Genomic DNA, 257,994 nt, shown 5'->3' with positions numbered 1-257,994 from the left:
AGAAAGACATTAATATAAATAAATTATTCATAATATTTAATTTAAAGATATGTACATCAATGCTGTGAGATTGAGAGTCCTGCAAGACCGCAAAACTCTTCTTTAAAGGCATATGTTCTCTCTCCGTTGGGGAACTTGTACTGCCAGGAATTAAGGACATTTGTCACTTGTCTGCTGTGTGACTTTGGGTAAGTCACTTCAATTCTCTCAAAAGGGGATGATCAAGTGATCAAAAAGTTGATTAAAGACAACGGCAGAGACTCAAGTTTTTACTCCATGGAAGAAGGCAGTGGTAAGCCAATTCTGTATCTTTACCAAGAAAACTCTGTGGATAATAAATAATTGTGGTATTTGTTAAGTTCTTACTATGGGCCAAGCACTGTACTAAGCGCTGGGGTGGATACAAGCTAATCAGGTTGGACATAGTCCCTGCCCCATACAGGAGCTCACATTCTCAACCCCCATTTTACAGAGGAGATAAAACAGGCACAGAGAAGTGAAGTGACTTGCCCAAGGTCACACAGCAGACAAGTGGCAGAGCTGGGATTAGAACCCATGATGTTATAACTCCCAGTCCCGTGCTCTATCCACCGTCATGGATACACATACCAGAACGACTTTATGATGGAAGGTGGGACGTTCTGAAGAGGGTGTGTCCATGGAGTTGCTATGGGTCGGAAACGATTCCACGGCATTCAGAGATGAAGATAAGCCACTAGGAGAAGCAGTGTGGCCTAGTGGAAATAGCATGGGCCTGGGACTAAGAGGACCTGGGTTCTAATCCCTCTGTGTGACCTTGGGCAAGTCACATAATTTCTCTGTGCCTCAGTTACCTCCTCTGTAAAATGGGGATTGACTGTGAACCCACTGTGGGACATGGACTGTTTCGAACCCAATTATCTTGTACCTAGCCCAATGCTTAGTACAATTCATAGCATATAATAAGCACTTAAGTATAACAAGTATCATTAAAAACAAACTAGGATTGAAATCTCTCCCCAACCTCATTTGCTGGACCCCATGGGGGAGTAGGCCTGATTCATGGGGCACCCCTGCCCATCTACCTTTAGGAGAGCCTCTTTCAGAAAAGACTTTGGGATGGTAGCTGCCGGAGGGGGGTGGGGGGTAGGGGAGGCGGGATGCGCCTGCTGGAACCGGAGTGGAAGGAGCAGTGGAGGGATCTGCGGGAATGTCTTCAGCTGGCCCTGTGCTCTGATGTGACAGTTCAAGCTTCCGCCCCTAATGTGAAAGATGATGGGACGCCGTGACCCAAACCAGGCATCTCAAGATGATGTCACATGGTGAAATGCGACATCATCAAACCATGCAGTTTTGCCACACAGCGCACCATGTGATGTCATCAAAATCACTCTTTTACAGCATGGCAAAGCAGGGAGTTTGACAGCACTAGTCCCATAAACAGACACATTCCCTGCCCACCACAAGCTTATAGTCTAGAGGAGGAGACAGGTGTTACTAAAAACTACAGATATGTACATAAGTGCTGTGGCGCTGTGAAGGGGGATGAATAAAGGGAGCAAGTCAGGGCAACGCAGAAGGGAGTGGAAGAAGAGGAAAGGAGGGCTTAGGGGAGGTCTCTTGGAGATGTGCCGTCAATAAAGCTTTGAAGGCGGAGAGAGTAATTGTCTGTCGGATTTGAGGAGGGAGGGCGTTCCAAGCCAGAGGCGGGATGTGGCTGGGGGGTCAGTGGTACAGATCGAGGTACAGTGAGAACTTTGGTATTAGAGGAGCGAAGTGTGTGGGCCGGGTTGTGGTAGGAGAGTAGCGAGGTGAAGTAGGAGAGGGCAAGATTAATGAGAGCTTTAAAGCCAATGGCGAGGAGTTCTTGTTGGATGCGGAGGTAGATGGGCAACCACTGGAGTTTCTTGAGGAGTGGGGAAATATGTCCTGAACATTTTTATAGAAAAATGATCTGGGCAGCAGAGTGAAGTAACGGCTGCTGTGAGGAGAGATAGGAGTTGGGAGGTCAGCAAGGAGGCTGATAGGATAATCAAGGCGATAGATTGTATTTACTTGGTAGTAGTTTGGTTGGAGAGGAAAGGGCAAATTTTAGCAATGTTGTGAAGGTGGAACTGACAGGATTTACTGATGGATTGAATATGTGGGTTGAATGAGTGGAGTCAAGGATAACGCCAAGGTTATAGGCTTGTGAGACAGGAAGGATGGCAGTGTCGTCTACAGGGATGGGAAAGTGAGGGGGAGAGCAGGGTTTGGGTGAGAAGATAAGGAGTTCACTTTGGACATGTTAAGCTTGAGGTGATGGGAGGACATCCAAGTAGAGATGTCTTGAAGGCAGGAGGAGATGCGAGACTGGAGCGGGGTGAGAGATCAGGGCTGGAGATGTAGATTTGGATATCATCCGCAGAGAGGATCGAATGAGTTTACCAAGGGGTGTAGATGGAGAACAGAAGGGGATCCAGAACTGAACCTTGAGGACCCCCACAGTGAGGGGATGGAAGGCAGAGAAGGAGCCCGCGAAGGAGACTGAGAATGAGCAGCCAAAGAGATAGGAAGAGAACCAGGAGATGATAGTGTCAGTGAAGCGGAGGTTGTATAATGTTTCCAGGAGAAGGGGGTGGTCTATAATGTCAAAGGCAGCTGAGAGGTCAAGGAGGATTAGAATGGATTGGATTTGGCAAGAAGGACACCTAGGGTGGAACTGCAAGGCTCCGACCGGCATACTTTCCACTCACCTCCCCTCCGCTGCTTCTGTCTTGGTGACAGCAGGGAGCGCAGATTGGTCAGGCTCTGAGCACCCTCAGATGGGGCAGTTGAGTTCAGGTGACTGTAACCCGCACCCCTCCCCCCAAGCTCAGAGAGTTACCCCTCACCCCCTCTCTCCCAGGCCTCAGTGTGAGTTGGGTAAGGCATGTCCCTCCGCTGCTGTCCAATGATCCAATCTCATCTTTTCTAAGCCCTGCTCCCTAAGTCCAAATACCTTATCTGCCTCCCTCTGCAGGACAGGGAGCCAGTCTGGCCCCAGAGAAGGAGACTTCACATGCCTTCCAAATCAAGCAACCTCCAGCTTCCCCGGGGACCCAAGGAACAGTGGAAGGCATGCTCCTCAGCCTTAAACCTTTGAAAGACTACTTGATTTTTTAAAGGTGAGGAAGCAGAGGAACTTGTAAGAATACAACTCAAGATGTCTGCCACACACATTCAGAGGGAGTAGAGGGGCAGTGGTGACTTGGTACATGCCCAGCAGCAGCCATCTTGCTAAGGAGCACCAATGCAGGTGCCATCTTGAGAGTAGCAAGTGACTGCCATCTTGGGAGAGTGGGCTGCAGTTTGCTTTCCTGAGGCAACCGCTTACCTTCTTCACTTTCTGAAGTCAGTCCTGGGGGTTGGTAGCTTCTCCATTGCCTCTTTGACCTTGGATCATTCAGGCCAGGGACAGTCTTGATTCAGTGCAGGTGAAGGAGTCTATCAATCCATCCATAATACTGACGGAGTGCTTAGTAGTATTTATTGAGTGGTTATGGTATGCGGAAACTTGTACTAAGCCATGGAGAGAGTACGATAGAGTTGGTAAACATAAGCCCTGCCCTCAGAGAGCTTACACTGTGCACAGCATTATAAAAGGAATTGAGATTGTACAGTAGAGGTAGAAGACTTAAACCCTGCCCACAGAGATTTTACACTCAATCATATTTATTGAGCACTTACTGTGTGAAGAGAATTATACTAAGTGCTTGGGAGAGTACAATATAACATTGTTGGTGGACACATTCCCTGCCCACAAGGAGCTTTTGGTCTACGGTCTATCAGGGTGACAAACTAAAATAAGTTACAGATAGGAGGAAGAAGAGAATGGAAAGATGGATATGTGGATGAGTAAGTGTCCCACGCCCCAGTTTCCCCATTTGTAAAGCACTCTATTTGCCCCATGCTCAACCCCACAGCACTTATGTACATATCTATAAATTATATTCATTCATTCATTCAATCGTATTAAGCATTTACTGTGTGCAAGGCACTGTACTAAGCTCTTGGGAAAGTACAATACAGCAATAAAGAGTGACAATCCCTGCCCATGACAAGCTCACAGTCTAGGGAAGGGAGGCAGACATCAGTACAAATAAACCAACATCAATATAAATAAATCAAATTACAGATATACACATAAGTGCTGTGGGGCAGGGAGGGGGGGAAGAGCAAAGGGAGCAAGTCAGGGCAATGCAGAAGGGAGTGGGAGGCGAGGAAAAGTGGGGCTTAGGGAAGGCCTCTTGTGTCTTCAGTAGGGCTTTGAAGTGGGGGAGAGTAATTGTCTGGAAGATTTGAGGAAGGAGGGTGTCCCAGGCCAGACGTAGGAGGTGGGCCAGGGGTTGGTGGGAAGACGAGTGCGATGGAGGCACAGCGAGAAGGTTAGCACCAGAGGAGCGAAGTGTGTGGGCTGGGTTGTAGGAGAAAAGTAAAGTGAACTAGAAGGGGGTAAGGTGATGGAGTGCTTTAAAGCCAATGGTGAGGAATTTTTGTTGGATACCGAGGTGGCTAGGCAACCACTGGAGATTTTTGAGGAGGGCTGTGACATGTCCTGAACATTTCTGTAGAAAGACGATCCGGGCAGTGAAGTGAAATATGGACTGTAGTGGGGAGAGGCGGGAGGTTGGGAGGTCAGCAAGGACGCTTATGCAGTAATCTAGGCGGGATAGGATGAGTGGATTAATATGGTAGTAGTTTGGATGGAGAGGAAAGGGCAAATTTGAGCGATGTTGTGAAGGTGGGACTGACAGGATTTGGTGACGGATTGAATACGCGGGTTGAATGAGAGGGAGGAGTCAAGGATAACCCTAAGGTTATTATTATGATCTATAAATTATATATTATAAATCATTTTAATTAATGTCTGTTGCGAGCAGAGAACGTGGCTATCAATTCTGTTGTACTCTCCCAAGTGCTTAGTACAATGCTTTGCACACTCTGCTCATTAAATACAATTGATGATGATGATGATGAAGTGGTGCGGTGAAGTGGCAGAATGCTGGTCTAAAAGCCAGAGGACCGGGGTTCAAGTTTGAGCTGTGCTATTAGCCTGCTGTGTGATCGTGGGTGAGCCACCTAACTTCCCTGTACCTCATTTTCCCCATCTGTAAAATGGGAAGAATAATATCAGCCATCTCTCTCTATCTCACATGGTTGTTGCGAGAGCTGAAATGAACTGATTACTGTGAGAATGCTTTGATAATAAAAGCACTTCTGAATACCAAGGTATTATTATGTAGAAGCAGCATGGTGTAGAGGATAGAGCATGGGCCTGGGAGGCAGCAGGTCATGGGTTCTAATTCTGGCTCCACCACTTGTCTGCTGTGAGACCTTTGTCAAATCACTGAATTTCTCTGTGCCTCAGTTACCTCATCTGTAAAATGTAGATTGAGGCATAAGGCTCACACAGGACAAGGGACCGGGTCCAACCCGATTCACTCATATCCACCCCAGAGCTTAGTCCAGTGCCTGGCACATAGTGTTTAACAAATATCACAATTATCATTATTATTATTATTTCTATAGTGGGAATGAGTATAGTAGTGCTGAGTTAGTGGTTTGGAGGGATCAGCAAGGGATATGACATGGAGAGGAATGACGATATTACCAAGGAGTGGGGAGGTGAATAGAGAATGACATCAAAAGACCATCAAGGCAGCACAGTGAAGTGTGGACTGGAGAAGGGTGGGGCAGGAAGCAAGAAGACCCCATAATGAGTCTGGTGCAGTAATTAAGTCAGAGGAGCAGCATGGCCTAGTGGAAAGAGCACAGGCCTGGGAATTTGAGGACCTGGGTTCTAAATTCCCGGCTCTACCACTTGCTTGCTGTGTGACCTTGGGCAAATCACTTTCTTTCAGTCGCGATTTCCTCATCTATAAAATGGGGATTCAAAATCAATTCACCCACCTATTTAAACTATGAGCCCTATGTGTGACAGAGATTTTGTCTGATCTGATTATCTAAGCGTTTACCAAATACCACAATCAAGTCAGGCTATGAAAAGTGTCTGAACAAGGATGGTGAATGTTTGGATGGCAAGGAAGAGGCTTCAAGGCTCTCCATCACCTTGCCCCTTCCTACCTCTCCTCCCTTCTCTCTTTCTACTGCCCACCCCGTACGCTCCGCTCCTCTGCCACCCACCTCCTCACCGTCCCTCGGTCTCGCCTATCCCGCCGTCGACCCCTGGGCCACGTCCTCCCGCCGTCCTGGAATACCCTCCCTCCTCACCTCCACCAAACTAATTCTCTTCCCCTCTTCGAATCCCTATTTAAAGCTCACCTCCTCCAAGAGGCCTTCCCAGACTGAGCTCCCCCTTTTCCCTCTGCTCCCTCTACCCCCCCTTCACCTCTCCGCAGCTAAACCCTCTTCTCCCCCCTTTCCCTCTGCTCCTCCCCCTCTCCCATCCCATCCCCTCATCACTGTACTCGTCCGCTCAACTGTATATATCTTCATCACCCTATTTATTTTGTTTAATTAGATGTACATCACCCTGATTCTATTTATTTGGTATTGTTTTAATGAGATGTTCTTCCCCTTGACTATTTATTGCCATTGTTCTTGTCTGCCTGTCTCCCCTGATTAGACTGTAAGCCCATCAAAGGGCAGGGACTGTCTCTATCTGTTGCTGATTTGTACATTCCAAGCACTTAGTACAGTGCTCTGCACATAGTAAGCGCTCAGTAAATACTATTGAATGAATGAATGAAAGAGGTGAATCTGGGAAATATTGTGGAGGAAAACCCAACAAGGAAATAGCAACAGACTGAATTTGAGAATTGAAATAGAGGCCCACCATCCTTCCTGCCTCACAAGCTCGCTACCTTGGCATTATCATTGACTCATATCTTTCCTTCAACCCACATATTCAGTCAGTCGCTACATCTTGCCTATTCTATCTCCACAACATCTCCAGAATTCACTACTTCCTCTCCATCCAAATTGCTGCTACATTCATTCCCCTTCCCCTGTCTTTCCCATCACTGTAGACAATATCACTACCCTCCCTGTTTCACAAGAAGCCGTGTAGCCTATGGAAACTGCATAGGCCTGGGAGTCAGAATGAGCTGGGTTCTAATCTTGGCTCTACCACTTGTCTGCTGCATGAGCTTGGACAAATTACTTAACTTCTCTGTGCCTTCTCCTCGAAGGAACCTAACCCAACTAAACCCTCATTTCTCCTACTCCCTTTCCCTTCTGCGTCACCCTTGCACTTGATATTCACCCCATCCTCAGCCCCCCAACACTCACGTACATATCCGTAATATATTTGTTTATATTAATGCTTGTCTCCCCCACTAGACTGTAAAGCCACTGTGGGCAGGGAATGTGTCCACCAACTCTGTTGTATTGTACTCTTCTACGTGCTTAGTTCAGTGCTCTGCACACAGTAAGTCCTCAATAAATGTGACTGATCGAGAGATGGGGAGGATGGTGTTATTGTCAACTATGATGGAAAAATTAGATGGAGGAGAGGATCTGAGAGGGAAGAAGAGTTCTGTTTGGGCCATATTGAGCTTGAGGTGCTGGTGGAGGAGGAATTGTGAAACTGCAGATGAGAGGGGTCAGGGGCTTGGTAAGGTTGATTTGGAAGTCATCTGTGTTGAGGTGATAGTTGAACCCCTAGGAGCAGATGAGCTCCCCCCAGGGGAGTGAGGGTAGACTGAGAAGACGAAGACACACAGAACAGCTTGGAGGGCTACCCACAGTTGGGAGTGAAAAAGTGAAGAGGAGCCCGTGAAAACGACTGCAAAAGAGCAGCCAGAGAAGGAGGAGAAGACCCTGGAGAGAAGCTCTTGGACTGGAAAAAAGAGACCCTCAACCTGACCTGGGCCTATGCATTACACTGATAACTTAGGCTATTACCTCCTATTTCTGTAGGAAGCAGATTATTTAGACGATTGGACAAAACTGAGTTTGGCTACCTCAGTCAGCCCCACACCCAATTTTTCTTTAGGTATACCTACAACAGCTTCAGGGAATTGGCTCTCAACCTGTGGGGCAAACCACTAGTGAAAAGGTGCACTTATTTACCCACAGTTTCTTAGTCTCTCCTCCCACATCCCTCCTCCCTCCAAGCATCTCCTCATGTATGAAATCACTTCTTGCATCTGTTTTCCTAGCTTTATTCCACAACAGATCCCTCCTCCAGGAAACCCACCGAGATTATAGGCTGTCTGCGCTTGGGAATTGGTTGCAGAGAGTGGAGTGGCTGTCAGAGTGCCATCTGGGACCATTGCAGTCTTGAGGCTTGTCTAGGTTCACTCAAGACTCTTAGGTTGAGACCCATGAAGCCCAGAACCCTGGGAGTTGTTCTGCTCTGCGCTGATCCTACCAGATGCCCAATCTCAAGGACTCCAGAGCCACGGGCTCATTCTGCTTTATGGTCTGCTAGCCCAAGGGGGTCCAGTTCAGCCTTTGGCATACTGGAGTAAATCCTCCAAGTAACCCAGAACTAACTTTAGCTCTTCACTTTAGAGCCAGGGTGCTAATCTAGGGTAGACTAGAGATCCCAAATGGCCAGTCTCAACCCAGACCCAAACCCAAATGGTAATTTGGAATGTCAGGGAGTTCATTGGCAATGGACTCTGGCAGTCACTCCCTAGGACTCACATCCCTAAATTTGGGCTAAGCATTGCCCTTTCTCTGCTGAATCCTGCCCCTAAAGCAGGGCAATCTGGGGGCAGGCTACATCTCACCTCCTCCCCCGTTCCCATCTGTCCTGCAGAGCAAACTTCTTCTCCTTCCTCACTGGCTCCAGCAGAAATGATCCCTGTGGGGGGAGCCTGGGTCTCTAGCTCACAGTAATCAGGCAGGAGATGAGCTTAGACATCCCACCTCTTTAGTAGAAAGAGCACAGGACTGGCAGTCAGGAGACCTGAGTTCTAATCCCAGTTTGGCCACACTCTTTCCCCCTGCAAATCTGTACTACTCCCCCACAGAAACCTCCACTCTCTTGATCCCATGCATCTCTCCAAAAGCATCTCTCCCCACCTTGCCCCCCGTCCTCTCTTCCCACTCTCGATGATCAGGTTACTGCTCTCAACTCCACCCTCTCTACTCATCTCAACTCTCTCGCTCCCCTTTCCCTCTGCCGCTCTCGCTCTACTAACCCACAGCCCTGTGTCACTGCCTCTGTCCGCCTCCTACACTCCTACGCTTGAGCTGCTGAGCGCTGCTGGCGAAGGTCCAAGCACCAAGCCAACCTTATCCATTTCAATTTTATCCTTTCCTGCCTTAACTCTGCCCTCTCCTCCGCCAGGCAAAACTTCTTTTCTTCCTTCATTGACACCCATGCCCGTCACCCCTGCCAATTGTTCCGGACCTTTAATTCTCTCCTCAGGCCCCCTGTTCCTCCCCATCCCCCATCCCTCACCCCAACGATCTGGCCACCTACTTCATCATGAAAATTAACACAATCAGGTCTGAGCTCCCCAAAGTCATCCCTCCCCCTTCTGCCTCCCCCTCCTCCCCACCCCTCTCCCCTACTTTCCCATCTTTCCCTGCAGTATCCTCAGAGGAGATCTCCTCCCTCCTCACAAGTGCCACCCCCTCCACCTGTGCTTCGGACCCCATTCCCACTCACCTTATAAAAACCATCTCCCCTGCCCTCCTCCCCTCCTTAACTTCTATTTTTAACTGCTCACTCTCCAATGGCTTCATCCCCTCTGCCTTCAAACATGCCCATGTCTCCCCCATCCTAAAAAAACCCTCTCTCGATCCCACTTCCCCTTCCAGTTATCGCCCTATCTCCCTACTACCCTTCCTTTCCAAGCTCCTAGAACGAGTCGTCTACACTCGGTGCCTAGAATTCCTTAACTCCCATTCTCCTCTGGACCCCCTCCAATCTGGCTTCCGTCCCCTCCACTCTTCCGAGACTGCTCACTCAAAGGTCACCCATGACCTCCTTCTTGCCAAATCCAATGGCTCCTACTCTATCCTAATCCTCCTTGACCTCTCATCTGCCTTTGACACTGTCGACCATTCCCTTCTCCTCCACACCTTATCTCACCTTGGCTTCACGGACTCCGTCCTCTCCTGGTTCTCCTCTTATCTCTCTGGCCATTCATTCTCGGTCTCCTTCGCAGGCTCCTCCTCCCCTTCCCATCCTCTAACTGTTGGGGTTCCTCAAGGGTCAGTTCTTGGCCCTCTTCTGTTCTCCATCTACACTCACTCCTTTGGTGAACTCATTTGCTCTCACGGCTTCAACTACCATCTCTATGCAGATGACACACAGATCTACATCTCTGTCCCTGACCTCTCCCCCCTCCCTTCAGGCTCATATCTCCTCCTGCCTCCAGGACGTCTCCATCTGGATGTCTGCCCGCAACCTGACACTCAACATGTCCAAAACTGAGCTCCTTATCTTCCCTCCCAAGCCCTGTCCTCTTCCTGACTTACCTATCACTGTGGATGGTACGACCATCCTTCCCATCTCTCAAGCCTGCAACCTCGGTGTCATCTTTAATTCGGCTCTCTCATTCACCCCACACATCCGATCTGTCATCAAGACCTGCCGGTCTCACCTTTACAATATCGCCAAGATCCGCCCTTTCCTCTCCACCCAAACGGCTACCTTACTGCTACGGGCTCTCAAATATCCTGGCTGGATTATTGTGTCAGCCTTCTCTCAGATCTCCCTTCCTCCTTTCTCTCCCTGCTCCAGTCTATTCTTCATTCCGCTGCCCGGCTCATCTTCCTGCAGAAACGCTCTGGGCATGTCACTCCCCTTGAAAACCTCCAGTGGTTGCCTATCGACCTCCGCACGAAAAAAAAACTTCTCACTCTAGGCTACAAGGCTCTCTATCACCTTGCCCCCTCCTACCTCTCCTCCCTTCTCTCTTTTACTACCCACCCCTCATGCTCCACTCCTCTGCCGCCCACCTCCTCACCATCCCCCGTTCTCGTCTATCCCACCGTCGACCCCTGGGCCACGTCCTCCCGCTGTCCTGGAATGCCCTCCCTCCTCACCTCCGCCAAACTAATTCTCTTCCCCTCTTCAAAGCCCTACTGAGAGCTCACCTCCTCCAAGAGGCCTTCCCAGACTGAGCTTCCCCTTTTCCCTCTGCTCCCTCTGCTTCCTCTACCATCCCCTTCACCTCCCCTCAGCTAAGCCCCCTTTCCCCTCCCCTTTCCCTCTGCTCCTCCCCCCCTCCCTTCCCCTCCCCTCAGCACTGTGCTCGCCCGTTCATTTGTATATATTTTTATTACCCTATTTATTTTGTTAATGAGATGTACATCACCTTGATTCTATTTATTGCTGTTGTTTTAATGAGATGTACATCCCCTTGATTCTATTTATTGCTATTGTTTTTGTCTTTCTGTCTCCCCCGATTAGACTGTAAGCCCGTCAGTGGGCAGGGACTGTCTCTATCTGTTGCCGATTTATACATTTCAAGTGCTTAGTACAGTGCTCTACACATAGTAAGTGCTCAGTAAATACTATTGAATCCCGGCTAGACTACTGTGTCAGCCTTCTCTCTGATCTCCCTTCCTCCTCTCTCGCCCTGCTCCAGTCTATTCTTCACTCCGCTGCCCGGCTCATCTTCCTGCAGAAACGATCTGGGCATGTCACTCCCCTTCTTAAACACCTCCAGTGGTTGCCTATCAACCTCCGCTCCAAACAAAAACTCCTCACTCTAGGCTTCGAGGCTCTCCGTCACTTGCCCCTTCCTACCTCTCCTCCCTCTCTCTTTCTACTGCCCACCCCACACGCTCCGCTCCTCTGCCGCCCACCTCCTCACCGTCCCTCGGTCTCGCCTATCCCACTGTGGACCCCCGGGCCACGTCCTCCCGCGGTCCTGGAATGCCCTCCCTCCTCACCTCCAACAATCTAATTCTCTTCCCCTCTTCAAATCCCTACTTAAAGTTCACCTCCTCCAAGAGGCCTTCCCAGACTGAGCTCCCCCCTTTTTCCCTCTGCTCCTTCTACTCCCCCTTCACCTCTCCGCAGCTAAACCCTCTTCTCCCCCTTTCCCTCTCCTCCTCCCCCCTCCCATCCCACCCCCTCAGCACTGTACTCTTCCGCTCGACTGTATATATCTTTACCACTCTATTTATTTTGTTTATTTTGTTTAATGAGATGTACATCACCCTGATTCTATTTAGTTGCCATTGTTTTCATGAGAGGTTCTTCCCCTTGACTCTATTTATTACCATTGTTCTTGTCTGCCTGTCTCCCCCGATTAAACTGTAAGCCCGTCAAATGGCAGGGACTGTCTCTATCTGTTGCCGACTTGTTCATTCCAAACGCTTAGTACAGTGCTCTGCACATAGTAAGAGCTCAATAAATACTATTGAATGAATGAATGAATGAATGAATTTGTCTGCTATGTGACCCTGAGCAAGTCACTTGACTTTACTGTGCCTCAGTTCTTTATATTACTATCTGTCTCTCCATCTAGACTGCAGGCTCCTTATGGGCAGATATTGTTTCCATCAACTCAGTTGTATTGTACTCTCCCAAGTACTTAGTACAGTGCTCTGCGTAAAGTAAGAGCTCAATAAATACCATTAATTGATCTGCAAAATGTGAACAAAACACCTGTTCTCTTCCTTTCATTTATTCATTCAATAGTATTTATTGAGCACTTACTATGTGCAGAGAACTGTAATAAGCGCTTGGAATGTACAAATCGGCAACAGATAGAGACAGTCCCTGCCTTTTGACGGGCTTACAGTCTAATCGGGGGAGACAGGCAGACAAGAACAAGCCTGTGAGCACTATGTAGCACTAGGACCATGTTTGATTTGAGTCTATCTCCCCAGCTTCTAGCACAATGCTTGTAAATTGTTAATACCAGTCCACACCTCCTGCCCACATTTCCCAGTTTCCAAGCATTGAGAATGTTTTCTCACTCATTTCAAAGGTAATGACTGTTGACCTTAAGGATGGGACTAAATACAGCCCAAGTGAGTCAGCAATAGGGTGTTCACTGGCAGGATGAAGGATTCCGGACACCACTTTGCCAACCTGGGACAGCCGCTGGGTGACTTCAGCCACCTCCCTAGCCAGGCCCCTTCTAAGAGAAGGAATGCCTAGAGGAGTCCCTAGGGTCTTAAGCACCTTTAGCCTTTCCTGCCAAGAAAGGAATGATTTGGGGACTCCCACTAGAGCACCCCCCACAAAATGCACCCCTGACGTTGCTGCGATCATTCCCTGGACATCAGGATACCACCCCAGACCACATGGGAAGTTAGCCAGTCCTACTCCAGAGGGCCAAATCCTTGGGTTTCAAGGAAACCTTTCTTCTCCCTGCCCTCTCTGTCTCCAAAGTGCTCTGTCATCCCTCCCCAGTCCCCCACCTCACCTCCCCACCAAACACTGACTCTAGGGGTTATGAATCATAACCAGGTTTGAATGATTTGGGGATTTACTGTTAACACCCATTTGTTCTGATGCAGGCTTTAAATCACATCTGGAATTAAACCATCTCTCCCTCTCTCCTCACCGTCCCCTGGCATTTCCCAGTGGTCCTTCTTATCCGCAGCTGTCCTGTCCTGTCCTGTCCTGTCCTGCCCTGCTCTGAGAGTGACTCCAGCTGATTCTGCAGCACAGACCCCGCTCCCTGGGCCTTACCCTCTGTACTATAAAATGGAGTTGGAGCCTCCTTATGGCTCCCCTAGGCCTTTCCACTTCCAGTTCCTTAATTCTCTCCTGTAGTGGGCTGATATCATTCCCCCTGATGCCCAGAGGTAAGTGATTCTCACCCTATTTAGATGAGCTTTCCTCTTGTTCAGGAATGAATGAGCAAGTGAGTGAGTGAGTGCGTGACTGCCAAAAACTTCCGACTTGCCCTGTCCTAAGGGTGTGGGGCTAGTCTACCTTGAACTGTCACAACAACATCTCCACAACACACGCATTTGTCTTTAAACAAAAATAACGAAAACTACAGAATGTTCTCTCATAACCTCGAGGTTGTGCTCTTAGAGAACTTCGTGTGATGGTAAAATGGTATTAGACAAAACATTGATTCAGTGGGAATTATGGGTTAGGAGGTAAATGGTTGGTTCAAAGATGTCCTTGGGACTGATATTTTTCAGTAAAGAGCACATTATTATTCATTATGCCCACCACTATTAGAATACTTTAAATACGCAGAAGCAACAGGAGAGCAGCACTCAGAGACAGCAGCACTAGAGAAGCAGCGTGGCTCGGTGGAAAGAGCCCGGGCTTGGGAGTCAGAGGTCATGGGTTCGAATCCCAGCTCTGTCACTTGTCAGCTGTGTGACTGTGGGCAAGTCACTTCACTTCTCTGGGCCTCCGTGACCTCATCTGGAAAATGGGGATTAGCTGTATCTACCCCAGCACTTAGAATAGTGCTCTTCCCATAGTAAGCGTTTAACAAATACCAACATTGTTATTATTATTATTGGAAGCAGAAAAAAGCATTGGCAGAATGGGCTCCTTTGGCCACAGACTGGGATCGGACCCTTGGGTGGTGTGGTGAGCGAGTGTGTATGTGTCACTCCCTTGCACGCTGGTAAAACTAAGTAAAAAACTTTCCACAGTAACCTTGGTGATTAGAGGTGTGGTTTGAACTCTATTTTGCGTCACTGAGGCTCCCCTGGTCTCTTCTGCTGCTCTCCGCTTGGTTCTGCTCCTGGTGCTTGCCCCTTTGTGCCATAAAACGCTGGGGCTCAGCTTGACAGTCATTGATCGGTACAGGCCCGTTGCCGGGTAGAGCAGGGAGAGAAAGCCATGCCTCCCTCCCTCCATTCATTCATTCATTCATTCAATAGTATTTATTGAGCACTTACTATGTGCAGAGCACTGTACAATGCAGAGCAGAGCAGAGCGCTTGGAATGTACAATTCGGCAACAGATAGAGACAATGCTCCACAGACTCCGTCCTCTCCTGGTTCTCCTCTTATCTCTCTGGCCGGTGATTCTCGGTCTCCTTTGCAGGCGCCTCCTCCCCCTCCCATCCTTTAACTGTTGGAGTTCCTCAAGGGTCAGTTCTTGGCCCTCTTCTGTTCTCCATTTACACTCACTCCCTCGGTGAACTCATTCGCTCTCACGGCTTCGACTACCATCTCTACGCAAATGACACGCAGATCTACATCTCCGCCCCTGTCCTCTCCCCCTCCCTTCAGGCTCGTATTTCCTCCTGCCTCCGGGACGTCTCCATCTGGATGTCTGCCCGCCACCTAAAACTCAACATGAGCAAGACTGAGCTCCTCATCTTCCCTCCCAAGCCCGGTCCTCTCCCAGACTTCCCTATCACCGTGGATGGCACGACCATCCTTCCCATCTCTCAGGCCCACAACCTCGGTGTCACAGAGAAGCAGGGTGGCTCAGTGGAAAGAGCACGGGCTTTGGAGTCAGAGGTCATGAGTTCAAATCCCAGCTCTGCCACTTGTCAGCTGTGTGACTGTGGGCAAGTCACTTAACTTCTCTGTGTCTCAGTTCCCTCATCTGTAAAATGGGGATGAAGACTGTGAGCCCCACGTGGGACAACCTGATTCCCCTGTGTCTACCACAGCGCTTAGAACAGTGCTCTGCACATAGTAAGTGCTTAACAAATACCATTATTATCTTTGACTCATCTCTCTCGTTCACCCCACACATCCGATCCGTTACCGAGACCTGCCGGTTTCACCTTTACAATATCGCCAATATCCGCCCTTTCCTCTCCACCCAAACAGCTACCTTACTGCTATGGGCTCTCGTTGTATCCCGGCTAGACTACTGTGTCGGCCTTCTCTCTGATCTCCCTTCCTCCTCTCTCGCCCCGCTCCAGTCTATTCTTCACTCCGCTGCCCGGCTCATCTTCTTGCAGAAACGATCTGGGCATGCCACTCCCCTTCTTAAACACCTCCAGTGGTTGCCTATCAACCTCCGCTCCAAACAAAAACTCCTCACTCTAGGCTTCGAGGCTCTCCGTCACTTGCCCCTTCCTACCTCTCCTCCCTTCTCTCTTTCTACTGCCCACCCCGCACGCTCCGCTCCTCTGCCGCCCACCTCCTCACCATCCCTCGGTCTCACCTATCCCGCCGTCGACCTCTGGGCCACGTCCTCCCGCGGTCCTGGAATGCCCTCCCTCCTCACCTCCGACAATCTAATTCTCTTCCCCTCTTCAAATCCCTACTTAAAGCTCACCTCCTCCCAGAAGCCTTCCCAGACTGAGCTCCCCCCTTTTTCCCTCTGCTCCCTCTACCCCCCCTTCACCTCTCCACAGCTAAGCCCTCTTCTCCCCCCTTTCCCTCTCCTGTCCCACCCCCTCAGTACTGTACTCGTCCGCTCAACTGTATATATCTTTATCACCCTTTTTATTTTGTTCATTTTGTTTAATGAGATGTACATCACCTTGGTTCTATTTAGTTGCCATTGTTTTTATGAGATGTTCTTCCCCTTGACTCTATTTATTGCCACTGTTCTTGTCTGCCTGTCTCCCCCGATTAGACTGTAAGCCCGTCAAAGGGCAGGGAGTGTCTCTATCTGTTGCTGACTTGTACATTCCAAGCGCTTAGTACAGTGCTCTGCACATAGTAAGCGCTCAATAAATACTATTGAATGAATGAATGAATGACAATGCTCCATCCCCACAGGCCCACAATCACCTGTCTCAGGTAGAGCACATCAGTGCCTTTACCAGTCTCTTCCTTCTTGTTGTTTGCGGGATCACAAACAATCATTAACAAGGCAGCTTGTCGTGGGGTCACCACAGTATCCAAAAAGAAGACAACTGCTCTCATGTCAATCTTGGCACAAGCAACAATCAAAATGCAATTTACGCTATGTAAGTAAGGACATCGTAAGTACCCACACAACACAGTCTAGTGGAGCCCAAGGGTGAGAATCAGAGGATCTGGGTTCTAATCCCAGCTCTGCCACCTGTATGCTGTGTGAAGTTAAGCAAGTTACATAACTCCTTTGGGACTCAGTTTCTTAATACAGTCGCTCATCCCATCCCTCCGGAATTGTATATTCCAAGCGTTTAGTACAGTGCTCTGCACATAGTAAGCGCTCAATAAATACTATTGAATGAATGAATGGATTACTGCATCAGCCTCCTTGCTGACCTCCCAGCCTCTTGTCACTCCCCACTCCAGTCCATACTTCACTCTGCTGGATGGATCATTTTTCTACAAAAACATTCTGAATATGTCACTCTGCTCCTCAAAAAACTCCAGTCGTTGCCCATCCACCTCCACATCAAACAAAAACTCCTCACCATTGGCTTTAAAGCACTTCACTACCTTGCCCCCTCCTACCTCACCTCGCTTCACTCCTTCTACAACCCAGTCTGCTTACTTCACTCCTCTAATGCTAAACCTTCTCACTGTGCCTCCATCTCATCTATCGCACCACCGACCCCTCACCCACGTCCTACCTCTGGTCTGGAATGCCCTCCCTCCTCTAATCTGACAGACAACCACTCTCCCCTGCTTCAAGAGGCCTTCCTAGACTAAGCCCCACATTTTCTCATCTCCCACTCCCTTCTGCATGGCCCTGAGTAGCTCCCTTTGTTCTTCCCCCCTCCCAGCCCCACAGCACTTATGTACATATCTGTAATTTATTTATTTGTATTGATATCTGTCTCCCCTCCCCTGCCCCCCCCCCCGACCCGCACCAGACTGTAAGCTCGTTGTGGGTAGGGAATATGTTGATTTGTCATGCTCTCCCAAGTGCTTAGTACACTGCTCTGCCCACAGTAAGCGCTCAATAAATACAATTGAATAAATGAATAAAAGGGAATTCAGCACCGGTTCTCCCTTCTCAGTGACCCGGTTGCCCACACAGGGGGCTTTGGAGAAGAGACTCTTAAGTATGGAATTTTGGAGATGCCTTGGTTTGGTGGTGGAACTGTTTGCCCCGCCTCTGCTTTCTGATTTTGGTTACATTTTAAAAAAGAGTAGCACAGGGGAGACAATTATACAGTGACCTCTGCCCCAGTAAACTGGGAATCTCTACCCTCCGTGATTCCGCATCCTCGTTTAGCGCGGAGGCCAGTCCACCTGATGCCTTTCCCCAACGTCTCCCCACCAGAGGGCGTAAGGGATTTCTCCCCAAGAGAAGCATGCAATATGGAGTCTCGCCCTGCCTGGATGTTGCGTTGGGGGCCACCTCAGCCTTGGACGGGCCTGTCTATCTCTCTAGGTCGGAGAATCCAGATCCCTGCTGGGTCTCCAATGTGCTGGGTCACCTTGGAGGATACTTCCCGGGTGGCCCTTCCTGCCCTGTAAAGCAGTCCCTGCCCAAAGTGACCTAACAATCATCATCATCATTGGGGAACGTATGGGCCACGTCCCTGCCCACAGCGACCTAACAATCATCATCACTGGGGAACGTATGGGCCACGTCCCTGCCCACAGTGACCTAACAATCATCATCGTCATTGGGGAACGAATGGGCCATGCGCTGTGCTATTGGGGATGGATGCAAGACAATCAGGCTGCACCCAGTCCCTGTTCCACGCAGGGCTCACAGTTTAAGGGAAAAGGAGAACGGGTATTTAATCCCCAGCTTACAGATGAGAAAATCGTGTAATTTCAGTGACTTGCCCTAGGTCACGCAGCAGGCAAGTGGCAGAGTTGGGACCAGAAACCCAGGTCCTCTGATTCCGAGGCCTGTGCTCCTTCCATTAGGCCACTTGGCAAAATTAAGGGACAATCTTCTGGCAGTGTGAGACTGTGCTGGATGTTGGTGAGAGCTACAAGGCGAGTTTTCCTTAACACGATTCTACAAGAACGCATGTGTCGTGTTAGAGTAGAACTAGGTGTAATTTGGTCAGTCACTCATCACAGCATCCGGCTTCTTGTATTAGAGAAAAGGAGAGCTCAGTGCGTCAGACCTCTTCCCCTTGCTCAAATATCATGCTGGACGATGAGGGTCATTACTCCTCCTCACCGCCCATTATTCTTGGGAAAAAACACCATTTTTACCCCCAAAAGTTTCCCAAACTCTCCATCAACAGGAATTGGGTCCAAAGGGAAGAGCACTATTCTCAGCCCTTACAAAACTGAGTAGAGTCCTATTGAGGCTTCCTTCTCTAGGAAGGAGGAAGGAAGGGAGGGATCAAGTGGGACCAGAGTGGGAGGGAGAGAGACAGGTGCCAGAAGTACTGAGTTAACAGTTTCAGGGAGAGGAAAGGATCAGAGCACCAACAGGACAAAGGAGGGGAGAAGGGGGTGGGGAGGGAATCGATTCTCCAACAGTGATTGGCTGTAATGCTGGGGGCGGGGCTTTCGATTTCTGGGGTTCATCAGCAGTGGGTGCATAATGGAGCTGGGTTTTTTTTAGTGTTGTGGGACGTTTGGAACTTGGCCTTGAGCCCACACATTAGTCGATAAGTAAAGGAGGGCTGGGGTTGTTGTGAGATGCAGCGTGGCTCGGTGGAAAGAGCGCGGACTTAGGAGTCAGAGGTCATGGGTTCTAATCCCGGCTCTGCCACCTGTCAGCTGTGTGACTTTGGGCAAGTCAACTTCTCGGTGCCTCAGTGACCTCATCTGGAAAATGGGGATTAAGACTGTGAGCCTCACGTGGGACAACCTGATTATCCTGTATCTCCCCCAGCGCTTAGAACAGTGCTCGGCACATAGTAAGCGCTTAACAAATACTAACATCAACATTATTATTATTATCATTATTATTATTAAGCGCAGAGGTGATGCAAAAGTGCTGATGTGGTAAATTCAGAGGACATAACCTTCCGTGAAGAAAAATGATCAGGGAAATCCTCCTGAAAGGGATGTGATTTCCAAAGGACACTGAATCAATCAATCAATGAATGACTGGTCTTCATCGAGCACTTACTACGTGCAGAGTGCCTTACGAAGCACTTGGGAGAGTAGAGTAAAACAGAATTAGCACACATTCCCTGCCCATAGGGAGCTTACACTCTAGAGGGGGAGACAGACATTAATATAAATAAATGATTTATAATATATGATTTGAAGATATGTACATAAGTTTCGGAGGGTTGGGGGTGGGCGAATATTGAAGGTGAGATGTCTGACAAATGTGAAGGGGGGAGGGGGTTCTAATAATAATGTTGGTATTTGTTAAGTGCTTACTATGTGCCGAGCACTGTTCTAAGCCCTGGGGTAGACACAGGGGAATGAGGTTGTCCCACGCGGGGCTCACAGTCTTAATCTCCATTTTACAGATGAGGTAAGTGAGGCACTGAGAAGTGAAGTGACTTGCCCAAAGTCACACAGCTGACAAGTGGCCGAGCTGGGATTCGAACACATGACCTCTGACTCCAAAGCCCGTGCTCTTTCCACTGAGCCATGCTGCTTCTAAATAGATAGGTTCTAGATAGGAGGATGGGTGTGAGCAAAGGGTCAGAGGAGTTAGAGTTGAGAATGAGGCACAGTGAGTAGGTTGGCTTGAGAGGAATGAAGGGTGAGACCTGGAGTACAGTGGGAGAAGAGAGGGGAGAAATAAGGTGGAGAGAGCTGATGAAGTGCCTTAAAGCCAATAACCAAGAGATTCTGCTTGAAGCAGATAAAAAATGGGTAAATGGTTGAAGTTTATGAGGAGCAGAGCGACTGCAGAATAACGTTTTAGAAAAGTGGTACAGGCAGCAGAGTTGAAGTGATTTTCAAAGGACACCGAATCAATCCATCAATGGTCTTTATTGAGCACTTACGAGCGCCATACGAAGCACTTGGGAGAGTATAACAGAATTAGCACACATTCCCTGCCCATAGGGAGTCAACTCCAAAGTTGACTCGAGTGGGGTGAGACTGGGAGATTAGAGAAGAGGCTGGGTTAGTGTTGAGCCAGGATATAATAATGTTGGTATTTGTTAAGCGCTTACTACGTGCCGAGCACTGTTCTAAGCGCTGGGGTAGATACAGGGGAATGAGGTTGTCCCATGTGAGGCTCCCAGTCTTCATCCCCATTTTACAGATGAGGGAACTGAGGCACAGAGAAGTGAAGTGACCTGCCCACAGTCACACAGCTGACGAGGGGCAGAGTCGGGATTCGAACCCATGACCTCCGACTCCCCAGCCCGGGCTCTTTCCACTGAGCCACGCTGCTAGGATATGGCAAGTGCCTGGACCCAGTGGGGGCTGTTTGAATGGAAGGGTGAACTGATCTGGGAAATGTTGCAGAGGAAAAACGGGGAAGCTTTAGCAACGGACTGAATGTGGGAGTCAAGGAGAGGGAGGAGATAAAGGTGCAGGCTTCAGAGATAAAGAAGATGGTGGTGCGGTCAGCTGTGAAACTGGGGAACTAATGGGGACCCTGACAGGGAAAGTGAGGTAGGGAAGGGGACTTGGGAGGGAAGAAGAGCTCGAATTTCAAAATACTGAGATCCACAGTGCCAGGGGCGGGGTGGGGAGGGGGATATCCACATGGAAGTGTCCTGAAGGCAACAAGAAATGCAAAGGAACAGAGGAGGCGAAGCCGGGGCTTGGGAGAAAGATTTGGGAGTCACTCGCAGAGCAACGGGAGTGAAGGTAAAGTGAGAAGACTAAGGGGACCTAAAACAAAGCTTTGAGGGACACCCACAGTTTGGGGTAAGAGAGGAAGGAAAAGAAGAATTGGTGTAGGGGCCTGATAAAGGGCAGCCAGAGGGGTAAGAGAACCAGGGACTCAGGAAGCCTTCTACTATGTCCCAGGTGGGGTGGGCGGGGGGCGGGGGCAGGGGGCGGGGAGGATTAGGAGAGAATAAAGACTAAGATTTGGCAGGAAGGAGGTCACTGGAGACCTGGGGGAGCATGATCTCAGTAGAGTGATGGGGGCTGAAACCAGATTTTAGACGGTCAAGAAGGGAACTGGTGTAGAACGAGGGAGGGGATAGGGTTGCCAACAATTGTACGGAGTTTGGACGGTAATGAGAATTTGGTCTAATGGAAAGAGCACAGCTCTGGGAGTCAGGGAACCAGGGTTCTAATCCCAGCTCCGCTACTTGCCTGCTGTGTGAATCTGAGCAAAGTCGCTTCATTTCTCTGGGCCTCAGTTTCTTCAAATGCAAAACGGGAAGCAGCACAGTAATAGTGGATAGAGCAGAGCAGAGTGGGAGTCAGAGGACCTGGGCTCTAATCCCAGCTCTGCCACCTGCCGGCTGTGTGACCTTGGGCAAGTCACTCCACTTCCCTGTGTCCCTGTTTCCTCATCTGTAAAATGGGGATGAAATTAGGTGCCTATTCTCCCGTCCACTATGAGGCCTATGAGGGACAGGGACTGTGCCCAATCTGATGATCGTCTATCTACCCCAGTGCTTAGTACAGTGCTTGGCCCCAGGAAGTGCTTAACGAATCCCACAGTTATCATTACAAGATTCTTCAACCTCCAGGTCCTTACCAGAGCCAAAAGACACCCCAGCTCCAGGCCAGCTCCAACTACTAACTACGCATTCTCTGGATGTGACCTGCAGAAAACTTGGTAAAATTACCAGTTCCAGCAACATGCTACCATCCTTCAGGATTTGATGGTCCACTTGAGCATAGTTTAGTATCCACTCCTCAGCTGGTCAAGTTGGGCATTTAAGAACCACTTTTTAGCTATTTTGAGCTAAAGGAGTAACCAATCAGCAAGGCTGCTGTGATGCCCTCAGCTCTGCCAGAAGATGTGCTTCCCCATGGACTTTGGGTTGAGTGTTGTTAGGGAGTTGGGGAATGCTTTCCTGACAATAGCTCAATTATATTTACTGAACGCTTACTGAGTGGAGAGCCCACAACTAAGCATTTGGGAAAGTTCAGTAGAATAGACAAGAGGCTGTTGGGATGCCGCATGATATGATGTTGGAAGAAATAATTCTTTGTGCATATCCCCCGACTCCAGACACATCATATGTGTGCAACGTGGGTTTATCTTAATACGTGGTCTTGCGAAAGCACAGCGCCCGTGTTCTTGGCAAAGTGGGTTACAAAGGCAAAGGAAAGTCCTGGACTTTCTTGGCACCAAACTTCCCCTCGGATCATTCATTCATGCAATAGTATTTATTGAGCGCTTACTATGTGCAGAGCACTGTACTAAGCGCTTGGAATGTATAAGTCGGTAACAGAGAGACAGTCCCTGTCCTTTGACGGGCTTACAGTCTAATCGATCAGAGGATCAGAGGATGGATCAGAAATACTATGGGCAAACTGTACCCGGCTGCAACGTACCTATTGGTCCACATGCCAGAAACCCGCAACCAGAGCTTTGACGTGGGTTTTTCTTTCGTAAAAAGGATAATGAGAAGTAGGCTAGCAAAACAGGTTTCTGGGTGGAATTATACTAAGCCCTTCCAGGGCTGAATTTCATTCCCACTCCTTCAATGATCAAATTCCATTAACCTCAACTCCCTGCCCCTATTAGAGCTAAACCATCTTTTTCTCCTGGAATTCCAGTTGCTTCTGCTAACTACCGAGGAAAAGGACTGAGAAAGACTGCCCCAGCGCAGAGAGGTTTAGCCTAAAGGGGATTCAATGCTTGCTTGCAGAAGGAAGATCTGTGATGCAAATAAGTCAACAGCGATGGACTGGCGACCCACTGGGTACAGAAGGAAAAACTGGGAAGAAAGCGAACAAAATGACATGGGCAAAATTTTGAGGCTCAAATCAGAGTAGTTCGGAAGTTGAAAGAATGAATGAGAAACGGGCGCAGTCAAACTGGCAGCAAAAAAGGAAGATTCATTCATTCAATAGTATTTATTGAGCGCTCACTATGCGCTCTGTACTAAGCACTGTAGCTAAGCACTGTAGCACTAAGCACTGTACTAAGCGATTGGAATGTACAATTCGGCAACAGATAGAGATGATCCCTGCCCAATGAGATGTCATGAGAGGGCCAGCTGTTGACATTAGCAAGATGAGGGAGTGTGTGTATCTGTGTATCTGTGTGTGTGGCCGGGTGGGGGGGGGGGAGGCATGGGAGGAGGGGGAGGAGGGAGGAGCAACCCCCAGCTATTTTTTGATACTCTGCCTTTCCATAGAAATCCAGGATTTGAGAGAAATCAAAATCCCCAACCCCCTAAGAATCAAATTACCTATCCTTTCTCAACACCAGGTGCAGAACAGAGACCGTAAGCTGGTTTGGCCTCTCAAGCCACTTCTTAAAACTGGCAGTTTGGACTGGTTGCCCCATCTAACTTTCAGTCTTTTGCACACTAAAATCTCACTTCTCTGAATGCTTCTAATCCCATTCCCCATGGACCCAGAGGGGCGGAGGGTGGGGTGGGGTGTATATATGGGGGGGAGAACCTGGGGAGGGGTTGAAGTCTATCCTCCCATAATAATGACTGTGGTTTTTGGTGTTTACAATGTACTACACTATATCAAACCCTGGGGTAGAGACAATATAAGCAGAACAGCTACAGTCTCCGTCCAGACAGGGCTCACAGTCTGAGGAGGAGGAACAGTTATCTTAGCCCCATTTTCTTTTACAGATGAGAAACTAAGGCACAGAAAAGTTAAATGACTTGCTCGAAGTCACACTGCAAGGAAGTGCAGGGATTTGAACCCAGGTCTCTGGGCTCCCAGGCCCACTCTTTCCATTAGGCCACACTGCTTCTCAGGCAGAGACCATCCCACCAGGATAGTAAGTCATCTTATTTTTCCAACTCTTCAGAGGAGTTTCTCCAACTTCGCTCTTCAGCCTTCCAATCAGAGCCAGGTTGCTCCTCAAGGCAGGAAGCCTTGCCCAGTCCAAGGGGTTTTGGAGGGTGTCATCAACTCTCGCTGAAGCGCCGAACTTGGGACATTCCTGGCGGCTCTTTCTGAAAGGCTGCTCCACAGACACTGCTCTGGGAGTCTGGGATACCACGCCTTCCAGTCTCCCGCCTCCGCCTCTCGCCAGCCGGGCAGCAGCACACAGGGGATGAGGGTGGGTGTCGGCAGCAGGAGGGACCAGTACCTTGGGGGCACCCCTCAAATGCACCCCTGCTGACCCGTGCCTCTTCACCCACCAGTTATAAAAATGTTGGTATTAAGCGCTATGTGCAGAGCGCTGTTCTAAGCGCTGGGGGAGATACTGGGTAATCAGGTTGTCCCACGTGAGGCTCACAGCCTTAATCCCCATTTTCCAGATGAGGTCACTGAGGGACGGAGAAGTGAAGTGACTTGCCCACAGTCACACAGCTGACAAGTGGCAGAGCAGGGATTCGAACCCATGTCCTCTGACTCCCAAGCCCGGCTCTTTCCACTGAGCCACGCTGCTCCAGTTATCCCAGGAGCCCACTGAGGCTGCTTGACCCCCATGGGGACATTGTGCTCTGAGGCTTACTGTGGTCCCAATCTCTGCCACTTGTCACAGCTGTGTGACTGTGGGCAAGTCACTTGACTTCTCTGTGCCTCAGTTCCCTCATCTGTAAAATGGGGATGAAGACTGGGAGCCTCACGCGGGACAATCTGGTTACCCTGTATCTACCCCCAGCGCTTAGAACACTGCTCAGCACAAAGTAAGTGCTTAACGAATACTAGCATCATTAGACTGCAGCTCCTACCGATTGGTTTTTGGAGGTATCTTGGTAAGACGGGGAGAAGATACACAAAAGTGATATCTTCGATGGGAACCTTCAATATTTGGGTGAAAAAAAATTATGGTATTTGTTAAGCATTTACCTTGTGCCAGGCGCTATGCTGAGCGCTGGGGTAGATACAAGTTAATCAGGTTGGACACAGTCCCTGTCCCACATGGAGCTCAGTCTTAATCTCCAGTTTGCATATGAAGGAACTGAGGCAGAGATGTTAAGTGACTTGCCCATGATCAAACAGCGGACAAGTGGCAGAGCCGGCATTAGAACCCAGGTCCTCTGACTCCCAAACCCGTGCTCTTTCCACTAGGTAATACTCCTTCCATGCTGCTTCAATGGCCACACAAAAATGATTAATGGGCTGCAGTTTCAGGGGTGGAAAATATGCCAAGTGCTAGAAATAACCTCCCCAAATAGTTAAGAACTATCTCTTGGTGCAGGGGGGAGAAAGCTGGGGAAAAATTGGGGTGTGTACAATTCCTTCAAGGCTCAGTGTGTGTGTTTGGAGACAAGAGACATGTGGTTCTGCAAATAGTTTTGGAGAGTCCTTTGTGCCTTCAGTTTGGACTAAATCCTCAATCCAAATAAACCTAATCCACTCCAGGACAAGCTCACCCCTTTTTTTTTTTTAAAAAAAAAAATAGTATTTGATAAGCACCTATGTCCCAGGCACTGTACTAAGTGCTGGGGAAGATAGAAGATAATCAGGTGGGACAGTCTATGTCCCACATGGGACTCACAGTTTTAATCTTCATTTTACAGGTGACATAACTGAGGCCCAAAGTGAAGTGACTTGTCCAAGGTCACGCAGCAGACACGTGGCAGAGTCAGAATTAGAACCCAGGTCCTTCGGACTCCCAGGCCCATGCTCTATCTACTAGGCCACGCTACTTCCGGCGCTTAGATCCATCATTCTCACCTCTCCTGACTCGCAAAGCAGAACCACGCATCCAAGTGCACCCCCCAGATAGGTAATCTGGCTGTCCCCCCCGCCCCCCCGGAACTCACCCCGCCATCCCCGATCTGCTCCGCCGTCAGAGGCGAGAACCGCAAGCAGTTTGTGGCCTCCCCACTCTCCCTTTTCATTGCCCAGAGTGAGCTGTGAGGCTGCGTATCACTGCAAAGGGCCGGGGCCAGGGTCGAGGATGGAATCGAACTCTCGGAGGTTGAGGTGGATGCATGGGGCCGGAGGAGAAGGTTGAAAATGGCCTCCCACCAGCCTGAGAGACTCAGCGGTCTGTGTGCTTCCTGGGGAAGGACACTGGGAAAGCAGAAGGGCAAACGAACACTGATGAGAGGGCCCAGGATTTGGTTAATCTCCTTCCACGCTGAAGATGAAAGTGAGGTTTTCATCAACCGTCCCTTCGCCGTGACTCCCTTCTCAACCGACCCCAAGCCCGGGTCCCCGAGGTGGTCCTGGAAACAGGCATTGGCATCTCCCTTTCAGGTTGTCCCGGACGGCGAAGCCATCTCTCTTATGGCTCTGGGATATTATCCCAAGCCAACTCTCCCACCCTCCATTCTGTTATTGGGAGACAGAGGACGAGGCGATGTGTGCGGTCTCACTTCTCGCCCCACCCCCAACCCCTGCCCTCTGCCACCTTGGTTTTTTTTTCACAGAAACTCAGAGGTTTTACTCCAAAGAATGAATTGTGCAATGTGACCGAAAACCTGAAACTGGTCCTTCCAGTTTGGATTATACAGGTCCTGGAGTTGAGGCAGAGGTGCCCTTGAGCTCCAGGACAGCCCTGCCGACGGCGAAACTGCATCCAGGAGCGTGAGTGCCTGAGAGAGAATCTCTTACCCACCCGGTCCAATAAAAGGGAGATTTGGGCCCCTTGCCCAGCCCCAACAGTTAAGGAAGGGAAACGGTTTGTCTTTCCGCCAGCAGTACGTGAGCTTGAGTTGTTCTGAGTGACGGCTTCAGCTGAGCCATCCACTCTCTCTCACCTGGGCCCCCCGGACCCGCCGGCACATATCACAGCACGGCCGGTCAAGGGAATGGCTACAGCCGGTGCCCGCAGAACGGCACACCCCAAAAACAGCCGCAGGTGCCGTTGCGCCCTGACCCGCCTGGTCAGCCACCCTCGAGCGTGGTACTCAGACTGGTTGAGCACAGTTTGGAGGGGGGTTTTCTTCCCCACTTTCCTGAGAAAACGAAGGGAAACGGCCCAAGTGAGACGCCACAAAACCCACCCGGGACAAAAACAAATGGAAAAAAAAGAGCCCAGTTGCCTTCCACACAACTGCCCAACTAGACAGCGTGGGGCCAGGGGACCTAGGGTCCAGTCAGGGCCTAGGCCAAATGTATGCAGGCAAGGGTGGTTGTTTGAGAAGTCTCCCTCCGAGCAGATTGGGAGGGAAGTCTGATCCCAGCAATCTGGCCCACTCACCTGGACAAAGGAGAGTTTCTAAGGGCCAACGTGAGACAGGCAGCCCACATTTCCCTTTCCTTAGACTCCTTCCCAGTTGCCTTCAGCCTAGGAGCACCAGACATGCGACGGTGGGCAGGAGAGCCTAAGGGTCCACGGTCAGCAGCTGGACGGCAGCCCAGCGGTCGGGGACAGGCTCGGAGGGAAACAGCCACCCAGAGTACAATGAACCCACAAGGAGAGCCGTAGGCATCTGGGGACCTCTAATTTTTAAAAATAACATTTTATTGCTTAGATGGTTTGATACAGAACAGCTTTACTTTCATTCTGAATTGGGAAGTACTGTACAACTGAATAAAAAGAGGAATCAAAGTACCAAAACAAAACTTGTGATTTTCTGTTCATGTGGCATAAACCAGTCTTGTACGCAACTCGTAGCAGCAGTTTAAGTTCCCTTTAGAAAAAATATGAAGTCTAACACATTTATCGTTTCCTGTTTAATGCATGGGCTGAAATCACTAAGATTAACTTCCTTCTTCGAGAAAGAGGATAAAAGACAAACGGAGGGACAGAACGTACTACTGAAACATTTTTTGAAACTAGCGTTCGACTGTCACGAAGGCACCCCGAAAGCTATTAAAAACAGGCCTTAGGGTCGTTTCTGTAATTGCTTTCACAGTCAAGTTGTTTAATGTAGTGATTGAATTCTCAGCGTTAAGTCCATTACTTTAAAAAAAAAAAAAGAAATGAAACACTTGCACCTTAGACACAACCATTTCAGAAGATGCATTTCTTTGTAAAAGCCCTGAGAGAGGAAAAAAGAATCAAACAAAATGTAGATAGACAAATTAGCTGAACATGCAAACTAAGCCTAAGATTCACCCATAGTATAAACACATTATAAACTTCACAGTTTAATATTGGGGGGGAAGGGTAGGTGACCAACAAACAAACAATAAATTTCTCAGTCAAACTCAACTATTAAAAATGTCAATAAAATGTGGCAAGACCATATCATTACTAGGATACAGATAAGGCTAAATAAAGCTTTTTAAATCAATAGTGATTATTGCTAGCTGTTGTCCCGGCTGCACTGCTGGGAATTGATTACTCGCTACATCATACTGCAGCACAGAGTTTAGTAATGGCTTCTCCCCCACAATATTGCGCAGTTTAGTGTGGAGAGTTGCAAAAAAAAACCAAAAAACAAAACCAAACACAAAACAAAAAAAACCAAAAAAAAGGAAAAGGAACACACACCAATAATAATAATAATAATACTAATAATAATTAAGGGATATGTGAACTGGTTTATAATTAAGTAGACCACACCTGGTAAAATTATAAAAGGAATCAATGGTTCTCATCCGTTTATTTTTAATCTGGAATAAAACCTTTTGCTTTTAAACTTGTTCATCCATCCCCAATACCTTTTTTTTTTTTTTGGAATAAAAAAAAAACAAAAACAAAACCCCCCAAACAAAACCTTATATACCGCAACCTTTTTTTTTTCTTTTCATATGCAGGATATTACTTTCCTTTCATTTCTCTTCCTTTGAATCTTGGGCAGTTGAATTTCAGCCTCCAGGAAATTTGTGAGAAATCAGAGTAAAAAGGAAAAAAAAAAAATCTCTACCTACATATGCACGCACCTAGAGGGAGGGTTCAGGGCCATAAGCGTCCCTTTCCTCCCCGACCTCTTGAGAGAGAGAGAGAGAAAATAAAAAAAAATCGGACAAGAGGCTTCGGTCAGAAAGCAGAGAGGGGAAAAGGGCGGCGTGTAGGGGGAGGAGGGGAAGAAGTGGCATAAGAAGAGAATGGGGAGAGGGAGTTCAAGTGGTGGAAAGGCACAGGGCGTCCCTGGCAACACTATGGCTCTTAGGTCCTAGAGATCACGACTAAAGGACAAAAAAATGCTGAGCTGCCACAAGCCCAGTTACAGTAGGATACATTTTTCTTCACCTCTTGACGCTAGTGGTTACAGTGGGCTCCACTGTGGACCACGGGATGTTGGCTGAAAATCTTGCATCTCCGCTTCCGGAGGTTTGGACTACCGAGAGGCTACTGGAAATGCCCCGGCTCATCTTCCAGCACCCACCCAAAACCGCAGAAAGGTACGTCGGTTTCATTAGAGCTTGCATCTGAAGGTCGTCGGCAACCGTAGAGTTCCGCTGCCCGGCAAACACGTCCGGCGGGCTTGCTTTCTGACCAACTGGAAGACTGAAGCCCTCGCTCGCCAGTAACAGATTTCATCCCCGCCCCGTCTTCCGCGACCCCAACCTGCGGCACTTTCCTCGTGCTTCGGGAGGGCCCTCCCGCCCCCTGCTACGCCTCTCACCTCCACTAAGGGTGCGGGCACAGACACCCACACTGAGAATCCTTTCGTCCTCTCCCGTCCCCCTGCTCCGCCTAGACGTTCCTCTGCCCACTCGTGACGCCCGCCGGCCGGCCTCCGCCCAAGTCTCCAGGCACAGTGGAAGGGTTTCTTGAAGTACAGTAGAAGAGAGCTGCAGCGACAGCGTGCTGGTGAAAGCTGCAGTCAATCATTTACACAGAGATCCGAGCTGCGTGGGAGATCTCTGTGGACAAATATTGCCCATCGGTTTCTGCTGACCGCAGAGACTAGCGAACTGATTAATTAATTAATTAATAATAATAATAATAATACATATGTTGAAGCAAAAAAGAAAATCAAACATATATGACAGCTGTGCATAATTTCCATAGGCTAAGTTGCTAAAGAAACTCTTCTCTGTATGTTCAAGTCAGGAAAGAAAGTCTTTTTTAAAAATGAACAAGAACAAAATTTCTAACGCCAAAGAGCGGACACAAGTATGAGATTGAAACTAGTTATATCTTTCCTGGGTTTTGGCTCGAACCAATCCTGAATACCTTCCTCACCTACAGCTCTGAAAACCTGGAGCCAGGTTACCACCGCAAAGTAAAATGTAAAGAGAAGTCTGTTTGAGAAATAAGTGTCTCATCCACATTTCCTCTAAGTACTTTTATAAGAAACTCATAACGTTTTCTTCCAGTTATTGGCTGTGGGTATCCAATGGCATTGTCTTTCTGGTTCCAGCTCAGAGGACAAACAACAGAGACTATCACAGAGACGCAAGAACGAGCTCACACAACACCAGTACAAAAAAAAAAAAAGGAAAAAAAAAAGGAACATTAATGCTTAAATGAAAAAAGGTCCTCTCCAAATAATTCATTAAAATATTTGTGATTTTAAAATCATTTTTCTTCGGGGGGGGGGGGGGGAAGTCTGGGATACCGAAAGATCTAGTAAAGTAGTAAGGCACTCATATCAGTATACACTGTAGTCCCTTGCGTCATTATACTGAAAAGGCTATGGCACTAGATGCAGTCTGCCATGCTCTCATGCTTGGTTTCTTCCTGTCACTCCCCCCCCGAACAGCTGAAGGTCACTGAAGGTCATCGCGCTACAAATTCTAAACACTTTGCTCTGCTGGCTTTAGTCTGTGTCGGGGGGACGGAGGGCGGGGCTGAGTCCACCAAGTCATTCCATCCCCATTCGCTGAGACGCACTGTCTGCGGAGGCGAGGATGTGATTTGTGGGTGACTTTCTGCTCTGCCCTCCCAGCAGGTCCTGAACGAAACCTGACGGGCTCTTGCCCTCAGGGTTACCCTGAGACCCCTGCTCTTGAGCGCCCCCTCCAGGAGCTGGCTTCTGTGCATTCCTGCTCGGCTCAGCCAGGCCGACGCCAGCCGTTCGCCCTCCGGACCTCTCCTCCTTGCGAGCCGGATCCTTGACCGCGCCGGCCGAGCCCTCCCTCCGGCTCCGCGGGCCGGCCGAATGGCTGCCGGGCGCCGGGTTCGAGTCGCCCTCATTCTCCGAGATGGGATTCGTGCCGCTGTGGGCGGACTCGTTCTCACTGTCGTACTCGCCCCTCTCCTCCTTGTCGCTCTCCTTCTCTTGATGCCTGGTGTTTTTGACTTTCTGGTGGATGCGCTGATGACGGACCAGGCTGTGTTTCAGAGTGAAGGTCCGCTCACAGGTCTGACACTTGTAAGGCCTTTCCCCTGGACCGATCAAGAGAGAAGGAAAAGTCATTAATTTCCTACGGTGGGAATTCAAATGATAAAACTGATCTAGGAAAGAAGGCTCACACCTTTCTCTCCATTTGAGATGCACCGGGGTGCCACGGTGACCCTGCTGTGCGTATGTTTTTCTCCTTCCCTGGATGCTTAGCAACCAATCACCTCTGGGGGCCAGGTTTGAACCATTACCTTTGAACCTTCCCCCCAGGGCTCTGAGCAAAGCTGATGCGATAACTGAGGAATAGATGCCTTTCGATGGGATCGACTCCCCCCACCCCTCCCCAGTACAAAAAAAAATAAAAGGAAAAAAAAGGAACATTAATGCTTAAATGAAAAAAGGTCCTCTCCAAATAATTCATTAAAATATTTGTGATTTTAAAATCATTTTTTTTGGCGGGGGGGGGAGGGGGAAGTCACACAAAGTGTGGTGCACTGAGTAGTTCTGGACTCTGCCGGCTGCCAGTTTACAGGCCGGAGAGCCGAGCGTAGTTAAGAATCAGCTGATATTCAGGGTGAGCGACTCCCCCTCGCCTTCCCGGGAGTGGGTGGCCAGGGATGGGAACCTGTTTCAGCCTCGCTCCTTTTCCGACTGCTTGGATCCAGCCGGCTCTGTGGGCAACAGGCCCAACTTCCTGCTCGAAATGGAAACCATTGCCTCATCGGAGCATGGTCGGGGACTTGGGCTGGGGGCGTTGGAGGTGTCGAGGGAAGAAGAGCAGGCGGGAATCGTTTCCGTAGAGGAGGGCCCAGGCTGAGGATGGAAACAGCACATCTTCCCAAGTCACAAGCTCGTTTATACTCACCTCACCTCAGTGCCCGTTTATAAGGTCCCGTCCCGCTCCCCCACCCCCGCCAAGTGCTTAGAACATTACTTTGCACTCACTAGGCACTCAATAAATGAAGGCGACTGATTGATTGTCTCCAGAATTAGAGCAGCTGCACTGCCACCTTGCCAGAGGTAGCAATCTGTGAGCAGCTGAGGACACCACCTGCTCTGGAGTCCCAGAATATCTTCTATGAAGGAGGCCAAACTCCGTGCTCTTTCAAATCCCCTAATGCGTGACCGACATTGGAGCTTAGCCCACAGCACATGAACATCAAAGTGGGTAACAAGGGAAAAGCAAGGAGTGAAGCAGAGGGCCTAGAGCCAAGGTGAAATTCTAAGCCACTTTAGGAAAATCAACCAGATTAAATCAAATTGGGCATTTTGGCCTCGATGATGGTCCCAATTTTTCCCCCGACTACAAAACATCGAGAAGACCAAACTTGGTTATCTAGAGCTCTACTACGGTCTCCCAGATGGTGAGCCTCAAGGAGCACGTCTCTGTTCTTGGGTTTGCATAGATACATGTTGCTTAAAACCCTTTGACCGCTTACCGATGTGAAAAGACTAAGTTGGAGAAGGAAAGGTGACCCAATTCCTATAACATTACAATCACATCAGCGCGGAAACTTCCAGATTACCGAAGGAACAAGGCCTTTGGCACTCATGGAAGAACAGAAGTAGCAGAGCCTTCCTATTCCTCGAAGTGAGGACTCATCACTAGTCGACTTGTAAATATTACCACGTTTGTCACCCCACACAGGGCGCAGGCTCCTTGAGGGAAGGGAATGTGTCAGTTCTTTATTCCGTACTTCTCAAGTGCACCACATCAAGTGGGCTCTCTATAGAGGGCTGCTGCTGCTATTACTAGAAGCGGGGGTCATTTGGGTCACCATCCTGTTTCACCTGCTTTGGGCACGAGCGGGCCGGTGGAGATCCAGCCTCAGGTCTGTGGTGTGAGGCTCCTAGTAATAATTTCTTTGAAATCTGTTATATGCTTACTAGGTGCACTAAGAGCACTAGGAGCACTAAGGTAGATACGAGATCGTCAGGTCAGACACGATCTTCGTCCCACATGGAGCTCTCACAGTCTCGGTGGAGGAAGAACAGATATTGAATCCCCATTTTACAGATGGGGGAAATGGAGGCCCAGAGAACTTAAGTGTCTTGCCCAAAGTTATACAGCAGGCAAGTGGCAGAGTTGGGATTTGAACCCCGGTCCCCTGACTCCCAGGCCTGTGGCCTTTCCACTGGGCCACGCTGCTTCTCCGTAGCCCACGGCTTGCACAACTGACACCAGATCTCTAAAATCCCGGGGATGGCCGTGAGGACCCCCGGGCGGACTGCAGGGCTGTGGCGACGGGGGGAGGGGGGGGAATTTCGGGAATCCCTTGCCATTTAGAATGTCCTACTGGGTCCCTGGGGCAGACCTCTGTGATGGACAGGTGGGTTTAGCAAGCCTAAAGGCCATGGGTATCGTCTGGCACTCAGTCCTGAAGCTTCTCCAGCACGGTAACACACACGTAACCTCACTTCCCAACATCCGTAGGGGTCGGGACTCAAAGCAACTTTGTGCCAATTCCAAAATATGATAAACCTTATTATTTCCACGTGGTTGATGTGAAAAGAAAGCTCTCCTGTTAATATGCGATTGAATTATCTGGGTGTAAATGAGGGTGCCGACACAGCTGTTGACAGACTGCAAACCCTGAGAGGATCAGGTCTAAAACAGAGTCCCTGCAAATAAATACTCCAGCAGGATTATGTCTAGGTAAGGCTTCAAATCACATCATGAGAGCCCAAGTGGACAACAGTCCGATACCCAAATGGATATAGTAAACACGGTTGTGTCTATTTTACCCAGCTGCCCTTTTAACTCGTATTTCTGCTTTCTAGGGTTACACTTTTTTCCCCCTGTAAAACGATGTCCTGTTCCATGTGCCGCAAATGACTCCTTCCCTCAAGGAGAAAACGGCATTCCTTAGGACAAACGGGGCTCTAGCTGGAGCATTCCAAAACGGGACAACGATGGCAGCACCTCAGCCCCAGAGGAGTCACCGCCGGCTCTCCTTTGCCAAGGCTCAGGAGCAGAGCAGGCTTTTATGGGAAACAACTCCGCTGTGCTGTACGATGCCCCGCACAGAGTAAGCACTCAATAAATACCACTGCGGATGATGATGAACAAGCACTTTGGCTGTGATCCTGAAGTCAGCTAGAGCAAGCCGTAACTGGCCCGGGGCCCCCACGTGAGTAAAGTCGGGCAGAACGCCAGTGTGGCCTCTGGGAAAGGTACATAACCAGCAAGCTCGAAAGAGTTAAAATTCGAGGAATAAGGGACTCCTCCCTCCCTCCCTCCTATCCTTTTCCGAGGGGCTGGCAGAATTCCTGTTCCTCCCTCTCCATTTCAATCTCATTCTCTCTTTTACCTGTATGGGACCTCATGTGTCTTGTCAAGTCTTGCAGGGACCAGAATCGCTTGTTACACACAGTGCAGACCTTTTTCCTCTTGTCTGCCTTGCTGACGCTTTTCGTCCCGTTGGTCTTTGGTTTCTTGTCATCGTCACTCTTCTCCGAGGACTTCCTCTCTACCATGCTCTCCCCCTCTGAGACACTCTCGCTTTCCTCGTTCTCCTTTCCAGCCGGGGCCTCGCCCACCACTGGGGACTCCACCACTTTCAGATTGACGGGGCTCTCTTCCCGCTCGGGATCTAGGTCGCCAGAAAGGGTGTCTGAGGTCCCCTCGGGTCCACTCCTGCTCTCGTCCTCACTGGTCTTCTCAATCTTCCTGTCTTCATGGGTGTGAGCCTTCTTGTGGCGGCTCAGGGTCCCGGCAAACTTGAAGCTCTTTCCACAGATGTCACAGGCATGTTTCTTATCGGGTCGGGAAGAGACGCCACTGCCACCCGTGCTCTGATCACTCTCTGCCAGCTTGAAGTCCATTAGCTTGCTGGCAAAATTGAGGTCGAGGCTTTTATTGCTGAAGGAGTCATCCTCTAGACCTTCGGCATCCTCATCCTTCTCTTCCAAACCTTCCTCCTCCTCCTCGTCGTCCTCCTCCTCATCCTCGTCCTCCATTTCTTCTTCTTCTTCTTCCTCCTCTTCCTCTTCCTCCTTTTCACCCATAGCCTCTTCTTCAGGTGAATCAGCTTGATGCTTCTCCTGTCCATCAGCAGGGCGGTCTTCTTCTTCTTCTTCTTCTTCTTCTTCTTCTTGGCTGAGCACAGCAGCTGACTCTGGTTGCTGCTGCTGCTGCTCTCTCTCTCTGGAGGTCAGGTCCAATACCTCATTTCCCGTGGCTGGCATCTCTGGATCACACTGGCTATCTGTGTCGGCAAACAAAAAGAATAGAGTTTCAGTTGCATGCTCCCTAATCTGGGACTGGAACTGGGCAAGTCTTGCTATCAGCACTTACCCAGAGAGGTTCTCTCCCTCTTGGCCCACTTCCTAGAGCCAGTGAAATCCAGTAAAAAGAGGTGTGCTCTCAGGGGGGAGGGAAGGGCTGAAGGCAGAACACAGCCACTCTCAGGATCAGCCTCCGCTTTCAGATGGCTGTTACCTGAGCACAGCCTGAGCACTCAGACACTTAGCTGGCAGTTGCTTATGACTGCACGGAGGACGCCCAACTCCTACAGAAGGAAAACCAAGGCAGGAACGGGCGGATGAGCCCAGTGCAAAGTTAGGTTTCCTAAGCCAGGACAGTTTTGTACAATATAATAATAATGTTGGTATTTGTTAAGCGCTTACTATGTGCAGAGCACTGTTCTAAGCGCTGGGGTAGATACAAGGTAATCAGTTGTCCCACATGAGGCTCACAGTTTTAATCCCCATTTTACAGATGAGGTAACTGAGGCACAGAGAAGTGAAGTGACTTGCCCACAGCCACACAGCTGACAAGGGGAAGAGCCAGGATTTGAACCCATAACCTCTGACTCCCAAGCCCATGCTCTTTCCACTGAGCCACGTTGCTTCCATATATATATATATATATATATATAGCCAACCCTAGTACTAAGGTTGCCGTGAATGAGCTCGTCTCTAGACTGCGAGCTTGTTGTGGGCAGGGAATGTGTCTCTGTGTTGTCGTACTGTATTCTCCCAAGTGCTCAGTACAGTGCTTTGCACGCAGTAAGCCCTCGGGAAATTCGACCGAATGAATGACTTTTTTTTTTTTTTTTGCATCTAGCCTATAAGTCCCCTACAAAAACCTTAAAGATCAAAGATATCTGAAAAGAACATCCCCCAGATGAATCGAAGACATACATTTTGAACGTACATACGTAATAAAGACATACATACATCTCTGAGGTGAAGCCAGCTGCTTAACCTCAGAGATGAAAGCAGATCCAGGAACCCGAGAGAGCCGTTCACAGCCATGAATGTGGCATAATTTAGCACTGTGTGAGCTGCGCTGTTTTTCGGCTTGCATCAGTTTCTGCCACTTTCTGGGTAGCTGTTTTTCATGTGAAGTGAGCACTGAACATCCTTAGTAAAGCCAGCTTACCTGACAACTTTAAACGTACTTTTAATATGTACTACCGAGCGGACCTCTCGCTTTCCATGTTTAACATGTTTTATGACGTTAGTATTAGTAAGACAGCCAAAACCCTGCAGAACTTTTATATATAACACAGTGGGATTTGCTCTGTATTTCTAAAGGATATCACAGGATTTAGAAACTCCGGTGATAAGACGTAAATCAATTCTTCACTGCCCAACACGGAGTTGATGTGTGCGCTTCAAATTTCTAGATCTGTTACCCTTGCTCTCCTCCACAAGGATAAAGGCTTAAAGCACTGAATTCAATACTCCACATGCGGTAGGTACTCGGCAAGTGATTAAGTGAAAAAGCAGAGTGGCACAATGGAAAGAACCCAGGGATGGGATTCCGGGCACTAGAGAGCCAATCCCGGCTCCACTACTTGCCTGCTGTGTGATCCTAGGCAAATCACTTAATCTATGCCTCAGTTCCTTCATCCTTAGAATGGGGATTATATACCCTCTTGGACCACAAGCTCTGGATGGGACAGGGACTGTGTCCAACCTGCTCATTTGTATCTACCCCAGTGCTCTGCACAGCATTACTATTAGTATAGTATATCATAGTAATGATCAGAAGAGGTATTGCAGATTTTCTAAGTGATGTTTCCTGTCTGTAACTTCAGGCAATCGGAGAACATGAATATGAGCATCCCCCATTACTTTTTAGGGTTAGAGGTGTAGAGTAGGTTTAGTCCCCCAGAAAGCCTTTTCCAGCTATGACTCACAGGTTCCCTGTCTCTCTTCTGACACTTGATTCTGGCAGTGGCAGGATTCCAAGCCAGGGATTGTGACTTCACGTCCAAAGCAGTAAAAGAAGGGACTCAGATTTGACATTCAGTATTAGGAGTATCATCTCGGGCCCCCATTTTTCTCCCTATATTTTTCCACCTGCAAAATGCGTGGGTCACCAATGATGAAGGGAAATCTTAGGGAAATGAACGGGATGATTCCAGGCCCAAATAATCTTTAATCTCCTGGTGTTGCTTTTTTTTTTTTAAGGGTATCTGCTAAGTGCTTACTATGTGCCGGGCACTGTACTAAGCGCTGGGGTAGATACAAGCTAATCAAATTGGACACAGTCCATGTCCCACATGTGGTCTCGCAGTTTTAATCTCCATTTTACAGATGAGGTAGCTGAGGCACAGAGAAGTGAAGTAACTTGCCCAAGGTGACACAGCCGACAAGTGGCAGAGTTGGGATTAGAACCCAGGTCCTTCTAACTCCCAGGTCTGTGCTCTATCCACTAGGCCACGCTGCTTCTCATACTTTACACTTTTAAGTTCCAAACAGCCTACAACATAAGCGTTGGCCCACATGCTCGGGTGGTTTCTCATAGATCCTGGATATATGGGGGCAGTGTCCTTTTTTTAGGCAGGACATCAGATAGTGGGTCTAATGAAGACCAGGTAATCGGTCGAAAATAAATTGAAGTTGATCCTCATTCTTTTTTTGGCTCTTCATGGCAATTTACTCCTTAGGAGATTTTACACGTACTTTCTACAGGCAACGTGTGGATGTGAGTGGCATGGCAAATGTGGCATGATCTGTGATCTGAACAGAAGTTTTGCAGGCTTACTGATTCCTGATTTTGCAAGACTGTTGGAACTAAGAAATGGATGAAGAATATTTCCACGGAGAAGTTACGTGAACACGCAAGGTAATCATAATAACTGCGGTATTTGTTAAGCCCTCGATACGTGTCAGGCACTAGGATAGGCACCAGAACAGAGAAAATGTGTTCTGCAAGACCTCGTTTTGCAACGAGACGAAAAACGAGGCAAAAGCGCATCAACCTCTGCAAACAAAACAGTTATGTTTCAGTTAATCTTTCCACTAGGTGGGAGTGTTTTGATAAATTCTTACGTCTCACACGGGCCTAGGAGGGCAATTGTTAAATTGGGACGGTTTAATGAACGACCTCCTTCCCTCCAAATGGACGTTTAGTAGGTTTGAGAAACTAAAGTGATTTGTCCGAGAGTTATTCCTATGATCACACTGAATAACTCCATTAAATCTAGTCACTGACAGTCTGCAACCTAAATATTATAACTGGACTCCTCACTCTCAACTCTCCCCTTCATTCCACGTCATTACATTTTTCCAGCACATTTCTGGGATCCGCCTCTTCCTTTACATCCATCCCAAAGACCGCCCTGGATGGTCTAGGTGCTCTTCCTACCTCAAACTGACTACTGAATATCAGCCTCCTTACTGGCCCCTTGGCCTTCAGTCCCTATTTGACTCCGCTGCGCCCTCATTTACCTAAAATATCACATGAAGTTGCCACTCCTCAAAACCCGGCAATTCATTCAGTCACTCAATCGTATTTATTGAGCGCTTACTGCGTGCAGAGCACTGTAGTCAACGCTTGGGAGAGTACAACAGACTTGATAAGATACACTTCCCTGCCCAAACGAGCTTACGGTCTAGAGCGCAGCTCTTCGCACCACCGGAGTCCTCCTGAATCCACACCTCCTCCAACAGGAGAGCTCGCTGTGGGCAGGGATTGTCACTTATCGTCATACTGTACTTTCCTAGGCGCTTAGTACAGTACTCTGCACTCAGTAAAGTAAGCACTAAATAAATACGATTGAATGAATGAATTCCCAGGTCACATCTGCCAAAAGCCACACAAAGCATTTATGTTTATTTCAGCCATCCTTGGCACTTAGGCATATTTTTTGACTTCTATTAACTCATACGTATGTATCTCTTACCCTGCCATACTCTTATTATGTAGTTGGAACCATGTGTCCAACCTGAGTAACTTGCATCTACCCCAGTAAGCGCTTAACAAATACCATAAAGAAAGCATGGTTTCTTCCTCTTCCTCCACCTGCTTGTGAATGGCTTGTGTCTGCCCATCTTTCCCTTTTCACCGTCAGATCCAAGGGTGCAGAACCCATGTCTCTTATTCCACCGTACTCTTCAAAGCGCTCAGTACAGTGTTCTGAACTCAGAAGGGGCTCTATAAACACTGCTACTAATTATGGTATTTGTTTAATTGCTCACTCTGTGCCAGGCACTGTACTGAGCATTGGGGCGAATCCAAGCAAATCAGGTTGATCACAGTTCCTGTCCCCCACAGGGCTCCCAGGCTCAATCCCCATTTTACAGATGAGGTAACTGAGGCATCAAAGTGACTTGCCCAAGGTCACAGAGAAGACAAGTGGCGGAGCCGGGATTAGAACCCATGGCCTTCTGACTCCCAGGCCCGGGCTCTATCCATTATGCCATGCCGCTACTGTCCACTCCCAGGCCCTCAGGGATTGGCATCCCACTTTCTGCAGATAGAAAGTGCTCAATACAGACGACTGACTGAGTGATAAAGTCAGTGATGACTCTGAAACTTTGACAGAGGACCACACCATCTGCCTGCACAACGTACATGAATCGAAGCCAGTGTAACCTGAATATCCATCACTGGTATTGTGTGCGGAGCAACACAGGTCGTGTTGGGAGAGTACACGGCAACGGAGTTGGTGTGTTCCCTGCCAAGGAGGAGCTCAGAGGGGGAGACAGACATCAATAAAAGGAAACGAGTCATGGCTAGGTACACAAGTGCTGTGGGTGAAATATCAAGAGTTTAAAGGGTACGGCTCTCCTACGAATCGACGTCTTCTTGTGGCAGGAGAGTTTACTTACGCTGATGAAGCTTAGAGCTTTGTCATATAGGGTTACCCATAATGGAAAGGCCTCAGCGAAGCGTCAAAGTCGATTCACCCGTGCTGGGCAGCAGCGGCATAGGAAAGAGTCAAAGGCGGATGATCAAGTGATCAAAGACAACGGCAGAGACTCAAGTTTTTACTGGGGGGAAGAAGGCACCACTTCCGTACCTCTGCCAGGAAAACTCTACGGGTACACATACAAGAACAACTTGATGACAGAAGATGGGACGTTCTGAAGAGGGTGCGTCCGTGGAGTCGCTACGGGTCGGAACCGTCTCGATGGCACTTGAAGAAGAGAAAGGGTAGAGATCCAAGTGCATGAATACTCCAATAGGATTTTTAAAAGACAGATAGTTATGGTTTTATTTTAAGGTTTTACTGTAAGAACTCCCTTACATCTGTCAAACTAGCACAGTTTCCCCCCCCTTCAAGGCCCTATTGAGAGCTCAGCTCCTCCAGGAGGCCTTCCCAGACTGAGCACCCCCTCCTTTCCCTCTGCTCCTCCCTTCCCTATCACCCCGCCCCCCTCCCTCCCCGCCCCACGGCACTTATGTATATATGTACATATTTATTATTCTATTTATAGTATTAATGATGGAGATGTATCTCTAAGCCTATCTATTTATATTGATGCTATTGATGCCTGTCTACTTGTCTTGTTGGTTGTCTCCCCGTTTTTAGATTGCTAGCCCGTTGTTGGGTAGGGATTGTCTCTATTTGTTGCTGAACTGTACTTTCCAAGCACTTAGTACAGCGCTCTGCACACAGTAAGCACTCAATAAATACGACTGAACGAATGAATGAATGGTGAGGATGACAAAACTGCTCATACTAAATGTGGTATCTGTTAAGCACTTACTCTGTTCCAAGCACTGCGCTAAGCACTGGGGCAGACTCAATTCAATCAGATCAGACAGGGTCCCTGTCCCACATGGGGCTCACAGTCTAAGCAGTAGGTACTGAATCCCTCTTTTACAGACGAAGGTTAGTGCTGTCTAACGTGATGGAAATGTTAGAAGGAGGAGAGGATTTGGGGGTGTTGAGGGGAACAGAGGTCAGAGGGACCAAATGCCTTGGAAAATTACAATGGAGGAAGAAAGGAATGAATATCGAAGATGAGGAACAAAGATAGGACAATGAAGTGAGAGGAAACAAATCTTCCCTGAAGAAGTCGGAGATCTTGTGGTTGGATTCGTGAGCGAAAACAGAAGAAAAAGCAAGGAGTCAAACTGCTACAGAGTCTCCCCACCTCCCCTGTTTCCCGTCTCCTCCCCACCCTCCTTTATCCCCATCACTTTTTCCTCCTCCCCAAGCCTCTCACAGGCTCAACAGTTCCAGAAGAGACTAAGGGTTCAAGACCAGGCAGGCTAGGGCTGGGAGACTGGTCCACTCTGGCGTGTCCAAACCTAGACCCCTAAACCGCTTGCTCTGGGGCCTGGAGGGCCCAAGAGCCCAGATGAGTTCCACCCTGGGGCCAACTGGGGATCAAAATCGACTCAGTTCTTCCCCCTCCCCCAGGCAGTGGTGCGATTAGAGCTGGGCAGTCAGAATTTCCCAGAGTTCCGGCTCTGGTTAGCACATGGCAGGTAGCTTGTGCAATTTACTGAACAGATAAAAACACCTGGCTGGTATTGGAGCTAGGGGTCAGCCAGGATGCACCTCCATCCTTCCCAAAGCCCACCCTGGCCTAAAATTCAACACCAGGGCGCTTGATTGGAACTGGACGAAGAGAATCCTGGCTTGCTTTCTCTTCCACTTTGTTATTCGCCCACCCCGCAGCCCCACAACCCTTATGCACACATCCTCATCCTCGGCCGCATCCTCTTTTGGTAATTTATTTTACTGACCGCCTCCTCCATGAGACTGTAAGCGTCTCGAAGGCAAGGGTGGTGTTTACCAATTCCACCGTATTCTTCAAAACGCTCAGTAAGCCCGTCATTGGGCAGGGATTGTCTCTATCTGTTGCCGAATTGTACATTCCAAGCACTTAGTACAGTGCTGTGCACATAGTAAGCGCTCAATAACTACTACTGAATGAATGAATGAATGAGAGTTCAAAAAATACCACTGATTGACGTTGGACTTCTAAATGCATTCAGTTTCTTTTCCATACTCTGAACTCTAGACTGGTAAGCCCGTTGTGGGCAGGGACTGTCTCTCTTTATTGCTGAACTGTACTTTCCAAGCGCTTAGTACAGTGCTCTGCACACAGTAAGCCAAGTGTAAACTCGGGGCATTCAGAGCCAAACATTTGAACCACAATGAAGAGCAAGCCCGTGAGCGGATAAAGACTCGTGCCTGGCACTTGTAAAGTCAAAAGCAAAACCCTCGGAAGGGGAGGCCGGCTGCGATCGCTCAGGAGGACATCGGCCTACCAGCCACAGAATGACTAGTAGGCAACAGGTCTCTCGCACAAGGAAAAAACACGTTCAATATCTTCTAAGCAAAAGATTTCCTCAGGGACAAAACTTAAAACAGAAGAGCAGGAGGGAGATCATCAGGCAGGCACCTGGACTGGATGAAGGGAGAAAGGAAACATAAGGAAAATGCCCTCTCCCAAAACTTACTGACCTGAGAGTGGTGGAGTAACCTGTCTTGGCAAATGCCGAAAACAGACTACCCTCAGTCCAGTCCATGTTTCCCCACTCCTCAGCGCCTTGGTAAGCAACAAGCTGATGGCACCCAAAATGGCTACAAGAGAGATTGTCTATGAATCTTGATTTCCTTTGGTACTTTCATTCAATCGTATTTACTGTTTACTGTATGCAGAGCACTGTACTAAGCGCTTGGGAGAGTACAATACGACAACAAACAGAAACATTCCCTGCCCACGACTGGCTTACAGTCTGGTTGGGGCGGGTGGGGGGGCGGGGGGAGAGATTAATATAAATAAATGAGTTACAGTCAGGGATACACAGAAGGGACTGGAAGAAAAGGAAAGGGGGGCTTAGTCAGGGAAGACCTAGATAAGGCTTTGCAGGGAGAGGTGGGGGTTGAGAAATTGTCTGTTGGATTGGGGCGGGGCAGGTCCCAGGCCAGTCGCAGGACCTAGAGAGGGGTTGGAGACCAGATAGACGAGACCGAGGCACAGTGAGAAGGCTAGCATTAGAGGAGCAAAGTGGGCGGGCTGGGTTGTAATAGGAGAGTAGTGAGGTGAGGTAGGAGGGGGCAAGATAATTGAGGTAAAAAGCCGACGGTAAGGAGTTTTTGTTTGATGCAAAGGTGAATGGGCAACCACTGGAGTTTTCTGAGGAGTGGGTGACATGTCCCCAACGTTTCTGTAGAAAAATGATCCACGCAGCAGAGATGGACCGGAGTGGGGAGAGGCAGGAGGCTGGGCCGTCAGCAAGGAGGCTGAAGCAGTAATCCAGATGGGACAGGATGCGTATTTTCGTGGTAGTCTGGATGGCGAGAAAAGGGCAGGTTTTAGCGATGTTGTGAAGGTGGAACTGCCAGGATTTAGCGACGGATTGAACATGTGGGTTGAATGAGATAGAGGAGTCAAGGATAATGCCAAACTTCCGGGCTTGCGAGACGGGAAGGATGGTGGAGCCGTCTACAGTGATGGAAAAATCAGGGGGAGGACAGGATTTGGGTGGGAAGATAAGGAGTTCTGTTTTGGACATGTTAAGCTTGAGGTGACGGGAGGATATCCAAGTTGAGACGTCTTGAAGGCAAGAGGAAATGAGAGACTGCAGAGAGGGAGAGAGATCAAGGCTGGAGATGGAGATTTGGGTAATCTACATCCTAATCCTCCTCAACCTCTCAGATGCCTTCGACACTGTCAACCATCCCCTTCTGGAAACGTTATCCAACCCTGATCTCACTGGCACTGTCCTCTCCAATCGTCCCTGTCCCACATTGGGCTCAAAGCCTAAGGGAGAAGGGGAAGAGAGATTGAATTTACTTCTTAGCTCAACACCTGCTCCCAAACTGCTTTCTCCAATAGAATCCCTAATATACTCCCTTAAGAACTGAATCTCTTCAAATGGAAGCGTAGCAAAAATTCCCATTAGCAGCAAACTCACATATTAAATCTGTCACCGAATCCCGTCAGTTCGCCCTCAGCGACAGTGCTGAAATACACCCTCTCCTATCCAAACTGCTACGTTAATCCAGGCGTTTATCCTGCCCAGCATTAGCCTCCTTGCTGACCTCCCGGCCTCCTGTCTCTCCCCACTCCAGTCCATACTTCACTCTGCTGCCTGGATCATTTTTCTACAAAAAACTGTTCGGTCCGTGTCTCCCCACTCCTCAGGAACCTCCGATGGCTGCCCATCCGCCTCCGCATACAACAGAAACTTCAAAGCACTCAATCACGTTGCCCCCTCCTACCTCTGCTGCTCTCCTACTACAAACCCAGCTGGCACGCTTCGCTCCTCTAATGCCAACCTACTCACTGTACCTCCATCTCGTTTATCTCGCAACTGACCCCGGCCCAAGTCTTACCTCTGACCTGGAAGGTCCTCCCTCTTCACATCCGGCAGACGATCACTCTCCGCACTTTCAAAGCCTTATTAAAAGCCTTCCCCAACTAAGCCCTCATCTCCTCTTCTCCCACTCCTTGCATTTGAATTTGCACTCTTTATTCGCCCCTCCCTCAGCCACGCAGCGCTTATGTCCATATCCGTAATTTATTTATTTATATTAATGTCTGGCTCCCCGCTCTAGACTGTAAGCTTGTTTTAACGGGCAGAGAGAGTTCTACCAACTCTGCTGGATTGTACTCTCAAGTGCTTAGCACTCAATAAATACAACACACTGATTTATTCTGGATCACCAGACCGGTTGCTACCAAGTATTCCCACTGGAGAGCATGATATTGACCAGTGGTTTTTTGTTTTTTTTAACTTCTTTCTCCCCTCTTGATTCCTGGACTCGAGAAACCTTGACGCTGAAAAGAAAAATGCCAGAAACCCACGGAAAAATACCTCCTGATTAGGGAAACATCCTAGAAAGGAAAATTTAGTAGCTGTATCATACGGGAAGGACGCACACGTGCACACAGACACGTGTAGACACACACACTCACCCCGCAGTGTGAGAGAGGGACCTCACTAAGAGTCACAGGAAGCGCTACATATTCTGGAAGAGGGCTCTCTTTTTCACTGCTAAGGCCACAGTGCAACAGAATTCACATCAACTCAAACCCTACATCCTAGCACTTCTATTCCCATTACCCCAACCTGCCTTTCTTCCCCGACCCCAGTGCCAGGGCCCTTGCTAGGCCGTCACTTTCCCTCCTGAATCGTCTCTTCGCCGGTTTCCCCGCCCTCCTGCCCCCCTCCATTTCTGTCCCATCTTAATTGCCGTTACTGCTTATCTCACTGCCGGTGATCAGGTTAATCTCCACCCCAAAACCGGAAGTATAACTACCTACCACCCCAGGGCACAGCAGGCTGAACCTGGCAGTCTCCAACCCTAGCTGCCTGAGCGCGCCTTTCTCACCCGATACCCCGGCTCACAAGTTCTCTCTCCCCCCGGCTGCGGGGGAGGAGCGGCAAAAGGCAACCGAGATGGGGGCGGTGACCGCTACCCCTGCTTCCTCAGCATTGGCCTTCCCTGGGCTCCCAATCCCTGCAGCCACCAGCGCCAGCCCAGTCCATGTTCTCCCCATCAGGTGGGTCAGCCATGGCTCCGGGGGCCATGATTGGCAGTCTCAGCCCCTGCTCAAAACCTCTCCCTTCTTTCTACCCTGTCTGGCAAGAACCGTTGGCTCTCACCTTCAAAGCCCCACCCCCCAGTCTTGCTTTGCCTGAACTTTCCTCCTCTACACACCCGTTCTCCCTCTCTTCTTTAGAGACAATGAGGCTGCCCTCTGCCCGAGCTCTCTTCCTCCTCTCTCCTGAATCTAAGTCTTTGTGATGTGCCTCGTCCCCTCCAAACCGCCCCCGCTCCCCTCCTTCAAAGCCCAGAGCAAAGCCTGCTACCCAAATGAAGCCTCCTCCACATGGGCAGAAGGTGGTGTGGGCGCGTACTTTCTTTCATTTCTCTACCCATTTCTCTACCCTTTCTCTGCATTTCTCTACCGTGCAGGTGCGATTTTAAAATATTCAATCACATACGCATTTCCTCTTGTAGGTCTTGGTCTGATCAGGTTGGTAGGCTCTTTGAGGCCCTCTCCGCTGGGCACGCCACACCCCTTCGGTGTTCCCGCACCCCGTGGACGCAAGCCCGGTTGCCTGACCGACTGGAACCATGTTATTTCTCCAAAGCGGGAGATGTTTGGGGTACCAGGGTGACCGACTCTGTTTTCCACTTTGGCTCCCATTCCCATCAGTGTTTTCAAGGAATTAGCCAAAATGGGACCCCGTGGACACAAGCCCTGTTGCCTGACCGACTGGAACCACGTTATTTCTCCAAAGCGGCGGACGTTTGGGGCACCACGGTGACCGACTCACTTTTCCACTTTGGCTCCCATTCCTATCAGTGTTTTCAAGGAATTAGCCAAAATGGTTCACCTTGAGCTTCTGAACACCAGAAGTCAAGGGTGGTAGGTTCAAAACCATCAAAGGAAACCGCAGGTGGGGAGCACGTGAAACTCCTTCTGAAGGAAGAGAACCAGTAGTAAGTTTGAGAAGGGTCCGGATATATTCGCAGACGAGTGGAAACCTGAGGACGTGAGATTCCCCAATTCCTCACCTCTGTTCACGACAGAAATGGGGTTGGCTGTGCCACCGATCAGACCCTGTCCTAACACTGATTTCGACCTTACGTGATGACCTGGGGGCTTTTCTAGATTTTTTTTTACTTCCACTTATTGTGAAACACATTTTTTTCAAAACGCTGAATTGAACTGTTCAGGTGTCGGCACACTGAAATTTTCAAAGAAAAATGACATTCTGTTTGCTGTAGACGTGGTTTTACTGTTTCTGGTGTGTAGCCTATTTATGGACGACCTCAGAGTTTCCCTTTAACAGGTGACTTTTCTTGCTTACAACAAAACATCCACCAGTTGTTCTGGACTGGGTTGTGGATCCTGCTCCTTTTTCTTATTACTACACTGAGTTGACAGAAGACTTTACATTTGCAGACCTGGAACCTGACCTTTTTTTTAAAAAAAAAAACAAAACAAAACAACAGCAAGGCACAAATCAAGCATTGACCAAAACCAAAGCCTGGCATAGTATGTGGAATTTGGGCCCCCATTTCTCAAAATGACCCACACAACAGTGGTACTGCAATTTTAAAGACCATTTCAAAACTCTTCCAAAAGCTTTCGTCCGGCCTTAACTAGAAGGAGATGTCTAGCAATTTCAAACGGAGGTGACTGAGACACACAAAGAGATTCCAATCGGGGTGTAATCACATTCGCTTCAGAATAACACGGAAAGCTTTTTAGCGTTTCCAGTCAAGTGAGACAAACCTGAAGCTACAGAGGCTGGAGGGGCCCTCTCGGGGCACCCAATCGGTCCTCTGGAAGGCTAAGGGAATCGCCGCCCCCAGACTGGCCGTGAAGGCGTGGAAGGGGTGGGGATGAGGACTGTGGCTCTATTCCCAACCCTGAGCTCCCCCACACTGATTCCTGGGGAGGGACCCCCACGGGATCGGGAGAGGGAAGACAGAACACTTACCGGCGGTGTGAGTGAGCATGTGCCGCTGGAGGGAACTGGCCCAAGAAAAGACCCGGGGGCAGAAAGGGCAGGTGACCTTCTGCAGGCAGTTGGCGGAGGGGTTCCGCTTGCCCTTCTGCTGCTGCTTGCCGTCGGGGCCATCCTGGTCGTCATCGCTCACCCCCTTCCGGTCGGCGACGGCCGGGACGGCCGCCTCCTCCTTGACGTGATCGTCAGCGGGCTGCAGGAACGGGCTGAACTTATTGGTGTCGGTGGTGGCCAGCATCTTTTCGATGCTGGCAAACTCGCCGCTCGACTCCAAGTCGACCCCGCTGCCACTGGCTCTGGCCCGATTCTTGGTCCCTTTCTTCCGCCCCCGCTTCTTAGAAGAGCCGGCCAGTCCCGACTCCGGGGAGGCGGCCCCGGGACTGCCTCCGGGGGCGAGCGGGTCCCCGGGCTCTTTCAGGGCGGCGGCGGTGGCTGAAGCCCCCTTGGGCTTGGTGGCCCCAGGCTTCTCCGGCCCCGCAGAGCTTACAGCCAGGCCGAAGCCGGGGTCGGTCACCTCCGTCTTCAGCAAGGCAGGCGCCGACGACACGGAGGAGATAATCTGGGCAATGGAGGCCAGTGGGGGCAGCTCCTTGGCCAGCGGGGGCTTTGGCAGGAGGGGAGGGGGCAGCTTGGGCCTCAGGGGGCGCAGCAGGGCTGCACTGCTCAGGAGCGCCGGGGAGACGATGGGGACGGCGAGGTGCAAGGGGCCCTTCAGGGGCTGGGGCGGGTGCTGGAGGGTGGGGGCCGCGGCGGACACCGTTACAGGCTTCTCTAGGTTCCCGCTGGCTCCGAAGCTCACGGGCGGGTTGGGGCGCGGTGGAGGGCAGCCGTAAGGTGGGTTGCTGCCTCCGGGGCCCTGCTCCGGCTTCCGGGAGTCCCCGGGGGCCGGGGGCCCCACCTTGTCGTGGCGGACGCCCTTGGGGATGGACAGATCGATGGGCTCCATCGAGCAGTCGTAGGGGGCCAGGGGGTAGGGGCCGAGAAAGGAGGGATTTTCCTGCTTCACCTGCACAAGGCTCGGGCCCTTGCCCTTCTGCGAGAAGTCTAGTGGTTCGTTGAAGTCCACCGGGAAGTTGCTTGCCGGTTCCAGCTTGATGGAGACGTGAGGCGGCGGGGGGGCCCCGCGCAGGAAGCCGTTCTGGGACTCGAGGAAGGCAGCCAGGGGCTTGCGGTCCCCGTAGGCGCCCCTACCGCCCCCCTCGTGCAGCACGGAGGCCGAAGCGGAGGAGGAGGAGGAGGAGGAGGACGAGGAGGAGGAGGAGGAGGAGGAGGACGACGACGAGGACGACGAGTCAGGAGGCAGTCCTTCCCGGGGTGCGGCCCCACCGCAGTCCACAGCCAGCACGTAGTTCTCGATCTCGCGCTCCGGCACGTGCAAGTGCTGTTTGAGGATGTGGTGGACGCAGTTGCGCTTGGCCGAGAAGGCCGTGCTGCACTCCTTGCACTCGAAGGGCTTGTGGCCCTTCTGGCAGGAACCGCTGTGGGTCCTCATGTGGATCCGCAGGGCCCGGTAGTGCTTCAGGTCCTCGCCGCAGAGCCGGCACACGGTGTCCGGGGAGCAGAAGGCGTCGACCATCTCGGCGGCGTTGCTGGAGACGTATTCGATGTTCTTCTCGATGTCCTTGCGGGTGGCCTTGAGGTGCTTCTTGCGCAGGTGGCGCTCGCAGTTGGCCTTGACGGTGAAAGGATAGTGGCAGATCTTGCATATGTAAGGCCGCTCCCCGCTGTGGGTGCGCAGGTGGCGGATCAGGGCAGCCTTGTCGGCGGCAATGTAGTCACAGATGTTGCACTGGTAAGGGGAGATGCCCAGGTGGGAGCGGACGTGGGCCCGGAGGACCCCCGAGAAGGCGAAGACCTGGTCGCAGAAGCGGCAGGGGTACAGGACCTTGCGCATGGCCTGGGTCTTCTTGCTGGCCGCCCCGGCGATGATGGCCTTGAGGTCCCCCTCCGTCACCTCTTGCTTGATCTTGGCCTCCATATTCAAGGGCAGCAGGGCCTCGATGATGCTGTCCTGCTCCAGCTGCGTCTTCATCTCGGGCAGCCCGGGGGCCTCGGCCCGTGGCTGGAGGAAGAGCTGCGCGGCCGCGTGGGGCTGGGCCCCCAGTTGGGACTGCAGCAGGGAGTTGGAGGCGGCCTCCGCCGCGTTCTTGATCAGCCGCAGTGGGGGAGGCGGGAGGCCGGGGCTGATGCAGCCCGGGGAGGCCTGCTGGGCGCTGATCAGGGGCGGCGGGGTGGAGGTCGCCACCACCGTTCGAGGGGTCACCAGGGGCTTTGGCTTCAGCGGGGGCATGTGTCTGAAGATGGACTGCATGGGCACCGCGGGGGCCTTGGAGAGCGGCGGGAGACTGATCTGAGGGGGGACGGCCGAGGCCATCTTCAGGATCTGCTGGATGTCGGCCAGCTCGATGGCTGACTCGCTGGAGATGGGCTTGACGACGATGCTGCTGTCCGGCTGGATGATGAAGCCCTTCTGGAAGGGCTGCAGGGACAGGGGCTTCATCGCCTCCTTGGTCGGCGGGAGGACCGTCAGCGAGTTCCCCAGGCAAGAGGGGTCCAGGGCTGACAGGCTCATCAGGGCGTGGCTGCCAGGTTCCTGAGGTAGGTGGCTCGTCTGCGTCTCGAGCCGGAGGGCACGGAGGCCATCTGACGTCGATGACTCCTGCGGGGCGGGCTGAACGTCTTTGGTGGATCGCAGGCCCAGGGACGCCATGAAGACCTTCTGGTCCGGGCTCTCGCCAGCTGGGAGTTTGGGCTGGGGTTTGTGCTTGTCGTGCCCCTGATCCCCGACGTGAGTACGAGTGTGCAGTGTCAGTGCGGAGAGCATGGGGAATGCCTTGTTGCAGGTCTCGCAGATAAAACGGTGAAATTCACTGATGCATCTTCGCAGATTTGTTTCACACCAGACCTGTGGAAAACCCAGGCGACAAAGGGGAGGGAAAGCAAGAGGACGTTATGACTCACCGATTTGACGTTGAAGAACACTCACCTTCCTGCCAACACTGAACTCTTTTCCTCCTTCTGCGACGAAACAAAACTTCTCTCTTTCTCCCCCTCTCCCTCCCGAATCTACCCTGGTTTTGCAACTCGGTTGGTCACAGGAACCATGGACTTATTTTCCTGGATCGGACCAAGTGGCGTGGCCTAGTGGAAAGAGCCCGGGCCTGGGAGTCAGAGGATCCGGTTCTGCCAACTGCTTGTTGTGTGAACTTGGGTAACTTTTCTGTGCCTCGGTTTCCTCAACTGTAAAATGGGGATTCACTCCCTGTTCTCCCTCCTATTTAGATTGTCAGCCCCATGCAGGACAGGGACTGTGCCTGACCTAATTAACTTAGTAATTATAATAATAACGATGGCATTTGTTAAGTGCTTACTATGGGCAAAGCACTGTTCTAAGCGCTGGGGGACGGGGGGGGGGGGGGGGGGCTTCGATTTCCCATTTCCCACTCTACCAAATGGAGCTGCTTACGCTTCCAGATTCTAATGTGCAATCTTTTCAGGTCCTTGGATGAAAAAAAATACTTTTTTAAAAGTACTAGTCTTGGTGTTAAGTAATAAATAATAATAAATAATGTTGGTACTTGTTAAGCGCTTACTATGTGCAGAGCACTGTTCTAAGCGCTGGGGTAGATACAGGGTAAATCAGGTTGTCCCCCGTGAGGCTCACAGTTAATCCCCATTTCCAGATGAGGTAACTGAGGCCCAGAGAAGTGAAGTGACTTGCCCACAGTCACCCAGCTGCCAGGTGGCAGAGCCGGGATTCGAACCCCTGACCTCTGACTCCCAAGCCCCGGCTCTTTCCACCGAACCACGCTGCTTCTCTAGTAGATGTGCCCTATCCCCACAATGCAGGAGACGGATTTTCAAATAGATTAGGGATAGGGGAATTAGTAGAGTAAAAGAACACTGACACAGGACTGCGGGGTACGGAGTGCTTACACAGAGCCAAGGTCAGAGTCGACAGAGAGGAGGGCGGATGGGGGAAATAAAGGGCTTGGTGTCTGGGAAGGCCTCCCGAAGGAGATGGGATTTTAGGAGGGTTTCGAAGGCACGGAAAACGGTTGACTGTTAGATATGAGGGGGAAGGGAGTTCCAGGCCTGAGGGAGAACGTGGGCAAGGGGTCTGTGGCAGGACAGACGAGACCGAGGTACGGAAGAGTAGGCTGATGTTAGTAGAGCGGAGTGTGCGGGCTGGGGTCTATCTGGACGTCAGTGAGGCGAGGTAGGGGGAGAAGAGATGATTGCCTGCTTTAAAGTTAGTGAAAAGGACTTTCTGTTTGATGGGCAACCACTGGAGATTTTTGAGGAAAGGGGAGATGTGGACCGAATGGTTTTCCAGAACAATGATCTGGGCAGCAGGGTGAAGCATGGACTGAGGAAGGAAGAGACGGGGGGCGGGGAGGTCAGCGAGGGTGGCTAACACAGTCAAGGTGGGAAATGATGAATGTTTGGGCAAGGCGGAATTACGGATGGAGAGGAGAGGGCAGATTCTAGAGCTGTCGTGAAGGAAGAACCAACAGTATTTGGTAACGCCGAATGTACGGGCTGAACGAGAGATCCGAGAAGCAACGTGGCCTAGTGGAAAGAGCACGGGCCTCGGAGTCAGAGGACCTGGGTTCTAATCCCGGGTCTGACACTGCTCTCTTGTGTGACCTTGGGCATTTTACTTCGCTTCTCTGTGCCTAAGTTACCTCATCGGTAAAATGAGAATTAAGACTGTCAGTCCTGTGGGAAAGGGACTGTGTCCAATCCGATTATCCTCTACCTGCCTCAGAGCTTAATACAGTGCTTGGGACATAGTATGTGCTTAACAGATACCATGAAACACAACACACGAACAAAAAGGAGCAAGAGAGGTAATGCCAAGATTATGGGTTGAGGACAGGGTCAGGTGGGAAGACGAGTTCTGTTTGGCCAGGTTAACTGCAGGACATCGTACGTACAGAGATGACCGCAAGGCAGAAGGAAATGTGAGATTGCAAAAAAGGCTGGAGAGGGAGACTTGGGATTCATCCGCCTAGAGATGGAAGTTGAACCCACGGGAGCGAATGAGTTCTCCAAGGCAGTGGGAGTAGACGGAGAAGAGATGGGGACTCGGGACTTCCTCGGTTACAGGGTGGGAGGCAGAGGATGAGCCCGTGAAAGAGATTGAGAAGGAGTGGGCAGAGTGACGGGGAGGGGCGGGGGAAGAACGATACAGAGTGTTTGAGGAGTGCGTTAGAAATCTGAAACAGCCATCATGGGTAATGAGCACGGGAGTCAATAAGGATGGAAAAGTATTGTCAGGTGGAGGAGAGGGCAGTGGCTTTGTGTGTGACTTGAGCTGCAAGCAGCCTGAAATTCTGCTCCGCTATCCACAGCACCCTACTGATTTTTGTTTCTACCGTTTGTCTTTTATGCTGTTTTACTCTTTCATCATTCCTTACGCGTCTGTCACCCTGCCTCGTACTCTGAGACCGCGAGCCCCTTGACGGCCAGGGGACGTGTCTAATTCCCACCTGTGCATTCTTTCCCAGCTTTCTGAACGTAGTAAATACTGTTACTAAAGGTGAGGCCCTGTGTATGAACCAACCCTTAGAGGGGGGAAAAAAAACATATTGATTCAATTTCACTTTGAGTTAAAAAAAAAAAAAAAGAACACCATGACTAGGCTTCAGGTCAAATTCCATTAAACTCCCTGATTTTAACATTTCTGTGAAACACCTGACTTGACAAAAATCTGCAAGATTAGAAAAACCTAGTGCAGTCGAATCATGGCAAGGCTCTAAACCGAGGTGCTTTTTTTGTTTTATACTGAGTTCCTCATGGTAAAGATGCAATATAGAAGAAATGGTAACGATAATATTGGTGGTGTTTGTTAAGGGTCTACTTTGTGTCAAGTAACGTTCCTAGCTGGAGTAGATACAAAATCATCAAGGCAGGCACACTCCCGGTTCTATATGGGGCTCGCGGTCTATGGGGGAAGGGAGACCATTTGAAGCAACTGAGGCCCCGACTTGCCCAAGGTCACCCCGCAGGCAAGCAGCACAGCCGAGATTCAAAACCCGGTCCTCTGTGCAATTTCCACTGGGCCGCGCCGCTTCACAGTACCGCAGAGCAGTGTCGGTGCCGTTTGTCAGCCGTGTGACTGCGGGCAAGTCACTTCACTTCTCTGTGCCTTGGTTCCCTCATCTGGAAAATGGGGATTAAGACTGTGAGCCTCACATGGGACAACCTGATCACCCTGTACCTACCCCAGCACTTAGAACAGTGCTCGGCATACGGTAAGCGCTTAACAAATACCAACATTATTATTATTTTGCAAAAGGACAATCTGACGACGCTAGATCCCCCCGCTTAAATGGGCCACGGCTCCTTCTGCCTCCAGGAGTCACGAGAGGATACCTGAGAAATGCGAGGAAACTTCCTGCAGGAGAAGTCGGTGAATCCCAAATCATGGAAGCCCGCAGGGATCGAAGGGTTGTTCTGGATGAAAGGCTTTCCCGTCTGGTCTCGAGGAAGTTGCTTGTGGATCACGGCATTGTGACGCAGCAACCCCCGGTGAGTACGGAAGGTAATACAGCAAACGTCACACCTAGAGGGGCAGATGAGTGAAAATTCCAAGTGAAACTTCGGCAAGCCACCCTAGACATTCGGCCCCCGTGAATTACCTGGGAACACAAACCACAGCCCTTCGTTCGTTCCACGGTATCTACCCCCTGGCTCGGTGGAATAGAGGCCGGGCTTGGGAGTCAGAGGTCATGGGTTCGACTGTGGGCAAGTCACTTCACTTTTCTGGGCCTCAGTGCCCTCATCTAGAAAACGGGGATGAAGACTGTGGGACAATCTGATTACCCTGTGTCTACCCCAACGCTTAGAACAGTGCTCTGCACATAGGAAGCGATTTAAGTCTCCCCCGACTAGACTGTAAGCCCGTCAACGGGCAGGGATTGTCTCTATCTGTTGCCGAGCTGTACATTCCAAGCGCTTAGTACAGTGCTCTCCACATAGTAAGCGCTCAATAAATACTATGGAATCAATATTATTACTGGGCACTTACGTGAGCAAAACGCTGTACGGAGCACTTGGGCAAGTACAATATAACACGGGAGTACAACGTAACATCATTAGAGAAGCAGCGTGGGTCAGTGGAAAGAGCCTGGGCTCGGGAGTCCGAGGTCGTGGGTTCTAATCCCGACTCTGCCGCTTGCCAGCTGTGTGACTTTGGGCAAGTCACTTCACTGGGCCTAAGTTACCTCATCTGTAAAATGGGGACTAAACCTGCGAGCCCTACGTGGGACTACTTGATCACCTTGTGTCCCCCAGTGCTTAGAACAGTGGTCTGCACATAGTAAGCGCTTAACAAATACAGCCATTTATCAGACACAATCCCCGCTCACAACGAGCTCACGGTCTTGATGGGGAGACGGACATTAATATGAATATTTTCTTCATGCGATCCTAACAAGAGTTAAAACGCTGCTTGCCTACCAAGGCCACCCACCTTTCCTTCTAGAAAATCACTTTCAACCAGTTTATGGCCAGTAAATCTAGGTGAAGCACAAAGAACACAGAGCATGTAACTCCTCGCTCTGTTTCTCCCAAGCTTAATAATGATAATGATGTTGGTATTTGTTAAGCGCTCACTCTGTGCCGAACCCTGTTCTAAGCGCTGGGGTAGATAGAGGGTCATCAGGTTGTCCCACGTGAGGCTCGCAGTCTTACATTTTAGGGATGAGGGAACCGAGGCACCGAGAAGTCAAGCGACTTGCCCGAAGTCACACGGCTGACAGGGAGCCGGGATTCGAACCCACGACCTCTGACTCCTAAGCCCGGGCTCTTTCCACTGAGCCACCTTAATCTTCCGACTACCGTACTCGGCCGTCCCACTACTATCCCCTCGCTCACCCCAAACCTGGAAGGCCCTGCCTCCCCAAATCCCTTCAACTACGGTCCTCCTCCATATTCTCAGCCACCCGAAAGTTCCACCTCTCCCAGTAATCCTCTTCTCAATTCCCACCGCTCCACACTGTATAAATCCACCAGGGATTCAGAAATCCACCTGCCATCCTTATAAGCCCTTACGCCCATGCCGAAGCATTCATGTACCTATCTTTACGTTTCTATTACTTGCTCTTAACCGTACCTTATTTCTGTGTCTGTTTCTCCCACTAGATTGTTTATCTCTAAACTCTAACCTCACCCTCTCGACTGTCAGCTCGTTGTGGGCACCTACTACTCGGAGTGGACTCTTCCAACTGCTTAACAGTGCTCTGCATCCAGTAAGTGCTCAATAAATACCATTAACTGAGTCTACTGCACCTTCCTAAGTACTCAGTACAGTGCTCTGCCCATGACAGATGTTCAATAAATGTTACTTATGGACCCAGGTTTGAGTCAGCCCCAGCTCCACCTGATGTGTGACCCCAGGGAAGTCCTTCTTCGTCCTAATGCTGCTTCAGTTTCCTCATCTGTAAAACGGGGGCATAATACCTGTCCCCCTTCCCTCTTAGATGGTTAGTCCTGTGGGGGGCTGGGACGGGAACTGTGGTTCATTTGGTCAGCTTGCATACAACCCAAGTGTTCTGCACATAAGAAGTGATTAATAAGCACCGTCATTACTAGTATTTGCTCAACTAACGACTGAATGAATGAACATTACCATTTTAAAAATCACAGGAAAACAAAAACTCAAAACCTCACCTCATCTACAATTTTTCCAAAGACTGTATTCAGGTGTAGGAAATAATCAATAATTAGAGAAGCAGCGTGGCTCAGTGGAAAGAGCATGGGCTTGGGAGTCAGAGGTCGTGGGTTCTAACCCCGGCTCTGCCACTTATCAGCTGTGTGACTTTGGACAAGTCACTTAACCTCTCTGTGCCTCGGTTACCTCATCGGTAAAATGGGGATAATGTGAGCCCCGCGTGGGACAACCTGATTACCTCGTATCTACCCCAGTGCTTAGAACAGTGCTTGGCACATAGTAAGCACTTAACAAATACCACCATCATCATCATTATTATTATTATTATTAATTAGGTCACATATGCAGCTATGTAGAAATTTGGCAAGATCAGGAAATCTGAAACTTGCCACATCTTTATCCATTTTCAAATCAAAAATTTCTTGATTACTTGTAGGGCAATCACTTTTCATTTTTCTCTATTATATTCCCTCTCACCTACCCATCCAGATTCCCCGGCCCCAAAAGTGTAAGGGATGAGGACAGACAAAAGGAAGGTGACTGGGCTGCACAATCCTCAGAATCTCTGGGGTACCGGGGAGTGGAGAACACTGACTTACAACAGACAGTTCATTCTCTGCTTTAAATTGTTCTCCGGAAGCGAGGCGATAACAAAATCACCCAAGAGGTAGCTCAACTCATTTGAAATAAGTGTGAAGTATGTACAATATTACTTTTCTTATCACCGCGCGGTAGGTCAGGGCATAAAACGGTGCTGCAGTGCATTAACTGGTTCTATCTCTATTAATAAGCCAGTTGCTTCTTACCTTCACAGTTCCTGTCAGCATTCAATGAATTTGGAAGAACGGACACCTGCGAGCTATTCTGAAAGTAATCATTTTCCTGTGGGAGCTTGCTTCTGATTTAGGCCCCTGACTACAGTGATGACCTTTGGACCAAGTACAAGATCCCAGTGAACCAAAGGGGCTTCCAGATGAGAAGACGGCGGTGCCTGCTCCATAGGTGTGGCGGTCCAGCCGGCTGTTTGATCTGGACATCCACACTTGCTCACCCCACGTCTCTATGAGGCCAATAGGGACCGACAAGGTCCAAAACGGTGGCCCGTTGAAACCTGCCCCATCAATAACCGATTATTTTTCAACATTAAAGTACCTAAAAACGATTTGCACATAAGAAAAGATCTTTAAAGTAAGAGGGAGAGAGCTGGCCGAGTGTCTTGAAGCCAGTGAGCAGGAATTTCTGCTTGATGTGGAGAGGAAGGGATAAGTGTTGGAGACTTTGGAGTGAAGGCGTGTGCGGAACAATGTTTTTGAAAGATGACGTGGACGGCAGGCAGGAAATTCCGCTTGGAGTGGGGAGACCAGTGATATAGGATACAGTTGTTTCGCTTGGATGTGACAAGTACCTGGCGCAACGTGGTGGACATTGGGATGGAATGGAAGGGAGAAGCAGCACGGCTTAGTGGAAAGAATAGGGGCTAGGGAGCCAGAGGTCGTGGGTTCTAATCCTGGCTCCGCCACCTGCCAGCTGTGTGACTTGGGGCAAGTCACTTCACTTCTCTGTGCCTCCGTTACCTCATCTGGAATACGGGGATAAAGACTGTGAGCCCCACCTGGGATGCCCCGATTACCCTGTATCTACTCCAGTGCTTAGAAGAGTGCTTGGCACATAGTAAGCGCTTAACAAATAGAAGCGGCGTGGCTCAGTGGAAAGAGCACGGGCTTGGGAGTCAGAGGTCACGGGTTCTAATGCCGGCTCCGCCGGTAGTCAGCTGTGTGACCTTGGGCAAGTCACTTAACTTCTCTGTGCCTCAGTTACCTCATCTGTCAAATGGGGATTAAAACTGTGAGCCCCACGTGGGACAACCTGATCACCTTGCATCCCCCAGCGCTTAGAACAGTGCTTTGCACATAGTAAGCACTTGACAAATACCACAATTTATTTATTTATTATTATTTTTTGGGGGGGGGAAATGTTGTGGGGGAAAAATGTGAGTTAAAAGACAGAGAGAAATCGAAGATAATAAACTAAGGTTTGTGGACTTCTGGGAGAGGGAAAATGGGGATGTTATCTACTGTGATGGGAAAGTGAAGTGGAAGAGTGAATGGAGAGGGCTGTGGGGAGGGGAATTTCAGTTTCAGACATGAACCTCTGGGTGCCTGCAGGGCATGCAGGGAGAGGGATTTGGGAATCACCAGCTGAAGAGTGGCAGCTGAAGCCACGGGAACTGATGAGCTCCTGGGATGAGCAAGGGAAAAGAGTTCGGAATTTGAAAGGGAGCCTTGAGGAACACCCAAAATTTGGGCTGGAGGTGGAAGAACCAATGGAAGAGACCGAGCAGGATAGGCCAGAGAAGGACGTGGAGAGGGGCCAGGAGAGGACTGTGTCAGTGAGACCGAGGATGGGTAGGTGAGGCATTTAGACAGGAATGGGAGGAGGAAGATGGGGCAACAGTCAGATAGTGGAGTGGGATTCCAAGAAGGCTTTATGGGCAACTTAAGCGTGTTTGAAGGCAGAGGGCAAGAAGCCATAAGAGTGAGCACACGGGCATGGGCGCATGCTGGTTTTCTTCACCACATAATGTTCCATCTTCTCCAGTGCCCATGTGGACCGCTGCTTGGGAATCTAATAATAATAATGTTGGTATTTGTTAAGCGCTTACTCTGTGCAGAGCACTGTTCTAAGCGCTGGGGGGGATACAGGGCAATCAGGTTGCCCCATGTGAGGCTCACAGTCTTAATCCCCATTTTACAGATGAGGTCACTGTGGCACAGAGAAGTGAAGTGACTTGCCCACAGTCACACAGCTGACAAGCGGCGGAGCCGGGATTCGAACCCATGACCGCTGATTCCCAAGCCCGTGCTCTTTCCCCTGAGCCACGCTGCTACATCTCTCTAGACTATAAACTCGTTGCGTGTTGGGAATGTGTCTGCGGTATTGTACTTTCTCAAGTGTTGCTCATAGTGCTCTGTACATAGTAAGCGTTCAACAAACACCACTCATGATGATGATAGACTTTCCGGAGAGAGATGAATCAATCGGAGTTGAGAGTTGTGATTCTGCCCGCAGGGAGCTTACGGACATTAAAATAGATTAGGGATAGGGGAAACAGTAGCGATTTCAGCACTTCACTTGATTTCTTTGTATTTTTGTTCATCTGAAGCCGACTGGAATTCGACCTCGGCTGTGCTTGGGCAAGGAATCCCGGGCCCACGCTTTTAGGGACCAAATCCTCTACCGGCAATCCCCTACTGGCACTCCAACACCTCTTACCTAACCACCTACCTACCTGCCCACGTTGCAGATCTCTAGGCTAAAGCACATCCAATTCCCAGCCCCCTTCCTCAGAAGTGAAACACCAACACGCAGCACTGAAAGTAAGTAAGGAAAGTGAAGCTTTCCTGTTGGCCGGAAACAATTTAAAGGGAAAGGATTGAAGAGTCCTAGCGAAATATGTCGGGGGGGGGTGGAGGGGGGGGTGGGGAAGGGCTGAAGGGAGAGAGAACAGAAAAGAGAAAGAGAAACCCACACACCTTCCCATCTCCCACTCGACCTCTGTTGACACAGTTTAGCTGAAATAAAACCAGTGTGTAAAGCCATTACCCAGAAACATTTGGAAGGGCCTTTATCAGCCAGAGACACTTAACTCCACACAGACAGCCACTCCCAAGGTCTCTTTGGCACTGTTGTCTCTAAGCAGCTCTCCAAGGACAATGGAGGTCATTGTAAATCCTCCCCCCACATATAATTGAGGGAGGCAGAGAGGCTGCAGGGCTCACCATTCTCACAGGATTTGCAAACCTCACTCGAGCTTGTCAGTCTTCATTACAACTTTCCGCCACTAAATGCACAGCCATTTTTGCCCCGTGGGGTTCAACAACTCTATCATTAAGTCCCCTGGAACTAAAATATGAACGCTGTGCCAGGAACTCAGGCCCACGGTTAGTGCAGTTGCTAAATCCCGGACATGAATTACATAACTGATTTGATAAAACTGCAGGAGCAGGAACAGAAGAGGTGGATCACTGCATTACTCCCATGAAGTGAAGATGATTCCCTTTTTTTTTATCTGACGGGTCAACAAAGTGCCACAGAGTAACCTAACAGATTTAGTATTTTGAGTACCTGGTTTTCATTTTCTCAAGAGAAATGGTCATCTGTTGAACACAAAGACTAACTTTTCCAAAGACTTAGCTTAGCAAGAAGCCAAATGAGATAACTTCACTACTCCCATCCTCCAACATGTACTGCATATCGATGCTCATTGCACATAGAGGAATTTTACCCCTAGAGACGACTGAGGTGAAGCAAGGTAGGGTGAGGATTACACATAACCAGAGAAGGATGAGACCCGAGGACTGAAATACTCTTACTAAAGCCAAGGAAGAGGTGGGGAACACTGGAAGGGAGTTGAGACATACTTGCAAAGCAGGTTTCCAGGAGCAGCAATGAAGGCAGGAATTGTTTTGAGGTTTAATTGTAAAACCTTCCCTTTACCACCCCAAAGAGAAAACAACTCCTGTTTCCTCCCATGCAGCGTATGCTTTGGTTAAAAAAAAAATTCTGAAGAATTTGCAAAGGATCCCCAAGCCGGCTGAAGGTGGCTGAAGGTGACGTGTTTTCTGGCGTTTTGTCAAAATAATGTAGAGTGCCTCTGTGTTTTTACAATTCAGATGCCAGCGTGGAAACAAAGTGAACAGAGACCTCAGGAACTGACTTTTACTCAAGTTGCTTAACCAGACCCACAGGATTTGGGCCAGTTCAATGCCATCCAGTTGATGGCGGGGGGTGTTCAGTAAACTTTGGAAGATGATGAAGAAGCATGCTTCTCAGCACGACTTTTAAAAGCGAATAGTTAAGTACTACTATAGCTAACAAGCAGTATCTATTTCCTAGTTTTAGCTTCTTCCTTGAGCCAAGACAAATTTGTCAGAAATGTAATAATTATAACAATGCTTATACTGGCATTTATTAAGTGCTTAGTGGGTGTCAAGTACTGTGCTATGCGGTAGATCGGTCGGTCATATTCCCTGTTCCACCTGGGACTCAGAGTCTAAGAAGGAGGGATGGCCCAGTACTTTTTACAGATAATAATAATAATAACATCGGTATTTGTTGAGCACTTACTATGTGCAGAGCACTGTTCCAAGTGCCGGAGTAGATACAGGGTAATCAGGTTGTCCCACTTGAGGCTCACAGTCTTAATTGCCCACAGTCACCCAGCTGACAAGTGGCGGAGCCGGGATTCGAACCCATGATCTCCGACTCCCGAGCCCGTGCTCTTTCCACTGAGCCACGCTGCTTCCCCTGAGGCTAAGTGACTCGCCCAAGGTCACACAGCAGGCGAGTGGGAGAGCTGGGCAGAGAACCCAGGGCTCCTGATTCCCAGTCCTGCCCCCCCCCAGAATAAGCTACAGAGGTAGAAAATGAGGGGATGCAAAACTATTTCTGAAAGTGACACCTGGGAGGTGTTTCCCCAGCCCTGGTCCTGGCCGAGATTACCCACGGAGCCACTCTAAGGAGAGCTCTAAATCAATTTTATTTATTGAGCGCTTACTGCGTGCAGGGCACTGTATTAGGCAGTTGGGAGAGTACAATATAACAGTGTTGGTAGACACATTTCCTGCCCACAGTGAGCTTAAATTCAGAAGCAGCATGGCTCAGTGGAAAGAGCCCGGGCTTGGGAGTCAGAGGTCATGGGTTCTAATCCCAGCTCTGCCACTTATCAGCTGTGTGACTTTGGACAAGTCACTTAACTTCTCTGTGCCTCAGTGACCTCATCTGTAAAACGGGGATGAAGACTGTGAGCCCCACGTGGGACAACCTGATTACCTCATATCAACCCCAGCGCTTAGAACGGTGCTTTGCACATGGTAAGCGCTTAAATACCATAATGATTATTATTAAATTCTTAAAGCCCAGTTTCTTCCTTCACGGGAACGGGTGAGAGTTTTGGTGATCTCCTTATAACACCACCAAGCCTCTCCCCTCAAATCGCAGCCCCTGGCTCAGATCCATACCCCTTCCCATCCCAAAGGAAGGGGACCATCAGGGGTTGAGCCAGCTTCCCTGCTTCCCAAGAGCTAGCTGCTGGAAGTTCAGAGAACCACCCCTCCCGCCCGCCGCAGCCTCTCCGATTCCCTCCGGCAATCCCCAACACCATGCACGCTCCCTGCCAAATCCATACATGGAGGTTAGAGCTAGCAACTGTTTTTTCATTAAAAAAAAAAACAACAACCAAAAACATGCTCTCTCATGAAGGTGGTCATTAGGTAGCGAAGGAAAAAGCAAGCCCAATCCAATCTGCCTTTTTCCTCAACTAACACCCCCTCCACGGGTTAACTTTCCCTTTCCCCAGGGCATTTAGCATTTCCTTCCAGGGGCAGCAATCCTCTGGTCCCTTGGCCAGCGGAATCCTCTCTGGCGGAATTCCAGGTTCCAAGTTGGCCCCTTCCCTCCAGATTTCCAGAGGACAGGGTGAAAGGGCAGCCAGCCCTCCTGATGGGTTTTTCTTCCTCACTCCCCATGATCGTAGTCTCCCAACTCCACCCCAGAGAATGCTTCTCCAGAGGCCGAGATCCTTACCTCGGGACCCCACCAGGGAGAACTCTTCTCCAGAGGATCGCTCGGTCAACTTGAAAATGGCCAAGGGCGCTTCTTCCCATGAATTTACAGGCTCCCTCCTCTTTCCCCAAACTTCCCCCCAAATCGGTTGTGTTCCGGGTGGAGCCGCCACAGGGAGAAGCAGCGGGGCTCAGTGGAACGAGCCCGGGCTGGGGAGTCAGAGGTCGTGGGTTCTAATCCCTGCTCTGCCGCTTGTCTGTTGGGTGACCTCGGACAAGCCACTTCACTTCTCTGGGCCTCAGTTCCCTCATCTGGAAAATGTGGATTAAGACTGTGAGCCCCACGTGGGACCACCTGACTACCCTGTATCTACCCCAGTGCTTAGAAAAGTGCACATAGTAAGCACTTAACAACTACCATAATTATTATAAGTACTTCCCTGTGGGAAGGGTCTTTTAAAAGTAATTTTTGCCTAATTTCGCAGATTCATTCCCTCTCTACCATCTCTACGTTGAGGGCTGGCTGGGTTCAGTGACCAGTGAGTTGATCCACTGTTCCACCCGAAATTTTCGGATCGTCAATGTCCTTTGGACAGTAGGTACCCATCAGGAATGGAAAACAAGTCTTGGAACACTAGTCCCAGCTTAATCATAAGTCTGACAATACAAACAAAAAATAACCGACCAGTTAGCTTGTCCTTGTCGTCTCACCTACAAGATCAAAACCGCTACGGAATAATAATAGTGATAGTGATATTTATTAAGCGCTTACTATGTGCCATGCACTGTACTAAGCGCTGGGGAGGATACAAGCAAATCCCCTTCCCACATAGGGCTCACAGTCGTGGCTTAGTGGAAGGAGCACGAGTTTGGGAGTCAGAGGTCGTGGGTTCTGATCAGTCAGTGACTCCCCCTAAATTAGGAGGAGAGAGGTGAGAAGTGGAACGATTATTTCCTGATACTTTTTTAAAACTCACAGCTCTCATTGAAGCACAGGTGAGTCCCTGACATCAGTACAATTCAAAAGTTGGGAAAATTGAGCTTGTACCATTTCCATCTGGCTATATCATTGGGATGCTTTTTAAAGAGGTTTACGTTTTTAGTGTGTTGGGTTTTTTAAAATTGAGAGTCTGACATTTCTCTCACCAAAGGATTTCACGGTTCATTTTTGTCCTTCCTCGTCTCCAGGAAGAGGTGTGAAGTAAATTAACTGTTTTAGTTTTTTGTTTTTTTTTTTTAACCAGTCAGCCCAGCCAGATGCAGACATTCCTCTTCTCTCTGCACTAAGCCCTCCCCTATCCCACCACTTTCCACCCATTCCAGAACCCAGAAAAAACTGACATCAAACAGCTGTGTTAATCTCTTTCGGTTAGGGGGGTGTGTGGGAAAAGGATGATGAAACGGAGACTCTAAAAATCCATCTCCTTTCTGATCTCCCAACCTCCTGTCTCTCCCCGCTTCAGTCCATACTTCACTCTGCTGCCCAGATTATCTTTCTACAGAAACGCTCTGGGCGTCTCACCCCCACCCCCACCAAAAATCTCCAGTGGTCGCCTATCAACCTTCATATGAAGCAAAAACTCCTCACTATTGGCTTCAGAGCTCTCCATCACCTTGTCCCCTCCTACCTCACCTCCCCTTCTCTCCTTCTCCGGCCCGGCCCGCACACTCCGCATCTCTGCCGCGAACCTCCTCACCGTCCCTCGTTCTCGCCCGTCCCGCTGTCGACCCCCAGCCCACGTCCTAACCCCTGGCCTGGAATGCCCTCCCTCCTCACATCCTCCAAACGAGCTCTCTTCCTCCCTTCAAAGCCGTACTGTGAGCTCACCTCCTCCAGGAGGCCTTCCCAGACTGAGCCCCCCTTTTCCTCTGCTCCTCCCCCCCTCCCCTTCACTCCCTCCCTCTGCTCTACCCCCCTTCCCCGCCCCACAGCACTTCTGTATATTGGAATATATTTATTCTTGTATTTATCTATAATTCTATTAATCTATCTTGACGCTACTGCTGCCTGTCTACTTGTTTTGTTGTCTGTCTCCCCCTTAAAATAAATAAATGGTGGTATTTGTTAAGCGCTTACTATGTGCAAAGCACTGTTCTAAGCGCTGGGGGATACAAGGTGATCAGGTTGTCCCACGTGGGGCTCACAGTTTTAATCCCCATTTTACAGATGAGGTAACTGAGGCACAGAGAAGTGAAGTGACTTGCCCAAAGTCACACAGCTGGCAAGCGGCGGAGCCGGGATTCGAACCCATGAACTCTGACTCCCAAGCCCGGGCTCTTTCCACTGTGCCACGGGAGCCCGTTGTTGGGTAGGGATTGCCTCTATTTGTTGCCCAATTGTACTTTCCAAGCGCTTAGTACAGTGCTCTGCACACAGTAAGTGCTCAGTAAATACGATTAAATGAATGAATCTTCTCAGCTGGCGTGTGTGTGTGCTCTCTCTCTCTCTCTCTCACACACACACACACACACACACATCCCCCCCAACCACACCCTCCGTCCCCTCCTTCCCCTAAACACCAGACTCCATTTTTCAACCCAAACTCAGTACGGCATGAACACAGAGCAAGTGTCTGACAGGTTTCACAAAGCGTTTATAGAAGGATAAAGCACAGAAGCAGGGCAGGGTACAATACTTGCACTGTGCACAGCATAAGACTGCAAAAAGACTTCTTTTTAGAGCATGGAGAAGAGGAGGTTTCTGACACACCAGATTAAAAAATGCCTCAATACCCTCGACCACAGTGGTAGGTGACCCTGAATTTCCCCTCTACAGCCCTCCGAGCCTTCTCTTCGCCTCCCGCAGCACACACCTCTTCCCCTCTAAACTCCACATACTCTCCCCTTCTGTCCTCCCCTGGGTAGGAAAGATTGTAAAGCACGTGGTAAAACGTCTTCTAATTTTAAGATGCCTTAGCAAGGGAGAATCCTTGGTCTGGGCCACGCTCCACATTACCCTCCAAGACTCCGCTGATATGTAGATGTCTTGTTGCGAGAGATCGTGCATTCAGGGTGGGTTTCATGGGAGGAGAAGTTCCCTGGGACTCCCCAGTGGGTGATGGTGAAGTTAGAGCATTCTTTCAAACAGACTAAATCTACCGGTCAGATTGTATCTTCGCTACCGCCACCTCTTAAAGGGAGCAACCGAATTCACTTCTAGTCGTGGTGACTAGTTGCCGATCAATCAACCAATCAATGGTATCTGGGTGACTCTTGTTGGTCTTCCCATCTTTCCTTCTTCAACGAAAGGTAGGCTGCCTTCAGAAGTCATTCCACCCAGGGCCAAGGATCAATTATAGCTCCAAACAGAGTGGGTTTAAGCCACATTATCTTGCATTTCACAGTAACTATAAAAGAAATCTCCTTTAAGTAATCAGTCGGTCATATTTATTCAGCGTTTACTGTGTGCACAGCACCGTACTGAGGGCTTGGGGGAGAGTACAATATAACAGAGTTGGTAGACGTGTTCCCTGTCCACAAGGAGCTTACAGTGTAGAGTATTACGTATTAATATACGTAAATTATGGATATGTACCTATGGGGCTGAGGAAGGGGTGAAATCCAAATGCAAGGGTAAGGCAGAAAGGAGTGGGAGAAGAGGAAACGGGGGCTTAGTCGGGGAAGACCTCCTGGAGATGTGCTTTTAATAAGGTTTTGAAGGTGGGGAGAGGGATCCGTCCGTCAAGCACGAAGCGGGAGGGAGTTCCAGGGCAGAGGCCAGATGTGGGCGAGAGGTTGGCGGCAAAACAGACAGGATCTAGGTACGGGGAGTAGGCTGGCATTAGAGAAGTGAAGTGTAGGCTGGGCCGTAGTAGAAAATCAGAGAGGTAAGTCAGGAAGGGGCAAGGTGGTTGAGTAAAGCACATGTAAATATAAATTACCAGTCCCTTTTGGTTTTGTTTTGGGGTTGGTTTGTTTTTTGGGGGAGGGAGGGCACACAGGGGGATGCAGGAGACACGCCAGCATACTTACCTAGCCACAGTTAGATATATTGCTTTCTAGACTATAAAAGTCACTGTGGGCAGGGAACAGGTCTACCGACTCTCCTTATATTCTACCAAAGGCTTAGTCCAGGGCTCTGCACACAGTTAAATGCTCAATAAATCCAACTGATTGACTGACTGTGGGCGGGGAGCAGTTCTACCAACTCAGTTGTATTTCACTCTCCCAAGTGCTTAGTGCAGTGCTCTGCACCCAGTAAGCCCTCAAACACCACTCACGAAGACTGCTTTCTGAAAGGCAGAATTCAACTGCAATTGGGAAATCAGTTAGTAGAACTTCTGCCAGATCTCACCCTCAAAGTCTAGCCAAGTGGAAAAGAATAATTGCGCAGAGAGCATCAATCAATGAACGGCGTTTATTGGGAGCCTGATATGTACAGAGCACTGTACTAAGCTCTTGGGAAAGTGCAATCCGATAGATTTGGCGGATATGATCCCTGCCCACAAGTAGCTTACAGTCTACAAGGGGAATAACCCAGGGTATCCAAAGAGGGAGTTTAGCAGGTGCCAGATGTCAACACCAGCTTTGCTTCTCCACTTGCCTGCCACGTGACCTTGGGTAAGTCACTTAACTCTTTTTTTTGGATGGTATTTAAGGGCTTACTACGTGCCAAACACGCTCTGTCCCTCAGTTTCCTCAACTCGAAAACGGGGAGAAGATATCGTTTCTCCTTTGGACTGTGAGGCCCACGGGGGGCAAACTGTTTATACCGCACCTATCCCAGTACTTAGTACAGTGTTTGGCACATAGTAATTCCTTACAAATACCATCATTAAGTATTATTCTCCCCAGTGTTCTCTGATCAGTTACTGAAATAGCCATCTCCACACTAGAGGCCTCCTCTCTCCCATCCACTTGCTCCCTAGTTGCCTCATAGCCCAGAAACTGCATCTCTCTCACCCCGGGTCCCTCCCTTTTTCTGCATTTCACGGCAACGCTTAAAGAAGAATCAGCAACCAGTTCTAGCCCAAACCTCTCCATCAGTATACAGATTCTCCGGAAAACCCTATCGAATAGCTGTTTCTCATCCTTCACGTTTGTGAGCCAAATACTGTTCACTTGAAAACGTAAGAAATGTAAAAACAAACTCCACATAAACTGGATGTAAATTACGTAGTGTGCACGTGCGTGGTGTTTTAAATTGAAGAACAAATGGGAATCGGAGCCTGGAGAACAGGCACCTGATAATGAATTTATACGGTTTTTTGAGGCAAGGTGGTCATTTCTATAAAGCGGGGAGTTACATTCTTGACGAATATCATATTGGAGAAAATTTGCATAATTCCAATGCTGTGGGTGAGCCCGCTGTCAGGTAGGGATAGTCTCTATTTGTTGCCGAACTGTACTTTCCAAGCGCTTAGTACAGTGCTCTGCACACAGTAAGGGCTCAATAAATACGACTGACTGACTGAATGAATGGGCTTGGGCACAAGCGGTTCTTCCAACATCGCACTACGCTTTTTCCAGCTGTAGGTTGCCGGGGGACCATTCCCTAATTCCCCCACAATACTGGATCCTAAATCAACAGGGAACACACACGTAGGAGAAGAGACTGTATTCAGAGGAGTCAGAGGTCATGGGTTCGAATCCCGGCTCTGCCACTTGTCAGCTGGGTGAATGTGGGCAAGTCACTTCACTTCTCTGGGCCTCAATGATCTCATCTGCAAAATGGGGATGAAGACCATGAGCCTCATGTGGGACAACCTGATTACCCTGTATCTCCCCTAGCGCTTAGAACAGTGCTCTGCACGTATTAAGCGCTTAATAAATACCAACATTATTATTATTATACTCAATTTACAAAATGGTCATCTCTTCTTCCCAGGGAATTAGCCAGAGGGGTCGCTTGGTTATTGATGGAGGCCTGGCAGGGCCTGTAACTGCCTTATTCATTCATTCAATAGTATTTATTGAGTGCTTACTATGTGCAGAGCACTGTACTAAGCGCTTGGAATGGACAATTCGCCAACAGATAGAGACAGTCCCTGCCCATTGACGGGCTTACGGTCTAATCGGGGGAGACGGACAGACGAGAACAACAGCAATAAATAGAATCACAGGGATGTACATCTCATTAACAAAATGAACAGGGTAATAAAAATATATACAAATGAGCGGACGAGCACAGTGCTGAGGGGAGGGGAAGGGGGGGAGGAGCAGAGGGAAGGGGGGGGAAAAGGGGGCTTAGCTGAGGGGAGGTGAAGCGGGGGGTAGAGGGAGCAGAGGGAAAAGGGGAAGCTCAGTCTGGGAAGGCCTCTTGGAGGAGGTGAGCTCTCAGTAGGGCTTTGAAGAGGGGAAGAAAGTTAGTTTGGCGGAGGTGAGGAGGGAGGGCATTCCAGGACGGTGGGAGGACGTGGCCCAGGGGAAGACGGCGGGATGGGGAGAACGGGGGACGGCGAGGAGGTGGGCGGCAGAGGATTGGAGCGTGCGGGGTGGGCAGTAGAAGGAGAGAAGGGAGGAGAAATAGGAGGGGGCAAGGTGATGGAGAGCCTTGAAGCTTAGAGTGAGAAGTTTTTGTTTCGTGCGGAGGTTGATAGGCAACCGCTGGAGGTTTTTAAGAAGGGGAGTGACATGCCTTAGTCTTTTCCAGGAGGAGTCAAGCCCCACCCACTTCAGCAGCAGTTACTCGACTGCCTAGGGCAGAGGCCAGGTTGCCCTCCTCGCAGAAGGGGTGTGAAACAACCTGCCCCTTCCTAGCAGAAAAAAAATCACCCGCCAGGGTGTGGCTTCCAAGAAGTTCAACGGGATGAAAGGGTGCCCGGAGGAATCATTTCCATGAAGAGGCTGAAGGAGCAACTCAGTCAACTCCCCCAACAACAAAGAGCACTATTATCAAAAGGTGAAGGGCAAATTCTCTCCAGGCCCAGCAGAGACAATTTGAGATTCTCTTTTCCTCACAGAGATCTCTCCTCAACCGCCCTTCCCCCATCCTGCCAGGGGCTCCCCTTTCTCCTGCGCTGGTTCATTCAATAGTATTCCGTGAGCGCTTACCGTGTGCAGAGCACTTGTGTGGGATAAAGCTTAGTGGTAGAGCGCCTGCTTGCATTCAATAGTATTCATTCATTCATTCATTGAGCACATACTATGTGCAGAGCACTGTACTAAGCGCTTGGAATGGACAATTCGGCAACAGAGAGAGAGAGAATCCCCATTTATCGAGCGCTTACTATGTGCAGAGCACTGTACTGAGCGCTTGGAATGGACAATTCGGCAACAGAGAGAGAGAATCGCCATTTATCAAGCGCTTACTGTGTGCAGAGCACTGTACTGAGTGCTTGGAATGGACAATTCGGCAACAGAGAGAGAGAATCGCCATTTATCGAGCGCTTACTGTGTGCAGAGCGCTGTACTGAGTGCTTGGAATGGACAATTCGGCAACAGAGAGAGAGAATCCTGCTTTGCATGTGCGAGGCCCCGAGGTTCGTTCCCTGGCATCTCCACTTTGAGTTTTTGAGAGGCAGCATGTCCTAGTGGAAAGAGCCCGGGCTTGGGAGTCAGAGGTCATGGGTTCAAATCCCGGCTCTGCCACTTGTCAGCTGTGTGACTGTGGGCAAGTCACTTCACTTCTTGGTGCCTCAGTGACCTCATCTGGAAAATGGGGATGAAGACTGTGAGCCTCACGTGGGACAACCTGATGACCCTGTATGTACCCCAGCGCTAAGAACAGTGCTCTGCACATAGTAAGTGCTTTAGACTGTAAAACCGGTGTGGGTGGGGATTGTCTCTCTTTATTGCTGAATTTTACTTTCCAAGTGCTTAGTACAGTGCTCTGCACACAGTAAGCACTCGATAAATACGAATGAACGAACGAAAGTACCACATTTACTATTATTATTGTTACTAAGCGGTCGGGAGAGTACAAAATAACAATCAACAGACACATTCCCTGCCCACAATGAGCTTATTATAGTCTAGAGGGGGAGACAGACAGTAAGATTAATAAATAAATGACAGATATGTACGTAAGTGCTGCGGGGCTGGGAGCGGGGGATGAATAAAGGGAGCAAGTCAGGGTGATGCGGATGGGTGTGGGAGAAGAGGAAAGAAGGGCTTAGTCAGGCAAGGCCTCTTGGAGAAGATGGAGAAGAGAAGGGGGTGGGGGAAGAGTTCCTGTCAGTCAGATTTAACAATAATAATTGTGGTATTTGTTAAGCGCTTACTATGTGCCAAGCACTGTTCTAAGCGCTGGGGTAGACTCGAGGTAGTCAGATCAGACAGTCCCTGTCCCACATGGGGCTCACCGTCTGAATATGAGGAGGGAAGGTGTTCCAGGCCAGAGGCAGGACATCCTTATAGAAGGACTTATCGAAGTCCTTATAGCTCTGGACACGCATCAAAGAATTACAGGTTAAAATGAATCTGCTCTTTCATTCTGATTCAGCCAACCTCGGATTGCCTGCGCTCATTAAGTGGTCAAGGTTAAAACCTGTAGACTGCCCATTCGATCCCCTCCCATCTTTGCCCACTGTGGTGGGCAATTCTACAGCCCAAAACGTTTCTTTCTAAAGGCATATGAGAGGGAAGGTGAGAGCAAAACTTAGAATAATAAGTGGTATACAGTGCTTATCTTGCGTCTACTTCAGTGCACTGGACAGAGCTTTAGAGGGTTTCGTTTTAGGATTGAATTGACCCTGACAACACTCCACGGAGCTCGGCAGGAAGAAGCGGACTGGACACTACGCTGGGGAGTCAGATTTCCGAGTTCACCTGACTGTAAAACAAGCACCGTGCACAATGGCCTCCATTTCCCACTCTACCAAATGGAGTTGCTTACGCTTCCAGATTCTAATGTGCAATCGTCTCAGGTCCTTGGATGAAAAAAGATACTTTTTTTTTTTAAAAGTACTAGTCTTGGTGTTAAGTAATAAATAATAATAAATAATGTTGGCACTTGCTAAGCACTTACTATGTGCACAGCACTGTTCTAAGTGCTGAGGTAGGTACGGGGTAATCAGGTTGTCCCACGTGAGGCTCACAGTCTTAATCCCCATTTTCCAGATGAGGTAACTGAGGCCCAGAGAAGTGGAGTGACTTGCCCACGGTCACCCAGCTGACGAGTGGCGGAGCCGAGATTCGAACCCATGATCTCTGACTCCCAAGCCCGGGCTCCTTCCACTGAGCCATGCTACTTCCCATGATAATGTTGGTATTTGTTAAGCGCTTACTATGTTCAGAGCACTGTTCTAAGCGCTGGGGTAGATACGGGGTGATCAGGCTGTCCCACGTGAGGCTCACAGCTAATCCTCATTTTGCAGATGAGGTCACTGAGGCCCAGAGAAGTTGAGTGACTTGCCCACGGTCACCCAGCTGACAAGCGGCGGAGACGGGATTCGAACCCATGACCTCTGACTCCCAAGCCCGGGCTCTTTCCACTGAGCCACGCTGCTTCTCTTCAAGTAGTAACGTGATATCTGATAATAAGAAAAGATTCACGTATGAATGGGTAAACATGCCCTTAAAGTAAGCAGCTATGGATATAAGCTAATGGATTGCCATTTTAAGGGTCTTAAAAATAATACAGGAAGACTTGCCCAGGCGTGTGCTTTTGCTGTCTCATTAGAAAGAACTTTGAAATGCATCAGACTACAGTACAACCATTCAGTTAGGACACTTCCCGGAGTATTTAGGTAGGCTCCCAGTCAATGGGGCCATGGTCAATAAATAGGTTATTTGTACCTAAACCAGGTAGTTCCCTCTCACTCCTCTTTTTTTTTTTTAAATCCTGGGGAGAAGCCTGAAATACTCTAACAGGAGGGGAATTTCGTGCAGGATCAGAAAGAAAGAGCAGCTCTGGTCACACAGGCCTGCAAAAAATGCTGCTGTAATTCTGGATATACAGATGCTCCTAATCCAGGGACTACAATATAAGGGTGTTAGGAAATAATAAAAGGCAATCAGTTTGACCTTTCCAGGGGGCAAAGGGCACAGGAGCCTGAGTCAGGAGTCCTGTGTTCGGTCTACTTCTGCCTTCAGCACTGACTCACTTGGGCAAGACCCCTTGTCTAGACCCCAAGTTCCCCACCAGGGGAAGGGAAAATCACAATGGCCACATGTATCCATTTTGCTCTGAAGAACACGGCGAGCACTGATGAGCTCAGGTCTGTCGGCATTTTGAGCTCTTGGAACAAAGAACTCCATATTAGTGAAGTCCCAGTGAAAACGGTACCGTTTTACTACTGGGAAGGGGCGGTGCGGAGTTGAGTCCCTTAACATTTTCCATAATTCAAGTTTTTGGATGGAGGGTGACAAAGCTTACGTATTAAGACTTACGACTGGATTTGGTGTTCTATTTCCAAGCTATTCTGTTCAGTCTTCATCACAAGATGTCACTCTCCCTAACTGATCATGACATGTGATATGTATGAAATCCTGTCATGATACTAAGCACTCAAGCAAATGGAGGTGGCCCAAATTCTACACATCCAGCAGACTGCCTGCTATGAAAGTGGTATTCATTTGTAAACTTTTAAGTACACAGAGTAGGGCTGCAAGTAACCGAACTAGGTTACGCTCTTTGTCTTTTCCCTCATAGTTTGTTTTGGAATTACCTCAGTGAGAAGTTGTCTTAGTATATTCAAGAAATGCTTTAGGGATTAAAAACACATTGGTACGGACACAAGCATACAAACATTACAATTTCTGTGTAAGCTTCTATGGAGTAAGATTAATACTATCATTAGGAGTATTAATGTGTGTCATCATCATCATCACAATAATAATAATGATAATAATAATAGTAATAATACATGTCTCTTTCACTCTGCCTCGTGATTGCATTCTGAGCAAAACTGTGTTTGCTTTCCACTGCCCTAAATACAGAAAAGGGCAAAGGAGAGATTAGGTACCAGATCACATCAGCTGATCACATACAACCGAGTTCCCCTCACACACACACACACACACACACTCATTTGTCCTCCCTTTGTGCTGGTGGGCAAGGGAGGTGAAATTTCAAGTTGTCCAAGCAAAATACCCAAGCAAGGTTAACAGGATGAGCCTCAGGCAGTAGCATTATATATCAGGCAGCCCGGAAATTATATAGGAAAGAAAGAAGGTGGAGAGAGAGGGGCTTCCTCTTCTGGGCAGATGACTAAATAACCTACTGCAACAGAACTATGTTCTGTATTTGAGATCAACACCACCACCACAAGCAAAAAGCCTCTGAATATTTCTTGGATGGCCGAAAGTGGTGGATTAGGTTTGGCCAGCCGAAATCAAGAGGCTAAAGTATGCACCTCCAAACTCGCTCCATGCTCTGTTTATATGAGAAACCAAAGCTGTAGTAAGGCTGAATCTTAAGAGAAAAATTCTACAGAAAGCACAGGAGATTTTTGATGCATCCCTAATTATAGTCCTCCTCCACTGGAATACTTTTTTTCAAATGCTTTTCTCCAATAGTTCTCCTGAATTTTGTCAGGATTTCTTATGGGGTTCTTTCACTTAACATTATTTTCATGGGATTAATTCAGAGCAGTAAATGAGGGTTTTTGTTATTATAATCTCTTATTTGACTTCTCCCCCAATCTTAGCCCCATCTCTTCCCTAAAAGTAACCTGAATTATCATCACACAAGGGCATTTAAACATCATACATTTTTTGGCCGTATGCTGAAAAGACAGAAGAACGCCATCAGCTCTGCCTGGTGAAGGAGCTGCCTATGCCTGGGCCTTCCACTTACCTCAGTGAGTTATCTGGATGGGTCTCCATGTGCGTCTCCAGTCCATACTTGCAAAAAAACTCCTTAAAACACACTGGGCAGTGGAAAACTTCATCTGATTTCTTTTCCGTCAAACCCGAATGAGAATTGTCTACCACCTTGAAGGAGATTGGGGGGAACAAAACAAAAAATGGTCAGAAGAATGGTCAGACTCAAACCACGAAGCCTATTTTTGCAAAACATTCAGACTGCTAAAAATGTCTTCCATCTAGGAGAGGCCAAACCAGTTAAAAGACTTCTGAAAAACAGCATCTATCATTCAGGGGAGGCAGCATTGGGCAATGGAAGAGGGCCAGTCTGGAAGCTGGAGGACCAGAGTACAAGTCTGCCCACTGCCACCGGCCTGCAGTGTAAGCACCAGCAAGTCACTTAATCTCTCCTGACCTCAGTTTCCTCATCTGTAAAATGGAGATACTGCCCTTCTACCGACTTCACAGGGTTGTTGTGAGGGCAAAGATGAGATGAGTACTGCGAGAGCTGGGGGAACGATAGGGCTATCCAAAAACCGGGGCATTATTATCATTATTACCGCGGCGCGAAAAGACCCGTACCTTTGACAAGTATTATTTCTATCCACTTTTAGCCATTTTGTACAAAAGAGAATAAAGAAAACGGACATACTTTCTTGGACATCCTCCAATACCATATTTAAATACACAAGTTAACGTCACAACTCATTCGTCTTGGATAGGCTACAACAATATAGGTTAATTGAAAAACCTTTGTTTCAAAGGTCATGTGTAGAGATAAAGGTCAAGAATAGGATAAGGACCAGCTTGTTGTATCATAAAAGACCTTTTTCGCAGGTGTCAGTTCCTTCTCAGCCTCAGCCCCTTGACTCAGTTTCCTTTTGGAGGTGAGCCGCCTGCGTTTCAAAGGAGACGTGGGAGTTGTATTTGTAGTACTGTTAGGATCCTTTTCGTGAATCTTCATATGTCTGAAGAAAACAAAAAAAAGAGGGTAAAACATTTAGTCCTTCAGGCTCCTTTATGTTGACACTATCCTTCTGTAAATCTCAAATGTTTCAAACTTAACTCTGTCATTCATTCATTCATTCATTCATTCATTCATTCATTCATTCATTCATTCAATCGTATTTATTGAGTGCTTACTGTGTGCAGAGCACTGTACTAAGCACTTGGAATGTACAGTTCGGCAACAGATAGAGACAATCCCTGCCCAACAATGGGCTCACAGACTAAAAGGGGGAGACAGACAGCAAAACAAAACAAGTAGTCAGGCAACAAAACAAGTAGTGAGGCAGATTACTCTTCCTATAACTCTTCTTATCTTTCTATCTTTCTTTGAGCTCTCTTATTTGGTTTGGGCAGGGTATTCTCCACTTCACAATTCAGTTTCTTGGTGTTTGCTGAATCACATTATCATTTAAAGCTCAATGCTACTAATTTATTTTTTTTTTTAAGATATTTGGCTGGAGAAATGGTCAAGTCACAATCAATAACCTCACAGTCCAAAAACCAAACTCTACTGTACTTCTGGCCCTAGGACCGGGCAAAAGAACAGATGATCTGAAATGCATGACTTTTCGGAAGGAAGGAAGGAAGGAAGGAAGGAAGGAAGGAAGGAAGGAAGGAAGGAAGGAAGGAAGGAAGGAAGGAAGGAAGGAAGGAAGGAAGGAAGGAAGGAAGGAAGATTGGAAAACTGATTTGAAATAGGAGGGTAAGTAAGGGCTCGGTGGAAAACTTGGTGGAAAGCGTGGGAGCACCAATCTGCTTCTCTACAGAAGGTGGAGAGGGCAAGGGAAAATTTGATAATTCCTGATAGAGCAGTTTTCAAACCTTGCTACAATACTGGGAGCCCAGGCAGAGTACCCTATATGGTGATGGGAGATCTTTAAAATAAAACACCAATTAGAAAAAACATTGTCCATTGAATTTTGGGCTGCAGAACTAGTCCTAGTGTGAAAACAGCCACTTCTTTACAGTATAGAAAGGTCATCCAGTAACAAATTGGGCCCAGTGTCAAGGAAAATAAGTTTGAATAAGTTTTGAATCAGGTCTTCGGTAATTAATCCCCTCAAAGTATTAAGAACTGGAAAAAATAAAAAAATCACTGAGGGGGGCAGCAAAAGGAAGTAGGGAGGAGATGGAGAGGGAAAGAGAGAAATAAGTGAGGAAAAGAGGGGTTGGCGGTCAGGAGTAGATGCAAAATGTATTCTGGCTTGACAAAAATTAGATATTGCCTGTCCGATACACCTACTATTCGTATGCCTCTCCCCACACTCACGCCTGCCTCTTCACAAATTCTGCCATGCGCCAGTTTTGACCAACACAATTATCGTGACCAAGCAAGTATTCAAGAAAGTAAATAAGGACCCAATTTACTGGATGGCCCATTTACAGCCCACTCCAGTTAAGGCCAACTTTTAATCCTGGTTATGGGCCACAGTTTCATCCCTCTAAAATCTTATGAATGGGAAAATAATTGATTATGCCTCCAATGACTGACTGAATCTCTGATCTTTAAAGACTGCTACTTTGGTCTAGTATTACCAGGTATAACTCAGAGGAAACACTTCCAAAAGATGTCCTGGATTCCTATTAGGCTTGTCACGAACCCAAAAGGAAAGGAGCTCTCTTTAAAGCTTTAATGAAAATGACTGCTGCCATGCCTGTTTTATTGGGTATTAGGGAATTACCAGAATCAGGCGCCGCTGAAAGGAAAAGTGGAAAACATTTACACTGTAGGCAAAAAGAGGCTTTAACTTCTTACCAAAGAAGTCAAATACTGCAGAAATAGATACCTACTAAATATACACACACACACGGACACACCCAAGCAAATATAATATGCATATATAATTTGTCCTTTGAGAAGAGACAGAAAAGCAGTGTGGTCTAGTGGAAAGAGCCCAGGCCTGGGAGTCAGAGGACCTGGGTTCTAATCCCGGATCCGCCACTGGTCTTCTGTGTGACCTTGGGCAAGTTGCTTTGCTTCACTTCTCTGGGCTTCAGTTCCCTCATCCATAAAATGGGGATTCAATACCTGTGCTCCCTCCTATTTAGACCGTAAGCCCTTTGTGGGACCTGATTATCTTGTACCTATCCCGGCGCTTAGTTCAGTCCGTGGCACACAGTAAGCATTTGACAAATATCACAATTATTACCGTGTCCAAAGATCATACTGCTGTCAGAGACATTTTATTCACGCACATAGGGTCGCACATCTACTGTCCTTAGGGGGATGCCCACATTTATCCCCTCTTCCCTCCGTGGGACAAACTGTTGTAGCTACTGGAGAAAACAGTCCTGGCAGCTTCAAGGAGGGGAATAAGTGTGTGGAGAGAGAGGGAGCACCAGCTTCCAGAAAGGCGTAAGTTCTGTCCCCGGCAGCCAGTCCAGAGGGCTGGCTTGGGGGCTGCCCATCGAGCCTCCCCAGCCTACAGGGGGGTTGGACTGGATCAGCGCTGTTCCCGGCGCTGTTTTAGATAGCCGTTTGTTGTGCGTTTCTTCTGGAAATACCAACTAGGCAGCTGTGGTAAGGTGAGCTGTACGTATGGACAGAAGGAGACACTGAAAGATAGAGTGGAGCAGCACGGGATGGAGGTAGCCACAGAGGGAGACGGGGCAGCAAAGCAACATCTAAATCCCTCTAACGTTCAAGTGAAACTTCAACATAACCAGTTTCAAAATGACAAGAGATACAGGTGCTCATTAGAGCCAAACTTCATCACTCATCCAAGGATTCAGATACTGCCTTTTTCCTCAGCAGTAATGAGATGCTTACTATAGGCCACACTTTTTATTTTGAGATATTCTTTGCATCGCATTTAAGTGTATTTACTTTAAAAGAATGCTGAACAAGCAGATGGTTGCATCTCTATCAGTGGTGCTCCGAGCTATGTTCCAACCCTGACTTACTATAATAGATTTCGCTGCAAGAGACCCCCAAAGAACCACCTCTAGAGTAGCAAGGTCCAAAGATACATAGGAAGATAAACTAAACCAAGGCCAGACCACAGTCTTAATCTCCCTACTCTACAGTGCTGATAGAAAATGCTTAAGTCTTCCTAAATTGTTTGGCGTTAAATGTACCTCGGGGTACCAGGGCAGAATTGCAGTCATTTTTTTTTTTTAAAGCCTTGCCTTTATTAGGATTCTCATTTTGGAGGGACTCCACCATGGAGGGAGACAGCATGCTGCCCTGCAGTGATCGCTACCCATTCATTGTGTGGGAAAGTTTGGTGTCTTTGAGCCCTCCTGAGAAGGGTAAAAGCAGCAGGGTTCAAGGTCTGTGGACTTCTGGGGTGGGGGGCGTTGGCTCCCACTCTCACATCTGCGGAGGGCCCGCTTTCCCCGGCTCCAAGTGGGGTGCGAGAGGGGGAGCCCAGCAGCCCTGTGCCAACTGCTACGATTACTAATGAGGCTGTGGCCTCATTACTAACGAATACTAATGAGGTTCAGGAGAAGCGACAACTTGTGTTTTGCGGGGGAGCCCCCTCATCCGAGGCCCTGCTATAACAGCTAAGCTGCTCCTCCCCAGCCAGGGAGGGGATGGAGTTCCCAATGATAGGCCAGGGAGGGCAAGCTGCCCTCTGAGAGAGTTGTTTTCCGCCATCTCCTTGGCAACTATGGCAGTCCCGTGCTTACTGGGGTGCGCGACTCCACATGGGGAAGCCACTGCGGCGCGGCACAGAGTAAGCGGGGTTCCTTCTGTTGCTTCCCTGGTTGGCAACCCAGATGACAGTTCACCCCACAAGCCATAGAAAACCACTGGGGTTCAGATCTAGCCCCACACTTCAATGGTTTACCCCACTGAACAGTAAGTCCACCAAGAGCAGGGAGACGTCTCGTCTTCTATCTCTTGCCTCCAAGCCTAGAACAGTGCCCAGTATCCAGGGTAGGCACACAATCATTCCGTTTTACAGTCGGGGCTAAGGGCGAGCCTCAGGCTAGAGCTGGGATGTCACGGGTGTTGCTGTACAGCCGCCGAACTCTTGCCCAGAATTTCTGAGGGGCGAGAAGCTTCCCAAGACGGAGGAAGGATGCGTTGGCCCATCTGGAGAACGGGCAGTGGCGTGCCACACCAGTTACAGGTAACAGAAGTTACCACTGGCTTTAAAGCACTCCATCATCTTGCTCCCTCCTACCTTACCTCACTGTTCCCCTATTAAAACCCAGACCGCACACTTCGCTCCTCTAATGCTAACCTTCTCACTGTACCTCAATCTCCTCTATCTCGCAACCCACTGCTCATCCATTTCCCGCCTCCGACCTGACACACCCTCCCTCTTCATATCTAACAGACTTTCAAAGTCCTACTGAAGGCACATCTCCCAGAGTGCCTCAATTGCCCCCACTCCCTTCTGCGTCGCTCTGATTTGCTCCCTTTATTCACCTCTCCCTCGGCCCAAAACACTTATGTACTGATAATTTTATTTATATTAATGTCTGTCTCCCCCTCCAGACTGAGAGGGAGGGACTGTGTCTACCAACTTGGTTAGAATGCCTTCTCCCAACCGCTTAGTACAGTGCTCCACACACAGTAAGCACTAAATAAATATGACTGCTTAAGGCAAAATTCTATTTTCTTCAGATACATTCAGTTTTGTCATAGAAAGATAGACAGAAATTATTTACAGATGGTGGGAACAGGAGGAAGAACAGGTGATAAAGCAGCAGTAGCACCAGAACATCAAGAATAAAACAGCTGAGGACATAATTCAACGTAAATTGAATATACATATATGAATGCTAGGAGTGGGTCTGTTGGGTTGATGCAGCTTGGGGTTTGGGGAATTAACTGGGAGAGATCTTGATGAAGGTGGAAATTTAGGAAGGGTTTAAAAGCTTGGGAGAGCTGTGGTCAGGCAAATTTGAAGGCAGCATGGCCTAGTGGACAGACCGGGGGCTTGGGAGTCGGAAGGACCTGGATTCTAATCCTGCTCCATTTGCCTGTGTGACCTTGGGCAAGTCACTTCACTTCTCTGGGCCTCAGTTACCTCACCTGCCAAAATGAGGATTAAGACTCTAAGCCCCAGGTGGGACAAGGACTGTGTCCAACCCAATTGGCTTATATCCACCCCAGCGCTTAGTACAGTGCTTGGCACACAGTAAGTGCTTAACAAATGCACTTCTGAAAAGAAGGGGTTGATAAACATGGCACTGGAGATGAATGATTTGTGAGCAAGATGCAGTTAGCCATTTCAGAAAAATGATCTGGACAGGAGAGTGAAGTATGGAGTAGAGAAGGGAGAGGCTAGAGGTGGGAAGACCAATGAGGAGGCCGATGCAGCAGTCTAGCTGAGATGTAAAGAATGCCTGGAGCTGGGCGGTGGGCTTTCGGAGTTGGGGATGGATCCAGGAAATCTGGGGAAGGGAAAAAAAACTAACAATCTTTAGAAGAGCCTCAATGTGAAGATGGAAAGAGAGCAGGGAAACAAGGAAAATGTCATATGGTTGTGGGTTTCGGTGACAGTGAGCGTGGTGGTGGTGTCACTCTAAAGGGAATATTAGGTGGAGGAGAGGATTTGGGAGGGAAGAGGAATTGTTCGGGTTTAGGCATACTGATCTTAGGGTGCTGGTGGGACACACAAGATGTCCCAGAGGGAGGAGAAAATGCAAGACGGTAGATGAGGTGAGGGTTAGAGAGGTAAATTTGGGGAGTTGTCCGCACAGAGGTGACAGTTGAAGCCACTGGGGCAGAGGAGCTCCCCAGGGGGGGCAAGAGTAAAACGAGAAGAGAAGGGGACCTAGAGGTTGGGGCGGGGGGGCGGTGAGGTGAAAGAGGAGCTGGCGAAAGAGTGGAGAACCAGGAGAGAACCGGTTCCAAGGTCAGATGGAATATTTTCAGGACAAGGAGGGGAGGTGCCTATTAAAAGCCTCCATATCTTCTCTTCCAACCTATCAGATTTCTCAATACAAACAGAAGGTCAAATCTCAGAAGATACTCCGTTCTTTCCGAATCTTATCGTCTTCATCCTCGGTGTTACTAAAACCAGGGGCCCCACTCTATGAGCCTCAGATTTAGCATTATTATGAGGAAACACAGAATGGCTCATTTTTCAGTACATGACCCCACAGAGATTCAACAGGGAACGGCAAGACTGGACTATTTCATTAAAGCCGACAGGTTCAAACAGGTTTCAACTGATATGACTGAACTCTCATCTTTACTTGATGTTAAGCCTTTTTTCCCCAGCAAAGCCTGCAAGGAAGACACTGTTCCAACTGTACCATCCTTGTAACAGGAAGGGATCCAGTAGCTGAGAGTCCGGATTCTCAAAGCAAATTTTCCCCGAGGGGTGGGCTGGCGGGGGGTTAGGGGGGAAGGGGTCAGGGCTGCAACTTTCTGTTTGCCATTTTAAACAAATATTGCACAAGCTAAAGTAGGGAACGTGGAGGGGAGAAGAGAGGAGGGAGAGAGGAGGGCTACAGAGGGGAGGGGCCCGAGTGGCAGAGATTCAAATACAAGCCTCCCACTGCCGCCCCACCTATAATCTCAAAACTGGCTTGGAGGCACCTTCTAGTAATTCAGGTGTTTTGCTAGTACAGTCCTGCTAACCCCGGCGGTGTCTGCCTCGCTCCCGGCTGCCAAGTCGCTTACGAAGGCCTTGCTGTGACGCAAGCTGCCCGGCTGACTCAAGAGAGGCGAGAAAGCAGCTCTGTGCGATGCCGAAATCTCATTTAGAAATTCCCCACCTGAGGACTCTGCCTGGTCGCTACCTGCCAACAACGCTTTCTGGGAACACCTCTGTGGCCCGATCACGTGACACTTCCAATGATGCCACTGGTAAGGCGGCCGCGGGAACGGCCCACAAACGAAGCCTCTGCCCATCCCACGGAGGGCGGGTGAGCTGGCCTGCCGTTGGCTTGGCAACTTGGGCACAAAATGGAAGGTTTCGGTGTGAAGTTACTACTGGCCTCTGGGCAAAACTGAAAACCTGTTATTAATACATGAAACCACTAGCTTTACAATGTTGGGTCCTTTCTCCTCATGGAAAGGTATGAGTGTCTGCTGTCCCATCCTTTGCATGGAGTGCTTCTGGGAGCTGCTCACTCTCCTACCCATGAGATCAATGGAGGGCTCGGGGATTGAAAGCACATCTGCTAAGGCTCTGGTTTTCCAGTGGCACCAGTCCCGATCAAATGTAGAGAATGTTCGGGTGGCGATTCGTAAATGCATGCATTTAAGCTGACCCCAGAACCTTATCTCTTATACCAAAGCTCTGAAAGTCAAGTCCAAGAGGTACACCACAATGTTTGCATTTCTTAAAACGGCTGCCAAACCTGGATATTACGTCCACTTAAGGACACCGAGTGAATAAAGCGAAAGGCTATTTTCAGAAAAGGCAGGGCTAAGTCTGTTTGTTGCCCTCTAGCCTTTTGCATCTGAGAAATGCTGATCCTGAACAGCACAGAATGACCTGACATATCATATGCCGCAGAGAGGAAAAATAGAAAGGACAAACCCATCGTTGAGAGCAGAGAGAGAGAGAGAGAGCAGTAGGAAAGGGGGAGAGGTACCTATCAAATCTGAGGGCCTGCCCAAAACCTAACATGCAAAACAGACCCAAAGAAGATGTTGGGAAGGCAGCACCTTGCCCCACAATAGCCCAAAACTCGGGTCTGGCTCCCTCCCAAGAGGGTAAGGTCCTTGAGGGCAGGAATCACATCTAGTTTGTGTCTACCAACTGTGGGTACTGTACTTTCCCAAATGCTTAATACAGTGCTCTGCACACAGCAGGCACTCACTCAATACCCACTGATTGATTATTCCACTGAACTTTCCCAAGCATTTAGTACACTTCTCACCACACACAGTAGGAGCTCAAGCAATACAACTGATCGATCAGCTCACTTGCCAAATGGCTAAGATGCTTGCTTTTTGAAAAATTCTCTTTTCAAAGAAAAGCTACTCTGTTGGAGCCATCAAGGGGTACAAGCCTTCTTTTTTTTTTTTTGGCTCCTTTTCTTTCAAAGGAAGTGCACTTACTCAGATCGGTTACTGCAGCTGGGAGCCAGTATATTTGCTCTGACAGCAACAACTGCAGGGAAGGAGGGGAGGAAAGGGGAAGAGAGGGAAAAGAGGCACAGTAAATGACACCACAGAGAATCTGACGATGGAGAGTGGTCTGGTGTTTAGAGGAAGGAGTTGAGAATCCAATATTTAAAAAAAAAAAAAAAAAAGGTTGGGAGCCAATTTGAAAGATAGGCTCTTCTTGTGTGTCTCATTCCGTTGCATTAAGAATATACATGTTTTACTAATGACTTTCCTACACAAACTAAAGGAAAAAAAAAAGCTGACGATGAGTGAATACATTACACTGTTTGCTAGCACCAGCTTGTTCAAGCCAAACAGGTTGGACGGGTTGGGTATTTAAACAAAGAAAAAAAATGCAAGTTATAGAGCACAACGGGGTGAACTGTGGCTATTATACCACAAGGTTTAGCTTTGGGATCAAATACCCTAGTCTCCTGTTACCTTTGGGGCTTCCCTAATGGAAAACATTTAGAACTGTTCAAAATTCCAAGGATACCAGGTAAATGAAATGACTGTGTGTGTGTATGGGGGGCGGGGGGACGAGAGAGAGAGATAGGTGTAATGTACTCAAGAACAGACGATGTTCTCCTCCTCCTCCTCCACCTGCACCCTCCTCCACCTCCCACTGACTTGATTTCCTCCCTTCTGACTTGATTTCCTGTCTTCACAATTGCCCAGTTCAAGTTCAGGCAAGCCTGAGAGCCCCACAGTTTGAGACCGTTTCATAAGTTTATACCGTCTTGCTCACTGCTAAAAACATATGACAATGCTTCTACAGTCAGCTCCCTTTACTGAGGCGGGATTACTGCATCGAGCATACAAAAAGCTGCAGCCACCTCTCTCTTTTCATTTAGGGAGAGGTACCATCTCTCCACCCCCATGTCAGACCTGACCTGACTTCCCCAAAGTCCAGAATGTCCTAATATATCAGACCCCCCTCCTACCTGTTCTGATCCTGGGACATAATCAGTACAGAGATGCCTATCCAGTAGAGACACGGATCACCAGCTCTCCTAGCAGGAGCTCAAAAATAATCAGAACACTTTCTATCAACTCTCCAAAGCCCAAAACCTTCAAAGGGGTTGCCTCAATTATGTCCGATATCGAAACACAGAACAGAAAACCCATAAAAGGGATCTGGAACCAGATAAACCCTAAAAAGAGTAGACAAGCAGGATGGAAAGCAGTGTGGCCTAGTGGAGGGAGCACAGGTTTGCTCTGCCATTTACCTGCTGTGTGGCCTTGGGCTTGTCGGTTAACTTTCCTGTGCCACAGATACTTCATCTGGAAAATGGGGATTAAATCCTACACCCTCCTACTTAGACTGGGAGCCCCATGTGGGATGGGGACTAATAATAATAATAATAATAATAATGATGACGATGATGGTATTTGTTAAACGCTTCCTATTTGCCCGGCACCATACTGAGCGCTGGGGTGGATACAAGCAAATCAAGTTGGACACAGTCCATGTCCCATGTGAAGCTCACAGTCTCAATCCCCATTTTTCAGATGAGGTAACTGAGGCACAGTGAAGAGAAGGTCACGCAGCAGACAAGTGGCAGAATCGGGATTAGAAGCCATGACCTTCTGATTCCCAGGCCCGTGCTCTATCCACTACCCCATGCTGCTTCCCCTTATCTAATCTTGTATTTACCCCAGTTCAGTGCCTGGCACATCGTAAGCACTTAACATTCATTCAACCATATTTATTGAGAGCTTACTGTATGCAGAGCACTGTACTAAACGCTTGGGAAAGTATAATACAACAATAACAGTCACATTCCCTGCCCACAATGAGCTTACAGTCTCAAGGGGCGGGGGAGGGGGGGAAGAGACAGACATCAATACAAAAGAAATAGTATTACAGATACTATGTGCTGTGGGGCTGGGAGGGGGGAAGAGCAAAGGGAGCAAGGCAGAGCAAGCCTGAAGGCAGTGGGAGATGAAGAAAAGTGGGCCTTAGTCTGGGAAGGCCTCTTGGAGGAGATATGCCTTCAATAAGGCTTTGAAGGGGCGGGGAGAGTAACTGTCTGGCGGATTTGAGGCGGGAGGGTGTTCCAGATCAGAGGCAGGACGTGGGCTAGGGATCGGCAAGTACCATTAAAAAAACACACACACACCCCTCCCCCCACCCTCCACCCCTCCCACCCAAAGCAGAGAATATAAAATACTTAAAGCCTTCATTTCTCAGTTCAGATAGTATTAGCAGACTATCCAATGATTGCCTCGGGGTGGGGGAAGAGTGGTCTCTTCTGGGCTCCACTGGCCAGGCGTCCATCCCAGCCCCGCTCCAAGCCCACGAAAGCTTCCTCGTTTTCTCCAGTCGCCTGCTCAAAGCCACAATCTGATCAGAGGGTGAAGAGCTGTTTTGGGGTCCTGAAAGCTTACCCAAGGTTATAGGCCAGGGGTAACCCCGCTATGGTAAATCCTTGACTATGGGAAGACAGATCACCCATGTTGCAGATCATTTGTGCAAGTGAAGGAGGAAGAGTGAATCAATCAGTCAGATTTATTGAATGCTTACTATGCACAGAGCACTGTGCAATGAAACAAAATTAGCAGACATGTTCCCTACCCATAAGGAGTTTACAGTCTAGAGAGGGAAACAGACATTAATATGACTAAAGAAAGAAGAGGATAGGGAGGATGGCATGCCCAAGCCAAGAGGCTTCTGATCTCTGCAGCAAGAGTCACAGCACTGAACAAGGTTTGGGAATCCAGCTCGATGCCAGGGCTCTCACTGAAAGAAAAAAAGAAAAAAGGGGACCATTCTGGCTCAGATGAGCTATTGAGGAAGCGCACCCAACCTGAGCAGTTTCCACTCCGCAGTGGGGCTCTCGCTGACGATTACGAGCAGGATTGCAAGACAGGTTAGGGCCGATGAAAAAGATTTAGGGGTAATTTGTAAAGAGGTGAAGCCATGTCAACTGGTGAGTTCCCCAAGAGAATAAGCATAGAGAGTGAAGAGCAGGAGGACTCAAAGCAGAGCTGGGTGGGATAGCCACAGTAAAACAGCGAGAGAAAGATAAGCAGCCAGCAAAGGAGAGGGAGCAAGAAAGGTCAGAAAGGGGGGAAGAGAGCCAGGAGAGTATTCTGCCATTGAAATCAAGGCTGGAGAGTTTCTAGGATAAAGGATTGGTCCGGAGAGCCATAGGCAGCAGACAGCATGGCCTAGTGGAGCCAGAAGGAATTGGGTAAGAATTGCTGTGTGACCTTGGGCAACTCACTTCACTTTTCCGGGCTTCAGTTACCTCATCTGTAAAATGGGCGTTAAGACTCGTGAGTGCCATGTGGGACATGGACTGTGTCCAACCTGATTATCTTGCATCTGCCCCAGTGCTTACAGTGTAAGCACAGAAATATCATAAAAAACAAAACGCAACCAAACAAAGAAGCAGATTAGGATCGAGAAGAACTCATTAGCCTTGGCTACAACAGGTTGCTGTAAACTTTGGTGAGGGCAGTCGCAGAGTGGAAAAAAAATGAGAACCAGATTGCAGTGGGTGGAGAGATGAAGGGAGCAGACGTACGCGACCCATTCAAGGAGTTTGTGTGGGAATGGGAGAAGGGAGATGGGATAGAAATTGGAAGGGGCCAAGGGGTTAAGAAAAGGCTTTTTCATTAGGAGGTTGACCTGAGCCTATGTGAAGGCAGAGGGGAAGCGGAAAAAGAGGAAGAACCAAGCATTTGGGGGCGGTAGGAGGGGATGAGGAACACGATAAAGGAAAAGAGGTAAGATTGTGAGAGCAGGTGGGAGACCTCGGGAGGAGGCTGTGATGCCCCCAGAAAAAAAGAGAACTTCCAGGTCTATAAGATTTACTATAAGAATGCCCTCGTTCCCTTTCTTCCCTAGCTCAAAAAGGGGGGAAAGCTTGGTTTAAAAGCTTTGCTACACCGTGCATTTCCATCAACAACACAGTTCAATTTTTCGGGGCTAGCAATACGTTGCTTTCAGCGGGCTCCCCCCCGGCCCCAAAAAGTTTATTTTATTGTCAATCATATTTATTTTGAAAACCCTTGGACAAAACCAAGAAACAGACGGTTAGGAGACCCTGTAAAGTGACACACAGGACTATCTCATAGGGAGCTGTTTTTTCCCTTCCCCTGAGCCTGATTCACTCCCTCACAAGTACCAGGCAAGTGAATCAGAGCCGCCCGCCACAGTGACGAAGAGATTCTCTTGTTTCAAGCTGAAACTGACTAAGGCAGTTCAGTGGTCATCACCACCCTCCAGAAACATTAAGTACCAGAACAAGTTACAAGATGTCCTCACTTGTACTCAGAAACCTGATATTACCTCAATATGAGCTTACTGGGCCCTCCTGCATTCACTAAAGGGATTAAGTGCAAAGTCCAACCGTCCACTTCCACTTCCCTCTGAGCCAGTCCACTTTTGCTTCAAAAAGAGTGCTTAAGCTCTGAGAGGGGACCCTCCAGCTCACTTTGAGATCTGGGAAAAATGTTTTCCAGATTGAAGGAAGGACCGCTTTCAAGGCTTCTTGGCCCCCATGCTAAATGTAATGCCCACGGGCCCTTGCATCCATCCATCCATCCATCCATCCATCAATCACAGTGAGCACTCACTGTGTGCAGAGCACTGGATTAATCCTTTCATGAAGGATGGGGACCGATTTCTGAGGAACTGCTATTTTTTTGGAACACTAAATGAACATGTGAGCCCGTTTTTTGGATCTTCACTGCTTTGTGCCGCCTCAGAGGCTTTGGGCTTGCTGCCCTGGGCTAGAAATAGGGAGACCACTGCTAAAAAAGACCAGCTGATGTTAGGGGGTTTCTTTCCTCCAGCTTCCTATAAATGACACAGGGGAAATCAAAACACATATGGAGCCAGAAATGAAACACTTTTGGCATAAAGAGAAGTTAAGTGAAGCATCCTATTCCAGATTTCCACACCAGTGTGTCCCTTGGCAAAACACATCATGCTGTTGTAACTCTGCTTTCGAACAGAAGGGCAAAACGAAGGTGAATTTCCAATCGCTCATCTGCCAGTCAAAGTCTGCAAAGGAAGACTGTGGTCTCAAAACGGTTTTACGCTACCTCCATCACTTTGAAGGACCTGGAACTGACAACTTCTGTAAAGGTCTCCAAACACTGCCATACTTCAAAAATGAAGACCGCTGCACTTTTCCAGGATCATGTTTGATAAAGGCTGCATTGGGGCTTAACTCCCTAACCAGTGAACTGTGAGACTACTTTCATCGAAAAAATGAACATCATAATAATAATTGTGGTATTGACTAAGCATCTAAGCGCCTGGGGTAGATGCAAGATAATCAGGTCCCACAGGGGGCTCACGGCCTAAACAGAAGGGAGAACAGGTACTGAATCCCCATTCTGCAGATGAGGGAACTGAAGCACAGAGAAGTGAAGTGACTTGCCCAAAGCCGGGATCGGAAGCCAGGTCCTCTGATTCCCAAGCCCGTGCTCCTTCCAACAGGCCACACTGCTTCATGGAAATAATGAATGAAACACACTGAAAATCTAAAAAGCAGAGCCACTGACCTGTTTTCATGATGCCAAGACCTGTGTTTGGGAGCAATCTGCTCTCGCAGTATCAAAAAATAAAAATCATTAAGTGAGCAACCTCACAAAAACTCACAAACACAAAATCTGCTGAAAGGGCAGCGACTGAAATTGAAGCAGAGTAAGCTTAAAATCCGGTGGTTTTGTTCCACTTTCAGGAAAATGTTGCCATTTGAAAAAATTAGTTTAACTTTCAAGCAACCTGAGCTGTTCAGGCAAATACAGTTTTTACAATTTTAACCATTAAACCTCATTCCTGAGTAATCTTGCACTAAAATAAAAGGCCTCCTAAGTACAAAACAGTAGAGAAAATTAATTCTGTAAACCCATTAAAAATAAGGCTTTTTTTTTGATGGTGAACTTGCCAATACTTCAAAATGATTTGCTTCTAAATAGATTTTCCTCCAGGGCATATTTGAGAAGCTACAAGACCGTATAGCAATTCAAAATTGTAAAGGCTACATCATGGTCCTTGACAAGAAAGTTTTACAGAAATATGCAAAACAATGACTAAAATGTGAAAGAAAATACGTGATTTACTATGTGATGGGTGGTTCGTAAGAATACTCAACCGAGCGCTGGAAAAGAAAAAAAAATAGCCAAGCAGAAGACGTAGAACAGAGTCAGACAGAAAAGACTAGGGGAGAAGTCAAATAGGTGAGGAAAGAGGTCAGGTGCAAACTAAAACAAAATCACAACAGAAAATTCACACAGATTTTTCACATTAGCTGGAAGAGGAAATGAAGTGTAGAGTAAGATTGGGTGGTTGAGGATGCATTCTTGGAGGACTGAGCAAAAAACTTGTTTTCTGGCACTAAGTTTTTAGCACTAGCAGTTAACTTTTCTGTAAATTTTTCAGTCCTGCAAGGGGATCTCCAATTTTTTTAATGGTATTTGTTAAGCACTCACTAGGTGTCCCGGTCTCTTCTAAGCAAGTTAATCAGGCCAGATCCAGTCCCAGTCCCACATGGGGCTCACAGTCAAGTAGGAGGGAGAACAGGTATTGAATCCCCATTTGACAGATGAGGAAATTGAGGCTCTGAGAAGTGAAGTGACTTGTCCAAGGTCACACAAGCAGCAGAGCCAGCCTGTACTCTTTCCACTAGGCCACACTGCTTTCCACAGTGATCCAGCAGGAAATAAATCCTGCACTTTTCTACTACTCTTTTCTACCTGGTGCATTCTTGTACACATTTCCCAAATATTTATTGTACAGAAAATGAAATGAATAAATGAAAAGATGAATGGGAGGAAGCAGCCAGATAGCCAGACTGTGGCTCTTTACTTCTAATAATAATTATGGTATTTGTTAAGTGCTTACTATGTGCCAAGCACGGTTCTGGAACCTGTGACTACTTCTCCCAAAAAAACAGATTCGACAAGGCAGTGGGGCTCCCGTTATAGTTTTCTACAGCAACTTTCCATTTGTTTTATAAGATTCTTCGGCATTTTTAGAAAACTTGAAATTCAAATCAAAAGCAGTGGGAAGCTTTATTCTCTCCCCTTCCCAAACAACAAGAATTCTTATTTTTAAAACTAGGCTTCTTCCCTCCATCTCACCCCGTCGCATTTTTATTCCCTAAAAATAATTTAACAAAAAGGGGGATGGAACGGAATATTTTAAATCGGCATCTTTTTCTTTCTCTCCAGTGTTTAAATGAATAGGTTTACAAAGCATCGATCTGAGTCAGTATTAAATATTTTAAAATACTTAAAGCGTGGTAGTGGAAAGAACACCGGCCTGGAAGTCAGGGAACCTGAAGTCTAATCCCAGCTCTGCCACGTATCTGCTGTGTGACTTTGGGCAAATCACTTCACTTCTTTGTGCCTCAGTTACCTCATCTGCGAAATGGGGGTTAAGACTGTGAGCCCTATGGGAGACATAGACTGTGTCCAACCTGATTAGCTTGCATCTACCCCAGTGCTTAGAACAGTGCCCGGCACATAGTAAGCACTTAACAAATACCATTAAAAAAAAAAAAAGCGCATTTATTTAATGCCCATCTGTGTTTTGCTCCCTCCCACCACGCTAGAGAGCACATTAAACAGAAGTGGTCCTAAACGAGAGAAGCTTATAATTTGCCACATTAGAATTATCTGACGTAAAAGACAGCTGGTTGGGACAAACACAAAGCAGTTCGATAAAAAATCAGATGTGGGCTACTGATAATATTTATCAGTTTTTGCAACAAAGAACAAGTCAAAGCTGATTATATGTTTCACTTCTGCTTCCATCACATTGAAGGACCTGGGGCTGACAAATATGAAGAAAAGGGTCTTGACAGTACTTGAAGAAGCAAGGGACTGGAGAGGCTTTTAATCCTCTAGTGATGATGATGATGGTCATCGTCATAATTAAGCCCGTATTCAGTAGTGGTCCCTATGCAAAGCCATGCAGATTGGAGATGGGCAGGGCCTGGAGCAGGGTCCAGAGGGAGACAGTGTAGCTTAAAAAGAGAGGAAGTCTGCCCCCCCACCTGTGTCAAGGTTGTGGCTGCTTCTGTCCTCCTTTCCACCCCTCCCACTAGGGCTGTGGAAATGCTAGAGGGACAGGAAGGCCAACCACTGGGAATAAATTTTGCAAACAGTACAGCCTTGACTTTACATACTGCAAGATAGCAAATGAGCATCAGTCGTGGCATCTGTGTGATCTGTAGCTAATCGAGGCCCAGTGGAGAGCCTGCAAACCCAGGCTAGGGTGGGAGGGGAACAGGAAAGGGGTGAGAGGGAAGTTGCGGGCAAGTAGAAACTGGGTAGAAACCACAGCTCCCCCTTCTCACCTGCTCCTCCTGCCACACAGCTCTCAAAACAGCAGCCCTCTAGTCCCTCTCCCCCCCAAGTGAAGTATGAACTGGAGGGGGCAGAAACAAGAGGAAGTGGGGAGGGAGGAGGAGAGAAGGGGATGGATGGAAAACCAGAGGGAAGATGGGCTAGAATTGAGGAGGGACGGGGAGGACCAAAAAAAAGGAGGGAAAAGGAGAAGGATAGAAGAAAACGAAAGAAAGGGGAGGAAGCCGGAAGCCGGGGGAAGATGAGAGAGGACAGGAAGGGAGGAATCGATCAACGGCATTTATTGGGTGCTTAATCCGTGCACAACATTGTACAGAGTGCTTGGGAGGGTCAGGGACCGTGTCTAATTGCCACCTGTGTATCCTCTCCCAGAGCTTAATAGAGTGCTTGGCACACACTGCGTGCTTAAAAAATACCATGACTACTATTACTATTACAAAAACAGAGTTGGTAGTCATAACTCCTGCCCTCAAGAGGCTTATAATCTACTGGGGGGAGATAGATGTTAAAATAAATTACCAAAAGGGGAAGGGCCACAGTATAAGGATATTTACATAAGCACTGTGGGGCGGGGGTGGGGAGAAAATCGAAGTACTTAAGTGGTACAAACCCCAAGTACATAGGCGATGCAGAAGGGAGGGTGAGTAGCTGGGGAACTGAGGGTTTAGTCAGGGAAGGCCTCAGGGAGGAGGTGTGATTTTTTAGAAAGGCTTTGAAGATGGAGAGAGAGGGAGTCCGTTGAATACCAAGCGGGTAGGAGTTCCAGGCTAGATGGAGGAAACGAGGCAAATGTTGATGAGACAGACAAGACTGAGATACCGTGAGCAGAGTGGCGTCGGGGAGCCAAGTGAAAAGGCTGGGCGGTAGTAAGAAGTCCGCAAGGTAAGATAGGAGGGGGCAAGGGGATTGAGTGCTTTAAAGCTGATGGTAACGAGTTAGGAGTAGGAAAATCAGTGAGGCCAGGTAGGAAGGGGCGAACTGAATGAGTGCTTTACAGCCAGTTATTATCATTATTATGGCATTGGTTAAGCGCTTACTGTGTGTCAAGCACTGCTCTGAAGTGCTGTACAAGTTAATCAGGTAGGTAACAGGTAGCCCACATAGGGCTCACAGACTAAGTAGGAAGAGAAACATTCATTCATTCAATAGTATTTATTGAGCGCTTACTATGTGCAGAGCACTGTACTGAGTGCTTGGAATGTACAGGTACCGAACCCCCATTTTACAGTTGAGGAAACCCAGGCACAGAGGAGTTAAGTGACTTGCCCAAAGTCACACGGAAAGCAATTGGCGGAGCCAGAATTAGAACTCACGTCCTCTGACTCGCAAGCCTGTGCTACTGGCACTAAGCCACGCCTCTTCTCAATGGTAAAGAGCTCCTGTTTGATGCGGAGGCGGGTGGGCAACTACTGGAGGTTCTTAAGGAGCGGGGAAATGTAGAACGAACATTTTCTCAGAAAAATGATCTGGGCGGCAATCATCGGGACTGGAGTGGGGACAGGAAGGAGGCACGGAGGGCAGCAAGGAAGCTGATGCAGTAATCGAGGTGGGACAGGATAAGTGGCTGGATCAGCGTAGCAGAAGTTTGGGTGGAGAGGAGAGGGCAGGTTCTAAAGATGTCATGAAGGTACACCTGATGGGATTTGGTGTCGGATTGAATATACGTGTTGCAAGAGAGGTGAGTCGAGGTTATGGACTTGTGAGACAGTGAGGAGGGTGGTGCTATCTACAGTGATGGGAAAAATCAAGGGGAGGACAGGTGAGAACCTGAGGAGTTCTGTTTTGGACGCGTTAAGTTAGAGGTGCCATCCAAGTAGAGCTGTCCTGAAGGCAGGAGGAAATACGAGACTGAAGAGAAGGAGAAAAGTCAGGGCTGGAGAAGCATATTTTGGGAATCATATTCATGGAGCTCTATAGTTGAAGCCATGGGAGCAAGGGAGTGGATGCCGATGTCCCAGCAATAGCAGCTGCCCCGTGCGCCCTAGCGCGGAGGCCGCCCGGATTTACGGACGGTCGGCAAGTGTGGAGATGGAGGCCCCGCACCTCCCAGTCGGTGGAGTTCTGGGGAGCTGTTGAGGCCGAGGGACAAGTTGGGACTGGCTGTGGGCCCAACCTCAAGTGGCCTCCGACCCTGCTGCCTCACACATGTAGGCGGCTCTCGGGAGCTTCGGCCCTGACAGGGGTGGAGCCCTGCCTCAGGTACGGTTCTGCCCACAAGCCCAGTAGCCATGCTCCATGTTCCTGGACACAGAGGGCAGGGTGGGGCCGAGGAGCCATGTCTTTCATTTGTTCAGGAGATCCTAGCCTGAAGCGGGCATTCCGGGAAAAATCAAGTCAGTCGCTGAGCCTCATCAGAGAAACAGCCTCGGGGCACGGGAGAAGCAAGGCTGTTCTTCACAAGACAGAGACCCAGTTCCAAAGAAATCTCCTGAGAGAGCTTCACAAGCCAGATCCAGCCTGCTGGTTTACTCGGTTCTGACTCTACCCATCCTGCCATTCCTTTTTACCCTCTTTTACGGCTGCTTCATGTTTCAGTGGGAGGGTACAGGGAGGAAGGGGAGTGCCCCGGTGCTACGGCCAGAGAGAGGACAGTTATTTCTATAAGGGGAGGGACAATTCATTGAGCAACTTCATTTTACCAATGAACAGTACTGAGCACCTTCTGCGTGCAGAACAATGCGCTAAGGACAAGTGAACTCCAAACTCACACGTTCGGGAATCGATGTACGCTTCTGTTTGAGGAGAGGGTGTCTAAGACTTGCAAACCAGAGCCCAGAGCAATTACCAGGCTCCCGCAGTGTTTTAGCGGCCCTTTCTTCCTCCCTCCCCGAAAAGAGGCACAACGTGTACTGAGGGGCTGGGGAAGTCCTTGCAGAGAAACTGTCCCATGGAGACAGATCTCTGTCCAGCAACCAATGGAATTTATTGAGCATTTACCGTGGGCTGAGCACTGGACTAGGCGTTCGGGAGAGAGCAGATTGGGCACAGAGAGGTTAAGTGACTTGCTCAAGGTCAGAGCAGGCAACTGCCTCCAAGAGGCCTTCCCAGACTGAGCCCCCCCTTAGTGTACATCCCCTTGATTCTATTTATCTTGATAATGTTGTCTTTGTTTTGTTCTGCTGCCTGTCTCCCCCGTTTAGACTGTGAGCCCATCACTGGGCAGGGATCGTCTCTCTCTGTTGCCGACCTGTCCATCCCAAGCGCTTAGTCTGGTGCTCTGCACATCGTAAGCGCTCAATAAATATTACTGAATTGCAAAGCGGCAAGTTACTAGGGAAGCATGCGGACCAAGGGATAGGAGTTTGCACAGGTGACAGGACCTACAAGGACAATACAGAGCATACAGCAGTGGTTATGAATTGTCCACTGGCAAGAAGACAGGGTCCCTGAAGTCACAAGTAGCCCATTATCAAGGACGGCCAGACCCAGTTCCAAAGATGCCCTCATCTCCCATCTATCCCTCTTCTTCCCTGCGAAGCTACAAAGCATTTTGACACCGCCTGCATGCCACATTCTCTTTGCGGGGTGAGATCTGATCTGGTGAAGGGCAGTGGGAGAGGAGGCACGTCCTCCCCTTCCCCACCCCCTTTCTGTGCACACCACCCTGAGGCAAGGACAAGTGCCCAGCTCATTCTGTCCTCTCGAAAGCCCTCGTCAAGCACGGGAGGGAACACATCTAACGGGATTCATCTAACAGTCCTTTCCAAAATACAGGTAGGGAGGGAGGGAGAGGGAAAGAAAGCCAAGAGCTACCAAATATCACATCTAATAAATGCATTCTTTTTCCCAGCCTATCCCACTTTCAGGGGCTTTGGGCAGGGGGAGGGGGTCAAGAGGATCCTTGACAAGTCCTGTGGCAAGTCACTTAACTTCTCTGGGTCTCAGTTATCTCATCTGCAAAAACGGGGATTAAGACTGTGAGCCTCACATGGGACAACCTGATTACCCTGTATCTCCCCCAGCGCTTAGAAAAGCGCTCTGCACATAGAAAGCGCTTAACAAATACCAACATTGCTATTATTATTATTATTGACCATGGCTATGATTAAATCCTCCGTCTCAGCTCCCTAGACCATAAGCTCGTTGTAGGCAGGGAATGCATTTTCCAACTGCTTTTTGGCTCAGTGGAAAGAGTCCGGGCTTGGGAATCAGAGGTCAGGGGTTCGAATCCCAGCTCTGCCACTTGTCAGCTGTGTGACTGTGGGCAAGTCACTTCACTTCTCTGTGCCCCAGTTCCCTCATCTGTAAAATGGGGATTAAGACTGTGAGCCTCACGTGGGACAACTTGATGACCCTGTATCTACCCAAGCGCTTAGAACAGCGCTCTGTGCATAGTAAGCGCTTAACAAATACCAACTTTATTATTATTATTTTTGTACTCTCCCAAGTGCTTAGTACACTGCTCTGCACAAAGTAAGCCCTCAATAAATACCATTGTTGATGACGATGATATCGGATGTCAGGCTAAATCAATCAGTGATATCTACTTTATGCAGAACACTGTACTGAGTGCTTGGGAGGGTACAATACAGCAGAGTTGGGTAAACACTTTCCCTGTATCCAAAGAGTTTACAATTCAGAGGGACAGATCTAACAGGAGGGTTCTCCTCTCCACACGCACACTTGTTTTTGTCCATCTGCCTCCCCCGATTAGACCGTGAGCCCGTCACTGGGCAGGGATTGTCTCTATCTGTTGCCGAATTGTTCATTCCAAGCGCTTAGTACAGTGCTCTGCACATAGCAAGCACTTAATAAAAACTATTGAATGAGTGAATGAACCCCTTCCCCCTCAACCATATTTTTAGCCAAGTTTTTTTTTTGTTGTTTTAGTGGGTTTTGCTGTTTTTTCCCTCTTCTATCCCAAGGCTCAAGGATATCAATTTGTTAAAAGTGCAGGAAAGCAGATGTGAACCACCTGAACGGGGCACGCAAATATTTAAAAGGGTTCAAGGGGAGAAGGAAGGAGAATTCATGCTGTTCCTTAAGAGCCATCCCATTCGATAAGCTGCCCACCCTTTGGCACCCACACAAAGAAAACCACGCTGGCAGGAATGCTAAATTCTGAAGTGCTTTTAAGGACTAAGGACCTAGCCCAGGTACAGAGAGCTCCCCGAGTGCGGCATTTTAGCACACTGGTAAGAGTGAGCTTATGGTGTACCAGCACATTTTATCACTTGTCTGTGCACAGAGATAACTGACTTCTCACCGAAGATGCCTCTAAATTAGTCATCTGACATCTGAGACTTCCCCCTTCCTCCTTTCCTCCAGGATGCGGGGAGTCACCTTGTCAAAGTCGCCACTCACCTGTGCATGTTTCCATTGGTGGTGAAGGATTGTCCACAGACAGAGCATTTGTATGGCCTTTCCCCAGAATGCACCAGCATGTGGCGGTCCAGGGAGCTTGCCGAACTCAGAGACTTTCCACAGATGCTACAGGAATGGTCTGTTCCTCCAGTGTCGGTGTTATGCTACAGAAAGTAACAGGCTCATTGAATACTTCCTACAAAGCTGCCGTGAAACAGACAACCAAAAAACACACAACAGATCTGCTCAACCTTGCCCTTTCCGAATGTTCCACACTTTAAGCGCACGGTTTGCTGGGATCGTATTTAGATCTGTATCGTGGTACACGTGGCGCCTACCCCGTAGCAGCACCGACGCAACAGAGATGTCACGAATGGGCCTCCGTTGGCCGTTCTCCATATCTAAAATTTCAACTTGATAACACACTCCCCCTGCCCGCCCCCCACACCAACTGTTGGAAAACTAACCTCCCGAGGCTAAGGTACCTGATCTACAATGCCTGCAGATTGGTCAAAATTTTAAAGGGTAGGTGGCCAGTTATTAGCCTCATACATGACTGTCGAAAGGTGGAATTGGATCTTTGCGGGAAACGCCCTTGTCCCCGCTGTAGTCGTCTTCATTGAGCGCTCTTTCGCTCGAGTGCTACGAATTTTAATTCTAATGTTTCTTAGAGCACTCCCTTCCTTCACAGAAATGTTCTGGTTTCACGGCATGACCAAAGTTTACCTTTACTGAAGCACCTCCCTTCTTTCATACCCAGTCCCCTTCCCCAGTCCAACAACCTTGGAAATACTTTAACGGACTTGAACAGAGAGATTAAAAATCCATTTCAACAGATGTTTGTTCTCTATTTGGCATTACATAATGAAAGATCTTTAGTATGTGACCACAAGTGCCTTTTTGCTGAATAGGATGTGAAAAATAAAACACTCTGAAAATTAAATATTTACATTGCTATTTGATCGGCTCACTAGACTGGGGTTTTAATCACACTTTATTAATATATTTATATTGCTTGGGTCTAATTTTGTGAATCCCTGGGAATATATTAATGAACTCAACAGTATTTCTTACAAGAAACGCTAAATTTACTTAGCACTCTCACTTAACATTGTACTTTCCTCAAGCCAATTATAAACTCTAGCCAGGGAGTCCCTATAAATTATGACTGTGGTGGTTCCCCCAACCACACCACACAACCCGAATTAGAAACGTGCCGTGTCTACGACTCAACACCGCCAGCAGAAATGAGGGGTGAAACCCTGGGTGGCTGGGAGTTTCTCTCTCAAACAACTGAAGAGGGAACGTTCACATCGGTAAAGGACTGATCAAGACGCGGAGGGTGCTCCTTCTCGCCTCGTCTGCTACCGACCTCTTGCTCACAACCTACCCAATTCTTGGAACTGTCCCCCGCTTCCAAAGCGATGCCAATCTGTCAATCAATCAGGGGACCCCATTACATCAATCAGGGGACCCGATTACCTTGGATCTTCCCCAGGGTTCACTACGGTACCTGGCATATAGTAAGAGCTTAACGAAGGCCACAACTATTACATCCCCAAAACCAACGCTCTTCGCAGCCTCAAAGACTTTCTTGAAATCACATCTCCTCCACGAGGCCTTCCCCAAGCAACGTCTAATCCCCTCAACTCCCACACTTCAACCCCGCTCCCTGAGCCACTTTATTACCCTAACTCTCAGGGCACGTATGTTCACAAACGCTACACTCCATTACTGCCCCGTTTGTAATTCACTTCAGCGTCTCTCCCACTATAACTTAAGCTCCCTGACGAGCAGCGATTCTGTCGTCCAACTCCTTTGCCCTTCCCGGCTGCTTAAGACTCTGCACACGGTAGGGGCTCAATGCATGCGACTGATTGATTCTTCTTCATGTACACTGTGGCTACTCTTAACAGGACTGCTGTAACCCCCAAAAAGCCAGTCCTGCTCTGCCCCGACACCTACACTTGAAAAGAAGTGAGACGAGAGGCGGGAGCGAGAAGAGCCGGACCTCGGGTACAAACAAACATTTGAAAACACAAAGGGGGCTAAGAGAAAAAAATTCCCATCTAGGTGAATCTGTTTTTAAGAAATTCCGTGTCCCATCAGTACAAATCAGGAGGTCCACATTCACTGTCTTTATTGGCAGTGATAAAGAAAGGGGATTTTACCAACACCAGTTAGCCGAGAAAGCCCCTTTTAGTTGGCAGGACATTTGGCTGTGTACTATGAACTCATTGTTCACTTCTAGTTGGGTTAAAAGGGATGGAAAAGGCACGCTGTATCGACCTGGGCCTTTGCAACCAAAACCGAATGGAAGAAGATAGTTTTTAAAGCATGAAAGCGGCGGCCAAGTGGGTATATTTGAAAGCCATCTGCAATCCCTTTCCCTATGTTACAAAGAAGAAATCCGACAAGGAAAACCCACATCATCTCCCTTACCTGTCGAATGTGCATAGTTAATTGATGTTGTGTAGTGCAAATCTTTTCACACAGGGGACAGGTATAGGAAGACTTTTCCTCTTTAGTTTCCTATAGAAGACAAAAGAAGTGAAACCTTAACTTACAAAGCAATAACTTCCCTTTAATTATTCAATGCCCACCTCTGAGATGTCCAAGGGACTTTACACTCATCGTCCCACTAATCTTCAAAAAACCCCTTGACAAGGTACTGTTTAACAGATAGGGAAATGGAGGCACAAAGCGGAGCGACGAACCGGAGTTAAAGCAGGGAGTCCCTAATCGATTCATTTCACTATGCTGCCTCAAGCACCACCCGAAAGAGGGAAAGCAGTGCTCCGTTAACCAGAGAAACAGAGATTGGAAGTGACCGTCAAGGGAGGTAGGACCCTTGGGTTTTATATTCTCAGGTCAGATTCCTCTCCAATCACACTGGGTCTGGAACAAATTAAAAACCAACACAGACAAGAGAACCTCTCACAGAACATCAACATCCCTTGGGCAAGACCCGAGGGCCCCTGCAGGAGTTTCTGTTTAGGATCTGATCGTGTCAGACTCTGAGTTATGGAACGGGGCAAGACGGTATGGATGCAAATGTTTGCCTCATACGGTTCTAAGAATCACGATAACAACTGTTTAGTTGTCTAAGACAAAAACAGAAGATGAACCACACTGATCCAGTGCCCAACGGTGCAATGCACTGTACTAAGCGCTTGGGAAATACAAAGAAGGGGCCCATTCCGGGCCCACCGGAGCTTGCACTCAGAAGGCTTCGCAGCTCTTCCCTGCCCTCCTAAGAAGTGAATTCCTGTGACAAAAGCAACAGTAACCATCTCTCCAGAGCCCACTACTGCCTGGATTGATCTGACGCCGCTTTCCTCTTTCTTGACCAGGAGACATGCTGCTAGTGGAACTTCCCTTCTTAAAAAAAGACTCTTTTACATATGGGTCCTGGGGCTCCTCCATGGGATTTCAAATGGTCACTCCCGAGGCTGAGTCACCTGTCCAAACGGCAGCTTCCACATCTGTTGTGGGGGATAAATACGCGCCAGAAGAACTACCTTGCCATGGTTGCAAAGGTTGGCCACGGCCCCTTCTCCTCTTCTCAGGCAAAGCAAACAAAATATAAGCAGTGCTCCCCCAGATCGCTTGCACTCTCCAAGCCCACAGAGATTTAACCTTTTCAGCCCTCCCTCCCCGGCCTGCGGAGTGATAGCCTGCAACGCATCAACTGCAGGGGCAGCCCCATTCGATCTGGATGAGGGCTAAAGGATCAGGTACACTGTGCCGAGAAGAAAAATCCCAGCAGCTGTGCTGATGGACTAGATGGTGTTTAACTGCTTTGGCATTTCTGTGAAATTATAAGCCTTCCCCCCCATCCTCCCATCCCCCCCCCCCAAAAAAAATCAGAAGAAGGATGAAGTCCTAGCCCTTCTAGATGGCCTGTCCTGGGAATCGGCAAATTAACAAATGATTGGGCAATTATTGTTTCACCTTGAAGCAGAAATCAGACATACTGTATAGCTCCAGGGAGCTGATTAATATTGACTCTAGAGTTTCTTATTAACTAAAACCCAAACTTCCTCTGGTGCTAGCGCAGGACAGGCTGCATACCACAAAACAGGTCAACCGGATCAAAGTGGTTCGGAGAGCGAATTCTGTTAGACCTCCCTCAGATTGAAGGAAAAAAAAAAAGTTGAGTTGAGCATCACTAGAATTTAAGTGGTGCTGTTAGAGCCATGCTGGTAAGGAGGACTTTCTGAGCTGAAAGATAAAATTAGCAGCTAATTTGATAACTACCCATTCCATAATGAAGCAATCTGGCACCCTCCTTCAGCTGGTGGCAAATCTCCAGAGCGGAGAGCTGATGAGATTTGTTCCACGGCTGCCTTCTGTCTCTTCCTTCCTAATACCTTGTTGATGGGGGAGATTTACCCATCTGTGGCCCAGTTTTCTGCTTAAGTCCCATTCCCAAAGCTGACCCAAGCAACGTTCTCTGTTGGATAGGGGAGCTTCAGCTCTCAGAAGAGTCCACAGAGGGCTTGGGACCAGGAGGAAAGGCAAGTTCACTCATTCTTCCCACACCAAGGCTAGGGAGCCTTCTTTCCCTCATCAAGGATATTCCATTCCACCGGGCCGACAGGGGACACGCTGTGGAAGGCTGAAAAGCAGCATGGCCTAGTGGATGGAGCAGAGGCCTGGGAGCCAGCCACCCCAGCTCCGCCACTTGTCTGCTGTGTGAACTTGGGTGAGTCACTGAACTTCTCGGTGCCTCAATTACCTCAGCTGTAAAATGGGGATTAAGACTGTGAGCCCTATATAGGTCAGGAACTGTGTCCAACCTGATTAACTTGGATCTACTTCGGTGCTTAGTTCAGTGTCTGGCACATAGTAAGTGCTTAACGAATACCATTTACAAAAAAAAAAAAAACGGGGTGGGGGGGTTGTGCAGAGTCTGGGAGGAAGACTGCTCAAATCGGGAGTGTGACCTTCCAAGCCTGGAGGGTGAGCAGGGAACCAGTTCTGGGCCGGGGGCTCATCACGCCTGCCTTTGAGAGGCCACTTGGAAGGCAGGGTGGTTCAGCGATGGTGTTTCCCCCATCCTCTCCCTGCCAGGACACAAGGGACTGGACAGGAGGCTGGGATGGCAATGTGGTGGAGGAGGGGAGAGGCAGTGGTGAGGATGAGGTGGGTGGAGAAGAACTGTGAGTCAGACCTGAAATGCCAAGGCACTTTTCTCACCAACAGTCTGGAAAACACAGGCTGATGAGATACTTTCCAACTCTCAGTGGGAGAGAACGTATGGAGGAAAGCAAAAGCCCTGTTAACTCCACACTCAAAACCCTGCTGGACATTTTGAGCCAAACAGTTATCTGCATCACGGGAGAGGGGCAAGAGTGGAATGAAGGATCCTTCAGATCCTTAGTAGCAGTTTTTAGTAAAGCCCAGACAAACGACCACGGTTAACGAATAGAGATAACGATAATAATTATGGTATTTTGTTAGGCACTTACTATGTTCCAGGCACTCTACTAAACCCTGGGGTAGATCCATCGGGTCAGACACAGTCCCTGTCCCACACGGGGCTCACGGTCTTCATCCCCATTTTACGGATGAAGGAACTGAGGCCCAGAGAAGTTAAGCGACCTGCCCAAGGTCACACAGCAGCCAAGAGGCGGAGCCAGGATTAGAACCCAGGTCCTCGGACTCCCAGGCCCATGTGCTCATCCCACTAGGCGACGCTGCTTCACAAGGAGAGTCAACTGTGACCCTCCTACTCTCCATTCCTCAGCAGATACATTCACTCAGATCCCATCACTTTACCTCTTCTGTTGTTGGAAAGATGGAATTGCAGGCATTTTACAAAAAGAAGTGAAAAGGTTTTTAAAACGGGTGGGACTGAGGAAATATGCGGAGGAGGGGACGGGAGGGCCTGGACCCTACAGCCACCGGGGCCTGCCTCACAGGCTGGGGTCCTGGCCACAGAGGGGAAATTCCCAAGTGTCTACAAACTGCCGCGGATAGGCAGCGTGTCCCAGTGGAAAGAGTATGGGTCAGAGAGTCGGCAGACGTGGGATCTAATCCCGGCTCTGTCACTTACCTGCCATGATACCGAAGTCATTTAAACTGTGCCTCAGTTTCTTCATCCATATACTAGGCAGTCAATTTGTGTTTTTTCCCTCCTACTTAGTCGGTGAGCCCAAAATAAGCTCTTAACAAACGCCACAATTCCAATCAGCATTAAACCGGGATCCCGCTCTTGCAGCCTCCTCCAGTTTTCCCACCCTGAGCATTACCAGGTGTGTCGCTGGAACTACATGCTGCAAAGCAAACTGGAAGTCCAGAAACCTAAACCCTGCATCTCCTGCCTCAGGCCCTATACCATCCTAGAAAACAATGGAGCACGGTTTAGGTGTTGCTTGCTCATATTTTATGATGGTGGCCAAGTTCACCTTGTGGTAAACAAAGCTTTTAAGAAGCCAATACCAAACACCACAGTTAGAGAATGTTTAACTTTTCTCTACAAGTAGGAATGGAAACATATAAGATTACTTCTTATCCATCACAGTGCTTGGATACTTATCAACCATCTCCTCTCTTTTGTCCCAGAGAAGAAGAGGACAAAAAGTAGCAGAGCGATACTCCACCAGGCTAAAAAGAAACCAAGCAGGCTGGGCCTCTGGACTGACTCTACCCTGTATCCCAACAATGCTGTTTCAGACTGCAGAGTTCTGTAGTATCAATCAATTGATGGTATTTATCAATATATTACCTGTAATCACGTTTAAAACACAATTGCCAAGGCTCAATACTTGCCATCGAAGATTCATCCGTCTCCGGATGCACTTCCGTACATCCTTTACCAGTTTCTTTCTCGAACTTTCCTCGATCCCAGAACGGTAGGAACATCAATAAGGATGGTCACCGCCTCCGTAAGACCTCTCCAACACCAACCTGTAGCGTGTGCCAAGGCTGGACAGCTCTGGAGACGAGTGCTGCCATGGGGGAAACAACTCCCAACTGAGCACTTACCATTTCTCGGTCTAGAGGTCAGAGAAAACCAAGGAAGCTGTCTTGAAAACCCCTCACCCAACGTCGAAGATTAGGAGCTGAACCACTCCATCGGATCTAACTAAAGCTCTCTGACTTGGCTACAGCTCGCTTCCACTGTGAAAGAAAAGGGGAAGGCTGACTAATGGAAATACCATTCGGAGAGGTACACTAATATCTGCACCGATAAAAGACGTCGTCCTTCCCAAAGGAATCCGACAAAAGACCATTATAGAACCAGGTATGTGGGAAATGAATGGGGGAGGAAGATTAACCACTGAGCGCCAGATCCTGCTGTAGAAAACAGAGACTCGCAGGGAAGGCATTCTTCCCAGTGTGTCCATTCACTGGACTCCTCCAATCTCAACGTTCACATTTTCGTAATGCGCACGATACCTGATTCCTCCTGCCGATCCGATTCGGTCCTGAGGATTTTGCGGGGGACTTGATGTTCTGTGAGTTTCCGCCATTCTCGGCAATCTTCCCCATACTCATTACTGTTGACATCATGGTGTTAATGGAAGATGGGTCCAAACCTTCCAAGCTGCTGGGGGAATTTGATGTCATAGAGTTGCAGTTCAAGGTTTTGAGCCTCTTCCTCTTCCCTGGGACAAAAGAGAGGAGATGGTTGCTAAGTACCCATCAACAGTTTTTTTAAAAAAAAAAGAGTTCAAAATAACCAATCAATCAATGGTATTTATTGTGCTTAGAGTCCCGTTCTAAGGTGCCTGACAAGCCACGCCCATTAATTACTTTGTTCGCCAAGGGTTTAGCTGGACTCTGCGGGGACATGGAGTACTTAGAACAGCGCTAAGTGCTTAGAACAGTGCTTGGCACATAGTAAGCGCTTAAAAAATACCATTATTATGATTACTGTTACTATTAATAAAAGCAACTCCCACATTCTCCTAACCCTTCTTCCCTTTCTCCACCACTTGGGCTCCAGGAAAGCAAGTTTCAGTAGGAAGGCAAACTTACTGTACTCTCCCAAGCAATTAGCACAGTACTCTGCACACAGTAAGCACTCAATAAATACCACTGATCGACCTGGATCACCCTCTTTTCTGATCCTCACAGAAAAGATGCCATGAATTTGGCAAGCTTCATGGAGGAGCTGAATCGAGAGCCGTGGTTTGGCCAAGAGGAGGAGAGGGAGGATTTCTCCAGCAGGAAGTACGAAATGAGCAGTTACTCGGAAGTGTGAGTGCCATGTGCAAAGCCCGGAGTTTATAACGAAACCAGGGCTGTAACAGGATGATGAGGGCAGGTAAGAGAGGGCCCCTAAGTCCAATTCAGGGGGTCTCGATTTGATCCAAGCAATAACCTGGAACCATTGGAAACTTGAGAGGGAGAGGCATGATCCACTTGATCTTCGAAGAAGCCGATTCTTGATGCTTTATGAAGGAAAGACTGGATCGCTAGACTGCGACCAGGAAGCCAAGTCATCTGCAGCAGAGTTATCAAGAGCTTGATAATTAGCTAAAATAACTGCGGTGTTTCTTACGTGCTTACGGTGTGCCAAGCACCAAGCTAAACAATGGGATAAATATAAGATAACCAGGTCAGACACGGCCCCTGTCTGACACGGGACTCCCGGTAAGCAGGAAGGAGAGCAGATGCTTAATCCCCATTTTACAAATGAGGAACTGAGGCATAGAGAAGTTCAATGATTTGCTCAAAGTCACAGAGCAGGCAAGTGGCAAAGCTGGGATCGGAACACAGGACCCTCTAACTTCCAGGCCCGTACTCTCTCCTAGGCTTTGCTGCTTCTCTAGCATCTTTCAAATCAGCCAGTAGTTGTTTTTTAAATCATTCTCCGTCTTCCAAAGCCCATCGAGCAAGTTAAATGATAACAGCCTTTCAAATCTGAAGATGACATCACTGCTGTTGAAGATTTCCGTTGGGGGGTGGGGGCGCACCCACAGAGACTGTCCCATACTGTGCGGACATGCTTCGGGTAAATAAAAATGAAGGCACTCTTAATGAGGTGTGGAATCTCAACATGAGAAGCAATGACCAGGCTACCGGACCTTCCTGAAAGGAAATTCATCTCATGGCCATTTTTACATATATTTTCTTAAAAAAAATACAAGAGGCTGGTCAACTATCAAGTCAAGCACTTGTACCCTGACAAGGAGCTGGCAGAAAAACAAACAAAACCACACCTTCAATTTCTTCCTCTGAGCGCCGTATGATGAGGTTTGCTTCGTGACTAGCACTGCCTGCAAGCAGCGAAGCCCACGGAATCCCGTCTGAAATAACCTCTGCCTCCCTCCTGACCACTGGGGAAGGGAAAAGATGGGGAAGCGGGCTTGAAAAGAGCCCAAGTCATGACCACCCTCCACATCATCATCGAGACGTACTGAGCGCTCAGGGAAGGCTTAGCACCACGCTACTCTATTGGGAGCATATAATCTAAAAAGTGTAAACAGACAGTATACCTGCAAAGGGAACCAAAGGCAAAACATGGATATAAGTGGAAACAAAACAGGCAGACAATAAAAAAGCCCTCAGTTCATTTGACCGATGGTATTTACTGAGTGCTTACTCTGTGTAGAACACTGTATTAAGCAGTTGGTAGAGTACAATATAAATGAGAGCCGCTGGGGAAACCGACGTTAAAATAAATTCAGGGGAAGCCACTGAATAAAAAGATATATACATTAGTGCTGTGGAGTTGGGAGATGGGATGGACACCACACGGATTCGAGTGCAAGGGTTATCCAGTAGGGAGGGGGGATAAGGGAGGGAGGCTATACCAGAATGTCACACCTTTTATTCTAAAGGTGTAATTCCAAGGTCTACAAGATGCCCTACTCACTGTCAATTCCGTGCTAAGTAGCCATGAAAATTTAGCTGAAAGCAAGAAAGATTTTTAAAAATACCAAAACCACCACACGATACTATTCTGCATCTCATTTTAACATATTAATGTCCCCTGTAATCAGAATTATGGATACAGGAAACTCTGTGAGCTGGAAAGAGTTGCACTGGGCAGATTTTTTTTTAATCAACTCATTTGCTAGATGGAATCAGTAGGGTCCTCTGGATAAAAGAATGTTGAAAACTCAGAAGTTTGTGCTGTGGATTTTACCACTTCCTCCCACCCCGCATCAAAGAGGGCTGCCATTTCAAACTTAGACCTGATTATCTTGTATTTGCCCCAGTGCTTGGCGTGTAGTAGCCACTTAATATAACGATAATCACCATTATTTTACAAAGATGGATGCAGATGCCGCTTGTTAAAAGCAGTTTAAAAAAAGAAAATCAACCCCAACACACCAGCCCCAGGCCTAAATGGACACTGAACTTGGAAAGGAACTTGTCTGCTTCAGGGGAGGAGGAGAAACTTTCTTTTGAGGGCCTGATTCAGGACATGAGGAAACTGCCTTTCCAATAACTGGCCCAGGAAACACTGGAGGAGTTTTTGGGCAGCATTTAGCAGGGCAATCAACGGGAACAGCTTTCCTGCAAACCACTGATGACGTTTGGGTACTTACCTTTAGAACGCAGTCTTAGATCAGATTAGTGGAAACTCACATGGTGTAACATCTGACCCAAACACCACAGATTCTGGAAAGACTGGGGCCTTCTCTTCTCTAATGCTACATAAGGAAGTTACATCTGAGAGTTTCGTCGGTTCAGGCTACCGGGTTATAGCAAACCAGTCTTAAAAAGGGCCCAATAAAAGAACTGAATTGATCTGTAGAGCCTAAATAATACCTAAAATGAATAGAAATCAAATATACTTTCCTTTTGCTGCCGAGCTAGTCCCCCATAATTACTGTTTTGGGCTATTTAAACTATTTCTAAATGTCACATCACAAATGACCTGGATATGGTATAATATTAGTGGCATTATTTGTCTATGTACGAAAGAGGTATTTAATCCCCACTTAACAGTTGAGGAGACTGAGGCCTTAAGCGACTTAACAAGCAAGTGGAAGAGCTGGGATTAGAACCCAGATCCTCTGACTCTCAGGCCCGTGGTCTTTCCACTAGTCCATACAGCCCCTCAAAGATGATGGGATAAAACGGTAAGATCCTACTCGGAGTATAGTGGCAAGTGAAATATCAGTGAGCTGCTTCTAAGTTTGAAGCAGGAAGCATTTAGGGCGCCTTTTCTATCCCTTCCCTCATTTGGGATGGGCAGTGCGTCCCTAAATAGGGCTACCCAGACACTCGGGGTTGTTTTTTGTTGGGTTTTTTTCAGGGGGGTGAGGGGGAGAGATGGCAGGGGGAGAATAAGGCATTCCACCAACCAAAGAACCTGTACCTGAGTTGATTGCAATTAGTTATCGGATAGTTTTCACTGATGGGCTACCAAAACACACTTGGGGATATTTTTTAATATCTGACACTACTATGCTTATATCCATTAGAAGACTGACCACTTTTCTCCTACACAGATGAATAAGTGCTGAATCTCCAAAAGGTATCTGTGATGAGGGTAAATTGCTGATGCTTCTGCATCTCAAAGCTGAAAACACAGTAAATCAGATGCAGTTTTCAGAAGAATAAATGAATAGATTCTTCTAAATTAAATCTTCTATTAGAGTGAGCCCAAAATCACTTTTCAAATTCATCCCAAATCCTGCAAGCGCACATTATGTTCAAGTGATGGGAAATCTGTTGTTGATAACACCGTATCGTTTTATGTCAGAAAAAAATATGAATTTTAGGTTTTCAACAATGTAAGCCAAATGTTTGGATGTTGATCTGATAAAATAATAATAATAATAACGATGGTTTTTGTTAAGCACTTACTATGTGCCAAGCACTGTTCTAAGCACTGGGGTGGATATAAGGCAATCAGGTTGTTGTCCCACGTGGGGCTCAGTCTTAATCCCCATTTTCCACTTAAAAGAGAAGTTAAGTGAATTGCCCCAAGTCACACAGCAGACTGCCCTTTTCACATCCTCTGATTCCACCTGTCACTAAGCCACGCTGCTTCTCTGTAGGGCACCATTTCTCCATATGAGAAAGATGCAACACGTGGAGAACACATTCGAAGAAGTAGGCAGCACGGCCGAGTGGAAAGAATGTGGGCCTGGAAGACAGGAGACCAGGGTTCCAGTTCCAGCTTTGCCTCCTGCCTGCTGGGTGACCTTTGGCAGTTACACGAACCTCTCTGGGCCTCAGTCTTCTCAGATGTAAAATGGAGATGGGGTAGATTGTGAGTACAGTGTAGGACAGGAACTGCGTCCAATCTACCTCTGTAATACTCTATCTCAATAATAATAAACTTGATAATCAATTTTTAAATTTATCTGCCAGTTCTGTCGTTAAGAGCACACTGGACATAAAATCGATCGAGGGGGAAGCCAACTTTATGAGCAACAAGCAATCAGGGAGGTTTATTTCTAGACGTAATAATTATAATTATCATGATGATGATGGTGGCATTTGTTAGGTGCTTACTATGTGTCAAACACTGTTCCAAGCACTCGGGTAGATACAAGCTAATTGGTTGGACACGGTCCCTGTCCCACATGGGGTTCACAATCTTAATCCCCATTTTACAGATGAGGGAACTGAGGCAAAGAAGTGAAGTGACTCCCCTAAGGCCACACAGCAGACAATGGGTGGAGGCAGGATTAGAACCCAAGTCCTTCTGACTTCCAGGCCGATGCTCTATCCACCAGGCCACGCTGCCTTTAAGGGCTTACTATGTAGCAAACATTCTACTAAGTATTGAGGCCCGCAACCTTGGTGTCATCCTCAACTCGGCTCTCTCAGTCACCCCACACATCCAATCCGTCTCCAACGCCTGCCGGTCTCACCTTCACAATATTGCCAAGATCCGCCCTTTCCTCTCCATCCAAATGGCTATCGTGCTGGTACAAACTCTCATAATATCCCGGCTGGATTACTGTGTCAGCCTCCTCTCTGATCTCCCTTCCTTCTGTCTCTCCCACTCCACTCTATTCTTCATTCCGCTGCCCAGATAATCTTCCTGCAGAAACGCTCTGGGCATGTCACTCCCCTCCTTAAAATCCTCCAGTGGTTGCCTATCAACCTCCGTATGAAACAAAAACTCCTCACTCTTGGCTTCAAAGCTCTCCATCACCTTGCCCCCTCCTACCTCACCTCCCTTCTCTCTTTCTACTGCCCACCCCATATACTCTGCTCCTCTGCCTCTCAACTCCACACTGTCCCCCATTCGCGCCTGTCCTGCCATCGACCTCTGGCCCACGTCCTACCGCTGTCCCGGAATGCCCTCCCTTCTCACCTCCGCCAAACTCACTCTCTTCCCCTCTTCAAAGCCCGAGAGCTCACCCCCTCCAGGAGGCCTTCCCAGACTGAGCTCTCACCTCCACCCTCTGCTCCTCCCTGTTCCCCCTCCCTCAGCTGAACCCCCTTTCCCTCTGCTCTCCCTCCCCTCCTCTCCCTCTGCTCCTCCCCCTCCTCCCTTCCCCTCCTCTCAGCACTGTCTTCATTTGTATATATTATTTATTACCCTATTTATTTTGTCAATGCGGTGTACATCCCCTTGATTCTATTTATCGTGATAATGTTGTCTTGTTTTTGTTTCGTTCTGTTTTGCTCTGCCGTCCGTCTCCCCGGATTAGACCACGAGCCCGTCACTGGGCAGGGATTGTCTCTATCTGTTGCCGAACTGTACATTCCAAGCGCTTAGTACAGTGCTCTGCACATAGTAAGCGCTCAATAAATACGATTGAATGAATGAATGGAGTAGATAAAATTCTTAACCGTATTTATTGAGCGCTTACTGCGTGCAAAGCACCATGCTAAGTGCTTGGAAGAGTACAATATAAGCAGACCAGTCACAGTCTCTGTCCCACGTGGGGCTCTCAATCAAGGGAGAACAGGTGTTTTCTCCCCATTTTACAGAGGAGGAAACAGGCCCAGAAAAGTTAAGTGACTTGCTCAAGGCCACACAGCAGGCAAGTGGCAGAATTGGGATTAGAACCCAAGTCTCCTTCCTTCTAGGCCCGGGCTCTTTCTACTAGGCCATGATGCTTCTTGAGGTAGAGCGAATATTTTCATAATTTACCAATGTCCACATTAAGGCTCTCTCCCAGAAGCAGCTAAGAGAGTTAGCTTTCAACAGGAGAAAATGGTAAAGAATTTAATCAAAAAAGAAAAGAAAAAAGCCATGTAAACTTGTTGTTTCCCATTCAGTCTGAACAGGAAGACATTTGCTAAACCTATTTCCTCCTTTGGGATAACGTGCAAAATGTGACTAAAGTTTGCTGAAGTCAAAACCATCTACATTAACTTCCCATTTAAAAGTATAAAACCATTTCTGGGTTACAGTGTCTCTTCTCAACTTGAAATCATGAGCGTTAAACTAAAAGGAGAATCCCTGCGACCTTTTTAAGAAGAAGAAAATACCCCACGATGCGATTTCAAATTCTTACTCCAGTTTGTTCTACTGTCTTGTACATGAGCTCTCTCTTTGGACCAGATAGGAAGAAAACACACAATGCATAGTGCAGGCAAGAAGGGAAAGACCTGATGGACCATACAAAGCAATCATTGTTCTGAGCTTTTTTTTAAAAAAAAAAATCAGAAATCTACTGATGACTTGTTAAAGCACAAGCCATGCACAAATTGGACCAGAAGGAAGTTTCACAATGCTGATCATATGATTTTTTTTCCCTAGGTTTGTTGCTGAAGCATCAAAACAAATTGTGCGAATGAGGGATGCTCTATTTTGAGAACCTGTAAAGCAACCTTATAATTTTAAACGTATTACAAAAGTATTTTTTTCTTTTCTGGGCAGGAAAAGCATTTCGTTCTCAAAATCCTCAGGCTCCTCTTCTCTCTTGCCTGCCCAACACACTCCCATTCCTCCTCTCCTTCGTTTTTGAAATACAAACCCACCCACCAGTCCCACCCTACAAAATCATTTGCTCTTTCCACCACTTCCCCCTAGAATGAAATCAAAGATGCCTAAATGGGGAAGTCCAGTGTCAGTTCCAAATTCAAAGAAATTTGGAAGGGAATTTGTCATTGTCCAAATTAACTTAGGGAGAGATCCCACTTGCCTACAGTGTCAGCCTGGAGGATAAGGAGAAGTACGGATAGTAAGGAAAAAATAATAATAATAATAATAATGATGGCATTTGTTAAGCGCTTACTATGTGCCAAGCACTGTTCTAAGTGCTGGGGAGGATACAAGGTGATCAGGTTGTCCCACGTGGGGCTCCCAGTCTTCATCCCCATTTTGCAGATGAGGTAACTGAGGCACGGAGAAGTGAAGCGACTTGCCCAAAGTCACTCAGCTGACAGGTGGCGGAGCCGGGATTCGAACCCATGACCTCTGACTCCCCAGCCCGGGCTCTTTCCACTGAGCCACGCTGCTTCCCATCATTATATCCACCCCAGTGCTTCGTGCAGCGCCACAGCTATTATTATTACAAGCATTTTTCATGATACAAAAGGTTTAGGGGCCTTGAAAACGTAGTTTGGAGCCCAGGTGGCTTTACAGTTTCATATATCAGTTCCGGGACCCCTGGAAAAACAAGCAACTTTTTTTTTTCTTTTACAGCATACCATGACATAAAAACTGTGATGTGATCGTGAGCCTGTCGACGACTTCCTAATGAGAAGTTTGGCAACACGTATACAACAGATCTCCTTATTTTACCACCCAAACCCTGTGCCCCTCTTGACTTTCCCTTCACTGCTGACAGCACCACCATCCTTCCTGTTTCACAAGCCCGTAAGCTCGGCGTTATCCTTGACTCCTCTCTCTCACCCAACCCATCACTAAATCCCGTTGGTTCGACATTCACGACATCGTAAAAATCCACCCTTTCCGCTCCATCCAAACTGCTACCGAGTTAATACAATCACTCATCCCATCCCGCCTGGATTACTTTATCAGCCTCTTTGCTGACCACCCAGCCTCCTGTCTCTCCCCACTCGGGCCACTCTGTTGCCCGGGATCATTTTTCTCCAGGAAAGTTCAGGCCATGTTTCCCCTCTCCTCAAGGACTCCAGTGGTTGCCCACCCACCTCCGCAACAAACGCCTCACCATTGGCTTTAAAGCACTCAATCACCTTGCGCCCTCCCACCTCACCTCGCTACCCTCCTACTACAGCCCACCCCACACACTTCGCTCCCCTAACGTTAACCTCCTCACTGTACCTCAGTCTTGCCCATCTCACCACCACCCTCTCCCACGTCCTGCCTCTGGCCTGGAACGCTCTCCCTCCTCAAATAATAATAATGATGGCATTTGTTAAGCGCTTAGTGGGCAAAGCACTGTTCTAAGTGCCGGGGAGATACAAGGTGATGAGGTTGTCCCACGTGGGGCTCACAGTCTTCATCCCCACTTTCCAGATGAGATCACTGAGGCCCAGAGAAGCGAAGTGACTTGCCCAAAGTCACACAGCTGACAAGTGGCGTAGCTGGGATTTGAACCCACGACCTCTGGCTCCCCAGCCCGTGCTCTTTCCACCGAGCCACGCTGCTTCTCTTCTCAAATCTAACAATGACTCTCCCCCACTTCTAAGCCTTATGAAAGGCTCATCTCCTCCAAGAAGCCTTCCCTGACTAAGTCCTCCTTTCTTCTCCCGCAGCCTTCTGCGTCACCCTGACTTGTTCCCTTTATTCATCCCCCCTCCCAGCTCCACAGCACTTTTGTACGTATCTGTAATTTATATGAATATCTCCCCCTCTAGACTGTAAACTCGTTGTGGGCAGGGAATAAGTCTGTTGTACAAGTACTCTCCTAAGCAGTACTCTGAACGCAGGAAGCGTTCAATAAATACAACTGACTGACTGATTGGAAGTGGTTTTTCATCTATATTGAAGAAGTTGTCCAGCACGGGGTGAACAGCAGCCCTCTTTTCTTCGAGACACATCTTTTATTCATTCAGTCGTATCTGTCGAGTGCTGTGTGCAGAGCACTGTACTAAGCAAGTATAATTCAGCAACAGAGACAATCACTGCCCACAGCAGGCTCACAGTCTAGAAGGGGGGAGACAGACATCAAAACAAGTAGCATCTATAAAAATAAATAGAATTTTATATATATATATGTATACGTCAAAGCTAACCCCTTCTGAACATCTCTGGGTACCTTGGAACTCTGCTCAAAGCCCGCTGACTCAGCTCTCATAATATCCCAACTGGATTATTGTGTCAGCCTCCTCTCTGATCTCCCTTCCTCCTGTGTCTCCCCGCTCCAGTCTATTCTTCATTCCGCTGCCCGGATCATCTTCCTACAGAAATGGTCTGGGCATGTCACTCCCCTCTTTAAAAACCTCCAGTGGTTGCCTATCAACTTCCGCACGAAACAAAAACTCCTCACTCTCGGCTTCAAAGCTCTCCATCACCTTGCCCCCTCCTACCTCACCTCCCTTCTCTTTCTACTGCCCACCCCGTAGGCTCCGCTCCTCTGCCGCTCACCTCCTCGCCGTCCCCCATCCACTCCCATCCCGCCATCGATCCCCGGCCCACATCCTCCCGCTGTCCTGGAATGCCCTCCCTCCCCACCTCCGCCATACTCACTCTCTTCCTCTCTTCAAAGCTCTCCTGAGAGCTCACCTTCTCCAAGAGGCCTTCCCAGACTGAGCTCCCCCCTTTTCCCTCTGCTCCCCCTCCACCCTCTGCTCCTACCCCTTCCCCTCCCCTCAGCTGAGCCCCCTTTCCCTATGCTCCTCCCCTTCCCCTCAGCACTGCGCTCATTTGTATATATTATTTATTACCTTCTTCATTTTGTTAATGAGGTGTACATCCCCTCGATTCTCTTTATCGTGATAATGTTGTCTTGTTTTTGTTTCGTTCTGTTTTGCTCTGCCATCTGTCTCCCCCGATTAGACCGTGAGCCAGTCAGTGGGCAGGGATCGTCTCTCTCTGTTGCCAAATTGTCCATTCCAAGCGCTTAGTACAGTGCTCTGCACACAGTAAGGGCTCAATAAATACTACTGAATGAATGAATGACCTCAGGGTTTATTACACTCAAGCCTGGATCCCTGGATTTTATTTCCACCTTCACGCCCTCGGTCCCTTCGTCTGTGAGGAGCCACAGTGGACCACATCTGGCTGAGGGGGAAGCTGTTCCCCCATCGGTCAATCAAGCGTACTTATTGAGTGCTTACTATGTTCAGAGCACTGAATTAAGCACTTGGGAGAGAGCACAATATAACAGGGTCGGTATGCCCTCCTGTGTTCTGGGGAGACTTTCTGACCTCTCCCCCACTCCACATCGAGCTTGGTCCCTTCCATCTTGACCTGCACAGCACTGTCTTTTGGCTCATTCTTTCATATTTATCTCCAACCCAGCGGTCGCCCTGCAGCCCCCAGCCACCCAACAACTTCTTCCCCTTCCCTACCCTGCAGTACCATTTCCTCACCCCACCCAAAGCTGTCAAATCAGGGGCAGTGGCTTCAGAGGGGCCCCGACATCCCCGCCCCACCCCCGGCCAAGCCCCAATCCATCACTTTTTCTGTCCCCACGGCTCTGGGTGGGGATGAGAAGTGAGGCTGCGAGTCAGCAAATGGGAAGCAGCAGGGCAGAGGGGAGCTGGCAGCTGGCTACTAAGATTCAAATTAAAGCCGAAAGAAAGAAAGAATGAGCAAGTCAAAATACTGGGTTCTGCAGTCCAGTGTGGGACAAAGGGAGTGGAAAGGGGCAGGAAAGCAACCGGGAAGAGAGAAAGATGTGGCAGGGAGGCAGCTGATTTACCTGCAGCAATGGAACCTAACGTCACGGGTGGAGTTTACATTACACGGGGGTACGCCAGCAAACAGTGCAGGACATTTCCCTGGGTTTTACTGATCGTGAGGTGTCTGAGTTCCATGATTTAGTCATTTCTTCCTGATATACTCATTTTACTACTTATCACGCCGTTGTTCTCCCTCCTGCTCCCTCTACTTATAAATAAGTCTTGTCTGTCTCCCCCATTAGATCAGTCACTCGTTCATTCATTCAATAGTATTTATTGAACTCTTACTGTATAGAGAGCACCGTACTAAGCGCTTGGAGATTATAGACTCCTATGAGCCGGGCACACAGGTTTCACCCCTACTGCACTCTCCCGAGTGCTTCGTACAGGGCTGGGCATTAAGTCGGCACTTACTAAATTCCACTCTTCGATCCAAGTCCCCGTGCATCAAACGGAGAAAGGAAAAGCCAAAAACAAGTGTTCTGACTGACCTGGTGTCTTCCGGAGCCAGCCTTCCCTACTGAGGGGCTGGCACTGGCTGGGCCCAGCCGGAGGAGAGTTGATTGAATGCAGCAGCGTCACACTTCAATGCCGGGACTGCTGGAGCACCAATAGACAGCAGCCTGTGGGAAAGGGACAGCAACACAACAAGTTCAAAAACGGGTGCAGAGCGGAAAACCGGGCTCTCCGGGAGGGCCGCTGTCCTCCCCTTAACACCATCAGAAGAGAAGTCTAGAGAGATGGAAGACGGAAGCTCGTTATGGGCAGAGAACGTGTCTAATGACTCTCCCAAATCGATATCTACACAGATATCAATGCCACCGACTGACGGAGCGCCACGGTATTTTAGCACACCTCCTCCTCACCCTCGTCTTCTATTCGTGGAACTCCAGAGGGCTTACGTGAAGACTATCTGGGGTTCCTGAAGTTCAGGCCCCAGTGCCCTGTTCGGCCAAAGAGAGCAAGCTGTGGAAACGATCAAGACACCTTCCCCCCTACCCCCTTCCCAGAATCTAAGCAGCCCCCACACCCAGCTCTTTACCATGCTTCTGCTTTCTGGACCCAGCTCCTCCTCCAAGCCCAGTTGATAGGTAGCATCCCTGTGGAATTCAACTGGCTTCAAGCCAGCACGCAGGAATGTTTACACAGAAGCAGTAGGAGGACAAGAGGGCTGAACAATGTTAAAGGGGATGAAAAGGGGGGAGGATAAAAAGTTAATTACAGAGGTGAGGAAAGGAAAAACAGGGTGGAAAGAAACATCAATCCAACAGCTATTAAAGGGGACTGCTGACCACGGATGAGGGGAGAGGAGCATGGACTCAAGGACTCAAGGACTTTTTTTGAAAATCTTCATCCTTGAAAGTATTACACATTGACACAGCTGGGGTCTATACCCGGGCTGAAGCAGGTTCACTGCCCACGGGGGGTTTACTGGTTCATGAAGAGGCCAGATGCAGAAGTCGATTGACCAACTGATCACACACTGAACAAAACACTGGAAATAAAGCCTCTGAACAAAGGCCATTTTGGGGGATGGACCACCATGATGAGGTAGTCAGACTGATAAAAATTCCAAGTTTAGACAGGGGAGGGCCACAGTTCCCTTCCAGTTAATTAGGGAAGGATTCCCGAAAGGAGGTGGGGCTTCTGAAGTTGCATGATTGTGACTGACATCGCTTGATGAGCTGATCTCTAGATTCTATGCTCCCTGTGGAAAAGGAACATGTCTACCCACTCTGTTGTACTCTCCTCTCCCAAGCACTTAGAACAGTACTCTGCACATAGTAAGTGCTCAATAAGTACCACTGATTGAGAGCAAGGGTGAGGGAAGGGGAAGGTGTGAGAAGCAGCATGGCCTAGTGGAAAGAGTACAGGCCTGGGAGTCAGAAAGTCTTGGGTTCTAATCCCGGCTTCACCACTTGCCTGCTGTGACACCTTGGGTAAGTCACTTCACTTCTCTGTGACTCAGTGACCCCAGCTGTAAAATGGGGATTATGACTGTGAGCCCCACATGGGACATGGACTGTGTCCAAACTGATTAGTTTGCATCTCTCCCAATGCTTAGTATAGTGTCTGTCACATAGTAAGTGCCTAACAAATACCATTAAAAAAATGGGGAGGGGGAGAGAGGTGGATGTCAGCGTGGCTCAGTGGGAAGAGCATGGGCTTTGGAGTCAGAGGTCATGGGTTCGAATCCCGGCTCAGCCACTTGTCAGCTGTGTGACTTTGGGCAAGTCACTTAACTTCTCGGTGCCTCAGTTACCTCATCTGTAAAATGGGGATTATGACTGTGAGCCCCACGTGAGATAACCTGATTCCCCCGTGTCTACCCCAGCGCTCAGAACAGTGCTCGGCACATAGTAAGCGCTTAACAAATACCAACATTATTATATGTTAGTCATTTGGTGCAACTTGGGAGAAGATTTGTAGGTGGGAAGGGGGTGGTAAACTTTACTGGGATAAAGTGAGGGAAAGAGCTGGAAAGTAGGAGGATGAAGGAAGGATGGATGGTATGATGATGAAGAGCTCTGAAATGGAGGGCGAATACTGTGATCCTGACCGGCAATGCGTTGGGAAGCCACTGTACATCCACTGAATGTCCACTGAGTGTCATGGCCAAAGGGCTCTATAAATCTGTGCTATTTACTGAGTGCTTACTGTAGGCAGACTTGAATCATGTCCTCAAGCATCTTACAATCTAGCTGCTACACACAGAGAGGAAACTTTGGCTCCTGGAATGGTGCTAGGGAGAGAGGCAGAGAAAGAAAAGAAGCCAAAGTGGAATCTGGTGTAGTTCGATTCCAGATGACCAGGACCCAGCTTAAGACTGTGGACTTGGGGATGGAGAGGCACATTTGGGACATGAAAAGGGAAGAGGAGCAGGACAAGGCAATAAACTGACTGTGCAAAGCAAAGAGGAAGTGACTTTTTTTTTTTTTTTTTAAGGTACACCATTCTTACCCAGAAATTGGATCGGATGATCAGGTTCCAGCAGAGTAGAATTTTATTCCCCCTCACACGAACTAAATGAATTACCTCTTAATGGCCCCAAACAAAATCTCCCCCTCCATAAAAAAAAAAACCCCAAATATATACAGCTAATACTGCTGAGTTTAGAGAGAGGAATCCCTGCGCGGGGTGGGGGACGGGGGTGCCGTGGCACACGTTCCCTCCTTTTTCCCATCCTCCAAAGCCGGACTCTTAATAATAACTGTGGTATTTATTATGTACTTGCTATGTGCCAAGCACTGTACGAAGCACTGAAATAGATATAAGATGGTCAGGTTAGGCACATTCTCTGTTCCACAATATAAATGGGAAGGGAAACAGGCATTTAATCCACATTTTACAGATGGGGAAACTGAGGCACAAAAGTTAAGTGACTTGCCCAGAGTCACACAACAGGCAAGTGGCAGAGCCGAATTAGAACCCAGATCTCCCAATTCCCCAGGCCCAGGATCTTGCCACTAGACCATGCTGCTCCTCAATACGTCGCTCGTGCTTCCCCTCACCCAGCCCTTCTACTTCCCAGTCTCCACACATCCATTCCCTAACTTTTTCTTCAGCCTGCTCACATTCTGACCCATCCTCTGCACTCCCAATTTTAACATAATCAGAGGAAGACTATCATTGCCAAACTGAAGAGAGGCCCCGGGGGAAAATCCCACAGGTTCAAGCTCCACCCCATCGACAGAGAAATCAAATGCAGGGGGTAGGGGTAGGGGTGGGGGGAGAATCTACAGTTCATTCAGGCTTTCTTTACCAGATGAAGACACACCTCAAATACCTAAAGGCCCATCAAGTTTTAGTTTACAAGAGGGCAGGTTCATATGAATCTCAGAAACCCAAGATAACCTGTAAACAAGATGTCCCTTTCAGTTCATCAACTCCACCCATCCCAAACTGAAAGAACAATGCCTCAAGGAAAACAAAGTGGGGTTGATAGAGCAACATCAGTTTAAGTCCTCTTCACTCCTTCATACTGGATCTCCTAGACCTGCAGATTCACTTAGCACGCAGACTAAATTGAGATCTTCGCGGGGGGAAAAGCAGAAGTGCCAAACCTAAATCCAATGGGGGGGGGGGGGGGGCAGGGGGCGTGGGGGGAGGAGAAGAGAGGGGGTGGGTGTGCTTACGTGTTAACTCTTAAATAGGACCAAAGGTCACTTAAAAAGAAATGTCAGTGTATCGCTCACACTTCCAAGAGCATTTTATACACACAAACCTGACATCTCACCATGCAAAAGTTGAACTTAAAGAGGCTAAAATGAAAAAAAAAGAACAGCACAGGCAGGGGGTTACTTCCTCCCTAACATGAAAAGAATGTGTCAGCACAAGAGGGGGAGGAAAGGCGTGGTAGGGGGACTGGAGGTAAAAAGATAAAACCCAAGTACCTATTTTACCCCTGCTAAAGGAGATTAAGACTTACTTATTATAGAAGAGAAAGCAGGAAGCATCCTCACCCCCTAGGGATTTAGTGGAAATGATGGCTACCAAAATGAGTTATCTTAAAGAATGAACTTGGGGGAGGGGAGGGGGGAGGGGAAGGAGGAAGGAATTTCAACTTATTTAAAATGGGAGTACTTCTGACCCAGGCTTTGAGTCTGGACAACAGATTAGCACCGTGAGCCCAGATGAAGAAATGTAAAGGTTCCCGGCAAGAAGTCTGACTGTCCTTAAGTGCCGAAAGGATATACAGTAGGCACAGGGGGGAGACTCCCCAGATCAATTCCTCCTAATGAAGTACAGAGGTGAAAGGGTGGAAGGGGTGGGACTGCCCGCTGGCTAAGAGAATGTGCTCCATTCTGGTTCTCCGGGGCCTCTTCCAAATCAGGTTCGGCAGGGATGGCCCGGCAGACCTACTGAAATGGCAAAGGAGCAGAGTCCTGGCTGTCCTTAGATCTGGGATAAGGGCAGCTGGGATGGCCTCCTAGTCAAGATAAGGGGACAATGATATGTAAAGCCAGAATGAGAAGATTAAGGAGAGTGGCTCTCCATCCACACAGACTTGCCAGATGACCCTGGAGATAAGAGATAAGAGGGAATGCAAAAATGAGATGGACCAAAACAAAAGATTGGAGCCCAAGTCCTACTTAGAAATCTTAGAAGAGATACTCGCTGCAAAATCTGATGAGTTTGCCGGCCCTGTTGCCCACTAGGTTTGGGCTTCAATCACGCTGATGCCCAAAGGCCCTGGAAGGCGCTCCCCGCCCTCAAATCATCGCCCCCCACATGTTGAACCCACTGTTCAGGGCTCTGCGGGGTTACTGAGTCGGGAAAGGACACGGTCTCCGTCCTTAAGGAGCTGACAACTGACGCGCAGTACTTGCCAATGCAGGCCTGAAAGAGTTACACCAACTTGTTCAAGCAAGAGAATCGCAGATTCCCGAAAGGTCTGACACTAGCATTCGGCTGCGCTGGCTAATGAGAAGCGAAGGCTTACTTCCTGCCCCCAGCAGAATGCTGACGAGCACAGGCAAGGCGTACTGCTGGACTGTGCAACTTTAAGAAATATTTTCTGGGAGGAGGCTGTACGAGAGACATGCGTGCGCACACGCGACTGCCTTCCTCGGAAAGGGAAGGACCTAACTCCTCCCTAGACCTGCAGCGCCATCCCAGACTAGATCGATCCTTTGTTTAATTCAATATGGAAACGCCTGTCCTCCCTCAGCCTGTCCCCACAGGACACAACGGCGATATTGTCTAGGCTAAGAAGAACTGCCTCGCGCGTGCTCTGAAGACTAAGACAGCTGTGAAGATGGCTTTCGGTTCCAGGAAGTCGGTGTGTTTCTTGGATTTGGAAGTGATCTACGGTTGGGGCAGGGAGCAGCAGACGACAAATGCCACTCCCTCCTCCTTCCCCATCCCTCAGGCTGGCATGGGCTACGACAAACCAGATGCTCAGAATGACATGGAGGGCCTTTCACCCGTTGAACAAGTACTTCACAATCCCGGGCGTGATGAGTCGGCTTTTCAGTCAGTTCTGGCCCTGGTCCCGCTGTGCAAGGAGAGACTGCTTGGAAGAGGATGGGAGCGGCATTTATTCCCAGGGTTTACTCACCAGAAAGGCCTCAATTTTTCATGTAAGGCAGGAAACCCAGGGGCTTGTGTATGTATGTGTGTGTTGAGGGGGGAAGGATGGTGGGGGACGGGACAGGGACGGACACGACGCCTAAGCACGTATGCCATCTTATTAGTTTCTTCCGAGCTTAATCCTTCTTCTCAAGGCTGCAGAAGGCCTTGTGCCAGAACTACCCTGACGTGGCAGATTCGAGCCCCGATCTCTCGTTTCCAGAGAGTGGTTAGCGAGAGATCATAAAATGGCTCTTCTTCTCTGTTCTCTCTCCCTCCCAAGTCAATGAGACACGGGATGATGGCAGAGGAAACAGAGGAGGATGGGAACAACCAGCTACCAGGCTTGCTAGGAAGCTGCCCAGGGTAAGGAGGCAAGCACTTTGCCCATCTGAATCTGCAAGTAACTACACAGAGAGGCACAGCTGGGGGAAGCCCTAAAGGTTGGCCGGTTCCAAACAATGGAGTTTGTGTAAGCCGTTGGATGCTACCTCTAATTGAAGTGCAGAGCATCAGAGGCTGGAAACCTGCTTTAAAGCAGTTTAAAAGGCAAGGGGAAACTGCTGCAGATACCACTCTGATCCTGGTGCAAGCAGCAAGAGATGTTCCCCACCCCCACCCCCCACCCCTCCGTGAACCATCTCTGCAGGGCACACAGATTCAGATCTCAGGGTTCACAGGGGGAGGAGAAAAGCAGCATCAACATCAGAAGTGCACGGAGCTCAAGAAAAGTCGTGGTGAAAGCTGGTGACGCAAACATAACTGGTCCCTCTAGTCTGTAAGCTTGCTGTGGGCAGGGAACATTCATTCAGTCGTATTTATTGAATGCTTACTGTGTGCAGAGCACTATATTAAGTGCTTGGGAAAGTACAATACAGCAATAAAAAGAGACAATTCCTGCCCACAATGAGCTCACAGTCTAGAGGATGTCTACCAACTTGTTATATTGTACGAGTGCCTGGTACAGTGCTTGGCACCCAGTAGGTGCTCAATAAATATGATTGATCGGTCTCTACTTTTTAACTTCCCACAAGTTACTGGAAAAGGACAGGCATTTACATCACTCAAGTCTGTAAGAGGCAATGTTCTTTCTTTTGGGGGGGGAGGGTGGCTAAGAGTCAAACCCCATGTTTGCTTACAGGACAAATAAATGTAATCTTGAATTCAAACCAATGAAAGAGGGGATTACACCTCGCCCTTTTCGTTGTAGTCTTTTTGGACAGGCTAATGGCTTTTTGGCAGTGGGCCTGTTTGTTCAAGCCCACCTCCTTTAGGCACAAAACACCTTAAAGAACCAAGGCACCTAGAGGAAAGAGCACAGGCCTGGGAGTCAGAGGATTTGGGTTCTAATCCCAACTCTGCCCTTGCCTCCTGTGCGACCCTGGACAAGTCACAACTTTTCTGTGCCTCAGTTACCTCATCTGAAAAATGGGGATTAAGCATCTGTTCTCCCTCGCCTTTAGACCGTGAGCCCTGTGTGAGGCAGGGAATGTGTCTGAGCTCATTATCTTGTACCTACTTCGACCCTGAAGGCAGTGCTTGGCACAGAGTAAGTGCTTACTAAATTCCACAATGGTTCCTAATGTGTCCTGCCAGGGGCCTGCATGCCGAGAAATTCCAGGTGAATCTCCATGGCCATCTGTTAATCAGGTAGATGTGCTGCTTGCTGATGTCCTGGTTCCTGGGGCAGTCACCAGGAATTGCTAGTGGTACCAGACATCCCTTCTCACACAGGGCTCTGCCCACAGATGTGCATTTGTGTGTAATCTTCTTGAGAGTATATATTTTTATTACCCTATTTATTTTGCTAATGAGATGTACATCCCCTTGATTCTATTTATTGCTATTGTTTCTATCTCTGTCTCCCCCGATTAGACTGTAAGCCCGTCAATGGGCAGGGATTGTCTCTATCTGTTGCCGAAGTAATAATAATAATGTTGGTATTTGTTAAGCGCTTACTATGTGCCGAGCACTGTTCTAAGCGCTGGGGTAGACATAGGGGAATCAGGTTGTCCCACGTGGGGCTCACAGTCTTAATCCCCATTTTACAGATGAGGGAACTGAAGCACGGAGAAGTTAAGTGACTTGCCCACAGTCACACAGCCAAGTGGCAGAGCTGGGATTCGAACTCATGAGCCCTGACTCCAAAGCCCGTGCTCTTTCCACTGAGCCACGCTGCTTGTCCATTCCAAGCACTTAGTACAGTGCTCTGCACATAGTAAGCGCTCAAAAATACTATTGAATGAGAGTAAGGACAGTATCTTTTGAATGCAAGTTCTTAGCACGACTGCTCCTCGGAGTGGGGGCTCCATAATTGATAAGTGTTACATTTGCCCTCAGGCAGAATCAGGTCAGAAACATTCACTTCTAACTTAACATGTCCAAAACAGAACTCCTTATCTTCCCACCCAAACCCTGACCTCTCCCTGACTTTCCCCATCACTGTATGCAGCACCGCCATCTTCACTGTCTCACAAGCCTGCAACCTTGGTGTTATCAACTCATCTCTCTCTTTCAACCCACATACTCAACCTGTCACCAAATTCTGTTGGTTCGAACTTAAGGATGTGGGTAAAATCCACCCTTTCTTCTCCATTCAAAGTACCACGCTTAATCCAAGCAATTATCCTCTCCCACCTCCATTACCTCCTTGCTGACCTCCCTGCTTCCTGTCTCTTCCGACTCCGGTCCATACTTCATTCTGCTGCTTGGATCATTTTTCTATAAAACCATTCAGTCCATGGTTCCCAATTCCTCAAGAACCTCCAGTGGTTGCTCTTCCACCTCTGCATCGAACAGAAATTCCTTACCATCTGCTTTAAGACACTCCATCACCTGGCTCCCTCCTACCTCACCTTGCTGCTCTCCTATTACAACCCAGCCCACACACTTCATTCCTCTAACGCCAACGTACTCACTCTACCTAGCTCTCATCTATCTCACTGCCGGCCTCTTGCTCACAACCTGCCACCGGGCTGGAATGCCCTTCCTCTTCATATCCGACTGATGATCGATCGATCGTTCTCCCCCACTTCAAAGCCTTATTAAAAGCACACCTCCTCCAAGAGGCCTCCCGATCACTTTTATTGAGGACTGGCTGCTTGCAGGGCACTGTGCTAAGCCCTTGGGAGAGTACACTATAAACAGTTGGTCCACACACTCCCTGCCCACGAGCTTACAGTCTTCCGTATTCCCCACCTAAGCCCTCATTTCCTCTTCTCCCCCTCCCTTGTGTGTCACCCTTGCACTTGAATTTGCACCCGTCATTCACCCCTCCCATGGCGTTTATACAAATCTATAATTTATATTAATGTCTGTGTTCCCCACTAGACCGTAAGCTCATTATGGACAGGGAACGTGTCTGCCAACTTGGTAATACCATACTCCCCCAAGCGCTTAGTACAGTGCTCTGCACACAGTAAGCACTCAATAAACATGATTGATTGATAGGGAAAACTCCTCCCCAGTAACACATCTCCCTCACACAAACCGCATCTCAGTTTTTCTTTTGCTAAGATCTCAATAACCACACGTTCCAAAGTAGGCTTTTCCCTTCACCGTATCAATCTGAAACAAGGTCGGGTCCAAAGAATAAAGTTTGGATTTGGCTTGAAAAGGCACAAAAAGAAAACACTTGAGTTCATTCACTGCTTCCTCGGGATCACGCTTAAGACAGATAAAGAATTTCCACTGAATTTCTATAGCTACTTAGAGGGCTATAGAACCGTGCCTCACCAACTGAGCCTGGGCTCATTGGGAGGCTCACAAAGATTTCTGATGGTCTTTGCTCCTGTCCCTTATCTCACCCTCTCCCTCTCTCCTGACATCACTACTTTATTAACTCCTTGAGGGCAGGGAATGTGTGTCTTTATTGATGTGATACTCTGTCAAGCGCTTGGTGCTAGATCTGGTTACCATCTGTGATCACTGATCAATCTGTCTCTCTCCAAGTGGAAGCGCTTGGTCCATGAACGTGGTTAGTTGAGAAAAGGAGAAAAAAAATCCAGAAATAAGGCAATATTAAAGGTAGAAATAATGACATCCTCTCCTGACAACTGTCCAAGTAGAGAAGCACAGTCCAAAGAGATGTTTGTAAATTCACGTGACGCCACCAAATTTGCACGTGGCCCTCGGGAAAAATTCAAGGAAAAGAGTACTAGAGAACATCTGCCATTCACCAGCACTAAGTTTTCAAATACTACCTCTAGTCTCACAATGCTAAAGCTTGAAATCTTTTACCAAAGTGCCTTACATTTAACAAAGCAACTCTTTGAAAAGAAAAAAGAATGCAACAACATAACCCTTAACTACAGGAATCATTTTTCCCAGGTGGAGGCTCATTTCAGGGAGTGAGGGGGTGGAAATCATCCCTTGGAGAGTTTCAAACTGCTCTATATTATTACAGTTTTAACAGGATTTGAGGAGGGATATATGTGCTAAGTGCTAATCTAAAAAAGTGTCCATCCTCTTTGAAAGAATAAAAATAATAATAATAATAATAGTATTTGTTAAGCACTTTCTATGTGTACACTGTTCTAAGCGCTGGAGTAGATATGAGATAATCAGGTAGGGCACGGTCCACATCCCACATGGGGCTCACAGTCTTAATCCCCGTTTTACAGATGAGGGAACTGAGGCACAGAAGTGAAGCGACTTACCCAAGGTCACAGAGCAGGCAAGTGGCAGAGCCAGGATTAGAGCCCAGGTCCTCTGACACCCAGGCCCGGGCTCTTTCTACTACGTCCCTCTATTAAACACAGAAAAATATTAAACAGGGACTCTGATCAATGCTTTGCAAACCTATATAATGTTGGTATTTGTTAAGCGCTTACTATGTGCCAAACCTATATATTTAAACACTGGAGAAAAAGAAAAAGATGTGGATTTTAAATACTCCCTTCCATTCCTTTTTTCTTAATTATTATTTTTAGGGAATAAAATGGGACGGGAGGTGACATGGAGGGAGGAGGCCTAGTTTTAAAAACAGAGTTCTTGTTTTTGGGGAAGGGGAGAGAATAGAGTGCACTCCCCTTCTTGCGCTCTTCTCCAGAGAATGTGTGCTATTGACAAGATTTAACTATTGCCAGATTCACAAATCCAGGAGACAGCTGCCACATGGCAGCCATTTATTACCAAAGCCCCAGTCCTCTTCTTAGAGACAGACAGGCCTTTTCATTTCAGCTGTGCTAGCAGCAGGCTTCCTCTCACTCACTGAGCCTTTCCTAAATACTTCCGTCTTGCCTTCCAACACTCGCCTCTGTTAGCACCGTCAGGAGGCCTGATACTCTTGTTCGGGGGATTTGCTAGAAAATTGGCCCTCACGCCCTTCCTCCTGCCTGGAGTGATGGGGTGGAAGGTCTGAGGCGTAGTTCAAGACAACCCTCCTAAAATCCCATTTCCTCCAACAAACCTTCCTAGAAGCAGCATGGCACAGTGGATAGAGCCCAGGACCAGGGGGGTCAGAAGGTCAGGGGTGCTGCCTGCTTGTCCGCACCTCAGTTACCACATCTGTTAAATGGGGACTTGAGACTGTGAGCCCCACATGGGACGGGGATTGTGTCCAACTCCATTTGCTTGCATCCACTACAGTGCCCGGCACAGAGTAAGCGCTTACCAAACACCATTATTATGATATTATTAATTCCCATCACTCCGAGTCATACGAACCCAGTCACGTGGACATTTCTAGCATGTATTCACTTATTTAGTCTGAATATATTTTTAGCCAGGCAGTGACTTGGATTACTCTATTACTAAATAGTTTTAGGTCTGTCTCCACTGTTGCCAGGAGTGCAAGCTCCTTTTGTTTTACGATTTCCCAACTACTCAGTATAGCACACGGCACCCAGTGGCTGTTTAATAAATACTGTTACAACTGCTACTAAAATCTTCCTCTCCAAACCCCAATAAAACAGAGTCTTGAAGAGACACTGAAATGACGCTCATCATTCCAATATGGGGAGGGAACAGGATGGAGTCACTTGCGCTGCGATCTGCCATCTCTCCAGCCTCTCTTCTCTCCTGAAGTTACCCTTCCTTATCACTTCTCCAAACGTCCTTCCAGTTCCCTATGCTCCCAACCCCCACCCCCAAGCCCACTAAATCCATTTTCAGGGCTTCTCACATGAACACTCTTCAGCTCCCTGTAGGCAGGGATAGTGTCTACCAATTCTGTTGTACTGTACAACAGGCCTTTAGTATACTGAGCCACTCACAGTAGGCATTCAATAAATACCACTGATGGATTGATATTATGTTGGAGTAGAGCCCTCCGTGGGCAGTTTTCAACATCTTTTCGAGATCCTTTTAGGAGACTAGCATTCTTCCTCACCCCACAAGCTACCTGCATGCTGCGAAGGCAGCCAGAAGTTACATCAGTTTCCTGCCGAAACACACTTGCCAGCTTACAATCTGTTTAAAATACAACTAAACACAGACCCTCTCCCTCTCTCAACAAAGTGGGTAATTTTCCCTTTTGACTTATTCGTAGTTTCTTTTACACCCTCTCAAAACTGAACTCTTGATTCTACTTAAAGATCTACTTAACATTATAGCCTTTTGTTCCAAAGGTCACAGAAAGAAACTTACTAAATAAATTCAGTCACACCCCTTTGGGAGAGAGAATACTAATAGTATTACTACTAATAACTCTAATAATACACATTATCTTATAACGTTTCCAACTAATTGTTTGGGAAAAGTGTGGGGAAGTTCATCACTGTTTTGCAAAATGTTCCAGGTCCTGCATTTGCTGACATGCTGCAGGACTGACCCTTTGGACTCTAACACAGCACACTTGGTCAAAAAAAAAAAAAAATCAGAAGAGGAAAAAGGGAGTCTCCTCTTCTTCCATCAGGGTGCAATTTCACTTGAACCCGGATACTGACGTACAGGAGGAACTTTGAGGCTCGAATTGATACTCTAATGATGCATCTTCTAATGACGGTCTTCAGCAAGACCCCTGCTTCCAGAACTTCTGGTAAAGAAGATGTGCAGGCAATTTTAAACCCAGAAATTCAAATCCACAATTGGAATGAATATGGCCTCGTCTGAAGGTTTAACTGGGGGAACTGGGACTACTTTATCCCCTGGGCAAAGCAGACACCATCAACAGGCCTCTCTGGTGCTGACTTCTGCTCCTCCTAGCATCGGGTCACCTGCTCCAGCTGCCAAAAACATCCTCCGACTGCCAGGGTGGGCAGGGCGCCGCGCCGAGGGGTATGTGCATGCTGCGGGGGTGACAAAGAGGAAGGAGGTGAACTCTGGCCCGGCTTCCACTACCTAGGGCTCAGCGGTACCCCCGGCTCTGCCACTTGCCCGTGTGTCCTTGGGCAAGTCACTTTACTTTTCTGTGCCTCAGTTCCCTCATCTGTAAAACAGAGATTGAGACTATAAGCCCCACATGGGACAGGGACAGGGTCCAACTCGATTTGCTTATATCCACCCTAGCGCTTAGTAGAAGGCTTGGCACACAGTAAGCGCTTAACAAACCATTATTATTATTATTATTATTATTATTATTATTACTGGGATCTGGCCTTGAGGCAGGGAAGAGAATGCCAGGAACCCTCCCTCCCTCTACGCTGCGTGCTCTCATCACTCCAAGTTGGCAAAACGGATGCCGGCTGGTGACAAATCCACCCTACAAACTGACAGGTAAAGAAAAAAAAGTAGTCCCGCAAAGAGTCACTGGACCCAAGCTGATGTTTGAATCAAACTACCAAGAGGCAGATGCCTTGCTGCTAAACAATGTCACCCCAAGTGAAGCAGTTTTCACTCAGTTTATGACTGAGGGAGCTATCTGGATGACATCAAGTGAAAAATCACAAACCTATCAACCCGATAAACTGGCAAACATGATGCTCTTCTACGTTAAAAGAAACTAACCTCCCCCCACACACACACCTCGAACGGGAAGAAGAACCACAGATCTAAAGGTGGCCCAATGACAGCTGAAAAAGGAAGTTTTTGTAGCTAGTTGCCAATTTTTGCCCTTCCCATATAATAACAGGCTTTGAGGCAGCAGTGATACAGCTCTAAAGGGTACAGTTTTCACGGGGATGATCACACTGCTGAAAGAAGTAGTCAGCCGCTTGCTTTCTCTTGGCTACAGTTCAGGCCTTAATCCACCAAGGGGAATGATTAGATCATGACAATTTAGCTCCCCTGGGGTACCTAATTGCTCTACTGTCTCACTGAAACAAAAAGGCAAGTCAGGGTAGCCCCAGAATGCCCCACACAGCAGATGATAAAAACTAGCCTTCAACTAACATGCCAAAAAGAACATTTGCTTAGTTATGTTGATCAGCCCAGCAACCTTTCAATCTGAGCATACATTTGCGATTAAACAGGCAATCATGAGAAACTTTTGCAGTCCTCACCTGCCGCCTCTCCCCCACTTCCCCCGCCACCTGAATCAAAACACAATAGGGGCAAGAGAAAAAAGATACAGGGAATAAAAACAGATTACTTTCAAGTCGTTCATGAGAGACAGATAATTCAGTCCATGAGTGGAAATAATCCAGCCTAGAAGGTATTATTGGGAAGGCATGGAAAGAGCATCCCATTCACGTTTGAAAGACTGGAGTGGTTGCCCTCCACCTCTGCATCAAACAAAAACTCCTTCCCACTGGCTTGAAAGCACTCCGTCACCTTGCCCCCTTCTACCTCACTTTGCTTCTCTCCGACTACATCCCAGCCCGCACTGTTTGCTCCTCTAACGCTAACCTATCTCACTGCCGACTCCTAGCCCAGCCAACACCTCGCCCGCATCCTGCCTCTGGCCTGGAACGCCCTCCCTCCTCAAACCCGAGGGACAATTCGTCTCCCCGGCTTCAAAGCGTCATTGAAGGCACTTCTACTCCGAAAGGCCTTCCCTGACTAAGTGCTCCCTTTCCTCTGTGCCTCAGTTCCCTCATCTGTAAAATGGGGATTAAGAATGTGAGCCTGATGTGGGACAGGGACTGTGTCCAACCCAATTTGCTTGTATTCCCCTCAGGGCTTATGTGCCTGGCACACAGTAAGTACTTAACAAATGCCATAACACACACACACACACACACACACACACACACACCTCTTCTCCCACTCCCCTCTGCATCAATCACCCTAACTTGCTCCCTTTGTTCTTCCCTTCTCCCACCCCTACAGAACGTATGCACATATCTGTAATTTATTTATTTATATTAATGGGTCTCTCTCCTCCCCCCCACCCCAACCTGAAGCTCGTTGTGGGCAGGGAATATGTCTTTTATACTGTACTCTCCCAAGCGCTTAGTACAGGGCTCTGCACACAATAAGCACTCAATACATACAACTGAATGAATGAATGAAAGAAAGGAGACCCTAGGCAGTTAGCGAAAAGTAACTTGGGCAGCTTCACAGAGTTTGGATACACAGTGGTGGTCAAATATTTCCAAGAGGGAGTCGCCCAACATTAACCAGCCAATGAGGCAGCGTATGTGAAGCCCCACAGGCCTCTGTTAGCGGACTTTAAGACGCCACCCACGACTAAGGAAAACAGGTTATTTCGGTTTTTGAAGAGGGAATGAAATTCAATAAGGCGATCCCTATTCTTTTTATCTTCCCCTAACAGTAGGCCATCCAGTGATAGGAGGGGACCCAGCTGCAACGTCTAGGCTTTTATCTTCTGCTGACCACGCAACCCCAAGCAGAGTGCTGGATTTCCTGCTGCTTGACGAAAGGGGCTGTCTGACTTGTTTAAATATCATTTGCCTTGACTCTTGGAGTGGTGCCTCAGCAATACCTTCCCAGCATCCATTTCGGGACGTACTTTAAGTCCAATGTGCCCAGCCCTCTGCCGGGAGCAGTGTGATCGTTTTAGAAAGATGCCATATTTTTCCAAACGTACCTATATTCTGGGAACAATTCAGAGGCATTTGGGAATCAGAGATTGAAGTGAAATGACCTCCATTTTCTAAAAGAAACCTTAGTTCCTCTTATTTTTATCGTTAATAATAATCACCCACCGGTTTAAGAGATTCCCGGGGAGCAGAGCATCTCCACAAGAGCGGGGAGACTTGGACTACTAAACGTGAAGACCAGATAAGCCCAAGCTCCTTCGGCTCCCTCTCAAAATTTCCCCCACCCCCCCGCCATTCAACCAAGTTCCCTACGTATAAAACTGCTATCTGTCTTCCCTCAAAACAGCCTCCCAGCCCCCAGCCAGCCCTTTCCATGCTTTGCAGCCTCGGGTTCACCAAAGCTGCCCAGACTAGGCTAAAGCAGGGCAGAAAGGGTCCGGGGAGGAGCAAACGGGATCTGTGGGAAACCACGAGAGAAAGGTTTTGGCTGAAGAAGGGAAGCAAGAGCGAAGTGAGGGGCAGGAACAGAAGGACTTATTTACTGTTGACCCCAAGGGCGGCCGCATGGGACAACTCAATACATCTGCAGGTGCAAGCCTGGGAAACTGAGGACCTCGGCTCTCATCTCAGCTCTGTCACTTGCCTGCTGTGGGACTGTGCAAGTCACTTGACTTCTCTATCCCTCAGTTTCCTCATCTGTAAAACGGAGCTCGAACATATGCTAGTGATGCCTGGCTACTTGTTTTGTTGTCTGTCTCCCCCTTCTAAACTGGGAGCCCGTAGTTGGGCAGGGATTGTCTCCATCTGTTGTCAAATTGTACCTTCCAAGCGCTTAGTACAGTGCTCTGCCCACAGTAAGCGCTCAATAAATACGACCGAATGAACACGGTTAGATTCTAAGCACTATGAGGGATTGGGACTGTGTCTGCGTCTATCTTCCCCTGGGCTTGGTACATAGTAAGCACTAAATACCATTATTTTTATTACTGCTCTTGCTGTTATAAGTCAAAGCTGCTCCACTGTCCGCTATAGCAGGTGCGTAGGTCTCGGACTCTGTGTGCAGTGAATGATGCCGGCTGTGCGGCTGGGTCCCAGTGACCTGCGGAGCCCTGGCGGAAGGGGAAGATGGGATAGGGAAGAAAAAGAGCCACCCAACCCTGGGTCTACCTTTCCACAGCTAGGCCGTGGCCTATGCAGTGCTCTGTTACTATCCCCGCCTCCCGCTCCTACTATTAGAAAATCATTTTGGCCTCCCTCCCCATTTGGTGGTAAGTTCATTCATTCATTCAATAGTATTTATTGAGCGCTTACTATGTGCAGAGCACTGTACTAAGCGCTTAGAATGTCCAATTCGGCAACAGATAGAGACGATCCCTGCCCAGTGACGGGCTCACAGTCTAATCGGTTAAGTTCCTCGAGGGCATGAACCGTGTACAAATATCTTATCCCCAATGCCCTTATGTACATATCTTTACACTCTTGTTCCGTCCACTACCTGGAATTTAATTGGGATGTCCATCTCCCCAGCTGGACTGTAAACTCTGTGGGCAGGGATCACGTCTACTCTACTGTACTCTCCAGAGCGCTGAGTCCAGTGCTGTGCACAGAGTAGGTGCTCAATTATTACCACAGACTGATCGACTGACCTACTGAAGAACACAGGTGTCCTCAGGCCAAAGGCCACGGGGAACACGCAACGGTACAGATGAAAATAGGCCGGATAATCATCTCGTGTACCACAGGGGTCGGGAGGGCACCTGATTGAGGAGGAATCCAGAGCTTCTGTGCTGGGTTAAAGCCATTAGAGGTATTTGCTCTCAACTGCTCTCCTGTGAAGAAGTGGGAGCTGGGGATACGGAAAGTGAGGGGAAACAAGGGAGGGAAAAACAATATGCTGTCAAAACCTCTAATAATAATTGTGGTATTTGTTAAGCACTTACTGTGTGCCAGGCACTTTACTAAGTGCTGGGCAAATCGGGTTGGACAAAGTCCCTGTCCCACACTGGGCTCACGGTCTCAGTCCCCATTTTACAGATGAGGTAACTGAGGCACAGAGAAGTGAAGTGACCTGTCCAAGGCCCTACAGCAGACAAGTGGCAGGACCGGGGTTAGAACCCATGGCCCTCTGACTCCCAGGCCCATGCTCTTAGCCAATAGGCCTTGCTGCTTCCCCAATTTCAATACACTGCAGTGTGTGTGTTTGTGGGAAGAGAGAGAGAGAAATACATCAGGTCATCTCCCAAAATATCAGGGACCTGGAATAGGGGAAGAGGATAAAGGGAAAAAGAAGGAGAGGAAGGAGCACACAATCTCTGAAATGCCAAAACATGCCCAGAAAGGTGGGAAGATTTAAGGAGCAAGGAAGAACAGAAAAGGAGAAAATGATGGCCAAGAGGCAAAGAAATATCTGTTCTCTATACTCAGGTGGAAAATGTCTGCTCGCCCAGTCTTAATAGCAACATCAACATGAAGACACAAGCTAACTGGTTTAATATCATCATCCTAAAATGGCCTAAGGCCTTCAGCATCCTTAACTTCTTCCCAACTCTGCAAGTAAGAACATACTACATGGACAAAGAAAGAAAACGGAAAACTTGTCCAACAACTGGATCTGCAACTCCCCAAGGGAACGCTTCACTACCAAACAAACCTTTCATAGCTAACTATGCTGTAAGCACCTCACTGTCCTTGCAATTAGACACTCAAAATCAATACAAGATGACATTCGACATGAGGCCTCGGCTACAGTACCGGCTTTAAATGCGAATACACTTGGTCCAAGCCCCGTCTAAAAAAAACTCCATTATACCCACGGATGCCAACAACATAAACAATTGGGGGCTGTAATCCCTCTAACCGATATTATTTTACGTGCCTCACAAGGCCCAGGAGATGAGGTAAGACTTAAAAATTCAGAGGTCTTCCCCACTGTCGGCCTTACAAGACATTTTTTACAGTGAGTTCCATTTTTTTAAATTGGTGCCTTACCTTTTCAGATCGCAACTTGCTCTTAGTCACATCCAAATAAATGGCTTTTACAATATCTCTATCCCCCAAAACACGAGAATATTCAAATATATGTATATTCTTAATACTCAAAGTAAAATTGGATATCCTGAAAGGTCATGCCTCAGAACCAGAAAATATATTTCCCAAATTAAGTACTTAGAGGAGCTAAATTAATGGGGGCTCTCAAAAATATCTGGACAGTGCTGTTATACTTACCTTCTAAGCATATAACTGGAGATACACACATATAAATCTGGATAAGCCTCCATGCAATGCCTATTTCTAGTGGACTTTACTGGGGGGAAAAAAATAAGATACCTTCAAAAAAAACTGATAGAGGTCTAAAAAAAATGATTCAGGCACGAGTACAACACGAACATTAAAACTTGAAAGTCAAAGCAGGTCTCTTTCCCACGTGTTTTATACTACTCCACACCGGATAAAACATTGAGTGATACAAGGTGACCCTATTAATGGCGATACCGTAGTCGCTCGTAAATGCAGCAGACGAGCCCTGGCCATATCACTTCCAGTCTTTCTCAAACTGTCAGCGCAAAAACACTCAGCACTTAGAGAAGTAGTGTGGCCTAGTGGAAAGAGCACGGGCCTGGGAGTCAGAGGACCTGGGTTCCAATCCCGGCTCCACCACCTGTCTGCTGTGACAAGTCTGCTATCACATTAGTCCAAGCACTTATCCTATCGCGCCTTGATTACTGTAACGGCGTCTTGGCTGACCTCCCTGCCTCCTGTCTTTCCCCACTCCAGTCCGTCCTTCACTCCGTTGCCCACATCATTTTTCTACAAAAATATTCAGGCCACGTTTCCCCACTCCTCATGATCCGCCAGTGGCTGCCCATCCGCCTCCACAAAGAGAGACTCCTTACCATCGCCATTAAAGCTCCTTGCGCCCTATCTCACCTCACTAATATTCAACCCAGCCCGCACACTTCGCTCCTCGAATGCTAACTTTCTCACTGCACCTCAATCTCGTCTATCTCGTCACCGATCTCTCACCCACGTCCTGTCTCAGTTCTGGAACACCCTCCCTCTTCATATCCGCCAGACTAGTCCCCCCCACCTTTCAAAGCTTTACTGAAGGCGCATCTCCTCCAAGAGGCCTTCCTTGACTACGCCCTCCTTTGCTCTTCTCCCACTCCCTTCTGCGTCATCCTGACTTGCTCCCTTTATGCAACCCCACCCCCACCCCGCCTCCCAGTCCCACAGCATTTATGTACATATCTGTAATTTTATTTATATGAATGTCTGTCTCCCCCTCTAGACTGTAAGCTTGTTGCGGGAGGGTTATGTGTCTGTTATACTGTCGTACTGTACTCTCCCAAGCACTTAGCACAGTGCTCTGCACACAGTAAGTGCTCAAGGAACACAACCGACACGGGCAAGTCACCTCAGATCTCTGTGTTTCAGTTCCCTCATCTACAAAATGGGGGTTCAATACCTCATCTGTCAAATGGGGTTAACAGTGTGAGCCCCATGTGGGACAGGAACTGTGTTTAATCTCGTTCGCTTGTATCTACCCCAGAGCTTAGAACAGTGCTTGGCACATAGTAAGCGCTTTACAAGTACCATAATAAAATGGTTCTAATCCCGGCTCTGCCACCTGTCTGCCGTGTGACCCTGGGCTGGCCACTTCACTTCTCTGTGCCTCAGTGACCTCATCTGTAAAATGGGGATTAAGACTGTGGCCCCACGTGGGACAACCTGACGACCTTCTATCTACCCCAGTGCTTACAACAGTGCTTGGCACAGAGTGAGCGCTTAACAAATACCATAATTATTATTATTCCACAGGTGCAAAATGGTGAATTTGGGACTTCAACTACCATAGGGGAGAGGGGTCGATGGGAGCTTGAAAAACAGAAATAATAATAATAATGAGCTGGCAAACCAATATAAGGGCAAATAACTAGGTATAAAAGAGAATTTCTGAGGTGTTGAAATACAGAGGGCACCGTTTTCTGCTCTCCCACTAGTCTAAGGTGGCATCAAGTATTGCTTGACCATTAAATGAGAGGTGGAAAATGCCACCCTTTCAGGTGTTCAATCACTTGGTGATGCTAGTTCAGAGAACCAGGATAAAAGCCAGAAAGTCTTGGGGGAATTAAAACTATTTAGCTCCACGATTTTCAAAATCACAGTAACAAAGGCATGAGCTCCAGATTTTCAGGACCAGGGTGAATATCACTTCTTTGGTGGAGCCCAGGTTCTGCTTCGTTAGGGTTTGGGGGATGACTCCTGGTTTTACCAGCTGGGCGGGCCTGCAATTTCAAATGGGGGTGATGAATCACCTCTATTTATGCCTTAAGGAAAGATCTTTGGCAGGGAAGCTTATGCTTGCCCACTGCACCTCGAGGAGGCTTCCTGATTCGCAAGCGATGTTTGTCCATTCCCTTTGGGACACTACAATTTCCTGCCTTTCAGGAGTTTCAAAAGTGGACAGGACACCAGTCACAAATGCCAAGGGTGAGCTGATCTCAAGTTGACCTTGGGCCTAACCTACAACCCGGACACGCACAACGCGAGTCAGCTGGAGGTGGACCGATGGAGTCTCCCGTCAGGAGCAATAGAGAAGTCTCGATTCTGAGACCTCAGGACCAAAGAAGCCAACACAGAGGAATCAATTACAGTGCCCATGCTTTGGGAGGTGCCCCCCACACTCTTTCCCCTGGCAACCATATTCCCCCCGGGGGTCACAGAGTGCAATGAGAGAGCGTAGGCTGGCAGGGTGCAGTTCAGTGTCAAGTGCCTTCACAGGGTTCCTATGAACAGAACCCTTTTACATCTAAAATGACCTCATCCTAGAGACGAGGCTATGACCAGCACTTTGTCGCAGCAGGTGGGAGGTCACCATCACCGTGGTGCCCACGTTAGCCAGCTCTTTTCCAGTACTCAAGGATTACCAAGAGGAAACAGTGCAGAGCAGTGCAGAGAACCCAGGCCTGGGAGTCGGAGGACCTGAGTTCTGAACCCAGCTCTGCCACTTCTCTAATGTGTGACCTTGGGTCAGTCACCAAACTTCTCTGTACTTCAGTTTCCTCATCTGTAAAATGGGGATTCAATATCTGTTCTCCCTCCTACTTAGACTGTGAGTCCTATGTGGGAAAGGGACTGTTTCTAACCTGATTATCGTGTATCTAACCCAAAATTTAGTACAGTGCTTGGTAAGGAGTCAGTGTTCAACAAATATTATTATTATACTTGACCATTTATTTTTTACTGGACATCATTTATTTCTCCCCTACCCTACTCAACTTCACTGCGGGGGCTCACCAGGGGCCCACCAATTCATCTTCTGCTTCTGATACAGAACTCTCAAACCACCCATTTCCCCTCTATTCCTTGATGTAGGCCACTTTCAAATCGTACCCAGCGCTTAGAACAGTGCTTGGCACATAGTAAGCACTTAACAAGTACCATAATTATATGAATTACCTGAGTGGGAGGAAAGGAAGCCAAAGTAAAAAAGAAAATTGGGGCAATTAAGGTGGACAATCATTTTTTAAAAGCTCACTGTGATCTAGGGCAAGTGTTTTACTTGTAAGTAAAAGCTCTGCCCATTGAGGCTGAAAAATAACACCACTTTGGCTGGCCCTAGTCTGCAGGAAACACTATTAACCAATTCGGCCATCCACACTTTTCTGGAATGAAACATTAAGTTCAGAGCTATACAAAGCTTAACAGCTGTTCTCAGCCAACAAGAAAACTGAAAGGGCTATCTTTATCCGCTCTACCTCCTAACCTAGAGTCAAAGCTGGTACTCTCAAGGACACAACTGCCAATAAGCCGTCTCAGTTCTCAGCTGCTGAACCCAGGAGATAAAAGAGGCAGGGAAATGCTGCAAGCCAGCAGAGTGCAACTGAACAATAAAAGACCCCCTCCAGAGAGAAAAACTGCAAGTGATCATGAAAAACCTGAGATGCCATTGAGATGCATTGACACTGTCAATGTCATCTGGTCTTTTCAGCCATTTTAAAGAAGTCAGATGATCAAAACGTTATTCCTTGACTGACCGTTAGCATTCAGCTCCAACTGAATTTGCTTGAGTGGGAAAAAAAAAATTCCTTTCAGTAACAGTTTCTTGGAAGGAAGTGTGTGTGTCCTGTACTATAGCAAAAGAGCCCAGCTTCCCTAGAGTCTTCACAAAGCCAACCCGACCCTGCAGATTTGTGAACCATGCTATAGAATCATTCATTCCTTCAACAGTATTTATTGAGCGCTTACTATGTGCAGAGCACTGTACTACACACTTGGAATGTACAATTCAGCAACAGATAGAGACAATCCTTGCCCAGTGACGGGCTTACAGTCTAATCGACACACACAGATGGGCAAATGGGTTTATGAGAACAGGAACAGGAAAGAGGGAGGGAAGAGTAACAATCACACAAGCAGACCAATAGGGAGATTTCATGCACACCTTAAAAACCCTATCGAAGCCAATAGCAAAGGTTCTGTTGGTACAACTAAACTGCCTTACTTTTAGAAACCACCTTCCACATGTCCTCTTACCCTGCAACGATGCCGTTCCATTTATTGTAGGCTTTTAAATAATTGGGCGACTGCTCTCTCGCCCTGCATCAAAAGAACTGGCTAACACCGTCACTAGCCCACCAAATACACAAACCACCACCAAACAGAGCTGATGCTGAAGTTATGTGTATCTACTCTTTTTATAATGTGAAGTGAACGAGTCACTAGGCACTTGCCCCACGGTCTCCAAATCGAGACCAACCACAAGTGAACTAAACTAGACACAAGCCCTAACTGCTGGATCGCCTGATGGATTATTCAAATGAGACCCAAGAAGCACCGCCAACAAGGACTCCTGACGGTTGGCTCTCCATCAGCTGGCTCCCTCTTATCCTTCCACTCTTCTCTCCCACTGAATCCAGATCTCGCTCTTCGCCAGCTAGCTAGCCGTTCCTCGCTCCCACCTCCGACCTGGGCTCAACTCTACCCCCACCCCTGCAAATAAAACCCTCAGGTCTCTGCTCGATCAAATCACGTTCCTCCCGTCCTCCAAGAGGAGTTCAATCGCGACGATAAAAACAACAACAATAATAATAATTGTTAAGCACTTATTGGGGGCCAGGCACTGTTCTAAGCACTATACAAGACTAACAGGTTGGATGCAGTCCCTTGTGTCTCGTGGGGCTCACAATCTAAGTAGGAGAGAGAGTGGGAGTCAAAAGTTGTGGGTTCTAATCCTGGCTCTGCCACTTATCAGCTGTGTGACTTTGGACAAGCCACTTAACTTCTCTGTGCCTCAGTTCCCTCATCTGTAAAATGGGGATTAAGACTCCGAGCCCCACGTGGAACAACCTGATTACCCTCTATCTACCCCGGTGCTTAGAAGAGTGCTTGGCACATAGTAAGCGCTTAACAAAATACCATCATTATTATTGAATCCTCATTTCACAGGTGAGGAAGCTGAGGACCAGAGAAGTGAAGTGACTGGCCCGTGGGCACCCAGCAGGCAAGTGGCCAAGTCAGAATTAGAACCCAGGCCTGGGCCCTTTTCTCTAGGCCACACTGCAGTTCCGACTCATTCCCCAACTTCCTTTCTGTGCCTCTGTTCGCTTATTTTGTAAACGATGGTATACTTGGCTATCTGTCCCCACTTGCACTCTTGAGGGCAAGGGCTGCATTTTTAGCCTCTGTTGTTGTTTTTCCCAAGCACCTGGTACACAGGCGCCCACTCGTCTATGATGATGACGATGCAGATGCCCAAGAAGAGACCAGAAAGAACTTCTGTCAGGTTTCAATCTCTTATTCAAACTTCTCTTCTCCTCTTCCCTTTACCATCTCTATCCTTAAATGGTACAATTCCTAACAATTGTGAATGCTGAATATATCAATATAAACATCTAGTAGTAGCCTAAAACAGTTTAAAGGTCTTTCATCGAGAAACTCAGGGAGCAGATTCATGGTCCCAGTTTTAGACTTCTATGAAACAGAGCTGCTTCCGTCTTAAGGCAATTTGTAAACACAGCAAGTTTTATATTTATCAAACTACCTGGCTCGTACAAGTTGTGGAGTCCAAGACTGACTAGCTGTAAGATCGTAAAAAGTTTTGAGATTCACTAGTAACTTGTAGCCAAAGTGACAAAATATAATCAGTTCCAGCTAAACAGAGTATTAGAGTCAATATAGGAAGTTCATCACTTTCACGATTCGACATGCAAAGTCAGGAGATTCTTGCAGATAGTAGCTTGCTGTCCGAGGGACTCAACTAGCCACCTGTGGGGAAGCGTGAGGCAAACCAGACTGCCTTTCCATCCCCCAACAAAAAAGGAAGCCACCCGTTAACTCTTCCTCCGGGTTTCAAAGAGTGAAAAGAATATGAATCTATCAATCAAGGGTGTCTACTGAGTGTTTACTGTGTGCAGAGCACTGTACTTGGGAGAGTACAATAAGATAGTCGGCAGACACGATCCCTGCCCACAAGGGGCTTACAGTCTAGAGGGAGAGGTGGCGTGGCCTAGTGGAAAGAGCACAGGCCTGGGGGGTCAGAGGACCTGAGCTTTAATCCCAGCTCTGCCACTTGTCTGCTGTGTGACCTTGGGCAAGTCACTTCACTTCTCTGTGCCTCAGTTACTTCATCTGTAAAATGGGGATTAATACTGGGAGCCCCATGGATGATCCCGTCTCTGCCACTTGTCAGCTGTGTGACTGTGGGCAAGTCACTTAACTTCTCTGTGCCTCAGTTCCCTCATCTGTAAGACTGTGAGCCTCATGTGGGACAACCTGATTACCCTGAATCTACCCCAGCGCTTAGAACAGTGCTCTGCACATAGTAAGCGCATAACAAATACTAATATTATTATTATTATTATATGGACTGTGTCCAATCTGATTAGCTTCTTGCTACCCAAGTGCTTAGTAGCACCCGGAACACAAAAAGCACTTAACAAATACCTATTAAAAAAAAAAGGGGGGGTTGGGGGGAGACAGGCATTAAATCAATTACAGATAGGGGACATGGCAGAGTATATATTTTGCCTAAACCCTTTGGAAGGGTGGGAGTACTAAGGGTGGGAGAGTCATCCTTGACTCGTCCCTCTCGTTCACCCCACACATCCTATCCGTTACCAAGACCTGCCGGTTTCACCTCTACAATATCGCCAAGATCCGCCCTTTCCTCTCCACCCAAACGGCTACCTTACTATTACGGGCTCTCGTTATATCCCGGCTAGACTACTGTGTCAGCCTTCTCTCTGACCTCCCTTCCTCCTCTCTCGCCCCGCTCCGGTCTATTCTTCACTCCGCTGCCCGGCTCATCTTCCTGCAGAAACGATCTGGGCATGTCACTCCCCTTCTTAAACAACTCCAGTGGTTGCCTATCGACCTCCGCTCCAAACAAAAACTCCTCACTCTAGGCTTCGAGGCTCTCCATCACCTTGCCCCTTCCTACCTCTCCTCCCTTCTCTCTTTCTACCGCCCACCCCGCACGCTCCGCTCCTCTGCCGCCCACCTCCTCGCCGTCCCTCGGTCTCGCCCATCCCGCCGTCGACCCCCAGGTCACGTCCTCCCGCGGTCCTGGAACGCCCTCCCTCCTCACCTCCGCCAAACTGATTCTCTTTCCCTCTTCAAAACCTTACTTAAAAATCACCTCCTCCAAGAGGCCTTCCCAGACTGAGCTCCTCTTCCCCCTCTACTCCCTCTGCCATCCCCCCTTTACCTCTCCGCAGCTAAAGCCTCATTTTCCCCTTTTCTCTCTGCTCCTCCACCTCTCCCTTCCCATCCCCACAGCACTGTACTCGTCCGCTCAACTGTATATATTTTCGTTACCCTATTTATTTTGTTAATGAATTGTACATCGCCTCGATTCTATTTAGTTGCCATTGTTTTTACGAGATGTTCTTCCCCTTGACGCTGTTTAGTGCCATTGTTCTTGTCTGTCCGTCTCCCCCGATTAGACTGTAAGCCCGTCAAACGGCAGGGACTGTCTCTATCTGTTGCCGACTTGTTCATCCCAAGCGCTTAGTACAGTGCTCTGCACATAGTAAGCGCTCAATAAATACTATTGAATGAATATTGAATGAATAAGCCAATTTACCCCCTGAGGTGGGAAAAGTCTCTCCAAGTACACAGAGATAACTGGACCCCAAAACAATGCAGCAGCTGCCTGGTGGGCTCCCTCTTGAAGGTGTGTACGGGGTCGGGGGGAAGAGAACGGGCAGTGGATGGGCACTGTCTGAGGAATTCCAGGTTTCTATTTCTGGTTGGATTTCTAGGTGGCTGCTTTCTTCCCCGGCCTCCTCCCCAACCAATCACATCATATAGTTCAATCTGAGTAGGTGCTGGCACTGTGCATTGAGTTCAGAAGACATTTACCTCAGGACTATCTTAATATATGGAATTCCTCTATTACTACACACAGGCAGCAGCAGCAGGGAAAGGATCCGCTGGCTAGAACGGGATGAAGGAATCCTGGCTTTCTGCTTTTACGCCTGCTGGAGTTCACAGTTCCCTTAAGCTCTTTAGGGTGAAGGGTGTGGCACATTCCGCCACCTTGGGTACTTCTGTTATGTGGCAAGGAAAGGTAAACACTCCTGAATATATTTATTCACATACAACAGCTCAACAAGATGGTGAAATGGGTTTTTTTTAAAAAATTAAAAAAGGAGTTAAAAGAAACTTTATTAAAATCCCTTTGGTAGAAGGACAGATTTATTTATTTTAAATGTCTGTCTCCCCTTGAAGACTGTAAGGTCCTGTGGGCAGGGAACGTGTTCTCGACTTAGTTGTATTCTAGTTTCCCAGACGCTTTTAGTACAGGGTTCTACAACACAGTAAGTACTCAAAATATGCCAGTGATTGACTATTACATTCCTGTAGTATTTCAAGGTTTTAAAATAGAAGTCCTCCAACAGTCTTCATTTTTTTTTTGTTTGTAATGGTGTCTGTAAGCGCTATGTGCCACACACTGCACTAAGCGCTGGGGTAGATACAAGTTAATTCATTCATTTTTATTGAGCGCTTACTATGTGCAGAGCACTGTACTAAGTGCTTGGAATGTACAATTCAGGTTGGACATAGTCCATGTCCCACATGGAGCTCACGGTCTTAATCCTCATTTTATAGATGACGTAACTGAGGCACAGAGAAGTTAAAAGACCTGCCCAGGGTCACACAGAAGACAAGTGTGACTGAGAAGCAGCGTGGCTCAGTGGAAAGAGCACGGGCTTTGGAGTCAGGGCTCATGAGTTCGAATCCCAGCTCTGCCACTTGTCGGCTGTGTGACTGTGGGCAAGTCACTTAACTTCTCTGTGCCTCAGTTCCCTCATCTGTAAAATGGGGATTAAGATTGTGAGCCCCACCTGGGACAACCTGATTCCCCTATGTCTACCCCAGCGCTTAGAACAGTGCTCGGCACATAGTAAGCGCTTAACAAATACCAACATTATTATTATTAAGTGGCGGAGGCAGGAGTCCTTTTGACTCCCAGGCCTATGCTCTATCCATTAAGCCACGCTGCTTCTAAAGATTTTTATATTCTCGTTTCAGGGGAATAAGCCCTTCTTATTCTTGTTTCCCTCTAAGTGATGGAAAGCAGTGATTTATGAAAATGACCACCAGGTAACCTTTAAAACTTAGAGCTATCGGGATTTTTAAACACGCAAGGATCCCACTGCCCACTCCTGGATTTGAGACCGACATTAAAACCAAAGCACCCCAGTTAGTACAAAGCATGTCCAGCAAAACTGAATATGCCTTTCACCAAATGACTCAAGACAATCCTGCTTCCACATTACCCTTCTTTCAGGCGATTTTCTGCAAAGTGGTTTACACTTTTCATTCATGATTAATCCGTTACTACCATGTCCGACAGGCCGATCGCACGTGCAACAAGTGCAACTGTTCAACTAGCAAGTCATATGTATTTTTGGATGGGCCCATTAAACCAGAGGAGGAAGAAATCTTGCCATCTCTTTACCTGGAATGGTAGCCATGCCCGATTATCAGGGAAACACCTGTTCACCACCTTAACTGGGACAGGGAAGGTGAACCTTTGGGTATTAAAGTGCATTTTTCTGCAACCATCATTCGGTTTGAATGCACGCATTAAGAAAACATGAGCACTGACTACTAAGTGGTTTAGTTGGATTTCTGTTACCAAATTCAGAAAAATGAGCATCTTAAACTCGAACAAGTATAAAATGTTAAAATTCCATTAAATAAGAGCCTGGATCCATGGCAAAAATCCCAACATGCTCTACTTTAACTTTAGAGAGCTAAAATACCCATCTCCTTCGGTCACACCCAAAGCTTTCTGTGGTTTCGGGGCTCCTACACCCGGCTACATACTGTCCACATGGCAGCAATTTATTCTCAAGGGCTAAAAAGGGCAAGATGACCGCTCTGTTTCCCTGCCTGAATTGCCTATCCTTGATGTTCTCCCCCAGGGTCCCGAACCTGCAAAATAAGAAAAAGTCTGACGGCTTCCTGCGGTATTACTATGGACCAGCAATCTCTTGATCAGTAGAACTGCCCCTTTTTGGAGGTACTTGAGGCTTCTTCCTTAAGCTCCACCAACTTACACCCAAATACATCTTAGGTAACTCATGTGTCATGTCTTTGCTATGCGCAACTTTTGGGCAACAGACCTACGCATGCCCAGTCCTGATTCTGCTCCACGAGATCTTCAAAATCAGCACATCCCTCAGAAATTGCTCCTTTTCAGCTACGTCTCGGCACACAAGCAACCGGTCCTTACAGTTCCCGTGAGGCTAGTCCACACATCATATGACTGCAGTAATCTTTTTGATAAAAGCACTCATTGTCCATGTATTCCTTTAAATCTTGGTTAAGACCAGCATTCAAAAACCGTCTGTAAACTCCCAGCAACCCCACACCACCCACCTACCCCAAGAACATGACATTCAGTTCCATTTTTTCTGCCTTTGTTCTTTACTGACAGCAGTTTTTCTTCTAAACCCCATAAAATAAGACAAACAAGCAAAAACCCCATCCCGACTACTCCCCAGCCCAAAATAATTGCTCTAAGTTAGGAAAAAAAAAAATTGGCCCATCCCATCTCAGGTCCCACATAGCCACTTTGCCCTTAAAGAAAACTTCTCGCGGGACGAATGCTGCCAACCCCCTCTTTCCCCAGGGCGCTTGTCACAGAGCGACTTCCTAGTTGACTGCAACCCACAACGCAGGAGAGCTGCACAGCTTTCAACCTGCAGCTGCTTAAATCTGCATGGAAATCTCTGGCATATCTTCCTCCCGTTTCTCTGGCAGTTATCCTCCGGGTCTCCGTTTAGAGCAGATGCCGTTAGTGGATCTAAATACACAAATTCAAACTGGGCTGTAATAAAAATAAACTGGAGGTCACTTCCAGAGGTTATCAAGTGTAACTGCAGCACTGAGAGCTGATGAAATGAATTTGCCCATCTCGTCCCACCCCCTAGCCCCAACTCAGCGTGCTTCGGATAACACACACCGACTCAAAACAAATGCCATTTCAGAAGCACTGGTTTCGATTACTTTTACCATCTGCCGTGAATTTCCATCATCGAGGAAGCAAATCCCAACTTCATTTTAAGTGTTTGAGGTTTTAAAAGTTCAGTATTTCTTTCATACAGATAATCTACAGGATTTGGGTTTTTTTCTGCTCTCCATGTTTCCAAAGGTGTCGGCTAGAACCGTGATCTCCTCTGCCCTCTCCTTCCCCAACCTGCTCATTGGCAACTCCTGTTTCCACTGATGCTCGCAAAGCAAAATGGTTCTTCAGGCACAATTTTTTTTTTTTTTTTAAAAGGGAACCATTTTCTTGTTCCAAAAAAAAAGTGAAGTTCCAAGTCAGAAATGCTTCTTGATTCAGGAACTGAAAGCTTTGTGATAAGCTTATTCATACAATGACCATGACAGAGTCAGAGTACATATCTATAACCCACCAGAAAATGAGGCACACATTAAATAAACCCCTTCAGCAGGCATTGTTATTTTTAGAGCCAAATTATTTGTTGGACTTTTTTCAGTGATTATTTTGAAATTCAGTTTTTCAAATCTGGACGCACCACTGCTCCACGTGGTTGGTTATTGGTTATAAGAGGCAAATGTATAACCCTGGTGAACACCTAACTCCGGTATTTTAGATTTCCTGTGTAAAGCCTCCTATTTGAAAACAGGGCTTCCTGTGCAATGGGTAGCTCAGTTTATCGAATCAAAATGAACTCGGAAATCTGGAAACTCCCAGTGTGACTTGGCGTGAAGTGTGTACTTCACAACCTTGATTTTCCCATCTGAAGATGGAACTCCTGGGAAGAGCACAATTGACAATCCATCTCAGATGGCCGGTGGAGAAAATATGCCAAATCCTGTTTGCTGAGTAAAATTTTTGCCTGGGGGTAGTACTGAACCGGGGGTGGGGGGTGGGGGGGGTGGGGGTAATTAATCTGATATTAATCTTGCAATTTTAGAAGTGAATTAAATCCCATCAACTGTTTGAAATCCTCCAGCTGTGCTGTTATTTGGACATTTTTCACACCTTAAATGAATCTATCCCTTTACCTTAAATGAATCAGAGCTCAACAAGTAACTTTCCAGAAACGAATTACTAAATTACTGGCCTCCTATAGACTTGGCCCAAATATGTTAATAGGAACAGTCATTCTTTCAGGCTAGTAAGATACCATCTCAAAATGTTTGTTCTGGGGGTTTAAATGGTACTTTAGCAGCCAAAGACAGTTGGGAGGACCTTCATAAGTGCCTAACTTTCTCTCGGGGAGGAGTTAACTCCCCTGGGAGGACCAAGCCAACCACTGCCTTGGAAAGCTCTGGAAGTTGTTTAAACCTGCTATATAAAGCCATAAAATACAGGAACACAGAAACCCACATTTTTATGCACTGGGGAATTTATTAGCACTTCTTGGCCCCTTGGAAGAAAGTACCCCCCTAACTAGTAGAAAGTGACACTCTTGAGAGTAACTGAATAAGGCACGTGTTCAAAGGCTATGGAAAAATGCACTGAAATCGCATTGTTCAGTGAACCACTGTCCCCCAATTCCACAGAAAAAGAGGAAAGCAGTCATTCTGTTCTTCTGCAGCATTAGTAACTTCTCAAACAAAGGCACTTGATCTAGGCAGACAGAGAGGGGCTTATCAGCTTAGGAAATGGGAAGGATGGTCCAATTAACTGTCAAGTAGTCAGACATAATTCATTCTAAGGAGGCCAATGAGAAGCGACAGGTTAGAGAAAATGCACGCTCTTTCCATTTACAGAATACCTAAACACCCCCACTGGAGAAAACCATCTCTTTCTCCCTCCCCTCACTTGTTCTCTACAGAATATTTAGTAGATTTTGAGGGGAAATAACCATCAATTCATATTGACAGCATCTTTGGGATTCAGGAGCCTGCTGTTCTCCCTTCTACTTCGACTGCCCCATGTGCACCCAGGGACTTGGGTCCAACTTGATGATCTCCTACCTACCCGAGCGCTTAGTACAGGGCTTGGTACAAAGTAAGTGCTTAACGAGCACCACAATTATTACTAGTAGTGCGGCACAGGATGAGATAAGGACCCTTGGAAACTCAGAACTGCACATGCAAAGAGAAAACTGCTCCGCCTCTCTGCTTGCCACCTCCTCTCCCCCATCATCTGTTCCTGCCGGTAGGCGGAAATCTCCCAACGCTGGTTACGCAGTGCTATTCTGCCGCCCTTGAAAACTAAAGGTGAAGTGCAGTGACATGGTGGGGAAGATCAGGAAAGGGAAAAGGAGCACATTCCCCCCCCACCCCAAAAAAAAACACAACTCAACTGGCCATCAATATACACTCTGAGGTGAGAGTTCACCCTCCCCGAACTAAAAGATGCTCAAATACAAGTGAAGATCTGACTGCCAAACAAGAACAATGTCTTTATTCTGATACCCATACAAACTCATTTCTCCTCCTGTAACAACTTTTTCTTTGTCAACTTTCTACACCGTCACAACCTCAGGATCAGAAACATGGGGTTTCATTGATCAACTCCTACCAAGAAAAAAATCCACCCCCCCAAAAAAACTCCTCCAGTTTGCCATGTATTTATGCCACATATTGAAACTCATTTATCAGTTGTTCCCAGGATCCCTGGAATCTGTGCATTACCAGAAAGACTTATTTGCAATGTGGGCTATAGTGAGCATGAACAAGACTATATATGGTATGTTCATTGAACGATTAGGCACCGACACGTTGCAGAAGAAACGATATGCTGTGTTTCAACCTGAACTGGCTGAAGTCCCCAGCTCAGACTCCTTCTATCCTTTACATATTCTACAGATCCAACCGGGTACACGCGTCCCAAATATCCTCAGGAAAAACAGTAATTATTAACTAAAGAGTTTCACCCTTCCCCCGCCCCACCTTACCAGGCTCTCTCCTCCCCCTCCCCCCAACTCCGCAACACACACACACACACACACACACACACACAGATGCACACACTTCCTTATCCACAAACAGCTCCCCTCCTTCCTGGTTTTCCTGTCCCGACCATTCACGCTGCAGCCCCATAGAGGGCATGAATGTACAGAATAATGTGGCCCTATTCTCCAGGATGACTGGCACAGACAAGTGCTTCATCTTATTTCTTAAAGAGCGACGTTACGACCGCCTCCACCAAACGAGGCTGCCTGCCTGCCCGGCGTTCCAACCCTGCACCTTTAAAAGGCCACTTCATAACTGAAAAAAAAGTTCCGACCAGAAGGGGTGGGGAGGAGGAAGGGAGAGTTTACTGAAGATGCCTTAAAGCAGAGCGAGCAAGAGGGAGAGCGAGAAGCTTCATCATTGACTTTAACAGTCTTGCCTAACCTGTTCTGTGGTATGTTTTGTTTAACTCCTTTGAGTCAAATGGACTTCAACTGCAACCCCGGGGTTCCCTCTCATCTCCCTCCTGCCGCCACTCACCAGAGCGACCCAGACTGACACAGAGAACCCACAGAGAGAACGCCTAAGTCCGGTGCAAAATGGGAGAACCTATTTTAATGGCCCTGGACTTCCATTATCATTTATTTGGGACTGGCGTATCTCCAGGGTCGCAGCTGTTCCTCCATCCCGGATCGTGGGGGGGGGGGGGGGGGGGAGACACACAAAAAGTTTCTAAAAGAGAAAGACTTGAATTTGAATATTTCCATTTTTTAACAGATGTCACTAATCTTGAAAACCACCAGTATTGTCTATGAGGAAAGCTTTCATTCCAACTTGGCACTACAGGGTTAATGGACAGTCTGCAGACCAGAAATTTACCTGCTTAGCAACAGAAGCATCAACTAAGCCATACTGGTTGTTTTGACACAGGAAAAGCAGTTTCTAACTGGTGGAAAAACTTGGTGGTGTTTTGGTAGCCATTTTAAGCAACAGATTTATTAATCATGTGAGTTTAGCAACAAAAGTGCTACGGTAATGAAAGAAAAGGAAATAGGGACTTTAAAAGCCAAAGGACATGTATCCTAACTGGGCTTCAACCTTGAGTTATCACATATGTAAAACATATTCAAGAAGGAGAAAGAATCTAAATAGACGACCTTCAAGGCTGAGGGAAACTGTTCTTGGAAGCAGTAAAACTGGGGCTCTCGTTATTTTTTTTCTTGGTTTGTAGTTGCTTGAATCCTAAAGAGTTTTCAGGTTATGGAAACAGTGTTCTTTTCACAACCGACCACAACATTTTCCCCCTGACTACTGAGTCAAAAACAGTGCACGGCACAAAATATTAAACATTTTCCAAATGTGTGTCTGGATGGCTCAACTTTGGCACAAATACAGACCCAATTGCAATGTGCGGCCTGATGCTTCTCAATCTCACTACTCTCAAATCAGAACAGAGGAGTTTCATCATTCTTGATGATCCCCACATTAGGGAAAACTCGTGCTAGGACAATTCATGCTGGATCCAAAACCACATGCATATACCGAGCCATATTTTCCAACACCCCATCAAACACATGCATGTTGTCAAAAGACCATTCCCTAATACTGCCGTTGGGTTCCACCTAGGAGTAACGACTGCACTTCTTTGAAGAGAAAAATTACAAATTCATTCATTCAAACACACATTTTGCAAAATGCATTTACACAATAATAATTCAATCATATGTATTGAGCGCTTACTGTGTGCAAAGCACAGTACGTGCGGAATTTATCAGGCACTTAGTATGCGCCAAACACTCTACTAAATGCTCAGGTTGGTTCAAGATAACCAGCTCAGACACAGTACCTGTCCCTCACTGGGTCCCGAGGTCTAAGGGGGAAAGCAGGTATCTGAACCTCGTTTTACAGATGAGGAAACTGAGGCACATAGAAGTTAAGTGATTTGTCCCAGGTCACACAGCAGGCAAGCGGAAGTAGAACCCAGGTCCTCAGACGCTTCTAACAGCACCGAAGAAGTCGGTTTCCTTTCCAGAAATGCTAGTGCACCCCGTTATCTTGAACCACAAGGGCTGGGTTGTTGCAAAACCCCTCGTTAAGAAAAACTCGCTTGCACTGTAGCGCCCATCCACTCCAAGACAATGCAGATGCACAGACACCATTTCTTCCGATGCCTCAGCACATGCCATACTCAGAAATGGCTGGATGAACATTCCCCAATTCTCTAACAATGTTCTAAAACATTCATTTTGGCCAAACTGAGCGTATGCTGAGAAATGCACAGTTATTTAAGATGCTTACACTGCTTGGTTAACAACAACCAGTTTCCTTTGTCAGAATACGTCCTGGAATTCGACATGTAACTAGATTCGTAACTAGGTTTTGCAACCCAAGAGAGAATGAAAGAAAAATATAAAAAATAAAGTGACTTTTTTTTTTAGCAGTTCATTCATTCATTCAATAGTATTTATTGAGCACTTACTATGTGCAGAGCACTGTATTATGCGCTTGGAATATACAATTGGTTTGTTTTGGTTCCCAACTATGAAAGAAAAAGGAATATAAGAACAGGAAAACCTTTTAAACACTAAGTATTAAAGAAGCCCTTTTTCAACCTGAAGAAAACATGGAGGTTATTAAGAAAAAAAAAAAAGAGAGTCAATTTGGAAATTTTCCTTTCTATTATAAAACTGAAAGAATCCATCCAATGAAAACACATTACATACACATTTTCTTGAAACTAGGATTTCAAGATAATCTACCATTGACAGTTTTCTAAATGAACAATACAGGTGATTATGATGGTATTTATTAAGCGCTTATTATGTGCCAAGCACTGTTCTAAGCACTGGGGTGGATACAAGGTAATCAGGTTGTCCCACGTGGGGCTCACAGTCTTAATCCCCATTTTACAGATAAGGTAACAGAGGCACAAAGTAATTAAGTGACTTGCCCAAAGTCACACCGCCGGCAAGTGGCGGAGCCGGGATTGGAACCCACAACTTCTGACTCCCAAGCCTGTGCTCTTTCCACTAAGCCACGCTGCTTAAATGTGTCAGAAACTAGGTAACTCCTTAAGAACAATCTATCTCTCTCTTAAAAATGAGGAGAATCCATACTCTTCCAAGGAACCTACGTTAGCAATTCTAAGAAAAGCACATTTCATTGTGAAATGGGCATCAGAAAAAAAGGTTCATCAGGGGAAAGAGACACTAGAATGGGCAAAAGGGATCCATTTAAAACCAAAATCAGGCCAAAAGCAAGGTCCGGTTGCGAGGAACACTGGATCCACTAAGGGTGGGCTGCAGCCAGCTCTATCTAACAGTTGTGTCCTTAGCGACAAATGGAGCATTCATAAAACGGAAAAGCTTCCGTTCGGAGGTTGTGAAGTCTACAAGTGAAACGATGAGCAGGAGATGGCCAGGAGAGAAATGAGAGCCATCACTTCAGCTATGGAAAAACTGAGGATGAAAATCTTAAGAAAAAGGAAATACAAACCTAGATTGAGCGCCACTATGTTCTTTTCAAGCCTGCATTTATCAGACAGACTCAACATCTTGAAGGTGACAATACAGGGTGACTAGGAAGGGCAAACAGACTCAACAGAAAATGGAATTCTCAATTCTCCTTTTAAGCGAATGCTCAAAACTACCAAGACAAGACCCAGGACTGCAGCCCAATTAAATTTGATACAATTTCACAGCCTTGCTGGCTTTAATCTCTCCATTACCCTAACAATAGGAACATCTGGTATAGCTAAGCATCAAGAGGCAATCCTTTCAGAGCTCCAACTTCTTAAAAAATTAATTAGGGGCATCTACTACTGCCGATGTGAAAGGCTCCATTAAGGTTTCATCATAGGTGCCATGTTTCCACAGTTAGGCAAATTATTTAAATTCGCAATTGGCTGACAGGTGAACTTCTTAGAACCAATATATAGGTAGCAATTTATAGGTAGCTAATTTAATAATACCATAAAAATCTGCTTGCATTTGCAGAATGAGAGACTACTCGTTATTCCTAAGTGCAAAGGGAATCTGTATTTGAAACATATTTAATATTGAAAGTGGTAAAGGCTTGAGGGAGAATCGATGTTTTCTCATCCTTCGAAAAAACTGCCAGAGATATATCCAAAATAACCTGAATTATAGATGAGTGGGTAATGATTACATGCAATAGCTCCTTTTCAAAACCATCCAATACCATATGGCTCTATGGCTTTTTCTCAATTTTCTTTGTTGGGGGACTCTCCGGTTGGGATTCTAATATTTACTCTGCGGCCAGCACTGCGTTTAGAGCTGGGAGAGATACAAGGGAATCAGATTGGATCCAGTCCCGGTCCCAGAATCTAAGAGGTCGGGAGGGCAGGTATGATCCCCCTTCTCCAGACATAGGAAATGAGGTTGAGAGAGAGTTAGATGGTCTCACAGGAGGGCAGTGCCAGAACTGGGTCTAAAATTTGAATTTCTCGACTCCCGATCTCATGCTTTTTCCAGCTGGCTGCACTGGATGACAAGTGTGATGTTAAAATTCCACTAGCCAGTGGACGGGAGAGCCGTTGGCTTCCGAGGTTCTCTCAGACCCAGGAGCACTGTATAGAAGAGGAGCCTCAAGTCGTGAATGACTAGGGAGGGCTCTGACCTGGAGGGTCTTAGAAAGCCCAGTTGTCCTGGGCATGTGCAGAAGGTTTAAATACAAAGATGGAGCGCATTGGGCCTGGGCCCCCACAATGTACATTGGGTGTTTATCATAACTGTTACTGTTTGCTGGACTTCAAACTGCCAGGTGATATCCTTACAGTCTCAAGACCAAGAAAGGCTGTCCCGGCCCCAAAGGGCTCGTTATCATCACCCAGCAGCATGGCCTAGGGGCAAGAGCACGGGCTTGGGAGTCGGAGGATGTGGGTTCTAATCCCAGCTCCACCACTTGTCTGCTGTGTGACCTTGGGCCAGTCACTTCACTTCTCTGGGCCTCAGTTACCTCATCTGTAAAATGAGGGAATTAAGACTGTGAGCCCCATGTGGGACAGGGGCTTTGTCCAACCTGATTACCTTGTATCTAAGCTCAGTGCTTAACTACCGTTATTATCACTATTATTCCTCTTATCATTATTATGAGGAACAGCCCAGGGGAATGCAGCAGCCAGTTGGGGGAAAAAATCTACTTTCCTGAAAAGATCCACCAAGCTGAGGTTCAAAAATGTAGTAAAGCTGAAAAGACCAAGAAAGAAAAGTCATGTCTGAACCACAACGAGGGGAAGGGCTCTCCTTTCCCAGCTCAGGCCCCTTCTCTCCTACCTCTCCCCCACAATTAAAGACTATAAAACATGGACACAGGCACGGGCCTGGGAGTCCAAAGAACCTGGGTTCTAATCCCAGCTCCACCGCTTACCTGCTGTGGGACCTTGAGCAAGTCACTTAACTTCTGCATGCTTCAGTGTACTCATTTATAAAATGAGTACCTGATACGTATTCTCCCTCAGACTGTGAGCCCCAAGTGAGACAGGGATTGAGTCTTGGATGTAGCCCTATGTTCAGTAGAGCATTTAGTAAGTGCTTAATAAATACCACTATATTATAGAAAAAATGTTAGTCTTCTCAAAGCCCCCTCCTCTGAGCCATGGTAAGCCATGAGGAAAGGCAGTATCATTCCTCTTTACAGGTGAGGAAACATGCCTAGATGAAATGAGATACCAAAGGTCACAGGGCAAGAGGTCAGAACTCGGACCTCTTGACATCCAGCCCAGAAGCCCATGCTATGGTGACCTCTTCCTGGTCCAAGTGCATCGGGCCTCTCAATCAATCAATCGTACTTATTGAGCATTTACTGTGTGCAGGGTATTAAGGTATTAAGGCCTCGGGAGAGTACAATTAAGGCCTCGGGAGAGTACAATTCAACAGAAACGGTAGATACATTCCCTGCCCACAACGAGCTTTCGGTCTCTATTTGATCTCCTACACAATTATAAATTTCTTTCCATTTTAAACTTCCCTTCGGTAGGTAGCCTTAAAAGCAGCTTTCTGTTATTAATCTTAAAATACGTTGTGGACTTTCAAAGCAGGGTACATAATTCAAAGCAAAATCATAACTTAAAAGTAGCCTGAGAGGGGTCAGGGGAAAAAGGAGAACGACGACAAAATAACCCCACACATTCCCTCTAGACCGTAAGCTCATTGTGGGCAGGGAACATGACTAACCAGCTCTCGTTATACTGTACTCTGACCGAGCTTTTCGCACAGTAAGTGCTCAATAAATGCAACTGATTGATTCCCAAACCTCCACGATGGAAGTCTTTTTAAGAAGCCTAACTTTAGTAGGGCTATAACTCTGGCTGGCATAGAGTAGTTGGGGTAGATGGGAGTAGTAGAAATTGCCTTATCCCAGGTTTAAGAGAAGAGCTCGGATGGAAACGCTGCTTTTCTAACTAATCTCGCCTATCCCCTCCCTCCCCGCACAAGGCTTCAGGCATGGAGATGCAGGCCAAAGTACAAGGAAAGAATATTGGCTAACTTATGCTGCAGTAGCTCCTCTCCTCCCCTCCAAGCGTGGTGCCGCGGCCAATCAGGATGCTCCACCCAGCTGTTCGGCCTTGCTCTAGCTCCGCGGACGGACAGCAGTTCTCTGTTACCGCAGAAGGTGTTATCCATCATGAGACTCACGGGGGGGGGGGGGGGGGGGGGGGGAAGCCAGTGACAGGGAACTCTGCCTTGTTCTCAGTGTACCCAGAAACTTTAGACATCACAAACCTAGTCTGACACATCTGCAGTTTATCGCCCAGCTCTCCCAGCCACCCCCGTCAGGTTTCAAGAAAGGCAACATGAAAAGTAAATGAAAAAAACTAGATTTGAGTCTTAGGTTATGTTACACCACATTGGTTTTTAGTCATAGTAAAACACATCGACTTTCCTTCGCAGCTCCCTCTACATGAAGTCATGCGAACCCTTCCTTCCTAACCTCCCCTAGCTCTCAAGGTTTAAGTAAGTGGTCAGGCCTTTGATAAGTGTGCCATCTCCTCACTCCTCCCCTGCCTCCCTAGGTATGGTTACATATATGCACATATATGGGAATATGCACACGCATGCACGCACACACACCAACCCCATCTCGGGATAACTGAGACACTAGCTGAGAGAGGCAGCTACCCCTTCTGTATCAAATATCCCTCCAGTACTCTGTGTATCTATTTTCAGTGTCCACAAACCCACAAATCAAGATTTTTAAATATACCCATTCGAATACACCCAGTGGATTAACCTGAGAGAATCTTTGCTAAATGAAGCCCAATTTGATGGTTCAGATTCATCAGCCTATTCAGATGCCTGTCTCCTTCAGAACAAAAATTTCCATCCCCATTGCTAACAAATCAAAATTTCTCAGTCGTTAAAGGCAGTCTTGCAAATAGCCACATGCCCTCCCGCCTCACAAGAAGTAATAAGACATAACGAGTGGTAACTTCTTGTTGATTTCATTACCTTCCAAGTTCTGGGGCCCGAGGAGGTGGCGTGGTGATGACGGGCTATTGGAAAATGTGGTTGATCAGATTTTCCACACATTTTATCTTTTAAAAGATAACTCAATTCAGACTGTACATTTTTAAAAGTTACCACGAGAAAAATGCCCTTAAAAAAAGCCCAACAAAACCCAGCTTAGATTCTAAATTCAGAATTTCCCAAAACAGGTGTAGCCTGGTGATGTTGTTTTCCGTTGCACTTCCCTCCCGGACCTCAGAATATTAAATAATTGCAATACAATGTGTAATTTACACTCCAGCTGATGCTCAGAATGTAAAGATGTATTTATACGAGCATTTGACTATGACTTGCTATGTTAACCCAGTGAGCAGGAAATCAACCTTCGTTCAAAAGGAAAAGCCCACACAAAATTCTCAAAAGTCTTCACAGTGTACTTTATATTACTGCTTTACTGGAACTAATCCTTTAATCCTAAAAGGCAGCCCTATACAAAATTCTGATTAAATAACAGATCTGCACACTGGCCACTTCGCACTCTGTAGTAACTCTTGGAAGATAGAAACATTTCAACTAATGCACTGCACCCTGCAAATGAAAACACCAGGGAAAACTGGTAACCTTGAATTACACCTGTACGTTCTCCCTAAAGGAGGGGAAGGACCTTTTTTTCTTCCCTAAACCACAAAACCTAATGTCTTTTCTCTACACTTCTATTTTTTTCCGAATTCTATCATCCTTTCGACCTTGGACTTGTTCGTTTTCATCTGTGTCTCTCTGTACAGTCTCTTTGCTAACCATTCAGCATACTGGGAGTCCTGATAAAAGTGGTTAATGTTTACTGAAACCTGCGTATGAACTGTACTAAACCTGATAGGACAGAAAAGGCAAAGTTCTGCTAACAGCATCCATGTCCAATAAAAAGGGGGGCACACTTTATTTTCTAACAAATCTGTTCACTGACGAAAATGGACATTTTAGAAGTTGAGCGACTCACCGAAGTCCAAAGAAACTTCTCAGCTTCTACTTCTAACCTTTCTGTTGTCTAAGAAATTGGTCCATCAACATTTCAAAGTGTTGATTAAACTAAATAATTTAACAGGCCTAAATAACTTTAACTTGGAATTGTGCATTTTCCCAGACACTTCTCTAAAAATAGACCAAATAGATGTCTGCTCAATTCCAGACCCCTCAAACAAGGGTTCTTTATTTTAAATATGTTTGCTGATAATGCAGATCTCAAAAGATTATATCTCCTTCAAATTTAAACTGATCATTTCAACAGCTCCATTCCAAGGCATCGATGCTGCTTTTACAAAGGTCCTTGTCATCTGAAACTTCTACACCCAAACCCATACACTGCCTAACAACCTTCATCAAAATTGCTTTCATTCTAATTTATTTCCTACACATTTTAAATTGTGCACCTGGCTGCCGGATTTTTTTCTTTTAATTTAATTCCTCCTCTCCCTCCACCCTCTTCAAAGTACTGAACTCACCCAAGTTAAAATTAAAGTTTGCTCTCTCAGCTCCCTGCGTACAAACATACACACATACACCCTTGTCACCAGAACAGGATGCTCTTAGGTGTTTAAGGACAATGTTCTCTCCCCAACCACCCCCCCCCCCACTTCACCCCAACTCCTCCCCTTGCTTAAATGCAGCAATAGAATTGGTCACCTTGGAAACAAACATCACCTAGTGTTTGCAAAACTAACAATGGTACCTTTTCAACCAGTACCAGGCAGGCAGGGCAAGGGCCAGCCGAGCAATTCTGGGGCTTACAGGAGTGTTAACATATTGAATTCATTCAGTGTGTCAGAAAATAGCTCAGCACTAAAAATGAGGCTCACTCTGGCTGCAAACCATAGACAAAAAAAGCTTTTACGGCTTAAGAAGGTCAAACTGCCTCATCTTGATAACGAACAATTTTTTCAGGGGCTAGCCATTTTGGAAATTGTTTTACACATCTCAAGCGTAAAACGAACTCTGCTGCCGATCCTATTCATTTAGAGGATCCAGGAGTTAATCACCTAAACTTTTTTGTTTGAAGAGGAGAGGAGGGGTGTATGAACATGTACACGGTTCTGCAGGTGGTTACAGACGTGGAATTTTCTGTGTGGGTTGAGGTCCCGGTACTAAGAAAGCAACGAGCAGATATCCAGTGAAACCTTGACGATCAAAGCAGCTCAACAAGAAGTAACACACACACCAGACACACCAAAAATACGAAGCCTCTAGACATGCGTGTGCGTATGCACATTTTCTTCTCCAACTCCACGTAACGCCTATATTGTGCGGAGCAGTCCAATCCCTTTACACAAGAATATACTGCTCAAGCAAGAAGCAATGTGCCCCAATGGAAAGAGCACGGGCCTGGGAGTCAGAGGACCTGGGTTCTAATCCCAGCTCTACCACTTGTCTGCTGTGCAACCTTGGGCAAATCACTTCTCTGTGCCTCGGGGAGCTCCATGTGGCACAGGGACTGTATGTAACCTGATTATCTTGTATCTCCCCCGGTGCCGAGTACAGTGCCTGGCACATAGTAAGCACGCAGTGCGGCTTAGTGGATAGAGCACGGGCCTGGGAGTCGGAAGGTCATGGGTTCTAAACCCGGCTCTGCCAACATGTCTGCAGTGGGACCTTGGGCAAGTCACCCAGGGCCTCGGTCCCCTCATCTGTAAAATGGGAATTAAAGAGTGTGAGCCCCATGTGGGACAGGGACTGTGGGCCAACCTGATTAACTTGTATCTACCCTAGTGCTTGGCACACAGTAAGTGCTTAACGAGTAGCATAATTATTATTAACAAATACCACAGTTACTATATTAATCTGGATCCGCTAGATTGCGAGCCCCTTGATGACAGGAATCACACCTACTCACAAACCGCATAACCACTGATGATGATGATGATGGATACAAAGCTAACCGGGAAAGGGCTAAATGACACTTCCTTGCAACTAAATTCTGAACGAATTTTCTTCTTAATGGCATAAAGCAAAAGCAACCTCATCTTCAATTCAACAAAAGGCGATTTTACCAATCAGTTGTGTTTACTGAGTGCTTACTGTGTGCAGAGCACTGTATTGAGCACTAAGGGGATAACGGGCACACGTTCCCTGCCCACAAGGCGCTTACAGTCTAGACATTAATATAAATAAATTGCAGGTGTGCACATAAGTGCCGTGGGACTGAAAGTGGGGTGAATAAAGTGTAAGGGCGATGCAGAAGGGAGTGGGAGAAGAGGCTCGGTTGAGGAAGGCCTCTTGGAGGAGATGCGATTTGAATACGGCTCTACAACTGATTTTCTTTCTTTGCTATCCTTTTTCCAGAGATCGCTAAAAGCCATTTGTTTGAGGCTGCACAAACATGGACTTCAGGTCACAGACTGTGAATTTGGGGGCGTCCCTGGCTGCTAGTCAGGTGTACAGGGGGTTCTGCACTGCTTCACATGGCCTACTTGAATGCCAAGGTTTGCTTTAGGTTCTCCAGGATGGCAGCAGAATGGGGGACTTTTGGAAGACCCCAAATTCTAACTGTGGTCATGCTGACATAAAATGTCCTTGGATGGGCTCTGGGGTGGGATTACTGGGAGAGAGCCCCACAATCGTTCTGCCCTCCTGCAAGCTCCCTGAAACACTGCCTTTGTCCTCATTTTCACTGCAGATTCGATTCTGAGGTACAAATTCCCTGAAAAAGAAAAAGTCGTCACCAAAATATATGCTTGCCCAGAGTTAACAAAATCAACCTGATTTTCAGAACTCTTTTGTTAGAGCAGAATTGTGGCAAACAGATATTTGAATTTACAGAAAAGCAAGGTGACCTAGGGGAAAGAGTCAGATGACCTAGGTTCTAATTGCGGCTCTGGCATCTGCCTGCTGTGCGACCTTGGGCAAATCACTTAACTTCTCTGTGCCTCTGTTTTCTCATCTGCAAAAAGGGGAGTTAATAACTGTCCTCCCTCCTACTTAAGACTATGTGTGTGTCTCACTTGGGAACCCGATTATCTTGACTCTACCTCAGCACTCAGTACAGGGCTTGGCACATATGAGCGCTTAAATACTGAGATTTTTATTATCATTATAGATAAAACTACTTTTTTTAACCTTGGATAACAGTAACTATGAAGTGCTTACAAAGACTACCAAGACAAATGATCTTCAGTGGAATGGAACTCAGTTTTGAGAAGGATGGTGGAAAAAAAAAATACTCCACTCATTCAATTGTATTTATTGAGCGCTTACTGTGTGCAGAACACTGTACTAAGCGCTTGGGAAGTATAATTCACCAGGGAAAAACACACTGCCCTCAAGGAACTGACAATCCAAGGAGGAGACAGAAAGACAAGTATTATTTACCAAGAGTAGGAGCAGGAGAGAGAAGAAGAGGCTAATCATGACAATGAAATCTCCTCTAATGACTGTGCTTGAGCAGACACACTTATTTTAACCTACAAAAAGACGGATGGGAAACGAAAGCGATGGTTTTCTTCTTTTAACATGGTGAAGTGAGAATGGAGTCAACGGATGGGATGGGATGGGTCCCCACTGTTTGGTCTACAATCCGAAGCCAGTCAAAGGCTACATTAACCAACCCTTGCTATGATGCAGACACCGAAAGACAAGTACCTCATTGTTACTGGTCGGCACGCAGCTAATTAGAAAACGGCCTGCAGCACATCTTTAAAATATGTGTCTAAAATCCTTCGGTATTGCAAGTAGTCAAAGGGCTACCAAATTAAAACCATTTGAAGTGGTTTATGGTCTGGTATTCAATGCTGTCTTGCAAATTCACCAAACGGTGAGTATCTAATCAAGGTGCCACTGGAAAAATAAAAAAATGGCAGCTACTTGCAATGGAGTCTAATTCCACCTAACCATCCAACATGAAGCAGTGTGGTCTAGCGAAAAGAACACGGGCCTGAAAGTCAGAGGACCTGGGTTCTAATCCCGGATCTGCCAACTGCTTGCTGTGTGACCTTGGACAAGTCGCTTGACTTCTCTGTGCCTCAGTTTCCTCAACGGCAAAGTGGGGATTCAGTACCTGTTCTCCCTTCTACTTAAACCGTGCACCTCATGTGAGGGAGGGTCTGTCTGATCTGATGATCTTGTATCTACCCCAGTGCTTGACACATAGTAAGCGGTTAGTTTATCACAGTCCAGCAATTAATCAGATATTCTCTGGTAATAATCCCATCTCTGGATGGTTAAGGTACTTGATATCAATTACAGATAAAAACTGAAAGGATTTAAAATCCCAACATCCTGAATCATACTACAGTACCATAACTTCATGCCACTTTTTAGGAGTGTGACACTGGGCAAGTCACTTCACTTCTCTGTGCCTCAGTCCCTTCATCTGTAAAATGGGGATTAAGACTATGAGCCCCACCTGATTATCTTGTACCTACCCCAGTGCTTAGAACAGTGCTTGGCACATAGTAAGCGCTGAAGAGATACCATAATTATGATTATTATTATAAATTACCCCCTGGGGCAGCATCATGTAAAAAAAAGTTATCAGCTTGAACCAAAATGGTTTCCAAGTATCCATCCTTTACTTGTTTTATCAAATAAAAGTCAAAATTAACAAGAAACAGCTCGGCGTCATTCAGCGCACCTTCCCCAAGACCTGCTTTAATCCTGAACAGAAAATAAATCAAGCCAATATTCCAAATACTTTGGAGAAGAGCAACATATAAGCAAGTTCTCTCATATGCAGATTTCGGCTAACCAATTTTCAATCAATCCACCTTTTTTTTGTCCCACACAAAGTCACTGTACATCGTCCATTACCTGTGGCTCAGACCTGAGCGGGGCAAGCAAGAATAAACTCCCTCCCCCAAGAGTCAAGCACCCTTACAGAATGAGAGAATTGAACCCCATTTCTGACCCAAAGATGGGGACCAGGAGAGACCAATCCATGTCAGCTTCTGCCCTAATTTCCTAATTTGTTTGCTCCTAACCTGTCCCCAGCTTGAGGTTGGAGCGGGCAACCAGGCCTGGGACCCATTTCCGACACGATGGAGATGTTCAGAGACTCAGAAATAGGTCTCAAACCACCCCCTAGTTCTCAGCCCGCAGAAAGAGATAAGACAAAATAAAAAGCTATCCAAAAAATGGAGCCGATCCCCAGCTTTCCAGATAACTGAGTGTTTACTGTAATTTAACAGCCCTGACGGTAATTAATTTCTCCTCCAAGATGACTATAATTAAGCTTTTCCACTGAAACCGCCAGCCCGGACGTCTCCTGAATTCACCCAAGCATTCCAGTATGCAATGCTGTTTCTCAAAAGCATTCGATTCTGGCAAAAGTCTTCAGGTAGGAAGGAAAAAGAAAAGTTCCTCTCTCAACTACATCAGGTTAATAACAAAAAGCTGGTAAGAACTGCTGCCCTAGAATGGTTGTCCCCGCCCCCCGGAAGCACACGCATTTTCTCTCTCTCTGCCCCCCCCCAAACTCCCTTTTTTTGGGGGGTCCCTCCCCCTTCTTTCCCTCCTAACCTCCAGCAACCACCCCCACCCTCCAGGAACTATCACAAATCCTCAGGCTGTGTGGACTGCCAGCTGACAAAACCGTGGAGTCAGCAACTAAAAAGAAACAGCCATTCTCTTGCTCCATCACTCCTCTGCTGTGCTCGCCGCTGCCCTGACTCGTCAGGAGCTCCACACGCTGTACAGTTTCCCTCACACGCACACACAACACGCCCTCCCCAAGAATTCTCGGCAACAGTTTTTTTGCCCATCCTTTGAGAGCGCAACTTCCCTAACTTTCTGGGCTTTGTGCAATCAACTGCCTACCCTCGGCCACTCCTCCACCTCCCTGCCTCCCTCCCCGAACCAGAGCAAGAGGAGATCCAGAACGGTTGCGTCTAACAGGACGGCTTCCTCCATCGTCTGTGAGAATACCAAGTAAGGATGATCCGTAGACTAAGCCCAGGAAAGGAAGTGAAACAAGCAGGGCACAGGTGACCTTGCTATTTTGCCGGCTTTACTCAGGGCTGCTCTAAAGGTTTCTCAGTTTAACAGCCTCGTCTCAAGACGGAATCCAAAGCGACACAAGCCAAACTCGTGAAAATATTTAAATTTCATTATTCTCTCTTTTTTGATGCCTAGATTGTCGTGGTTGGAATTCAAACTCGTTAGTCATTCATTCAATAGTATTTATTGAGCGCTTAGTATGTGCAGAGCACCGTACGAAGCGCTTGGAATGTACAATTCGGCAACAGATAGAGACAATCCCTGCCCAATGACGGGCTCACAGTCGGGTCTGAAGATTTGTAAACCCAATTTCTTACAAGCTGAGCTTTCCTTTAGGTTTACAACTCATCTATTATACATAAACATTCTCTACTCTAAAGCAAAAATATGGACATATGCCCTCAAATAAAGAGACACAGATAATAATAATAATAATAATGATGGCATTTGTTAAGCGCTATGTGCTGAGCACTCTTCTAAGCGCTGGGGTAGATACAGGGTGATCAGGTTGTCCCATGTGGGGCTCACAGTCTTAATCCCCATTTTACAGATGAGGTACCCGAGGCACAGAGAAGTCAAGTGACTTGCCCCAAGTCACACAGCTGACCAGAGGCGGAGCCGGGATTAGAACCCATGACCTCTGACTCCCAAGCCTGTGCTCTTTCCACTATGCCACGCTGCTTCTCTAATGAAATGTACATCGCCTTGATTCTATTTAGTTGCCATTGTTTTTACGAGATGTTCTTCCCCTTGACTTTACTTACTGCCATTGTTCTTGTCTGTCCGTCTCCCCCGATTAGACTGTAAGCCCGTCAAACGGCAGGGACTGTCTCTATCTGTTGCCGACTTGTTCATTCCAAGCGCTTAGTACAGTGCTCTGCACATAGTAAGCGCTCAATAAATACTATTGAATGAATGAATGAATAACGCCGCGTCTCAACCCCCATCGTAGCACCTCAGTTTACCTGTTACCTCTGCAAGGAGGAAACAGAGGCAGTATTCCCGGTAACTGCTTCCACATCGTGACAGAGCAAACCAGGAATGGAACAAAAGCAAACAAAAGCTGGGAATCGAACGAGTAAATCAAAACTATTTTGAAAAGTTGAAACCTCTGAATTTTAGCTAATGATAATGGCAGTTATTAAGCGCTTACACTAAGGCAGCATCCCCTAAGTCACCTCTGCTCATTTACAGGATCGCCACTTGTGAACACCTGCTAAATACAGATCTAAAAGAGGCGTGACTCAGACCCAGTTTCGCTTTAAACTCTTCGGCCCCACTGCACTACGATTAGAGCTACATTCACTTTCGAACTCTTGAAACCAACATGGAGTTCTGGATTTCTGTTTGAGGTCAATGCTACATCACAATCATCAATCGACACAGCTCATGAAAGTGTTTACTATTTACAAATTCCCATATGTTGTATTAAGACAATAATAATAATAATGTTGGTATGTGTTAAGTGTTAACAATGTGCCAAGCACTGTTCTAAGCACTGGCGTAGATGCAAGGTCACCAGCTTGTCTCACATGGGGCTCACAGTCGTAATCCCCCTTTTACAGATGAGGTTACGGAGGCCCAGAGAAGTTAAGTGACTTGCCCAAAGTCACACAGCTGACAAGTGGCGGAGCCCACGACCACTGACTCCCAAGTCTGTGCTCTTTCCACTAAGCCATGCTGCTTCTCTAATCCAAGTTGAAAATATATTTGTCTTTTCAGGATGGTAATAAAAATCACAAACTACCTTCCAGGAATAAAGTTTGAGTTTAGCAGTGACGCTTGACACACCGACTGTCATCCAAAATAATACAGGATGCAAGCAATTTTCTTACCTTGTATTTACCTAAAGCTCTTCACCCAAAGATCTCAAAACCCTTTGTAAAGGTCAAATACTGTTCATTGTGCCTTGAGTATCCCCATTTTAGAGATAAGAAATCAAACACCTAGAGGTATAGCCCCAAGTCATCTTAGGTAAACCTAACTCTAACTTCCTATCTAAAAGGCATCACTGCCATCACGTCCTTTCCCATCTCATAAAATAGTTTTAAAGCAGACGTTACAGTAATACAACTATGAATATACAGGAGCATTCCTCCTAAAAGCTCAAACACCACCTTTTCGTTTACAGACACAGGCAGAGTAGATAAAGGCATACCCAGTTTATAGAAGAAAAAACTGAGACACTGAGAACTGATGCATCCATGCTCACATGATTTACTCTGTGACAGAGCCACGACTAGAAGCCAGGTAACTGATTCCTTAACTCAATGCCATATTAAGTTAAGCTAGACCAGACAAGGGGTAAACAGACACATGTCTTTGCAGAAGCACACTTAAAACGTTTTCCCCTCCAGTAAAAATTATTTTTGGTGATCCTGTCTACTTAAATTTACTTACCCAGCAAAATCTTTCTTTATTTTACTTTACACCAGCTCTGCCACTGCTTTTCCAGCAAAAAATCCTTACAACTGGCTCCAAAGTCTCAGCCAGCTCTTTCTATCTTATATATCGGCTTTCTTTACCTGCTCCTCCCCAAATCCCCATCTTTTGTTCCTCCCAACCTCACCTTCTCACAGTTCCTTGCCTCACTCACTCCCTTCCCTGGGACTCCGTCCTCTCCCAAATCCACCGGATCACAGCTCTCTTCGTCCTCCTAAAATCTAACCTTCAGCAAGCCTTCCCTGAATAAACCACAACACCCTAGTAATGTCAGTCCAACAGTCCTCACCTCGGCACTTAGACGTCATATTCCTATCCTCAGCTCTCAATAAATACCACCAATTAATTGACTGATAAGCCATTCACAATAGACTTTAATGACGGGGGGGTGGGAGTCAAAACATGAACAAGTGAGAGCAAAATGATTCTTATAAAAAGGAAGTGGCTTACTTACAACTCAGTATTTTTATAAGTATCTTCTTGTCTTAAAAGATGAAGCTATTTGTACAAAGATGTGTCTTTTCCTGGATGGCCTGTTACTGACAAAAGGAAAACACCCATTATAAACATGTTCCCAGCACAAAAAAAAAAAAAACCAGCTATATTATCAGTTACTATCATCGTATAGCACTCACCAACCACCAGGGTACATGCTATCTACTTAACTGAGAGGGAAAATACAGTTCCTCTCTGAGGATTTGTAAAATATACCCAAGTCCTCCTGGTTATGTTCCTGACAAACCCAACAATATGGAAAATTCATCCAATGATAATGAGATTTCTTCTGACATCATGTCCTTTTCAGATAGACATGCATTGTTGGAAGAATGCTCTTCAATTCCCAGAATGGATACGGGAATGCATCCTAAGGGAAAACTAAGCATTCTTTTTGAGGAGACAGAAAACTGCAGATTTTCTAGAACGTTCAGATGTCAACAGAGTCACCTCAAGAGTGAGACTGTAACCACTTCAAGTTAGTGTTCATTATCTGCAAAATAAGACTTGAAACAAGAGATTGACTGATCAATCAATCAATCAAGAACCTTCCCACCATCGGGGCAAAAGACAATTTATCCCCCTCTGCTCCTTCTTGGGCTTCCTGGGCATTTGGCTGAAATTCCCCTTTAAGTGGGGGAGCAAAAGCAAGGCCAACTCCTGAAAGCATGTTCGGCTCCTGGAGCAGTTTCACCAGTGCCATCTAAGAGCCAAATTCGACGTCACAGGTCAAGAACACAATCAACTCACCTGCACCGAAGCATCACAACTCCGTCTGTCGAGACAAGTCTGAAGAATGGACACTGATAATAATAATGATGATGGTATTTGTTAAGCGCTTACTATGTGCCAAGCACTGTTCTAAGCGCCAGGGTGGATATGAGGTAAGCAGGCTGTCCCAAATGGGGCTCACCGTCTTAATCCTCATTTTCCAGATGAGATAACTGGGGCACAGAAGTTTAGTGACTTGCCCAAGGTCACACAGCAGACACGTGCTGGAGCCGGGATTAGAACCCACATCCTCCAAGCCCATGCTCTTGCCACTAGGCCAAGCCCAAGCAGCTGCTGTAAAAGGACCAGAACAAGGTCCCTGCAAGCTCAGAGAGCACACAGAAAAAAACCTACTTAAAGGCATGGGGAGGCATGAGTTCAAACAATGAGACCTAGCAGGGGGCTGCTGGGAGACCCCAGCAGCAGACCAACCAGCCTGGTGGGCAAAAATTGGGAGAGGTGTCACTCTCTTTGGGCGATGGCTTAGTGAAGATCAGAGTATCGGGATGCCGACATAAAGAGAGAGACAGGGCTGGTGTGGGCAAAATCCAATGGGGAAACAAGGATTTACACTTACTTGCAAAAATAGCACTTTTTCTCAGTTTCCCTTGATGGAAAAAAAAATGAGACTAATAATAACAATGATAACGGTGGTATTTGTTAAACACTTACTGCACGTCAAGCAAACACTGTATTAAAGTGTTGGGAGAGATACAAGATAATCACGTCAGGCACAGTCCCCGTCCCACAACGGGCTGACACTCTATGGGGAAGAAGAGGCATTTATTCCCCCATTTTAAAGATAAGGAAACTCAGGCACAGAAGTTACGTGACCTCCCCCAGGTTCCACAGCAGGCGAGTGTCTGAGCAGGGATTAAAATCCAGACCCGTGCTCCTTCCATTAAGCCACGCTGCTTCTCCGGATAGTTTACCCATTCTGAGCTCCCAAAGATGTCAGATTAAATGAGACTTTTATGAAGCACTTGGAGATTTTCCAGGAGAAAAGTGATGGGTTAATTCAATGTGCTTAATAGAATGCATTCAATAAATCGAATCGTATTTACTACTACTAATAATAATAATGATGTTGGTATTTGTTAAGCGCTTACTTTGTGCCGAGCACGGTTCTAAGCGCTGGGGTAGACACAGGGGAATCAGGTTGTCATTTACTGAGTGCTTACTGTGGGCAGAGCACTGTATTAAGCGCTTGGGAGCGTATAACAGGCACATTCCCTGCCCACAATGAGCGGAGAGTCTAGAGGGGGAGACAGACATTAATATAAACGAATTAGGAATATGTGTGTAAGTGCCGTGGGGGTGGAAGTGGGGATGAATAAAAGGAGCAAGTCTGGGCGATGCAGAAGGGAGTGGAAGAAAAGGAAAAGAGCGCTTTGCTAGGGAAGGCCTCTTGGAGGAGATATGCCTTCAATAAGCCTTTGAAGGGGGTGGGGAGAGAGTAACTGTCTGTTGGATATGTTCTCTTCAGGCCCATTCCCAGTGGGCTATAGGGCCTGAAGAGAACATATAGAGAAAACTAAAATGTCACTGGCTTCAAGGCCTCAGGTTAGACCTGAGCTCCAAATTTTGAGGTGTCCCTTGCAGGTGCTTTGAAATGCAGCTCATTGTCCTTTGAGAATACCGATCAATAATATTCATCAAGTGTCAACTGTGTGAGGAGCACTGTTCTCTAATGCAGAAATGACCGTGCTAAGAGTACGGTAGAATTAGTAGACATTATTCCTGCTCTCGAGGAGCTTGCGATCCGGCAGAACCACTCGGTACTCAACTCATTCCAGGGAGTTCAAGGTACCTGAATATGTTACGGGTGCTTTAGGGGATAAGCAGAAGGATGGTAGAGTGGCCAAAGACAGGTTTTCTCTATTTCATAAGAGGAAATTGAAGTAGGAAACAGTTAGATCCTTGTGGGCAGGGAACATGCCTACCAGCTCTGTCGTACAGTACTTTCCCGAGCAGTTATTACAGTGCTCTGTACCCAGGAAGCGTTCTATAAATACCATTGATTAGATAACTCACCCAAGATTGTCCAAAACACTTGGACTCCTCCTGCCCCTTTTGAATCCCTGCTAAAGTCCAAGCCAGGACATTTTAAAAAAAAAAATCTTACTACAGGTCACTTTTAAGGCTTCAAAATGAGACTAAAACAAAACAAAAAAAATTTGTGGAGGAGAGCAAGACCCACAGCCTAAGGCAGGAATATCAAAGTTCCTCAGCCAAAATGAATTATGAGATCAGAGTACCACCAAGTGATACATTCAGGGAACATCACACTGACCCCAGATCCTACAGAAAGTCTCCCACGATTATGATGGGGAAAGGCTTGTTTTGTTCTCTGGCCTGGCGTTCGTGGCTTTGGATACTATCGAGGGTAAGCATTTGCCAGTCGCAGGCATCATTGGCCACAGGGCACGCTTTCCTCTTCCTCCTCCTCTTGTTTTCCTCTCTCCCATTCCCCTACCACCCAGTCTCCCCTGGTGAGTTCCAGTTCCCTCGACTTTCTCCCCACCTTCTCCCTGATAGCCCTGCACTGGAGCCTACAAAAAAGCCTTCTTCCATTCAGCCCGTTCTACTTCTCCTGGATAGTGAAGATAGCACTGATTTTTCTGGATGAATTCTGGAGAAGTTCAGGAGAAGAAAGCAGGGGAAGGGGAGAGCCGCCCAGTCTGAGACGTGTCTATTTACATGTAATACGGGCAACGACTCTGCACCTATGTGGCATTTCTACTTGCAGAGAGCTCAACAGAGTTCAGTTGGATCAATCGATGGTATTTACTGAGCGCTAAGTGCGGAGCGCTGTACTAAGCGCTTGGGAGAGTACGACAGGATCAGCAGCCGCTTTCCCTGCCTCTAACGATTTACAGACTAGAGGGGGGATCGCCTTCGCCACACTCCTGTAAGTATTTTTATAGACGAGGAAAGTGAGGCACGAAAGCAAAGTCGACTGCGTACGGCCGAGAATGGTATCCAGAGGTGGTGAGGCCGAGGCTCAGACCATCAAAAGGCAATTAGTCCGTTCACCCACACGGACCACCGTGGAGCTGGGAATCATCTTCATCGACTACTAAAAAGAGTCCAAAAAGCTCATGGGGCAGGGCTGAGCACTGAAGAAGTGGATGTGATGTTGACAGGGACAGAGATCAAATAACCGAAATGGGAAAAGCAGAGTACAAAAAAAAAAAAAACAGATAGAGAACAAAGGTCAACTCCAACTGAGTAAGTTAAGTAGCACAGGGTTGGTACTCACTAAATGCTGATTACTCACCATTTCAACGTGATCTGAAGAAAGAAGGCATGCAGGGAATGGGCCTGGACTCCAAACTACCTACTTATCCTAAGAAGCAGTCATTCCAGAAATTCGGGTGCCGGGGAGGAGACTGTAGCTTTAAAAAAAATAAAATAAAATAAAATAAATCTCTCTTCCCAATGCTTCTGTTGGTCAGCGGGGTCTCTTATTCCCCTGCTGCCTATACGGCTTCTTTCAATCGTACCCAATCGTACCTCATTTCAATCGTACCTCATTTAGACATCTCTCTTTCACCAAACCTTAAGTGTGCACTCTTACAGCATCAGAGAACTAACTAATCCCAAAACTTTTCTACCACCTGTATTGCAGATAACCAACACACGGGAGGTATGTGATCGACAATCGATTGTCCACACCGGACAACATAAAGGTTCGATTTCCAAAACATAAAATCAACACGGGCTTCACCAGATTTGCTAACGGAATCCCTGGCAAAATGAAACTCCAAAATGCCTAATAATAATAATAATGTTGGTATTTGTTAAGCGCTTACTATGTGCAGAACACTGTTCTATGCGCTGGGGTAGATACGGGGTAATCAGGTTGTCCCACGTGAGGTTCACAGTTAATCTCCCTTTTGCAGATGAGGGAACTGAGGCCCAGAGAAGTTAAGTGACTCGCCCACAGTCACAAAGCTGACAAGTGGCAGATCCGGAATTCGAACCCATGACCTGACTCCGAAGCCCAAGCTCTTTCCACTGAGCCATGCTGCTTCTCTAATGCCTAATGTGTAGTCCTCCAATTCTTCAGAAATTGAAGGCATGCTATTTCTGCTTTTTAAGGCATTTGGATGGCATTTTGTACACTATTTATAATTAAAGAGCCCAAAAAGGTGTTGAAGCTGGAGGAGCCTGAAGACAACTGCTCAATCAACGGTATTTATGAAGCGCTTACTGTGTGCAGAGCACTGTACTAAGCTCTTGGGAGAGTACAGTACAACAAGGGAAGCTTAGGTCATCACGGAATCGATTCCAGCCCAAGATGGCTTCGACCCACTTCAATGTCACCTCAGCTACTGGGACTCAAAAAAGGAATCATCCCCATTTTTAAATCATGTACCAGCTTACTCCCACACTCTCTTCTTTTTCAAACATGCACTTTATTGTAACTCCTCCCCCGTCAGCCTTCAGACAGCTCTCTTTGACCCTCAAAGATACAGTTTCTGCCCTCTTCACTCCACTGAGGCCATTTTCTCTCCAAGGTTGCCAATGAGCATGCAAAATCTTCCTCGGCCTCTAGGCTGCTTCCAACACTGTGGATCAGTCCCTTCTTCCGGAAACCTTGGTTTTACTGAAGCAGTTCTCCTCTTTCCTTCCCTGGCTGATCCTTCTCCCCTCTCCTCAAAAACGGCCAGTCGCTGCCCACTCCTCATCGCGTCAGGCCGAAGTCTCTGACCATTAGCTGCAAGGCCCTCTCCCTCCTACATAGTCCACTTTCCTCCCACCACCACCCAGTTCACCCATTTCACTCCTCTCAAGCTAACCTAGTCACTGGATCTCATTCTCATCTCTCCTGCCACTTTCCTCTTGCTCGTGTCTTTCCCTAAAGCTCCCTCGGCCTTCAAATCCAGAGACCACAGCTCTCCACAGTTTCAAAGCCCTTCTGAAACCACCTCTCTTCCAGGAAGTCTTCCCCATTTAATATCTACTTCCTCTCCCCCTCCCCCACCCCAGGTCATTCCAACTGTCACTTTGGTGCCTTCTGGGAACTGATGTGCTTAGAACCTCTGAGAGGATCACATGCCTTCCATGCCATACTGCTTCAGCATTAACGCACACACATATCCCTTTTTCCTTCTTCCACCTGCCTGTAAATTATTTTACTGCCTGTTGCCCTGTTAGATTCTAAAATCCGTGAGGGATGGGAACATGTCTCCTAACTCCAGGGTCCACTGTTCTCTCCCCAGAAGGCGCTGAGTAATGGCGACTGACTGACTGAAAGGCTTGGGTCAGCATACAAGCGGGCTAAAGCTGAGCTTGACTGAGTCCTTCTGACACTTCCGGGGGCTTCCCTCTTGCCCTTCCCACCTCTTCTCATTGAATACAGGGAAAATGGGTGAGAAGAGCAGGCACGGTCAGGCCAGCGGGATGCAGCTGTAAATGCACAGTGACTTCACACAGACCGGTTACCTCCACTGGCCACTGGGACTTGTCGTTACACGTAGAAACCAAATGCACAGAGGGAGAGCACCCCTCATCCCCTCTCCCCGCCCCTTTCAGAATTTCAGAATCCCACTCTGTTCCGATCAGCACAGTCGTGGAAATCCATCCGGGTCATGGCTAGGGCAGGCCAGATTGGGCTATTTTCTGTCCACCCCATTTCTGATTGTCATCTTTCTGCCATTTCTAACAAAAACGCTCCCTATATTGGATAGCACGTGGGCCTGGGAATCGGGAGGAGCTGTTTTCCGATCTCGGCTCCGCCGCTTATCTGCTTCGTGAACTTGGGCAAGTCACTGAATTTCTCTGTGACTCGGTTACCTCGTCTATAAAATGGGGATTAAGACCGTGAGCCCCATGTGGGACCTGAACTGTATCCAACCTGATTATCCTGTCTCTACCCGAGCACTTAGTACAGTGCCTGGCATATAGTAATTGCTTAACAAATACCATTTAAAAAAAAACACATTTAAACTGAATTTTTACATCAAGTGTTCACACGAGCAGAATACTCTAGTAGCAGTGTAAAAGCAAATGAAACAGGCAAGGTCCCTGGCAATTAACAAGTTTCTAGGCTGAAACGCAGGACAAGTTTTTTTTTGGGGGGGGGGGGTTGAGTTTTAACACTGCAGGGCCTAACAAGAATGAAAAGATCTGCCCATACCAATTTTCTGAGGTCTCAGACAGATGCTGAACTTCTGGAGGGCTCCTGGGATGGGAAAATGTTAACAGAACACCTAATAAAGTTTCAAGCAACTCACTAGCTTTGCCCCCTCTCCTAAAAAGACACTAGCTGAATGGTCCCTTGGTCATTTCTACTTACTGTCAAGGAAACAGGAGGATAAACAGGGCTTGTACTCTTCCAAATTTTCTCCAAGTAGAGAAATTTTAGCAATCCCAAATAGTCCATAATGTCTTCTAGACTGAAAATACAAAGGCACACCCAGGCAGACATTTGTGATTTAGTTTCTCCCCAGTGTCAGGATGGAAAGAAACTGATGTCGACGAGAGGGATCGTTTTGGAACACACCCGGCCAAGTCTATTCATTCAAAGCTGCGCATAGGCCTTCTGAAAGGCAGGAATTAGGGGGAACCCATTCTTAGTCTCAAAACTGATTACAGCAACATGACTAGACATGCTCAATTTGATGCAACACATCCATTTTCTGATGGCAAAGAGAAGTTCCCAGAATTAGTGTCTTCGTGCCCCAAATTTCAAGATGGCACGGCAAAAAGATGTGTGCCGTTTATCCTCAGTAAGTAGCCCCGGCTCTAGACTATCTGACATCACTCTGAAATCCTTAGAAGCAAAGTACACTCTCACTGAAAACCTGCAATTTTTAATCTCCTGCTGCAAACAAGCCATCGGGATGTTCGGTACAGATCCAGGGGAAATTCAAGTAGGAGGTCAACCCTATGCACTGCCTGTGGAATCAGGTCAGTCACCGACACTCGTCCCTCAGCTCTGAAGTTTCTGCTTTTACTCTGGAGACCCACTTCGCCTTCTCTTCCTGACCAAGAAGCTGGAGCTTTTAAAACCAAGCAGCAGGGACCATGGAAGGTGTCGTGGCCGACCAGCAGCTAGGAACTGACATGCCACAGAGCAGGTTGTGGTGTGCTACTCTCTGGCCCAGGTGGCCGAGGGACACCCTATTTGGCTACTACTTCCTTTCATTCCCCTTGCTCTGGACACGCCACGTCACCTTACTGACACTGGATTTTGTGCACCGGGCCCCGAGCAACTTTCACCCACTTAACCCTTTGGCTTTTCAAAAAAGTAATCAACTGTATGTACTGAACACTTACTGTGTGCAGAGCACCCTACTAAGCGCTTGGAGGAGTTCAACAATATAATCAACTAATGTGATTCCATGCAATCTCCTCTAGGGAGTCTCTTTCCTAGTAATTCTAAACCGGAATTACTTCGGAGAAGGGCTAGGTGACGTGTCTCCTTCTTGGCATGCTAAGAGAGAAGTCAGAGAAATGTAGGTACCATTACAGGGGTGAAAATTAGATGAAGGTTTTCACAGAAACCACAAATAATGATACAACTGGGTTGACAAGACGATCTACTGGGCCGATACCTAGATTGAGGAAGCAAATAAAGGAATCGTCATCACCACTTCGGATCCGTTAAAATAAAAAGAATAATAGTTCTCGTTGAGCACTTACCATGTGCCAGGCAATGTTAATCAGGGCAGTCCCTGTCCCACATGGGGCTCACACTCTTAATCCCCATTTCACAGCTGAGGTAACTGAGGCACAGGGAAGTGAAGTGGCCTTGCCCTAAAATCACACACCTGCATCCAATCCTATTTGCTTGCCTCCACCTCAGTGCTCAGTAGAGAGCCTGGCACATAGTAGGCAGTTAAATACCACTATTATTAAAAACGGCATAAAGGCAGCAACATTTTAAAGTGCAGGTGAGCCTTACTTGACACTGAGCTTGGTGCCGAGAAACGTCAATGAAGAGGGAATTGAGTAAATCGTTTTACTTTGTATAAGGGGAGTAATATTATGGGAAGCAGCGTGGCTTAGTGGAAAGAGCACGGGCTTGAGAGTCAGAGGTCATGAGTTCGAATCCAGGCTCTGCCACTTGTCAGCTGTGTGTCTGTGGGCAAGTCACTTAACTTCTCTGGGCCTCAGTGACCTCATCTGTAAAATGGGGATTAACTGTGGGCCTCATGTGGGACAACCTGATGACCCTGTATCTACCCCAGCGCTTAGAACAGTGCTCTGCACACAGTAAGCACTTAACAAATACCAACATTATTATTCCAGATCTAAAAATGAGCCAGCTAAGTATATTGAAGATGCTAAAGAGTGGACCTTAAATATCAGCTAGGCAACGTCAGTACGAGACCAAATCAAGAAAATCAAGAAGCAGTGTGGCCTAGTAGAAAGAGCACGGGCCCGGGAGTCAGAGGACCTGGGTTCTAATCCCGGCTCTGCCGCTTGCCTGCTGTGTGATCTTAGACAAGTCACCTTCTCTGTGCCTTAGTTTTCTCGGCTGTAAAATGGGGAGCAAACAGCTACTCTCCACCTTCTTAGATTGTGAGCCCCATGTGGGCCAGGGGCTGGAACTAACCAGATTATCTAGTATCCACCCTAGTGCTTGGCACATTGTAAGTGCCACATTATAATTACCTAGGCCTCTGGCTCCCAAGTGCTCCCCTTCTCACCTTTTAAGCATTTCAGGCACAATGTTTGCGGAGGACCGCAAACTAAGCCCACAGATGAAAGAAACATACGTGTTCCTCTCCTCACGCTAAGGACGCCCTGTGAGAAAGGCAGTGTTAAATGAATTCTTGTATGGCGAGGCTGGGTTCAAGACTTTTAAGTCTACCGATGCAATCCAGTATTAAAAAATGGGGGAGGGAGGAGAAAGGGAGTGACAACCCTGGTCAACTTTTTTTTAGAAAAATGTCTATGTAAAGCAAAACAAACCCAAGACCCTCTAAGAGCGCAGGTTCACTCAGTATTGCCAAGGTCGGTGGTCGAAGGTGTGGGAGTGGGGCTGCATATGCCCACAGGGAACAGGTGATTTAAACCTCAAGAAGGCGCTGATAGTATTTGGGGTGATCCGTCATCCTGGAAGAGCTAAACTATGGATACGGTTTCAATACAGACAGTATTAAAATAACGTTCAGGATCTTTAGGCCAAAAACCCATCAGCATATTCTCTTCTCACTGAAGTGGCAAATGGCAAGTTAGCCAGGAGAAATAATAATAATAATAATGTTGGTATTTGTTAAGCGCTTACTATGTGCAGAGCACTGTTCTACGCGCTGGGGTAGATACAGGGTAATCAGGTTGTCCCACGTGAGGCTCACAGTTAACCCCCCTTTTACAGATGAGGTCACTGAGGCCCAGAGAAGTAAAGTGACTTGCCCACAGTCACACAGCTGACAAGTGGCAGAGGCAGGATTCGAACCCATGACCTCTGACTCCCAAGCCGGGGCTCTTTTCTGGATTCATTTTTCTTTTCAATCATCATCTTGGTCTGATTTGGTAGTAGCGGGCCTTCACTCAGACGCATCCATACTTGAGGCCCTCCTGGAATTATTGGATTGATGACGTCATAAAATACAGGCCAAGGCAACTCATGCTTGAAGTAGCCAACATTTGAGTGAGTCCCAAAGATTTACATATGAGGAAAGACTTTCCCACTCCTGATCGGGAGACTTCCTTCGAAGGTTACCCAGCATTCTCCCGACAAATATAATATACGCTGTTATATTTCACTTACAAAGAAGTGGAGGATTCAGAAAAATGATTCAGAGCCCACACATAACAGGATTGGAAATTCTGAATGGGAGCTACCTGCTAATTAACAGTTTGGTAGATCACTGCTTCACCAGGCATTTATATAAATGAATAACCAGTTCCCAAGCCCCCGCGCTGAACCCAATTTGACAGAGTGGTCTTTCCCACACAGAGAAAACCAGTCGGTCATTGCCGTGAAGGTTTTCTGTGCAAGAACACATCCAATCTCGGGAGCTGTGAAATGGCTAGGGAAGAAGCAGCGTGGTGGAGTGGAAAGAACGGAGGACTGGGAGTCAGGAGACCCGGGTCTGAATCCTGCCTCCGTCGTCTGCTTGTTGGGTGACCCTGAGCAAGTCACCGTGCTTCTCTGAGCCTCCGGCTCCTCCTCTTTAAAATGGGGGTTCGATATCTATTGTGCCTCCGCCCGAGACTGTGAGCTCCCTATAGGATTGGGACTGTGTACGATCTGACCGCATCAGGTCTATCCCGGCACAGGCCCGGCACCAAAATAAATGGTTAATTCATTATTATTGCTATTATCGCTAAGAATATGTGATCGCTTGATGGTAATCACAGCGGTCGAGATAACCTTACATAGTCACGAGGCACACGGAGACAGACGTCAGGCCCCGCTAGTCCCTGGTACCATCAGGCCTCCGAGGCCCGTGACAGGGACCGCCGGCTCCCTCCACCTTCGGGACACCCATCGGCCCGTCACCTCTCCAGCCTCGCGGGGTCGGGCTGAGGGTGGAGCAGCAGCAACAGGCCAGTTAAACCTTCAGGACATAGGTGGTTCCAACTGTCAGACACCGGAGTGGCAAGGAGCCCGAAACCCCGCTCCTCTAGCCGCAATATTGCTCTTAGTGCATTGAATCGATTAAATAATGGTATCTACTAAGCACTTACTGCGTCCAGAGCACTGCACCAAGCCCGTGGGAGGGTCCAATGGAGCTGGGAAGCCGATCCGGCCTCCAAGAAGCTTACAGTCCAGTGGGACGGGCAGACGTTAGCGTAAATTACAGGTAAGGGGAAGAAATGGAGTGGAATGACATGTACAGAAGTGCCGGTGGGGTGGAGAGGAGGCGGCGCATCCAAGCACCCGAAGCAAGATGGCGTGGCGGATAGAGCACGGGCCTGGGAGTCCGCAGGTCATGGGTTCTAATTCTGCCTCCGCCACCTGTCTGCTGCGTGACCCTGGGCAAGTCACTTCACTTCTCTGGGCCTCAGTTACCTCAGCTGGAAAAGGGGGATTGAGATTGCGAGCCCCATAAGGGGCGGGTACTGTGTCTAAGCCCATTTGCTCGCATTCACCCCAGTGCCTAGCAGAGTGACTGGCACACAGTAAATGCTAAATAAATACCACAACTATTATTATTACCGAAGAGCTTAGGGAGTACAAACTTAAGGGCATGGGGAGAATGCGGTAGGGAGACGAGAGGAAAGGCGGGGAAGGCTTCCTGGAGGAGATGTGGTTTCAGTAGGGCTTTTAAGACAGGGAGGCTTGATAATCTGTCAGACACGACGGGGAAGGGGGCTGCGGGCAGGAAAGCGTGAGCAAGGGGTCAATGACTAGAGAGCTAAGATCGAGGTTCAGTAAGTAGGTTGGTATTAGAGGAGCAAAGTACGCATGCTAGTTTCTAACGGGATAGTGCTTAGAACAGTGCTCTGCACATAGTAAGCGCTTAACAAATACCAATATTACCTCCCGGTTCTGCCCTTTGGCAGCTGTGTGACCGTGGGCAAGTCATTTCACTTCTCGGGGCCTCAGTGACCTCATCTGTAAAATGGGGATTAAAAACTGTGAGCCTCACGTGGGACAACCTGATGACCCTGTATCCACCCCAACGCTTACAACAGTGCTCTGCACATAGTAAGCGCTTAACAAATACCAACATTATCTTGATTCTATTTATTTGGAGGCACAGAGAAGTGAAGTGACTTGCCCAGAGTCACCCAGCTGCCAAGCGGCAGAGCGGGGATTTGAACCCATGACCTCTGACTCCATTGGACCAGCGTGGCAGCGATCTGGATAGAGAGGAAGAAGCATATTCTAGAGATGCTGTGATGGTAGAAAGGACAGGATTCGGTGACCGGCTGAATACGCTGGTTTACAGAGAGAGGTGAGTCGCAGATAATGTCAAGGTTGCGAGCTTGTGAGACAGATGGCGGTGACACTGCTCATAACGACGGCAAAGTTGGGAGGCGGGGATAGAGAAGCAGCGTGGCTCAGTGGAAAGAGTCCGCCACTTGGCAGCTGTGCGACTTTGGGCAAGTCACTTCACTTCTCTGGGCCTCAGTGACCTCATCTGTAAAATGGGGATGAAGGCTGTGAGCCCCATGAGGGACAACCTGATCACCTTGTATCCCCCCAGCACTTAGAACAGTGCTTTGCACATTGTAAGCGCTTAACAAATATCAACATCATTATTATTACGATACGGGTGGGAAGAGAAGTCCAGTGTGGGATCTGTTAAAACTTCAGGTGTCAGCCGAAAATCTATGTACAGATATCCTGAAGGCAGGAGAAAATGGGAGACCGAAAGAGAGAGGTCTAGGCCGGTAGATTTAGGAGTCGTCACTGGCACAGGGCTGAGATTGGGAGCGATTGAGGTCCCCAGTGGAGTGGGTGTCCCTTAGTCTTTTTTTTTCCTTATTGCATTTTCATTCTTTCCTTACCTGCCTGTCCCCAGCCCTGTTTCCCCACTTATTCTCAGACTGACCCTTTGGGGGCCGGGGGCCAGGAACCGTATCTAAGAAGAGAAGCGGCGTGGCTCAGTGGAAAGAGCCTGGGCTTGGAAGTCAGAGGTCATGGGTTTGAATCCCGGCTCTGCCACCTGTCAGCTGAGTGACTTTGGGCAAGTCACTTCACTTCTCTGGGCCTCAGTTCCTCATCTGTAAAATGGGGATTAAGACTGTGAGCCCCACGTGGGACATCCTGGTCACCTTGTATCCTCCCCAGGGCTCAGGACAGTGCTTTGCACATAGTAAGTGCTTAACAAATGCCATTATTATTATTATCACTTACCATGCACTTGCCAGCTGTGTGACTTTGGGCAAGTCACTTACCTTCTCTGTGCCTCAGTTACCTCATCTGTCAAATGGGGATTAAAACTGTGAGCCCCCGAGGGACAACCTGATCACCTTGTATCCCCCAGCGCTTAGAACAGTGCTTGGCACATAGTAAGCGCTTAACAAATACCACAATTTATTTTATTTTTCTCAGCCTTTACAGTACAGTGCTTTGCCACGATATGCCCTCGATAAATACCACGGAAAGAATGGATGCATCTGTGACATGTTGCCCCCTCTACCTGCTGTTTCGTTTTCTTCCTTTCTAGGACAACGATACACAGTAACTTGACCGAGAAGAAAAATGAAAAACAACAAGCCAAAATTACCAATTCTACTGAATGTAACTGCCCCATCTGAAATGTGGTTGTGCCCTGAAGCGACGGAGGACTGAGGTTATAATTCAAGGAAAAGGGTAGGAGAGGTGGGTTTCAGGCCTTGGCTTTGCTTTGGCTCAGGAGACATGACCTTATACTTGCACATGCTGCAGTTCTGGGATCTCTAATGACCACGAGTGGCTGGTCGGGCTCAGACTGACACTGAGGCCATGAGATTACACAAAACAAAACAAGCATCTCTTACACTGGTGGATTTCTTTTTTTTTAGTTAAATAAGGGAAATGAATCCAGCTGCTGTCCAGCTAGAGAACAGAAATACGGCTCCATTCCTTTTGGTTCTTCTCCTGTGCTATATACATGGGGATTTATGATAATCTTTCAAGTCGTTTCGGAGCAAGATAAAAGTCATCTACGAGGGTGAAGCAGTTTATACCCACATCTAACACTCACAAGGCATAAGCTTCTTAAGGGCAGGAACCACATTTTTCCTATGTTTTCTCAAGTACCCAACACTAGATTGTAGCCAAAAGGGAGAATGATCATTACAACTCGGGGATGGGAAGAAGGGTGTCTGCCCAAGTTTAGAATACAACACTCAAAACCTGAAACTCTCATATCTGAGTTGTTTGTGGTATGCTGCAATTTCTCATCGTTATGGGCGGTGACAATGAATTGTAATATCTTTACTAGCTTTTTGAATATCAAAATACTTTAACGATTTGAATATAAATGAAGTCAGAAAGCTGCGGGTTAAGTTTCCCTTGATTATGCTTAAAACACACACACACCCCAACACCCTCACAGAAAAGAATAATAATAATGATGACGGTACCTATTAAGCGCTTACTATGCGCCAAGCACTGTTCTAAGCACTGAGGTAGATACAAGGTAATCAGGTTGTCCCCTTCTAATAATAACAGCGGTATGTGGTAAGCCCTTACTATGTTCCAGGCACTGTACTGGGGTAGATACAAGCTAATCAGGTTGGACAGAATCCATGTCCCATATGGGGCCCATAGTCTTAATCCCCATTCCACAGAGGAGGTAACTGAGGCACAGAGAAGTGAAGTGACTTGCCCACAGTCACACAGCTGCCAAGTGGCGGAGCCGAGATTAGAACCCACGACCCTGACACCCAAGTCCGGGCTCTCTCCACTAAGCCACGCCGCTTCAAAAAGAAGCTTGCTTCAAGTTTAAATTAAACCTCAAGTATGGGAATAGCGGTCTGAGATGAGTTTACCTATCCCTAAAAAACGGACTGTACTCAGAGCCCACGACTGCTCAGATTTTTTAAAAATTCCTTTTCCACATTAGATAAGGAAACTGAGCTACAGCTGTGCTAGACAGCTGTGCTGGAAAGCTGTTAACTTTTATTCTTTCAAAGAACTACTTTCAAATACTGGTGCAGATAGACCCTGCTCTGAAACTAGATCGGAAAACGAACATGTAATAGAAACCTTTGGAACTAACTGCACAGTTTCAGGAAAACAGCATTTGGACCAAGTGCGCATCACGCTGTATTTGATGCTATAAAAATTCTTCTTCTCCTGCAGCATTCAACCCTCTCCAAAATAAAGGTAAAGCAAATGGAAAAACAAACACCAACTACACATACATGACTTAGATGAACAAGAATCAAACTGCATAGACCAGGATTCCACTGAACTCAACCACTAATGAAATAAAAAAGTTATTAAGCTCAGCTCCTGGCACAAAACAGTGAGCACTATTAGGACTCTGAAATTTTACCCTTGATCCATGTGCTCATTTCTCTGGTACAGTATAAACTATGCCCTGAGAAGGCAGTGAAAAGTGGACGTAATTAGCAAAGGCCCCCCGGAGCCACTGGATAGCATAATGAAATGTTTCCTTTTTCAATTACAGAAAACAAGTACGTTACTGAAACTTTCCTATATTCAACTCCTAGCTATGAAATATCTTCACCTATTTAAAATAAAGAAGATAGCGTACTCCCAGGGAGGCTCAGTTACTTGCCAGGTTACAACCGAAACAAACAAAAAAAAAAACTGTGTGGGTGAGCAGCATTCTACATGTGACAGAACATCAAATTCATCACATATAAATCACTCTCAGGTTTCTGTTTAGCATTCAAGAAGATGTCCAAGAGAACCCAAACGATTAAGCAACAGAAGCAAAATGTTCCTGTATCTTTAAGATGTCATGGCAGATTCTTTGTCTCCCTATTTCCCTACAATCAATTACATGAACTTCTAGTTAGAAACTGGTTGTCAAAGTTCAGCGTCTAAAACCATGAGAAATACAGGAGTTCCCCAGTTTGGAGCAGAATTCATCAAGCAATTTTGCTTTAGCCAATGTTAGAGCCCCATCAAGGTTTCCTGAACTAGGGTCAAAACAGATATGAGGGCCTATATGAAAATGCATCCTGTCTTCATACTTATTAAGAAAAAAGATGTGATTTATATTTCTGTTTTACAGAAACAAAGGACCTCACCCTTTTTCAATCATCTGGAATGTTCGAAAGGAAACAGCTTAGCAATACCTAATGAGCTGCGTGAGCAAATTAAAATGGCAGAAACATTATATTATTTTTATGACCAAGTGAGGCAGGCAAGCAGCGTGGCCTAGTGGATGGAGCATGGGCCCGGGAGTCAGAAGGACCCGGGTCCTAACCCCGGCTCTGCCACTTGTGTGCTGGGTGACTTTGGGCAAGTCACTTAATTTCTCTGTGCTTCAGTTACCTCAACTTTAAAAGAGAAATTAAGACTGTGAGCTCCATGTGGGAGCTAGCTTGTATCTACCCCAGCACTTGGTACAGTGTCTGGCACACAGTAAGCACTTAAGTAGCATTTAAAAAAAAAAAAAGCAATCATGCTAGCCTAAAAAAAACCAAGAGTTGTTTTAAAAAGTCCCAATACCATGAGGGTTATTAGAGGCAAATGTTAGGCTTATTAAAAGGTACACCCCCTTCCCTCACCCAACCATGAAGATTGAGAAGCAGCGTGGCTCAGTGGAAAGAGCATGGGCTTTGGAGTCAGAGGTCATGAGTTCGAATCCCGGCTCTGCCACTTGTCAGCTGTGTGACTGTGGGCAAGTCACTTCACTTCTCTGTGCCTCAGTTCCCTCATCTGGAAAAAGGGGATTAAGACTGTGAGCCCCACGTGGGACAACCTGATTCCCCTGTGTCTACCCCAGCGCTTAGAACCGTGCTCTGCACGTAGTAAGCGCTTAACAAATACCAACATTATTATTATTATTATGGAAGAAAAGCAACCATTTTATCATTCTTCCTAACAAATATCTTCTGGTGCCACCAGTAGGAACAGAATGCAGAGCTGCATGAGCCACAGGTCTGATCCTGAATGGCATTGCTTCCACTCTGTGTTCATGAACCCCGGCACTATTTTAAACCTTCTAAATACTCGGTACACAAAGTGCTTTACAGATTCCCCTTGGTAAAACCTGATGAAACATTTAAACGGGAAATATGAAATAACTTGTCAAAAGTTTTTAATTACCTCCCTCCTCCCCCCTCCCCGCAGCCTTGATTTAAAAATTTGGCACTGTTTGGGGGTGGGGGGGGTTCAATCACAGCTATCAGTACCAACTTTGCATAGAGAGTCTGCAGATGAATCTTTGCTGAGGTATGTTGTCTCTGGGACTTTACAGAGGCTTTCAAATTCCCTTAACATTACTTGTTTGAATCACACTGAACAAACAGTCCCCACCCAATCTCCTACTTCTTTTGTTTGAAGCATCTATTCACAGGCACCTTTCACTGATTGGTAGGCCCAGGCGAAATGGCCAACTAAAGTACCTTTAAAAGGCACACCACAAAGTTAGAGGAAACAAGATTTTTTGCTCCCCACATCTTCCCCCCCTTTTCTTCCTTCCTTCCCTCCCGGTTGAAATATCAGCTTCCGCCATCAAGGAAATTTGCAGCTTCCCGGCATGCTTCAGAGGAATCCCTTCATCCTTCCATCCTTCCTCCTGAAGGTACAATTCCCCAGATTTCTCCTTGACTAACCAGATTTTCAATACCAACAAGATCGCCCGAAGAGAGGCAGCAATGACTGCCATTACAAATTCAAACACAGTCTCCGAGGTCCCTAACTGAAATGGAGTTGGTACTTGTTAAGTGCTTACTATGTGCCGAGCGCTGTTCTAAGAGGTCACTAACTGAAATGGAGTTGGTACTTGTTAAGTGTTTACGACGTGCCAAGCGCTCGCTCTTCTAAGCACTGGGGTAGATACAAGTTGAGCAGGTTGGACACAGGCCCTGTTCCACTTGGGGCTCACGGTCTGCCTCGAGGCCATCACCGGAAAATAACCAATTTCATTCATCTGTATTTATTGAGTGCTTACTGTGTGCAGAGCACTGGACTAAGCGCTTGGGAGAGTACAGTGTAACAAGAAACAGCCACATTCCCTGCCCACAACGACATTACAGTTTAGAGGGGGAGCCAGACATTAATATAAATAAATTACAGATACGTGCCTAAGGGCTGGGGTGGGGGGAGATGAGCAAGTCAGGGCGACGGAGAAGAGAGTGGGAAAAGAGGAAAGGAGGGCTTAGTCAGGGAAGGCCTCTTGGAGGAGATGGGCCTTCAATTTCACGAGTGTCTCTTCCTTGCCCATTTCCATATTTCCAGCGACAATAGAGGCCAGAGAACTGAAATGTGCAAAAAGTATCCTCCTTCAGCCCCCTTGCCTCCCTTGGGAAAACAAAGCAAAGGTGCCCTAAAAACAAAACGAGCTGTTTTGGAAGGCGGTTCTCGCCTCTCCTCCTCCTATGGGGTTATTCCCTTTAGATATACAGGAATAACTCCCATGTAGAAAGTGTCCCAGTTCCATGGGGTGTGTACGGAGACAGACGTTTGATCCCTTTGTTTCTTTATTCAGACTTGAATCCTAGGCCTTACGATACCATTTTCACCCCCAAAATGTCTTAGCTCCTCCCACCTGGGAGTGGAAAATCACCACTGAAATTTCACCTGCTCATTGGGTCAAAAGTGAACAACTATCTTGTTTATTCCCCCAGATTAAGGTTTGTAGTAATTACACCTCCTAGCTGTGCTTGCTTAAAAGGTGCCAAGCACTGTGCTGGGCACTAGAATAGATGCAGAATAATCAGATCCGACACAGATAACCCAGGTTGGGCTCAGTCTCAGAGGTAGAGAGAGAGAGCAGGGATCTTACCCCTTATTTTATAGAAGAGCAAGTTGAGCTGAAACTTAGAGAGGGTACCGTGTTTGCTCAAGGTCACACACAGAGCAGTCTCAGGCAGGGCCGGGATTAGAAATCTGGGTCCCATATTCTTTTCACTAGGCCATGCTTCCTTCTACTTTGGTAACCCCAGTTCTTAATCAAGGGATAATGTAGCTTCAGTCTGCAGAGCGCATATTTTTATCTAGCCGAAATTTTCAAAGCCCTACAAAGGATGATGCTTCTCAAGTGAAACTTTTAGCAACTTTTCACCATTTCTTCCCAGAGGAGTTGTGAAAATGTAGAACTGATCAGTTGTGAACCATTTGGAGGCTAAAACGATTTCTTTTTAAAAGGAGCCTAAAGCCTAATGCCTTTGGCTGAGCACAGGCCTAATCTAAGGGAAGGGAATGATTGATCACAAGTAGGGAAAACTTTTCACATCACCAGGGACGGACTCAATTTGATACCATATTGCATTTCTTCCCTTTGAATGCAAATTTACAACACACACATACAACTTTAAACACACCCGTTTCAAATAAGGATGCTATTACCACATGAAATTGAGTTCATCTGATTTCTTCTTTTAAATCCCAAATATTTTGGGAGGATGTCTCTCTGCAAAAAGACAAGCTGCGTTTGGACACCTCCACGCAGTCAAAATACTGTGAAGAGCATAACCATTGGGGAAAAAAGTATATTTTTTTCTTCCTACTTTAAAGACTAACTTCCTCGCTATTGGTACTGTAGAGCAGAATGCTTACAAAAATGCCTGGGTTAATTTTAGCATCCTTCTGTTTAGCTGCTTAGCAACACTTATCCTATGACCTTCTAAGCACCACCTACTTTTAAAAGGATAATGAATAGAACCATCAAGGGGGTTCACCTCTGATTGTCAAGATTGACTAGGTTCGCTCCTCCTCTACCCCCTTCTTTCTCCCTTCCCTCCGGACTAAACAAAGGCAGAATTGGGTTTACTAGCAAGTTTCATTAACCGGAGAACTGAAACTGCAGTACCAAAGTCATCATAGCCCGTTGGTGATCCAGAAGTGGCACTTTCAAGTGGCAGGTAAATCACATATTCCTTCAACACTGCCGGACCAAAGTTTTTAATATTTTCTTTTTGGCCAAGCAATGACTATTTTTTTTTTCAAATTGTATCTCAAATATAATCGGTTGATTGATTGATTATCTGGGTGCTGGAAGCAGACCCACAATACTGTGATCATGACTGTCAGTCTTTATAAAATTCAAAATTAAAATCCTGATATCCAAAGGTCACTCTTGCTGAGCCATGTAAACAGGAATAGATGCAGCAGCACCTGTACCAGCTGAGTCAGGCTCACACACCCCACCACAAACTCTCCTAAACAACTTCCATTTTGAATTTGTCATGAGTACCTAAAATCCAGAGAGTAAGTTTTAGCACTTGACTCATCACTTCTTTCCACCAAAACATGAAACACGGGGAGCATACACCAGAAATAAAAATTCCTCTTTAAAAAAAATTCAGGGAAAGTCTTCTCCCCCCCCGCCCCCAAGATCGAAATATAGGTTTCATTAACCACTTCAAGGAGAAGATATCTGGGGAGGGGGGAGGCACCTCTTCAACTACTTAAAAAACGATAAGGAAATGAAGCGATTTTTCAGCATTATAAAGTGAAAGTCATTAAAATGGGATGCACTATGTACCAATTGAGAACAGTAGGTGTGGCTCTTACTAATCTTCAATAAAGAGGTGGTGGCTCTCTGCTTGATTAGATGATGGATATAATTTGCTTGGAAATCCAAACTCAAGAAGGGTCATTTTTCCCAGAATACATATGTGTATGCACGTACACACACACACATATTCTCTAGTCTCTAACATGGCCCACCTCAGTATGAATCATTAAAAGTATCCTTTACCCCGACTCCACCTAAACCACTAACTGGGATCACAGGAACGAGTTCTGTGCCTACAAAAATCACATGTTTTAGCAACATTCTTTAACCCTCACAACCATCAGATCAAATTGTGTTTTAGACCTTGAACCTACTTATTAAAATAAGCAATCAAATTTAAATGATGCCTTTGAAGGGCCTTAAGGAAAGGAAACGAAAAGAAATGGCCCAATTGCTGTGACCTCTCCCTTGCACATTCCCTTAACAGTGACTGCTTTTTGGGGGGGGGGGGGGGGGGGGCTGTAGTCAAACATGTTGAATAATGCAGAAGACAAACTTGTACATTCCAAGCGCTTGGTACAGCGTTCGGCACATAGTAAGCGCTCGATAACTACTACTGAATGAAACTTGCAAAACAACTGTGCGTTAGCATCTCCCTTTTCGGTCCCAGGATGCAATTACCTTGCTTTTCCAAGCATCACTCATCCAGGAGCATTATTTCCAACCGGTCCCGAGCTGAATCTCAACTCGGGGGCCGAGATGAGGAATCATTTCTCCCTACTCTCGGCGACGACCCCGGCCACGTTTTGCGGCCCGTTTATATAGAGGTAGATATAAAGTCTTTCTACCCCCCCCCCCCCCCCCCCCGCCAAACTAGAGTGCCCGAGTGTGTACTGGCTCTAAAGCCGTGTAGAATTTCGTAATGGAATGTGAACTGCTCGTCCGGATCTGGGCTCACGTTCTATCTTCTAACCAGTAAGGCGCAAGGGGAGGCCAAATCTGCTGAGCAAGGGAAAAACACACACGCACACACACACACACACATTCTCCTCCTCTTTTACAGCCCATCAATGATGCATTGCAGAGCGCGTTCGAAGTCGGTGCTAAACTCTGTGCTAAGTTAGCGTCAACGGGGAAAGGCGGGCAACTCGTCGAGCCGTTCGACTCTGCCAAAGTTCAACCCTGCTCCCTTCTTCCCCACCCACTCCCACCGGGGGGGGGGGAGGGGGAAGGGAGGAAGGGAGGGGAAGTTTCAAGCACCAACTGATCATCACCAAGTCCTCCTCTCGCCCAGCCCGGCCGGGCCCGGGGACAAAACTGAGTCGAACCGACGATGCACCGTTGCAACAGCGAAGCCGGGCAGGAGTTGCACCGCCTCACCGTCCCTCCTCCGAGAAAAGGAGCACACGCAAGGAGAGGACGAACTTCCCAGTTGGTACTCGCGGCGGAAAAGGGCCCCGGCTCACGGAACGAGCAACTGCCCGGCCGAGCGAGGGAGGAACTACATCCCCAACGCGACCCCACTTCGCCATCCAGAAAAGAGGGGTGGAAAAAAAAAGGCTGATCGAAGGGGGGGAGCGAAAAAAACCCCTCTCCCTGCTTCTTAGCAACCATTAAGGTCGCAGTTTCCTAAGAGACGAGATGGATCTCCATGAGACCACATGGGGTGGGGGGGGGAGAAACAGAAGTCGTCTGGAAAACTTGGGGGGGGGGGAGAAAAAGTTGGAAGCATCTTTCCGCGCTATAAACACTGTACCTATGCATCCCCTAACGCGTGTGCTTCCAAGTGGGCCCCGTGCATCCAGACATGGATGGGGATGGGGACTGCAAAAAGGGGAGGGAAAAGAAAAAAAAAGTCGACACACACACACACATCATTTGGTCCAGGAGGCGACGGGCTAAACTTTTCAAACTCTCAACAACTCTAGCGAAAAAGCAAATATCCCCGAAACAAATCTCGTTGTTTGAGATGCTGGCCCAGCGTCTTCCTGTACTCGTGATGTTTCGTGTGTGTGTGTGTGTGTGGTGTGGTCTTTCCTCCCTGTTGTGTACGTTGCACACATACACAGGGAGATGTGCTCCTGACAAAAACACAACCCCGAAGGGAAAGCAAGGCGAAGAAAACGCTTCCAGCAAAGTCGACTCCCAAGTTTTAAGTGGCACAAGCAGCGATTGTTCAACTTTGGAAGAGGAAAAATGGCCAGGACCTGGGGGAAGGACACAGCCATGAGAGGCCCCCCCCCCCCACCTCATCAGAGAGAAAGGGGAGGAAGGGAGGGAGGGAGCGAGAGGCAGAGGCTCGGCCAGACAGAGAAGATCAAAGTACGAATCTAAAAGACACAGACGGATGCTTCCATCGACGGAAGGATCACGGAAAAGTTGGCAGAGAGGACCCCCCTCCCCCATGCAACTTTTATACCTTAAAACGGGCGCCTTCATCTCAGCTTTTTCTAAAAAAAAAAAAAGGATCCAAGGATGATTCGTTTTAAAAAGTTTTTAAAAACGCTCCTCCTCTCTCTCTCCCCCCCCACCCTTCTCGAAAAAGGGGGGGAGGACGGAAGATGGAGTTACGTTAAAAGATGTGCTCGCTGGCAGTCCGCACACCATCCAAGTCCTGGTAGTTCCTGGTTAAAAATAAACTTTGCAGCAGGAGAAGGAGATGATCTGGCCGGATTCCTGAGCTCAGACGGTTTAATATGGATGAGCATCAGGTCCTGCAGGCAAAAACGCTGGTGGTGCTGCTGCTCCTATTCTCAGGGAGCTGGTTGGTAGAGTCAGCAACAGGGAAGGGAAAAGGAGCAAAGGAAGGGGAGGGGGGAGGAGGAGGAGGAGGAAGAGGAGAAAGAGGAGGGGAAAAGGCAGCACAAACTCATCATCACTGCCGACTAGATTTTCGGAAAAAAAAAAAAAGCCCCACAGCGAACTTTTTCTTCACACGAGCTTCGAAAAGAGTAACAGGAGGACTTTAAAAAAAAACCCCAACACCAAACTTACTAATCCCCAAAGTTCTCCAAAAAGCCCTCTCGCTCAGCCACAGCTACTTTTCTGCAAGTCGGTTAAAAGGCAGGCAGAGCTCCATTCTTATACTTACGTTTGACTCTGCTGGGGTTGTCCTCTTTGCGCCGAGACATGATCTGATGGTGACTGATGGGCTTGAGAGGGGGAGGAAAAAAAAAAAAAGAGAGAAAGAGAGAGATGCAAAGTTGTTCCGGAAAAGGAATCAAAATGGCGTTTCTGGATGTGCAAAGTTCATCAACTCCACAATAACTTCCCTTCCTCCTCTTCTCCCTGAAGGAGGAAGATGGGCCCAAAGTGGGAGACCCCTCTAAGTCTCAAGTGGCTTTTTTGGTGGGCCCCTTTCTCTCGCTCATCTCCTTCCCCCTCACTCCCTCCCTCTTACACTCAGTGACTCTCTCCCTCTCTCACCCTGATAAGTAGACACATCACGTGTTGCTCCTGCTAGTCTCCTGGGGACGTGTTACTGAGCTGCTGCTGCTGCTGCTGCTGCTAGAGGTTGGAGACAGTGTCCTCTCCCCACTTTGTGTATCTTTGGTCGATGCTCCCCTCGTTTTGCCACCAGCTACTTCCAGCTTCCCGACTTCACATTTTCAACAGCCTTGACGGGTCCTCCCTGGGTTTGAGGGGTGGTTTTTTCCTCCCTCCCCTCCCGGTTGCATTTTCAGCTTTTGTCTTTGCTCTCCTGGAAGGTGCTGGGGGTTGCTGGGGGGAGGGGCTGGCTTTGCTGGAAGGAAAGGGAAGGAAAGGGAAGGGAGCAGCAGCTGAAGTGGATCCAAATCAGCCGCTCTGCTGGCAGAGTCAGCGACCTCCCCTGCCGCCACTACGGCGCGATGATGGCTTGGACTTTTCGGGGCTCTCGACTCCCGGTGAGGTTGGCCCTCTCTCACCGCCGGCCTTCCCTCATCCCTTCTTTATCCCCGAGGGGCGAGAGATGGAGTTTCTCTCCATGCCTTCATGGGGAAAGCCACCCGGAGGAGGGAGGCCTGTTCACGCCGTCGGCTGCCCTGGCTGGACACCTTTCCGAAAGGGAGGGCGCGCTTCCCCCTCGCCCCGAACCCCACATTTCTTCCCCTGCCATCCTTGCCATCCATCATTCCAAGTGAAATTGCCAGGCGCCTCGCATCTGCCCCTCCTCCGTCCCTGCCACTGTACTTCAAAGACGGCGACTACTGACCCGAAGAATTCCCCCTCTATGCCCCTTCTAACAAAAATTTGACATTTCTCCTCAACCCGATGCTCCCCGTCGCCTCCCGGGCAAGAACTTCAAGATTCCGAGGGCGGTGACCGAAAAGGGAGGGGGACCCCTTGTGCATCTCGGTGCCGTCGAGCAACGGGACTCATTTGGGGCCTGTAAGTTGCGCAGAGCCCTCTACTAGGTACTTGGGCGAGTCCGACGCAACCGAGTCGCCGGACACCATCCCTGCCTTCGAGGAGCTCAAAATCTAACTGGGGAGACAGGCGTTAAAATCAATTACAGATAGAGGAAGGCGGCATAGCGCTGAGGGGTTACAGACCCCGGCCCAACTTCTTCCCTCCTTCGGCTATTACCTCCCTCACAGGATTCTAGTTCTCCCCGGGGAATCAAGAGCTGGGGTTGAGGGCCTCTTCACCTGACATCCCTCTCCCGCCCCTCCCTTCCCACTGCTCCCATCGGTGAACCCTCATGCAGTAGCTTCTGTTCTCTGAGGGACTAGGGGTGTGGCTGATGCAGGAAGTCAGGGAACCTCCAAGTTCATTCTCCTCACCCAGAGCCGGCCCCACCCTGCACCTTGGCTGAGGCAGCAGGGGGTGGGGAATCCACCAAAGTTCCCAGAGATGCCCAGGCCTGTTCATGTGCTTCCTCCAAAACGGCCCACACTCCCCATATGCACACCTGCTGATTATCGTTTCTCCGGTAGGCAGGACAGACGGTCTCTCGTCCACCCCCAGAGACTTCCTAAGAAGCCCCGGGAGAAGGAAAGGGGGCCGAGGAGGTGCGGAGTCCAGGAGAGCGCTGTGACTCCGGCCCCGTTGCCACAGAGGCCGGGATGACAACTCTCTTGGGATTCCCTACGCGCTTGGATTTAGCTGAAAAGGCGAAGGGCACAGTCTGTTCCCCTCCACTTCCTACCCTCTCCCCACCCATACCGGCCAGACAAGCCCGAAACCAAATTAGGCCCTTTGACTAGGACTTGTGGTTGGACCGAGATTTTGAGGTCCGTGATCTCCCTGTGACTGGTGATGGGAACGAAGGTGTGCGGCAGGAGATGGCACCTCCGGAATTCTTGGTCTCACTCATCAGGATGCGATTCACTTAGCTGTTTCCAGCTGATTTTACCATAGCCCCGGGCAGGTTCCCCGGTGGGGGGGTGGGGGGTGGGGCGCGAAAAAGAAGGCCTGTACTCACCAACGCTGCCGGATAAAGTTTTGCAGGAGGATTAATGGTCAGTCCAGGCCTCCTCTCCAAACTTGGAAATAGTTCGGCCTCAGTTGGTCAGTCCCTTGGAGAGACCCATTTTCGGGGAAAGATTGGCTGGGGCGGGAAGCCCGGGGATGGTAAGGCCCAGGTTTGGTCCAGGAGCAGGAGGAAGTTTTAAGCTATGACCCTACTGCTTCAGTAAGTAGTTTCTCCTCTTCTAAACGTCTCCCCATCCCTAACCGGGACTAATCCCGGATATTGCCTGGGCTGTCACATGTTTTGCTCTGGCCACAATGACTGGGACACAGACTCGAGGGGAAAGGACCAATTTTAGTGGCCAGTGGGCAGGACGGGTAACAAATCAATCAGTGGTATTCGTTGAACGCTTACTCTACGCAGAGCACTGTGCTAAATTCTTGGGCGAGTACAGTACAGCTGAGTTGGTAGGCATGTCCCCTGCCCACAAGAAGCTTGCAGTCTAGAGGCGGGGAGCAAGGGCAGCAGCATGGGAGTCAGAGGACCTGGGTCCTCTTTCAGTCCCTGCCACTTGCCTGGCATGTGACCGTGGGCAAGTCACTGAACTGCAACGTGCGTCAGTTTTGTCATCTGTAAAATGGGGTTTCAATATCCGCTCTCCCTCCTCCTTAGACTGTGAGCCCCATGTGGGACAGGGACTGTGTCCGACCTGCTTATCTGGTATCTACCCAGAGTTTAATACAGTGCTTGGCACATAGGACGTGCTCAACAAATATCACAGTTATAATCACCGTCTACCACGCTGGCTGTGGGGACCAGTTCATCGAATCCATAGCCGAGGGCTTCCTCCGGTTTTGAACTCAGCTGTCTCCCGGGAGAGGATCTTTCGCCTGCTTTCAAGGTTTCCATGGACCCCCCCCCCCCCAAACCCTCTCATCCTTTTTTGTTGCTGTTTTATTTTGGGGTTTTTTTGTGGTATTTGTTAAGCACTTAATAGGTGCCAGGCACTGTACTGAGCCCTGGGGTAGGTACTCGCTAATTAGGTTGGACACAGCCCATCTCCCTCACGGGGCTCACAGTCTAAGTCCCCATTTTACAGATAAAGCAACTGAGGCACAGCGTTTCAGTGACTCGCCAAAAGTCACACGGCAGACAAGTGGCAGAGCTGGGAGTAATAATGTTGGTATTTGTTAAGTGCTTAGTATGTGCAGAGCACTGCTCTAAGCGCTGGGGTATACAGGGTAATCAGGTTGTCCCACATGAGGCTCACAGTCTTAATCCCCATTTTACAGATGAGGTAACTGAGGCACAGAGAAGTTAAGTGACTTTCCCACAGTCACACAGCTGACAAGTGACAGATCCGGGATTCGAACCGAGTAGAACCCAGGTCCTCTGACTTCCGGGCCCGGGCCCTTTCCACTAGGCCATACTCCTTCCCAAAACACAGTCGGGGTTTTCTTTGTGACGATTCCGTACTCTGCCCCTTCCTCTCCTGCCGAATAGGCCCAATGCTGGTCCGGGCATTTGTCATATCCCAGATAGATTAGTGCTTCTGCCTCCTCACTGGTCTTCTTGTCTCCATCTTCTCCCCTCTCAGTCCATGCTTTACTCTGGTGCCCAGAACACATCTCTCCATTACTCAGAAACCCTCAATGATTTCCCCTTCGTCTCTGCATCAAGCAGAGACCCTTGACCACTAGCTCCAAGACCCTCTACCAGCTGGGTCCCTTTTACTTATCTACTTTCTCCTCCCACCAACCCCATCTCACACTTTCTTGTCCCTTCCAAGTTCGCCTCGCTGGGCTTCATTCTCATTTCTCCCAACTTCGACCCCTTGCTCCTGCCTGGAACTCCTTCCCTCTGAAAATCCACCAGGCCGCAGCTCGCCGCGCTTTCGAAGCCCTCCGGGATGCTTTCCCCAGTTAACTTTCTTCTTCTAATACTAATGATGATGGTATTTGTTAAGTGCTGACTATGTGCCAAGCACTGTTCTTAGTACTGGGATAGATACAGGGTAATCAAGGTGTCCCATGTGCGGGTCACAGTCTTCATCCTTATTTTCCAGGTGAGGTAACTGAGGCACAGAGAAGTGAAGTGGCTTGCCCAAGATCACACAGCAGACAGGTGACCTACCCAGGATTAGAACCCACATCCTCTGACTCCCAAGCCTGTGCTCTCTCCACTAAGCCTTGTCGCTATTCTCCTATCTTCTCGACCTCAGCAGGTAAGTATACGCTCACAGTCATCTGTGGCATTTTTATATTTTTACCTCCCGGACTATTTTAACCACTGTTTTATTCACAGATCCCTCTCTCCATTCTCTACTTCCTCTTATCTGAAAATTATTTTGTTTGTCTTCCCCATTAGACTACAAACTCCTTGTGCCCTCCCAAATACTGAGTATTGTGCTCTACCCACACGATTGATTGCCGCCATCTTCAGCCTTTCATTCTCTTCCGCTTTGTCCCCTCAGCCTTCAAACGTGCTCAAGACTCTCTGAAAAAAAAAAAAAAATCCCTCCCTTGACCCCATCGTACCTTCCCACCGTGGCCCCGTCATCCTGCTCCCGTTCTCCCTTACCACCAACTTTCTTCTCGACCCCCTGCAATTTGGTTTTCAGCCCCTTCACTCTACCGAAACCACGCTCCCCAAGGTCTCCGGTGACAAAAATCAACGAGCGCTCTCTGTCCTTATCCTCCTTGATGCTGTTGACTCTCCTAGCTATTCTCTTTGGCCTTAGCTTCAATGAAATGGTATTCTCCTGATTCTTTTCCCGCATCCCTATTAATAATAACGACGACGATGATTATGGTATTTATTATTACACCCTTACTACGTTGTGCCTCGCACGAGGTTTGATGCAAGATAATGAGATCGGACATAGTCCCTGCCCCACATGGGGCTCATAATCTAGAAGGAAGGATGGGTATTTTCTCCCCATTTGGCCAAAGAGGAAAATGAGGCACAGAGAAATTGAGTGGCTTGCTCAAGGTCGTACAGTAGGCAAGTGGCAAAACCAGGACTGGAACCTTGACACCCTATTTCCCGGGCCCTTGCTCCTTCTACTAGGCCATGCTCCCTGACTCCTGCTTGGCTTGGCTGCCCTATACAATTCTCTTCTGAATCTTTTCCGGACTCGAGAGAATGAGTATAGAATGAGAAGAAAAGCAGTGTGGCCCAGTGGAGAGGCCTAGGAGTCAGAGGGCCTGGGTTCTAATCCCAACTCCGTCACTTGACCGCTGTGCATACTTGGACGAGTCCCTTAACTGCCCTGGGCCTCCGTTTAATGGGAGATTTAATGCCTCTTCTCTCCCTCCTCCGTAGACCGTGGACCGCAGGCCTGGAACTCCCTCCTCCTTCACATCTGACGGACGATCCCTCTCCCCACCTTCAAAATCCTTATTAAAATCGCAACTCCTCCAAGAAGACCTTCCCCAACTGAGCCCTCATTTCCTCTAATCCCTCTCCCTTCTGCATGGCCCTTGCACTTAGATTTCTACCCTTTACTGACCCCACCCGCAGCCCCACAACACTTCCGTACAAAGCCGTGATTTATTCTAACATCTGTCTCCCCCTCTAGACTGGAAGCCCTTTGGGGGCAGGGAACATGCCTTCCAAATCTGTTAAATTGTACTCTCCTAAGAGTTTAGTAACAGTAAGGACTCAGTAAACAGGATTGATTGATATTATTTTTATCTCCTCGTAGAGCACTGGCTCTGCAGGTGACTCTCGAATCTCCGTCACCAGCCTTTCGCCTGTTTTACAATCCTGTGTTTCCACTTGTCCCAAAGACAATTCCATATGGATGACCTGATGCTGCCTTGAACCCGATATGTCAAAAACTGAACTCCTCTCTTCCCTCTTGTTCCTGGATTCACAACCTTGGGGTTACCTTTGATTCCTCTCTCTCCTCCCACGTTTATCAATACTGCCATTTTTTTCTTCCGTGATTTTCCCTAGATCTCCTCCTTCCTTTCAGCTTTCATTCGGGTCTAAGCTCTCGTCACCTTCTGGCTAAATTACTCCTGAATGGTGTCTCTGACTGGAGGCCCCCCTCCTTTCCAGTTTATCCGAACAATGAAGCGGCGTGGATTGGTGGAAAGAGCACGGAGTCAGAGGTCGCGGGTTCTAAGCCCGGCTCCGCCACTTGTCAGCTGTGTGACCTTGGGCAAATCACTTTACTTCTCTATACCTCAGTTATCTGATCTGTAAAACGGAGATTGAGGCTGTGAGCCCCACGTGGGACAACCTGATGACCTTGTATCTACCCCAGCGCTAAGAACAGTGCTTGGCACATAGTAAGCGCTTAACAAATACCATCATTATTATTTATTACTTTACAGTTTGCTATTCCCAATCTTCTTTCTAAAATTCCATTCAGAATTCATCACTCCTCTGCTCAAAAACTTCTAATAGCTATTTTTCTCTACATTAAATATAAATTTCTGACTATTGCCTGCAAGTCTGTCCACCAATTCATTCATTCATTCAATAGTATTTATTGAGCGCCTACTAGGTATAGAGCACTGTACTAAGCACTTGGAATGGACAATTCGGCAACAGATAGAGATAATCCCTGCCCATTGACGGGCTTACGGTCTAATGGGGGGAGACGGACGGACAAAAACGATAGCAATAAATAGAATCAAGGGGATGTACAGCTCATTAATAAAATAAATAGGGTAATAAAAATATATACAAATGAGAGGATGAGCACAGTGCTGAGGGGAGGGAAAGAGAGGGGGGAGGAGCAGAGGGAAAGGCGGGGAAAAGGGGGCTTAGCTGAGGGGAGGTGGGGGGGGGCAATTATCTCCTTCTTACCTACTGCCCTCTTCTCTCACTTCACCCAAGCTCACACTTCATTCCTCCCTAGTGAACATCCTGCTTCTACCTTGTTCTTCAATTTTCCCATCTCCCGAACTATTGCGTATGTCCTCCTTCTTGGAAACACCCCCCCCCAAAAAAAAACAAATCCATCAAACCACATCCATCTTAGTCTCCAACACCTCCTTCCCATCCCCCACATCCCTCCATTGCTCTTTCACCCCAACTCAATCATCGATCACCCCCACCCCACCACACACCCACACACGATCTTGGTGTCATCTTCATCTTCTCATTGTGATTCAGCTCTCACATCTGATCTACTGCCACAGTCTGCCTTGCAAAATTTTTGAAACAGGGATAGGGCTATTATGTGGGTCATATAAGAATGAAATTTGGCAATAAGGAGAGAAAAAAGAGGAGAAGGAAGAGGAAGGTAAAAGGTCACTTGAGACTTCTCTTCTTCTAGTGTACTCTATCTCCCGCATACAGTAGGCACTCGGTGAATTAGTATTAGTTATACTATTATGAGTGGTAAACAATAATAACGATAATAGTAATAGTGTTTAAGTATATGCCGAGCGCCAGGGTAGATATGAGATCATCAGGTCCCACATGGGTCTAAGCAGGCAGGAGAACAGATACTGAATCCTCATAAGAGAAGCAGCGTGGCTCAGTGGAAAGAGCATGGGCTTTGGAGTCAGAGGTCATGAGTTCGAATCCCAGCTCTGCCACTTGTCAGCTGTGTGACTGTGGGCAAGTCACTTAACTTCTCTGGGCCTCAGTTACCTCATCTGTAAAATGGGGATTAAGACTGTGAGCCCCATGTGGGACAACCTGATTCCCCCGTGTCTCCCCCAGCGCTTAGAACAGTGCTCTGCACATAGTAAGCGCTTAACAAATACCAACATTATTATTATTATTATTATTTGGCAGATGAGGAAACTGAGGCACAGAGAAGTTAAGTGACTCGTCCAAAGTGACACAGTAGGTTCATAGCAGAACGGGGATTAGAACCCAGGTCCTCCTACTTTTACTCCAAGGCACGTGCTCTTTCTACTAGGCTACACTCCTTCCCTTTCTGCAGCCGGGCCTAGTGGAAAGAGCACAAGTTAGCGGGCCTGGGTTCTAATCCGACTCTGCCACCTCTCTGCTGCGTGAACTTGGGCAAGTCACTTCAGTCAAGCGGTCCATCAGTCAGTGGTATTTATTGACACTTCCTGTGCGCAGAGCACTGTATTAAACACTAGGGAGGGTAGAGTCCAATAGAATAGGTAGACACAGTCCCTGCCCGCAAGTAGCATGCAGTCTAAAGGGAGAGACCAAATAAAACATTGAAGTAACTTACACACAGGGCAAGTAGCAGAAAAAAAGCAGATTATAAGGACAAGTACATAAATGCCTTGGGGGCTGCGCAGAGGGAATGGCGAATTGGGGAAATGAGGGCTTATTCAGGGAAGGAAAAGATATGATTCAAGTAGGGTCTCAGTTTCCTCATCTGTAAAATGGGGATGAAACAGTCGTTCTCCCTTCTCCTTGATCTGTGAGCCCCATGGGGGAGAGGGACATTTCTCATCTGATTCTTTGGGATCTACCCCAGTGCTTAGCCCATAGCAAGCACTCAACCAATGCCACTATTATTTTTATTATTATTGACTTTCCAGAACATCTCAATTAAGAAACTCCCTTTTCCCTCAGTGAGAGTCCATCTCTGCTACATTGGGTGTTCTGACTCTCCTCCCCTTCCGAAGAGAAAAATAATCTTCGCTTTCCCCCTCAAAAACTGGGTCAGGGCAGTTATGCAGTGGAGGAAATTATGTGAGTAAATATGATATTCATACCTCTGTTTGGTACTTGTGAATATTTCAGTTGAACATTTAATCTTATTTATTCTGATTCTACTGCTTGTGAATATCTCCGTATCTTTCTCCGGCCTTTAAGTGTTCATTCGTTCATCCTATCGTTTGTATTGATCGAGCACTTGCGGTGGGCAGAGCACTGTACTAAGCACTTGGGAGAGTACGACATAACGATAAGCGGACCCATTCCCCGCCCACAACATGCTTACAACGTAGACGGGGAGACGGACGTTAAAATATGAATAAATAAATTACCGGTAGGTACACGGGTGCCGTGGGGCTGAGGCCGGGGGCGAGGGGAGCAAGTCAGGGTGACGCCGAAGGGAGAGGGAGAAGAGGAGGGGGGGCGGGGCATAGTCAGGGAAGGCCTCTTGGAGGAGATGGGCCTTCAGGAAGGCTTTGAAAGGGGAGAGAGCCATTGTCTATCGGATTTTGAGGAGGGAGGGCGTTCCGGGCCAGAGGTAGGATGTGGGCGAGGGGTTTGTGGTGAAAGAGATGAGGTGGGGGTAAAGCGAGAAGGTTAGCATCAGGGGATGAAGTGTGCAGGCCAGGTCTTAGTAGGAGAGTAGCGAGGCGAGGTAATAATAATAATAATGTTGGTATTTGTTAAGCGCTTACTCTGTGCAGAGCACCGTTTGTCCCACGTGAGGCTCCCGGTCTTCACCCCCATTTTCCAGATGAGGAAACTGAGATCCAGAGAAGTGAAGTGACTCGCCCACGGTCACCCAGCTGACAAGCGGCGGAGCCGGGATTCGAAGCCATGACCTCCGACTCCCAAGCCTGGGCTCTTTCCACTGAGCCACACTGCTTCCCCTAAATAATAATGTTGGTATTTGTTAAGCACTTACTATGTGCAGAGCACTGTTCTAAGCGCTGGGGGAGATACAGGGTAACAGGGATACAGGGATAGAGGGTAGATATAGGAAAACAGTCACGATTAGTAAGAACAGAAGTAAATAAATCAATATTTATATGTGCTAACAGTGGCCAACAGGATGTCCTGACCAGGGAGGTTGGGTTTAGTTGGGGAAGGCTCCCAGAGAAGGTAATAGTAGTGATAATAATAATGATGGTATTTGTTAAGCGCTTCCTATGTGCAGAGCACTTTTCTAAGCGCTGGGGGAGATACAGGGTCATCAGGTTGTCTCACGTAAGGCTCACAGTCTTAATCCCCCATTTTCCAGATGAGGTAGCTGAGGCCCAGAGAAGTGAAGTGACTTGCCCGAAGTCACACAGCTGACAAGCGGCGGATAGGGTTCGAACCCGTGACCTCTGACTCCCAAGCCCGGGCTCTTTCCACTGAGCCACACTGCTTCTCCAAAATAATAACGTTGGTATTTGTTAAGCGCTTCCTGTGTGCAGAGCACTGTTCTAAGCGCTTGGGGCGGTGGGGGGGAGGGGATACAGGGTCATCAGGTTGTCCCACCTGAGGCTCATAGTCTTAATCCCTCATTTTCCAGATGAGGTAGCTGAGGCCCAGAGAAGTGGAGTGACTTGCCCAAAGTCACACAGCTGACAAGCGGCGGAGCCGGGATTCGAACCCATGACCTCTGACTCCCAAGACCGGGGTCTTACCACTGAGCCATGCTGCTTCTCTGGTAGGAGGGGGCGAGGTAGGAGGAGGCGAGGTGGTGGAGTGATTTAAAACCAGGGGTGAAGAGTTTTCGTTAGATGTGGATGGTGCTTCTGTTGTATTTCCCAACTGCCTCGTTCAGGGAAGCAGCGTGGCTCCGTGGAAAGAGCCCACGTTGGGAGGCAGAGGTCATGGGTGCAAATCCCTGTTCTGCCACTTGGCAGCTGGGTGACCATGGGCAAGTCACTTCACTCCTCTGGGCCTCAGTTCCCTCATCTGGAGAATGGGGAGGAAAACTGTGAGCCTCACATGGGTCAACCTCATCCCCCTGTATCTACCCCAGTGCTTAGAACAGTGCTCCGCACATAGGAAGCGCTTAACAAATGCCAACATTATTATTATTATTACTTCTATTACTCCTCGAGCCTGGGCTTGGGAGTCAGAGGTCATGGGTTCGAATCCCGGCTCCGCCGCTTGTCAGCTGTGTGACTTCGGGCAAGTCGCTTCACTTCTCTGGGCCTCAGCTACCTCATCTGGAAAATGGGGGATTAAGACTCTGAGCCTCAGGTGGGATAACCTGATGACCCTGTATCTATCCCAGCGCTCAGAAGAGTGCTCTGCACATAGTAAGTGCTTAAATACCATCATCATAATTATTATTACTACTATTACCGTCTCTGGGAGCCTTCCCCAACTAAACCCAACCTCCCCAGTCATGACATCCTGTTGGCCATTTTTAGCACATATAAATATTGATTTATTTACTTCTGTTCTTACTAATTGTGACTGTTTTCCTTTTAGTTCTCCTTGCAGTTTTCTGTCATCCCCAGTCAATGGATGCTCCCCAAACCGGCACCGTGTTTCTATTTTTATCACGTGCGCCTAAGTAATAACAATAATAATAATAATAATAATGTTGGTATTTGTTAAGCGCTTACTATGTGCCAAGCACCGTTCTGAGCTCTGGGATAGATACAAGGTGATCAGGTTGTCCCGCATGGGGCTCACAGTCTTAATCCCCATTTTACAGATGAGGTCACTGAGGCACCGAGAAGAGAAGGGACTTGCCCAAAGTCACACCGCTGACAGGCCGCGGAGCCAGGATTAGATCCCATGACCTCTGACTCCTACTAATAATAACGTTGGTATTTGTTAAGCGCTTACTATGTGCCGAGCACCTTTCTAAGCGCTGGGGTAGATACAAGGCGATCAGGTTGTCCCACGTGGGGCTCACAGCCTTCATCCCCACTTTACAGAGGAAGTCACTGAAGCACAGAGAAGTTAAGCGACTTGCCCAAGGTCACACCACTGACAGGCGGCAGAGCCGGGATTAGAACCCTTGACCTCTGACTCCTAAGCCCGCGCTCTTTCCGCTGAGCCACGCTGCTTCTCTGTGCCTAATGCAGGAGGCTCTTCCCATCAATCATCGGCCATCTACTGTGTGCAGAACGCTGTCGTGAGCATTGGGGGGAGTACGGCATAATGGAGTTGGTGGATACGTTCTCACCCACAAGGAGCTTACAGTCTACAGGGAAGTCCACAGTCTCCCTTCAGTAGATGATCAAGAAATACTATTGCTTGCGATTCCCTCAAGGGGAAGGGTCTGTATCTGATTCATTCATTCAATAGTATTTATTGAGGGCTTACTATGTGCAGAGCACTGTACTAAGCGCTTGGAATGGACAATCCCACTTGTACTTCTAATTCCTCCTCTTTCCCAGTGCTCTTCCGGCTGAAATATAAGCTCCGTGTGGGCAGGGAACGTGTCGACCGACTCGGTCGCATTGCGTATAATGCTCCGCGTGCCGTAAGTCCTCAATAAATGCCATCGATTAATCGATTGGTACGGTCCTTATCCCACGGTAAGCGCTAATAAATGCTATTATTGCTTCCATAGAGACGGATCTTACCCATCCGTTCCGTAAATCGTTTGACACAAATTGCTGCCACGGTTTTGTCCCAGAGAGGAGGTTTCTCTTTATCCAGTTTTCTGCTTTAAGTAAGAAATGTACCTAAAAGGTCTCAGGCAGGATATCCCAAGTTGTCCATCTTCTTCCTGTCGGTGAACTGGAGCTGACCATTCATTCGACCGTATTTATCGAGCGCCTACTACGTGCAGAGCGCTGGCCTAAGCGCTTGGAACGTACGATCCGGCAAAAGATAGGGACCATCCCTGCCCAACGACGGGCTCACGGTCTAAACGGGGGAGACAGGCAATAAAGCGAGTAGTCTGGCGTCGATATCATCAAGATAAATGGAATCGTGGATAGAGACCCATCATTAACGAAATAAATAGAGTGCAAATATGCGCAAGGGCTGTGGGGAGGGGAAGGGGGAAGAGCAGAGGGAGGGGAATGGGGAGGGCTCAGTCCGGGAAGCCTTCCTGGAGGAGGCGAGTTCTCAGTAGGGCTTTGAAGAGGGGAAGAGAGGTAGTTCGGCGGAGGCGAGGAGGGAGGGCGTTCCACGTCAGCGGTAGGATGTGGGCCGGGGGTCGGCGGCGGGACAGGCGAGAACGGGGGACCGCGAGGACATAGGAAGCGCTCAATAGATACTATTGAATGAATGAATGAGGAGGTGAGCGGCGGAGGAACGGAGTGTACGGGCTGGGCTGTAGGAGGAGAGAAGGTTGGTGAGGTAGGAGGGGGCTATGTAGTAGATTAAACCTGGCTCGCCTGCATATTATCAAGTTGATCGTGGAGTCTTTTTTTCATCCTCAAACATCCACTGTCACCGTCCATTAAACTGTCCACAGGGTGCATTGTAGGCGTTCCTAGGCCTCAGCGTTCGCAGGGCCTACTCCCTGCCACGACAGACTACCTTCTGTCCCCACTTTCGAAGCCCCCGTAAAGCACTTAATCACCTCGGCCCCTCCTAGCTTACCTCCCTGATTGCCTATTGCCATCCAGCCCGCACACTCCGCTCCTCTAATAATAATGTTGGTATTTGTTAAGCGCTTACTATGTGCAGAGCACTGTTCTAAACGCTGGGGTAGTTACAGGGTAATCAAGTTGTCCCACGTGAGGCTCACAGTTAATCCCCATTTTCCAGATGAGGCAACTGAGGCACGGAGAAGTGAAGTGACTTGCCCACAGTCACCCAGCTGACAAGTGGCAGAGCCGGGATTCAAACCCCGTGACCTCTGACTCCCAAGCCCGGGCTCTTTCCACTGAGCCACGCTGCTTCTCCGATGCCAACTGACTCACTGTACCTCGATCTCTTCTATCTCTCCGCGGACCGTGACCCGCCGCTGGCCCGGCACTCCCTCCCCCTTCCCGGCGGACGGACCGTCCCTCTCCCCACCGTCGAAGCCTTATTGAACTCTCATCTCTTCCGAGAAGCCTTCCCTGATTGAGCCTTCGTGCACTCTTCTCCCGCTCCATCCTGCATCATCCCGGCACGTGGATTTGCACTCTTTACTCATCCTACCCTCAGCCCCCCAGCATTTAAGGTACATATCTGTCATTTCGGTAGTTATATTCCCTCCTGTCTCCCCCTCTAGACTCTGGGAAGGGAATGCGTCTACCGACTCTGTTATATTGTACTCTCCCAAGCGTTTGATACAGTACTGTGCACACGGTAAGTACTAAATAAATACGATCGACTGATCACGCCTCCTCCGAGAAGCCTTCCCCGACTAAGCCCTCCTTTCCTCTACTCCCTCTCCCTCCTGGATTGCCCTTGTACTTAGATCCGTACCCTTTAAGCACTTGATATTCACCCCACCCGTAGCCCCCCAGCACTTACGTACATATCCGGAATTTATTTATTGATATCGATGTCCATCTTTTCCCCCAGACTCTAAGCTCCTTGCGGGCAGGGAATGTGTCTACCGACTCTGTTGTACTCTCCCGAGCACTCCTCTGCACACGGTAGGCACTCAGTACATTCCACTGACTGATTGATTGACAGAGCTAGCGGTTTAGTACGGAAAATGAAGACGAATGCCCATCCACAGCAATTAAATATAGCTGATGCTAGATTCCCAAGTTCATATTATACGGGAGAAATGTATACAGATGAAAAAAAAATCGGGGTGTGAGTTATAGCGCTTTTACTCAATCGATCAGTGGTATTTATTGAGCACTTACTGTGTGCAGAGCACTGTACTAAGTGCTTGGGTGAGTATAACAGAATAAGAAGAAACAATCCCTGCGAGATGACTGAATATAAGGGAATATACAGAAGGCTTGTGGGTGTGGACTCAGATGCGCAGGTGGAAGAGAAAGGGGGGAAAATGGGGAATTAGTCAATTAGAGAAGGCTTCCTGGAGGAGTTGTGATTTTGGTAGGGTTTTGACGATGGGGATAGCGGAGGTCTGGTCTGTCGGGAGGCAGGTATTCCGGGAAGGAGAGAGGGGGTGAGCAAAGAGTTGATGGAGGGAGAGAGAGACGAGATGGAGACGCGGCGAGCGGGACGGATTTAGAGGAGCCAAGTGTAGTCTCTGCCCTACTCTTTGAACGATCAATCCATCGATCGTATTTATTGAGGGCTTAACTGTGTGCAGAGCACTGTACTGAGCGCTTTGGATAGGAGTAGGGTAGACTGCGTGAGCCTAAAAAGCACCAGACATGCTGGGTCAAATAACCCCGCCCCGGTGGGTGGGACGGGAAGTGGAGACATCCAGTTTGGGGGGGGGTCTGCTCCGGCCTTGAGAGAAGCAGCGTGGCTCAGTGGAAAGAGCCCGGGCTTGGGAGTCAGAGGTCACGGGTTCGAATCCCGCCTCTGCCACTTCATTCATTCATTCATTCAATAGTATTTATTGAGCGCTTACTATGTGCAGAGCACTGTACTAAGCACTTGGAATGTGCAAATCGGCAACAGATACAGTCCCTGCCCATTGACGGGCTTACAGTCTAATCGGGGGAGACAGACAGACAAAAACAGTAGCAATAAATAGAATCAAGGGGATGAACATCTCATTAAAACAATAGCAATAAATAGAATCAAGGTGACGTACATCTCATTAACAAAATGAATAGGGTAATAAAAATATATACAATTGAGTGGACGAGCACAGTGCTGAGGGGAGGGGAAAGGAGGGGGGAGGAGCAGAGGGAAAGCGGGGAAAAGGGGGCTTAGCTGAGGGGAGGTGAAGAGGGGGTAGAGGGAGAGCAGAGGGAGCAGAGGGAGCAGAGGGAAAAAGGGAAGCACTTGTCAGCTGTGTGACCGTGGGCAAGTCACTTCACTTCTCTGGGCCTCAGTTCCTTCATCTGTAAAATGGGGATTAAAACTGGGAGCCGCACGTGGGACAACCTGATGACCCCGTATCTCCCCCAGCGCTTAGAACGGTGCTCTGCACATAGTAAGTGCTTAACAAATACCAACATCATTGTTATTATTATTAAGAGGGCCTGGGGTTTCTGGCCAGTCCATTGGAGGGGGGGTCAGGGTTGGTCTCCTTGCTGACTTGGGAGTTCAGGTCAGGTCTTGAGTGGCTCCAGGTGGCCTGGAGACAACCCAGAGCTCCAGACCAAAAGTCCCAGGACCTGTGCGAGGGCCAAGCCTCCTCGTCCACCCTAGTCTGAGACGGCAAGTGTACCTGGAGGAGCTGCATTAGCCTCTGGGAAGGGCTGGGACAACATAATGATAATGTTGGTATTTGTTAAGCGCTTACTATGCGCCAAGCTCTGTTCTAAGTGCTGGGCAGAGTCAAGGTAATTAGGTTGTCCCAAGTGGGGCTCACAGTCTGAATCCCTATTTTACAGAGGAGGTGAGTGAGGCCCAGAGAAGTGAAGTGACCTGCCCACAGTCCCCTGGCTAAGTGGCAGAGGCGGGATTCGAACCCATGCCCTCTGATTCCCAAGCCCGGGCTCTTTCCTCTGAGCCACACTGCTTCTCCATGACATTTACCCACGCTGCTGGGCCTCCCTCTGCGCCGACCAGCAATTTGGTAGGTTGCTCTGGACCTGGGAGATGGTGTGGGTGATGGGTGAGCGTCAGGCCAGCCAAGACTGAATGGGTTCCATGGAGGGAAGGCAGCACGGTGCAGAAGAAAGGGCACCAGACTAGGAGTCAAGAGACCTGGGTTCAAGTCCCAGCTCCACCGCCGGCCTCCCGGGCAAGTCCCTTAAGCTCTCGAGGCCCCACTTTCCTCATGGCTAAAATGAGAAGATAGATTGCGATCCCAGTGTGTGTCCAGTCTCATAAGCTTGTGATCTACTCTAGCATCAGCACTTAGAACAGTACTTGGCGCGTAGTAAGTGCGTAACAAATGCCATCGTTATTATTAGCACTTCGTAAGTGCTTAGTAAATGCCAGAATTATAAAGAGAACAGCCGGAGCGTACGGGTTAATGAGAAATTCAGAGTGCCAAGTTAGAGAGCAGCGTTACCTAGGGGAAAGAGCACTGGCTTGCGAGTCAGAGGACCTGGGTTCGAATCCCAGCTCCATCACTTGCCTGCTGTGTGACCTCGGGCAAATCACTTAATTTCTCTGTGCCTCAGTCACTTCATCTGTAAAATGGGGATTAAGATTGCGAGCCCCGTGCGGGACAGGGACCGTGTCCAGCCTGATTAACTTCTATCTACCCCAGTGCCTGGCTCAGAGTAAGGTCTTAACAAATACCTTTTTTTTTTGGAAAAAAAAAGAGACGACAATTGAAAAAAATCTACGGCGAGTTATATTGCAATAGGAATTCCCAGAATCAATAGGAATTCCCAGAATCAATCAATTATTGTTATCTATGGAGCACCTACTGTGTGCAGAGCAATGAACCTGCTTGGGGAAAGTGCAGTACAATACAGTGGGTAGACACGATCCCCGCCCGCAAGACATTTACGGTCCAGAGGGAGAAAGAGATATTAAATAAATTACAGACGGAGATACGTACGTAGGTGCTGTAGAACTGGAGCGAATATCAGAGTGCTTAAGGGGGACAGATCCAAGCGCACAGGGGATGCAGAAGGGAGAGGGAAGTGAGGGGAAGTGAGACCTTAATCAGACAAGACCTCTTGGAGGAGATTTGAGGTCAGTAGTGCTTGGAAGATGGGGAGAGTGATGGTCTGTTGGATAGGAATGACGGCGTTAGCGTGAGGGTTGGGTTGCAGGAGGAGATGAGCTTGGAAAGTTAGCCGGGGGAGAGCTGATCGAATGCTTTAAAGTAGACGTTAAGGAGTTTCTCTTTGATGCACAGATGGAGGGACAACCACCGGATGTTTCCGAGGAGTGGAGAGATGTGGACCGAATGTTTTTTTTTTAAAAGATAACTTGGACAGCAGCGACGTATGGACTGGAGAGGGGAGAGAGATGAGGCTGATGCACTGCATGCACACGGAAATAAAGTTCCAGTTCAAAATGAATTTTAAACCGTTAGGGGCTTAGGGAGACGGGTATAGACAGAGAGACCACTGGATTGGGAGAATTGTAACATCTGCTGGGCAAGGAAGTCTTTCCTTAATTTATATTTCAGTTGTCGATAAGGACGCGCTGGATAGAATTTCCCAAGTCCTGAGCACTTAAAAAATGCACCAAACGAGTGGGCCGGTTTGAGGCCACGTCCACTGACGAAGGCCTGCGTCACCAGTTCCACCTCCGGACCCGTTCCGGGAACCTTGGGGTCACCACGGCTACCCGAAGGGCGCTCCCGCATCCTGGTCCTCCGACCCTCCTGAGCGCCAGAGTGGTTTCAGGGCAGTCCCCAAGAGCCGGGCAGGTCGACGGCGAGTCTGGAGACGGGCAGACCTGCCAGTACCCTCAGAGATTAGCCATCGGTCACTCACAGACCAAGCCGAAAGAATTAATGCCACCGACGGGCCACCTTGCCTCCACAAGTCCAACTCTGTTGAATCGATAAATATCACCTGTTACCAATCCCCAGGCCGTAGGAGGAGAAAGAAGGCTGCATTTGCTTAGGCTGCTAAGCAGTGGGTGGGGTGTGCTTAGTTCCTTTTTTTGGTGACTTTGGCATGCAGGGCACCTGTTATAACCGCCACATACATTCATCTCATCCCCTCTTTCTCTGCTGAGAGTGTAAGATTCAGTTGCAAAAGGGGATGATGATGCTGCCCTGCCTTAGCTAGGGCTTCAGTAGGAGAGAGAGTTTTCAGAAATCTCCGGTACAAGTCAACTCCTGGCTCCTCGGGACCCCTCCCAGAAGGAAAGCTACTTTACATACGGTGTCAGTCGTTCATCTGATGCTATCAAGTGGAGCAGAGCTCATTCCGTGGAAGGAATTGAGCAGAGAGACGGGAGCTGAAGAAGTCCAGAAAAGCCCTCGAACTAGGCAAGGGAAGGGGATCGTGCCTGCTCTCAGGAGAGAGAGAATTAGGAAGGCAATGTACACCAGTGCCTTCTGGGGTGGGGTGGGGGACTCAATCTAATAGTCATTTAAATAACGTAAAGACGGTGGGGAAAATAGAGCCTGTAAGATCCGCGCATCGGTGCTCCGGAGGCTGCGTTAACTCACGTGCTTAGGTGGGAAAGGGCAGAGGAAGCAGCTGGGAGATACAGAATGGGAAGATTTCGAGATACCTCAGGGAAGGGCTCCCGGAGAGCTAGAGAGCGCTTTGAGGTTGGGAAAACCGGTCTGTCGTAAATGAAGAGAGAGGAAGTTCGGGGAATGGAGAGGACAGGAAGTCAGCAGGGGGAGAGGCAAGACCGAAGCACTAGCGAACAGGCTGTCTTCAGAGGAATGAAGATTATAAACTGGGGGGGTGTGGGACGGGGAGAGCCGATTAAGTACTTTGAGGCCAACGGTCATGGATTTCTACCTAATAATTATGGTATTTGTTAAGCACCTACTATGTTCCAGGCACTGTACTAAACTCCGGGCTGGATGCAGGCAAAATCGGGTTGGTCGCAGTCCCTGTCCCACGTGGGGCTCACGCGCTTAATCCTCATTTTACAGATGAGGTAACTGAGGCCCCTAAAAGTGAAGCGACTTGCCCAAGGCCACCCGGCAGCCAAGTGGCAGAGGCGGGATTAGAACCCATGACCTACCGACTCCCGGGCCCGTGCCCCATCCACTGTGCCTTGCTGCTTGATGTGGAAAAGGATGGGAAACTGTCAGAGACCTTTCGAAAAATGGGGAGATGCGCGTGTCTCCACAGTTTAGAGAAACGCGTCGGGTAGGAGAATGATGTATGGCCTGGAAAGGGAAGAGAAAGGAGGCAGGGAGGTCAGCGTGGAGGTCGATACAGTAGTCAAGCAGGGGTATGACAAGCCCGGAACCAGAGAAATGGCCATTTGGAGAGGAAGGGACGGACGAGAGGAGCAGCATGGCTTAGAGGATCGATCCCGGGCTCGGGAATCGGAAGGTCGTGGGTTCTCACCCCGACTCTACCGCTTGTCTGCTGCGTGACCTCAGGCAAGTCGCTTGGCCTCAGTTCCCTCCTCTGTAAAATGGGGATTGAGACTGTGAGCCCCACGGGGGACAGGGACAGTGTCCAACCCGATTTGGCACATAGTAAGTGCTTAACTAATAATAATAACAATAATAATAATAATAATAATGATAATGTTGGTATTTGTTAAGCGCTTGCTATGTGCAGAACACTGTTCTAAGCGCTGGGGTGGATACAGGGTAATCAGGTCGTCCCACGTGAGGCTCACAGTTAATCCCCATTTTACAGATGAGGTAACTGAGGCACTGAGAAGTTAAGTGACTTGCCCACAGTCACACAGCTGACAAGTAGCGGAGGCGGGATTCGAACCCATGACCTCTGACTCGGAAGCCCCGGCTCTTTCCACTAAGCCACACTGCTTCTCGATATATAATAATCTCTCGATGATAATATCTCGATTATAATAATAATAATTATGGTATTTGTTAAGCGCTTACTACGTGTAGGGCACTGTTCGAAGCGCTGGGGTAGATACGGGGTTAATCACATTGTCCCACGTGGGGCTCACATTTTTTAATCCCCATTTTCACAGATGAGGCACAGAGAAGTTAAGCGACTGGCCCCAAGGTCACACAGCAGACAAGTGGCGAAGGCGGGATTAGAACCCACGACCTTTGACTCCCAAGCCCGGGCTCTTCCCACTAAGCCACGCTGCTTCTCGCTACTATCCTCTAATACCGTCATCATCATCGTTATGATTCTGGTAATTTAGAAGAAGAGATGAGAAGATTTGGTGACTGAGTAGATGTGGGGGCTGAAAGAGGTGGGGGTAGAAGATAATGCCAAGATTTGGATCTTCGGGGACGGGGGGAGCATGGCGGCATTAACTGTGATAGGAAAGTGAAGTGGGAGAAATAATAATTATAATGCTGGTCTTTGTTAAGCGCTTACTATGTGCAGAGCACCGTTCTAAGCGCTGGGGGAGATCCAGGGTCATCGGGTTGTCCCACGTGAGGCTCCCAGTCTTCGTCCCCGTTTTCCAGCTGAGGTCACTGAGGCACAGAGAAGTGAAGTGACTTGCCCACAATCGCACAGCCGCCAAGTGGCAGATCCGGGATTCGAACCCATGACCTCCGACTCCCGAGCCCGGGCTCGTTCCACTGAGCCACGCTGCTTCATAATAATAATGTCGGTATTTATGAAGCGCTTACTATGTGCCAAGCACTGTTCTAAGCGCTGGGGTGGATACGAGGTAGTCAGATTGTCCCCCCCGGGGGGGCTGACAGACTCAATCCCCACGTTCCAGATGAGGGAACTGAGGCACAGAGAAGCGAAGTGACTTGCCCAAGGTCACACAGCAGACAAGCGGCAGAGCCGGGACCGGAACCCACCATCTGAGGGTTGAAGACTGCGTTCGACATCTGGAGCTGGAGGGGCCGGCAAGACGGCGTGGCCTAGTGGAAAGAGCAAAGGACCCACGTTCTAATCCTACCTTTTTATTTTTAAAGTGCTTACTGTGTGTCAAGCACTGTTCTGAGCACTGGGGTAGATACAAGTTAATCGGGTCAGACACGGTTCTTGTCCCACATGGGGCTCACCGTCTCCAGAGGAGAACGGGAATTGACTCCCCACTTTGCATCTGAGGAACACGGAGCTGAGGAAACGGTGCTCTCCATTTCGCATTTGAGGAAACTGAGGCACAGATGAGGTAAGTGGCTTCCCCGGGGGCACCCAACGGGTCAGGGCTTGCAAGACAGATTTGGTGGTTGAAGCCACGAGAGCAGATGATTTCCCCAGTGGAGTGAGTGTCAACCGAAGGGAAGAGGGGACGGAAAACCGATCTTTGAGGAATCCCTGACTGAGGAGGGGGTGGGAGGCCCGGGAAGAGCCAAAGCTACTGAGAATGAGAGCTCAGGTGCGGTTTTGCTCACGACAACTTAGGAAGTTCAAAGAGCTGGCGAAAGAACTCGGAAGGGCGACTGAGTCGATCGGGGGGGATTGAGACAGGAGGATCGGCTAAGAGAGCCGGAAAAGACACCACACGGCATGAATTCAGAAAGAGGGCTTTCTGTGCGTCGAGCGCTGTGCTAAGCACCTGGAAGATACGATCCCTGCTCAAAAGGAGCTTCCAGATCAGTAGCGGAGACAGACATCAAAAGAAGCTCCAGATTGGGAAAATGGAAGCGTTTGAGCGTCGCGGAGGGCCGGGGTGACCGTCTACGTAAGTCGAGCGTATAGTTGACGCTGAGAGGAGAGCGGAGAGGAGGAATGAGGTCTTAGCCAGGGAAGAAGGCCTTGTGGAGAAACTCGGATTTTACAGAGGGTTTTGAAGGTTGGGGAGAGTGGACTTGGCGTGTCCAAAACCGAACTCTTCTTCCCCGCCCCAAAATAGATTGATTATTATAATAACAATAATAATGTTGGTATTTGTTAAGCACTTACTATGTGCAGAGCACCGTTCTACGCGCTGGGGGAGATACGGGGTCATCGGGTTGTCCCACGTGAGGCTCACCGTCTTCATCCCCGTTTTCCAGATGAGGGAACCGAGGCCCAGAGAAGCGAAGTGACTTGCCCGCAGTCACACGGCTGCCAAGTGGCAGAACCGGGATTCGAACCCATGATCTCTGACTCCCGAGCCCAGGCTCTTTCCACTGAGCCACGCCGCTTCTCCAGATTATTATCTTTCCTAGCTCTGCCCCTCCCTCTCCACTTCAACCGCTTCCATTCTGCTCCAGACTCTTCGCCGTGTCATGAGAAGCACCGTGGAAAGAGCGCGGGCTCGGGAGTCAGAGGTCGCGGGTTCGAACCCCGGCTCCACCACTTGGCAGCCGTGTGACTGCGGGCAGGTCACTTCGCTTCTCTGGGCCTCGGTTCCCTCATCTGGAAAACGGGGATGAAGACGGTGAGCCTCACGTGGGACAACCTGATGACGCCGTATCTACCCCAGCGCTTAGAACAGTGCTCTGCACATAGTAAGCGCTTGACAAGTACCACCAAATACCAACATTATTATTATTATCTTCCTGTGTGACTTGGGGCCCGTCTTCTCTGTGCCTCGCCTGTAAAATGGGGATGAAGACTGTGAGGCCCACGGGGGACAACCTGATTACCCTGGATCTACCCCAGTGCTTAGAACAGTGCTTGGCACATAGTAAGTGCTTACCAAATACCATTATTTAGCAATATGTTCATTTATTATGGTTAGACTACTCACTGGTTTCCCTGCCTCCTACCTCTAGTCCATTCTCCCCACGGCTTCAAGGTTCACCGTCTGGCAGAGACACTCCACGCAACTCTGAGAAGCAGCGTGGCTCAGTGGAACGAGCCCGGGCTTGGGAGTCAGAGGGTATGGGTTCGAATCCCGGCTCTGCCACTTATCAGCTGTGTGACTTCCGGCAAGTCACTTCACTTCTCGGGGCCTCAGTTCCCTCATCTGTAAAATGGGGATGAAGACTGTGAGCCCCATGTGGGACAATCTAATTACCTGTATCTGCCCGGAGCTTACAACAGTGCTCGGCGCATAGTAAGCGCTTAACAAATACCAAGATTATTACTGATTATTACACTCTTCAAAAGCTCCACCCTCTCCCTCTACATTAAGGAGAAACTCCTCCTTCTTGGCTTCAAGACCCTCCGCATCTCTCTCCATTTCACATTCTACGTTGTCATCATCCACTCTTCCTCAGATCTCCCTCTGGGCTCTTCCCAACCTCCCCGTAGGCAGACACCTTACCCTTGACCTCCCTTTTCCCCCCAACCTGGAACTCCCTCCCCACCCCTTCCAGTGGCCATCCCCCAGACCGCAGCTCTTCCCGTGTTTAAAAACCCTCTCTAAATCCCACTTCCCCCAAGAGCGCTTCCATGATGAATTCACCACCCCAGTTGCGTGAGGCCAACACTCGCTCCTACCAACTGTGTATCTTATTCCCATCCTCGGCGCTCACGTTCCTCTGTACGCGTGTATTTGTGTAGTTCTCTCTGCATTCGGTTATACGTTAAGCTGTTTGATAACGATACTTGCGGTCTTCGTGAAAACATTTTAGAGCGTTCCGAACGCTGGGATGAGCCCCGGGATAGATGCAGCGCTAGCAGATTGGACAGCGTCTCTGTCCCACACAAGGCTCCCGGTCTCAGGGGGCGGGAGAATGGCATTTTATCCCCCTTTTACGGAAGAGGAAACTGAGGCACAGAGAGGTTAAGGGACTTGCCCAGGCTCACTCGGCAGGCAGGCGGCAGAGGTGAAATCAGAACCCAGGGCCTCCGACTCCCAGGCCTGGGTTCTTTTCCCCGGGCCGTGCTGCTTCTCGGGTTTCATCCTGATGTGTTTGAATGGCTTCCCGTTTAATCCTCCTCCTCCTTCTGCTTTTGCCATCTGTAAATGATTTTTCTTTTCCCCCAGTAAATGGTAAACTCCTTCAGGGCAGAGAATGTGGGTTTTGCTACTGTTGGACTCTCTCAAGTGGTTAGTATAGTGCCCGGCACTCTGGCGCTCAATAGATGCAGCCGACTGACTGAATGAAGGGCCTCGGGGTCGGAGGTGGGGTACCCAGTTACGGGCTTTTAAAGGATAAACTGGAAAATGCAGGGGTTAAGAGCAGGGAGGCTACCCAGAGAAGCAGTGTGGCTCAGTGGAGAGAGCCTGGGCTTGGGAGTCGGAGGTCATGGGTTCGAATCCCGCCTCTGCCACTTATCAGCTGTGTGACTGTGGGCAAGTCACTTCACTCCTCTGGGACTCCGTGACCTCATCTGGAAAATGGGGATGAAGAGTGTGAGCCTCCCGTGGGACAACCTGATTACCCTGTATCTACCCCAGCGCTTAGAACGGTGCTCTGCACATAGTAAGCGCTTAACGAGTACCAACGTTATTATTTATTATTATTACCCTGGGAGGTGGGAGGTGAGATCCAAGGGCCCGTGTGATGGAATGGGAAGAGAATAGGACAGGAAGTCAGGATGGCTGGGTTTTAATCCTGGATCCTCCACTTACCTGTTACGGGAGCTGGGCCAAGTCGCTTCACCTTTCCGGGCCTCTGTTTCCTCATCTGTAAAATGAGGATAAACTACCTGTTCTCCCTCCCTCTTAGACCGTGAACCCCAAGTGGAACAGGGACTGTGTACAAGTTTGATTATCTTGTGTCTACCTCAGGGTTTTGGCCCACAGTTAAGCACGTCGTTATCGTTATTATTATTATTACTACTTTTAATGAGATGTTCATCCCCTTGATTCTATTTATTGCTATTGTTTTTGCTGTCCGTCTCCCCCGATTAGACTGTAAGCCCGTCAAAGGGCAGGGACTGTCTCTATCTGTTACCGATTTGTACATTCCAAGCGTTTAGTACAGTGCTCTGCACATAGTAAGCGCTCAATAAATACTATCGAATGAATGAATGGATACTTTCCAGTTCCACTCTTTCCTTTCTGCCTTCAAATTCCCTCCGGGGCTCATGCTCTCGTTGCCTCCCAGCTAGGTGGTTAAGCTTTTTACCGATCTCCCAACCTTAAAGCACATCGTCATCGTCACCTGCATTTCTGAGTCCCTCCAGGGTGCAGAGCGAGCATGAAATTGGTGCCTACTTTGTGCAGAGCACAAAACTTGCCGCTTAAGCCCTGGCCCATGCCCTCGAGCCACCGTTCGGTTAACAACCCCTACTGCCTTTAGACCCTGTGAAGCCTGTTTGGGAGTGTTCAAAAGAAATAAGACACGGTCCCTGTCCTCAAGGAGCTTACAATTAAATAGGGAAACACAAATTATTCACTAATTTTGGAAGCAGGAGGAAGAACAAAGATACAAATGGAAGAATATAGAATCATGAATGGAGGAATAAATCCACCTTTAGGTTGATAGAAGTGCTAACGATGACTATATATAATATCATGTGTGTGAACTAAAATGTCTCTTCTTTTAATGGCATTTGTTAAGCACTTACTATGTAGCAGGCACCGTACTAAGCCCTGGGGTGGAGGATAATAATAATAATAATAATAATAATAATAATGTTGGTATCTGTTAAGCGCTTATTATGTGCAGAGCACTGTTCTAAGCACTGGGGTAGATACAGGGTAATCAGGTTGTCCTACGTGAGGCTCACAGTTAATCCCCATTTTCCAGATGAGGTAACTGAGGCACAGAGAAGTTAAGTGACTTGCCCACAGTCACACAGCTGACAAGTGGCAGAGGCGGGATTCGAACCTGTGACCTCTGACTCCCAAGCACGGGCTCTTTCCACTGAGCCACACTGCTTCTCATACAAGCTAATCGGGTTGGACACGGTCCGTGGGGCTCCCAGTCTTAATCCCCATTTTACAGATGAGGTAACTGAGGCACAGGGAAGGGAAGTGACTCGGCCACGGCCACACAGCAGACAAGTGGAGGAACTGGGATCAGAACCCAGATCCCCCTAACTCCCAGGCCCACTCTCTACCCGCTAGGCCACGCTGCTTCTCATCTGTTGGGATGAGGCCGTCTATGGTGGCTGCAGTTAGTCACGGAGCGCTTTCTGGAGGAAGCGAGAGCTTACGGAGGGAGGCGGACACGGGCATCCAAATACGCAACAGGCAAATCAACCGATGGGTTCATTGAGCGGTCTACTGTGTGCTTGGGAGAGAGCTCTGCAGACTGTCTTCCCATTTCCCTCCAGATCGAGCAGATTCTCCTCAGAATTGGCTTCCAGGCTTTCCACCATTTTACAAAGAGGCCCCTTGTGGGCAAGCGCGTAGTACGGTGTTCTGCACACAGTAAGTATGCAATAAATACCATCGATTGTTTGACTGTTCTGTCCCCCTGTGCTCCCCACTCTTCACTCCTTCCAAGCTAATTTTTTAACTGTGCTTCAGTCCCCTTGCTCACGGTCTTCCCCTGGCCCAGAATTCCCTCTTCTTACGATAATCACGATGATAATAACGATGACGTGTTAAGCGCTTACCGCATACTGAGCACCGGCATAGGTAGAAGCTCAATCAGGTCGGACACAGTCCCTGTCCCACATGGGGCTCAGAGTCTAAAGAGGAGGGAAAACAGGTATTGAATGCCTATTTTACAGATGAGGAGACTGAGGCACCGAGAAATTGAGTGACCTTAGAACCCAGATCCTCTGGCTCCGGGGCCTATGCTCTTTCCGTTAGGCCACACTGCTTCCAAATCCATCAAACCGCAGCTCTCCCACATTCAGAGCCCTCCAAAAGTCCAACCTTCTCCAACAAGCCTTCCCTGATTAATTTCCAACAAAACCCACCAGCTGCTTCCAGCACGTATCTATTTATTTAGCCCTGATCTCAGCACTTGTGCATATCTGCTCATTCCATTGTATGTTCAATTATTTTTATTACTCAGTTTGTAAATATTTTGATGTTTCCCTGATTAGAGTAAGCTCCTTTGGGGCAGAGAATCCTTAACTTTGTGTTGAACTCTTCCAAACACTTAGCACAGTGCATTGCGCCCGGTGGTGTTCACGGATTTTTTAAATCTAGCGGTGGAGACCTAAAAACCCAAATTATTTACAGATAGTGGGAGGAAGAGAAAGAAGAGCATGATAGGAGGAGTATGGCGGAATCGATCGCAAAATAAGCGTAGATCACTACAGGTCGACGTACATAAGTGCTATAAACTTAATTGCTTAATACGGACACGATCCGGTGAAGCGGAATTGAAATGTGGAACGCCTCCTTGAAGAGGTGGGTTTTCAGAGGGCTTCGAAGATGAGAAAGCCATAGTCTGGTGGATTCGAGGAGGAAGGGGGTGCCGGGCAGGACGGAGGGAGAGTCCGAGGTAGGGTGAGGAGAGGAACGTGGAGGAGCGAAGAGGGCGTGCAGGGGTGGCGTGGATAGAATGAGCGAGTAAGAGGGAGAGAGAAGGGGGAATACACTGAAGTCAAAGGTCAGGAGTTCCCACCTAATGTGGACAGAAATGGCTAAGCGGCGGAGAGGTGCGCCGCGCCTGAAAGATGAGCCAGGGTACGAGACGAAGTACAGTCTGGAGGCAGGGCGGGCTGGGAGACGGCCGATTCCGTAGTCATACTAAGATGACAGCGGGTCTCGGGGTGGTAGCTCGGGAAAATGTGGCCGGGAAAAAAGGCGGGATATAGAAACGGGCTGGACGTGACACTCGGCGAGAGTGAGAAGCTGAGGATGGTGCCGAGGTTGCAGGCTTCCGGGACGAGGGAGGGTGGCCGGCGCGGTAGCACAAGGCAGCTGCCAAGTTGGGGGACGAAGTGGGTTTGGGGTAGAATGGGAGTCATGTGCGGAGGAGAGGGAGCTGAAACTGCGAGGGGATGGGTTCCCCAAGCGAGTCATTGGCTAGTGAGAAGAGGAGAGGCCCCGGAACAGAGCGTTATAGGACCGGAGAGTGAGAGGACGGGAGGCAGAAGGGCAACCAGTGAGAGAGACCGAGCGGTGGCATAATTATAATAATAATAACGTTAAGATTCGTTAGGCGCTCCTAGTCCTCTTCGACCCCCTCAGCCGCCTTCGACGCTGAGGACCACCCCCTTCTCCTGGACACGTTACCCAACCTGGGCTTCGCCGACACCGTCCTCTCCTGGTTCTCCTATCTCTCCGGCCGCCCATTCTCGGTCTCTCCCGCGGGCCCGTCCTCTGCCTCCCACCTTCTACCTGGGGCGATCCCTCAAGGTACCCCTTCTAGTCTCCATCTGCACCCACTCCTTTGGAGAACTCCTTCGCCCACATGGCTTCAACTGCCATCTCTGGATGGATGATAGCCAGATCTTTATCTCCGACTCTGATCTCTCTCCCTCTCTGCAGTCTCGCATTTCCTCCTGCCTTCGAGACATCTCTGCGTGACCTGCCCGAAGTCACACCACAGACAAGTGGCAGAGCCGGGATTAGAACCCGGATCTTCTGACTCCCGGGCCCATGCATTTTCCATCGACCCACGCCGCTCCTCGGTAAATTGATAAATACGGACGTGCTGCAGGGCGGGGTGAGTGCAGAAGGGCTTTGAAGAGGAGAGCGCTGTGGGGTCTGGAAATTCTGAAAGGGAAGGGAGTTTCGGGCAGGATGAGGAGCTTCAGAAGGGGGTTGGAGGCAAGTGAGTAGATTAGACTGTGAGCTGGGGTGCGGTGGGAGCAGGATGGGAGAGGGAGGGAGAGACCTGATGGAACATCAATGATGAGGAGTGAGGTGGACCAAGAGAAAACCGCATCAGCGAGACTAAGGTCGGATAGTGTTTTCAGAAGAAGGGAATGCGTGACTCTTAAAGGGAGCCGAGTGGTCAAGGAGGATTAAGATGGAGTCCGGTCCATTGGATTAGGCCAGGAGAAAGTCTTGGATGACCTTGGAGCATGCTGTTTTGGTGTGGTGAAGGGGGTGAAAGCTAGTCAGTCAAGGGTCAGGAAGGGAGTTGGAGGAGAGGAAGCGGAGACGGTGAGGGGGTAGGGTCAGTTCTAGCCGTTCGCAGAGGGGTGGGAGCGGGGCGATGGGACAATGGCCGCGGGGTGACGTGGGATCCAGAGTCTGCAGGGGGGAGTGGGACTACAGTAAGATCCTATATGTAAATGATGAAAAGCAAAAGAAAGAAATTATCATTATGAATCGGAATAATAATAATACTAATAGACATGCCAGGGGACCGATGGGGAAAAGGAATTAGTCAGGGCCTCTAACTTCCCCTTTTCAATCTCCACTTCCTGGAATTGACATCATCTTTATGAAATGTCAACTGGAGCCCATCCCTCCCATTCGTAAATCTCCAACGGCTACCGATTGCTTCAGGGGTAAAGCAAAGCTCATGGCCACCGGCTCCAAGGCGCTCCATCAGCTGCCTCCTTCTTACCTAGTCACTCTCTCTTCTGGCACAACCATTCTAGCTCATTTCTTCCACTCCTCTTAAGCCATTCTTCTAACCGTTAAAGGGAGCTGAGTGGTCAAGGAGGATCAAGATCGAGTCGAGTCCACTGGATTAGGCCAGGAGAAAGTCTCTTGCTTAGGGAAGCGGCGTGGCTCGGTGGAAAGAGCCCGGGCTTGGGAATCTGGGGTCATGGGTTCGAATTCCGGCCCAGCCGCTTGTCAGCTGGGTGACTCGGGGCCAAAGTCACTTCACTTCTCCGTGCCTCGGTGACCTCATCTGGAAAATGGGGATGAAAACTGTCAGCCCTACGTGGGGCAACCTGATCACCTTGTATCCCCCCCCTCCCCAGAGCTTAGAACAGGGCTTTGCACATAGTAAGCGCTTAACAGATACCGTCATCGTCATCATCATCATCAACTGACAACAGCTAGGGACTCTCAACCTTGACTCTTCCGCCTCCAGCTCCTTCCTCGTTCACGCTTCTCTCCCTGCTTGGACTACCCTCTCCACCCACCACACTCCTCTCTACATCAGCCTCCTTGATGACCTCCCAGCCTCCTTTCTCTCCCCACTCTTGTCTATACTTCACCCTGCTGCCGAGATCATTTTTCTACAAAAATGTTCAGGTCGTGTTCCCCCCCTCCTCAAGAATCTCCAGTGGTTGCCCATCCACCTACGCATCCGACAGAAATTCCTCCCCAGTGGCTTTAAAGCACTCAATCACCTTGCTCCCTCCTACCTCACCCCTCTTACTCTCCTACTATGACTCAGGCTGCACGCTTGGCTCCTCTAATGCTAACCTTCTCACTTTACCTCGATCTCGTCTGTTTCGTCGGCGACCTCTCACCCACGTCCTGCTCCCGGCCCGGAACGCCCTCCCTCGTCGCATCCTCGTTACTCTCCCCTGCTTCGAAGCCTTACTGAAGGCACGTCTCCTCCAAGAGGCCATCCCTGACCGAGCCCTCTTTTCCTTCTCTTCAGCTCCCTTCTGCCTCCCACCTGATTGCTCCCTTTATTCACCGCCCCCCGCCCCCAGCACCAGCCCCCACACAGCACTTATGTACGTATCTGTAATTTCTTCAATTATACTAAAGTCAGTTTCCCCCTCTAGACCGTAAACTCACTGTGGGCAAGGGACCGTTTCTATTACATTGCTACATTGTATGCTCCCAAGCCCTTAGTACCGTGATCGGCATACGGTAGGCGTTCGGTAAATACGATCGACGACAAAGACGAGTCTCCTGTCTGATCCTCTCCTTTCCCGCTCATCCCATCCCATCCGCCACCTCCCTACTTTAGGGAAGCTTCTGTGTGAGAGATGTACACCCAACCTCTCCTCCTTACCCACGAGCCTGGAATGCGCTCATTTCACCAGCACTGAAATGATGCTCATAGTGATCCCACACCCTAGAGTGGGGCATGCAGAGAAAACGGATACCCAAGCAGCTGCTAAATAGTGAACTGAAAACAGGATCGACTATTTAAAGACACATTCAAACACAACCTCAAACAATTTGACAAGAGTGGACTGTTCAGAGACCACTGAGGCATACCAGCCAGCCCAGAGGACAGCAGTGATGAATGGGGAGGCTTTGTCCTTCAGCGAAACGTTAGCAAACACTAGGAATGGGAGAACTCTTAGTAGCAGTCATATTGATTAAGCGCTTACTCTGTATAGAGTGCTGGGAAAGAATACTTAGGTGGGCATCAGAGAAGCAGCGCTCGATAAATACGATTGACTGAATGAATGAACGTGGGACAGGGACTGTGTCCAACCTGATTATTTTCCTTCCTTCCTTCGTTCGGTCATATTTATCGAGCGCTTACCGTGTGCAGGGCCCCGAAATAAGCGCTCGGGAGAGTCCAACGCAACAGTAAACAGATACGTTCCCTGCCCGCAACGAGCTTACGGCCTAGAGGGGGAGACCGATATTAATATAAATTTAAAAACTACAGCTATGGACGTGAGTGCCGTGGGGCTGGGCGGGGGGATGGATGAAGGGAGCAAGTCGGGGTGACGCAGAAGAGAGGGGGAGAAGAGGAAAGGGGCGCTTAGTCAGGGAAGACCTCCTTTGGGGGGGTCGCGCCTTCAGCGAGCCCTTGGGCGGAGGGAGTCATTGGCGGATTCGAGGAGGGATCGCGTGCCAGGCCAGAGGCGGGGTGAGGGCGAGGGGTCAGCGGCGAGATGGACGAGACCGGAGCCCAGCGAGAAGGCTGGCGTTAGAAGAGTGAAGTGTGTAGGAGGAGAGGAGAGAGGTGAGGTAGGAGCGGGAAAGGTGATGGACTGCTTCGAAGCCGATGGCGAGGAGTTGATGTTTAAAGAGGAGGTGGAGTTTCTCGTATCTACCTCAGCGCTTAGTACGGTGCCTGGCACGTAGTGAGTGCTTAACAAATACCGCAAAACCAACAGATACCACTGAAAAAAGGGCACTTTTCTATTAATCCCTCACCTCGAGTGTTTCCATCACCTGCTGTAACTCTCAGGTTTATATCTCTTTCCGCTGCCCGTTTAATTACCTTTTTTTTCCTGAATCAGTCGTCTTGAAACTATAGCGCTCAGGCAGTTTAGATCCTCTTGTCTTCCCCATTGGTTTGTCAGCTCTCCGAGGGCAGGTTCCAAATGGTAATTAATCAATCCATCAGTGGTATTTATTGAATGCTGATAGTGTGCAGAACAAAGAACTAAGTGTTTGGGAGAGTACAGTAGAATAATCAATGATAACGGCATTTGTTAAGCACTTACTATGTCCGGAGCACTGTTCTAAGCACTGGGGTAGATACAAGGCAATCGGGTTGTCCCACGTGGGGCTCACAGTCTTAATCCCCATTTTTCCAGGTGAGGGAACTGAGGCCCAGAGAAGTGAAGTGACTGGCCCAAAGCCACACAGCTGACCAGTGGCGGAGTCGGCATTAGAACCCACGACCTCTGACTCCCAAGCCCGGGCTCTTTCCGCTAAACCACGCCGCTTCGTGATGATGATTATATCACAAAGGTAACGGTCAAACAGTGTAACAGGAGGCTGCTTTTAGATCGAAAACCTACCCAGCGGGATCTCTAACCTCTTCTCATCCCCTCCAGAGCCTAACGAGCACTTGCCGTGACACCGTAGAGTCATTATTAACACCAATAATATTTATCAAACGCCCGGAAGGGTAGGGTCAGCCCTGTAATGCAGAGGTCAGGCTCCCAGAGCACCTCGAATTAACAAAAACTCTCATTATACCACTCATGCCCCATCCACATATAATAATAATAATAATAATAATGATAATTATGGTACCTGTTAAGCGCTTACTACGTGCCGAGCGCTGTTCTAAGCCCTGGGGTAGATACGAGTCAGTCAGATGGGACACGGTAAACCCAATTCTGCACCCTAACGTCACCTTGCCTGGGTTGATCACGGGATCGAGGCATCCACCCTTGGTTTCAGTTCCCACCTCCCCCGGGCCTAAAATCTCTGGACCACCTCAGCGTGCTTTTGAACCTCTCTGGCGTTTCGTGTATTATCTATTCCCTTGTGTTTATTATTAACGACTTTCCTCGTGCACCATGGCGTAGTCTTTGCAGCGTGGCTCGGTGGGAAGAGCCCGGGCTTGGGAGTCGGAGGTCATGGGTTCGAAACCGGGCTCTGCCCCTTGGCAGCCGTGGGACTGTGGGCGAGTCACTTCACTGCTCTGGGCCTCAGTTCCCTTGCCTGGAAAAGGGGGATGAAGACTGTGAGCGCCACGTGGGACCACATGATCACCCTGTATCTCCCTCAGCGCTTAGAACAGCGCTCTGCACATAGTAAGCGCTTAACGAATACCGGCATTATTATTATTATAGCATGAGTTTTCCTTCCCCTGGGGGGTCATCAAGGTCACCACCCCTGCATCATAAGAGAACTGCCTCTCTGTTCCCTGCATCGGTTGAATCTATTTAATGCTGCTGATTCTCGTGGCCCACTGGGAAGAGAATGGGGCCGGGAGTCAGGAGAGCTGGGTTCAACTCCCTCCCCGCCGCTTGCTGAGTGGGTGACCTTGAGCAAGTCATTTACCTTCTGTTGCTTCAGCTTCCTCACCCGTAGAACGGGAATTCGATACCTGTTCTTCCGCTTCCTCAGACTGTGAGTCCCGTGCGGGACAAGGACCGTGTCTGCCCCGATCGTCCGGTGCTCAGGACGGTGCCCGGAGCCGAGTGAGCGCTTAACAGATACCGATGTTAACAGGACGCCGACGGTGGAGGTGACAGCCTTAACGAGGCTGAGGTAGGAGCGCGTGGAAAGGAGTACCTGACTTTCCATGTCTTCGTGTTCTTTGTTTTCTACGTGCCCTGCTGTGGGCCCAGTGGAAAGAGCCCAGCTCCGGGAAACGGGAGACCTGGGTACCAGGCTCGGTTCTGCCCGTAGTCGACTCACCCGGGCAAGGTCCCAGGTCCGCGTCGCGGTGGGCTGTGCCTCCGCCCACGTCATCCCCCATTGCACCCTTCGCCTCGGCCGCCACGTGCCCGGCCGGGATGGGAGAGGGCGAGGGGTGCCCCGCGAGCCGGTAGCGCCGTCATCCATTCCTCTGCACGGGTTCCCGATCTTGAAATCTCAGGACCGAAGCCCAGAATAATTATGCTGCTGCATCTGATGAGCACTTAGCGTGGCTCAGCGGAAAGAGCCCGGGCTTGGGAGGTCACGAGTTCGAATCCCCACTACGCCACTTGGCAGCTGTGGGACTGTGGGCAGGTCACTTCACTTCTCTGGGCCTCAACGACCTTGTCTGGAAAATGGGGATGAAGACTGCGAGCCTCACATGGGACAACCTGATGACCCTGTATCTCCCCCAGTGCTTAGAACGGTGCTCTGCACATAGTAAGCGCTTAAGCAAAAAAAAAAAATGTGCCCAGTGCCTTACCCAGCGGATCGGATGGGACCCAGTCCCTGTCCCTCACGGGAACCCTGCGGGCATCCATCTTTCCTAAGGGGAGGTGCCGTCGTCATGTATATTTTAAAAAAAGAAAATTCTCCCCTTTCCCTATGTGGACAAGCGATGGACTAGGATGAAATGACGGTGACGTTTGGAATTACAAGTAAAATGCCATTTTTAGGCACGAGGAAACTGTTCGTCATTATCATTAGTGTCGTTGGTAGTGGTAGAACATCTGTGAGGCGCTCACCGTGCATCAGGCACTGTTCTAAGCGCTGGGGTAGATTTAAGTTAATCAGGTTGGAGACAGTCCCTGCACCACACGGGGCTGACAGTCTAAGTTTAGGGGGGATAAGCTTTTTCCTAACATTTTCCAGAAGAAACACGGTACGGGCCAAAAAACTCCAGAGGAACTTGCAGAGCTCCAAGCCGCTATTACGGCTCACCGAGGCACCGTGCTGTTTATTTATCCTTATGCCTTCTAAGTGCTCCTGGTCCTTGGACCTCCAGGACAGCACAGCACAGGCAGATCAAAGTCAAAAGTTAGGAACTCTTTGTACGTGGACCTGGGCCTCACCTTGCAGCCCGTCCTTGGAGGGAGCAGCCTTTCTGACGGTGGGACCCGTGATCTCATCAGAGAAAGTTAAGGGAAGTCACGAATGAGGTCTCGAAACTTTACCGCACAACCTTTAATTTTTAATTGTAAGTGGAAGAGAAGATGGTCAGGTGTTCTGATTCGATGATTTCGAAGTGCTTGAATTAAAGCGTTTCGTAGGACGCTTCTTAGAGATGGAATTGCACCCGTGAGAAAATGAAGAGTGGAATCTTAATCTCCAAACTTTTATGAGTGGTTTTTTTTTAAAAAAAAAGTCCCTCATGCGCCAAAATCTCAGCTCAAAGCACCCCCCGCCCTTCCTCTCTCGCTCTCTGTCCCTGTCTCTCTCGACCTCTACACCACAATCCTCCCTTTAAATCATTACATCCTTCGCCTCCAAGAATGGGGTTTGGGGATCTGAATTTGGGATACATAATTCCACTGTAGTTATTAGCTCAACTTCCTCCCCAGCCAGCCCAAGTCCTGGCCCTCTCTGTAGCGATCTCCTGTGAAATTTTGTTCATCCGTAATTTTGCTGTGCGGCAGATATATTTCTGAAATACAGTGACAGAGAAGACGCTTATCCTAAAATAACACAAAAAAATTTAAAGCCCAGACCCCCCGAAATGCTGACCTTCTAAGTTGCCCCCGCCTTACAAGAGCCCAGATTTTCAGTGACCTTCTGGAAGAAAAGTCTGCCTGGCTGTTGTGAAAACTTAAATAAATCAACACGAGGAACTCACACCCCAGTTAGAGTGAAAACAGTATGGAGCCACCCAGTGGGTCAGCTTCTGCCATCGAGGGGAGAGCTCCCAAACTCCGTCGAGGGTTTCCCGCCCGTCGAAATACTCTACCTTCAAGCTCCACTGTAAAACGTGCCAGGGAGGAAGAGAAGAAGGGAAATTCAGTGAGTCGTTCTATCAATCCGTCATATTTGTCGAGTGCTTACTGTTTGCAGAGCACTGTGATGACAATCATGATGATGAGGATGGCATTTGTTAAGCGCTTACTATGTGCAGAGCACTGTTCTAAGTGCTGGGGGGCGGGGATACAAGGTGATCAGGTTGTCACACGTGGGGCTCACAGACTTAATCCCCAATTTCCAGATGAGGTAACTGAGGCACAGAGAAGTTGAGACTTGCCCCAAGTCACACAGCTGCCAAGGGGCAGAGCTGGGATTCGAACCCATGCCCTCTGACTCCCAAGCCCGGGCTCTTTCCACTGAGCCACGCTGCTTCTCAAGCCTAGATTTCTCCATCAAGCCGTTGAGTGGCCAGCGGGGAATCTCCTTTTCTTAAACTCATCAGGTCTTTGAGTTGCCCCAAGCATTGGTTTTGAAAAATGTAAAGAAATCTGCCCCACAGAGCAGCAGACATTTTGCGTTCAAAGGCCGGGCGATTCCAAAGACAAGGAGTCAGTGAAGGTTGGGTGGGGGGAATAGACAAGCAGCAGCTCATGGGAAGCAGCGTGGCTCAGTGGAAAGAGCTTGGGCTTGGGAGTCAGAGGTCACGGGTTCGAATCCCACTCTGCCACTTGGCAGCTGGGTGACCGTGGGCAAGTCACTTCACTTCTCTGGGCCTCAGTGACCTCATCTGGAAAATGGGGATGAAGACCGGGAGCCTCACGTGGGACAACCCGATCACCCTGTATCTCCCCCGGCGCTTAGAACGGTGCTCTGCACATAGTAAGCGCTTAACAAATACCAACATTATTATTATTATTCACCGCCCCCTCAGCGCTTATGAATGTATCTTATATTCTTTATTAGTTCTTCCTCTGAGCGATTTAGTGTCAGTCTCCCCACACTAGATTGTAAGCGCCTTGAGGGCAGGAATCGTGTCTACTAACTCTGTTGTTCTCTCCGGGTATGACACCGTACTCGCCTAGGCGCTCGGGGGAGTACGAGAAAGAGAGAAGACACACTCCCTACCCTTAAGATGTTTCCCAGTGCAGTCGGGGAGACGGACACAAAATAATCACAGCCAGGAGGGGAGAGAGACAATAAAATGAGTAAGCGTTAAAAAAAGTAGAGTAGGTGCATCTATTCTATTTATTTGCCATTGTTTTTATGAGATGTTCTTCCCCTTGACTGTATTTATTGCCATTGTTCTTGTCTGCCCGTCTCCCCCGATTAGACTGTAAGCCCGGCAAAGGGCAGGGCGGACTGTCTCTATCTGTTGCCGACTTGTACATTCCAAGCGGTTAGTACAGTGCTCTGCACATAGTAATAATAATAATAATAATGTTGGTATTTGTTAAGCGCTTACTATGTGCCGAGCACTGTTCTAAGCGCTGGGGTAGATACAGGGTCATCAGGTTGTCCCACGTGAGGCTCACAGTTAATCCCCATTTTACAGATGAGGTAACTGAGGCACAGAGAAGTTAAGTGACTTGCCCACAGTCACACAGTAAGCGCTCAATAAATACTATTGAATGAATGAATGAATGAATATCTAGCAAATTGCTCTCGTGGCTTATGAGTGAATAAGTTCAGACACGACAGCAAGTGCCGAAGGGGTAGTTGGGAAGATGTGCTGGGTGACCTTAGCGAGGTCATTTCACCTCTCCGTTCCTCAGTTACCTCAACTGTAAAATGGGAGACTGTGAACCATCTGAGGGACAGGGATTGTATCCAACCCAGTTGGCTCGGATCCACCCCAGCGCTTGGTACCGCGTCCGGCACAGTGTAAGCGCTTAACAAACGCCGTAAGGATTATCAGCGTTATCGCGACGTGACCCGGGGAAGTAGAAGTTCGGCGGGGCCGTGAAGAGAGGGAGACCTGCAGTCTGGCAGATTTAAAGGGAGAAGGAGATCCAGGCGAAAGGTTGAAGATAATAATGCTGGTATTTGTTAAGCGCTTACTATGTGCCGAGCACTGTTCTAAGCTCTGGGGGAGATACAGGGTCATCAGGTTGTCCCACGTGAGGTAACTGAGGCACAGAGAAGTTAAGTGACTTGCCCACAGTCACACAGCTGACAAGTGGCAGATCTGGAATTCGAACTCATGACCTATGACTCCCAAGCCCGGGCTCTTTCCACTGGGCCATGCTGCTTCTCTGGATGGGAGAGCAGAGACCAAAGCGCGGTGCGAATGGCGGCTTCAGTGGAACAGAGAGCGCGAGCTGGGGCGTGGTGGGAAGAGGGAGAACACGGATGGGATGCTTTAAGCCGACGGGTCAGGTGTTTCTGCTCGATGCGGAGGGGAATGGTTTAACGGCCGAAAGGTTTGGAGGAGGAGAGAGGTGTGGGCAGCATGACATTTTAGAGAAATGATTCCGGCAGCGGAGTGAAGTCTGGACTGGAGAGGGGAGAGGCTGAAGGCCGGCCGGGGGGACCAGTCAGGAGGCTGATGCGGTAGGAGATTATAAGGTCCTTGAAGGCAGGGACTCTCTACTATACTCTATTAATATTATATTATACTCATATTACGCTTCTCTATTATAGAGAAGCAGCGAGGCTCGGTGGGAAGAGGCCGGGCTTGGGAGTCGGAGGTCATGGGTTCGAATCCTCTCCCTGCCACTTGGCAGCTGGGTGGCTGTGGGCAAGTCACTTCACTTCTCTGGGCCTCAGTGACCTCATCTGGAAAATGGGGAGGAAGACTGGGAGCCTCCCGTGGGACAACCCGATGATCCCGTATCTCCCCCGGCGCTTAGAACGGCGCTCTGCACGTAGTAAGCGCTTAACAGATACCAACATTATTATTATACTCTCCCACGTTCCTACTACCGTGCTCTGCATCCAGTAGGGGTTCAGTAAGCAGTGTTGACGGATTCCCCTCCGGAAAACAACTGGAGCGAAAGAAAAACGTTTACGCTGAGCCCCTTTCTAGCCCAGGCAGTACGTACCCCGTGAGCCTGAAAACGGAAGAGGCGCACGGATCGCCTGAAAATTAATCAAGTTCCTTTCAAAAAAGTACTTGAATAAATTGGATTCTCCACCCCCTCCCCGCGGCAAGTAATGATTCATGCCTGGAAACATCTCTGAGTGGGGATGGTGGACTGGTAAATGTCCGGTTCTCCTTCGGAAGATTGAAAAATGCTGCGATAGGGCATTGGAATGCTGATGAAAGCCAACTCCATCCTCACAGGCGACGGAGAGCAGAAGCATCCCCGGCCTCGGCCCCTTATCGCCGGGCACGTGACCGGGACCGCTTTCTGGCCTGGGGGGCCCCCGTTCGCACCGTGCCCAAACCCTACTCCGGGGGGACGACGCTGTGGATCCTTCGTTGCGGGGCCGGAGGGGAGTGAGGAATGGAGGGATCCCATCGCTTCGTTCGATGCAGGTGCTGAGACGCCAGGTTCGCGTGCACCGTCCTCACGGAAAGTTTGGGGGCGGCCCAGTGGAAAGATCACAGGCTTGGGAGTCGGGAGACCCGGGCTGCTGTGCGGCCTGGGGCAAGTCACTTAACTTCTCTGGGCCTCAGTTCCCTCGTCTGTAAAATGGCGATTCAGTGTCCCGGAACGCCCTCCCTCCTCACCTCCGCCAAACTCACTCTCTTCCCCTCTTCAAAGCCCTACTGAGAGCTCGCCTCCTCCGGGAGGCCTTCCCAGGCTGAGCTCCCCCCCTTCCCCTCCACACTGTCCTCATTTGTCTATATTATTCATTACCCTCTTTGTTCTGTTAACGAGGCGTACATCCCCTCCATTCCACTTATCGTGATAATGTTGTTTTTCTTTCGTTCTGTTTCGCTCTGCCGTCCGTCTCCCCCCGTTAGACCGTGAGGCCGTCACCGGGCAGGGATGGTCTCTATCTGTTGCCGAGTCGTCCGCTCCGAGCGCTTAGCACGGTGCTCCGCACATAGTAAGCGCTCAATAAATCGAATGAATACTTGTTCCCCCTCCTCTTTAGACCGTGAGCCCCGTGGGGGACAGAGACTCTGTCCGATCTGACTATCCTCTCTTGACCCCCAGCCCTGAGCGGTCCTTGGCCTTTTGTGAGGGCTTAATTAACATCGTAATTAGTGCTATTATAACGAGCAGCATTCATTGAGCGTCCCCTTGGCACTGCGCTAAATTCTGGGAAATGCACAATAACCAAGTGGCACCACGAGGAGCTTACACTCTCACGGGGAAGACATTGATTCCATTATTATCATTAGTAGTAGTATGTTCGTTAAGCGCTCAGCACTGGGGTAGATATGTTAATCAGAGCGGAAGGGTCATTCTTTCATTCAGTCATATCTATTGAGCGCTCACTATGTGCAGAGCACTGTACTAAGCGCTTGGAATGGACGACTGGGCAACAGATAGAGACGACGCAGACAGCCTATATTGCCCTGCCTTGTTTTTCGTTGCCGTGTTCGGTTTTCCTGCGCAATTCGTGATTGAACGTTGCCAAACAGAACAGTGCTTGACATCCAATAAGCATTTAACAAATACTATTTTCAAAAAAAGGGAATGACACAACCCCGCTCCCCTCACCTCTCCACGGGAACAGAGGATTGGGAGTCCTGGTCAGCTTGACTTTCGTAGTCTTCAAGCTGACATACAAATGATGGTATTTGGTAAGCGCTTACTATGTGCAGAGCACTGATCTAAGCACTGGGGTGGATACAGGGCAATCAGGCTGTCCCACGTGGGGCTCACAGTCTTAATCCCCATTTTACAGCTGAGGTGAGTGAGGCCCAGCGAAGTGAAGTGACTGGCCCAAAGTCCCACAGCTGCCAAGCGGCGGCGCCGGGATTAGAACCCGCGACCTCTGACTCCCCAGCCCGGGCTCTTGCCACTGAGCCACGCTGCTTCCCCTGGAGGTCTAAATCCCACAGCCCCCCTGAAGGTAGCCTGCTATCATGTGGACTTCGAAAGAGCAAGTCGTGATCGGCTAGTTCGTTCACTCATTCAGTAGTATATACTGAGCGCTTACCATGTGTGGAGCGCTGTACTAAGCGCTTGGAATGGACAATTCGGGCAACAGATAGAGACCATCCCTGCCCGGTGACGGGCTCACGGTCTAATCAGTCTAGTTGAGAAGCGGCGTGGCTCAGTGGAAAGAGCCCTGGCTTGGGAGTCAGAGGTCATAATAATAATAATAATAATGTTGGTATTTGTTAAGCGCTTACTATGTGCCGAGCACTGTTCTAAGCGCTGGGGTAGACACAGGGGAATCAGGTTGTCCCACGTGGGGCTCACAGTCTTAATCCCCATTTTACAGATGAGGTAACTGAGGCACCGAGAAGTTAAGTGACTTGCCCAAAGTCACACAGCTGACAAGTGGTAGAGCCGGGGTTCGAACCCATGACCTCTGACTCCAAAGCCCGTGCTCTTTCCAGTGAGCCACGCTGTCATGGGTTTGAATCCCGGCCTCAGGGCCTCAGTGTCCTCATCTGGAAAATGGGGATGAAGACTGTGAGCCATACGTGGGGACAACCCTATCACCTTGTATCTCCCCCAGCGCGTAGAACGGTGCTCTGCACATAGTAAGCGCTGAACAAATACCAACATTATTGGTATTATTAATCGGGGGAGACGGACAGCAGAGCGAAACAGAACGAAAGAAAAACAGGACAACATAATCACGATAAATAGAATCGAGGGGATGGACACCTCGTGAACAAAATAAATAGGGTCATAAAATAATATATACAAATGAGCACAGTGCTGAGGGGAAGGGGCAGGAGCAGAGGGAAAAGACCTGGGTTTTAATCCTGCCTCCGCCACTTGTCTTCTGTGTGACCCTGGGCAGATCTTTTAACTTCTCTGTGCCTCAGTTATGTCATCTATGAAATGAGGATTAAGACCGTGAGCTCCGTGTGGGACATGGACTGTGTCCAACCTGAATCGTCCATTCCAAGCGTCTAGTACAGAGCTCTGCATATAGTAAGCGCTCAATAAATACCAATGAACGAATGAAAGGGGGCTTAGTTGGGGGGAGGAGCCGAGGGCTAGTTCTTAGTTAACACACGACGCTCTATCGCACCACACGAACGGGAGACCCCGAGCAATTTGGCCTGCACTCTGTGATCGGCCTGTGGTTGTCGTCACCCTCCCGGGCCCCTGTGACCCAAATCCCGGAAGAGTAGGCGAGGGGAAGAGGCTCTTCCCGAATCCCGCTAGGAAATTATTAGTTCAGACGTCTTAAAATTACGTGAGCTTCCCTGTTTAGTCGTTAATAACGGCGTCTCTAGGTTCGGTTCTCCACTTCAGCACTTCAGTCGATCAAGAAATCGCAGTCATTGAGCGCTTTCTGCGGGCAGAGCACTGCACGAAGCAGTTGGGAGAATCCGATATAACAGCGTCGCGGAGTTGGAAGACGTGCGCCCTGCCCACAGTGAACTTAGAGTCTGGAGGGGAAGACAGACATCAATGCAAATCAAAATTAATGATGGACCTGCGGATAAGTGCTTGGGGTCGAGGGAGGCGTGAATAAAGAGAGCAAATCAGGGTGACGCAGAAGGTAGCGGGAGAAGAGGAAATGAGGGCTTAGACCAGGGAGGCCTCTCGGAGGAGATGCGCCTTCAGTGTGCACTCAAGAGGCAGACTCTTGATTGGAATGCAGGTCTCTGATCCCAGGCCCGTGCTCTTTCCACCAGGCCAAGCGGCTTTTCCCGTAGATTTCCCAAGGATGGCCCCCGAACGTTGGTTACGTCAGTCGATGGATCGTATTCACCGTGCACTTACTGTGTGCCGTGCACCGGGCTGAGTGCTTGGGAGAGTTTGGTGCCATTATAACAATATAACCGAGTTGGTAGACACGTCCCCTGCCCACGAGTTCGCCATTTGGTAGAGGTTGCAGTCACCCAGTCGCCATCAACGACTTGAGTTCGCCGTCCAGAAACTTCGTCGAGGTTTGGTTCCAGGGCACCCAGATGATCAGTTCACGGTTTGCCTAAATTGTCACTCGGCCCACGGGCACATTCGGAGGCCACAGGTGGTGTCGCGCGAGCACAGAGAGACAGCCTACTCCCCGTTAAATGGCTAGTCCGATCAGTAGCCCTTCAGAGCTGGCTATTAGCCCTCTTCATTCTATGAGACCTCCTTCTATCGTGCTGTTAGGGAGCAGGGCCGAAAAAGCGCAGCTGGATTGCTCTTGCTCCCGGCAGGAGAAAGGAGTTGCAGGCTGGGAGCTAGACGGAGCTGACTAGTCGGCTCCCCGCAGATATTTGCAAAAGAATAGCTCGGGGATAGCTTATTACCCTCCTCTTCCACCTTACCTCAAGGAGTTTAACAGCAGAATGGATTGCTGGAGAGAGCCTCTAGAACGTCTAAGGAAATCAAGGGGGGGGAAAAGAGAAAAGCTTCCGCGAACCAGATGCCTTTTCTTGCCCTTTTGTCTTCCTCCAACACAGAGAACGGAGTCAAGATGACTTGCAAATCCATCCCATTGTAAAGAAAAGAATTGCCACCCGTCACTTTCACTTTCCAAAATGACAATCCGTTGCAGAGCACGGACCCGGGCAAGGTACGGTAGCGGTGAAGCGCGTATGATTGTTAGCGCCGAAGTGTTAAGAAAACACTTTTTCTGGTGCGAGCGCAGCCTTCTTAGATGTGGTCGAAGAGATCAGATAGCCAGAGCTAGAGAGACTGGGGGTGGAGACCGTTTCAGGAAGAGACACTGAAAATGAAAGCCTCTTTGAAGACACGTGGCCCATTTCGAACTCAGAAAGTGAGCCTGGAGGAGGAAGAGGGTTGCGGGAATGTCCGGCCCCCACAAGAGTCTTGCTAGAACCCCAAAAGAAGAGGGTGCCCGTTGCGGGATGATAATAATAATGACGACGATGGCATTTGTTAGGCGCTTACTATGTGCAAAGCACTGGGTAGCAATAAGATGCTCAGAGGAGGAGGGAGAGTGAGGTCGTAGCATTGCTTGCAGGGCGACGGATCCGGCTTTGGACGCGACGAACGAATCTCCAGTCGAGCGCTTAACAAATACCGTGATTATTATCATTATAGTTATGTCCTTTAAAAGATCCTTCCAGAATGTCGTGGGAGCCGTAGAACTTCTGAAAAAAAATGAAATATAATCTGAGTGGAAAGAATTCTGATCAATTCGAACGTCGTCGTGTTCATCTTTAATACGGTCCCTCTGAATTTTAAGGGGCTGCAGTATATTCCTTTCCTCTTCTCCCACTCCCTTCTGCGTCACCTTGACTTGCTCCCTTTGTTCATCCTCCCTCCCAGCCCCACAGTGCTTACGTACTGTAATTTGATTTATTTATATCAATGTCTGTCTCCCCCTCTGGGGAGAGCGCTTTTATTGAGCGCTTACTGCGTGCAGAGCACAGTCAGGAGCGTTTGGAAAGTACGGTTCGGCGACGGATAGAGACAATCCCTACCCAACGACGGGCTCCCAGTCCGGGAAGGCCTCCTGGAGGAGGTGAGCTCTCGGTAGGGCTTCGAAGGGGGGAAGAGAGCTAGTTTGGGGGACGTGACGAGGGAGGGCGTTCCAGGCCAGAGGGAGGACGCGGGCCGGGGGTCGACGGCGGGCCGGTCGAGGACGGGGGCCGGGAGGAGGTGGGCGGCAGAGGAGCGGAGCGTGCGGGCCGGGCTGGAGGAGGAGAGAAGGGAGGTGACGTAGGAGGGGGCAAGGGAGCTCTGAAGCCATTGAGAGCTTGAGTATAGTACTCCGCACGTAGTAAGCGCTCAATATATACGATCGACGGACTAAATGACTGACTGGAGGTCCTTTCAAGCTCTCTAATGACCACGAAATTGAGGGGGAAATTGATACCAAAGGAGATGGAGGTAACTAACGCCTGAGGCGATATCTCCGGGAATATAAATGTGACCCCCCGCCGGAGCTCTATCAGCCTCTCTTCCCCCTTCCCTGCACTCTGAGCCGCAACATAACGTAGTGGAAAGAGCAGGGGCCTGGGACTCAGGAAACCTGGGTTCTAGTCCTGGCTCCGATCCTTGCCGGTTCTGTGTCCTTGGGCGAATGACTTCGCTTTGCCGTGCCTCAGTTTCCTCATCTGTGAAATGGGGTTTAACACCTGCCCCCCCCCCCCCCGTGGACCGTGAGCCGCGTGTGGAACAAGGACTGTGTCCTACCCGATTATCCTAGCGCTTGGCAAAAAGTAGGTGCTTAATAAATACCACTCTTATTCAAATGGGAAATAAATGCTTGCCCTCCCCCTTCGTCTGTGAGACCAGGTGGGACAGGGATCCGATGATCTTGCATTCAACCCGGCTCTCGGCACATAGAACGGGCTTAACGAGCTCCATTATTATTATTTAGCCCTTTCAACCCCCGTGCCGATCCCAGTGCTGGCGGGGCTCTCTCGTCCTTCTTCTTCTTCATTGCCACTCCTACTGTGGGCAGAGGTTGGTAAAGCGAATCCCTCATTTCCAGTCTCACGTGTGCATGTGGAAATAGAAATATTCGGCAACCGAGGCCTTCTGGGGAACAATAAGGAAGTTTCACCGGCAGGTGTATTGGAATTTAAGAGTAGGCCGAAGTGGGCCCGCTCCTAAATTTCGAACGTCAGCTCCTGGAGAGCCGGGCTCATCGAAAGGACGATTAATAATAATGTTGGTATTTGTTAAGCGCTTACTATGTGCCGAGCACCGTTCTAAGCGCTGGGGGAGATGCAGGGTAATCAGGTTGTCCCACGTGAGGCTCACAGTTAATCCCCATTTTACAGATGAGGTAACTGAGGCACAGAGAAGTTAAGTGACCTGTCCACAGTCACACAGCTGCCAAGTGGCAGAGCCGGGATTCGAACCCATGACCTCTGACTCCCAAGCCCGGGCTCTTTCCACTGAGCCATGCCGCTTCTCTGATTAATAATAATTACGGTGCTTGTTAAGCGCTTACTATGTGCAGAGCACTGTTCTGAGCGCTGGGGGAGATACGGGGTAATCAGATTGTCCCACGTGGGGCTCACATGTTTTAATCCCCATTTTGACAGAGGGGGTGACTGAGGCCCAGAGAAGTGAAGTGACTTGCCCAAGGTCACACAGCAGACAAGCGGCAGAGCCGGGAGTGGAAGCCACGACCTCTGACGCCCGAGCCGGGCTCTTGCCACTGAGCCACGCTGGATCATCCCTACCAATTCTGTCACGCTCTCCCAAGGGCATAGAACAGTGCTCTGCACAAGTAAAAGCTCAATAAATACCATTCGTTGATTCTGCAGACATAGGAATTCGTGCATTCGATCGATGATATTTATCGAGAGCTTACAGTGTGCAGAGCACTGTAGTAAGTGCTTGGGAGAGTACAATCCCTGCCCACAACGAGGGAAAGAAGCATCCGGCGAGCCTGGCCTGAGCTCTCTTTCATCCAGTGGTATTTATCGAGCGCTTACTCTGTGCGGAGCACTGGGCTGGCTCTTGGCTTTCTGCGGTTAATTAATGAACTGGTTATTAACGGGGTGAGCGCGCGGGGTTATTGGCAAGCCTAGCCTGCTCTGTCCAGAGGACAGAGACCATGCTGGGCATTTCGTAATGCCAGCGAAGGGCTTGAGAGAAGCAGCGGGCCTCGGTGGAAACAGCCCGGGCTGGGGAGTCAGAGGTCATGGGTTCGAATCTTGCCGGCTGTGTGACTTTGGGCAAGTCACTCCACTTCTCTGGGCCTCAGTCACCTCATCTGGAAAATGGGAATTAAGACCGGGAGCCCCACGTGGGACAACCGGATCACCTTGTATCCCCCCAGCGCTTAGACCAGTGCCTTGCACACGGTAAGCGCTTAACAAATACCACCGTTTATGCCAAGTTCTTTCTTTAGCTGGGTAGGACAATCAGAAGGAAAATCCTGGGCCAAACAGTGGGAGTGGCTGCAGTTGGGGTTTTCCGTGCTGGGAGAGGATTCTTGCCACTTCCCCCCCTTCCCTCCTCCTTGCCCAGACGGGCTGGGACCGTATTTCCCATTTTCCCTTCCCACCAAAAAAACCCAAAGTTTTCAGAGACGAGATTCTCCTCGGTTGAAGTAGTGCGTGGCTCGGTGGCAAGAGCCCGGGCTGGGGAGTCAGAGGTCACGGGTTCAAATCCCGGCTCCACCCCTTGGCAGCTGTGGGACTTTGGGCGAGTCACTTCACTTCTCTGGGCCTCGGTGACCTCCTCTGGAAAATGGGGATTAAAACCGTGAGCCCCACGTGGACCACCTGATCACCTTGTATCCCCCCGCAGCGCTTAGAAAAGAGCTCTGCACATAGTAAGCGTTTAACAGATACCAACATTTTTATTTTATTTGGTGCACATGGCGGGCAACTCTGCCCTACACCCGAAATAAAAAAAAGGACCCGCACGAACACATTGCTCATCAGCCTATCCTGTAGGTGGGTCCCAATGCCGTCGTTGGTTCATTCAGACGTATTTTACTGTGTGCAGAGCACTGTACTAGGCACTTGGCAGAGCACAGTCCAACAATAAACAGACACATTCCCTACCCACGACGAACTTACAGTCTAGAGGGGGAGACAGACGGTAAGAGAAATAAATAAATTACAGATATGAACATAAGTGCCGTGGCGCTGGAGGTGGGGATGAGTGAAGGGAGCGAGTCAGGGTGACACAGAAGGGAGAGGGAGAAAAGGAAAGGAGGGCTTAATCGGGGAAGGCCTCTTGGAGGCGATGGGCCTTCGATAAGGCTCTGAAGGGGGAGAGAGCGATCGTCTGTGGGCCACGAAGAGGGAGGGCGTCGGGGCAGGACGTGGGCGAGAGGTCGACGTAGACGAGATTGAATAACAGGGAGAGGTTTAGCATTAGAAGAGCGTAGTGTGCTGGCCGGGGTGTAGGAGGAGAGTAGCGAAGAGAGGCAGGAGGGGGCAAAGCGACCGAGTCCCTTAAAGCCAGTGGCGAGGAGTTTCTGTTCGATGCGGAGGCGGATAGGAAACCGTTGTGATTGGAACTGTGGTGACGCTGACGATGGCGGTGATGGAGCCTCCGTCACGAACGGTAACAGTGACGATCGTCGCGGTATCTGTTAAGCACTCACGATGCGCCGAGCAGCGGGGTAGGTACCGCAGGTGGGACAGAGTCCCCGTCGTCCCACCTCACAGTCTGAGGGGGCGAGAGGACAGGTATTGAATCCCCATTTCACAGATGGACGGGACGGAGACGCCGAACGGTTGAGGGACTTGCCCGAGATCACAGGACGGGCACTTAGCAGAGGCAGGATTAGGACCCAGGTCCTCTGACTCCCAGGCCCGTGGTCTTTCCACTGTGGGTCCTGATGCATCTGGGTCAAGAACCTATATCAGGCGCTTAGTACAGTGCTCCGAAAACACTAAGAACCATTGATTGATGAAAGGAGCTTATTACGGGACTGATAGTTTACGCGGCGCTATCCAAACTCTCTTCCCTGGCCGTCATTTCCCACCGTCGACTAACGCCATTTTTCTCTCCCAAGCACTCAGTAGAGGGCCCTGCCCTCTCGACCGTGAGCTCGTTGTGGGCAGGGAATGTGTCTGCTGTATATTGCGCTCTCCCAAGCGTTCAGTACAGTGCTCAGTAAATACGACTGTGTGGAATCAGTACGCACGCGACAAAGCAGCGTGGCCCAGTGGAAAGATCTTGGGTCTCGGAGTCAGAGGACCCAACCCCTGCCCTTTCCTCTCCACCCAGACTGCTTCCACGCTGATCCAAGCACTTAACCTACCCTGCCTTGACTACTGCACCTGTCTCCTCGCTGACCTCCCCACCTCCTGCCTCTCCCCACTCCAGTCCATACTTCGCTCGGCCGCCCGGATCGTTTTCCTAAAAAAGGTTCAGTTCACGTCTCCCCACTCTTCAAGAATCTCCCCGTCCACCTCCCCGCTGAACGTAAGCTCCTTACCGTCGGCTACAGATCGGCTCTCCGTTGGCTTTCCCCGTCCTACCTCATTTCACTGATCTACTAGAGAAGCAGCGTGGTTCAGTGGAAAGAGCCCGGGCTTGGGAGTCAGAGGTCATGGGTTCGATTCCCGGCTCTGCCACTTGTCAGCTGTGTGACTGCGGGCAAGTCACTTAACTTCTCTGTGCCTCAGTTACCTCATCTGTAAAATGGGGATGAAAACTGTGAGCCCCACTTGGGACAACCTGATCACTCTGTGTCTACCCCGGCGTTTAGAACAGTACTCTGCACATAGTAAGCGCTTAAGAAATACCAACATTAATCACTACAGTCCAGCCTGCAGACTTTGCTCCTCTAGGGCCAGCTTACTCCCTGTGCCCTGATCTTGTCTATCTCATCGCCTGGAACTCCCTACCCACCCGCACGCCATTAAAAAAAAAAAATCCCCAAAGCAAACGAAAAAACAAAGAATATTGACTGATCGCAAAAAGCAGGGAGGTGGCCAGGTTAAGGAAAGATTGATAAATTAGGCCGGGTAGATTGAAATATTGAAATAAGGTTGATGAAGAAGGAATTAAAAGGGAAGTTAGGTCTGGCGGTTAGCAGAGCAAATACGTTAGTTTGCTCGGTTAGTGAGATAGTCCTTAAGTTGTGGAGATTCGAACTTAAATTCTGTTTTAGGACAAGAGTGTGAATGAACTCCCAGTCAGTCCGGAGCTTCACATGCAAATTAGCACAAGCCAAAACAGCCTAGCCCAGAAAGAAATCAAGCTTCAGGCAAAAAAGAATTTTAATAGGATCTGTCATCACGATGACATCGGTGTGTAGTTTATAGAATAAACTTAAGAAAATTACTGGTATGCCAAGTGCTTAAAAGTGTCCATGAGCAAGTGTTTTTGTTTTTTTTTTGTCTCTGGATAGCTAGAAATGTATTTACTAAATCCAAAGTAAAAATGCTCAAAGCGCTGTATTAATTTATGGGGGGAAAAATGAGAATTTATGAGAGGCTCCTGGCCTTCAAAGGTGCACGTGTCTGAGGATAAGGTTAAGGGAGAAAGGAGGAGTTTGACAACAGACCCGTCGATGAAAGAGGAAACAATAAAAACATGAAAACAACAGGAAAGACCAGGCCCTTGACCAGTCGCAGCAGACGGTGGGGGCAAGGATGCACCAGTGGATGATTGCCTACTTCAAAGATTCACCAAAAAAACTTAAAATAAAACAAACATCTTCCCCCAAACGATGGTGCGGAGCTTCCAAACCTAGAAGGAAGTGGAGCTGCAGAAGGGCACCCTGGAACACAGAACACAGAGAGGCAGCGTGGCCTACTGGCCCGGGCTTGGGAGTCAGACGTCATGGGTTCTAATCCCGCCTCCGCCGCTTGTCAGCTGTGTGACTTTGGGCAAGTCACTTAACTTCTCTGGGCCTCAGTCACCTCATCTGTAAAATGGAGGTTTAGACTGTGAACCTCACGTGGAGCTTAACAAATACCGTAATAATAATAATTATTAATAATAACAGAGAATTTTGCTGAGTAAGCCTGATAGACTAAGCCCCCCCTTTCCTCTTCCACTCCCTTTGTTCCTCCCCCCTCCCGAAACCACTGTACTTATGTGCATATCTGTAATTTATTTATTTGTATTGATGTCTGTCTCCCCAGCTCTAGACCGTAAGCTCATGCTGGGCAAGGAATGCTATATCGGACTCTCCCAAGTGCTTGGTACAGTGCTCTGCACACGGTAAGCGCTCAATAAATACGATCGAGTGAATGAACGAATTATAGTTTTAGCCTTGCTATCTATCTGATTTAGCTAGGTAGAGGGGAAAGGATTGGGTCCGATTCTACGGGTTAGATTTAGACGAGATATCCTGAGGTTTGTTTCCAGCTGGGTGAGTGGGGACCATCGATCGATTGATGAAATATATTTATTGAGCACTTTCTGCGTGCAGAGCACTGTGCTAAGCACTTAGGAGAGTACAATATAACAGTTTAACAGGGTCGGTAGACGCGTTCCCGGCCCACAGTGAGCTTCTAGTCCAGAGGGGAGACGGGCATTAAGTTAAATAAAAATAAATTATGGATATGTACGTAAGTGCTGTGGGGCTGAGGGAGGGGCGAATAATAGAAGCAAATCTAAGTGGAAGGGCGACGCGGAAGGGAGTGAGAAAAGAGGAAATGAGGGCTTAATCGGGGAAGGCCTCTTGGAGGAGATGGGCCTTCGATAAGGCTTTGAAGGGGGGGAGAGTCTGTCAGATATGACAAGGGAGGGCATTCCAGGCCAGAGGCAGGACGTGGGGTGAGCGGCCGGCGGTGAGATAGACGAGATCGACGTACAGTGTGTAGGTCGGCATGAGAGGAGCGAAGTGTGTGGGCCGGGTTGTAGTAGGAGAGCAGTGAGGTGAGGTAGGAGGGGGCCAGGTGATTGAGTGCTTTAAAGTGGATGGTGAAGGAGTTTCTCTCCGATGCGGAGGTGGATGGGCAGTTCTTGAGGAGGGGGGAAACACGGACTGAATATTTCTGTAGAAAAGTGATCCACGCAGCAGAGTGAAGTACGGCCTGGGGTGGGGAGAGACGGGACGCTGACTGAATAATCGAGGCGGGATAGGATGAGGGCTTGGATTAATGTGGTAAGAGTTTAGATGGAGAGGGAAGGTGTTGCGAAGGTGGAACCGACGGGATTTGGTGACGGATTGTGTGCGGGGGTTGAAAGAGATGAGTCGGGGATAGCGCCAAGATGAGACAGGAAGGATGGTGGTGCTGTCTACAGGGATGGGAAAATCAGGGGGACCCAGAACCACGGCCCAGCCGGCTTGGTTCCCGCTGGGGAAACGGAGCGGTTTAGGGTCCTGCCAGCACCGGGGGGAATGGGCCTGGCACAGAACGAGGCTACAAGGAGCAACCTCCCGATTCCTGAGGTGCGGGGACTTACGTCGCCTGGGTCTGTGGTGACTGTGCGGGGCTGCAGGAACCTGCCATTTTGGCGGCTCTGAGGAACGGTACGCGTCCGGGATGCACGTTAGCCGCCCCAGGCCCTCTGCAGTATAAATGGGTCCTAAATGAGGATGAGAGGGAGGCGCTAATTCAGACCTTGGTCGCCCTCCTATCCCAGTTTACCCCATAATAGGGCTTTAGTTTACATGTCAGAGGCTAGTGACAATTAGCATCAGCGTTGCCGTGAAGGGCGTTATTATTATCATTCTTATCATCATGGTATTTGTTAAGCGCTTACTAAGGTGCTGAGCACTGTTCTGAGCGCTGGGGTGGATACAAGGTGATCAGGTTGTCCCCCGTGGGGCTCGCAGTCTTCATCCCCATTTTCCAGATGAGGGAACTGAGGCACGGAGAAGTGGAAAGAGCCCGGGCATGGGAGTCAGAGGTCATGTGTTCGAATCCCGGCTCTGCCGCTTGTCAGCTGTGTGACTGTGGGCGAGTCACTTCGCTTCTCTGTGCCTCAGTTCCCTCATCTGTCAAATGGGGATTAACTGTGAGTCTCACGTGGGACAACCTGATTACCCTGTATCTACCCCAGCACTTAGAACGGTGCTCTGCACATAGTAAACGCTTAACAAATACCAACATTATTATTATTAAGCGGCTTGCCCAAGGTCACCCGGCAGACAGGCGGCGGAGCCGGGATTAGGACGCACGTCCTCTGCCTCCCAAGCCCGGGCTCTTTCCACTGAGCCACGCTGCTTCTCTAAGAAGTGCTCGTTGATTGGATTTGTTTGATTAGCAATCGACCAATTGGATTTATTGAGCACTGGCTATGTGCGGAGCACTGTGCTGCATCTTTCTACAAAAACGTCCAGGGCATGGCGCCCCCCTCCTCAGAAATCTCCGTTCATTCATTCAGTCGTATTTATTGAGCGCTTACTATGTGCAGAGCACTGTACTAAGCGCTTGGAATGGACAATTCGGCAACAGATAGCGACAATCCCCGCCCGTTGACGGGCGCACGGTCTCCAGCCGTTGCCCAGCCAGCTCCATATCAAACAAAAACTCCTCACCATTGGCTCTAAAGCGTCCATCACCTTGCCCCCCTCCTACCTCACCTCACTTCTCTCCTTCTACCACCCAGCCCGCACACTTGGCTCATCTGGATGCTAACCTTCTCACTGGGCCTCGCTCTCGCCTGGCTCGCCGCCGACCCCGGCCCACGTCCTGCCTCTGCCCCGGAATGCCCTCCCTCCTCCGATTCGTTCACTCGTTCAATCGTTTTTATGGATGGCCCGACTGAGAGCTCACCTCCTCCAGGAGGCCTTCCCAGACTGAGCCCCCCCTTTTCCTCCTCCCCCCCCCCGCTCTCCCCCCTTCCCCTCCACACTCATTTGTATTTATGATTTATTACCCTATTTCTTTTGTTAATGAGGTGCCTATCTCCTCGATTCTATCTATCTCGATGATGTTGTTTTGTTTTGTTCAGTTTTGCTCTGCCAACCGTCTCCCCCGTGTAGACTGGGAGCCCGTCGGTGGGCAGGGATTGTCTCTATCTGTTGCCGAATTGTCCGTTCCAAGCACTTAGTACAGTGCCCTGCACAGAGTAGCACTCAATAAATACTATTGAATGAATGGAGCGCTCACTGTGTGCAGAACGCTATACTAAGCGTTTGGAAAGTACGGTTCAGCACTTAAGAGAGACAATCCCTGGCTACATGGGGCTTACAGACAATTACTCTCCCCCGGCAACAGAGCCTTATTGAAGGCACATCTCCTCCAAGAGACCATGGCAGAGTAAGCCCCTCTTTTCCTCATCTCCCACCTTCTTCTGCGTCTTCTGCGTCGCCCTTTGCTATCCCCCCGCGGCCCCAGCCCCACAGAACTTACGTATATATCTGTAATTTATTTATTTGCATTGATGTCTGTCTCCCCCGCCCAGACGGTGAGCTCTTTGTGGGCAGGGAACGTCACCGTTTATTGCTGTGTTGTCCTTTCCCAAATGCTCAGTACAGTGCTCTGCACACAGTAAGTGCTTAATAGATACGATCGAATGAAGGAATGAACACTAAATACTTGGGAGAGTACAGTACGACGGAGTTGGTAGACACGTTCCCCGCTCCCACTGAGCGGTCTAGAGGGGGACTAATATGAATGGATAAATTAGGATACGTACGTAAGCGCTGTGGGCTTGAGGATAGGGTGAATAAAGCCTGCAAATCCAAGGGTGATGCAGTGCTCTGCAAGCAGTAAGTGCTCCATAAATACGACTGAGTGAATGAATGCAGAAGGGAGTGGGAGAAGAAGAAATGAGGGCTTAATTAGAGAAGACCTCTCGGAGGAGATGGGCTTTTAATAAGGTTTTGAAGGTGGGGAGAGTGATCCTCTATCAGCTATGAAGAGGGAGGGAGTTCCAGGTCAGAGGCAGGACGTGGGTGAGAGATCGGTGGTGAGATAGAGGAGCTCGAGGTACAGCGAGTGGGTTGGCATTAGAGGAGTGACGTGCGTGGACCGGGTCGCGGTAGGAAATCAGGGAGGTGAGGTGATGGGGGGGGGGGCAAAGCGATCGAGGGCCTTAAGGCAAGCGGTAAGTTGTTTCTGAATAACGTGGACAGTGAGGTGGGGGCGGGAATGAAAGGAGGATGGACCGGGAAACTTAGAAGAGCGGCCCACTTTCACAAGGATCACCATCCATTCTCCTCCACGCCTTAGACGGTGAGCCCCACGTAGGACAGGGACCGTGTCTGATCTGTTCGTATCTACCCCAGCACTTCACAGTGTTTGGCACGTCTTAAGAGCTTCACAGACACCGCTGTTATTATCATCATTATTATGAATTCAGTGGACGTTTGCCCTTCCTGGGTCCTGAGCCCGGCCTGGAGGATCTTCCTGAAACCGTTTTCACTTCACGGTGGCATTTGTTAAGCTTCCGGCACTGTACTAAACGCTGGGGTAGGTTCAAGATGATCAGATCCCACGTGGGGCTCACGGTCGAAATAGGAGGGAGAACAGGTATTGAATCCCCACTGTGCAGATGAGGGAACTGAGGCCCAGAGAGAAGGTCACGCAGCAGACTGGTTGAAAATCCCATAAATATTTTAGGAATTAATTTAAATATTTGACTTATGCCCGTTCTCAAAGATGAGCAAACGACTCAATCCAAGTGGCCGCTCTTTTCTTTCAAAGGTTCTTTCTCCCTCTCTCCTCTTTAGCCTGGAGGGCGGGGTACGTACGCAGTGCTCTTTCTTTGTGCTCGCTAATGCAGAATGAACTCTCCGGGACACCTGTCGCAGATGCTTTCCACCTGATGATATCTTGAAGAAAGATAGAATCTGGCCCAAGTGACTGGCCTAAGCGCCTGAGAGAGTATGCAAGGTAACAGAAATGGTAGACACGTTCCCCGCCAACAAGGGGCTTACGGCCTAGAGGGGAGAGCAGAATTCAGGGACACTCCCTATAGAAAATGAGACTCGTGGGGAGATTCAGTCCTGAGCCCCTTGGCTTTGTCCCCGCTGGACTTTAGTGGTACTCAGAGGACAGACCGTGATTTGGGGGATTCGAAGTGAGGTACTACGTCGCTGAGGGGTCAAAACGATAATCGTGCTATTTGTTAAGAGTCGGCTGTGGACCGCCCACCATACTGGGCACGGGGATCATAATTATGGTCTTCGTTAAGTGCTGACTACGTGCCAAGCGCAAGGCGATCAAATCTGACGGGATTCACACTCTAAAGGGAAGGGGGAACAATCGATAAATCGGTCGTATTAATTGAGTGCTCACTGTGCGCAGAGGACTGTACTGAGCAGCTGGGAGAGTACGATATAAGACTATACCGGACGCATTCCCTGCGCGCAAGGAGCTTGCGGTCTAGAGATGAGCTTACGGTCCGGAAGTACCGAACAGGTACGGGATCCCCGTTGTAGAGATGAGGAAGCGGAGGCACGGAGAAATGCGGTGATTCGTTCAAGGTGGCACAGCTGGCGAATGGTGGAGGCGGAATTAGAACCCAGGTCTCCCGACTCCCAGGCCCGGGCTCTTCCCATTCGGGCTCGCTGCCCTCTTAGGGCAGTTGAGGGAAGGCTTTTTCGGAGGAGTCACACCGGACGATCCAGAACAAGTTGCTGCAGGCTGGCCCGTGCCTATTAGGACGATTCTCAATCAAACCCGAATAGATCAAGCTCAGTAGCCTCGGCTAAGATGTCACCGCTAGAGTTAGTTGGCTCCAAAGTCTTGGTAAGCCTCCAGGGAAGGAGAAGGAAAGGCCCAATTTAAAACCATTTACGGGCACTGGAAGAACAACTCTCACGTTAGAAGATTTATCATCGTCTTATCTCCTTCCCCAGCCATCCTGAAACCCGAAGGAAGTTTCACTTCTGAGGGAGAGGCGAAGGCCGAGGAAGCGTTTTCACTTCCAGCGCAGCATCGGCCAAGGGTCCTGCAGGGGACCGTTCTGTGCATCTGCACGGCGTGGAGGACTGGGATTCTTCAGAGCTCATTCTCGTTCGAACGTTCATTCATTCAATCGTATTGAGCGCTGCCTATGCGCAGAGCACTGTACTAAGCGATTGGAGTGGACAATTCGGCAACCGACAGAGACGATCCCTGCCCAGTGACGGGCTCACGGCCGAATGGAACAGAACAGAAATATCAGGTCTGAGGAATTCGCCAACCGCTCTGGTGATAGGAATCACTCATGCCGCCAGACGCTCCTTTGGTGGAAGAGCCGTCCCTCGGTGTTGCAAGGGCACCGTCGCTCTCTACTTGGATGTCAGCCAACTGGGCTACGGGAGGAGCGAGAACTTACGGCAAGCGGCATGGGGAATGGACCTCTTTGCCCCTTCTGAAAGACTTTTGATAAAAGAGATCGTTGGAGGCGGATCACGCCTCTGACAGATAGAGGCGGGCTGTGGTGTCAATTGTCCCATCACAGCAGACGTCCTGGAACGGCACGTTAGCCACCCGGTCTCCGGTATCCAGCGCCCTCCTTTCCACTCTTCCATGGCGACTGAGGTTCAGGGCCCCCGCTGAGGTTCAGGCACGACCGGTGAGGAATCCTGCCGGCGGCTCCTCGGGCACCAGGGAGTTTCTGCCAATCCCTCATCCAGTTGGGAAAAGGAAAGAGGAAGGGATTATTTTCACTCTCCGGCATCAAAATTGGATTTAGGAGGAGTCGAGGGGAGTGTGTGTGTGTGTTGGCGGGGGGAGAGGGCGGCGTTCTCCGTTGCCAGAGCTGGAGTTAGCGGTTTGGAGCTCCCTGAATAGACAGCCTTTCATGGGGAGCTGTGTGGCCTAGTCGAACGAGCACGGGCCTGGGAGGCAGAAGACCTGGCTGGGTGCTGATCCCAGCTCCGTCACCTATCTGCCCTGTGACCTTGAGCAAGTCTCGTAACTTCTCTGTGCCTCAGTTTCCTCATCTCTAAAACAGGGATTCAGTACCTGTTCTTCCGCCCCCTTAGTCTGGGAGCCCTGTGTGGGACAGGATTCTATTTATTGCTATTGTTTTTGTCTGTCTATCTCCCCCGATTAGACTGTAAGCCCGTCAGTGGGCAGGGACTGTCTCTATCTGTTGCCGATTTGTACATTCCAAGCACTTAATACAGTGCTGTGCACATAGTAAGCGCTCAATAAATACGAATGAATGAATGAATGAATGAATGATTAGCCTGTATCTACCTTAGCACAATACTTGGGCCCTAGTAAGTCCTTAACAGATACTCAAAAGTCACAATTGGAATTATCTCTTTTTGTGGCCCTCCCCCTGCCCCTCCCCTCCATCTATTTCTTGGGCTCCTCCCACCCGAGGCCACAAACGACAGCCGTGCCCGAGCCACCAAACAATCATGCTGTTGGTGAGGGGAAGAGGGATAGGGAGGTTTCCTCAGGTTCTCTGCTTCTCACGGGGAAGGGAGGACCCAGAAATGGCAGGCCCTCCTGATTGGCAGTTAAATAATAATAATAATTATGGAGTCGGTTGAGCGCTTGTTGTCGTTATCGTCTTACGCTGTCGAGCCGTGTCCGGTTCGTAGCGACGCCACGGACATGTCTCTCCCACGACGCCCCACCTCTATCTGCAGTCGTTCTGGTAGTGGATCCATAGAGTGACTATGTGCCAACCACTGTCCCGAGCGCTGGGGTAGATGCGAGGTAATCAGGTTGTCCCACGTGGGACTCACAGTCTTCATCCCCATCTCCCAGAGGAGGGAACTGAGGCACAGAGAAGCGAAGTGGCTTGCCCAAGGTCGCGCAGCAGACAGGCGGCGGAGCCGGGATTAGAACCCACGTCCTCTGACTCCCAAGCCCGGGCTCTTGCCCCTAATAATAATGATGTCGGTATTTGTTAAGTGCTTACTATGTGCAGAGCACCGTTCTAAGCGCTGGGGGAGATTCGGTGTCATCAGGTTGTCCCACGTGAGGCTCCCAGTCTTCATCCCCATTTTCCGGATGAGGTCACTGAGGCCCAGAGAAGTGGAGTGACTTGCCCACAGCCACCCAGCTGCCAAGTGGCAGGGAGAGGATTCGAACCCATGACCTCCGACTCCCAAGCCCGGGCTCTTTCCGCTGAGCCACGCTGCTTCTCTGGGGGCTTGATTTGGTCTCCCGTTTCCAGGAATGCCGCTTCCCAAAGCCTCAAAAAGTCACCCTCTCCTTGTAATCCCTCCTCCACTTCTTCCTCCTCCTCCTCTTCTTTCTCCTCCTCTCCCTCAATTGATGATGATGACGATATTGTAGTTTATTTGTATATCTGTGTAAGTGGCATCTACTTAGCTATGAAAGGGCCATCATCATTTATCTGGTTTTGGATGACACCTACTTCAGTGCCTTGCTTCTGCGCCTACTTAATAAATATTGTCGGATGACAAGAGTATCGAAGGCTAGCTTATTCAATTCATTCAATAGTACTTATTGAGCACTTACTATATGCAGAACACTGTACTAAGCGCTTGGAATGTACAATTCGGCAGCAGATAGAGACCATCCCTGCCCATTGATGGGTTTACAGTCTAATCGGGGGCGACAGACAGACAAAAACAATAGCAATAAATAGAATCAAGGGGATGTACATCTCATTAACAAAATAAATAGGATAATAAAAATATATACCAATGAGCGGATGAGCACAGTGCTGAAGGGAGGGGAAGGGAGAGGGGGAGGAGCAGAGGGAAAGGGGGGGATAATAGTGGTATTTGTTAAGCACTTACTATGTGCCAAGCACTGCTCTAAGCACTGGGGTTGATACGTTGTAATTAGGTTGTCCCACATGGGGCTCACAGTCTTAATCCCCATTTTACAGATGAGGGAACTGAGGCACAGAGAAGTTAAGTGACTTGCCCAAGATCACACAGCAGACAAGTGGCAGAGCCAGGATTAGAACCCATGACCTCTGACTCCGAAGCCCAGGCTCTTTCCACTAAGCCACTCTACTTCTTAATGTTGGTTTCGCTTTAAAAAGCAGTGTCTGAGTTTTCAGTTTTGAAATTGAACCCCATTTTCCAGAGTTTATCTCTCGTTGTCCTCCCTCGTGCTGCTCAGGCTAGTCAACTGCTCCCGCCAATTGAGTCCTGCAGATGTTATTATGATTTTTATCAAATGCCGCCGATTCGTTTCCGATCCGTGGCGACTCCGTGGATATATTTTCTTCAGAACGTCCCATCTTCTGCCATAATCCGTAACCTTGCTAGCATTTCTTCCATTATCGTTGCCATGGTTTCTCTCCATCTAGTTGCCGGCCTGCCTCTTCCACGTTTCCCCTGGGCTTTTCCTAGCATCAGTGTCTTCTCCAGAGCATTGGTCCTCCCGATGGTGTGTCCAAAATAGGCAAATCCCAGTCGAGTCATTTGGCCTTCCGAAGACCACCTTGACTTAATTTGCTGCAAAACCCATTTGTTTGTTTTTCGGGTGGTCCACGGTATTCGCGAAAGCCTTCTCCAACACCACACTTGGGAAGAGTCAATGCTCTTTCTATCCTGTTTTTGTTTTTTTTACTGGCCAGCTTTCGGGTCCATACACCGTGACTGGAAACACCAGAGAATTGAGACTTTGTATTTTTGTGGCGATTCAGGATTTTTTTCAGGCTCTTCGTAGCGAATCTTCCCGACATTGATCTTTGGCATATTTCTTGACTACCAGTTCCTTTATTATTGATTATCCATCCCGGGAGAGAAAAATCGTCAACTACTTCCATCTCCTCTCCATCCGTTCTAAATGTCTTAAAACTTCCAGTTGTCTTGATCTTTGTTTTCTTGACATCCAAAGGTAGGCCCGTCGTTTCGCTCTGCTCCTTATCTTTTAATATTGTACTCTCCCAAATGCTCAGTACAGCGCTTTGCACACAGTAAGCGCTCAATAAATACGAGTGAATGAAAGAATAATAAGCCCTTAAAATCTCCCTCACTTTCTGATAATAGGCTAGCATCATCAGCCCAGACAATATACCAGCCCACAGATGACCCCAACACAGCCTAGGCATTCTTTACAACTGGGTCTCGAGCCATACAATCATTATGGGCTCTGTGTACGTAACTAGCTCCGAGGTCTGGTCCCGGGACCAAGTTTTCTCTTTCCTTCCTTCAACCGTATTTCTGAACTATAGGCCAAAGACCGGGGTCTGGAATTCCTTGCCCCACCGTAATACGGAAGACATGATTCTCCGACCCTCGGGGATCAAATCTGTATGATCGGGGATGTTTTAACAGATGGTTTAAAACATTAACTACGTTTGCTTCTCTTTATCCTGTTTTGCATCCAAATCGGGAGTATCATCACAGACACTCCTGAAAACCAAACGGAAGGTAATGGAAGGAAAGAGGCGAAGCTTATTCAGTGGAATTTAGGCCTGCAGCCCAATTTCTTTCGGCTCTGGGAACAAAGGCATGGAATAATTTACCGATTTGTACATTCCAAGCGCTTAGTACAGTGCTCTGCACCTAGTAAGCGCTCAATAAATACTATTGAATGAATAATTTGCTTGGCTGGCTTCATACAGGCCCATTTTACTGTACGGGGCCCAGCCTCTCCTGTTTCGGAAAAGGGAGTTTTGAACCGTGGTGCCGGAGCTTTAGTGCGATCTTGGATAAAGTCACTTGCCCTCTTGCCCAGGGGTAGTACCGCTTTCTGACGGGCGGTAGTAGAGAATGTTAATTTTATTGATTTTCCAGCCTGCGTACTACCAGCCTGGGGTGAGACTAACCTAGTAAAATAAAAATGTGCACTGGTTAATTTGTTGAACGTTTCTTAAAAGCTGCCCTTAAACATCCTCAGATTCATCTGCACTGTTAGCACGATGGCAGCCCGGTGACATCAGGGCATAATGCAAGACTTTTGCTTCAGAGCTATCCTGCCTCCGGGCCCGCTTATCCTCCTAAACTCAGTCCTCGGTTTGGTTTGAGGTTCACTGCAGAACTGGCCAAAGTTTTGGGTGATTCCCCTCTCCCTCTAAGAGAGGGATTTCTGGTTTGGGGTGAAAACCATGAAGAACACATTGGTTTTGACTGGTTTCGATTTGAGTTTTCTGCCTCTGGTGATTCAAAGCAGAATCCGTAAGTGTTGTCGCAGCTCTCTTCGAACTGCTGACATGTGAGAAGCCCGTGTCACTTGACAGATTTTGAAAGTTTATAAATTGCTGTGAGCAAAGAGGGAGGATGTCAGAGGAAAGATGGGATGATTACAACCTTATGGACTGTGGCTCCATCACGGAGAAAAGATAACGAGGGAAAGAACGCTCTCGTTTTTGTAACTCAAGAAAGACCACTCTGAATATAATAGGCTAAGGGCAGTTGGAAGGGAAGCTCGAAGCAAGGAAACAACTTCCGCAAGCTCGTCGTGGGTACGGGATGTGTCTACTTACTGTCGTGTTGTTCTCTCCCTGAACCCAGCGCAGTGCCGTGCACTCAGTGAGCGCTCAATAAATACGATTGAATGAATAAATGAAATAGGCCTCAGTTCATTGAATGAATAAATGAAATAGGCCTCGGTTCAGTGAAAGGATCCTGCAGAAACTGAATATTAACTGATGATGGTGAAATTGCGTTAAGGGGCCAAGCACAGGGCAACCCAGTCAGGTTTGTATGAGAAGAAAGAGGGTAAAGGCTTTTCAAAGTTCCAGCAAGGAAGCGACTTGAATCACAAAATCCTTGGAATAAGACTTTGCAACACAAGCGGTGTGGCCTAGCGGATAGAGGACGGGCCTGGGAGTCAGGGACCCGCGTTCTAATCCTGGTGTGTGACCTGGGGCAAGTCACTTCACTTCTCTGTGCCTCGGTTACCTCGTCTGTAACGTGGGGACTAAGACTGTGAGCTCCCCGCGGGTCAGGGACTGTGTCCGACCCGATGGTCTGGTATCGACCCCTGGGCTCAGTACGGTGCCCGGCACTTAATAAATACCATTAAAAAAAAAAAGATTTCAAAATGATACACGAGACATTCAACCCCCTTAACCTAGCTGTAGGGAGGGAAGGGAGGATAATTATGTTTTAGGTAACAGGTTGGCGGAGGCCACCTGCTCTGCATGTCCTCTACACATTTAGCACCCTGATTGTGTGCAGTAAATACTAGTTGAGGGTGTTGACCAATAGGCCGATAAACATACTGGCCTATAAAACGAAAGAAAAATCTCTTGGCCGGGAGTAAGTTGTACTAGAATCTCTTGGGAAAGTGCAAAGGAATCTTGAAGGTGCTTCGCACACAAAGAGCCTACTGTACCCGTTAAAAATAACCAGTAACAGAAATCCAAGCCTCCGCCTCATCACCATCAACGGTATTTCCCGGGCGCTTACTCCGTGCGGAGCACCGTACTGACCGCTCATAAAACAAGAGAGGCTTTCAAAGAGTAGTCTAAATACTTCACCCAGGGGCTTTCAAGCCACGACAGTGCTCAGTACAGTGCTCCGCACATAGTAAGCACTCAACCAATCCCACCGATCGACTGATTGATGGGGTAAAGCAGCGAACGGCAAGCGAGACACAGTTTGTCGGTCCATCTTCCAGGGAGAGGAGGAGTTTGAAGGCCGAGGCCTAGGGCACAGAAGAAAGTAGCTAGAAGTCATGCAAACAACAACCAAGGCAGTGAAACCTGGGGAGTCCCAAGAAGTGATATATGTAGTCATTTTTTTCAAAAGTGGCCAGAGGGCAGGGTTACTGATTAAAAAAAAGAAATACAAGAGTGCAACATTTTAAACCCCCCTTTTTAAAAGCAAAGAAATAAAAGGGATCGCCCCTAAACTTTGCAATTCTCTACCTGAGGGCTACACCTATTCAAAGGCTATACACCTGTGGACCTTTTAAAAGCCTTTATCCACATTTCCTCTTTCTTTTCACACAAACCTGACTGGGTTGCCCTCTGCCCGGCCCCTTATTTCAATTTCACTGGGGGTTATCATCATCAGTTAATATTCAGTTTCGACAGGATCCTCTCACTCAACCGAGGCCGATTTCATTTATTCATTCAGTGAACTGAGGCCTACTGCTCCAGCCCCGGAAGGATATCCACCGTGCCTATTTGTATACAGTATTATTACCCTATTTCTTTGGTTAATGATGTGTCTATCTCTGGGATTCCGTTTATCTTGATGATGTTGTCTTGTTCTGTTTTGCTTTGCCGTCTGCCTCCCCCGTTTAGACCGTGAGCCCGTCACCGGGCAGGGATGGTCTCCATCCATCGCCCAGCGGTCCATTCCAAGCGCTCAGTGCTCTGCACGTAGTAAGCGCTCGATCAGTACTGTCGAACCGACGAAGGAATGAGCCAAGACCGCCAGCGGCAGCCCCCGAGGCGTTCGCCGCTGCCCTTAGCCCGGGCCCAGCCACGGGGCGCTGGGGCTCTCAGCGGCCCCTGCTCTGGCCCAGGAAGGACCTGGCCCAGCGGCCGCGTGAGGCCTTCTCCGCTCTTAAAACCCGGAGAAGTTTATCGCTGTAACTGCAGCCGGGACTTCGGGGACTGTTGGTCCGAGCCCGAAACCCTGCTCCTTCTTTCGGGTTTGTTGTCGTTTGTGCTTTTCTTGGCCTTCCCCTTCGTGTCTTTCGCCAATCCCTTTCCATCCCCCCCCCCCCCCCCCCTTCGCCTTAGATCGTGAGAGCTCCTTGGAGTCCGGGGAGGAGGTCTGTAGCTCCTCCGTGTCGTTCTCTCCCAGTGCACGGCGCAGGGCCTTGCACATGAGCGCTTAATAAACGCTGTTACTACCGTGGCTCGGTGGAAAGAGCGCGGGCTTGGGAGTCAGAGGCCGTAGGGTCAAATCCCACCCCAGCCACCCGTCGGCTGTGTGACTTTGGGCAAGCCGCTTCACTTCTCTGGGCCTCAGTTGGGATTAAGACAGTGAGCCCCACACGGGCCAACCCGACCACCTTGCATCCTCCCCAGCGCTTAGAACGGTGCTCTGCACGTAGTAAGCGCTTAACAAACAGCCTCCTTAGAGAAGCAGCGTGGCTCAGTGGCAAGAGCCCGGGCTTGGGAGCCAGCGGTCGTGACTTCAAATGCTGGCCCAGTCGCTCGTCAGCTGGGTGACTCTGGGCGAGTCACTTCACTTCTCTGGGCCTCAGTTCCCTCCTCTATAAAACGGGGATGAAGACTGTCAGCCCCACGTGGGACAACCCGATCACCTTGTATCCTCTCCGGCGCTTAGAACAGCGCTCGGCACGTGGTCGGCGCTTAAACGAATGCCATCGATATTATCAATTACAGAAAAACATGAAACGCCTATCAAAAACCAGTCCTGTACAAGGCACTGTAGAGTTCTGGAGAGGATGTTCTAGTAGAAAGCGACACCTGGGACCCCAAAGCTAATCGTCGGTGCCCAACCGACCCCAGTGAGGATGGTGGAGTCTCCCTCTGGGGGAGGCGGGCCAGCTTTCGGACTTCAGGAGCGAGCACGTGCGTGGAGGAATCGATTCCGGAGACGGGGTGCCCCACTTTCACCGTTCCTTCCTCCGTCGGCCTCGGGTAGCCCAGCCGGGTCCGGAGGATGGTGCGGCGAACGGAGGGATGGCGTCTCCGGAGTCACGGGCTGTCAGGCTTGCGGACCGGCCTCCGGTGGAAGTCAAGGGAAGTCTCCGTCTCTGTGACGGCGTGCGGTCTGCACCCCGTGACCCTCCCAAGATGGCCCCCGGAATTGACCTGAGGAAGAGAGAGCCACCGCACCCGTGCAGAGTCGTCCCCACTACGACGTGGCCCGTACCCGGCGGCGGGAACCGTGGCCCCAGGGTCTGGGGTGACGGGAGCCCCTCTGCTGTCCCCTCCCTCTCCTAACATCACCCCTTCCTTTCAACTTCCCCCTGTGGGGCAGGGCAGTGGGCAGTGGGGAAGGGGAATAATTACGCTCTTCTGTTAAGGGCTTACTAAGTGCCAAATAATAATAATAATGATGGCGTTTGTTAAGCGCCTACTATGTACAAAGCGCCGTTCTAAGCGCCGGGGAGGAAACGAGGTGATCCACGTGGAGCTCACAGTCCTCCTCCCCATTTTCCAGATGAGGTAACTGAGGCACAGAGAAGTGAAGTGGCTTGCCCAGAGTCACGCAGCTGGTACGCGGCTGAAGCGGGATTTGAACCCCTGACCTCCGACTCCCCAGCCCGTGCTCTTTCCACTGAGCCACGCTGCTTCTCTGCTGAGTGCTGAGGTAGGTAGAAGCTCATCGGGTCTGACGCAGTCTCTGTCCCACACGGGGCTCCCAGTCTAAGGGGGAGGGAGAATAAGAATCGAATCCCCATTTTCCAGAGGAGGAAACTGAGGCCCAGAGAGGTTACACCACTAATTCAAGATCACAGAGCAGGTGAACGGCGGAGCCGGGAAAGCCAGTCAGCCCGCCTCGGGAGGTCTGGGAGCCGGAGGTGGGTGGGTTTTTTTTTTCATCTAATGGCCTTCGTTAAGTGCTTACTATGTGCCAGGCACTGTATTAAGCGCTGGGGTATAGAGAAGCTAATGAGGTTGGACACGGTCCAACGTGGGGCTCGCCGTCTCAATCCCCATTTTCCAGATGAGGTTACTGAGGCCCGGAGAAGGGAAGTGACTTGGCCAAGGTCACCCAGCAGCTAAGTAGCAGAGCCAGGATGAGAACCGAGGTCCTTCCGACTCCCGGGCTCGTGCCCTTCCCGCTAGGCCAAGCTCCGTGGGAGCAGAGGAGGGGATGGCTGCACTGGGAAGCAGCGTGGCTCAGTGGCAAGAGCCCGTGCTTGGGAGTCAGAGGTCGTGGGTTCGAATCCCGGCCCGGCCGCCTGTCTGCTGGGCGACCTAGGGCGAGTCGCTTCACTTCTCTGGGCCTCGGTTCCCTCATCTGGAAAAACGGGGATGAGACCCGTGAGCCCCACGTGGGACAACCTGATCACCTGGTATCCCCTCCGGCGCTTAGAACAGTGCTCTGTACCTAGTAAGCGCTGAACAGATACACTCCTCAGAGAAGCAGCGTGGCTCAGTGGCAAGAGCCCGGGCTTGGGAGTCAGAGGTCGTGGGTTCAAATCCCGGCTCTGCCGCTCGTCAGCTGTGTGACCGTGGGCGAGTCGCTCCACTTCTCTGGGCCTCGGTTCCCTCACCTGTGAAATGGGGATGAAGACTGGGAGCCCCACGTGGGACCGCCTGCCGACCCTGTATCAACCCCAGCGCTTAGAACAGTGCTCGGCACCTGGTGAGCGCTTACCAAATGCCATCATCATCATTATTGTCATTACCGCACAGCCGCAGGAGGGAGGGAATGCAGCCCAGGCTGCAGGGAGCAGGAGCCGCGGACTCAGGGGAACGGGCGGAGGTTTCCTGACGGAGATGAGGGGTCTTTCTAGGACTGAGAAACCGGGAGCTCCCCTCCCGCAGCCCCCCGGGGGCTCACAGTCTTAATCCTCATTTGCCAGCGGAGGTCAGTGAGGCCCAGAGAAGTGAAGTGACTTGCCCGAGAGTACGCGGCGGGCAAACCGGGATTAGAACCCGCATGCCCTGCCCAGCTCTTTACTGACGGACGCGGCCCC

At 48.6% G+C, this 257,994-nt stretch overlaps 1 protein-coding gene across 6 annotated transcripts; it reads right to left on the bottom strand.

Moving 5' to 3' along the window:
* Window positions 1-28,051: 28,051 nt before the first annotated feature.
* Window positions 28,052-191,878, bottom strand: RREB1 (ras responsive element binding protein 1). 6 transcript variants are annotated; one of them, XM_029053745.2, is made up of 14 exons: window positions 191,618-191,878; window positions 191,283-191,343; window positions 171,466-171,583; window positions 167,374-167,458; window positions 117,235-117,366; window positions 105,494-105,702; window positions 100,529-100,618; window positions 98,087-98,250; window positions 76,241-76,382; window positions 75,407-75,543; window positions 54,865-55,054; window positions 48,457-51,388; window positions 35,102-35,998; window positions 28,052-31,834 (listed from the first exon to the last, which is right to left on the bottom strand). In XM_029053745.2, the coding sequence occupies exons 6-14, from the start codon at window positions 105,662-105,664 to the stop codon at window positions 31,311-31,313; spliced, it is 5,247 nt and encodes a 1,748-aa protein (XP_028909578.1). In that variant the 5' UTR covers window positions 105,665-105,702; window positions 117,235-117,366; window positions 167,374-167,458; window positions 171,466-171,583; window positions 191,283-191,343; window positions 191,618-191,878; the 3' UTR covers window positions 28,052-31,310. The 6 variants fall into 6 exon arrangements, with proteins under 6 accessions (XP_028909578.1, XP_028909579.1, XP_028909586.1 ...); XM_029053746.2 differs by lacking the exons at window positions 191,283-191,343; window positions 191,618-191,878 and adding an exon at window positions 190,611-190,951; XM_029053753.2 differs by lacking the exons at window positions 105,494-105,702; window positions 191,618-191,878 and having other exon boundaries at window positions 191,283-191,566.
* Between the last annotated feature and the right edge of the window lie 66,116 nt (window positions 191,879-257,994).

Source organism: Ornithorhynchus anatinus, chromosome X3 (genome assembly GCF_004115215.2).
Source record: "Ornithorhynchus anatinus isolate Pmale09 chromosome X3, mOrnAna1.pri.v4, whole genome shotgun sequence".
Classification (NCBI taxonomy): Eukaryota; Metazoa; Chordata; class Mammalia; order Monotremata; family Ornithorhynchidae; genus Ornithorhynchus; species Ornithorhynchus anatinus.
Note: the sequence above shows the minus strand (reverse complement) of the source record. Positions and strands in the feature narration are given on the sequence as shown.

What these genes read in the sequence shown, in the direction of transcription:
- RREB1 (XM_029053745.2), bottom strand. Translation starts at nt 105,664, where the DNA reads ATGACATCAAATTCCCCCAGCAGCTTGGAAGGTTTGGACCCATCTTCC. An exon ending in AGTTTCCTCGCATTTCTCAG is followed by an intron (nt 51,389 to 54,864) that starts GTATCCTCTCGT and finishes GGTTTTCCACAG; the next exon opens with GTCTGGTGTGAAACAAATCT. An exon ending in CATGCTCACTCACACCGCCG is followed by an intron (nt 35,999 to 48,456) that starts GTAAGTGTTCTG and finishes TTGCCGACACAG; the next exon opens with ATAGCCAGTGTGATCCAGAG.